Source organism: Nuphar pumila, chromosome 12, assembly GCF_984573655.1.
Source record: "Nuphar pumila chromosome 12, dmNupPumi1.hap1.1, whole genome shotgun sequence".
Classification (NCBI taxonomy): domain Eukaryota; kingdom Viridiplantae; phylum Streptophyta; class Magnoliopsida; order Nymphaeales; family Nymphaeaceae; genus Nuphar; species Nuphar pumila.
Genome location: NC_143260.1, coordinates 81,020,216 through 81,308,573, shown reverse-complemented (window position 1 = coordinate 81,308,573; position 288,358 = coordinate 81,020,216). Strand labels below are relative to the sequence as shown.

The 288,358-nt window shown below is 36.5% G+C and overlaps 4 protein-coding genes across 4 annotated transcripts in view; 3 read left to right on the top strand and 1 right to left on the bottom strand.

Annotated features, from left to right (window-relative positions):
* The first annotated feature begins 35,773 nt into the window (after positions 1-35,773).
* On the top strand, positions 35,774-36,430 carry LOC149821068 (uncharacterized). The gene is made up of 2 exons (XM_089981893.1): positions 35,774-36,109; positions 36,230-36,430. The coding sequence occupies exons 1-2, from the start codon at positions 35,774-35,776 to the stop codon at positions 36,428-36,430; spliced, it is 537 nt and encodes a 178-aa protein (XP_089838019.1).
* Positions 36,431-41,215: 4,785 nt separating this feature from the next.
* Positions 41,216-42,013, top strand: LOC149821067 (uncharacterized). The gene is made up of 3 exons (XM_089981892.1): positions 41,216-41,275; positions 41,363-41,416; positions 41,570-42,013. Exons 1-3 carry the CDS (start codon positions 41,216-41,218, stop codon positions 42,011-42,013), a joined length of 558 nt encoding a protein of 185 aa, XP_089838018.1.
* Positions 42,014-63,417: 21,404 nt separating this feature from the next.
* Positions 63,418-209,036, bottom strand: LOC149821066 (Rab3 GTPase-activating protein catalytic protein). The gene is made up of 22 exons (XM_089981693.1): positions 208,863-209,036; positions 206,540-206,583; positions 206,325-206,388; positions 182,333-182,447; positions 182,128-182,195; positions 180,841-180,938; positions 180,361-180,532; positions 136,788-137,013; positions 135,719-135,845; positions 133,952-134,067; positions 133,667-133,762; positions 116,497-116,625; positions 116,131-116,264; positions 97,871-97,960; positions 97,646-97,725; positions 81,312-81,447; positions 81,129-81,200; positions 66,919-66,964; positions 65,098-65,369; positions 64,157-64,334; positions 63,867-64,078; positions 63,418-63,782 (listed from the first exon to the last, which is right to left on the bottom strand). The coding sequence occupies exons 1-22, from the start codon at positions 208,914-208,916 to the stop codon at positions 63,486-63,488; spliced, it is 2,826 nt and encodes a 941-aa protein (XP_089837819.1). The 5' UTR covers positions 208,917-209,036; the 3' UTR covers positions 63,418-63,485.
* Positions 209,037-285,336: 76,300 nt separating this feature from the next.
* LOC149821065 (protein LIGHT-DEPENDENT SHORT HYPOCOTYLS 6-like) overlaps positions 285,337-288,358 on the top strand; it is an 8,098-nt gene continuing 5,076 nt past the window's right edge. The window contains exon 1 of the mRNA XM_089981891.1: positions 285,337-285,861. Within this exon, the coding sequence (XP_089838017.1) occupies positions 285,337-285,861 (525 nt within the window). The remainder of the gene's footprint in view (positions 285,862-288,358) is intronic.

The following is a 288,358-nucleotide window of genomic DNA, read 5'->3' as shown; positions in this document are numbered from 1 at the left end:
TGCTTAGCGTAGTTTAGTTGTACTTAGTTTTAATTCTAGTTTTTTATACTTGTTTATTGTTTTCTGTTTTTCTTTTCATTTACGTAGTTAGATCAGTAGATAGTAGGTTACGTGCACACATCTGGACTTAGTGCCAGTGTATGCAAGGGCACAGGAATTTGGGTGTCCTGCTCCAACCCTTCATCGAGGATCCAAAGAGAATAACCCGATTTGAAATGGGGGACCTAGAACCCGAAGCTCCGATGCACCCTCTCAGGGAGTACTTCCTACCTACGGAGTACACCCAGGCGTCATGCATTCGCAGACCAGATATTAGGGTGCCTCATTACGAGATTAAAGCCAATGTGATTCAGATGCTTCCATCTTTCTATGGCCTTAGTCACGAAGATCCCTACCGACACTTGGATGAGTTTCTCGAAATTTGTTCCATGGTGAAAATCTAGAATTTCGAGGACGACACTTTGAAATTAACCATTTTCCCATTTTCACTAAAGGATAAAACCAAGTATTGGCTAAAATCCTTCGATACAATAATAATAGGGTCATGGGATCAACTTCAGCAGGAGTTCCTGAAGAAGTACTTTTCCATCGGTCGGACGAACCAATTCAGGCGAGCCATCACTAGTTTCTCTGAAATGGATGGCGAGCAATTTCACGAAACGTGGGAAAGGATAAAAGAACTCCTTAGGAAATGTCCCCACCATCAGGTGCTCAGATGGAAGTTGGTGCAGAGTTTTTACGACGGACTGTCTGACCAGAATCGTCAGATGATCGATGTGTCATGTGGAGGGACTTTTATGTTGAAGAGCGAGGGCGAGGCTTGGCATCTATTCGATACTCTTGCCGAGAACTCTTTGCACCATGCCTCTACCTCTCGCTCTGAGAGAGCCACACCCAGCGGACCCAAGCGGGGTGGTGTTATAGAGATTGGTCAATCTACTGAGCTGCAAAGCAAAGTGGATATGATTTCTCAGAAGTTGGACCAACTTCTATCGAGCCCACTCCAACCCCATTCGATGTGCGTGTGCTGTGTGTCAGTCCGGAACACGTTGTCATTAAGTGCCCTGTGGTAGCTCAGTATCCTGAATTTGTGCAAGAGCAAGTTCAGGTTGCTCAGGGTTACGCCAGACCTCAGAACAACCCATATTCATCGACATATAATCCAGGGTGGCGTAACCATCCCAATTTCTCGTGAAAGACTCCCTAGACTTCCAACCAGTTTTCCCCCTCTCAGCCCGCTTGGCCGCCACCATTTACTCAGACACTTCAGAGGCTGAGCTTTCCTCAGATCACCCCTCCTTATTCTCCTCAGCCCTCACAAGAGCCTGCACAGCAGTCCTCTTTCGAGGAGAGACTTCTCTAGGCGTTCCAAGAGGTGAAAACCTCTAATCAGAATGCCTTTGAGAAGTGCATCCAGATCTTGACTTCTCATACTCAATCCATTGTGAAGTTAGAATCGCAGATAGGACAATTAGCATAAGCGATAAGTCAGAGACCTGAGGGCAGTTTGCCGAGTCAGGCCGTGATGAACCCAAAGGGCAAGGAACCAATGACAGGAGGCCTGCACATAACAGATTCACAACAACAGGATAAAGCTGTTATGGCCCTTAGGAGCGGACGTGAGCACCATATCGAGAATAGAGCGAGGATGAATGAACCAGAACTTATCATACCATCTTCTGCGGTTCAGTCCTCGCCCCCAGTCCAGAATCAGGATAGAGGTGTGATTTCTCACAAAGAGGAGGACACTCCGATGTATATCCCCAAGCCACCCTATCCCAAAGCTTTAGAATCCCTCATTGGCAGAGGAAAGCAAAGCACGAAGGTCTAAGACATGCTTGAGATCTTCAAACATGTACAGATCAACCTGCCTTTGCTAGATGCCATTCAGCAGGTACCGACTTATGCCAAATTCCTCAAAGAACTCTGTACCCAGAAGAGAAAATCTAGAGAAAGAGTTTCTACCAAGGTCCATCTGACTGAGCATGTGAGTTCAGTGCTTCAACACCAGACACAGTGCTTCAACACCAGACTCCACCAAAGCTCAAGGACCCTGAAGCCCCGATCATCTCATGCACCATAGGAAACATCCGGATAGAACACACCTTGCTCGACCTTGAAGCAAGTGTGAACATCTTGCCTGAATACTTCTATGATTCATTCGGTCTAGGAGAAATGAGAACAACCTTGATTATACTCCAGCTAGCAGATCGCTCTGTCAAGGTACCGAGAGGTATCTTGGAAGATGTGCTAATGAAAGTGGATGAGTTTTACTTTCTGATCGATTTCAGTATCCTTGACATGGAGGGAATTGATAGTCAGCACCAGACTCCGATCATTCTTGGCAAATGCCAATGCCTGCATCAACTGCAGAACCAGAGCCATGGACTTGTCGTTCGACAACCGAAAGGTCAGGCTGAACATCTTCAATGCCGTGATAGGTCCAGTGGGAGATACAGAGTGCTTCCAGGTTGATATAGCACATGATTTAGTTGAGGCACATCCGGAATTGTACATGACAGAGGAGTCCCTTGATATGTATTATGCAGTAGATGATAGTTGTAGATATGGTATAGATGTGTCGTTAGCGTCGTCAGGATCCCATCATTGGAGAAGGAGCACTGAACCTCTCCCACCACTTGCTGAGACCCCAGCCAATTCTTTGATAGAGTCTCCCCCACAACTTGAGTTGAAACCCTTACCGGATTCACTCAAGTATGCATACCTCAGAGTTGGTGAGACTCTGCATATGATCATCTCGTCACTGCTCACAGAAGAGCAGAAGCAGAGATTGATAGACATCTTGCGAGAGCACAAGACAACGATTGGTTGGGGGTCGCAGATTTGAAAGAGATTGATCCTTCATTCTGCGTGCATCAAATTCATTGTGATGAAGAATCCAAACCGGTGTGCAACATGCAGAGAAGATTAAACCCTAATATGAAGGAAGTGGTGAAAAATGAAGTGGTCAAGTGGTTGGATTCTGGGATCATATACCCCATTTCTGATAGTCAGTGAGTCAGTCTGATTCAGGTCGTGCCGAAGAAATCTGAACTCACTGTGGTGGAGAACGAAAAGGGGGGAGAGCATTCCGATGAAGACCACCACAGGGTGGCGAGTCTGTATTGATTATAGGAAGCTGAATGCTGCAACACGAAAGGATCACTTCCCGTTGCCATTCATTGATCATATTTTGGAAAGACTCGTCGGACAGAGCTACCACTGCTTCTTAGATGGATACTCTGGATATAATCAAGTAGTTGTCTATCCTGACGATCAGGAGAAAACCACATTTACTTGTCTGTATGGCACGTTTGTGTTTAGGTGTATGCCGTTTGGGCTCTACAATGCCCTGCTACTACAGGAGTTTGATCTCGAGATTTGAGATAAGAAAGGAAGTGAGAACGTAGTAGCATACCATCTCTCTAGACTAATTGTGGAGTCCACTCAGGACCAGAGGCCGATCAGTGATTCTTTCTACGATGAGCAGATTATGGCCGTCAAAATATTACAGTTACCTTGGTTCGCATATATTGTGAACTATCTGGTTTCGAGACAAATTCCTGTGCATTGTAATAAGAATGAGCAAGAGCGATTCTTATCACAGGTGAGGTAATACTATTAGAATGAACCAGAGTTGTTCAGATATTGCGCGGACCAGATCATTAGAAGGTGCATCCTGGAGGAGGAGTATAAGTCCATCCTTAGTTTTTGTCATTTGCTAGCCTGTGGAGGGCATTTTAGTAGTAGGAAGACAACTGCAAAGGTTTTGCAGTTTGGATTTTTTTGGCCAACACTCCACAGAGATGCGCATGAGTTCTGCAGGAAGTGCATTCGTTGTCAGTAGACCAGGAATATATCCAAGAGGGACATGATGCTCTTGCTCCCGATCTTAATTGTTGAGATTTTCAATGTTTGGGGCATAGATTTTACGGGCCCATTCCCGCCATCGTTCGACAATTTATATATCTTAGTGGCAGTTGATTATGCGTCCAAGTGGGTCGAGGTTGTGGCAACCAAGACCAACGATCACAGAGTTGTGCTTAAGTTCATTAAGCACAATATTTTCAGTCATTTTGGTGTGCCACGTGCGATGATAAGTGATGGTGGAAAGCATTTCAGGAATGTGCAGGTAGCTTCTCTTCTGAGAAAATATTATGTTAATCATCGGTTCACCACTCCTTATCATCTGCAGACCATTGGACAGGTCGAGGTTTCTAATAGGGAAATCAAGCAGATTTTAGAAAAGACAGTCCGCCCAGACCGAAAGGATTGGTCCCAGCGCTTAGATGATGCTCTTTGGGCATATAGAACTGCGTTTAAAACCCCCATTGGCATGTCCCCATATCGTCTTGTTTTCGAGAAAGTGTGCCACCTCCCTGTCGAGTTGGAACACAGGGCTTACTGAGCAATCAAGAAGTTTAATTTTGACATCACCCAGGCTGGAAAAGAGTGATCATTGCAACTCACTGAGCTAGAAGAGCTCGAGAATGATGCATACGAGAATGCCAAGTTATATAAAGCTCGCACTAAGGTCTTTCATGATAAGCACATTATCAGAAAAAGTGTTTGAGCCAGATTAGAAAGTTTGGTTGTTCAATTCGCGTCTGCATCTGTTCTCAGGTAAATTAAGGTCAAGATGGGATGTACCTTACATTGTGAGAGAAGTGTTTTCGCATGGGGCAGTGACACTATTTGACCCACGTACCAGAGGCACATTCAAGGTTAATGGGCAAAAACTGAAGCCCTATATTTCAGATACCTTACAAGTCGGTGAGAGAGAGGTCTGAGATCTCGCAAAGGAATAGGATCTGAGCGGAAGGATGTATCATATGTAGATAGTAGAATTAGGTTTTTCAGTTTTAGCAATTATTTTTGTTCAGTCATTTGATTTCATATGAGCTTACAATTGCTTTGATTCATGCAGGTTTATCTGACATTCAATGTGTGAGTATAGGTTACCAAAGTCAGGACATGGCCTTGAGAACAGACAATCAGCTTGATCAGCTGAAAACTAAGCCTCGACGTATGCTTAGTAGTGGAGCTTGATCCAGTCAAGAATCAGCTCACGAGGCCTCGCATATCAAGTTATATCTATCTATTCTCCTGTCTTGATTTCAAGTTCTTCTAGTGTGCTTGTACATTGTATTTTTATATCTCTGCATGCCACTAGAGACAGAGTCATTCAAGCATGGGGGGGTGGTTCAGTAGATGCACACTATTTTGTTCTATTTATTCTGTTTCAGTAGCTAAAAATCAGGCGATCCAGAATTTTTTTAGCATATATGAATGTTTTTGACATAATCTGACATGTTAGAACTTTTGAGAAGCCCCATTAGGAAATTTTTTTCTGAACAAAGCTAAAAAGAGTGAGTATTTATGTGAAGTTCAAGGAAAAGACCGTATTTGAATGTGAAAAGAAAATTTTGAATCACAAAGTATAAGTAAGCACAATTTGAAATAAACTACTAAGTAAATGAAAAATATAAGAAAAAGCTCGAGCTTAAAAGAAAAGAGCCTACGTTAGGTTGTTTGGATGATTTCACAATCCCGAGTAAGATGAGCTCAGATGCTAGTTAAAGCATTTGAATTCCACCCGAAAAGGAAAGTGAGAACTTCGTGCGCCTTAGAAGCTGAGATCAAACACAAGTTGAAGTGTCTGAACCTCATAATGAAGGGCTAAATGAAGAAAGTCACTTGTGTGCCTAGTTAATGCCCTCGACATACAAATAGTGGTATAAGAAGGCATTAACATTGCACATGGCACAAAAGCAGACTACACACAAGCTATCGAAAGAAAAGAAAAGAAAAGAAAAGAAAAGAAAAGAAAAGAAAATAAAATAAAATAAAATAATCTGAAAGATTGGAAAAATTAAAAATCCAATGGAAAAGAAAATGAGAGCTTAATAAAAAGAAAAATTCATTGCTTAGAAGTAGAGTGAAATACTATGCAGAAAAAGATACAAGTGATGAAAAATGAACAATAGCATGAAAATATACGATCTTCTGAGAAACAATCATAGATAAATGCAATTTTTAGAAGAGTGAAAGGAAATTTTTTATCGTGGAGGCATAAAATCTCTAATTATGTTTTGGGAAGTGAAAAATTACATAAAATGTCTGCTAAATTTGATTTTTGAGATTTATAAACACCCCAAATTTTCCTCATCCATTCTCAAATAACCCTCCTCGTGTAGTGCCAATCTTGTTAGATCAGTATAGGAGTCAAACCTCGAGTCAGTTTTAGAAAATCACCATTTTACCCGCTTTCATTAGGAAAATCATCATTTTACCCCTAAGTCATCCCGGACCCTAGTCAGTCAGAGTCAACAAAGCTCACTGGTCAGTTCAAAACATTTAGAATATCAGTCATTCCAAGCTCATCTAAGCTCACAGTGAGAAGACCATTTTCATTTCTGACAATTCCTGCCAAAATGGGATCATTTCTTGCTCAAATCCAAGCCAATTGTCTCCGAGTTAGTCATTCATAGTCAGTCATACTCCCCAAAGTCTAACTTGAGCTCACCAGGAGTTTGAGTGCTCCCGTTTCAGTTCAAAGCCATTTCTAAGTGTCCAGGAGCCCATTTTAGTCCATTTCAGCTCTTTCAGCTGAAACTGAGCTGAGTTCAGTCAGTTGAGCTAGTGTTTGAGCTTTGATTTTAGATCATATCAGTATTAGTAACCTTTGTTTTAGCTCAAACCCAGTTCAGGTTCGTAATTCACTTCACTCCCGTGACCATTCCGTGTCATTTCTCTAAAAATGACAGCTTTTCTTGAAAATTTAGTCGGAAAGGTCAGTTGAGTCAGTATCATTGTCAGCTCATTGGAGTTCTGAAACTCTAAAACCCAGCTCAATCTAGTTCATTTCAGTTCAATTTATCTCAAACCCTAATTTTCAGTGTCACTCTAGCGCGATAGAGCTCAAAAATCATTTCTTCAACTATTTTGCAAATTTTGTCAATTTCAACACTTTTTGAACTGGTAAAACTACCAATCGGGGTCTAACATTCAAAATTCTTCATTCAGGGTTAGCATTTCGCATGGCATTTCATATCATTCCTCATCATTTCATATCATTTCTCAGCATTTCATAACATTTCATCACATTTCATTTCGTTTTCAATGTCCAGAACTTCAGTTTTATAAATTTCAATCCAGATCAAGTTTTAAAAGCTTTCAGAAATTAATTTCAAACCCTGGGTTTCCAAAATTGACATTTTTACCCCCAAGAGTCTAAATTTGGAAATATTTTTTCAAAAAAAATAATCTGGATTTATTTCAAACTCAAATTTTCAAATTCTACATTGGATTTGCTTCGCAACGAGGTATTGAACTTCAAAATCCGAGCTTGTTTCAAAAACTGCCAAAAATAGCTCGTTTCGTCTGAAAATTAAATTTGGAAGTATTTTCTCGAGAAAAACAATATGGATTTATTTCAAAATTAAATTTTCAAATTATACATTGGATTTTTTTCGCAACGAGGTATTGAACTTCAAAATCCGAGCTCGTTTCAAAAACTGCAAAAAATAGCTCGTTTCGTTTGGAAATAAATTTGAAAGTATTTTCTTGAAAAAAACAATCTGGATTTCTTTCAAAATTAAATTTTCAAATTCTACATTGGATTTGTTTCGCAACGAGGTATTGAACTTCAAAATCCGAGCTCATTTTAAAAACTACCAAAAATAGCTTGTTTCGTCTGGAAACTTTCTGAAAAGACTATTTTACCCCTTTAATTGTCAAAATGAATTTCAAAAGTGAAATTTGGACCCGCTCTGAGATGGCTTATCCATTTGCATTTTCTTGTTTGAGTTTATAAGAAAAGATTTTTTTATCTTTTTTATTTTTTTTTTATTTTTTGTTGTTTGTTTTATTTTATTTTATTTATTATTTTATTCTTCCTAAGGTGGGACCCACAAGGGGGTCAACCACCCTAGCTTCTCTTCCAGCCCCCCTTTTCCTTCCTCTTTCCCTTTCCTTTCTTCCCCTTTCTTTCCTTCTTCTCTTCTTTCTTTCTTTCCTTCTTCTCTTCCTTCTTCCCTTCCTTCCTTCCTTCTTTTTCCCCAGCCTTCAATCCATTCATGTAAGTGTCTTTCTTTCATTAATTAACAAGAACTTAGGAAAGATTTTATTTTTCCCTAAGTTATCATTCAAGGGATACACGTTGGTTGCCTCTTATCATCTAACGCACCTCTCTCTCTCTTTAGCTCTCTCCTTCTCCCCCCTTGGCTGTTGCAGCCACAACAACCATCTTCTTCCCTGTTCCATCTTTAAGCTTCAGCCATTGCCATCGTTGCACAACAGCCATCTACCTCACGCTAGCCACACCAAAGTGCAACACTCTCAACGGTGGAAGCAGCCGGTCCAACCCAGCAGATCCACTTTGAAGCACCACAGCAACCAGCAACTACCTCCATCTCCTCCACACACAGCAGCTGCAGCCTCCAGCCATCCTCTGCACGTCAGTTTCAATGCCAGCAACACCAACTCCAATTGACTCCATCAACCATGGGTTCCAGCTCCTTCAGTCACTGTTGCAGCCTCTTTGAAGCACCATCTTAAGCACCCTTCAACATCCGACTACAACCCTCCATTGGTGCAGCATCCCTACCCAAGCCAAGGTAAGATCCCTCGTATCCAAATTCTTCATTATATGCTATATATCTGTTTTAGTTTTTTTTTTTAATATATGTATTTCATAGGTTTGCTATTGAAAGAGAAGAATCCGTCCAATCAATGGACCAGATCTTCCCTTCTCGTAGCCACAAAAATAAGAATGAATATGATTCATGCCCCCTGAGTTTTTCATGTTTTCTTCCAGGTTTAAATACATTTTATGTTCTGTATATTGCAGTTAATTTCATTTCTTTTATTCCTTGTTATTTAATTCAATTTATATTGGTAGTTTACCATGTTTTGTCTTACTCGTTTGGTTTAGTCGTCATTTCATGCAGAAATTATCTTTTACAAATTCTAAAAATTTTATTATAGTTATGTTATCTTGTCTGCGACATCATGCCAAAAACTTGAATCTATTCGGGTTTTGAAACCCTTCTAAACCGATCGAACTCTACATCGGGTTTTCTGTCTTTTTGAATTTCCAGCTTGCGCTTTAGCAGACAAGGACCTCCGGTACCACCCTCGTGGGAGATTCAGATTGTCCTCCAAAAATCATAGTAGATTTATGATTGAATATACTAATTATGTGGAAATTTTGAGGATTTTCCAATCAGTTTTGATCTCTGTCAAAAATCGGATTTCCTAGACCCTGGGAAAATCTCGATTTTCCTTTGTCAGGGTATAGATAGACCCTAATGCATCAAGTCTGTTCAATCCGTAGCCCGTCTGCAAAAAAATTCAACACAAAAATTGTTCCTAAAATGTTTTCTGTCATTTTCCAAAATTTGAGGATTTTGGAACTGTTTCAGTATTTTTCCCGAAAATGTTTTTTCTGTCTGACAGATTTCAATATCCCAAAATTTCAGAGATTCGGGTCTCTGATAATAGTGTGCCCTTTTCCAAACCGTAACCCGAATCCCAATGATATAAAAAAACAAAAATTTTCCCTGTTTGTCAGGGTCATTTTTCGACAATTTCAGCCTTTCCCCATCGGTTTACTATTTTCCCCACATTTTCTACCAAAACCTGTCTGTTTCCCCCAAATCCTAGAGTCGTCAGATTCTGATCCGACTTGCCAGAGTAGTACAACTCCGACCATAGGTCAAAACCAGAAAGTGTAAAAGGAAAAAATACTTGCCTTACTGTCCTCTGTCACCCCATAAAATGTGGGAAATTTTTATGGAATTTTGATATCCGAAATCTCGTCTAGAATCAACATTTTAGGCAAAAATCATAAAATTTAGGGTTTTTATTTGAATTTCTATATTTAAAAATACAAAAAATAGATTTTCCAGCTCCATTCTGTTTTTAGGGTTATTTTACGTGTCTATGCCAAATTTGGCTTAACTCCAAGTTCATTTGCTTCATATGTTAGTTTATCTTTAAATTCAGAAGAGAAAATCAGGCGAAAATCAGGTTAAATTTGATATTTTCGCCATTTTAAGGTTTTTATTATGTACATAAGCATGTAGAATCATATTAAGGTTAATTTCAATGTCATTTGCATTTCATATTTTCCAATTTTGCAAATTTTATTTCAGAAAACCCTGGTTTCAAGGCTATAGTCTTCTTATCAGGGGTATTTTGGTCATTTTGACCTCAATTTTGAAATTTCAATTTCTAATTTCATAATTTTTCATGCATATCATCATATTTCATCATATTGTATTTGATTTATTTCATTTGATTTTCAAAAATTCCAAAATTTCTTTCAAAAAACCCTGATTTCAAGGTCATGAGGGGTATTTTGGTCATTTTGACCCCAATTTCGAATTTTCAAGTTTATTTTTGAAATTTATTCATTATTTATCATGTTTATATCAAAGGGGGTATGAATTTGGGTTTATATCTGAATAATATCCGATAATTTCTAATATTTTTGGATAAATTCAGAAAAACCTATATTTTTGTGCTAACATTGTTTTCTAGTTTTGCAGGAATATTCAAGAAGAAGGCTTAGTTATTTTATTTCTTTATTCAATTCAATGTAAAAAGCAATGTAATATTTGGAATAAGAGTTACATTTCTGCTTAGAATAGGGTTGCATTGCATATAGTTTAATTTCTGCAAATTTCAATATGTAATATATAATTCATACACATTTATTTCAAATTCACTATGGTTTACACGAATGACACGTGCACAAGCTCTTATAGAGTTTATAAACTCGGTGGGATTCGTATTTATGGCCATAGTCAGAATACGAAGAAAACCAAGATTTATGATCTTCATATTAGCCACATTCAGCCTACACATTTAGGCTACTTCAAAATGCACTGCATTTCTCAAAGTTTCAAAAGGATTTTCCAATTCCTCAATGAAATTCTGTTTTTAAATTCATATTCATTCATTCATATCATTCAAATTTCATTATTTTCAAATTCATTTTCCAATTTCAATTTTAGAAAAATCAATTTTCTCAAGGATTTCCAAAGTCTTTCTCAGGATTTGATTTTCTCAAAATTATAAGTGTTCAAATGACATTTCAATGTATTTCCCAAGTTTAAATCAAGATTTTCCAATGTTTTTAACATTCTCAAATTTCAAAATCCCAAGTTTTCAGAAAATCAATTTTCTCAGATTTCCCATTTTCCTGAGAATCCAATTTCCTGAGAATCCATTTTCTATTTCAAAACTCATTTTTCAATGAATTTCCTGATTTTCTCAGAATTCTCAAATCTGTTTCCTCAGAAAAGCAATCTAAATCCCAAAATTGATTTTCCAAAGTTCAAGTTTTCCTGAGAAATCACTTTCCAATGCAAATTTCTGATTTCTAATGAAATTCAATGATTTTTCCAAGAATTCCAATTTCAAGCACTTTTCCAATCATTTTTCAAGCATATTTCAATTTTCCAAACCAAACATCATGTTTCTCAAACTTGCATTATTTTCAAAATTTCATAGCACAAGCCTAATTCTTTGTGCATTCTAGGAAAAATAGAGCATAATTTAGATATTAGAGTCGAGTTAAAGCACATAATTGATCCTTGGTTCAATTACCCCTGGTAAAAGTGCCAGGAACGGTTGAACCTCGTACCGACAGGCAGATCCCATTCCACGGAATTTTCTCACAAATTTTCAAAACGGAGGCGAGTAATTTTCAAAATCAATTTTCAAAACTTTGGTCGAGTTTGACTCGCAAAATTCGTTTCTCTCTCGCAAGAGAGGGAGGAAAAATTTTGCGATGATAACAGGTTTTGGCGACCGTGATGGGACCTGTCTTCGCCTGATCAATTATGTGTTTTAACTTAGCTCAATTATCAAAATTATGTTCTATGGAATGTCAGCTTTAATTCCTGATATCATGTGAACCTAGGAGCCTAGACTTGAACCCAGCTGACATGGATTGCATGTAGACTAGGCATGGTTTGGTAGGACCATATTAAGGAGAATTATTCATGCTCACTTAGACTTAGGTCTGAAATACAACACTCCTCAATCTAGGAATTGTATGAAAACAATGTTTGCTTCTTCAAAAAATTTCAAAATTCTATCTCTTTAGGACTTAAAGCCCTCTGTTGGTGTGAATGTGATCATGTTTTCAAAAATCACCCCACCTATGTCTACCCGGTCTTCACGTTGCTGGGCTCTCTTCCAGAACCATAGTTCGGGACAGAACCTCACAACTGGGCCACTTATTTGGGCTAACGCCCCCCTGCCACGTACCAAGGGCCATAGTCCAACGTATATCAGCAGGTGCTCAAGGATGTTGGGAAAACACAAGCCTAGAACCAGAGATGAATTTTTATGCCATGTACATCGAGCCTCGGCTCGAGTATATCGGCATATCATGATTGAACACAGTTAATCTGAGCCTAGAGTCAGGATTAGGGTCCTAAAGCTCTTTCAAAATCAATGCATTTAGAGTCAGCTTCTTAGGAATTGTTGTATGTGCATAATTGTTTGTGATTGAATGTATGATTTTTTCGTCTTATTTTCTCATATTTTTTCCAATTTTTCCAAAATATCAGACAATTTTTTAAAAATATCTCATTTTCTATCTTTTGTGAAATATCTCCTTTTTCTCAAAAACCCTGGACGATTTTTCCAAATTATCCATCTTTTCTTCAAAACTCCAGGTGATTTTTCATTCTTTCGTTCCTCTGGACTTCGAATTTCCAGCTTTTATTTTATCATGCCTGCAATTTTCAAAATTCTTGTATTTTTCCGATGTGTAATTCCAATCTTCCTATCTTTCAGTCCAATGACATCTAGTCAGCTTGACTCTATTTTTCCTGAGGGTCACATCTCCTACGAGGTGCGACAAAGTCTTCTCGAGCATCGAGCTCTCAACACCGAACCCTTCTTCCCCCGGTGGTACTACATTTGGTTTAAAAACTTCTCTTGTATGTTTCCGGACCACTTGAGCGATTGTGGGTTGGAACTGACATCTGCAGTGGAAAAGTTGACAGTGAACGACAAACTGATCCATGAAAATGCACTAGAATCGAGGCAACGAGCACTAGAAGGGGGGGGGTGAATAGTGCTTTTAAAAATTGTCTGCGGAATATTGAAGAATTTTGCAAATCGAAAAGCAAACACACAAAGAACACAAGATTTTATCCTGGTTCGGTCTATCCCGACCTACATCCAGTCCCCAAGCAAAACCCACTTGAGATTTCCACTATCAACCTTGTAAACTACAAGATTACACAGACCAAAACCGGTCCCACTTTCAGTAACAACCCTACTGAAAGCAAACAACTCCTTTAAACCAAGGAGTCCTTTTTACAAAAAAATAAGTAACAACTTACAATACAACCTATGAGCCTTTCTTTTGAATGCAAATGAGATGCAATTGGCTTTTGTGGTTGTTGAAATACTCTACTCATGAATTCACTATCTCTCAAAGTGATTTGAGTGAAAAACTGAAGTGAAAATATCAAGTGAGTAAGAAAACAAATACTTGAATGAATAGGAGTGAAAAGCAATAAGTAAATGATTCAAATCGATTGAATTCTTGTTCTTTTGAGTGTAAAATGCACTCATATTTATAGTTAAAGTTTTCCATACATTGAGAGTATGAAAGGGTGTCAAAACAGTCCATTTTGAACGATCAAAACGCTTGAAAAATGAAAAGACACGCCTTTTTGAAGTTTCAGGAAAATGACAAAATTAGTCGACTGAAACATCAGTTAGTCGACTAATAGTTAGTTATTAGTAGACTGACAATTATCGTCGGTCGACTGATCTGTTAATCGAGCCGTTTGAAAATCTGAACTTTTGAAACTTAGTCGACTAGAGAAAAATTAGTCGACTGATAATATCATCAGTAGACTAAAAAACTTTTCAGTCGACTGCTGCTAAAATCTTCTAAAAAACAAACATTCTGTTCGGTCGACTGATAAAAGCATTAGTCGACTGCTGCTAAATTTTCAGAAAACACATGTTCTGTTCAGTCGACTGATAAAACCATTAGTCGACTGCTGCTAATTTTCTAGAAAACAGACATTTTGTCCAGTCGACTGATAAAACCTTTGGTCGACTAATTTGACAAAAATGACTTTTTAGAAAATATGACGCGAAAGGATTAGTCGACTGGTAAGTCGATTGGTCGACTAATAAACATGAAAATTTAAGAAAAGAGTTTTTTAAAAAGATTTTCAAGAGGGTTTCTTTTAGAAAAGTTTTTCTAAAGACTTTTAAGGTGAAATGCAACCTAAATATGCACTCTAAGGCTCTTACAAGAATCTAAGACTTTTAATGAATTAAACATTTGCACACTAGTCTTCAAAGATTCTTCATCGAATTCTTCAATTTCTTCATAGCCTTAGCTGAAATGCAGTTGATTCCACTTGCTCATCATCAAAACCTTGTACTTGAAGTATCATGTATGGCTTCATTGTCGTAACAATCTCCCCCTTTTTGATGATGACAAACTTAATCAAAGATGAAACATTTAGATGCATAGATGGAGATTTTACTCCCCCTGTCAATATGCTGCAAAACAGTAAAAAGTTAGCACATTTAAAGCACATATATCACATATTGATTGGTTTGCATTTTCATTCATCATTACTTCATGCATTTTATCTTTTTCTCCATATGAGATTTTTCTCTTGCAAGTTCTTTTATCTTTTTCTCCCCCTTTGTCAGAATAAAAAAAAGTAAGGGCAGAAATAGCATATGCAAAATAGAGATATAAGTTTAAAATATTACAACTCATAAAGTATGAAAGTTTAGACAACAAAGATCAGAAAAGTGAGTTGAGCAAATCCTTGATTGAAGTAATCTCTTTCCAAATCGAAGAAAGTTGTTGAGTCACATCTTCACGAAAAGTGTGTTGATGCAGCTCCAAAGCTTCCAGTCTCTGCATAACTTCATCATTGTCTTGACTTATAAAAAATTTCTTTCTTTTTGCATGAGATGAAGGTGTTGCAGAAAGTGAAGGTTCAGAAATAGATGGTTCAGTTTGATCAACATTTAAAGGAGGCAGATATTTAATTTTCATTCTTTTAAAAATTGTTTGATCAAAGTACTCTTTTTGCTCAATATATTTTTCATTTGTTAAGGGAACTTTGAAATGTCTAAAAATACGAGTTAAAAGACAACCATAAGTAAGAAATGGTTTTTGTTTCCACAAATTTGTAAAATACACATTGGCCCAGTTGACAGAAATATTTCCAAATAAAACATAAAGAGTCGTAGAAAGATTTGTGGAATAATAATCAAAAGAACCAGTTTTAGGTAGAACATTGTGGGCAAGGATTCGTCCAGCAATGCGTGCATGAGTTTGAAGATTAGTATTTCTGAAAGGAGGGCAGTGAGGTGCACCTGGAAGAAGAATTTGTTCAAAATCTCTTTCATCATTTAATTCAATAGTGTTGAAAAGAGTGTCTGAAGGTGGAATTTCAAGAATTTCTCCAAGTAGTTTCGAATCAAACTCGATTTCAACATCACGAACAAGAGAGGACAAAATTCTAGTTTCATGATCCATTTGTAGATTTATGTAAAACAAGTGAATAAGAAAAGGATAGTGAAGAGTATCTGCACAAGCATAAAAAAGATGTGAAATTCCAGGAAATAATTCTCTTATGTTGTAACGAGAAAATAAGTGAAATGGAACATTTCGGCCTGGTAAAATAGGTAGTGCAAAAATTGATCCAAAAGTATCATACAAAAGAGGATTTCTGAGTAATCTGAGTGAAAAAACATGTCTTGAAGTAGGTGTAGGAGGAGGAGAACCTAAACCTTTTGCAGATGCAGACTTCGTACGAGGCATGATTAAAAAAAATTGATTCACCAAGAAAAATAGTTGCAGAGAATGATGTTGACTTCCAAATGGCATTCGGCAGGAGGAAGATGTTGTCCGGCGTTCAAAAACTAAGGAAGATACGGTGGCTGACGGCGAGTGTGAAAGCTGCCACAAGGGGATTCCGGCAATGGCGGAAAATACACTGTCACGGCAAGAGAGTTCCAGCGTGTTTTGAAGATGCGCCAGTTACTGCAAGAGGATTCCGGCGTTTCAAGATCACGGCCAGAAGATTCCGGCATCTCCCTGTCACGGCAAGAAAATCCCGACGAAGATGGGATCGAATGGCACTCCGAGGGTTTTTCGAAAGAGAGAGAGGCAAAAGAGAAAGAGGGTTTTCGTTTTAAGAAAAACGAAAAGATACGAAAATGAAGTGAAATGATGCCTATTTAAAAAAAAACGGGTAAAAAAAATCCAAGGGGTTATCGGGTCCCTTCATTTCATTTTTTTTTTTTAAAAAATTTAGTCGACTAAAACTTTATCGGTCGACTAAAAATTTTGTGACTCATTCTAAAAACATCAGTCGACTAGAAATATATCGGTCGACTAATAGGGTGCAATTCATTCTAAAATTCTAAAACATCAGTCGACTAGAATTTTATCGGTCGACTAATAAAGTGCGATTTTGAGATTTTGTTCAAAAAACAACATTTTTACAAATCTAAAAATGAGCAAATACCTAGTTCTCTCCTAATTCTCATAAAATCTTCATTCTTAAGAGGTTTAGTGAAGATATTGGCATGTTGTTCGTTAGTGGAAATAAAATTTAACGAAATATCTCCTTTTAACACATGATCTCTTAAAAAATGATGTCTAACTTTAATATGCTTAGTTCTTGAATGTTGAATAGGATTTTTCGAAAGATTTATAGCACTAGTATTATCACAACAAATAGTTGTTGTGGAGTAATTCAAACCAAAATCTTTTAAGGTATGTTTCATCCAAAGTACTTGTGAACATGCTAAACTAGCCGCTATATATTTAGCTTCAGTTGTTGAGAGTGATACTGAATTTTGCTTTTTACTAAACCAAGAGACTAAGGAATTTCCTAAGAAATGACAAGTTCCACTAGTACTCTTGCGATAGATTTACTTCCTGCAAAATCTACATCACTATATGAAACTAAATCAAAGGAAGATGATTTTGGGTAAAACAAACCAAAATTTGAAGTATCTTTCAAATAACGAAGAATTTGTTTTACGGCAGTTAAATGAGATTCCTTTGGATTAGCTTGAAATCTTGCACATATACACACACTAAACATAATATCAGGTCGACTAGCAGTTAAGTATAATAGAGATCCGATCATACCTCTGTAGAGCTTAGTATCTACACTTTTACCATTTTCATCTTTATCAACAGAAGTAGTTGTACTCATAGGATTCCTTCTTGATTTCGATGAGTCCATCCCAAATCTCTTGAGAAGTTCTTTTGTATACTTAGCCTGATTGATGAAGATTCCTTCTTCAGTTTGCTTTATTTGAAGTCCAAGGAAGTAGTTTAATTCGCCCATCAAGCTCATTTCAAACTCTTCCTGGATAGCTTTAGCAAATTCTTTACAAAGAGAATCATTAGTAGAACCAAATATTATGTCATCAACATAAATTTGCACAATAAGAATATCTGAATTAAGATTTTTAATAAATAAAGTGGAGTCTACCCGACCAATGGAAAAACCAGATTGTTCTAGAAAATTCTGTAGTCTTTCATACCACGCTCTTGGAGCTTGTTTGAGTCCATACAAAGCTCTTTTCAATTTGTAGACTTTTTCTGGATATTTCTCATTTTCAAAGCCTGGAGGTTGCTCTACATAAACTTCTTCATTGATGTGTCCATTTAAGAATGCACCCTTAACATCAATTTGATATAACTTGAAGTTCATGTAACTAGCAAAAGCAAGCATCATTCGAATTGACTCTAATCGAGCCACTGGTGCATAGGTTTCATCAAAATCTATGCCTTCTTCTTGATTATAGCCTTGTGCTACTAGCCTTGCTTTGTTACGAATGACTTCACCATTTTCGTCCAGCTTATTTCGGAAGACCCATCTTGTTCCAATTACTGGATGATCCTTTGGTCTATCAACTAGATCCCAAACATCATTCCTAGTAAATTGGTTAAGTTCTTCAAACATGGCCAAAAGCCAAAATTCATCATCACAAGCCTCATTGATATTCTTTGGTTCTAATTTAGATATGAAAGCAACATTTGCAATATATTTTTCTAATTGCCTTCTAGTTTGGACACCACTCTTTATTTCACCAATAACTTGTTCATGTGGATGATTAGGAACTACTTTCCAAACCAGTTGAAGAGGAATATTTTCTTGATAAGTACTCTCTATCAAGGGTTCTTCTTGAAGTATTACTTCTTCTCCTTCGCTTAGAGGTATAACCTGCTCACAATTCTCATCAAATGCAACATGTAAAGATTCTTCAATACAAGATGTTCTTTTATTGAAAATACGATAAGCTTTACTTCTAGACGAATATCCACGAAATATTGATTCATCTGATTTTGAATCAAACTTATCAAGATTATCTTTGGTATTTAACAATAAACATTTACTACCAAAAATTTTGAAATATGAGATCTTTGGTATACGATCATAATACAATTCAAAACATGTTTTATGTAAAATTGGTCGAATAAGAACACGGTTTAGAACATAACATGTTGTATTAATTGCTTCAGCCCAAAAGTATTTTGGTAAATTTTTATCTTTAAGCATGGTTCTAGCACATTCTTGCAAAGTTCTATTCTTTCTTTCAACAACTCCATTTTGTGGAGCCGCTCTAGGAAAAGCAAAGTTGTGAGATATACCATGTAAATCACAAAACTTTAGAAAAGATTCATTTTCAAATTCACCACCATGATCACTACGAATTTTAATAATAGATGTAGCTTTTTCATTTGTAATTCTTCTACAAAGTTAAGAAAAATCCGAAAAAGCATCATTTTTGCTTTTTAGAAAAATTACCCATGTAAACCGAGAATAATCATCTACTATAACAAAAGCATACTTGCTACCATTCAAACTTTGAATTCTAGATGGTCCAAATAGATCTAAATGTAAAAGTTCAAGAGGACGTTTTGTTGAAACTATATCGTTTGCTTTAAAAGAACTCTTGATTTGTTTACCCCTTTGGCAAGCATCACATAAGTGATCTTTCTTATATGGTATTCTAGGTAGGCCTCTTACAAGATCATTCTTGGATAACTTTGAAATAATTTTAAAGTTAACATGTCCAAGTCTCTTGTGCCATAACCATTGAATTTCATTTGAAACAATAAGACATTTTTCATTAAAAGTGGATAATTCATCTAGATATAGTTCATACACATTGTTCCTTCTTTTACCTTTAAAAATGATCTTTTTAGATTGAAAATCAGAAATTAAGTATAAATCATTTTCAAAAGAAACATGAAAACCTTTATCACATAATTGACTAATAGATATTAAATTATGCATTAAACCATCTACTAAAAGAACATTTTCTATCAAGGGAAATTTTGGATTACCAATATTACCAATACCTATTACTTTTCCCTTGTTATTGTCACCAAAGGTGACGGTTCCTCCATCCTTATTTTGGAGGGTGAAAAATAACTCTGGCCTTCCAGTCATATGTTTGGAACAGCCGCTGTCCAATATCTATTTGCTCCTTATATTGTGTACCTACAACAAAATTAGAAAACAAAGCATTTGACCCCTTTCTATTTTCGGGTCAATGAGAGTTAGTCTTAGGAACCCATATCCATTTGGATTTTGGTTTCCTTTGATAATAAATATTCTTTCTATAAAAGGATTTATCATGTCTAGAATAATCATGTCTGGAATAATAAGCATTATAGTTTTCATGATTAGATGCATTTCTATTAGAACTAGAAAGTTTAGTTCTATGAACAAATGGTTGAAAATAATGTCTTTGATTTTTCACAACATAGTTTGGTCTATTTTGAGTATCAAAGAAGCTATATCCCAATCCGGTTTTATTAACCGAGCATCTTTGAGAACCAAGAAGTTTTCTAGATTCTCTTGACCATTTGTGAATTTGGTCACTATGAAAAGAAGATCATTTGATTTTTCTTTAAGACTAGATATTTCATTTTATAAGAGATTGGTTCTTACTCCAATTTCTTTTATCTCAAATGCTTGACAAGAATTTTCCTTCTTGAGATCTTCTATCTCTTGAAGTAACACTTTATTTTGAGAGACAAGAGTTAAATTTTCAGTTTTTAACTCTTTATTTTTAGAACTTAGACTCTTAAATTTAGCATATAAATAATTGAATGCTTCAAATAATTCATCATAGTCAAATTGACTTACCGATTCTTCTTGTGATACGAAACACATGTTAACAACTTCTTCATTTGATTCTTCATCGGAAGAGGAGTCACTATCATCCCAACATGCTTGAAATGCCTTTTTCTTCTTGAATTGGTCTTTGGGCTTGATTTTGAGAAGAGGACAATCTTTCTTGATATGTCCTGCCTTTTTGCAGTTAAAGCACTTGATTTCAATGAGATTGGAAGAATCTGCTTTTTTTACCTTTCTTTGAAATCTTCCCTTTTTGATGAATCTTCTGAATTGCCTTGTGATGAGGGCAATATCTTTATCTTCATCTTCTTCTAAATTTACTGAGTCAGAAGAAGCCTTGAAAGCAAGAGATTTCTTCTTGGGCTCTTCTTCTTGTCTGTCTTGAAGTTGAACTTCATATGCCATAAGGTTACCAACTAAATATTCAAGAGTGAGAGTATTGAGATCATTTGCTTCTTCAATAACAGTGGTTTTTCTGTCCCATTCAGGAGTTAAACACCTTAGAATCTTTCTGACTAAATCCACTTGTGAATATTCTTTTTCAAGGGATTTCAAAGTGTTAGTTATATCGGTCATTCTAGTCACCATGTCCGATATAGATTCATTTTGCTTCATTTTGAACAATTCAAATTTATGAACTAAAGAAGCAATTTTAGATTCCTTTACCTTTGATGTACCTTCGTGAGTCATGAGAAGAGTATGCCAGATTTCATTTGCTGTAGAGCATTGGGAGATGAGATTGAACTCTACCTTGTCAACGCCACAATATAATGCATTCATTGCCTTGGCATTAAGTGAAGCAGTCTTCTTTTCTTCATCGGTCCATTGGCTGAAATCAGTTGATGGAGTTTGGTACTTTTCTGAAACAACTCTCCAAATATCTAGATCCATGGATTGCAAGAATATTGTCATTCTTACTTTTCAGTAACCATAGTTTGTTTCGTCGAAGAGAGGAGGACGAACAGAGGAGCTTCCTTCTTTGTGCTGAGATGTTGTAGTTGCCATGCTAGATGATGGTCAAATCAAAGTAATAGCAAACCTGTGATCTGATACCAAATGAAAGTGCACTAGGATCGAGGCAACGAGCACTAGAGGGGGGGTGAATAGTGCTTTTAAAAATTGTTTGCGGAATATTGAAGGATTTTGCAAATCGAAAAACAAACACACAAAGAACACAAGATTTTATCCTGGTTCGGTCTATCCCGACCTACATCCAATCCCCAAGCAAAACCCGCTTGAGATTTCCACTATCAACCTTATAAACTACAAGATCATACAGACCAAACCGGTCCCACTTTCAGTAACAACCCTACTGAAAGCAAACAACTCCTTTAAACCAAGGAGTCCTTTTTACAGAAAAATAAGTAACAACTTACAATACAACCTATGAGCCTTTCTTTTGAATGCAAATGAGTTGCAATTGGCTTTTAAGGTTGTTGAAATACTCTACTCACGAATTCACTATCTCTCAAAGTGATTTGAGTGAAAAACTGAAGTGAAAATATCAAGTGAGTGAGAAAACAAATACTTGAATAAATAGGAGTGAAAAGCAATAAGTAAATGATTCAAATCGATTGAATTCTTGTTCTTTTGAGTGTAAAATGCACTCATATTTATAGTTAAAGTTTTTCATACATTGAGAGTATGAAAGGGTGTCAAAACAGTCCATTTTGAACGATCAAAACGCTTGAAAAATGAAAAGACACGCCTTTTTGAAGTTTCAGGAAAACGACAAAATTAGTCGACTGAAACATCAGTTAGTCGACTAATAGTTAGTTATTAGTAGACTGACAATTATCGTCGGTCGACTGATCTGTTAATCGAGCCGTTTGAAAATCTGAACTTTTGAAACTTAGTCGACTAGAGAAAAATTAGTCGACTGATAATATCATCAGTAGACTAAAAAACTTTTCAGTCGACTGCTGCTAAAATCTTCTAAAAAACAAACATTCTGTTCGGTCGACTGATAAAAGCATTAGTCGACTGCTGCTAAATTTTCAGAAAACACATGTTTTGTTCAGTCGACTGATAAAACCATTAGTCGACTGCTGCTAATTTTCTAGAAAACAGACATTTTGTCCAGTCGACTGATAAAACCTTTGGTCGACTAATTTGACAAAAATGACTTTTTAGAAAATATGGCGCGAAAGGATTAGTCGACTGGTAAGTCGATTGGTCGACTAATAAACATGAAAATTTAAGAAAAGAGTTTTTTAAAAAGATTTTCAAGAGGGTTTCTTTTAGAAAAGTTTTTCTAAAGACTTTTAAGGTGAAATGCAACCTAAATATGCACTCTAAGGCTCTTACAAGAATCTAAGACTTTTAATGAATTTAACATTTGCACACTAGTCTTCAAAGATTCTTCATCGAATTCTTCAATTTCTTCATAGCCTTAGCTAAAATGCAGTTGATTCCACTTGCTCATCATCAAAACCTTGTACTTGAAGTATCATGTATGGCTTTATTGTCGTAACAATCCATGCATTGGCTGAGCGGTGGAATCCGCGCACTTGCACGTTTTGGTTCCTGTGGGGCGAGATGACACTACTGATGGATAAATTTTCAGAGATCATGGGACTACCTGAGCCAGCCGGTCAGCCTGGAGATCTATTAGAGCAATAATTTATAATCAATGTCAAGGGTCTGGACCCTAAAGATGTCGTGGCTCGCATGACAGGGCACAAGTCTTGGCCATTGATTGAAGAAAATGAGAATGAATACGTGAGTCTGATCGAGATCTACCGACAGTATGGAGAATTCGCAAAAGTTAGCTCGTTGTCCAGGATAGCTCGAGAGAGAATTCAACATGCGATGGTTCTGTGCACTGTGGGACTCACTTTCTTTCCAGATGGGCAGCATTATGTGAATGTCAGAATAGTACAACTTCTGAGAAGATGGGGAAGTCGACAGACTAGCCGTCTCTCGATAGCTATGGCCGCACTTGCTTTTCTATACAGAGGATTGATCCGCTTCACACTTGGAGAGTCCATCTTAGTCGAGGGATGTACCTATGCTCTTCAGTCTTGGTTCCTTCAGCATGTGCCGACCAGAGCTAGTTCGTTCAGATACAACGGCAAGGAACTTCTTCCAATTGCGCGGTACCGATTCATGATCGATTATCTGCAGGAAGAAGAAGTGGTGTGGGACTATTTTGATCGAGAATTATCACCTCCCAGATACACCTATGCATATGGAAAGAGATTCAAACTGCTTGGTCCTTTCTTCTGCGCCTACTATCATCCAGAACAGTGTGTTCGACAGTTTTCTCCGTGATAGAAGCACATAGAAATGCGGCTGCTATCAGGAGTCGTGCCAGAGTTTGACCTTACATCAACACAGTGGTCCGGAACATACCATTCTGCCAAATATGGCTGAGACTCTTTTGTTATTCTTCCACTTTTTCCGGGTCCTCGTGTCTCTGCTAGTTACAAAGAGTGGTGGCAAATTGTCTGTTCGCCCCCTCTTTCCCAAGTTTATTATTGATGCAATCATGTTTTTCCTTCAATAAATAAAAATCTTGCAAATTCTTCAATTCTTGGTTTGACGACCTTGCCTAGGTAACAAGGCATAATTTTCAGTTATTTTCTTTGCAAAAGAATGACAACGCAATTGTCGTAATCCCAAGCAATGACTCAATCCCTAGTAATGGGATATTCTTTCAATTGTCTACCGAAATCCTCAGCAAATATTTTCTTCCAATCAAAATCTCCTTCAAAAACCTAACCATCAATTTTGCTCTGCAGAGAGCATTTGTGACAATCAATGGTTCAGACAAGGTCAGGGAAGAAAATTGCACCAGTTGAAGATATCACATATTCAACAGATTCGGGCGAGGAAATGGATTCCCCGCACTCGGGTAAAAATCAAGGGCAGCAGGTTAAGGATGATATTGATCCTCAAATGTATGCCATGTTCAAGAAGATGATGACCAAGATGCTGGCAGAACAAGTTAAAGCCAGTACAGAGAAAACACAGGTGAGGCAAAAGGCAAAAGGTCGGGCAGTCAAGAAAGCCTTGAAAATATCCAAGAAGCCTGCCCAGAATGCTGATACAACTGATGAAGAGGGATCAACATAGGATTCAGATGAAGAGTTTGAGACCCATCAGGCATTCCACAAATTTACTCAGGGGTAGGGGTCAGCCCACAAATTCAAAGGGCAGTCTATCAATGACTCTGACCAGCCGCAGTTCAAAGATGTGGTCAAAATGCTTCGAGACCTGCAGGTCCGCGACAAGGGCAAGAAAGTCTTCACCAGCGAAGACTTCTACGATGATTTGGATGGGGACGACAATCTCGAGAATCTCCCCAGAAAATTTATCAAATTTAATGGTTCTGGCGACCCTAAGGCTCATCTTGCCATGTTCTTCGCTGAATGTTCCAAATTCAAGCAAGACAACTGGGCTCTTTTCCTTTGTTTCCCCCGCAGTCTGGAGGGAACAACAACAAAATGGTACTCAGAACATGTCAACCCTATTGAGCTGAAAGAATTTGACAAAGTGGTAAACATGTTCATTGAGAGATTTCTGTTTAATGTCGAGGCACTTCCCACCCTCAATCACCTATGTGGCCTCAAATAGAGAGAAAATGAAAAGGCCAGAAATTTCATTCACCGCTGGAGGTCAGCTTGTAATAAGATGAGGGACCCTATATCAGAGGGGCATGCTCTGTCCCTAATTCTGAGCAATTTCTCACAACCTCTGAGAGGCCTCATCTTTACTGCACCATCAAGAACGTTCATTGAGTTGACAGAGCAAGCCGAATGGCTCGAGTTGAGCATGAAAAATGGTTTTTACGAAGGCTTCACTTTCACCAAGAACAACGGCTAGAATGAGCAGAAAAAGAAGACTCACTTCACCAACTCTGTTAGAAATAATAATTGGAACCACCATAAGGGTCAGAACAAAGATTTCTGTTATGGGGCAAGAAGTTCCAACAAGAATGATCAGAAAGGCAAGTCAGTGCCTCAATACAATAAGCCACTTCAACTAGAGCAGGGACCAAAGCCCCGAGAAAAAGTGAAGCATGAAGGGTGGAGTTATGATAGGGAATTCACTCCACTAGACCAATCACTCGAGATTGTGCTCGAGTATATGTTGACCAAGGAGATGGTCAAACTGCCTAGGCTGGCCGATCCCCCTGTTCTCATGAAAAAATTCAAAGATCAATTTTGTAAATTTCACAGAACAGTGGGACATAATACTAAGAACTGCTTCGTTCTCAAGAATATCGTTCATGATCTCATTGACAAGAATCTTCTAGTAGAGGGTGCCGAGATGAAAATATGGATATTCTGAAGAAACCCTTTCCCCATCATTCTACAACAGTCATTTTTTAACAGCCTTTTCAGCCGTAGGAGCATATCAGGCCATGCTCGAAAAAGGATATGCAAGTCCAACATCAGGTTTTTGTACTGCAACAGGCTCAGTCCAAAGCTCAGAAAATGGATATCATTGCAGCTTTTGGTAAAATGAAAGTATCTGACAAACTCGCTGGGGTATCTCTGGAGGTGGCTAAAAGAATGCCATGGCTCCCCAAACAATTCATTAAGCCCGCCTCGGAGAAAAGTGAGACATCTGCACTAAAGTCGATAACTGCATTATCCAACGTCTTAATTTTGGATTTAGCTCAAGCTTTCACGAAACACCAACAGGTGTTGAATTATCTGTTGTGGAAGATCAAAGTGAAACCGAGCATAACTCTTGAAGACATGGCCCAGATAGTCAATCAGGCCATGACAAATGCTCCGATAACTTTCTCAGATGAAGATCTTCCCAAGCCTCATGTATTTCACAACAATGCTTTGTATGTTGTGATTCGAGCCCGAGGAATGATTGTTCCTCATGTGCTGATAGATGGAGGCAGCAACCTCAACATATGCCCGGAAATGACAGCCAAAGCTTTGGGCATTAAAGAAGAAGAATATATTCCGGACCCAATCACCATCTACGGGTTCGATAATCATGGCCAGACAGTGAAAGGAAAAATCTTCCTAGAAATTTTTATTGACTATTCAGTTCAATTTGTCCTCTTTCATGTGGTCAATGTGCCGCCAACGTATAATCTGTTGTTGGGACGACCATGGATTCATAACACGAACGCGGTGCCATCTACTCTGCATCAATGCATTAAGTGGTCGAAAGGTAGAATGATCACAACAGTCTTGGGCGAGGATCCGAAACAGAGGCTAGCACAACCCATGATTCCGAGGCCCACTTTTACTACTGATATCTCTAATATTAGGGCATTGATGAGGTCAGTTTTGAAGAAAATTCTGGAATACTCAGACAACTGAATAACCAGAGCATACAGTGGCCATGACTCGATGGAGAGGCCCTCAGTTTTTCAAGATTGGAGGACGAATTGACTATAGCACATTCAAAGATCATCCTCTGTTCTCTCAATTCATGAAGGCCAAAAAGGGGGTTGATCTATTGGTGAAGCATGGCTATCAGCCTTTTCAAGGCCTGGGCATAAATGGAGATGGTCGTCTTGAGCTAGTAATTCCTCAGCACTATCCTCAGAGGGTCGGATTGGGCTTCAATGACAGAAGATCTCAAAAGGGCACTATTTTTGTCAAAGGAATGCACTATGGGCATCTTCTTGTCTTTTCACTTCTATTCTTTTGTTTCCACCTTTGGGATGATATCCCGTTTCATTTCAATCATTGTCATAAATTCAATCTTTCAATAAAGTTACAAGTTTCCTTTGTCTATCTGGATGTCATTTGTCTCTTTACTTCTCATTATCAAATCTTTGCAAAATTGCCATTATTTTGCTTTTTTATTTTTCTAATTATTTTCTCAATAAAAGCAATTTGTTTTATGATGGGCGATTTCCTGGAATCAATTTATTCTCCAATTTTCAGAATGTCTTTCGATTCTATCAAGAAGCTTGTTCTTAATCCAAATGCCTTTTCAAAGCCAACAGTGATTCATTAGGTCAAAATAAGAGCAGAATGCAGTCAGACTACAAAGCAGTCAGAAGAACCCGCAGAATTTGATTCAGTTCTTCAAGAATTACCAGAATTTGCAGCAATTCAGAAACAAGATGAGCCATCATCCTTAGTTCAAGATCCGACTGAGGATATCAATATTGGATCAAAAGATGATCCCAAAATTCTTAAAATTGGTAGCAGTTTGAGCCCGAAAGAGAAAGAAAGGCTCATTAATTTTCTCAAAGAGCATGAAGAAGTGTTCGCGTGAACGTATGAAGACATGCCAGGTCTGGATACCAAATTAGTTGAGCATCGCCTCGTTCTGAAACCAGATGTCAAGCCAGTTAAGCAGAAGCTGAGAAAGATGGATCCCCGAGTGGAACAACAAGTTAAGGAAGGTCTAGAAGACCTACTCAGAGCAGGGTTCATTCGAACCATTGACTACCCAGATTGGCTAGCAAATATTGTCGTTGTTCCCAAGAAAAATGGCAAAGTTCAGATTTGCATCGACTTTAGAGATCTCAATAAAGTGACTCCTAAGGATGATTATCTGCTTCCTAATATTGATCTTTTGATCGATAGCACAACAGGTCATGTATGTTCTCTTTTATGGACGGATATTTCGGATATAATCAGATCAAGTTGGTCGCTCGTGATCAGTCCAAGACATCCTTCACTACTCATTGGGGCACTTTTTGTTATACAGTAATGCCATTTGAGCTTAAGAATGCTGAAGCCACTTATCATCGTGCTATGGCCGTCATTTTTTATGATCAGATGCACAAAATCATGGATGCATATGTCAATGATATTCTGGTAAAGTCCAAAGAAGAGGAAGATCACATCGAAGCTCTCAATCAAGTTTTCAAGCGACTCATTCATTACAAGCTAAGACTCAATGCACAAAAATGTGTTTTTTGAGTCGAATCAGGCAAGTTGTTGGGCTTTCTAGTCAGCAAAAAGGGGATAGAAGTGGATCCCGCTAAGGCCAACGCCATCATTGACATGTCGCCCCCGAATAATCTCAGAGAATTGCGTAGCCTTCAGGAACGCATGCAATCAATTCGGCGATTCATATCCAATTTGTCCATGAGATGTGAGCCTTTTAATCATCTGTTCAGAAAAGAAGTGAAGTTCGAATGGAGACCAAAGTGTCAGCGATCGTTCAAGCGTATCAAGAAATATTTGCTCAATCCTCCTGTGTTAAAGCCGTCAGAATTGGGAAAACCCCTACTGCTATACATTTCAGTTAATCAAGTTGCTTGCGGCGGATTCTTGGCGCAATACAAAGAGGGCAGTCTGATAGAACATGCCATCTACTATGTGAGCAAGACATTTATCGATCATAAGAAGAAATATTCTCAGATAGAGAAGACATGTCTAGCTCTGGTTTGGATGTGTCAGAAATTGAGACACTATCTACTGGCATCTAAAGTCAAGATCCTATCCAAATTAAATCCTCTCAAGTATATTTTAGAGCAACCATTTCTCAGCGGACGAATTGCCAAATGGCAAGTCCTATTGATGGAATACGATTTGGAATATGTCTCTCATCAATCTATCAAAGGCCAAACAATTGCAGATCAATTGGCAGATTTCCCTCTAGCAGAGGATGTTAAAGCCGAAGATGATTTCCCCGATGAGCGGATCTACAATGTTGAACAATCTCCAATTTGAAATTTATTCTTCGACGGTTCCAAGAATATGGCAGGCATAGGAATCAAGATTCTACTAATCACACCTGAGATGGAGATGATCCCCTTTTCTCTCAAACTGAATTTTCAGTGCACTCATAATATGGCTGAGTATGAAGCTTTGATACAAGGTCTGAAAAATCTACAGAACTTCAATGTCAAAAGTGTGCATGATTATGGTGACTCTTTGCTCGTTGTCAATCAAGTCTTAGCTGAATGGAAAGTGAAGGATCAAAAATTACTTCCTTATCAGAAGATTGTCTCAGCTCTTGCCAGCAATTTCGAAGAATTCCAACTTTTCCATATCAAGAGAGATTTCAATCAAGTTGCAGACAATTTAGCCAATCTGGGATCCATTATGTCTTTTAAGAGTGGAGAATCTTGTCGCTCTTTTGAAATCGGCAGACTTGATCAACCTGCCTTCATCCCAATAGAGCAGATAAATCAGGTTGAGCAAAAGAAAAAGCCTTGGTATCATGATATTAAAAATTTCATTGAAACTGACAAATTTCCTCCAGAGCTCTCAAAGAAAGAGCAACGAGCAATTCAGCGCATGTCTGCTCGATATTTTATACTTATCGACGTCTTTTATCGTCATGGATTCAGTTCTGAATATTCCAGATGTTTGGACGAAGAAGAAGCCAAAAAAGTTGTGCAAGAAGCACATGAAGGCATTTGTGGTGGTCATGTTGGCTACCAAACTCTTGTCAAACAAATCATCCGAGCAGGATATTACTGGAGAACTATGCAACAAGATTGCTATTGTTTTGTGAAAAAGTGCGTTCAATGTCAGATGCATGCACCTTCCATTCATGCACCGGCGACATACTTGCAATTTGTCGTCTCGCCATGGCCATTTTCTATGTGGGCTTTTGATGTTGTAGGCCCCATCACTCCTTCTGCTTTAAATGGCCACAAATATTTTCTTGCTGCAACAGAATATTTTACTAAATGGGTAGAAGCAATCACTCTACGCACAATAGAGGGTCGACATGTGGTCTTATTCATCCACAAGAACATCCTATGTTGTTTTGGCATTCCGCATGATATTGTGTCAGATAATGACAGTCATTTCAAGAATGAGAGGATGGGAACTTTCTGTTCGAAGTTCAAAATCCATCATCATTTCTTCGCTCCTTATTATCCTCAATGGAATGGTCAACCAGAGGCCACCAATAAGATTCTGATTCAAATCCTGGAGCGAACTTTGGAAATAGGCCGTGACTGGCATGAGAAGATTCATGATGCGTTGTGGGCGTACAGAACCACCATTCGAACTCCAACTAATGCTACTCCATTAGAACTTGTCTACGAAACTGAAGTAGTACTGCCTCTACATGTTCAGAAACCTGCTCTGAAATTTGCATTACTTCTAGAATTACCTCTTTATCAGTATCAACAACAGTGGTTAGTGCAGCTTGATTTGCTCGATGAAAGAAGACTCAGAGTAGTAGAGCACACTCAATCATATCGTCAGAGGATAGCAAGACAATATGCAAAATCTGTCATTGAACGAAAATTTCGAGTTAATGATCTAGTGCTCAGATCAACGGCTTATCTCAAGCACCGCCCGAGCGACAAATGGTCGCCAAATTGGGAAGGTCCCTATGTTGTCAAAGAGGCATTACCTCGTAATTCATATCGGCTCATCAACGCCGACGGAGTGGAATTACCAGATCCCATCAATGCTCGACATTTGAAAAGTTTTTATATTTAAATCATGTCTTATTCTTTGTAATTTCTCAAAAAAAAAATTCTTCAATAATGATCAAATTCTCTTTTCCCAGTTACATTGGGGCATTTTTAAAATTTTGTTTTTATCTATAAATACCCTGTATGCAGGTAGGATAAACAAATCTCTCATTTTGCACGCATGTGCACTCATTTATACCATTTTTATATTTGCATACATCTGCATTCATTTGTGTCAGTATTCGTTGGCATGCATTTGCACCAAATTCATTACCCATTCAGGATAAGGGATAATCCTGAGACCCCGACAATCATTCTCGTTACAATTTCCAAATACTTTAAGAGCCTAGGTCTCTTTCCGAATTTCAAAGATTCAATTTAAAAATAAAGTACATTTTCAAAACCCAATGCTCAAACTGGTACATTTCCAAAATCCAGTGCTCGAACTGATATATTTTCAAAATCCAAGGTCCATGTTGACATACTTTCAAAACCCGGTATTCATACTGGTATTCTTTCAAAATTGAGCACTCATGATTAGTGTCTCACTGGTTGGTCGTGTCAGTCAACCTCTTGGGTTCAGTCTTCGCACTGATCATTCATCAAAATTCAAAATTCCAATTTTCAAATTTCCAATTTTGACCTTCGGGTCAATCAATTCCAATTTCAACCTTCAGGTCAATCAATTTCTAAATTTCCAACTTTGACCTTTGGGTCAATCAATTCCAATTTCGACCTTCGGGTCAATCAATGGCCAATTTCCCATTTCTAAATTCCAAATTCCAATTTTCAATTTCCAAATTTCCAATTTCGACCTTCGGGTCAATCAATTTCCAAATATCAATTTTCAAATTCCAAATTTCCAATTTTGACCTTCGGATTAATCAATTTCCAAATTTTAATTTTGACATTTTGGTCACTGAATACCAATTTCAATCATTTCCTCTTGCGAGAGACCCTTTGTACAGGGAGAGTTCGAGGGAGCTCATTCTTTTCACATGCTATTCTTTGTTCACTTAGCCCCTTTTCAGGGAGAGTTTGAAGGGACTCGTGTCTTTGTGAACCGTTTGCAAAACAAAATTCCAATTTCATACAAGGAACCCTTAGTTCAGGGAGAGCTTCGACGGAAGTTCGCTTTCCTTGTGACCATAATTTCAAACTAGGTCATTTTATCATGAAGGACTCTCTTTTCGGGGAGAGTGTAATGGACTCGTTCCTTCATGACCAATTCACTGACCTCACCATTACCGGCCCCCTTTCCATAAGAGAAGCCTAATGTTAGGAAGTTTTGACGAAAGCTTAATTTCTCTTCGAAAGTTCATTTTGCAAAAACCTCCTCTTCAGGGAAGAGAGGATTAATTTCTATTTCCCATTTCTGAAACTTTTTCTTTGGGGAAAGGAAAAGAGAATTTTTGTCAGGGATGTGTTGCGTTGTGCTTCAAATGCTCGCTTTCACAAAGGATTTCAAGAAAATTTTGCCAATTTGTCATTAAATATTTGTTGATTTCAAAATCTTTATTGCACAAAATCTTTACCTCAGAATACCTTCAGTATTATTTCCAAAAGGACAAAGCTTTCACGAAGAAGGATTCAAAATTCAAGATCTTTCAATTGGCCAACCAAAAGGATGAAAAATAAATCCTTGATATGCCCAGCAAAGAAAATTCTATGTTGTTGTAAAGCCATAAGTGATCGGTATTGATCGCAGTCAATGACACATTTTTAAAGATCATTCTTGGAAAATAAAGCAGTCAAAATATCCTGGGTGATATAGAAAAATCCATTCAATCCCTATATCTCCTCAATCACCTAAGCTGCAATTAAATATCTACAAAAGGGATCTCTCAAATGTCGTCAAGATGAAGACGAATTATGCGAGTTAGACCTCCGGGGCCAAAGAAGATTTCGATCATCTCCAAGATGAAGGAGTTTGTGACGAATCCTTCCAGGGAAAGTTCAGAGCACTGTCAAGATAAAGGCAACTGCGATGAGCCTTCCGACAAACCCTAAAAGATATTTAATTTCTGCTATCATCAAGAGATTTTCAACCAAAGAGCCGATCACTGTCAATATAATCCCTGAGAGAAAAGAAGGATCAGAACATCTCTAAGATGAAGGAGTTTGTGACATACCCTTCCAAAAAAAAAGAGAGAGAGAAAAGTTAGGACATCTCCAAAATGAAGGATGATGTAATCCCCCAAAACCCAAGAGAGCTATAATTCTGCCAAAAAGAAAAAAAGAGTGCAGAAAGATCATCATGAGAAAAGAATCCCAGGATATCAGACTGCCAAATCTGTCAAGAATCCTCTTTAAAATTTGTGAAATTCTATTATCAATATTCTTTCACCAATTGCTTTCACAATATCAAGAATACTCTCTTTTTTGTTCATATCAGGGAAATTGATAGCTTCCTTGAAAAAAGTCAATTGCAAGCAATTTGAATTCGAATCTTGATTCTACGGAGTTGAGCTCAGTCGAAGGTAATACTTCAGGTAGAAAAGAGGGAATATTTTCACACCAATGTGCATCATTTTAAATTATTTTGAATCAAAAATAATTTTCAACATTTTGACAATATTTTCTGGTTATCCTGACGTAAAGCAAGAGATTGAAATTCATCTTTGGCGCATCCTGACATCAATTGTTATCCCTTTTAGGACTTAATAACAGGAGTTTTCAAGATTCCTTCCCTTCTTTGGTATAATCTGAGCGCCCGGGCTCTCAGATTCGCACACTTCCCTGTGTCCCCACTGTCCCACCATAGACAGTCTAATTTCGGCTTAAGGTTAAGCCACCAATCATTTTCTCGCAAAAGGTCACCAATTTCAAAAGTTATTTAGTCTCAGCAATAAGGCACCCAAAATCAAACCCCTTTTCAAGCTTTAGGGACCCCAATTTCATCCTTTTGCAAAACCTTTATCGGATTCATTGTACAGAAGTCCGAAGGTTCCATCATGAGTTCTTCTTTCGAGAATCTCATCATTTTCATTCACGGTCAGGTTAAGGGTTAAACCTGAGCCTCATTTTGATGAGGTATTTCATTTTTCGGTCAGGTTAAGGGTTAAACCTGAGCCTCATTCTGATGAGGTATTTCATTCTCGGTCAGGTTAAGGGTCAAACCTGAGCTTTGTTTCTACACGAGGTATTTTTTGTCCCATCCAGGTTAAGGGCAAAACCTGAATCTCACTTCTTTTGAAGTAAAATTTCTTCTTCATTCTTCATCTCATATCTACCATTTTCATCAGGGATTAATTTCTTCATACCCAGTCAGATCCTTCTAACTTGGGCATTTTTATAGCCGAAATTTGGTGTGTTTTTCTTTGTCACTAAGCTCGTCCTCAAGCCGGCTTAGTAGCAAAGAGGGGCATCTATAAACACCCCAAATTTTCTTCATCCATTCTAAAAAAACCCTCCTCGTGTAGCGCCAATCTTGTTAGATCAGTATAGGAGTCAAACCTCGAGTCAGTTTTAGAAAATCACCATTTTACCCACTTTCATTAGAAAAATTACCATTTTACCCCTAGGTCATCCCGGACCCTAGTCAATCGGAGTCAACAAAGCTCGTTGGTCAATTCAGAACATTTAGAATATCAGTCATTCCAAGCTCATCTGAGCTCACAGTGAGAAGACCATTTTCATTTCTGACAATTCCTACCAAAATAGGATCATTTCTTCAGAAATGAGCTCATTTCTTGCTCAAATCCAAGCCAATTGTCTCTAAGTCAGTCATTCATAGTCAGTCATACTCCTCAGAGTCTAACTTGAGCTCATCAGGAGTTTGAGTGCTCCTGTTTCAGTTCAAATCCATTTTCAAGTGTCCAGGAGCCCATTTTAGTCCATTTCAGATCTTTCAGCTGAAACTGAGCTGAGTTCAGTCAGTTGAGCTAGTGATTTGATGATCTTTTGGTTTTCGTACAAGATCTCATATATCATTTCTTTGGAACTGATTCAGTTCTTCAGTCATGGCTAGCATCCAGAACTCGTTAATGATGGCTTCATCAATCTTCTTTGATTCAAGTTGAGAAATGAATGCTATATTTGCAATACGTTCCAGTTGAGCTCTAGTTTGAACCCCCTTAGTCAGGTCTCCCAAAATCTGCTTTTGAGGATGATCTCTAATTTTAGCAAATGAGGTTGGATGAGTGATGGTATTCTTGCTATGCATTAGGACATGTATAATTTACTTCTTTCCTTAAATGATAAATGTTGTTGGATGAGTGATGGTTAAATTTTTAAATGCATATAGAATACCTTGCCTACTTAGATTGATATACCTACTGTCGATTAAGGTTTTTGTATACTTAATAGATGTGGTATGAATGTTTAAATCAGATTAGAAAATGGTCTCAATTACATTTCTCTGAAAAATTGCATAATACTGTACTTGTGTTCTTTATGCTCTCTTATTTTCATTCGAGGGATCTGTACGCAGAATTCTTCAGTTTTTTTACCCTCTTCTTTTTATGGTTTTTCACAAAAGCAAGAACTCAGTGAAGCGACTGGTGTCTGGGAAAGTCACGGGTGTCACGCACTTGCCGGATAGATCACAGATGGATATCATGGCTCTACTTTTGTTTCCTTTTTTGTTCATTTAATTGTTATTGCACTCTGAATAATTCATTTATGCAAGTGTCTCTAGACATATTTATCAATATTTCAATAAATAAATAATGGTTTATTTTGGTATGGATGATAAGTGTAAGCTCTATTGTGGTGTGTGGTTATCTAACTGTAAGTGGAACTGTAAAGGCCCTGGATCTCGGAGATTATTTCTGTAACTCGTTTAAAAACAAAAATCCGCATTTTCTAAGGGTATGAGCTGGGGTCGTTACTGGTTCGGTACCAGAGCCACCACAATATCTTACACTTTTTATCATCATTTTTGCAATAAGTTTTAATTTTGGTAAGTGAGCCCTGTCCTGAAGTGTCAGCAAGTCGTGCCTCGTACTCCAGAGCAGTCGTCTTCATTGGTAAGGTTATTCAAATACTTTAATTTAAGCATTAACATTTAGTATGGTTGATTTTATGTATGAGTGAATTTCATTATAGCATATACTAGTGATCGTTTGTGATCTTTAAAGATATTTATACGAGATCAACCCTAAGGGGGTCGGATCAGTAAGAGTCTAATTTATAGAAAAAATGTGTGTTGTAGATGTCGCATTATACCCGCAGAGGTGCTTCGTCCTCTACTGCTTCTCCCACGAATTGGCAGGAGCAGAGGGACTTCATGATAGAGGCTATTCATACCTTGACCGAAACTATGACGGCTCAGGCAACTCAAACTGTTTGGGCTCTGCAGGCTGCACAAGCCATTCAGGAGGCACAAGCTGCTCAGGTAGCACAGGTTGCTCAGGCAGTTGCGCGTGATGCTCCTGTCAACGTTGGTTCAAACACGGGAGGCGCTTCCTTTGAAAGGTTCTTGAAGTTGGATCCGCCAATTTTTTCAGGAAAGGCAGACCTAGAGGTTGCAGAGAGCTGGGTCAAGGAGATTGAGCGAGCGTTCAACGTCTTACCTGTCCCTAAGGACAAAAAGACACTGTTTGGCACATATCGTCCTAAGGGCGATGCCAAGAAGTGGTGGGACACCCTGCAAAGGGTGAAGTTCGCCGGTTGGGACGAGATTCCCTGGGAGACGTTTAGAGAGGAGTTTCTGGATGCTTACTTTCCCTCTTACACCGAGGAACAGATGCAACGAGAGTTCCTTGACTTGACTCAGGGAACCATGAGTCTGGTGGATTACACTACCCGGTTCCGGAATCTCGAGAGGTACTGTCCGAACCTCTTTAAGAATGAGAAGGCAAGGGCAGCAAAGTATGTGCATGGGTTGAAGGATGGGTTACAGACTCGCGTCCTGACAGGTCGGCCTCCTACTTTGGCCGATGCTATTGAGTCAGCCACTTTTCTAACCAAGGACTGAGAGAGGTCTAAAAATGTATCGCAAAAGGGAGGCATCAATGAAGGGGATGCTTCAGGCAAAAAGAAGAAGGACCCACCTACAGGCGAAAAGACTCAGGGTGGCAAGAAGCAGCAGACCCATGAGGGGCAACAATAAGGAAAGGCCCTGCCAACATGTCGCAAGTGCGGCAAGAACCATCTACTAGGTTTTTGTCTGTTGTTCAAGGGAATTTGCTATCAATGTCGGCAGCCAGGGCACATTGCTCCTTTCTATCCGAACAAGCCAGTAGCTCATGATGGACAACAACCACCGCAGCAGCAGCAACAGATACCTCAGCTGCAACAGGGTCAACGGAGGACTAACGGGAGGGTTTATGCCGTTACAACAACCACACAGGATGATCAGACTGATCTGGTCTAAGGTATCTTATTAGTTGTCAATCATTAGGCTCATGCGATATTTAATTTTGATACTACCCATACTTATTTAGTACATGCTAATTTTGACGATGAAATTCTGTTGAGGGGGTAAGGATGTAAAAACCCGTGATCTTTAGCTATTATTTATCAAATAAAATGTTTGGAAGTATGCAATTTAGGCCATAGATCCACATTTCGGATCTAGGACCCATAAAGTGGTCTTTATATCCACATTTATACTAAAACTAATAATAAAACTATAAATAAAAAATATTTAAAACAAATAAATACACACACACACACACACACACACATATATATATATATATATATATATATATATATATATATATATATATATAGATCCACAGTTGGATCCATTCGAATCCAACTTGTGGATCCATATAAAAGGGTAAAACGCGAATCCCACATGGGGTCGGTAACCAGGTCTCGGCTCCGGACCCGGGCCACGCCCTGTGTAATGAGCACATAATAGTAAAAAGGGCAACCCGATAAGGGTTGCCCGATAAATCTAAAGCAAAAGAAGAATAAAGGGGTTAGGGTTCTGAGAGAGAACCCTAACGAAATCGCATGGGGGAAAAAAAGGAGGAGGGCTTGAAGTGCATCCGTCGGCGGGAGGTTCGGCCCCGATTTTGTCAGACTATCCCCTTCAAAAAGTGGGGGGGGGGGGTCTCGAGTTCTCTCTCTCTCTCTCTCTCTCTCTCTCTCTCGTGCGCGCGACGTGAAGGGCACGCAGCCCCTTGTTCGACAACAGGATCACCGAAGGAGGTGATTTCAACCCTCATAGTGTGCAATCGGGGTCGGCGGGATCATCCTCACGCGGTTTCAGCAGTCATCTAACGCCGGACAGAGATACGGGTTTCCTCTTTTGAAAATAGATGAGAAATCGAACATCGGTTCGATTTTATGCTCTTGTTTAGATGGAATCCATGAAACACTGCTTCGACAGACTTCAAGATTTTGACTATATAGAGCTTATCGATATGATTTGATGTCTGAGTTTGGCATATCTGGTGTCGTTTTTGTCTAATAAGCATGCTGGTATAGTTTTCTTGGGGTCGTCATTAATTTTGGTGAAGTTTTATTAAGAATCGTGATAGGTGGTAAGGGGCGGTAACCTGATTCTGTGTGACGGCATAGAAAAAGTGTTATTATGCTCTTGTGGGTATGTGGAGTGTTGATTCGAGGCACTCGCTTAAACCTTTTCTGTTGATTGTTGGTATTGGCGGGGTGGGTTGGGTAGTATGCTAGGCCCAGCCGACTAGGTCGTCTAGGTTACATCTCTATAAAAGAAAAGGAGAAAAAAAGAATTCTCTGGTCGTCTGATGATACATTGGAAGATTTCTTGATTTGATATACATGTGCACACCGGATTATACTGTTATCTTAATTGATAGTTTTCTCTTAATTGATAGTTTTCTGCAGGTAGATTTTAGCTTGAACAGAACTTACAATCTCTATGTTCTTGATCATGTCCATATATATGAAACTTGATGGTAGTGCTTGGGATTGGTTTGTTTCCATACGGACTTATGAAGTTCATTATTTTTTTTAATTTATTCCTTCTTTCTTATTTCTCTTTTCCCTATTCGTGGTGAGGCAACTATCAATTACAGAATGTGTCACAACATACTCTCACATGCACAGAGACACATGGTTTATAAAGTTATTCAGTCATATTTTCCTAATACTACCATAGAAAGGTTGCCTTTAAACCCACAAACAAGGAGCATCATGGATATGATGGGTCTAACGGTCTGGTATACAAGAGTGGGTCTAAGAGCCTGGTATACCAAATTGCTTCTAAACAATATCCAGTCAAACTTACCTCAAACTGATTTAGTCCTAAATAAGTCGCCTACTCCCTAGCTGATTGGGGCAAAGAATGTCTTGACCTTTCAAAGGGCCCAACCTTAGTTGGAGAAACTGCTTCTAACCCAGTCTGTTGGCAAGGTTGAGAACAAAAAAGCCTCCAGACTCTGTTGCTGGCCATTACCAATACAAGGTTACATGCTGGAAACTGCATATGTGTGGGTTGTTTCGGTGCCAAACAGAAAATAAACTTTCTGTTATGAAACTATGGGGGTGTGTTGGTTGTACCGATGTTGTAACAGGCATAACAGCAGCCCGATGCGTGTTGGAACATGCACAATAGCATACCTATGTTCGTCATGGTCAATGTTGCTCATAATACGGTTCATTCCATGATAGGTTAATATATGTGCTCATAAGTTTTGCCCAATGATATGTATATGTGATTGACCTTGTTAAGCAATAGTTAATTGTCCTGGTTATGTAGTCATTAACGTGAGCATATGTTGTCATATAACTGTCAGGTTATTGATATTTGGCAATTTACGTAAGCATGCACACTTGATGAAAATGTTTAATTTATGTGCACATGCACACACTCAAAAGAGATATGCATGGGTGGATGCACGTATGTGATGGAGGTAACACACATAGTGAAGATGCATATGATTGAAAAATGACATGCTTTAGATTGGGTTTATTTTTGCATAAGTGCACATGAATTTGGCATTTTGGCCTGGTGTTATAAATAAAACACTACTTTTATTTTGTTATGTGATGCATCGATGGCCTAAATGGACCATCACCGACCTGTAGAGCCATGGGTTTGGTTTCTTTTCACTTATGTTTTTAACTGCATCACTTAAACCACATAAGTTGGTATGGCACACTACTACATTGTTCTAGTTGTTCTAACGGGCTAGAGTCCCGTAAGGGTCCCCGCAAGGGAGGATGCGAGTTTTCACTTTACTTTTGCATATGGTGTTGCAAACCAAAATAATTGACTTAAATAAAAATATAATGGATAAGAACAATGTAATATACGTTCTCGGATATCTCATCTGCAGTATGAGAATCTTAGAGATCCGGTCTTGGAGAGACTGTGAGGATACAAAAACTCCGTGTGATGTAATTTTGTCCCCTAAACCCGATATTGAGGTTCTTTCTTCTAGCCACGGTTTAAGGGAGAGACCACCACTTTACCCGGAAGTGGTGTGTTTTTACACAGTTGTTGTTTATGGTACCAAGGAAGTGGCACTTGTGGGCATGGGGTGTCCCTTGTGTCCCCGACATTAGATGTGGAGGTCTAATGTTTCGAAGGTGATTCGGTCAAGGGCTAAGTTGGAACCCAGTAATAAAATACAAATTGTGTGCTAAGATACCCTGTGAACCTAACTTAACCTCGGGGATTTTACCCGTTTGGTATATTCGCGGGCGATGAAAATTTAAAAGAGAAACTTAAAGTTGTGTGCATTTAATAGGGCATGCATATGGAAACATGAATTTAAATAGAAGACAATAAGGTATCCATACATTGCATATAAATCATGCATAATCTTGCTATGCATTAGGATATGTATTATTTACTTCTTTCCTTAAATGATAAATAATGTTGGATGAGTGATGGTTAAATTTTTAAATGCATGTAGAGTACCTTGCCTACTTAGATTGATATACCTACTGTCGATTAAGGTTCTTGTATACTTAATAGATGTTATATAAATGCTTAAATCAAATTAGGAAATGGTCTCAATTACATTCCTCTGAAAAATTGCATAAAATTGTACTTGTGTTCTTTATGCTCTCTTATTTTCATTCGAGGGATCTGTACGCAGAATTCTTCGGATTTCTAACCCTCTTCTTTTTATGGTTTTTCACAAGAGCTGAAACTCAGTGAAGCGACTGGTGTCTGGGAAAGTCACGGGTGTTACGCACTTGCTGGATAGATCACAGATGGATTTCATGGCTCTATATTTTTTTCATTTTTGGTTCATTTAATTGTTATTGCACTGTGAATACTTTATTTATGCAAGTGTCTCTAGACAAATTTATCAATATTTCAATAAATAAATAATGGTTTGTTTTGGTATGGATGATAAGTGTAAACTCTATTGTGGTGTGTGGTTATCCAACTGTAAGTGGAACTGTAAAGGCCCTGGATCTCTGAGAATATTTTCGTAACTCGTTTAAAAAAAACCGCATTTTTTAAGGGTATGAGCTGGGGTCGTTACAGGTTTGGTATCAGAGCCACCACAATATCTTACACTTTTTATCATCATTTTTGCAATAAGTTTTAATTTTGGTAAGTGAGTCTTGTCCTGAAGTATCAACAAGTCGTGTCTCATACTCCAGAGCGGTCGTCTTCACTGGTAAGGTTATTCAAATATTTTTATTTAAGCATTAACATTTAGTATGCTTGATTTTATGCATGAGTGAATTTCATTATAGCATATACTAGTGATCATTTGTGATCTTTAAAGATATGTGTACGGGATCAACCCTAAGGGGCTAGGATCAGTAAGAGTCTAATTTGTAGAAAGAATGTACATTGTAGATGTCGCATTATACCTGCAGAGGTGCTTCATCCTCTACTGCTGCTCCCGCGAATTGGCAGGTGCATAGGGACTTCATGATGGAGGCTATTCATACCTTGACCGAAACTATGATGGCTTAGGCAACTCAAACTGCTCGGGCTCTGCAGGTTGCACAAGCCATTCAGGAGGCACAGGATGCTCAGATAGCGCAGGTTGCTCAGGCAGCATAGGCAGCGCAGGCAACTGCGCGTGATCCTCCTGTCAACGTTGGTTCAAACACGGGCGATGTTTCCTTTGAAAGGTTCCTGAAGTTGGATCCGCCAACTTTTTCAGGAAAGGCAGACCCAGAGGCTGCAGAGAGCTGGGTCGAGGAGATTGAGCAGGCGTTCAACGTCTTACCTATACCTGAGGGTAGAAAGACACCGTTTGGCACGTACCGTCCTAAGGGTGATGCCAAGAAGTGGTGGGACATCCTGCAAAGGGTGAAGTTTGCCGATTGGGATGAGATTCCATGTGAGACGTTCAGAGAGGAGTTTCTGGATGCTTACTTTCCCTCTTATGCCGAGGAACAGATGCAACGAGAGTTCCTTGATTTGACTCAGAGAACCATGAGTCTGGTGGATTACACTACCCAGTTCCAGAATCTCGAGAGGTACTGTCCGAACCTCTTTAAGAATGAGAAGGCAAGGGCGGGGAAGTATGTGCACGGGTTGAAGGATGGGTTACGGACTCGCGTCCTGACAGGTCGGCCTCCTACTTTGGCTGATGCTATCGAGTCAACCACTTTTCTGACCAAGGACTGGGAACCCCATTCTTAAAGAGGATCCATATAAAAGGGTATAACGTGAACCCCACTTGGGGTCCGTTACCGGGTCTCGGGTCCGCACCTAGGCCACGCCCTATGTAACAAGCACATAAGAGTAAAAAGGGCAACCTGATAAGGGTTGCCCGATAAATCTGAAGCAAAAGAAGAATAAAGGGGTAAGGGTTCTGAGAGAGAACCCTAACAGAATCACATGGGGGAAAAAAAGGGAGGAGGGCTTGAAGCGCAGCCGTTGGCGAGATGTTTGGCCTCGATTTTGCCGGGCTATCCCCTTCAAAAAGGGGTCTCTCTCTCTCTCTCTCTCTCTCTCTCTCTCTCTCATGTGCGCGACGTGAAGGGCACACAACCCCTTGTTCGACGACTGGATCACCGAAGGCGGCGATATCAACCCTCATAGTGTGCAATCATGCAATCGGGGTCGGCGGGATCATCCTCATGCGGTTGCAGCAACCATCTAATGCCAGACAGAGGTACAAGTTTCCTCTTTTAAAAATAGATGAGAAATCGAACACTGGTTCGATTTTATGCTCTTGTTTAGATGGAATCCTTGAAACACTGCTTCGACAACCTAGAGGTCAGATTTGAAGATTTTGACTATATAGAGCTTATCGATATGTTTTGATGTCTGAGTTTTGCATATCTGGTGTCGTTTTTGTCTAAGAAGCATGCTGGTATAGTTTTCTTGGGGTCATCATTAATTTTGGTGAAGTTTTATAAAGAATCGTGATAGGTGGTAATGGGCGGTAACCTGATTCTTGTGGTCCTTGACTTCTTGTATCATGTTAAATTGGTTGTGAGTATTTGACTGTTGCATCTATGTGATGGCATAGCAAAACTGTTGTTATGCTCTTGTGGGTATATGGAGTGTTGATTTTAGGCACTCGCTTAAACCTTTTGTGTTGATTGCTGGTATTGACGGGGTGGGTTTGGTAGTATGCCAGGCCCAGCCGACTGGGTCGGCTGGGTTACATCTCTATAAAAGAAAAAGAGAAAAAAAGAATTCTCTGATCGTCTGATGATACATTGGAAGATTTCTTGATTTGATATACATGTGCACACTGGATTATATTGTTATCTTAATTGAGAGTTTTCTGCAGGTAGATTTTAGCTTGAACAGAACTTACAATCTCTATGTTCTTGATCATGTCCATATTTGTGAGACTTGATGGTAGTGTTTGGGATTGTTTTGTTTCCGTATGGACTTATGAAGTTCACTATTTTTTTTTTAATTTATTCCTTCTTTCTTATTTCTCTTTTCCCTATTCGTGGTGAGGCAACTATCAATTACAGAATGTGTCACAATATACTCTCACATGCACAGAGACACATGGTTTATAAAGTTATTCAGTCATATTTTCCTAATACTACCATAGAAAGGTTGCCTTTAAACCCACAAACAAGGAGCATCATGGATATGATGGGTCTAACGGTCTGGTATACCAGAGTGGGTCTAAGAGCCTGGTATACCAAATTGCTTCTAAACAATATCCAGTCATACTTACATGAAACTGATTTAGTCCTAAATAAGTCGCCTACTCCCTAGCTGACTGGGGCAAAGAATGTCTTGACCTTTCAAAGGGCCCAACCTTAGTTGGAGAAACTGCTTCTGACCCAGTCTGTTGGCTAGGTTGAGAACAAAAAAGCCTCCAGACTCTGTTGCTGGCCATTACCAATACAAAGTTACATGCTGGAAACTGCATATGTGTGGGTTGTTTCGGTGCCAAACAGAAAATAAACTTTCTGTTATGAAACTATGGGGGTGTGTTGGCTATACCGATGTTGTAACAGGCATAACAACAGCCTGATGCGTGTTGGAACATGCTCAATAGCATACCTATGTTCGTCATGGTCAATGTTGCTCATAATATGGTTCATTCCATGATAGGTTAATATATGTGCTCATAAGTTTTGCCCAATGATATGTATATGTGAATGACCTTGTTAAGCAGTATTTAATTGTCCTGGTTATGTAGTCATTAACGTGAGAATGTGTTGTCATATAACTGTCAGGTTATTGATATTTGAAAATTTACATAAGCATGTACACTTGATGAAAATGTTTAATTTATTTGCATATGCACACACTCAAAGGAGATATGCATGGGTGGATACACGTATGTGATGGAGGTAACACACATAGTGAGGATGCATATTATTGAAAAATGGCATGCTTATGATTAGGTTTATTTTTGCATAAGTGCACATGCATTTGGCATTTTGGCCTGGTGTTATAAATAAAACACTACTTTTGTTTTGTTATGTGATGCATCGATGGCCTAAATGGACCATCACCGGCCTAGAGAGCCATGGGTTTGGTTTCTTTTCACTTATGTTTTTTACTGCATCACTTAAACCACATTAGTTGGTATGGCACACTACTACACTGTTCTAGTTGTTCTAACGAGTTGTAGTCCCGTAAGTGAAATTCCACTAGAGGGGGGGTGAATAGTGAAATACGATACAGATCGATAAAATAAAATAATCAGGCAATAAGTCACAACACATAAAACACAGAATTTATACTGGTTCGGTCAAAACCCAGACCTACATCCAGTCCCCAAGCAAACCACTTGAGCTTTCCACTATAACATCCAAGTCACCGGATAAATAGTACAACACCCTCTTCCTCAGAGGTCTTCTTCTCTCAACAGAGAAGGGGCACACCCACTTCCACAGAGGTCTTCTTCTCTCAACAGAGAAGGACAACACCCTCTTTCACAGAGGTCTTCTTCTCTCAACAGAGAAGGGCAACACCCTCTTTCACAGAGGTCTACTTCTTTCAACAAAGAAGGATTACAGTGAATAACAGAGTTACAATACTTCCTATAGAACCTTCAGAATGATATGAATGCACGAATGAAGGATTCTCAGAATGTTCTGTTTGTCACTCAGAGGATACTCTTTGTCAAAGAGCTAGACTTGACTTTTTCTCTTTTCTTTCTTTTCTTTTTCTCTTTCTTTTTCAAGGCTCTCTTTTCAAATATTGAATAGGAATTTTTATCGTTGTAAGCTCACATGTCCATTCCATGTTGAATACTTTATTTGAGTGTGTTTATATAGCTTTTAAAAAGTAGTCGTTACTTTTTGAAATCGTAGCTTTTTGAGATGTGAAATGTTATGCCATTTCAAAAACATCTTTAGAGAAATTCGAGAAAGTCTTCTTTCCATAAAAGTAAAATGTAGGGTACACTAGTCGTTGTAATATTTTAGGTTATATATATTTTATGTAAAAAGTCTATTTCTTACAATAGTACATTGAATGTTGGATTGTAGGCTATTATGTAGTTTTGTCTTTATTCTAATTAATGATTTGAGGTACATAAGTACTTCTTTACTTTAAATGAGTGTAAGTACAATGAGTGCTTTGAGATATTTATTTGTACATAGTCATGTCAAGTGTTTTCTTTATGTTGTGTTTTTCAAAGTCTTCAGAGAGAATGAAGACTACAAGAAAGTCAACATTCTTGAGAAGGATATTTAACAAGGATTTCTTACAGGAGGTATTTAATGCTATACAAAGAGAATGATGACTTCAAGTAAGTCGACATTCTATGGGTTTGTAAAAAGGTAACTAGTCTTTTCAAAACCTTTATTATATTTATTTTCTTTGTGTAGCCGATTTTCATGTTTTGTCTTTTTCCTATATTTGAAATCATTTCTTTAAAGAAGGTAACTAGAGTCTTTTCAAAACATATTATATTTGTTTTTCTTTGTGTAGCCGATTTCATGTTTTTGTCTTTTTCCTATATTTGAAATCATTTCTTTAAAGAAGGTGACTAGAGTCTTTTCAAAACATATTATATTTGTTTTTCTTTGTGTAGCCGATTTCATGTTTTGTCTTTTTCCTACTTTTAAAAACATTACTTTTCAAGTTGTCTTGTATATGATATAAGGTACAATTATTACATTTTGAAATCATGTCAAAATACCTTTTTCATAAATGGTTGTAAGAAGGTACAATTATTAGTTTTCAAAAAGGAGCTTTTTGAAACTATCGTATACTTTTATGATATAGCTTTTATGAATGAGTATGTAATATGCAATATGCATGTTCCTGAAGGTTCTGTTACATATGACTCTAAAGAAGAAAAAAAATCTTCATCTTGAGGTAGCCGATCTTTTCAGTTGATCTTTAGGAATGCATGGCTCATCAAGCTTTTTCTTCAAGGAGTATGATTGCACCATAGTTGTACTTGAACAGGAAGTCTCCATCCTTTTTGGGTGAGATATCCTTGCATCAAATACTCGTTAGATTTATGGCAAAACATATCTAGTCATAATATAACATTTTTCAAGAGGACATATTATCATATCATATAAAATCAAATCTGACAGTGTATCATATTATGTGACATCAAAACAGAGTTTCTCAACAGTAAGGGTCTCCGCAAGGGAGCATGCAGGTTTTCACTTTACTTTTGCATATGGTGTTGCAAACCTAAATAATTGACTTAAATAAAAATATAATGGATAAGAACAGTGTAATATACGTTCTGAGATATCTCATATGGAGTATAGGAATCTTAAAGATCCGGTCTTGGGGAGACTGTGAGGATACAAAAACTCCATGAGCTGTAATTTTGCCCCGTGAACCCAATATTGAGGTTATTTCTCCTGGCCACGGTTTTAGGGAAAGTTTGTCACTTTACCCGGGAGTGGTGTGTTTTGACGCAGTCGTTAGATTTATGGCAAAACATATTCCGTCATAATATAACATTTTTCAAGAGGACATATTATCATATCATATAAAATCAAATCCGACAGTGTATCATATTATGTGACATCAAAACAGAGTTTCTCAACATTCTCCCCCTTTTTGATGATGACAAAATATGCTCCCCCTGTCAAAAAGACATTATGCATAGAAATAATAAAATATTGAAAAATATTTAAAGAGAGTATTTCTCCAATAATGGAGATAGGTTTTCTCCCCCTTTGTCATAGACAAAAAGGAAGGGATCAGAGTAAGAGAGTTATTACAGACCAATAATAAATATTACAGTAAAAAAAAATAAGTTTATTCCGAAGGTGGAGTAGGTTGATGTGTTCGGTTGACTTGATCCGGCTGGAGGGTCTGTAGAGTTTGCTGCAACGAGGCTTGACGGCAAAGAATACGATCCTGAGAACGCTGAACATCCATCAGTGCAGAGAAGTAATCAAAGTTGGATGTTGGATCTTCTTCATCAGAGCCGGGAAGATGCAGGGACCTGAGATTGAAGGAAGTAGCATTGAGGACCTGAGAGGGATGGAGGATAACTTCGTTTTGAAGGGGGTACTTTGAAGTATTTTAAAATGGGAGTTATGAAACACCCGAAAAGAAGAGGCTGGAATTTTTTATAACGAATAAAAAGGTTGAAAATAATGGAGGACCAATTTATCTGAGTAGAGGAAAAAATTGCGTAGAGAAGGAGAGAGATTTTTCTTGGTACTAATCCCTTGCGTGGAGGCTTGGGATAGATATTGTGGAGAAGAATCTGGGCAAGCAGTTGAGCATGAGGTTGGAGATTCCTCATGTGCCAGGGAAGTTGTAAGCAGTTGGTGCAGAGAAGAATTTTTCGAAGTACCGACCGTTCGAGTGGTACTATGTTGTTGAGGTCTGTGCCGGTGGAAGGAAGGTTTAGAATTCTACCTAGGTCGAAAGCATCGAAGAACATCAGGCGTCCGCGTACTTTGGTGGTGATGGTAGTTTGCTCATGATCAGAGGAAAAATTTGTGTAGAATAGTCGAACGAGTTCAGGATAGTAGGCAGCTTGGGATGAAGATCCTAGTAGGTGTTTGAGTTTGGGGAGAGATCTGTCTAGGTCAAATAACATGAAGTTTTCATAATGAACCAACTTTCCTTCATGAATTGGTCGAGAGCAAAGTAAGTTGTAGTCGTGAAAAAGATCTGGATACCTTAGATCGGCGGCAGTGATTACCTTGTTTGAGGAGGAAGCCATTGCAAAAGGGAGTTGAGAGAGAAGGAACGAGTTTGAAAGTATGTATGAAGATAGTGGGATACGAGTGGTATTGGTGAGGAATGAACCAATCGATTAAATAGAAGAGAGAAAATAATTGTGATAAGAATTGAATGACAATGGAAGTGAATGATTTTTGGATTGTAGTTTGAATAAGGAAATTCGTGAGTTGTAAGTTAAGGGGCTTGTGAATGACAAATCAAATCAATGGTGGAAGATAGTGTATTATATTGGTATGTATGTTAAGGACATAGTTTTGAACAAATATACTATGGGAGAGTTTATCGAGTAGTGAGAAGTGTCATGAATTTAGTATGGAGTGTCATATTGAAGAGAGTGAATGAGTCAAAAAAAATAAAAGACTTCGTGAAGATCATGTAAGAATAGAGTGAAGAAAATAATGGCCTAATAAAACAAACAACTTTTTCTACATGATATTACTTTATGTGGAAGCATTCCAAATTCGTGAAGAGTGATTTTGGAATAAGACAAACAAAGATAAGTGAGTGAGAGGCAATAATTTCTTATTTAAGAAGTGTATATTTTGATATACGTGAAAGGAAATAGGTCATAGGGTGATCATGTGATGTGTACTTTGAAAGATATGACATTTTTGAAAGAAAAGAATGACTTAAAAAATGTGTCATGATTAATGTGTTTTCACATTTGTAATTTTTATGTAAATATGATAAGGACACACTTTGACTTTGAATAGTGGTAAGAGAGATGATGAGACAAAAAGATATTTATGAGTGAAGAGTAATAATTGCTTATATAAGAAATATTTTTATGGATATGCGTGGAAGGAGTAAGAGTAGTCATAGAGAAAGGTGATACGGATATGTAGAGAAATGAGAGTGGTCATAAAGGACAACAATCACTTGATGTTAGATATGATATGTATGACATAAAGTGGAGAGACAAGAAATAAAGTTTTGCTTAAGGACAAGGTTTTAATGAATCTCGATTTGAGAGAGATATAAAATATATGAGAGAGTCATGGTCACGGATGAAAAGGAACTTCGTTTAATGTAGAGAGAGAGAGAGAGAGATAAAAAGGTGATACAAAACGTACTAATGAGTGGAGTACAAGTTTTTGAAAAGAGAATTTTACACTACTTTTTGTAAAAGATGTAAAGCATGAAGAGATGATATAAAAGATGATATAGTAAAAAATTTATGTGAGATATAATAGAGTGTACGTAATATATGATATATCAAATGATATAGTAAAAATTTACGTGAGAACATAACAACTAGATCTTTAGAAGAAGGTAAAAGAGCCAAAAAAATTAATCATTCGATTTTGACTAAAAATTTGAAAAGCAAGATTTCTCATAAACTAATATGTTATCATGTTGAAGGTGAATCAACTTATCGTAAGAGAAGTTTTCACAAAAGGACAAAAATAATAAAGGAGTTATGAGATGAGTGATGTGAACAATGTCATGATAGCTTTTAATATAATTAGTTCTTAGGGATATGAGTGAAAGGAGATAGGACAAGGAGTCATTATGGATGTGTACTTGAAAGATGACAAGTTGAAAGACATAAAGAATGTGTCTTATATGAGTTTAGAGTATACGTGAATATGGAAATCTAGTTTGACTAACAAAAATCGATAAGAAGAAAAAAACTTTTAAAATAAGATTTTAACAAAACTTATAAGAAGTATTATAATAAGTGTGATTAATTTATAAGTCACTTAGTTTGCATATTCCTAGTTCTCTTCTAATTCGTGTAAAGTCTTCATGTTTCAATGGTTTAGTGAATATGTTTGCTAACTGTTGATTAGTGGGTATGAATTCGAGTTTAATTATGTTGTTTAAGACTTGTTCTCTTAAGAAGTGGTGTCTTATTTGAATGTGCTTAGTTCGTGAGTGTAAAATAGGATTCTTAGATAAGTTTATAGCACTAGTATTATCACAGAAAATAGTTGTATTTTCAAAATTTAAACCAAAATCTTTTAAGGTTTGTTTCATCCAGATAACTTGTGTACAGGATAGGCTAGCAGCAATGTATTCGGCTTCAGTAGTTGATAAGGATACACAGTTTTGTTTCTTACTGAACCATGATACAAGTGAGTGCCCTAGCATATGACATGTTCCACTTGTGCTTTTTCTGTCAGATTTACTTCCAGCAAAGTCAGCATCGCTGTATGAGATTAAATCAAATATAGAGGATTTTGAATAGAATAATCCAAAATCAACTGTGTCTTTTAAATATCTCATTATTCTTTTTACAGCCTTAAGATGTGATTCTTTTGGATTTGACTGAAATCTAGCACACAAGCAAACACTGAACATAATATCTGGACGGCTAGCAGTTAAATAGAGAAGTGATCCTATCATACCTCGGTATACCTTTGTATCAACAAACTTACCATCTTCATCTTTGTCCAAAACAGTAGTAGTGCTCATAGGAGTAGATTTTGAAGCAGTTGAGTTCATGTTGAACCTCTTCAGAAGTTCACGAGCATACTTAGACTGATTGATGAAAACTCCATCCTTGGTTTGCTTAATATGCAGTCCAAGAAAGTATGTGAGTTCTCCCATCATACTTATTTCAAATTCTTTCTGCATGGACTTAGAAAATTCTTCACAAAGAGTGTTGTTAGTAGATCCAAAGATGATATCGTCTACATATATTTGAACAATTAGGGTATGATTATTCACTATTTTTACAAATAATGTAGAGTCTGCTTTGCCTACAGAAAAACCAGTTTTTAACAAAAAGGTTTTAAGTCTATCATACCAAGCACGAGGTGCTTGTTTTAATTCATATAAAGCACGTTTGAGTTTGAAAACATGATCCGGATATTGTTCATTTTCAAATCCTGGAGGTTGTTTTACATAAACTTCTTCATTTATAAAACCATTTAGAAAAGCACTTTTAACATCCATTTGATATAGTTTAAAATCCATATAGCTTGCATATGCTAAAAACATCCTAATAGATTCAAGTCTAGCAACAAGAGCAAAAGTTTCATCAAAATCAATACCTTCCTCCTGGTTGTATCCTTGAGCTACTAGTCTTGCCTTGTTTCTTATAACATTACCTGTTTCATCTAGCTTGTTTCTGAAGATCCATCTTGTCCCAATGATCTGATGATCCTTTGGTCTTGGTACAAGATCCCAAACTTCATTCCTTTGGAATTGATTCAGTTCTTCAGTCATGGCTAGCATCCAGAACTCATCAATGATGGCTTCATCAATCTTCTTTGGTTCAAGTTGAGAAATGAAAGTCATGTTTGCAATCCGTTCTAGTTGAGCTCTAGTTTGAACCCCCTTTGTCAGTTCTCTCAAAATCTGCTTTTGAGGATAATCTTTGATATCGACAAATGTTCTTTGATGATCATCTTCATTAGACTTAGCTGTGTTATCTAAAAATAAATCTGTACTTTCAACATCATCATCGTTAGTTTGCTTATGAACAGATTGATCAATAGATTCACAGAAACTAACATGCATAGATTCTTCAATAGACTTAGAACACTTATTGAAAACCCTGTATGCTTTACTATGACTTGAATATCCTAAAAATATGCCTTCAATAGATTTAGCATCAAATTTATCTAGGCTATCTTTTGTGTTTAGGATAAAGCATTTACAACCAAAGACTTTGAAATAGTCTATTCTTGGAGTTCTGTCATAGAATAGTTCATAGGGAGTTTTATTTAATAAGGGTCTAATGAGAACTCTATTTGTTATGTAGCATGCAGTATTAACAACTTCTGTCCAAAAAGATTTAGCAAGATTATTGTGTTGGAGCATAGTTCTAGCAAATTCCTGAAGGGTTCTATTCTTTCTTTCTACTACACCATTTTGAGGTGCAGCTCTAGGAAAGGCAAAGTTATGAGAAATACCATGCAAGTTACAAAAATTTTCAAAAAGTTTATTTTCAAATTCTCCTCCATGGTCACTACGGATTTTAACAATAGAACAAGATTTTTCATTTTGTAATTTTTTACATAAAATTTTAAATTGACAAAACGTATCACTTTTGTTTTTCAAAAATATTACCCAAGTAAATCTTGAGTAGTCATCTACAATGACAAAAACGTATTTATTGTGATTATGACTAGCTACTCTAGAAGGACCAAAAAGATCCAGGTGGAGAAGCTCTAAAGGTCTTTTGCTTGAAATGATATTTTTTTATTTGAAAGATGATTTTGACAGTTTTCCTAATTGACATGCATCACAAAAATAATCCTTTTTAAAAGATATTTTGGGTAACCCACGTACTAACTTATCTTTAGCTAATTTAGACATGTACTTAGAGTTGACATGACCCATTCTCATGTGCCATAAATGTTGTGAGTCATTATTAGCTATGAGGCAATGTTCTGTGATGTTTTCTAGGTATAGTTCATATATATTATTCTTTCTTATACCTTTTAAGATGATGTTTTTGTTTGTGTCTGTTATGAGGCATGTATCATGATTAAAGCTAACATTATAACCTGTGTCACACATTTGACTGATACTTAGGAGGTTATGTTTTAAGCCTTTAACAAGGAGAACGTCTTTGATAAGAGGTTTATCTATGTTACCAATATTACCAATACCAATTATCAAACTTTGTTGTTATCTCCAAAGGTGACGGTTCCTCCTTCTTTATGATGAAGAACAGCAAAAAGGTTTGGATGTCCTGTCATGTGCTTTGAACATCCACTATCTAGTATCCATCTGTTCTTCTTCTTTGGAGCCTGCAAAACATTAAGTAAATCCTTTTTTTGGTACCCAATCGGGTCCTTTTTTGTTAGACTTTGGAACCCATATCCATTTTAATTTGGGTTTGTCTACAACTTTTGAGGAGTTCAAAAAATTATAGTGCTCCTTTTTAGGTTCAGAAGAACCTTTCACAAAAGTGGTCTTTTGATTCATACAAGAAGGCTTGTTGAAATGAGAGTAGCCAATACCATTCTTGTAGAAGGAGACTTTCTGAGAGGATAAGAGTTTATCCAAGTTCTCTTTTCCTTTAGTAAACTTAAAAACCGTTTTCAAGAGGTTCTCAGTTTTACTTTTTAATTCTGAAATTTCTACTTGCAGATTTTTAGTTTTGGAGCTAGTAGAGGAGATTTCAGAAGTGAGCATAAAATTTTTCTTTTTCAACTCAGAGTTTTCACTGCTGAGTTTTTCATTTTTCTGGGAAAGCTCTAAATTTTCAGATTTTAAAGTTTTATTTTTGAAGCTTAATTTTCTAAATTCTTCAAATAGTTCTTGAAAAGCATCTAGAAGTTCTTCAAAGGAAAAATTAGAAATTTCACTTACAGAACTTTCGTTTGCCATGAAGCACATGTTTGCAGTTTCGACTTCATCATCACTTGACTCTTCACTGGTGGATGGTTCTGAGTCATCCCATTGAGCATGCAGAGCCTTTTCTTGAAGAACCTCTTCTTTGGTTCCTCGGTCTTGGACTTTCTTTTGAGAAGGGGACAGTCACGCCTCAAGTGACCTGGCTTATTACACTGATAGCACATGGAATCTTCCTTAGGATCTTTTCTTTCCTTGTGCTTGTTTGGAAGCCGGTTCCTTCTCATGAAGCGCTGGAATTTTCTGGTTAGTAGCGCAATTTCGGATTCTTTATCTGAGTCTTCATTCTCAGATAGAGCAGGAAAAGCTAGAGTTTTCTTTACCGGTTGTTCCTTTTCCCTTCTTTCTTTCATGTGGACTTCATAGGCCATAAGATTGCCTATTAAGTCGTCCAGAGTAAGCTTAGATAAATCTTGAGCTTCTTCAATAGCTGTAGTCTTTTTCTCCCAATCAGTTGTGAGAGATCTCAAGATTTTCTTCACCTTTTCTGTCTGGGAATATGTTACACTCAGAGATTTCAGATCGTTGGTGATGTTGGTGAATCTGGTAAACATCTCTGTGATGGGTTCATCTTTGTTCATTTTGAACAACTCATATTTTCTGACAAGATATGAGATTTTGGCTTCTTTCACTTTGTTGGTTCCTTCATGAATAATCTCTAAAGAATGCCAAATATCATATGCAGATTCACATATAGATATTCTATTGAATTCGTTCTGATCAATGCCACAATATAAGGCATTCATAGCCTTTGCATTTAGGTTTGCCATTTTCTTTTCTTCATCAGACCATAAGTTATAGTCTGCGGATGGAGATGTGTATGGATGCTCAACAGTTTTCCATATAGCAAAATCTATGGATTTGAGAAATATAGCCATTCTGCACTTCCAGTATCAATAGTTGGAGCCGTTGAAGAAAGGAGGACGAGATGCATGTTGACCTTCAATATCACAAGCATAAGAGGTAGATGTCATTTGTGCTGGAAGACTTGTTATGTCGAAACCAGCAAACCTGCTCTGATACCAAATGAAATTCCACTAGAGGGGGGGTGAATAGTGAAATACGATACACATCGATAAAATAAAATAATCAGGCAATAAGGCACAACACATAAAACACAGAATTTATACTGGTTCGGTCAAAACCCAGACCTACATTCAGTCCCCAAGCAAACCACTTGAGCTTTCCACTATAACATCTGAGTCACCGGATAAATAGTACAACACCCTCTTTCTCAGAGGTCTTCTTCTCTCAACAGAGAAGGGGCACACCCTCTTCCACAGAGGTCTTCTTCTCTCAACAGAGAATGACAACACCCTCTTTCACAGAGGTCTTCTTCTCTCAACAGAGAAGGGCAACACCCTCTTTCACAGAGGTCTACTTCTTTCAACAAAGAAGGATTACAGTGAATAACAGAGTTACAATACTTCCTATAGAACCTTCAGAATGATATGAATGCACGAATGAAGGATTCTCATAATGTTTTGTTTGTCACTCAGAGGATACTCTTTGTCAAAGAGCTAGACTTGACTTTTTCTCTTTTCTTTCTTTTCTTTTTCTCTTTCTTTTTCAAGGCTCTCTTTTCAAATATTGAATAGGAATTTTTTTCGTTGTAAGCTCACATGTCCATTCCATGTTGAATACTTTATTTGAGTGTGTTTATATAGCTTTTAAAAAATAGTTGTTACTTTTTGAAATTGTAGCTTTTTGAGATGTGAAATGTTATGTCATTTCAAAAACATCTTTAGAGAAATTCGAGAAAGTCTTCTTTCCATAAAAGTAAAATGTAGGGTACACTAGTCGTTGTAATATTTTAGGTTATATATATTTTATGTAAAAAGTCTATTTCTTACAATAGTACATTGAACGTTGGATTGTAGGCTATTATGTAGTTTTGTCTTTATTCTAATTAATGATTTGAGGTACATAAGTACTTATTTACTTTAAATGAGTGTAAGTACAATGAGTGCTTTGAGATATTTATTTGTACATAGTCATGTCAAGTGTTTTCTTTATGTTGTGTTTTTCAAAGTCTTCAGAGAGAATGAAGACTACAAGAAAGTCAACATTCTTGAGAAGGATATTTAACAAGGATTTCTTACAGGAGGTATTTAATGCTATACAAAGAGAATGATGACTTCAAGTAAGTCGACATTCTATGGGTTTGTAAAAAGGTAACTAGAGTCTTTTCAAAACCTTTATTATATTTGTTTTCTTTGTGTAGCCGATTTTCATGTTTTGTCTTTGTCCTATATTTGAAATCATTTCTTTAAAGAAGGTAACTAGAGTCTTTTCAAAACATATTATATTTGTTTTTCTTTGTGTAGCCGATTTCATGTTTTTGTCTTTTTCCTATATCATTTCTTTAAAGAAGGTGACTAGAGTCTTTTCAAAACATATTATATTTGTTTTTCTTTGTGTAGCCGATTTCATGTTTTGTCTTTTTCCTACTTTAAAAAACATTACTTTTCAAGTTGTCTTGTATATGATATAAGGTACAATTATTACATTTTGAAATCATGTCAAAATACCTTTTTCATAAATGGTTGTAAGAAGGTACAATTATTAGTTTTCAAAAAGGAGCTTTTTGAAACTATCGTATACTTTTATGATATAGCTTTTATGAATGAGTATGTAATATGCAATATGCATGTTCCTGAAGGTTCTGTTACATATGACTCTAAAGAAGAAGAAAAATCTTCATCTTGAGGTAGCCGATCTTTTCAGTTGATCTTTAGGAATGCATGGCTCATCAAGCTTTTTCTTCAAGAAGTATGATTGCACCATAGTTGTACTTGAACAGGAAGTCTCCATCCTTTTTGGGTGAGATATCCTTGCATCAAATACTCGTTAGATTTATGGCAAAACATATCTAGTCATAATATAACATTTTTCAAGAGGACATATTATCATATCATATAAAATCAAATCTGACAGTGTATCATATTATGTGACATCAAAACAGAGTTTCTCAACAGTAAGGGTCTCTGCAAGGGAGCATGCAGGTTTTCACTTTACTTTTGCATATGGTGTTGCAAACCTAAATAATTGACTTAAATAAAAATATAATGGATAAGAACAGTGTAATATACGTTCTGAGATATCTCATATGGAGTATAGGAATCTTAAAGATCTGGTCTTGGGGAGACTGTGAGGATACAAAAACTCCATGAGCTGTAATTTTGCCCCGTGAACCCAATATTGAGGTTCTTTCTCCTAGCCACGGTTTTAGGGAGAGTCTGTCACTTTACCCGGGAGTGGTGTGTTTTGACGCAGTTGTTATTTTTGGTACCAAGGAAGTGGCACTTGTGGGCGTGGGGTGTCCCTTGTGTTCCTGACATTACATGTTGAGGTCTAATGTTCCGAAGGTGATTCGGTTGAGGGCTAAGTTGAAACTCAGTAATAAAATACAAATTGTGTGCTAAGCTACCCTGGAAACCTAACTTAACCTCGGGGATTTTACCCATTTGGTGTATCCGTGGGCGATGAAAATTAAAAAGAGGAACTTAAAGTTGTTTTTGGAGAAATTAGCCCTAACCCACACACACCTCTATACGTCCAAACGATACGCATGTCCAAGTCGAGAGGTCCTTAACCAGGTCTCCAAAGAAAATATCCTTTGATCCGCTGACAATGTTTAAACCAGACAACGCTCCATGTCTGTGCCGCCACACACCATCACATCAATGACAATATTGTTGCCTATCGCATACTATGTTACCATCGCACATCACCAATTAAGCCAATGCATACCACATGTTTCTACACTCGATGTATTTTTCACTCAGTAGACCTCGGCACTACACATGTCTCATTCTGAAGGCTCAGTCTAGGACATTCTTCTCCACCCAAACCATTGTCGTCTTCAACAATATCGATGCAAGTAAGAACACGGTCTTTATTTATGTCAATTTTTCTTTGCATTTATCTTTGGTCTTCTTTTCTTCACCCTACTCAACTTGTTCTGATTTTTATCTGCTATCGCCACAACCATTAGAATGCCAAGTTTCATTCCTCAATGCACCTCAAATCACTTAGACAAGATCTTTCGCTCTATCAACATCGAGCACTCTTTGTTCGTGGAACCCCAATGCAATCCCATACACAAGTGGGTCATCCTAGCCTGCACAACAAACTTATTGTCTTCATATTCATGGCTGGGTCCAAACTAAACCCAAGCAATCAACATCTTAAAAATGATTCTGATCCATGGACAACCTCGTCAAAGGCCTTAGTTTGCTAGAATAGAATTTAAAAAATGGATCATGGATCCTAAGCACCCAGACTGATTTTGAGAAAAAAATATTATAGAATTGCCATTATGTGAGTCAAACCGTGTTGATGGCAACCAACATTATGGAGGCTGGATCAGGTGCAATCACATTGCACAAAATGATTGTCACATAGAGAATGGAGCTGGAACCGAATTGCATCCTAGGTGCCTTGGACATAAAGCTATCTGGACCTGATTGGTTCTCCCAAAACAAGGGCATAAATGACTAATTAATTTGCCTTTGTATAGGTCTATTAGCTTGTCTGGACCTGATTGGTTCTCCCAAAACAAGGGTAAACATATTTCAGTTTTCCTATATATATATATATATATATATATATATATATATATATATATATATATATATATATATATATATATATATATATATATATAAACTGCACACTTTTTCATCTTCATTCGTCACTGTAGATGAAAAATAACAACCAAAAACCAAGCTAAAATTGGAGCTTTTATCATTCAAAGAGGAGAAACTTTGTATTTGATTGACACGGCACGAAAACGAAACATAGATATAGGAAATGACAACCTTGCATGTTCCATCATGTGGAGCTGTCGCAGATGAGAGTGGTGAAGTAGAAAGGGCCGACCACGTACTTGACGGTATCCCTATAAACAGATGTAGGACTACTCAGTGGGGCACCTGACTTCCCACCACCAAAATTGGTTGGGACGTCGCAGATGGGGTCCGGTTATGACAGAATTCTCACGGAGCACTTCTTCACGTCCAACTTCTTCCCACCTTCGCCGATGTTGGGGCCGGCTATCGGGATCTCGAACTGCCCTCCTTCATCTGTCTCGTCGCTGTTGTAGTAAACCACTTTCTTTCTCTCGTCCATGCACGTTACACCCACCTTGACACCTTCAGCACAACAAAGAATAAGAAAAATATTGGTATCAGTGGTGTTTTAAATCATGAACATGCATATGTGTGGTGCATCATATCTTGATATCTTGAGAAGGGAAATGACAAAGTGACGCAGGAGAGAAGCAACACACAATTGATTAGTATTAGGATCTGCGTTCCTAGCTAGGTGCTTATCCAGGTAGGAAACCTAAGTCGTCTGGGATAGCAGACAATGAAATCAGAGCGCCGAATTATGAGATGATTTGCAGGTTTTAGTTAATTTTCTGTTATTTCCTACATTTTCTTTCAATTTTTAGTTTTTTGTAGAAATTATTAAATTCTCTTAGATAAATTTGTAGTTGGATAGTTTTTTTCTAGTAAATCCAATCTGGGATTTAAATCACAAATTCAGTTTTTCACATTGAAATCAAGTTTTGGTTCAGGGAAGCAAACCATTCAAAGAGAAGTACAGTTCAGGAGAGTATTTTCATCATGTACTCTTGTGGAAAAAAGAAATTTCATACTGGGAAAAGAAGGAACCAATCATGGTTGTGGAAAGAAAAGGAAAAAATCAGAGAAGGTTATTTTGCTTGTAAGTTGTGTCATTCATGAATATGTAGGGATACCTTTGAGGGGTCGGGAGCCTTTGACCCATTCGTTCCATCGTTTGGTGCAGTCTTGGCACACCACCTTCCCACCAACAATTACCGTCTGCTCGCGATCCACCTCTCCCACGGCTTCAACCTCACCAGTGCTCGCTGACAACAACAGCCCCAACACTAGCACTCCTGCAAGGCCACCCATCTCTCTCTCTACTGTTTCTTTGAAGATCAGTTGGAAGATGTACCTTAAATAGCAGATGATGATGATGATATCTGTAAAAGAGAAAGAAGATAAGCAGATAATGAGAAATGGGTGACTTTGACAATGGTAGTAGTTGCCTACCTGGCCAACACTATGGACGACGTGCACTCTCTCTCTCTCTCTCTCTCTCTCTCTCTCTCTCTCTCTCTCTCTCTCTCTATATATATATATATATATATATATATATATATATATATATATATATATATATATATATATATATATATATATATATATATATATATATATATATATATACATCTGTGGTTGGGGTTGAATAAAGGACCAACGAACTTCAGTCGTTGTAACCTACTAACTTATGGTTTAATGCTGACCACTAGGTGGGGATGTAAACAGTTCGGATCCGGGTCTGATGAGGCCAATGCCAGATCTGACTGATCAGATACTGGCTAGCTAAAGGGATTTGGATCTGGATTCAGATTAGCACGGACAAAAGCTCATGAAGAACTTAATTTTTTACATGTAATCAGATGTCAATCAAATTTGGATATCCACCGGATTTGGTGGCAAAAATGAAAATCATGTCCGCATCTGATTATAATTGGATATTGTTTTCGCTTGCCAAATCCACTAAATGGAGTTGCATTCGGTCAGATAGTGGATAAGGTCCGATCCATTGACATCCCTACTTAATGAGCACATAATCGTAGAAACCTACTGACAGAAAAATGAATGAAACAGGCCAGATTATTCTAGATCTGGATCCAAACTTTCTGTTGAAGATCCAAGTCTGAGTTTGAGTTTGAATCTGAATAAGCTCCAATGATGTACAATTCAATCCTGGCCCAAAATATGCATGGTAATACTAGATCCAGTAAAAATCAAACGGGAATCAAAGGTTTTACATTTAAAAACTGCATTCAGTTGAAACTCCAAACATAGATACCAAATCAGAAAATAATCTGAATATGTAAATTCAAATTTAATCTGAATGCACTTCCCAATCTTATTTTAAGAATCCGTATCCAGGATTAATGTGCCGGATTCAGATCCAGATCAGAGGTCTGACCAAATCCTTTCCATTTGCACCCCTTTAGCCTTTTATAATATGTGTACACGAAAATCTAACCCCCCTCGGTGCTCACCAGCCTCTATCATTTCTGTTTTCCCTATCTTCAGGGGAACCACTGAATTTGTTATACATGATTTTTATTAGAAATTTCATTTTTTTTATTTCGCTTCCATAAAGTTGTTATTAATTCACAAGTCACAGATATTTTTTTACTATGATTTTATTAGAGGTTCGATAATTTACATGAGAGTTGAAGGCATGTTTGTAGAAATTTTGTAACATATATATTACAAATTAAATACATTGGCAAAGGCAAATGACATGTATTTGACCTAGTTATTTATCGAATGCAAGTATATAAACAAAGTTGGGTTGGATCTTGTTTTGTATTTTCAAATTTGGCCGGGTTTGGTAAGGCGACCCAAATCCAAAAACGAATCCAGATTTATCATAGAGCGTCTTCACCAATAGGGCATTTTTTATGCAGCGTTGCTGCATGATGCAGCACCACTGCCGCCGCTGACAGCCACCCATCTCAACATTTCTTGAGATGGAGACCATGCTCATCTCGAGAAATGCCAAGATGGGTGGCTGTCAGCGGGGTTAGATCATGCAGCACCGCTGCATATAATGTGAACACCTTAACCAATCTTCTTTTCTATATTTACGAGGGGAAACCCTGGTTTAGGTGGTGGAGCCATGGGAGTCCATATATATAACCCACCCCAAGCAGTTAAAACCTGCCAGCCGCGCTTCTTGCCCACCAAGGAGCTTGCTTCTTAGGCTTTATGGCAAACGATGCATACCCCAGGCATCGAACTCTTGACATCCTTCAACTTGAACGCCTTAAGCCAACCTAACTAGTGAGGTATCTATTGATGAAATGATATAAGAACTTGTAAGAGTGATTTAAGAAATAAGGAAGCATTTATCTTCCAGATCTATGACGTTCAGCATGAGCACGTAGGAGTTGCACCTTCTTTTGCTAACAATAACATGAACATAAATAGGCTTGGCAGTGGACCGTGGTGGGGGCAGGGGACAGGTCTCCACCCCCGCCTCGTCTCAAAATCCTGCCCTCCATCCCCGCACGGCTTTTGATTTTAACCTCCATCCCCGCATCCATTTTCGTTTCATGTCATCCATCCCTGGTCCAAATGCGGCGAGGCGGGGTGGGGCCCCGTTTCTCCCCGATCCACTGACATGCCTAAAGAAGGAGAGAAAGGTTTACTAACAGGGATCAGGGATGGGGCAGGGCGGAGCAAGGCGGGGTGGGGGAAAGCGTAAGTCCATCCCCGCACGGGTTTTGATTTTAACCTCCATCCCTGCCTCCATCCTCGTTTCATGTCCTCCAACCCCGGTCCAAATGAGGCAAGGCAGGACGGGCCCCATTTCCCCCCAGTCCACTGCCATCCCTAAACATCAAGCACTAATGCAAAGCATTGACGTTACAGACAACTTTGCTCGAACACTTTCCACACCAAGTGCAACCATCCTCTTCCTAAAGTTGTTGACCTCATACCAACGGGGGCTCCACTTGTCTGGTAGGAGCAGTTAGTGCACGCCACCTTGTGTTGGGACATTGCAAGTTCAAAACCCAATGATATGGTCGACTAATAAGTGGTGGGGCTCTGCTTAAACCCAGCTTGCCTCTCAAAAAAAAAAGGGTTGTTAACCTCATTACAGGGACGCAAACTCGGATCCAGAGCAGTTAAATACGTGAAGAGTCAGATCTGGATCCGATTCATCCAAAAATTACAAAACCTCTATCCCAATTTACTTGTTCTCATCCCTACCTCATTATTCCAAATGTTTCCAAGTTGAATCCTTCGTTCATGAACCAAGAATACATTGATTGCTCATGCTACTTTGTCCAAGTTAAACGATCTATCCCTCCCAATATCAAAACACAGGCTAGTCTACGAGTGGAGGTTTCATGTTTTCTTAGGGGATCCCCTACTAGGGATGCACATGAGCTCGAGCCGAGCTTAAACAACCTTTGCTTGGGATAGGCTTGAGTTGAGCTCGGGCTGAAGACCTTTAAATAAAAAAAAGTTTTAAAACTTTTTGAATTTTTGTGTAAAATGCTTCTTTGTAAGGGATGAAAACAGGACTTGAACTTATGCAACTTCCAAAGCTGATCAATGACTTACGCATTGAGGTAAGACCTCTCTTTATAACAATATTTTGAACAAAATAAATACATATATAAAATCTATTTTTTTTATATGACTACAAGCTTATACGAGCTGGACTGTGTTCAAGCTCGGCTTGTTTACATGTACCGAGCCTGAACCCTTGTTCAAGCTCAACTCATTTATTTTTTCAAAATTGTTCGATCCGAACTTAAACAGGTCAAGCCCAAGCTAGCTTGGCTCATTTTGCATTCCTATCCCCAACAACACATAAATGGACAATGGGTGTGGCATGGATTTGGCACAAATAGATGCAAAACTCAACCAAGCATGCTAATTACTCATAGGTCTGGTAAACAAACCAAGCAACCCATGGCTCGGGTTGTTTTGACTACAGCTCACATGATGTTAAGGATTGGTGAGATGAGCCATGAGCAGCTTCTTAAGCATAAACGAGTCAAGCATTAACAGAGGATATTCAGTTTGGCACAGCTCGTATGAGCTCCTATAAATTAGTAACATATATGATTTTAAGTGTAAAATATATCATAAATCCAACATAGTACGGTTAGGGCACATGGATTACTTTTTAAATCCCATTGTTCTCACATGTAAACTTTTTTTGCACGAGCCTGAGCTAGCTCCCCATACGAGCCTAGCATGAACAGCCTGCATTTTGGCTCGTTTACCAGCCGTAATTACCGACACCTCTCAACTATCTGGGATGCCAAGGCAAGGCTTGCAAAACATAGAGGGGCATTTCCTCCAATTCAAATAATTAGCCACACGAATAGGTCAGATCCAGGATGGGGGTTTTGCAACTTTGGCTTGTTACAGATCTGATTCCGATCCGAATCACCATGTATTTAGCTGTTCGATACACATAATGATATTACAATAATGGTATCCAGGAAAGAACGTCACGCAAACAAGAAAGCAAACAAAGACGAGATGTTATTGGACTGATGATACATTTAACGACAGGTAAACTCACAAAGGAAAATTATTTCATCTGAAATAAATCAATCACAAGAGGTGACAGATAACGCCACTTGAAGATCATTAGATGTTCCACAAACATACATACGGTGTGTTTCTATATCTGTTTGAGAGTCACTAGGAAGAGTTGTTTCATAATGATTACCGATCATGCTTTCATGGACTGAAAAGATGATCTCCCTGGCAAGCGGCTCATGCCCATTTAACAGGTTACCCATACTTAAAACCTTCCTCCAAGATTGGTTGGCAGTTGGTGGTTTGAACAAGTCAGCCACTGTGTCCCTCTCATGCATCCTTACCGGTTTTTTAACATGGAACTCCTACAACATAGGGGATAAATCGAATGAGGCCATGAGATAAAAGAAATGGGATTTTGAAGGATTAAGGGCGGATGTCTAGTGTACCTCATCATTGCTTACGTCAGCTGAACTGGTTCCCATTCGACGGGCGCAAAATTTGTGGTAGTCATCAAAGATTCCTTCACAAAGACGATGAGCACGAAGCAACTTACGATGGATGGAAGCTGCAAAAATAAGAAGCTGCTCTACCTGATAGAATACATGACAAAGGCGCAGCAGGTCATTGACGAGGTCCTCTTTGTCATCTTCGTGAAATGCTGCACAAAGTACAACCATATAGATATAAGAAGGAATATAAACAAGCCACATTCTTTATGATCCCTAACAAGTGATACCTTTCAGTGACTTAAATGTGGAGGCTATTGTACGATAAAGCTGTTCGATTCTTATTTTCATCTGTTTCATGTCACCAAAGGAGGTTTGGTTAAGAGTGTCAGCAGAAGCCCTGAAAGCAGCACACACCATTTGCTCTAGCAGTTGATGAGGTCTCAGCGTTTCAAGGTAGTGAAGAACCTGCAACAGCAAGAAACTGTCAATAGTGACGGGAAAGGCATGCAAGCAAAACAAAAAACCGCAACATATTACAATATACCTAGCAAATCAGTCCAAGTACAATGCCTCTCAAAGATGAACCAAACAACAGATTTATGGCTAAAAAGTCTTGGCATGCAATGGATATGAATGCACCAAAATTTCCCAATAACTATAAGCAGTTTGACCACAGAATAAATGCAGGAGAAAGAACCCTGCACATTAAAACAAAAAGCAACAAGAACCTTTACTGTCTAGTGGTGATTGGGAAGGGATCTGTTGTTTGTGACCTCTATTAAAAATGAGAATCCGTAAATCTCTTCTAGACAAGAGTAACTGTGGACTCTCCATTTTCTCTCTCATTGTTGGATATTAAACATAACTGTCTTTTTATTTCATGAACAAAGCATTCCTAGGGTTTAATTTAGAGGTGGGAAAAGAAAAGAATTTTGGAGGAAGTTTACATACTATATCAAACATAAATTAGTTTTTGGAATTCTTTGTTATAAACCAATAATCAATGAGCAGACGAGGATCTAAAATTTGGTTGTACACGCGATTGGATTTTGGCTATCTGCAAGCACATCCGAAATACATGTGTGACTATCAAGAAGACAAAAGTGAGAAACAACTAATAAACACATTAATTTATAATGTCGATGACTATAAAACAATCAAAGTTGTGAATGTTGGATAAAATTGAAGGAAAATCCAAATACAATCTGGCATTTGCTTAACTTTGCACCTTTTCTCCCTCTCGATTTGGATCTAGAATTGGTTTCTGTTCTGAGGCAGCCAAAGCAGGGACTTCATTCCAAATTTGGCGCCATGAATTTCCATATTCAGACATCCGTTTTGAGAGTCTACCCTTGGGAGGCCATTCAGGCTTTGGATTTTCATCAAGATTTTCAGAACCAACATCATCCTTGACTTCACTTTCCCAATCACCTGGTGAATGCCATCTAATGAAATCCTCAAAAACTGCTTCTGGATTTGCTGCTTTAAACGCAGACATATCTATTAAATACCAAATACAGATATGAGTCAGTAATGTAATTAAATGAAGTTTTTCAATGGTGTCAAAGAAGGAAGAAAATATAGCAATTTCACTAAAATCTGGTTCAAAATAAAAATAATAGAAGTATGGTAATAAGGCAGAATAATCTTTCAGAGAGCCAGAATGATGCAATAAGAGATGAAAAATTGAACGTTACAGGGGGAAATGAAAAACATCAAGAATGAGCTAGTGACAGAAGATATAAATCTCTGCACAGAACACTCGTCCAGCACAAGTCTATAGTTTTTCAGAATCTATAAAACCTTTACTTTTTCCATTAAGAAGTGAAGAGAATTACATTCAAGCCCAACATAGGCACCTTGCATGAAAGTCTATAAGCTTTCAAATAAAGCAGCACTTGATAAATCGTGGTAATTCGAGTAGGGATCATACATCTTATGGCCAATTCTAGATTGCCCACTGATTGTTCATCCTGCATATGTCAACTCATAGGAAAGGTAAAACAAATAACCTATGCTATAAAGCAGAATATACATAGACTGTAGCAAGGACACAGGCATGGGCTTCGACCATGTCAAGTTGGCAACAACTAAGTTGAGACCTTCACAATGGAAGCACAATAAAATTTATGTCAGATGTTACAAACTCCTGATGATTGTAGTTCATTGACTGCTATCAATTATTTGTGAAGAATCCATTCCTCTATAGAAATCTCTACGAAGACTTTTACATGTTAACAGTAGTGATTTATATTGAAAGGGAGAAAGACAGGATGGCCTAGGAGTAACATTTTTCTGAGGAACTCTGTACTGTAACCACGGCCATGGTTTGGTCACTACTACCAATGTCAAGTAGGCCAAATCCAAGAACAGGAGATTCCTCTCTGGTGAAGATGAACAATGTTTCAGCAAGAACAAGTTTCAAAGTAGAATATTGGACAATGACAAATAGTGTTTGTAAATGCCATTGGATGGTCTTTTCTTTCCGACTTGGGAATAAAAATTCGAGTTGCTCATGAGATTGTATAAACACAATGGAGACTGTTTGGTTCACAAGCATGTTATTTGCAAGACCAGTAAAGGACATTTCTGCAAAGATGACAATTGAGTAAGGCTACCTGGTTATTCACCATGCAGGGGATGTTTGATACCATGATTTCAGTATAAGCAGCAGCTTTGCCTCTTGCACAAGCCCTTAAATTTTCAATTATTTATTTCATTTTGTGGCGACAGTTGATGAAATAAATCAAGCCATGTTCTCTTTTTCTCTTCCCTTTATTTCAAGCTCTATATATAGTACACAAACTTTTAATACATGGACTCTGTAGTCGTTTTCTCTGTACAGTAAACAGAGTATATACATGCATGTACACACACACATATACTCGTGTGTATATCTATATTCAAGTGGCAAAAGTTTAAAAACACATGAATGATGCATATAAAAGGCAGTAGAAAATAAGATCTACTGTACTACTTATTTGGATGATGCACTTTAGAAGTTAATAGCAAATAAAAAAACAACGAAAGAGTAAACAGAAGAGTTTACCAGATGACAGTGTATCCCTCTCCAATTGGGCTGAAAAGCTTTTCAACTGCATTGCACAAGGTAGATACAGTTATAAAATTCTACTCCAACATTTGAACAGAGAAATAATTATCTATGGAGCATACAGCAAAATACAGTAGCTACTATCATGAACTAACAAAGCTTAATGAGAATTCCTACTAAAATCTGAGGAGGTCAGAGCAAGCCCAAAATGAGGCCCGTGAACTAGTGACAATTTTGACACTTTCAGGAAACAAATATTCAGTAGCTTGTGGAACATAAGCAAGTTTGGGAAAAACAGAGTAGAAAGATGTTCCTGTGTGGTAGGGAAATTTCACTAATTCTCATCCACAACCCTTTTTGTAAATGAGCAGGAAGATGAACAGGAAGTTCCCATACACGTGACACACTAACTTTTGCCTCCTTTTTTGGTCCTCTACTCTTTTATGAGACTTATCACCCACTTTTTCTTTGTACAAGGTGATAACTGTTAGAAAATCACATATATATATACTCTTCGTAATACAAGAGTATGTATATATATAAATATATGTATATAAATACATATTTAAAGTATATATGCATATGACATACTTTTTGTAAAAGTGTATTTTCATCTTTTCATTTTTTTGTCTTTTTTTTGTATTTTGGTCAATAGTTTGGCTTTTTCTTTTTGTATTTTGGTCAATAGTCAAAGGTTGACTAATTGACCAGCTGTTGGGCTATTCCCAACGGCTCTAATTAGAGCCGTTTGGCTATTCCTCATCCCTTGTATTCTATAAATAAGGAGTTGTTGCTCCCTTTGAATATTATCTCAGTAGTGAGGTTTCTCCCTCAATAATATTCAGCATTCTTGTGCCTTAGTGCACTTTTTGATATTTGTACCTTAGAGCACTTGGAGTTGCTTTTGGCATTTGATGAGTGAATGTTCTTGTCAAGTTATTTTGTCAACTTGATTATTTGTGAGGATTTTCACATGGTATCAGAGCTTGGTTTATAATCACTCTTGAAGGTTGCCGCATAAAGTGTGCATTGGTGGGCTGCCTCGTGAAACATGTTAGCAATACTTCCTTGGTTGTGATTCTCTTCTTCTCCTTATTCATCATGGGCGAATTCTTCCCGCACAACACAAGCAAGTCCAACTTTATTCTGCCATTTAAGCTTGATGGAAGCAATTACATCATTTGGGTGAGACATTTGAAGATATTCATAAAAGGTCAAGGTTTGTGGGGATACGTGAGAGGTACTATTCTTGAACCCACTCATAAAATTACAATATGTGAAAATGGTGTTGAGACAAGTCTAGAAGAAAAGGACAAAGCAATGAAAGAATACTACAAAAAATTAGATGAATGGGACATAAAAAATGCCAAGATTCTTTCATGAATGCTAAGTGGAGTTGAGACAAAAATTGCCTCAAATCTTTTGTGATACAAAAAGGCAAATGAAGCATTGAAATATCTTAGAGGTATGTTTACCAAAAAAGATATAGGTATTATCTCCAAGAAAAGGCTAGAAATATTAAACAAGGAGATAAGAATGTAAGAAATTATTTTATGGAATTATCATCCATTTGGACTCAACTTGCTCAATTTGAACCCAAATGGGAAGGTAAGTTTATTGAAATGTGAAGAGTTCAAGTTGAAGAAAATAGACTCTTTGTTTTTCTTTATGACCCGAGTTTGAACAAACTAGGGCTTCCTTGCTAGCATCCTCATCGCCTTCTCCTATTCATGAGATTCTCACTAAACTTAGTGGAGAAGAGACTCGACTAAACATGATTAAGAATGATAGTGTGCTTGCTACTTCTAGCGATGGTCAAGAAGAGGATTGCGCACTTGCCGCCTCCAAACTGAGACATTATATTAAGCCATACAGACCTCCTCATTTTAATAAGAATAGAGGAGAATAAAAAAATATTTTTCATACCTGTTATGAGCCTAGCCATATTAGGCCTTAATGTCCTAAATTCAAAAAAGACTATAGATCTCAAGAAAAAACGTGTTGTTGCGGCTTCGTCGAAACAAGACGAGGATACTCTGAATCTCAAATATCTTACCAAGTCATTATCTCAATTGACGGAGGCATTGCAACCATTACTTAAATGATCTACCTCAAGAGCGGCCATTACATCGTCTTCTACTCCTGGTATGTGTTCTTGGCTTCTTGATTCAGGAGCTTCATTTCATATGACCCCACACAAGTCTATTTTATCCGAATGTCAATCTAATTCAAATGCATCCTTTGTTTCCACTGCCAATAGTACTTCCTTGGAAATAGAGGGTGTTGAAATTTTTAAAAATGATTTGTCAAAACACAAGTTTTATATTTCAAAAGTAAGACTTATACCAAAACTTCACCTAAATTTACTTTCTGTCTCTCAAATCTCGGATCATGGATGTGATATCATATTCTCATCAAATAAATGTTGGGTGTAGGATCGCTAGTTCGGAAAATTGATTGGGGAAGGTTCTAGGCAAGGAGATCTTTATTATATGAATTTTCTTTGTATTTCAAAGGAATCATTTTGTAATATTGCACAAACAAAAGATATAAAAATTTGACATCATAGACTTGGGAATCTAAATATAAGGAAATTAAATTTCACACCCATTACTAAGGATCTTTGCAAAGATAATTTTGAATGTAAAGAATGTTTACTTGGAAAAATGACATCCTTGCCTCATGGACAAAGAACTTCTTACTCTTCATTGCCTTTTGAATTGGTTCATTCGAATGTGTGGGGTTCAGCTCCGATAGTTTCTAAAGGAGGATTCTCCTACTATGTTGTATTTGTATATGATTTCACTAGATATTGTTGAATTTATTTCTTTAAGTTTAAGTCTAATGCAAATTGTATTTGCAACCTTCAAAACTTTTCATAACATGATTAAAAATCAATTTGAAAGTAAAATCAAAATCCTCAGAACTGACTCTGGGGGAGAATATTTGTCAAATGAGTTTAAACAATTTTTAGAAAATGAAAGAATTTTGCATCAAAGATCGTGTCCTAGAACTCCATAACAAAATGAGATTTCAGAGAGAAAACATAGACATATTATGAAAACTACAAGGACACTACTTATTGCTAAAAATATTCTTAAAAATTTTTGGGCTGAAGTTGCTTTAACCTCAGTATATCTTATAAATAAGATGGCTTCAAAAACTATGTCCAATGAAATTCCTTTTGAAAAACTATTCAAATACCAACCTGATTATCAAAGACAGAGAATCTTTGGCTGCAAATGATAAAGGAGACAAATTATCTTCCAAGGCCATCCCTTGTGTGTTCATTGGTTATTCTGAAACACAAAAAGGGTTTAAATGTTATGACATCAGAAATGATAAACTCCTTGTTTCAAGGAATGTTAACTTTGTTGAAAGTAAAAATGGATTTGAAGGAAATATGTCTCTAGACATAAATTCTGACTATTCTTTCTTATTTAGACTATTGTCTAATGATGAAAATACTTATGTAGAACCCTCTATTGAAAATAGAATAGTTAAACCAATAGTATACACTAAAAGAAATAGAAATATATTCGGTGAAAGTATAAATCAAGGTAACCATGAAGCATTAGAAATTCCCTCTAAACAAATCACTATTCATAGATTTGAACGAACCTCAAGAATTCCAAATAGATTTGTGTCTTATGACTCATTTTCTGCTAAACATAGAGTATCTTTTATAGCTATTCATTCATATTTTGAACCCTCATGTTACAATGAAGCAAAAAATTTACCTGAATGGGTAAAAACTATGCATATAGAACTAGACGCTCTTGAAGGAGCTAACACTTGGAAAATTCTAAATTTACCTATCGGAAAGAAAACCATAGGTTGTAGATGAGTTTTTAAAGTCAAGACAAAAAGTGATGGATCCTTGAAAAGACATAAAGCCAGGTTAGTTGCCAAAGGTTATTCTCAAGAATATGGATTAGATTACGAAGAAACTTTTGCTTTTGTTGCCAGGATGACTATTGTTCGAATTCTTATGGTCATTGCAGCTATTAAAAATTGGAATATATTTCAAATGGATGTTAAAATGCATTTTTAAATGAGAATCTCAATGAAGAAGTATACATGGATGTTCCACCTAGATTGATAGTCCTTTCAAAAAAAGTACTTAAATTAAGGCATTGTATGGTCTCAAACAAGGCCCTAAAGCTTGGTTTGACACTTTCAACAATGTTATTACAAGATATGGCTTTAAACCATGCTATACTGACACAACTTTATTTATCAAGAATTTGTCTGCAGGTATTATAATTTTACTTCTATATGTTGATTACATGTAGTGACAAAGGGACCAAGAAAGTAAAACAGTTTTTAAAAAATTCTTTTGAGATGACTGATCTTGGGTTCCTAACATACTTTCTTGGTATTGAGGTAACATATTCTAGCAGAGGGTATATATTGTCACAAACAAAATTTGCTTTAGATATCATTAACAGGTCAGGATTATCAGATGACAAAGTCGTTGACAATGCAGAGATTGTCGGAATAAAGATGTGAGCTGATGATAGAGTTCCTTTGGACAATCCAACTCTCCTCGGACAGTTCGTGGGATCTTTCATGTATTTAAGTATTATAAGACCAAACATAACTCATGTTGTATATATAGTCAGTCAATTTCAAGATGCTCCAGCATCAGCTCATATGAATGCAGTCATGAGAATTATCAAATACATCAGAGGCACAATAAATAAGAGAGTTTTTATATCATCTTCCTCCTCATTAAGATCTTATTGCATACTTCGATGCTGATTGGGAGGGGATCCAAATAATAGACGCTCAACAACTAGCTTTTGCGTGTTTCTAGGTGAATCCTTGATTTCATGGAAGTGTAAGAAACAACAAAAGATGTCATTATCGTCTACAAAAGTTGAATATAGAGCAATGGTGACTATTACCATGGAAATTGTGTGGCTCAAACAAGTAAAATTAAGATATGGGAATTCAACTTTAGAATCCTACAAGACTGTGTTGTGACAACAAGAGCTTTATATACATTGCTCAAAATCATACGTTTCATGAAAGAACTAAGCATATAGAGATGGATTTCTACTTCGTTCGTAAAGAATACTTAAAGAAGACTATTGATCTTCCCTATGTGACATCAAAATATCAACTTGATGATTTCTTCACCAAGACATTGTGCTCACCAAGATTCAACTTTTTACTTGACAAACTTTAATTGATTAGACTATAAGTTTGAGGGAGACTGTTAGAAAATCACATATATATGTAAATACTTGAATGTATATATATATATATATATAGTTATATATACTCATCGTAATACAAGAGTATGTATATATATAACTATATGTATATAAATATATATTTAAATTATATACACATATGACATACTTTTTGTAAAAGTGTATTTTTATCTTTTCATTTTTTTGTCTTTTTCTTTTTGTATTTTGGTAAATAGTTTATCTTTTTCTTTTTGTATTTTGGTCAATAATCAAAGGTTGACTAATTGACCAGCTGTTGGGCTATTCCTCGTCCCTTGTATTCTATAAATAAGGAGTTGTTGCTCCCTTTGAATATTATCTTAGTAGTGAGGTTTCTCCCTGAATAATATTCAGCATTCTTGTGCCTTAGTGCACTTTTTGATATTTGTGCCTTAGAGCACTTTGAGTTGCTTTTGCCTTAGTGCACTTTTTGATATTTGTGCCTCAAAGCACTTTGAGATGCTTTTGCCTTAGTGCATTTGATGAGTGAATGTTCTTGTCAAGTTATTTTGTAAACTTGATTATTTGTGAGGATTTTCACAATAACAACATTCTTACAATCAACTACCCAATAATTATGTGGGCGACGGACAGGTTAATGCTCTTATATAGAGATAGATATAGAGAAAAACATTGTTACTATGATCAAATATATATGAGTTCTGATTAGGCAGGATTTTGAGATGATAGGAGAATCTTGGTCTCTTGGCAAAGCAACAAGTAGAATGTATTAGAAGAATTAGAAGAATTGGAAAGGTTGCGCTTGATATCAATATCAAAATATTCGCAAAGGAAAGTTCAACTCTTTAATGTAAAAACAAGACAAGAAGATCAACTTTGGGATATCGTCATTATTGTGCCTTTGTGGAAGAAATCCTAGCTCTTGGCAAAGCAACAAGAGAATCTATCAGAAGAATTGAAGGTTGTGCTTGATGTCAATATCAATATAATACAAGTCAAATTAAAGCTTAGCTCTATTGTGAAATCAAGGTAACTATCCACAATACTTCAATATTTTCATATTCTATAAGAAAACAAAGAATGTAAACATTGATCACTGTTCCGTGTATGAGAAAGTTGAAGAGGAAGTGTTCAAAGCTAATTTACAAAAAGTCAAAGTTAGCCAGTGACTTCAACAAGGCACTTGGAAGAGTAGACACAAGGACCTTTTTGGCAATGTTGTGGACGGTTAATACATTTACCCAACCTGAGGGAGAAATTTTTTGGATGCAATCTTTGACCAAGTCTCAACTTGCCACTATTCCTAACTAATTTCATACAGAGTAGGAAGCATCATAAGATTTATGATAGGGTAAGGCTGACTTTTCATATAGTGGCATAAATTGGTAATGAGATAGTGAGGCTCTCAACATTATAACTCTTGTCCAGACGACAATACCTCTTTCTTCTCCTCTCTTGATATTTTTCATCTTCCTTTACTTCTCTTTCTTTGTTTGCTTCTATTTTCCTCAAAGGACGTGAGAAAGGGCATAAGCACCAAAAGAAACAGAAACAATCTAAGGCACAAATCCTAATGCTAATGCTAAGATGAAATTCAAAGGCAGCATGTAGCAAATGAGAGAAGGAAAATATAGCACTAGTGTGTAGGCAAACAACATATTGAAACCAAAACTGCAGTTGATTCTTTGAAAACAATTCATTAGAAAATGTACAACTCAATTTAAGATGATATGGAAGCAGGTAGCTTCAATATCATCTTAAATTGAGCTGTGCATTTTGTAAGGAAATGAGAGCCTCCAACAAAGTCCACCAAATCACCAAAGTGAACACACAAAAAGAGCCACAACAAGATCCACCAAATCACCAAAGTGAACACACAAAGAGCCACAAATAGGCTCACTCACAAAACCCACAAATAGGGCACACAAAATAGGCTCACAAATTATAAAAATAATATTTTATTAATGTCAAACCCATGCAAAAAGCATTGAGGTGTGAGAGGTGTTTCACCCCTATTTATACACATCATTAGAGCTTTCATAGAGACGTTGAGGCTAAATAGAACCCTTGGACCTACTCCAATGTCTCTTTTGACTAGTCAACCTTGTGTTGACTAGTTCAGATCAAACTAAAAAAGAAGAAAAAGTTAACCTAGTTACAAGCTATGTCACATGGGTGTGGGTACGGGTGCAGAGCAATTTCAAAAAATTTGGACACAGGGACACGGCTATATATATATATATATATATATATATAATATTGTAAATTTTAAAACAAAAATAAAAAAGTAATTCTATTGAAGTAACAACGTGCAGGAGAGGACGAAGAGGGGAGGGGGAAGAGACGTAGAGGGGAGGGATCGGCCCCTCCCCTGCATACCGGGGGGGGGGGGGTCGGCCCCTCCCCTATGGAAACAAGGCAGCAGGGAGGGGCTCGGCCCCTCCTCTGCGCAAATAGGGAGAAGAAGAAGACAACGAGAGGGAGAGAGAGATATTACCTGAGAGGTGGCCGAAAAAAGGGGTGTCGCCAGCGTTGAGAGATGGCGCACAGGGGGTGTTGGCGTCGACTGCCGAAATACGACGAGCGGGAGTGAGAAAGGAGCGTCGGAGGATGCCGACGCCGGGTGGCCAGGAAACGAGAGAGAAAAGGGAGGGTTGAGGGGCGGTGACAGAGGGTCGCCGGTGGCCTGTCGAAGCTCGGATGGGAGAGGACCCTAACCCTCGAATTCTTTAAAAAGAATTCGGGGGGGGGGGGGGTATTCCCCTCTAATGAAGAGGGGCGGAAGCACCAATAGAGCAAGAACACTCTTTAAGAGTGACCACAAGAATCAAGAACACAAACACTAAAAGTGTATACACAAAACTCACAAAAGTAGAAAATGACTTAAAGTCATAAGTTGAATATTATTGAAGAAAGAAAGAGGAGGGTGAAAACCCAATACATTTACAAGTGAGAGCCTCCTCTATTTATAGAAGAGGAGAGCTAAAGGGGGACCATAAAGGGGGCTCCCTTCTAGTCGTTGGGAGCCCCAACGGTCATAAATATAATCGTTGGGGCCCCAACGACTAGATAGTTGGGGCCCCTTATGGTCCTTCAAAAGTAAAACTAAAAAATAAAAAAGGAAAAAGAAAAAGGGGAAAAAGAAAGAAAAAAGGAAAAAGTACATTGGGGATTTACCAAAACACCCCTATCGGGTTTTTGGTTGTACAGAAAAAGAAATATATTATGTATATATACATATATACATATATATACTTATATATATATACGTATGTATATATATATAAGTATATGTATATATATATATATATATTTATATATACATAATTTAACATCCCCTCCCCCTGCGTAGCCTCTTAAGGGTTGAGCCCGGACCCCGATACTGTCTTGGATCCAGGTCGGGTCGGTTCCGGACCCGACCCGAGTCCAAATTATTTTTCAAAAATGGACAAAAATAGACTTAGTCAAAGTTGACCGAGTCCAAAATGTGGACAGACTCGGCCCCAGTGTGTTGACCGAGTCTGACACTTAGTTGACCGTGGCTGCCCCATGTCCGAAGCCGCACCCTTGTCGGGGCATGTCGACGCGAGTGCGTCGACCTTTTAGCCGAGTCCGTGTGACTTAGGTTACAAGAGACTAACTTAGTTATAATATATATAATGGAACACTCTCCCTCAAACTTATGGTTGGATAACCAAAAGTTTGCCTAAGAGAAAGTGAAATCTAGGAGCAGCGAGAGGTTTTGTAAAGAAATCTGTCAATTGGTATTCTAAGGTAATATAGAAAGAGGATTGATAATACTACTCTCGTACATAGTGACAATCCATCTCAATATGTTTGGTATGCTCGTGAAAGGTCTGCTGGTTAACAATGTAAATAAAACTTTTGTTCTCATAACTCATTTGTGATGCTCCTTTGATTTTAACTCCCATATCAACCAACAATCTTCTGAGTCAAATCACCTTCATAGTGGTTGTATCAATAACTCGATATTTTGCTTCAGTCGAAAAGAAATAAACATTTTGTTGCTATGAGATCAACGATTTACCTAAAAAAACACAAAAACCAGTGGTTGAGTGTCAGTTATGGATCACCTCTCCAGTCAACATCAATATAAGCAATTAAATCTAAGGATGAAGGAGATAAGAAAAGTCTTTGATAAATAAAAGTCTTAATATATCTAATGATACGCAAAACTGCTTGCATATGAACAGAAGTGAGTACGTTGAAACTGGCTGACTGTGTGAACTAGCACTATATCAGGTCTTGTAATTAAAAGATAAGAAAGTGTCCTGATAAGCTGTCTGTACGGTATTGAATTTTCAAGTGGTTCTCCATCATCAATTTTCGTCTTAGTATTGACAATCTCGGGAGTGTCAACCTTCTTATCATCTGAGATTCCAGACCTGGCCATAATATCTAGAGAAAATTTAGATTGAGTCAATAGATAACCTCTAGAAGAATAAGCTACTTCAATTTCAAAAAAATATTTTAAAAAACCCAAATCAGTCATTTCAAAATGCTTCTTGAGAAGTTTCTTAATGTGTTCAACTCCTTGTTTGTCTCCTCTGATAATGATCATATCATCCACATAGAAGAGAAGAATAATAATACCTGCATTAGAAATCTTAACAATCAATGTTGTGTCAGTAAAACAAGATTGGAATCCAATATCAATAATAACTTGACTAAAGTTGTCATAGACCATAAAGGGCTTTATCCAGACGAAGAGTTTTTCCTCTAGAAATAGTTATACCAGATGGTGCTTCCATATAAACTTATTCAACCAAATTCTCATTAAGAAATGCATTTTTAACATCCATCTAATATATGGGTCATCTTCTCACAAAGGCTAGGGCTAATAAGAGATTCTAATTGTGGTCATTTTAGCAACTGAGGCAAAAGTTTTTTCATAATCTATGCCATATTTTTTAAAATATCTCTTGACAACTAATCTGACTTTGTATCTTTTAAGAGTTTCATCACTTTTGGTTTTTACCTTATACACCAATCTACAACCTGTAGAATTTTTTTCTTAGCAGAATGTCTTGAATGGTCCAAGTATTTGCTCTTTTTAAAGCGTCTAGCTCTACCCTCATGGTTTCTATCCATTCAAAGTGTTCTTTTGCTTGAGCATAGGTCGAAAGTTCTATATAGGAATGTATTAATACAATATATGTTTGGTACTTAGGTGAAAACAAGTTATAAGAAACAAATTTGTTAGAGGGTTCTGAGACTCTAGATGACCGGTTTATATTTCCATCTGGTTTTTACTATCAGCATATCTTTCAAGTGCACATGGACATTTCAAATCACTATGCCTAGAATATTATATACAATTTTGATCCTTACAGGATTGCTCTTCTCTAATCTCATTATCACAAGATTGTTCTTCACTCACGATATCATTTCTAAGCTCATGATCTTCATCAAGATCAACATCAAAATCGTCATATTTTGGAATTAAATCCAACAAAAAAGAATACTCAGTTATTCCCTTAGATTTTGCAATTTCAAAAATCTTTTTTTTCTAAGAAAGACACCAAGGTTGTTCGTATCGTACGATACGTGTCGTAACTATGAAGGAAAATTATACGATATGCACTAGTATTGCGATACGAGTGGGTATCGTACATGTAACATATGTATTGTACCATACAGGGTGTATCGTACGATGCAATCTCAGTGCACTTAAAAAGGGTAGAAAAGTAATTTTTTCATTCTTGGGTTTTAAAGTCCTCCTGAGAGTCAACTCCCTCATTTGTGTAGAGGCTATTAGAGAGGTATCCACACACCCTAAGACTCGTGAGAGCGATTTGAGGGCCAATCCGTGAGTAAGGGAAAGGGATTTTGCGATTTCATCAAGTAAGAGTGCAATTCCACCATTTTTTCACTCACGGAAGTTGGTTAAGGTAAAAAAACCCTTATTCTTTCCTTTTTATTGATCTTTTTTGGAGGAAGATGACATCAAATGATTCGACATGGCAATGAGGCACTCGAATAATGAGTAAAAACCAGTTGATATCGAGTGCAACTATTGTCATATTGTTATTTCGAGTGGTATCTCTCGGTTGAAGCATCATTTAGCTGAGATACATCTCAATGTTGCGGCCTATACGTCAATGAAATTGTCGAATGTCTTGAAATGACAATGCCAACAATTATTTACTGGTTTAAGAGAAAAAAGACAAGAAAAAGAGACGAGTGAGGAAAAACTGGGGTATGCAGAGCCCTGGGAGGATGAAGATGAACTATCTACTTTTAATCCTAGAACCCCTAGCATAGCATCAAAAGTATGAAGTTCTACAGTGAAGGGGGAAGGTGTGGTTGGTGCTAGTAGTAGTGTCGCGAGCACAAAAACAAGAAAAAGAGGAGCAGGAGGGAGTTCTTTGAGAGGAAGTAGAGCTAAAGGCTCTATTAGGAGTTTTTTTCTTCCAAGGACTGCCCTTGGGGCGCAACCCGACATTCGTACTGCTATGACTCCTAAACATTTAGTTGAGCATGCGAATGTCGTAGTTAGGAGATGGTTCTATGATGCTTGCATTCCTTTTAATATAAGAAATTTCTTTCAGGCCATGACAAATGTCATAACCAGTATCGGGCCTGAATACAAGATGCCTTCGTATCATGCTTTGAGAGGAAAAGTTTTAGATAGTAATGTGAAAAAAGTGAAGGCATATTGTGATAAAATGAGGCAGTCATGGAAAGAAATTAGGTATAGCATCATGGCAGATGGGTGGACATACAAAAAGTCAAAGACCTTGATAAATTTTCTTGTCTATTGCCCCATCTGATACGCCCAAGACAACAGATGCATTGCTTAAAGTTTTGATCAAGTTGTGCAAGAGGTTGAACCTCAAAATATTGTGCAATTTATATTGATAATGCAGCAAATTATAGGGCAACAGGTAAATAATTGGGAGAAAATTTTGGGTCATTCTTTTAGACCCTGTGTTCTGCTCATTGCATAGACCTCATGCTTGAGGACATCAACAGCATGGATAAGGTACAACAGATAGTTGAATGCTGACAAGAAATTACTAAATTTATTTACAATCATGCATAGGTTTTGAGCCTAATGAGAAAGTACATTGGTGGTGCTGAGTTGATTCGTAGAGAAGTTATTAAATTTGCTATAAATTTTTTTACCATGTGAAAGAATAGAGCCGCACTAAAAAAATGTTTTCATCAGATGAGTGGAATGCATATCCCCATGCATAAAAAAAAGAAATTATAGATATTGTATTCAAAAATGAATTTTGGGATTCATGCGTGAAGTTATTGAGAATAACTATACCTTTGGTGAAGGTACTTCAATTAGTTAACAGTGAAGCAGTTATGGGTTATCCCTATGAGGCAATGGATAAGGCAAAAGAGGCCATTAGAGATAATTTGAATGAGTATAAAAAGTTTTAAATACCTATATGGGACATCATTGATCATAGGTGGACTGGAAAACTTTTTCAACCTATTCATGCTGCAGCATATTATTTAAATCATGTATTTAGATACTCCCTACGTTTAAAATGGACAGGGAAGTCAACAAGGGACTTTTGGATTGCATCGAAACATTAAACCCTGATTATAGCATTCAAGATCAAATTCATAAGAAAATAAAAACTTATGATAATGCATTGTATGATATGGGAAGACATGCAACAGCGCAATATTGTGCCATGATGCGTCCAGGTAATTTATTTTGTCTATTTCAATTTTAATTTCATATTGTTATTTAGCTATGTCACATGGGTGCGAGGGTGCGGCACTTTCATATATATATATATATATATATATATATATATATATATATATATATATATATATATATATATATATATATATATATATATAGAGAGAGAGAGAGAGAGAGAGAGAGATATAGATGTATATATATATAAAGTCCAAAAGTTGGACATAAATGACCCTGGGTGCGTTGACTGCACCCAGGGTCAGGTTGACCACATCGGGTGCGGGTGCAGCACCTAGTTGAAGAGTCCCTGTGACATAGTTATTTAGTTATGATGTTTTATATGATTGTATATCAATTATTCTTTTTGACTAGTCCACGTAAAGTTGGTTTAGATTTGACTAGTCATTGGTGCTAGTCCAACGGCTACCAATATAACCGTTGAACTAGCTCCAACGTCTATTTTGGACTCCCTTCTGTGTATATAAAAGGGGGGTGAACCCCTTCATTCTATGTATGCTTCTTGCATATCAGTGTTATTAATAAAATATTGTTTTTTACATTTGTGAGCCTTCTTTTGTGTGTGCCCATTGTGGGTTTTGTGAGTGTGCCCTTAGTGGCCACTTTTGTACTTGTCCATTTTGATTCTTGGTGAACTTTTGTGTTCGTGATTGAAGGCCTTGATTCATTACACTGCTCATGAGAAAATTTTAGAACATAGATCCAGATGCAAATGAAAAAAGAACATGATTCATCAGATTTTATTGAAGACAAAAGAGACATCAAGAAGAATCTTAGTCTGGCATCTGATAAAGATGATAAAGAACGCCTAGTAAAACCAGATTTTCTGGACATTAAAAAACACATTATCATGCACTAGTTCAACATGAAAATGAATGCAGGAGGCCCAAATGCCCCTAGACAAAAACTGTATGCAAAGACACACTGAAAAGAAAAGGTAGAAATGACAAAAGTATCACTCATTACAACAAAACCAAATGATTGGCAACAATTAAAGTGCAGATCTTTGCATAAAAATATCAAGTAACACAATGTTCATCAAGAACTAATACAAAATGACACAACATACAGCAAATATAATGAGATACATAACTCAATGTATCAAGCTTTGCCTAATACCATAAAAGGCCAATAATAAAATATACAAACGAAAAACATCTTCCACCATCTTTCTATAAAATGTAATGGAAGCAATTAGAGCACTGATGCTTCAGCAGATAAAGTCCTCTTAAACAAAAGACAAAAATATGTAGTCCTGGATAAAATGCTTTTTCTGTTATGGAATAAGAAGAGCTTACAGATGATGTACTAAATGCTTCAATTGCTTGTAGCCTTTCTTCATGCATATCTTCAGTCATGATAGGTGGGTCCTATTTCATAAGCACATAACTCAATATTCCCAGAACTTAAACACTTTGGTTAAAGAGCAATGGGCTGCAAACTGAGATAAAGTAACAAAGTCAAAAAGCTATCATGGATACCTGTGTAATAGGAGCATGCACCATCTGGTATGACTTCAAAAGCGTCATATTCTTTATGATGCCAGCTGATCCTCTCCTTGATGGACATATTGGATGATGTTTTCCATCACCTCCATCATTTGACTCAATTGGTTGCCTGGTTCAAGTAACAGTACAATCTAAATAGCATCCTACTTTGTAGAATATAGGCACTGAATACAATTCTGCAACAAAAGCATAGGTGCTTCAACATCGAATATGAATAATGGCATCCCTAATCCTATGCATAACATTATGCAGATAAATGAAAAGTCCACTTTTATTCCTTAGTGATATGGAGCATATCATTTTGAACAATGTAACATGATCAGAGAAAAGAAACTGGCAAATACAATGCAAAGATTGGCAAGCAACAAATCTACCTGTGAGGAAAGACATTGTTGATACTTTTTTCAAGTGGTGAATTGGGATAGACACACCTATTTCTAGTACTCAGAAGATCAGCATGAATGAATAAGAAGAGAGAACATACCAGAATAGAAGAAGATGAAAAAGACCCAAATGTGAGTCCTAGGAGCAGCTCCTTGGTACTTATACTAAAGATTGTTTAGGACCTATTTTTAATTAGGCCCCTTTTACAATATTTTACAGTTATTCCGCCTAAAAGGGGTGTGACCTTTGGAGTATATTTTACAAAATGGAGACTCATAAGTGGCGTTCTCAATTGACCATATCTTGCAAATATAGCACTCCTTATTAGCCACCCTCAAGCTGTGCATGTTACCTGATCAAGGATGATCTGCTCTTAAAGAACCAAAATTGTGCCTCTGTGAGTCCTTGGTAAACATATCTGCAGTTTGATTCTCAGTACTAACGAATCTAGCCTCAACCACTTAATCTTCTATTTTTCCCTTATGAAATGTTGGTCGATCCATATGTGCTTGATCTTCCCATGAAGAATTGGGTTTAGAGCTATTTTGGTTGCACTTTTATCATCACAATATACAACCGACCTCCTAGTGTTTTGGTTTAGTGAATTAAGTGGGTGGAAATCCACATGATCTCAATAGTGAGTGATGCCATGGTTTGAAATTCTCCATGTCATATGGATGCATTAATTTTACTTCTGCACATGTGCTGAATAGATTCAGTTCAGGTACGAGCTTGGATATGGATTTGGAAAAGGTTGGATATGGTCAAATCATATCAGACATTATACGATTTGACTGTATCCTACCCATTTTTGTCTCAACTGAAAGGAGATAAGTGGCCAAGCTTCTCATTGTTAAAAAAAAAATTATATATATATATATATATATAATGAATATATATAATTTTGTTGTATGATTTCTTCATACAAAACTTGTTCTTTTATGGGAATTATGCACTCATCGTTGTGGAATTTTTAAAATTATCAAAAATATTTATGTTATTGTGTGTTCTCTTGTTGGCCCTTTTAGTGGCCCTTGTGGTTGTGATATTTCTTAGACTCATGGCTCCTTAATGAATGCTATCTTACATGTTTTTACATCATGTTATCTCACATAAGTTTTAAGTATTATGCTTTTTTCATACTTGGTATTAGTAAAAATTGTGTTTTTTAGAACCTTCCCTATGTTTGCCCTTTATGGGTTTTTGAAAGTGTACCCTTCGTGGTTCACTTTTGTCCTTGTCCATTTTGTATCTATTGATAGACATTCTTATTAAAGACTCTCATTGGTGGGCATTTTATCTTTTTCATATGATTGCATTTGTTGCATGCTTTTACTAAACTTATTTGAGGATTTCACTTGACTTGAAATTTTTGTCCAATAGGTTCTTGTTCTTGGAATGTGTCTTTCAAGAATTTTTTATTTGCCTCTTTATATGACTTTGTTAATTCATCACTTTTCTTTTGATACATCCATTATTAATTGTTTGGCCTTATCGAGGTGAGTTGTATGCACTTCTGTGTTGTAGAACCAGAGTTAGTTATTGAGGTGAGTTATGTGTGCACCTATGTTTTCTTGTTAGCATAGATTGCTAATATTTTTTGCTCTGATTGACAGTTGATTGATCTCTGGTTCTATGAGTGTATTGTATCACTCAATTATTTTATTTTTTTTTTGCACTTTAGTGTTGTGGAACTGAGTTAGTTGTTGAGGTGAGTTATATATGCACCTCTGTTTTTTTGTCAGTAGAGATTGTCAATATTTTTTGCTTTGGTTGATAGTTGATTGACCTCTGGTTTTATAATTGTGTTGTATCACTTAATTGTCTTTGTGCACCTCGATGTTGTGGAACCGGCGTTAGTTGTTGAGGTGAGTTATGTGTGCACCTCTATCTTCTTGTCAGTATAGATTGAAAAGTTTATGGATGTTGTATTGGCACTTGTCTTGCCTCTGACTGGCAGTTAATTGACCTCTGGTTCTATGAGCGAGTTATATTACTTCATTTTTTGGTCCTTGTAGATTAAATCTCATATTATTACAAAATGTATTGCTTTGATTCGAATATTTTTTTCAAATCTTCTTGCTTATTGACATCAATTTGTCTTCGTTACAATATATTTGCCCATCTTGCTTTCTCCACTCTTCCCTCTTACTTGAGTAATTTTTTTCGGATAAGAGTTTTTTGTTTATCAGTTTTACAACCATGGTTGTGGTGAGTTATGTGCACCCACTGTAATTAATGTTATTGAAAGGAAACAAGATCATCCGAAGATGTTCACCAAGAACAACAATGTGGACACTCAAAAGAGTTTCAACAAAGCACCAAGAGAACACACAAGCTACAAGAGGGGCTCACACACAAACACACACTAAAGGGGAAAACAAAAGAGAAAAAATAATATTTTATTGATCAATGCTCATGCAAAAAGCATGCATATTATGGGGGGTTTCCCCCCTATTTATACACAATGGAGCTAAAAAAGGAAGTCATTGAGGGTCCCGTTGGACTCCCAACGACTCTATGGGTTGACTAGTCAACCTTTGTTGACTAGTCTCATCCCAACAAAAAAACAAAAAAGAAACCTAACTAGACTAACCTAGTTATTATCCTAGTTATATACAAATATAGATTCTCTACTAGATCTTCTACGAGGAATTTCTTCGATAGGCTCAATATATTGAGAAAAATTTTCTAAGGCACTCATAGGATTATTTTGCTCATGTCGGGCATAAACTTGAATATTTTTAGGAGATCTATTAATGATGTCATCACTACTCTGTGGTGTCTCAATATTAGGGTATTCATGGTTGATATCATATAAAATTTTATGATGATTCCAAGAGTCATTGTTAGTATGTATATCTTCCATTGGAGAGAGATCATACAAAAACATATAGTCTATTTTCTCTATTTCATCATGCTCTTCAAAACCATTTTCATCCCCTAAGAATGGTGCAGCTTTGGAAACATAGAGTTTATTATTTTTGAAATCAAATCATCTATATCATTTTTTATTTTCACCATATCCAATGAAGACACATTCAATTGCTTTTGGTGATAACTTATCTTTTTTGTGTAAAAGCACAAAACATTTATAACCAAAAATTCATAAACGATTAAAATCGAGTGCATTTTGAGAAGCTTTTCATAAGAGGAAACATTTTTTAAAGTAGATAATGGCATTCTATTTATCAAATAAGTGAAAATTAAAACGGCTTCGGCCCAAAAACTTTTGAGAATATCTTTTGAAATAAGTAGAGTTCTAGTGGTTTCTATTATATGCCTATGTTTTTTTCAGCTAGTCCATTTTGTTGAAGTGTCTTAGGGCAAGATTTTTGGTGACAAATCCCATTTTGTTTTAGATAGTTTCGAAAATCATTGGATAGATATTTTTCACCCGAATCCGATCTAAGAATAGATATATGGGTTTGAAATTGATTTTTAACTTTGATGTGAAACTCTTTAAAGAAGGGGAAAACTTTCGATTTAAAATTAAGAAAGTATACCCACACATATCTAGTAAAGTCATCAATAAAAGTCACATAATACGAGTAACCACCTTTAGATATAACCGGATAAGGACCCCATATATCCAAGTGCACCAATTCAAAAGGTCTTGTTAAAACAAAAGTTCTCTTTGGAAATGAGATAGATTTCATTTTTCTAAAAATACAATCTTTGCAAGTCATATCTTTTTCATTACAAAAATTTTCTCAAAAAGGAAAAAGACATATTTTATAATAGCTTTGATGTCCAAGTCTTTTTTGCCAAGTTTCAATACCCTTATCTTGAACGTAGGTACAAAATGATTTTAAAGGAAAAGACAATGAGTTCATAAAATAAAGATCTCCCTTCCTATGGCCTTGCCCAATCCGCTTCCTGAATCGGAGATCCTACGCAAAGCAAACCTTAGATGAAAAAGATATTTCATATCCATGGTCGGCAATTTGAGAAACCGAAAAAATAAATAAATTTAGTTTGGGAACAACTATAACTTTTGGGACAAAAAAAGTTTGAAAATCTTTAGAATTTAATGTTTCTATACTCTTAATTTTCAAAATGGTTCCATCGACCGTAGAAACACTAGACAAGTTTGAGTTGGTGCATATATTGGATAAGGCATTCTCATGAGGAGTCATATGGAAAGATACTCTAGAATCTAGAATCCAAGAATACATACCAGGTGAAGATGAAGAGGCGATGGCGACACCCGATGTAGGAGAAGTTGCTTTAAGAATTTGTTGAAGTGCCATGGATATTTGGCCAAGTATGTCATTAAGATCTGCTCCACTTTTGTCGTCTTCTTCCTTCTTGGGAGTAGATTTTTCAACGGTCGCAACCTTATATTTAAAGGTTTCATTCAACTTAGGACAAGTGGATTTAATGTAACCCGGCTCATTACAATGATGACAAATAATCAATTTTCTTCCACCACTACAGTTATTATTATTACTATAGTTATTTTGCCTCTCAAAGTGTGGAGACTTATAGGTCTTAACATGGTTACCGGGTTTAGATACCGCCAACACTTCATCACAACTTTTCCTCATACCAAGACGAGTTTCTTCTTGAACAATTTCGGCAATAGCATCTTCAAGAGGAAGAGGAGTAGATCTATGTAGGAGAGAAGATCTAACTTGTTTAAATTCAGAACAAAGCCCATACAAGAATTAAAAAAATCTCTCTTGTTCCATTTGTTTTTGCCTAAGTTCCACATCTTTAATAGCAACCCACTTAGGCTTCAAAAGTGTTAGTTCATCCCATTCGGGATTCAGCACTATAAAAGTCCTGGATACTCATTTTCCCTTGCTTTGTGGTTCTAACTTTTTCTTGCAAAAAATATGCTTTTGCAAGATCCTTTTGGGTATACATACCCTTCATGAAAAACCAAGCTTCATTGGCTTTTCAAATTTTAGCAATACTTGCACATACCTTAAGCTCGACATTGTTCATGAACCATACCTTAAGAATTTTCGCATGGTTGCTCTCCTAATTTTCCACTTGCTTATGATGATCCTCAATGGCTTTGGCACGAGCATCTTCTTCTAAGGCCTTCTCTTGACCCCCTTTTAGTTTTGTGAGCTTGAGTTGAGGTTCGGAGATAGTTCCCATGAGTTTGAAGGAAAGGTCAAATTTGGTCTTCATTGCGTGAGCAAGGAAGGAAGAGGAAGAGAATGAAAAAAAGAGAGAAGAGCACGAACCCTTAGGAGACTTCGTCACGAACACGATCACTTGATGGCAACCTTCCACAAGTCAAAGAGCACTTATGGCTCTGATACCATGTAATGAAATATGCGGAAGCAAGAAAAACACTAGCCACTAAGGGCTTACAAGATTATAATCACACAAGTCCACCATGGGACAATACAAAAGCCAGTAAGGCAATTATGAAAACACAAAAGTAAAAAATGTCAGCCTTTATTGATTAAATTCTTAACACAAGCATTAAAAAAAACAAGAGGGGTTTACCCCTACTTATACACACAACCCCATTCAAAGGAGAGGCCATTGGGAGCTACAAAAAGCATTTGGGAGCTCCCAACAGTCAGAAATCTGATCGTTGGGCAGCCTGCCAACAGCTCTTTGGCTAATGACCAAAGAGCCCTTGGTCATTTGGTCAAGGACAAAAAAAATAAAATAAAAAAATAAAAAGGGCCAAACGCCATCCCTAGTGGATATTTTATTACAAAGGAAAATGACCAAAATACTCCTGACTCAAAAAGTAAATTACAGACGCATTATAGTATATATAATATATATACACTATTTTAAGAGATGTCCCATCAGCAGTAAAAACAGTTGACCTAATTGAGTTACAATATTTGGATAAAATATCACCATTTGGTGTCATATGGAAATAGGCACCAGAATTAAGAAGCCAAAGAGACTTATCAAGGTCAAAGATGCCAACTGAAGAAACTATGGCTCTAGTAGATAGCGCTCCTTTGAGTAAAGGTTAAAGGGCTTCTACAAGTTGACTTAAGGACATGCTCCCGATGTTTGATTCTTATGAAGCTTTGGACTCACTTGTCACTTGTGTAAATAAGGCTACTTTCTTCTTATAGGGTCTTTTTAATTTAGGACAATATGTCTTGACATGTCCCAGTTTACGACAATAGTAACAAATAATTTTCTTCTTCTCAAACTCATTGCCTTGTCTTCCATAGTGCTCGTTGTTTGGTCTTCCATAATGCAATGGTTTGTAAGCATGAATATAGTTTCCTAGCCTAAACACGGCTAGGACGTCATCATCTTTAGATGTCTTCTTTTTTAATCTATTTTCCTCCATACTTAGTTCTTCAATAGTATCTTTAATAGAGGGGATTTTCCCTTTACGAAAAAGAGCTAATTTAGTAAACTCAAACTCTGGCCTTAAACCATTGATGAATTTATAGAAATGCTCTGCATCCATTTGTCTTTGGTAGATTTCTATATCTTCGAGACAATGCCATTGTGGCTCAAGAAGAGCCAACTCATTCCAAAGATCGAACAACTCGCTAAAGTATTCTTTAATATTTTTTTCTCTTTAAGTCATAGTGCGTATTTTATTTTGCAAATTACAAACATGAGCAATATCTTTAATAGAGTACATTTTCTTAAGATAGTCTCATGCTTTATTTGCATGTTCAAATTTAGCAAGACTCGAGCACTTCTTGATATCAACAATACTAATGAGCCAAGACATAATCTTGGCATGCCCCATTCTCCACTCTTTTTATTTTTTCTCATAAGAGGTCATAGCCTTGGTCTTTTCGGCCTCCGTAAGACGTACTTTCTTTTTTTGTTTCTATCTTAGTAAGAATTAATTTGGGTTCCAAATCTGACCCATCCACTCATCCCCACAACCCTTTTCTACATATGAAGTGCTTCATGATAGAAGCCCATGTTACAAAGTTTGTCATTGAGCTTGATGGGTTTTAGGGTGATATTATCATTGTCATCCATGTTTACAAAGGCTACGAAAGAGAATAGAAGATAGAAAGGGAGAAGAAAGAAAGAGGAGATGAGAAAGAATTACGAGCACTCCACCACAAAGAGAGCACCTCCAATGAAAAGCACGAACACAAGAGCACTTCACCACCAAGAGAGCACCTTCAATGAAAAGCACGAGCACACGAGCACACGAGCACTCTACCACCAAGAGGGCACAACAATCCCACAAACACTTAAGTGAACTTTGCAAAAGAGACTTTATCTCTTCAAAATCTTGAGTGGCACACTTCTCAATGCACCAAAAAATCAGCTTGATCTTCAAGCTCTGATACCATGAAAGGAAACAAGATCCTCTGAAGATGTTCACCAAGAACAACAATATGGACACTCAAACGAGTTCCACCAAAGCACCAAGAGAACACACACACAAACCACAAGATGGGCTCACACACAAACACCCACTAAAAAGGCAAACAAAAGAGATAAAAAATAATATTTTATTGATCAATGCTCATGAAAGAAGCATACATATTGTGGAACTTTTTCTCCCTATTTATACACAAAATTGGAGCTCAAAAAGGGAGAGTCGTTGGGGGTCCAACGACTCTAAATAGAGCAATTGGACTCCCAACGACTCTATGGGTTGAATAGTCAACCTTTGTTGACTAGTCTCATCCCAACTAAAAAACAAAAAAGAAACCTAACTAAACTAACCTAGTTACCATCCTAGTTATATACAAATATATATATATATAACGACCCCAACTCATACCCGTGAAAAAGGTAACAATTTTTTTTTCAAGTGGAGAACATTCCCAGAAACCTGGGGCATTTACAGTTACAACACATCAATAACCACAAGGGATCTTATACCCATCCTTCAAACCAAACCAAACTTTATTTAATTAAAGTATATATAGTCTGAGACATAAGCAAATAAATGTACATAAAACAAAAAGAAGAGTCACGTTGTCCCAAGAAAAGTCTGCCAAGAAGTCGCATAACCCTTGTAGCTTCTTGCAAAGTCAGTCACCTCACTGGATATCTGAGGCTGTGAAAAACACAAAAGTAGGGTTGTCAGAAATCCAAAGAATTTTGTGTATGAATCCCTCTAATAAAACAAATAAGCATAAGGAATACATATAGGATTCATACAATATTTTAGAGGGGATGCAATTATGACAAATTCATAATTCAAGTAATCATTTAAGCAATAGGAAACAAGTGCTAAACAAGAGGGAATAATTATTATTAATAGAAAACATCAATTATGCATTAAAGACCTATTATCATGCAATAGAGAGCACACATCATGCAATCACCCATATATCACAAGGAAACAAGTAAATATGCATGATCTAATGCATAACAGGAAAATGCATGATGTCAGTGCACATGTATAAATAAATTATTATATTTATCATGTTCTCTTATTATAAGCATGTCCCTATTAGGATACACATCATTTAAGTTCTTCTTTTTAATTATCGTTGCCCGCGGATACACTAAACGGGTAATAATTTCAGAGGTCAAGTAGGGTTTCCAGTGTAATTTAGCACACAAGTTGTATTTTATTACTAGGTTTCAAACTTAGCCCTCCACTGAATCAACCTTCGGAACATTAGACTTTCACATCTAATGTCGGGACACCAGGGACCTCCACATCCACAAGTGTCACTTTCTTGGTATACCAAAATAACAGTTGTGTCTACACACCACCTAGGTAAAGTAGCGGATTCTCCTTAAAACCGTGGTCAGAAGAAAGAACATCAATATCGGATTCAGGAATAACAACCATACACACGGAGTTTTTGTATCCTCACCGTTTCCCAAAACCGCAACTCTAAGAGTCTCATTCTAACAACGGGATAACTCAGAACGTATATTACATTGTTCTCTTTTTTTATCTTATTATTAATATGCATTCATTAATTTGCAATTCAGCATGCAAAATTAGTAATACAAGTTCGCATATCCAAATACGGACTCATCACGGGATCACAACCCGTAGAAAAACATAGAACAATGCAATATAGTGAAACAATATCAATGTAACTTTTGTGATGTATTAAAACAAGTAAAGAAGAAGCAATCCAAGCTCAAAACTTATACAACTCACAATGATCTATTATGTGATCATTGATGCATCATATGCAAAAATCATAACATACCATATATGCAATGGTGTCAACTTAACAATGTGCATGAAACAATAATATTCATATGCATGTGCATGAGTTCACACATTCATCTTGAGTATATGCTTCCATTCAATACACATATTCATGTCACATGCATTCTTTCATTTATGAATCATTCTCATTAAACATGTGAGTATGCATGCAATTTTGATCATGCAAAAGCATCTCAATTTTATGTATTAACATACACAGGTAAACATCCTTACAACAATATCTCGAACATGTGTGACATAACCAGCTTATTTTCATGAGCACGAATCTGGAAATATTTACGCCAAACTGCATATGCTCTTTCCTTTAGATAAACCCCTTTTTTTTTAATCAGCACCCAGCCAACCCGGTCGACTAGGGCTCAGATCAAGCCCAGCCGACCCAGTCGGCTGGGCCTGGCTGTGACTACACAGGCCCAGCCAGGCCTGTGGCCACCCTGCCAGGGCCTAGCAGCTAGCCCAACAACTAAACTAAAAGATGGTGCTTCTGATTCTATACAGAAAAAAAGATACTAGCATTCTATTAGACTGTTAAACTTCCATACATCAAGCCAGTAGAGTTTGACACCTCTCCTTTACCATTCAAAGTTCAAATACGCAGTGCAAGTACCTATACACATACACACAAAAGTTCATGTATCTAGGTTATTATGCCTTGGTGCCCTGTCTCCAGTGGAGAACAGGCACTTGAATTGATGTCTTTTTATTTTCCAATAGTAGATGCCTTCAATTATAAGGGCATTCAGTATGCCTGAAATTTATCAACATCAGGTTGTGCTCTCCAAGTTAGGGATTGTAAACATAGCCTCCGCTGGGCTCCTGTGGCTTGACAGGCCTGTCAACGCACTGCCAAGTCTGGCCAGACCCGGTCAGCCGAGCCGAGCTCGACTGGTCTGGCCGACCAGACTAGTATAAAAAAAAAGGTCATATATATATATATATATATATATATATATATATATATATATATATATATATATATATATTGATGTGTCCTACACGCGTATGCAGGTAAGATCTCTAAAGCAAGCGAATATATACAGATTTCTAATCACACATGCATGCCTGTACAGATTTTTATGTAACATATACTTTCATATGCATGTTTACATTCGAATAGACATGGTATGCAACCATATAAAATTTCAAAATCAAGTATGCTTACATGAATAAACTTGTATTCAGACATGCACCTATTCTTATCATGCTTGCACTGATTTTTATGGAGACATGCATACATATTAAGTATTCTTCACATGCCTACGTGCATTCCAACAACATATACATTGGGCAAAACGTGGGAGACAAATCTACTATGAAGCACACCCATGAAACGCCATATTCATCATGAAATAAAATTCTGTTTTGGCATTGAAACAAGCATGTACAAAAATTTATTATTGACAATATGTATAAAATAAAAAAGACATCCATAAAAAAGGATCCATAAATCCCCATCCATGTATTTTAGAGTAAACATCTAGATTTACTCCTTTTTTCATGAATTCCCACCAAAATATTGCATAGAAATCCAATCTATATTCAATTTCTCACTTGAATCAAGTGAGAAAACCCGTATCTTGATCGTAGATCGAAAAAGAATAAGAAAATAATGGATTTGATGGTGAAAACGTTGGATGGCTGGAGATCAAGTGATCTCCCTCTTCTTATTCCTCTTTTTTCCTCTCCTCTTTCTTTTTCCCTTTATCTTTTTCTTTCCTTTTTTTTTTGAGGTTTAAATAGACAAAGAAGAGGGTGACGCCCCCACCTTCTCCAGCCCTTTCTAGATGGGCTGGAGATGGAGAGTTTCCTCAATTTGAGACTCTCACTCTCTAGTTTCCAAAAATTTCAAAACTCTCTTATTTTGACTTTTTCAAAGTGTTCAATTTTTAAAAGTCTTTTCTCAAACCTTCTTAAGTCTTCTTAGGCATGTATAGGGACTCTATTTAGAAGTCCTAAACAACCATAAAAATAAAATTTGAAATTAATTAATTAATTATTAAATATTAAATAATACATAAAAATCCAGAAGCTTCCAAAAGTTGCCATATTAACTTAAGAGGCTTCTTAACACTAATTAACTTCAATTTAAAGGTACAAAATAAATCTAAAGTTGAAAAATGGTTGGGCATTGATTTGAATCTGGATCGAAGATCCAAATCCATTTTCAAAAATCCAAATGGGTTTTAGGCTGGACCAAATCCAGATTAGTATGGGTCTTGGATAGAGCCCAGATCCATATTAATTTGGATCAAATCCATCAGATCCAGTCCTGTAATGTCACGTATTTTCACACTTAGTTAAATTTGAGATTTTCGAAAATTTGGCTAAGTTTGGGACAAAAATCATTTGAACCGCTATTTTAGATTGATGTTTTTGAGTCTGGGTTTGACCAATGTCTCATCAACTAGGTCTAAATGAGCTGATCGAAACGTGAGAAAAAGTTTATTCTCGACCTTTAAATTCGAGCAAAATTTGGGTTATTTTCGGGTAAAGCTCGGAATTCGATTTGGATGCGTCTCAAAATGACGAGTGCAACAATATGTTACTTTTCCGAAATCGAGTTCCGGTTGGCCTAAAAATCGCGTTTTTCTAAAAAAGAAACAGTTTGTCGGTTTGGATCCAAATTTGGATCGGACTGGATCCAATGGTTTTAATCCGAATTAATATGGATTTGGATCTTATCCAAGACCCATATTAATTTGAATTTGATCCAGATCATAATCAGATTTCGTTTTGGATATGGGTTTGGATTTTGGATTCGGATCCAAATTCAAATCCATGTCCAATGAAAATCTAACTTTAAATTCAGTTTAAAGCTTTAAGTTGGAGTTATTTTGGTTAAGAAGCCTCCTAAATTAATTTGGTTATTTTTGGAAGCTTTTAGATAATTATTAATTAATTAATATTTAATTAATATTTAATTAATTAATTAATTTGTATTAATTCTGAAATTTGTATTTTAGGGTTTAGAAGGACTTCTTAATAGAGTCCTTACTCATGCCTAAAAAAAAGCTTGAGAGGTTTTAAGAAGGGACTTTAAAGAAATTTAGAAACTTTGAAAAAGTTAAAAAAAAATAGAGTTTTGGAAATTCTTGGAAAGGAAGGTGAGAGAGAGTCCTCTTATGAGGAAACTCTCCCTCTCCAGCCCATCTAAAGAGGGCTGGAAAGGGGAGGGGGGGCTCACCCTCCCTCTTGTCTATATAAAGTCAAAAAAAAAAGAAGGAAAGAGAAAGAGAAAAGAAGAAAGAAAGAAAAAAAGAGAGGAAGGAGAAAAGATAGAAAGAGAAGAGTTGCCCCAGCCCTCCACCCATGTTTTTCAACTTTCACTCCTATTTTTCTTCACTTTTTTATTCAAGGTATGGGTTTTCTCTCTTGAATCAAGTGAGAAATTTATATAGATTGGATTTTCATGCAATAATTTGATGAAAATTCATGAAAAAAGTGTTTATATCTATGTTTTTGCAAAAACACATGGAGGATGATGCATGGATCTTCCTCCATGGTTGTAATCTTGATATTTTCATTCTTTCATGCAATAAAAATTCTGTATTTGCTAAAACAGAATTTTTATTGGTAGTAGAGTTGTGTATTTAGAGGTTTCTTTTAGTGGATATCGATTTCCACGGATATACTTGTGATCCTTTCGATCGTTCCTCACATAAAAATTTTGGTACATGTTTTTCTTTGTTGAAACAGATTTTTATCATAATCCAAAGAGCATGTGTAGTGCTTGTTTATGTTAGATTAATATCTATATAGAATCGTTAAAGGCATGCAAGTTGTTTCTGATTTTCAACATGTATTTCTCTTAAATAGTTGCATGATCATGGTATGAATCCGCATGTGTATCTTATACAGTGAATGCTTAGGATTATTACTCTTGATCATGTGCATGTATAACTATATAGGAATGCATATGAAATATGTATGTTGCTAAATGCTTAGATTAAAATCTGTCCAAGTCTGTTGTGACCCCCCTGCATGGTTTATCCTTCTAACCGTAATGTTCATTTAGGTGAAACCAAAGTGTACATGAGTTTGGGCTCGAGTTTGAGCATAGGCTCATTAAGGGATCGATGGCTTGTTATTTTTTTCATCGTTGTATGTGCTTGATCTGAGTTGTTAAGTTTTCTTTGGGGCCATATGGTCTGGCCAGACCTGCCCCTATGTAACCGGGTCTTGTCAGGCCTGGGTTTCAAGGCCTGACTGGCAGGCTCGGTGGTGCAACAAAAAAAAAGGTTTTAAAAAGAAATGTTGTTTTGAAAAAACTGAGCTTTATGTTGGCTGGCCTTGGCAGCCTATGGCAAACATTTTACAAAAGGGTTTTTTTTCTAGGCATATTCGTTGACATTTTAAAACAGAATTTTATTCTAATGTTTTTCTTATTGTTTATACGAGAATAGCATGTATTCTTGAATGCTTCATGTCAATTTATTCTTTAAAGACTCATAGCAAACTTTGGATGCCCAGAATCTGTATATGCATGCCTGTAACTGAGTGTTCATGTGTGTATATATGATCATGACATCTGAACCCGGGTGCGGGGGGTGCGTCAGAGGCAAAAATGTAAAATATATATATATAAGGGGGGGTCCGGGGGTTATTCTATTGCATCCAATTTTGAAAAAAAAAAGCAGTTTGCAATTGGGCCAGCTGAGTGTGGTTCATTCAACTCATGCTTGTCATGAGCTCAATCTTGATCGGATTGCTGGAGTTATAAGCCGAGTTTGAACACCCCAAGCTGGGTTGTTTATGAACACTGGTTGCTGATAATAGTGACGTTATGTGGGCTATCAGCTTGGGTCCTTTGCACAATAAATGGTGGTGATTAGGGCTGTTAAGGGGAGTAATATGCAAGCGGGATTTGGGTCATGATTTTTGTCATGTACCTGACCCGATCCAAGTATAAAATGCATTATTTATAATAAAAAATCTGAAATTATGCAGGTCTGAATCTGGAATTCCACTTTTGTAACCCGATAAAACCCGAACATGAACTCGAGCCTGTGATTTGTTATTTGGGGGGGGTCAGATATACCCTAATGGGTCGTGTACTAGACCCGTTGACAGCCCTAGATGAAGAGAACGAAAGGGTGATGATCTCATAACACCGATTTGGCAAATCAACGATCTACTCAATCGTAGTTAAATGCAAATAATTAAAGTTTAAGCTGCTTTTGTAAATGTTAGATAAGTTTTGGGTTTATTGAATTTACTTTAGAAAAAACCCGATAAATTTACTGAAAAAAAAAATAAAACTGGAATAAATAAAGAACGAAATATCCGCTCCCGTCTTCCCGCAATTTTCTCTCTCTCTCTCTCTCTCTCTCTCTCTCTCTCTCTCTCTCTCTCTCTCTCTCTCTCTCTCTCTCTCTCTCTCTCTCTCTCTCTCTCTCTCTCTCTCTCTCATTGATGCATCCCCAAACCCTAAGATTTCCGATCGCGGAGAGCCCCATTCCGGTCGACAATCATCTCCGCTTCTACCCATCTTCCCGATTTCGCGTTTTTCCCGGTTTTTTCAGGACCGATTTCGCGAAATCCCCCGGTTTCCCATGCATCAAGCATGGGCTTCCCGCGATCAGGAACTGCGAAGATCTCGGCTCCGCCACCCCGAAGAGGATCGACTCCGACCGCCAGCAATCGACGGGAGTTCGCGAAGCCAGCGACATCGAGGCGAAGAACGTCGACATCGCGATGCTCGGGAACCTCTGCGTCGACATCGTCCTCGGTGTGCCCAGCTTGCCACCCGCTTCCGCCAAGAATGGACCAAAATGACCTTGGGTGCGGTCAATGCACCCAGGGTCGGGTTGACCGCACCCGGTGCCGCACCCGAACCCGCATCGAGTCGCGTCGACGCGGGTGCGGCACCCTGCTAGCCAAATCCCTGTGACATAGTTTATATACTAAAATCAATGCAAACAGGGGGGGGGGGGGGGGGAAACAGTAGTTTTCACATAATTCAAGCCTGTTGCTGCTAAAAGGCACCATCTAGTATTTGGAGACGAGTATGAAAGTGTGATGCTGAGTGTTGGCTACTTGGTCTCAATAAGTTAGATAAGAGCAAGCATTCCAGGAAGGTGTTTTTCAAGCATATGATGGAAATCAATGCTTATGTGTTTGCTTATGAAACTATGGATTAATGCAAACCTTATTATCCAAACAAAGAATAGGGTGAAAAATATAGGACTAAAATAAATAAGCAACTGACTAAGCTGCATGATCTTGAACTTGCACCAGGTAATCCATCTCAATAGTGGATCTGGATCCATGTTTTTTTTCTTCTTTTCCTTGTAATTCAAAGAGAGCAAGGAGCCTTGACAAAAATGAGACCCAGTAGTTGAGCTCCTATCGTCACAGAAGTTTGCATCAGAATATGCAACGAGTTCTAATTGCAAATATTGCAGGGACCAAATGAACTTGTAAACGAAACTCCTTAAAACATTGGAATGATTACTTCAGGCTGTCTGTCTGTAAAGCCTAAAAAGGTCCCAATTATTGAACATATGATCTAAGGAACAATATAAAACATAAGCTAAGCTAAAAGAAATGAGCTTCACTATTTCTGACATAAAAAAGACACATCACTGGGAAACAGGTCAGAATGACTCCCAAAGTAATGGTAGACATGGTCAGGCAGATGAAGGTTAAAAGCTATGATGACATATGAGCCTGAAGTTATTTAGAAGAAATAAAAGCTATAAACTTGACCTGCCTATCCACGAGAACAATGGAATATATGAAAATTACGAAAGTTTACAACAAAAAATTTGTGAAGAATAGAGAAGAGAACTCTCACCTTTTTAGATCATCTCTGAGATTATCATCAGTTGCTTCTCCGTTTGGCATTTCTGAGATACCTTCTTCAGCTTCAATGGCCTACATTTCAAGGCAATAACATAATTTTGGATATATGTGAGAACGTTGACACTACTACAATAACAAAAAATAAGCACTAGCGATTAACAAAAAGAGAAAGCCTCAAGCACTCAAATTAAAGATCAAGAAAAGTGAAAGTCAATACCACCCCATCAACTTGATCATATTTGTCACTTTCAACAGAACCAGAAGCCCTTTCATGTGTCAAATGCTTCTTTTCAATGCATAATGCCAGCTGAATGAAAATCACGAAGAATAAGATAAAATGATTCAATAAATACCATTTCAGGTTAAAAGATCAATACAGTAACAAATAGTTAAATGACTATTCCATTTAAGAAAGAGGGAAAGCAATGAGTAATACAGATAAACTAAAATGAAGATAATGGATGAATATTATAGAAGCTTTAGTAATAAAAGTCTGCCCAGTGAAGGTCTACCTGATATTCTTAAAACTGTGTTCCAAGAACATAAAGTTTATGCAACAACAATTAGGATCACTAGAATACATGGTAGATGATACTCAAGTCTGTTTTAAGCACTGGATTTTCATATGGAAACCTCAATAGATTCAGGCTTAATGTATAGGGATGTGCTGCGACCGTTTTTAGCAAATGTAAATTTAATTACTGTTCCCTGAGGAAATATCATGATCATGTGGTCAATATATGCTGAGAAATATATCATTATTGGGAGAGAGTTGTTCAAAAAACATAGATGAATATGTTGGAGGGTATTATTTGTACTTGCTAGCTCCCTTTTGGGTTATAACATTGTCCATACAGTTGGTCCATTGGACACAAAGATTCCCAAGATGAGAGGCGGTGCCTAATCACTTTCGTTAAAAGAATGTGCCATAATATGGGCTGATTACAAACAAGCAATACAATTGGAATGAAGTACAACATACCAATCATATGGATGACAATGTAGATTCAAATTAACAAAACTACAAGGAGGCCAAAAAAAGTAAAAAATAAATATAATTTCATAAATGCCCTTGACATCAATATATGTATGGATCTTCACGTCAACACTCTCCCACAAGTTGCCGCGGTAATCAAACATGCACAACTTGTTCTTCAATAAATCATGTCTTGCATTGGATAGACCCTTTGTAAATATGTCAGTTATTTGCAAGTAGAAAGGAGATTTTGGGGCTGCAGCTTGTCATCATCCAAGAGGAATGAGTTATTTTGGTAGCAAGCTAATAACTGACTTTGAGATGATTAGCTTCACAAGTCGGACTAAAAAGTAATATATGATAACAGTATATTCTATATCATAGTCACCTATATCATTCAAGGTAGTTTCTCTGTGAGGGTTTTTCTCAAAGAGATTTTCAAAAACTTGTTTTTCTCAGGAAAATCTCAGAAGTTTAAAAAAAATCAAATAAAATATAAAAAATTAAGTAATAATGCAAAATAATAGGAATTCTTTTTATTCCCTCTTCTTATTCTTCCTTCTTTCTCTTCTTTTCTTTTTCTTTTTCTTCTCTTTCTTTCTTCCTTCCTTTCATTTGTTCCTTACCTCCTCTTCTTCCTCTTTTTCTCTTCTTTTCCTCTCTTCACCTCTTTCTTCCTTCATTTCCTTCTCTAGCTCCTCTTCTTTCCTCTTTCTTTTCCCATTCCTTCCTTCTTTCCTTCTCCTCTTCCTTCCTTCCTTTTCCTCTTCTTTCCTTCTCCTCCTCTTGCTTCCTTCCTTCCCTCCCCTCTTCCTTCCTTCTTTCCTTCTCCTCTTCTTTCCTATTTGAAAAAAAAAAAACTCCGGGTCTCATAAAATCTCATTAATCTATCATTTTGATATGCTTTTTTAACCAAATCAAATAAAAAATGGAAGGTTAGGTTGTTTTGGGTGAAAGATTTTGATATTTTCGATTTGTTATTAGATTTTTAATCAAAAGGTTAAATTGTAATACCTGCAAATTTTCCATAATTATTTAATAATTAAAGATGAATTTTATGTCTCGAATTTGGGTTGAATTTTCATTTGAATTTGAATTTTATTTTGGGATTTAATTGAATTTGGATGTGAATTGAATGTGAATTTGAGATTTAATTAAATTTGGATTTGAATTTAATTTGAATTTGGATTGGATCTCAATTTGAATTTGGATTGGAATTGAGTTTGAATTAATTTGGTAAGATTAGAACCATAGGGTGAGACACTCCCTATGTGGGGCCCTCCTAGCTATCTAGAAGTCCTACTTAGGCCTAAAGTCAAACTAGCCATTAGTTTTCTATTTTCATTAAGAATCCTAGTTAGCTAATGTGACATAGTTTTCCTAGTTTATATGAGAATATTAATTAGCCCACGACTACATGAAATATAAGGTAAGTTGAATAAAGGAAAGCTAAGAAGGAGTTTTCATATGCGATTAAGAAACTCATGTAGAGGCTTATAAAGAGGGGAGTTTCCTCACTCATCCCACACACACCCCTAGTATGCTCATATTGTTGAGATCCCTATTCCCTATCTATCTTTCTCCCTATTCTTCCTTCTTCCTTCTTCCTTCCACATGCCCCGCTCATGGGGAAGAGGAAGCCGATGTAGGTGGTGCATACGTTGGAGAATTTGGTGGTTGATCTGATATAGGTGAGTACTCTAATTGTAATATGTTATATGTTGAGTTTCAACTTCAGTTCCAAATCTGAGTTTGGACTTAGATCGGATGTTTTTTCGGATTTGCAGTTTTCATTTGGTCATGAGTAGTTTTCGGGAGTCGTTTCAGACGTACGAAACCGTAAAATGCGGAATTTTGCAAAAAAGGTATGGGAAATCTATACAAATAGGTTCAAATCTAGGATTGATTCATGTGAATCCAGATCTTGATTCAAGTATATGGTTTAGATCCATGGATTGAGTCTTTGAGTGAGTTTTGCATCGGTTTCTATGAAACTACCAAACTCCAAATCTTGTATTTTTTTTTTGTGTTTAGCATGCTGAAAATGTTTATGCCTTGATTTAATATGGTTTTGATGGATTAGAAAATTCGTTTGGAGGTTTTCATAAACCCAGAATCTTTTTTGGAAATCAATTTTGGAAAAAATATATTATATTAAGTGAAAACATTGGATCTTGTGTTTGATTCATGATACATATGATATCTCTATGTTTTCAGCATGTTTAGTTGTGCAAATGCATGAATATGATGTGTGATTGATGAATAAAAATTGTTGAATGTATGTTATTGGTGTTTTTAATGAAAAACATAAAGTTCTTGATGTGTTTTCTTGAAAACTACATGTTCGATATTTTTATTTCGACCAACCTTAAAGAAAAATTTGGTTCTCTAAAACGGTGAACCCATAAATCCTGAAAATTTAAAGGGATGTTCCAGACATATGTAAGCAAACCCCAAAAAGAATTTGGGATCAAATGAATTCTTGGTTGGGAGATACGACATTTGCAAGTCTACACAGAATTTTTGTCCGAATATAAAATTTTTGTAGGTTGCATATTTTTGTAAAAATCATAGCTCCCAATATATTTTGGATTTATAACTGATATTTTTATATGAGTTAGTTTGTATATTGAAGAACATGAAATAAAAAACTTGTAGTTTGATTCTTTATGGTTTGAAAATTCAAAATCATGCAATATCATTCCAGAACTTGTAATTTCAGAAAAGCAGACTTCAAAGAACAAAAATAACTTGTATTGTTTGAATTTTAATTCTCTGTAGAAAACGAGTTTTAACTCAGGGTTGCTTTGAGCTTGTGTCAGACATACTAAGCTAACCTCAATAAAAATATCAGAATTTATTTTATTTTGTATAATGCACGACTGTTGTTTCATTAGAACAACTGAACTGAACAGGATTGTTCTGTGAACAGAAAACAAGTTGCACTTGCGAAATTTTTATTCTCTGGTCCGGAATGAGTTTGGGTCTAGTTTTTTTTTCTATAAACAGCTAACATGTATGCGAATCTACAATAAAATTCTTAAAGCTAAAAACATTTTATATTAGTTATGACAATTTCTATTGACTGAGAAAATTATGTCCATACAATCTCGAATTGGGAACTTGAGATTGCATGAATGTCATGGTTCCGAAAGTGAATCAGATGGACATAGCTTGGTTCCAGAGTTGAACCAGATGAACACATCTGCCCAGTACTAGACAACAGTGTGATGCCATTTAGGTTATTGTCGACTGCTTTACGAAATCAATGCATTTCTTGCCAATTAGGGTGAACCAGACGTTGGAAAGACTTGCAGACTTGTATATGGACGAAATTGTCAGATTGCATGGTATTTTATTGTCTATCATTTCTGATAGAAATCGACGGTTTACTTCAAAGTTTTGGGGGGCAGCTACAAAATGCTTTAGAAATAAAAATCAAGTTCAGTACAACATTTCACCCTTAAACTGATGGATAGCCGAAAAGGACAATTCAAACATTTGAAGATATGTTGTGTGCATGTGCTCTGGATTGGGCAGGTGACTAGAGTAAACATCTAAACCTAGTGAAATTCATGTATAATAGTTACAATATAAGCATTAGTATGGCACCATACTATTACATTGTATCTCTTAATATATATATATATATATTTCTTTAATTGTAAGCCCTTAGGGGCATTTTTGTCATTTTCCATTTTTGCGCATATTCATAATTATCAATATGATTAATTTTTCTTTTCTTTTCTTTTTTTTTCTTTTCTTTTCTTTTATTTTCTTTTCTTTTCTTTTTTTCTTTTGGTTGACTTTAGTCAACCTTGGAATGGGGTCCAACATCTAGTCGTTGGACCCCTCCAACAGTTAGAATTCTAACTGTTGGAGGGGCTCCAACGACTAGTGGAGCCCCTTCCAAGGTCTCCTAGTAGCTTATAAAAAGGGGTCTTGCCCCATTGTAAATTGCTAAGGGTTTTTACCCTCTCCCTTAATGAAGATTCATTCTTTTATCCCTTTTGGCTTCACCCCTTTATGGGTTTATGAGTTTGCACTTTATGTGTATTTGGTTACCCCTTAGTAGGTTTGTGTATTCGCACTTTATGTGCGTGTTTATCAGTTCTTTTTTTAACCTATTGCATTCAAGGTGATTTTCTAACATGGTATCAAAGCGAGACGATGATCAAGTTGTTATTTGGTGCATCGGGAAGCGTGTCACTCAAAAAAAAAGGTTAAGTATTTATTGTCTCTTCTCTTTCTTTAATTTATTCGGTATGTATTCTTTTTCTTGAAGTATCATACATTATGAAGCTACTTTCTTGATCATTTATATGCATGTGTTTTTCTTTATCATTATGCCTTTTAAATCAAAAAGTATTTTTGCACATCTAGTGCTGATGTTATTCATTAAGATGTTGATCTTTTCGCTCTTGCACATTAAGTGCTTGTGTTATTTGGGTCTTCATTGAACCCTTACTTTTCGCATACCACATTTCAAATCTTTTCGGTAAATTTGTTTTTCTAGATAGATGATAACTCAAAATCTTGTTTTAATGGGTCGTTAATAATGTTTAGCTTTCAAGCATAATTTGATATTAATCTCACTTGAACTTGTTGTTAAAGAAGACGTGGTTGGACACACAAGTTTGGACACTTGTGTGTGTAACTTTAAGAGCTTTTGTGATTATATTGTTGATAACAAGTTTTGCATACGACTTAAGATTGATGAATATATAACCTTTTTCTTGAATAATTGATGATCGTTGGTGCTTTGAATTTATATACCTAACTTTGTTTGTAAGTATACCTTTCATATGAATAGTATGTCTTTGAAAGGAAGTTATGAATAAATTTTTTGTATGATATACGTAGTATAAAATTATTACTCTTCTATACTCTCTTCATAATTATTGTTTTGTGGCTTCTTATAATATCGCGTGTTTTTCGGAAAAAATCTTGACATATATCATCTATGAAATTTTTATTAAGATATAATTTCTTTAACAAGGATCACTTAATGCATCATCTCATATGAGCAATATTTATTTGAAAAAGTTTTTTTTATTATTTTGAATTAAGAGTAGTTTCTATTAAAAAGCATAGTCTTGTATTGTTGTCATATGAAATATGATTATCTTTTTGCATCTTGACATTTTTAAAGAATCACCAATTTGATTGTCTTCAAGTGTGTCCCATTATAAAATTTATGTTTCCTTTCAATGGTTGTTGCACAATTGTTGAATTATGAGTTAGTTCTAACTTCTTAAGTCATATAATGAGGTTTACTATGCATTAAGAAACTTATAAGTTTGCCTCAGTGCAATTTTATGTCGTACGGTTACAACAAGTCTATAAACTTATTAATCCTTTTAGTGTGGGTTTTGTCCCACTTGTATGAAATATATTCTTCACTTTTCATTTGGAATCTCTCTTGAGTATTTTGTGTGTGAATCCTAGTGGTTCTTAAGTGTTTGCTTTGTGTATGAACCTTTATGGTTCTTGAGAGAGCTTGTTCGTGAAGAAGTATTTGAAGTTTGTTTGAGGATTCCTTTTTAAGTGTGGGTTTTTCTCACTTAAATGAGATATTTTCTTTTCTTTTCTTTTTAAGTGTTTTGGTTTTTGTGTGTGAATTGAATGAACCTTTACGTTCATTAAGAAAGATTTTTTTGTGATCCTTTAAAAAAAAAAGTTCTTATGAGTGTATGCTCTTTGTGAGTTTTTCATCGTTATTGTAAGGAGATTGGTTGTGAGCATCATTTAAAATTTCAATTGTGGACCTCACTTCCTTTCATGGTTTTTCATGAGCCTTTCAAACTTCACCTTTATTAAGAGTGGCTATATTGGTCTAAATCTATTATTTGCTCGTTCAAGGTTGTTGTCATTCGACATCTTAAGTTGCATAAAATTGCATCTATTATCATTTGGTATGCATATAATTGCATTGTTAAAAATGATTCTTGGATTATCCCAAAATGGTTCTTTCACATGGCATTGCGTATTTGAAAGAATATTTTTTTAAGAGTATTCTTTGCCCTTTATGGCACTTATATTGTCCATCACAGGTTGTTATTTGATCCTTTTTTTGCCGTATTATTGTTATATCAGAGATGTTTGTTGAGTTGAGTTATGGGCACCTCGGTTTAGGTCAGTTTTGGTTGTCAAATGTGGTTTGACTCAAACTGATTGTTTTATGTTCTCTGATTATGAGTGTGTGGTATCACGCAGTTTCTCTTTGGCTATTGATTTTACTATGGATGCTCTTTATTATGAGTACCTGTGATGGATACATATTGTTTTTTGAAACCATAGTGTTTCAAAATATGTTTAAAATTGTCAATTTTATTTGCATTAGTGTTTGTCATTACAAGTCTTCTTACCTCAATTGACTTTCTCCTTTTATGCCTCCTATCTAAGTGTCACCTTATGTAGACAAGAAATGTTTAGTCACACCTTCGTGTGTGTTTTAGCCCATATTTGGCTTTGTACTCTTGTTTTAGTCGTTGAACATACTTGATTTTGAGTGTCATTATAAGTAGACAAGAGATGTTTGTTCACACTTTTGTGTGTGACTTTTAGCCCATGGTTGGTTGTTGTACTCTTGCTCTAGTCGCTGATACACTCACTTTAAGTATCACTATATGTAGACAAGAGGTATTTATATACACCTTCGTGCATGTCTTTGGCCCTTTAGTGACATTATATTTATGTTCTTGTTCTAGTTGCTTATACACTTGATTTGTTGGTTTTGGAGATCTGATGAGGTGATTGCTTGTAATGGATGAACTATTATTGAGATTTGCAAAATTCCATATTTATGAGAATGTGCATTTTTGGTTTTCATTTGCATATGAGATTTTCTAACTCATGTTTATGTTTTATAGCACAATTTGTATGTGCATGGGTTCTTGTGTATCTAAGGATATATCTTTGTCCCATAAGTGGACTTGCATGTGTTTTTACACTTTGTTCTGGTGTAAGGTTCATACATTTTCTTTTATCATTTAAGCATTTCCTTTGTAAAATCTCCTTCAAGAGAATTGCTCTATTCAATAACACTTGTTTTTCTTTGCCTCTTGTAAGCTCAAGTAATATACTTGATTGAAATGTGATTGATGCATGTCCATTAATGACTTATTTTAGTTACATGATATCATATGCATATGCCCATAATGGCTTTTGAAGCCCTCACTTAAAGATTCACATATTTTTTATTGCCTCTTTCAAGGCTTTTTGTATTGTTCCTTAGTGGACTATTTTGTTATTCCCCATTGTGGGTTCTTGCTTATCCACTATTAGACCATGTAAATGCATTAAGCATAATGGCTACTATTCTTAGACATTAAAATTTTCTCACTTTTGCTTATTTTCAAGTATATGTTCTTAAAAGTTGATCTGTATGAGACTTCTTTAAACACTAAATTATTGTATGATTCAATCTTGCATTCCATATTTTTTAAGCTTATGTGCATCATTACTTTGCTTTTGCACATTAAATCATATGTTTATGAGTTGAAAAATCTTACAAAGCAAATATATTTTCGTGTATACTTTGAGCTTCCTGTTTTGTTTTTCAGGTTCTTCAAGATCAGATGAAAGAATAATCCTAATATATTATAAAGGCTGTCCAAAAAAATGCTTAAGGGAGCTCACTATCAAGATCAATTGGAGGAAGACATTTGCAAATTTCAATGACATCTTTACTGAAGACTCTTGAAGACTTCAGATTCTTCTTTTTGTATTCTTCAAACTTTTTGTTCCCCCACACAAAGTTTGAGGGGGGGTGTTAAATTGTATCTCTTAATATATATATATATATATATATATATATATATATATATATATATATATATATATATATATAAAGAGAGATACATATATATATATATATATATATATATATGTAATGTGTATATGTATATGTATCTACTTACATATATATAAATATATATTTCTTTAATTGTAAGCCCTAAGGGGCATTTTGGTTATTTCCCATTTTTGCGCATATTCATAATTATGAATATGACTAATTTTTTTTCTTTTCTTTTCTTTTCTTTTCTTTCTTTTCTTTTCTTTTCTTTTCTTTTCTTTTCTTCTTTTATTTTTCTTTTGGTTGACTTTAGTCAACCTTAGAATGGGGTCCAACATCTAGTCGTTGGACCCCTCCAATGGTTAGAATTCTAACCGTTGGAGGGGCTCCAACGACTAGTGGAGCCCCTTTCAAGGTCTCCTAGTGGCATATAAAAAGGGTTCCTGCCCCATTGTAAATTGCTAAGGGTTTTTACCCTCTCCCTTAATGAAGATTCATTCTTTTTAGCCCTTTTGGCTTCACCCTTTTGTGGGTTTATGAGTTTGCACTTTATGTGCATTTGGTTACCTCTTAGTGGGTTTGTGTATTCGCACTTTATGTGTGTGTTTATCGGTTCTTTTTTTAACCTATTTCATTCAAGGTCATTTTTTAACACATACGAGGCACTGTACCTGTAAATCCCCAATTTGTTGAAGTGATGTTGGTGATAGAACTGTGGAATCACCAATTGTACTTCAACACTACACTGATCAGGTACAATTGATCCGCAAGAGGCATTTGATAGCTTAGAGTCGTCAGAAAAGTTATGTCGATCAGAGACAGCGAGAACTTGCATTTGATGTAGGAGATCATGTATTTGTCAAGGTTTCACTGACGAAGAGTGTATTACATTTTGGCAAAAAGTGCAAACTTAGCCCAAGATATGTAGGTCCTTTTGAAATCCTCGAGAAGATCAGTGGAGCAACATATAGGGTGGCACTTCCTCCTCAGTATTCGAGGGTCCATAATGTGTTTCATGTTTCTATGCCAAGGAAGTATGTGTCTGACCCAACACATGTGATTGAATATGAGGATCTGGAGATACAGAAAGATCTTACGGTCAAGAAGTGACTAGTAGAGATTTTTTACTGACGAGAACAAGTATTGCGAAAGAAGACGATTCTCATGGTAAAAGTGTGATGACAACACCACGGAATCGAGGCATGTACATGGGAGCCAAAGGCAGAGATGAAAGCAAAATACTCAGAGTTTTTTTATATGTAATCGTAACCAAATTTTGCAGACGAAATTTCTTTAAGGGAGGAAGGATGTAATATCGATGAATTTTTTATAATTATTTAATAATTAAAAATGAATTTTATGTCTCAAATTTGGGTTGAATTTTCATTTGAATTTCATTTTGAAAATTAATTGAATTTGGATTTGAATTGAATGTGAATGTGAATGTGAATGTGAATTTGAATTTGAGATTTAATTCAATTTGGATTTGAATTTAATTTGAATTTAATTTGGAATTTGAATTTGAAATGGATCTCAACTTGAGTTTGAATTAATTTGGTAAGATTGGAACCATAGGGTGGGATGCCCCCTATATGGGCCCCTCGTAATTATTTAGAAGTCCAACTTAGGCCTAAAGTCAAACTAGCCATTAGTTTCCCATTTTCATTAAGAATCCTAGTTAGCTAATGTGACATAGTTTTCCTATTTCATATGGGAATATTAATTAGCCTAGGACTACATGAAATATAAGGTAAGTTGAAATTAGGAAAGCTAAGGAGTTTTCGTATGTGATTAGGAAACTCGCTTAGAGGCTTATAAAGAGGGGAGTTTCCTCCTTCATCGCACACGGCACTCTAGTGTGCTCATATTGTTGAGATCCCTATTCCCTATCTATCTATCTCCCTATTCTTCCTTCTCCCTTCCACATGCCCCTCTCATTGGGAAGAGGAAGCCGGTGTAGGTGGTGCATATGTTGGAGAATTCGGTGGTTGATCTGATATAGGTGAGTACCCTAATTGTAATATGTTATATTTTGAGTTTCAACCTCAGTTCCATATCGGAGTTTAGACTTAGATAAGATGTCTTTTCGAATTTGTAGTTTTCGTTTAGTCGTGAGTAGTTTTTGGGAGTCGTTTCAAACGTACGAAACCGTAAAACGAGGGATTTTGCGAAAAAAGTATGAAAAATCTATACAAATGGGTTCAGATCTATGATTGATTCATGTGAATCCAGATCTTGATTCAAGTACATGGTTTAGAACCATGGATTAAGGATTGAATCTTTGAGTGGGTTTTGCATCGATTTCTATGAAACTACGCAAAACGACACCGTGAAAGTATGTGGTTTGAATTAACCTAACTTTGAATCTTGTATTCTTTTGTGTGTTTAGCATGGTGGAAATATTTATGTCATGTCGATATGTGTCAACACTTGGACACACCATTTTACCCTTTGTACATACAAGTTTGTATTCAAATTATAATTTATAATTATATTTTCAGTTTATAATATATATTTTAGATATAGCATTTATATTTAGATAATATTCAGTTTATTTTGAATTTATTTTGTATTTATGTGACATTAATATATATATAGTTGTGTCATACCCACATTTTTTAGAATTGTCGTGTCGTACCTCTATACCCGTACCTGCACCTACACCCGTACCCAGGTGGCAGCTTAGAAATAATGTGAATATTTTTATTGATAAAAATATTAATGGAAGTCATGCTCAGGATCTTGGACACTTCTCCATTCTTTTTCATGAGATGAATCGTGACTTCATGCACAAGATTTAAAGAAAGAAATTGCAGAGGCTTTAAAGAAAATGAAATCAAGAAGGGCAGTTGGCCCAGATGGTATACCTAGCGAGGCTTGGAAATGCTTGAGTGCGAAAGGTTTAGAATGCTTGACAAATCTTTTTAACAAAATTTAGCGGACAAATAAGATGCCTAATGAGTGGAGGAAGAGTACTTTGGTACCTCTATATAAGAATAAAGGTGATATACAAGATTGCATAAACTATCGTGGTATAAAACTCATGAATCATACTATGAAACTTTGGGAGAAGGTGATTGAGTATAGGTTGAGGAAGGTTGTCATGATATCGGAGAATCAATTTAGTTTTATGCCTGGAAGATCAACTATGGAAGCTATACATCTTCTTAGACAACTTATTGAGAGATATAGAGAGAGAAACAAAGATTTGCATATGGTTTTTATTGATTTGGAGAAGGCATACGATAGAGTACCTAGGAACGTTCTCTGGTGGACAATGATGAAGAAAGGTGTTTATCTTAAGTACATTAGTATAATTAAAGATATGTATGAAGGAGTAGTAACCAATGTCCGCACTTGTGGAGGGGTGACAACCAATTTTCCTATAACGGTTGGGTTACATCAAGGATCTGCTTTAAGCCCTCTCCTATTTGCTATAGTGATGGATGAGCTTACGAGATCAATTCAAGAAAATGTGTTGTGGTGTATGTTGTTTGTTGATGATATTGTTTTGATTGATGAGTCTAGAGCTGGGGTAAATGCTAAGTTAGAATTACGGAGACAGACATTGGAAGCGAGAGGTTTTAAGTTGAGTAAGAGTAAGACAGAATATATGGAATGTCGGTTTGGTAAGCAACGAAGTAGTGATGGGAGTGTAGTGAAGCTTGGTGAGCAAGAAATATTGATGGAAGACTGTTTCAAATATTTGGGATTTATCATTCAAAAGTATGGAGAAATTGATGGAGATGTAAATCATAGGATAAAGGTTGGGTGGATGAAATGGAAAAGTACAACTGGAGTGTTGTGCGATCGTAGAATGCCATTGCGGTTGAAGGGAAAGTTTTATAGGATGACAATTAGGCCCGCTTTACTATATGGTACAGAATGTTGGGCTGCCAAGAGACATCATATTCAAAAAATGAGTGTAGCTGAGATGCGTATGCTTAGATGGATGTGTGGAAATACAATAAAAGATAAGATTCGAAACGAGAAGATACGTAAGAAGGTAGACGTTGCATCCATTGAAAATAAGATGAGAGAGAATTGTTTACGGTGGTTTGGAAATATTCGGCGAAGGCCTAATGATGCTCCAGTTAGAATGATGGAGAAATGGGAAAATATATTAGTTAAAAGAGGTTGGGGTAGGCCTAAGAAGACTTGGATGGAGATGATAGGAAAGGATATGAATGCTTTGAACCTCACCGAGGACATGGCATTGGATAGAAATGATTGGAGGAGAAGGATTCCAATGGAAGACCCAGAATGATTTTCTTTTTTGGTTCATATCGCCGACCCCAATTGTTTTGGGATGAAGGCGTAGTTGTTGTTGTTCTGGTTCTTGGATATGTATTGTTTGTTGAGCCTAGACAAATACATTATAATAATGCATTTGCATTTGGATTTCATTTGTTTTAGTGAAATTACTAATTTATTTCATTTTTTACTCGAATTCCAAGCCACTTCATGATTGTGCGTGTGTGCATGCAAAAATACACAATTGTGTTACATTTTACATGATGCTCTAAGTATGAAGTTACGAACTAAAAGTCTAAATCATATCAAAGGTGTGTAGTTAACTAATGAATAATGATCAACAAATACGTACTTAATACTCCTTCGCTTCCGATACACAGAAGAAGGCCAACTAAACATTTAGTGATAAGGGAAGGCTACATTGTAAGCGGTTCATAAGATACCTAAGATCGGTCAAGTTTGAAACTTAGAGACTTGCAACCAAGGGTATCTATTACAGGTATGAGCACGACACAAGCATTGGGGCTTGGTGGAAGTACCCATGTTACATAGAACAAAGCATAACACATTCATAAGCAAGTTTCACTCAGAGTCTCTTGCGAATATGCTTGAGGAAACACTTCCTACCTTTTCTAGTGTTGTTCTGCACCGTACTTGCTTTCCCACCCATTCATGACTCCCATTTTCATCTGTAAAGCTTGCAATTTGCTTTCCCACACACCTCTAAAACAATTTCTGAACACTTCTCGAAACTACTCCCCCTTAAAGCAAACCTAGAAGGTAACGGTTGAGGCTTGTATGAAATAGAGATGAGATTTCTGCAAATGAACCTTTTAGAGAAATTAGTGTTCCTGATCCCTTCAAATGCTTACAATTGTAGGACAAAGGAATGCATTGGTTGAATTTGTTAAAATATGTATGTACACCTTGTATATATATTATATGTCATTACTCTCGCACTTTCTTCCTTCTCATTTGTGTATATATAGGGTATCTTCCTCTCATTGTTAAGCATGCTTTTTGCACACTTGGTGAATTAATAAAGTATTATTTTTTATATTGTGAACCTTCTTTGGTGTGTGCCCTTAGTGGCCTTTGTGAGTGTGCCCATCGTGGCTCATTATGCTTGTTCATTTTGGCTTCTTTGATGGACATTTGTTCTTGTTTGAAGGTTTAGCTTTCTTTACATAGTATTAGAGCCATAATGCTCTTGATCTTTGAAGTTGGCAACCTCATTGTTCGTGTGCTCGTGGTGCGGTGTAGTGAAAGCTCTCTCTCTCTCTCTCTCTCTCTCTCTCTCTCTCTCTCTCCTTTGTAATCATGGTGAATAAAGACAGTGTCACCATTGGTCCCATCAAACTAAATGACATTAACTATGTAATGTGGTCTTCAATCATGAAGCACCATATTTGGAGCAAGGGCTTGTGGAAATTAGTGAATGGATTTGATCTGGAACCTAAACTGCTCACTAAAGTAAAGAACGGAAAGAATGTTGCACTTTAAGATTATGAGAGGACCAAAGTCATAACCAATTATGAGTAAAAATGGAAAGTGGAAAATGGGACACGTGAAAATAATGTATTGGCTTATCAATAGCGCAGACATTAAGAAATGCCCTAGCCTAACGAAGTTTGTGCATGCCAATGATGTATGGGAGTACCTCAAAATTATGTATTCTCTTAAAGATATTGCACGTATGCAATCTACAAGATAAGATTAGAACTATGACTCGAGGAGATATGACCATTAGAGAATACTATAATGCTCTATCTGAACTTTGGGAAGAATTGGTTCTTGAACCAAAGTAGCATTGCCCTTTGGACATTGAGTTCCGACAAAAATAAATAGATGTGGAGCATTTCTAACAATTCATAAATGGGTTGTGACCCGAGTTTGAAGCCACCAAGTCAGCTCTTCTCTATAGAGAAAATATTTTCTCTATCATTGATAGAGTTGAAAAGCTAAGTATGGAGAAAAATAAGTTGAAGAGATACTCTCAAGAATGATGATGAATCCTTCTTGGCTGTATCTAGGCTGAAAATTGATACTCGCATATACAAGTCACTTGTTAATAATGCTACGAACGGGGACACATCAAACTCTTAAGTTAAGAAAAAATAACAAAAAAGGTGACTTTGGTTGGTCCACCTCAAGAGACGGAGGACATGAGCAACCCTCAAGAGATATCTGTTGGAAGCATGTTATTATCTTAATTGGTGGAGGTGCTTCACCCTCTTCTTAGAAGATCATCTTCCTCAATCGAAGCCATGATCTTATCTTACTTTGATCTCGACAAGTCTTCCTTGGCTTCTTGATTCTGGTGCATCATTTCATATGACTTCCAACCTTGATATTTTATTTGAATGTTGTATTATTCAAGCATGTTTAACACCTTCATTGTCGATAGCACGTCTCTTGAAATCAAAGGAATATGAAATTTTGAAAGAAATCTTCAAAACTTCAAAAAAATTTGAATTTCAAAAATTAGATATATTCCTAAACTGAATTTAAATCTTTTGTCGGTTTCTCAAATATTGGACCATGGATGTAATGTCTCCTTATCAAATGGTTGTGGGTGCAGGATCGCAAAACAGGAAAGTTGATTGAGCAAGGCCATAGAGAAGGAGGACTCTACTACACAGACTTTTTGGAAATACCTAAGAATACATTTTGTTGTAATGTTCAAAAATTAGATTTGGTTTTGTGGCATAAAAGATTAGGGAATCCAAAATTCCATATTTTCCTAATTTGAAAAAAAATTGTAACATTGGCAATTTTACTTGTAATGATTGTATTTTTGGTAAAATACAAAAATATCATTATATGAGAGGACTTTTGTTTCTACTAGACCACTTCAGTTAGTCCATTCGAATGTTTGGGGTTTAGCACTGATCATACCAAAAGGTGGATATGTGTATTATGTCATATTTGTGGATGGTTTTTCTAGATATACTGGGATTTACTTAAACATAAGTTCAATGTATTTGCATTTCCAAATTTTTTGTAACTTGGTCAAAAATAGGTTTAAAATGACATTTCTATCTTTCACATTGATTCAAAGGGAGAGTTTTTGTCAAAAGAATTTAAAGATTATCTTAATTTGCATGGCATTACACATCAAATATCTTGCTCACACACAGCACAACAAAATGATTTGGCAAAAAGAAAACATAAACATATTGTGGAAACCACGAAAACTTTATTTATTGCAAGTCATGTACCTAAAGTTTTTTAGGTCGAAGTTGCTTTAACCCTTGTGTATCTTACAGAATGCCATCTTCATCACTACAAAATAAATCTCCTCTTGAAAAACTTTTAAAACTTACTCCTGATTATTTCATATTAAGAGTCTTTGAATGCAAGTGTTTTGTCTTAACCAATAAAAATGATAAATGTTTTTCCTCGAGCTATTCCTTGTGCCTTTTTTGGATATGCAAATAACCAAAAAGGTTATAGGTGTTTTCATTCTAAAAATGAAAATTTGTATGTTTCAAGAAATGCGTCGTTTTTGGAAAATGAAAATTTCTTTTGATTGTGAAAAATCTAAATAACTGAGTATTTTTTTCTATTTGATTTTATTTCAAATCATGATATTGATGATTGTGACTGTGAGTTTGGTCTTGATAATGACAATGAATTAAGAGATAAAATGATTAATGAAGAGAAAACTCATGGTAATAAAACCTATTTGCTTTAAAAACCTCCATGTGCACTCGAGAAATATTCAAACACTGAAAATGAACATGAGGTGCAATCTAAGAGATCATCGAGAGTATCAAAGCCCCCAGAAAAGTTTGTATCTTATGAGTATTTTTCATCCAAATACAAGGCATGTATTGTGTTAATTTATTCTTATGTAGAGACCTCGCCCAATGCCTAAGCTTAAAACATTCTGAGTGGGTACAAGCCATGAAAGTCGAATTAGAAGTCTTAGAGAAAGCCAAAACTTGGACACTTCAAGATCTTTCACATGGAAAGAAACCTATAGGATGTAGGTGGGTATATAAAGTAAAAACCAAGAGTGATGGGACCCTTAAGAGGTATAAAGTTATATTAGTAGCTAAAGAATATTCCCAAGAATATGGGATAGATTATGAAGAAACTTTTTCCCTTGTCTGAATGACCACTCTTAAGACCCTTTTATTAGTTTCTTCCATTATGAACTAGCTCATATACCAAATGGATGTTAAGAACGTCTTTCTTAATGGAGAAACTAGTTGAACAAGTGTACATGGAGGCACTACCGGGTATGAGCATTCCAGAAGAGAAGGCTCTTCGCTTGAGTAAGGCTCTTTATAGCTTGAAGCAAGCACTGAAAGCATGGTATGACAGATTTAGTAAGGTTATGCATGATATTGGTTTTAGATATTACTTGACTGACACAACTTTGTTTATTAAGGAATACAAATACGGGTATTGTCATTCTACTCATATATATGGGCAATATGATCATCACTGAGGGAGACAAACAGAGTTCAAAACTATGTCACATAGGTGCGGGTGTGGGTGCGGGTGCAGATGCGGCACTTTAAAAAAAACCTTCATCAATGTGGTTTTTTATACTTGCATATTTACCAAAATTCCGAGTCGTTGATTTTCAAGCCTTAAAAGATCGGATGATCCAAGAGTTTATTTCTATAAAACCATGCATCTAGATCGCATCCGTATGGTGAAATTTTAGAAAAAAAAAAACCTATAAAAATCTCAGAACTGGTTTACATATTTTACTTACCCTATATATATATATATATATATATATATATATATATATATATATCTGTGTGTGTATACATATATACATGTATATAAATTTTATTGTAAATAATATTTTTTATTTTTTTATTTTTATTTTTGGTCAACTCTTGTTGACTTGACTAGCCGTTAGAATTGGTCTAACGGCTAGCTCTTTTCTCTCTCTCTCTCTCTCTCTCTCTCTCTCTCTCTCTCTCTCTCTCTCTCTCTCTCTCTCTCTCTCTCATTTGTGTATATATAGCGGATCTCCCCCTCATTGTTAAGTATGCCTACTGCATACTTTGTGAATTAATAAAATATTTTTTTATATTGTGAGCCTTCTTTGGTGTGTGCCCTCAGTGGCCTTTGTGAGTGTGCCCATAGTGGCTCTTTGTACTTATTCATTTTGGATTCTTTGGTGGACATTTGAAGGCTCCTCTTTCTTTACAAAACTTAGGTACAGCTAACTATTTCGGAAACCCAAGGACTAGATCGGAATTTAAAAGAAAAGAAATTATTCAAATAAATAATCTACACCTAGCAATGCACCATCAATGAAAAACTCAGCCTGTATGGCAAAAAACTATTGCAGCCCAAATTCAAAAACGAATTCCACACTATAAACTGCAACTGACAAGTCACTGGGATGGTGTGCAGTAGCCAACAACAATGTAAAGATAGGAAACCATGAGAACCAAAGACACAAGGCAGCAAATACCATCTGCAACTTTTGATGTATAAGGCATGAAGACAGATCAATGACCCCACTATTTAACATTCTTGGTAATGGTTGTGATTCTTCCCAGCACCAACGAACTTCACGCACAAATTCTATCCAGAGAACAGAAATTGCTAGCAAAAATAAGAGGAAAAGAAAAAGCAGATTAGCATAAAACATGAGATAGGCACATCCAACAGCATGAGATTTTCACCCATATGTAAACTAAGTGGATAGCACAAAATTCTTTAACAGGACATATGAATGTTTCCTCAAAAAGAATATATATGCTTTTTTAAAACAAAGAAGGAAAAAATCACATAAAATATGCCTGCATGAAAATGAACTAGTGTTCCTGACACATACCACGAATATTGCACATCCCAAACCAGAGGGAGTGCAAGCAAAATTGGGCAAACAATGACTCAAGTGGAGCACCTTTTATAGCTTTAGACAGCTTGTGTTCAATATTTTGAATAGAAGGCACTGACAACCCTGGCACAGAAATCAAACAAAAAGGAAAATAACACTTTAAATTCATCGAATGAGATTTCCGTTTCTTTGGTTTCCACAAAAGAAGACTGCAAGAAACTTCCACCAGGATCTTCATATGATGAAACAGAAGTACAACCCATTGACACAGTTTTAAGCATGTCATAACAGAACAAACTCATAGTGTTGAGTGGAATCGTGAAGAAGATAGAAATTTCACACTGTGACCATCAACAGAAATTAAAACAAAGATATATAAGCCAAAATCGAGTGCCATCTTGTATGGAATAAAAAGATGTAATGCATGAATACACACCATAAATTTCACGAGACAGAATATGAGCAATATTAGCAGGATTTCAACATGGCAAATGTAAAGCTGAAAAGGAAAGAAAAATAAGTGAAGCTGAGGAAAGCTCTGGCTTGCAAGCAGACATTATGGTGCAAAAGACTCAATTGAATCGATTCACATCAATTTCAACTGGCTCATGTCAAAGCAGGTATGATCTAAAATGAACAGATGTCCCATCTGGTTCATGTTCTGCTCTTCTTTCTTAATTTCTTTTTCTTTATTTTTATATAAAAATGACAAGAAACAGAAGTAAAAAAGAACACAATATAATTATCTGAAGCAAGACAACAAAGAAACCGGAAGAAAAAAGGAAAAGGAACCATATTGTAAAGCAAAGTTCCATTGGAAAAACATGAAAGGAATTTAGAAGTTCAGGAGATAGAGAGGAAAGAGGCCAACAAAGAGATCAAACCCCCTGGATCATCATTCCAGAAAGGCAACATCATGCCTCTAATACAAGCTTGGAATTTCTGTGAGCATTTATCTCTGGCTGGAGTTGGGAAGCCAAACCTTCATCAATGATGAGTTGTTCTCTGATGCAAGCTTGAGTGATGATTTTGGGCATGGTGCTAAAGTTCGTGATATTGCCTTGCTGGAATCCCTTTCTAAGGGTGGATATCTACTCAAAGAAGAACTTTGAGGCAATAGGGACCTTCCATTCGGCCCTACATGGAGTCGGTCTAGTCTCTTTCTCGATCAAATAACTTCAGTTCTCAAATCAGGTTAGATCCAAGTCAACCTATGTCATATAGGTACAGGTACAACTATGGAGGGTACAACACTACAATTTCAAAAAAAGTGGGCATGAGGGTATGACTATATATGTACGCGTGTGTGTGTGTGTGTGGATCTAGATCCAATTAGGATCCATAATGAGAAGTCGGATGGGAAGGGTGTTTACAACCTCTCTCTCTCTCTCTCTCTCTCTCTCTCTCTCTCTCTCTCTCTCTCTCTCTCTCTCTCTCTCTCTCTCTTATTAAAGCGAAGGAAGGAAAGAAGAAAGGAAGAGGGGTTATGAAACCTCCTTTTCCTCCTTTTTCTTAGAAAAAAAGGGGGGTGGTCATACCAAAGTTACCGGAAACGCCCCTACAGTAGGGGAAGCGCGAAACATCGCGCTTCCGAAATGTGTGGGGAAGCATCCCCTTTTTTTGGGAAGCGAGTTTCCCTTTTATGGGAAATGTGCTTCCCATTTATGGGAAGCGCGCTTCCCCCGCGCTTCCCACTTTTTCCATTTTAGTTTTTATTTTCTTCTTTTTCGCTTCCCCCTCGCTTCCTAGGTCGCTTCCAGTTCGCTTCCTAGGTCGCTTCCGAGACGGTTCGTGATTCGCTTCTAAGTAGTCTCACGCTTCCTGCTTCCTAGATTTTTGAAAGTGCCTCGCTTCCCACTCCCGCTTCCTCGACTGGCAACCATGGGTCATACCCACTTTCCCTTTTTCTTCCTTAAAAGAAAAGGGGTGTCTCTCTCTCTCTCTCTCTCTCTCTCTCTCTCTCTCTCTCTCTCTCTCTCTCTCTCTCTCTCTCTCTCTCACACACACACACACATTAAAAAATGACAGTTTTTCGGTTAGGTCTGTGTCAGATTCGACCCAACCCAACCCGTAACCAACCATGTTGACACGGTATGGCAGGTCCCCAAACATGTCCTTGTTACATAGGGTCAACCAATCTTGCCCCTTAAACCAAAGTCTTTTATAGTTTTATTTTCCTTTTGTTCCCTCTTGGACAATGCTTTGTCTCTTACCTAGAATATTTTTTGTTCCTTGCTTTTCAACTTGGGTGTTAGGGCATCATGTCATCCCTCCACTGTTGATGCCAATGACAATTATTGTGATAGGCGTGACATTAGCAAGGGCCCAAAAGCTTAATGGATGAGGGCACAAGGAGTTTGACTTGACAATACCTTCATTTGTATGCTTGTGTCCGGTTGGAAGCTTGACAAGTGAGGGAAAAGATGGTGATGGTGTTGAATGTCTTGAAGATACCTACATTTGTGCACTTGCAACTAGTAGGGTGTTATCTTACATTAATAAATGAACCAGTGTCTTTAGCATGGCTGCTCGAGAGTTCAACTTTGGTTCCTTATCATGAGAAGGGATGGAGCACCAATCTTGGAGTCAGATCGAAGGGGATGGCAGGTGCCTTGGCCACATGCTTCAAGGTATTTCTGTTGTTGCTAGGCTAAGGTTTATTAGAATGTGGAATATGAAGAAACCAAATGTATTAGTGTGTGAGCTCAAGGAGGCTTTCCAGATTCTAGGTACTTGTTTGGAAGCCCATTTTATAAAAGAGATTTCTCTGAGATGGAAAGAAAAGAACTCGTCGCTACATCCCTTTAGGAGCTAAATATTCTAGGTTATTTGTTAGCTCTCTTTATTAAGTGTCGTAAAATAGGTTGGACCCGTTTGGGTTTGATCCAGACCCGAACTGGGTTTTGCGTGTTTGACGTCCTTGCAGTGTCATTCTTGTAATATTGTGTTTACTACCAAATTGTTTTGTAACATGTGTTGTGTATAAATATCAACTATTAGGTCACGTATGATTATGAAAAATATGTGAACCTATTGCAGTTCATAACACCCTATCGTCTTCCTCTTCTTCCACCTTATTTCTTCTTTTTGCTCCTATTGCAGATCGGCTCTGGTGGAGACTCAAGATCTAACATGGTATCAAAGCAAGGTTGGATCTAGGGCTTGGTATTGTTTTCAAAAGGTACAAACATAGAGATTAATGTCTGCTTTTAATCAGAAAATACCCCTCCTTCATCGTTTGTTGGTTTTTCTTCTTTGGTGAAATCTGTGTTATCATATTATTTACTTAAATACGAACTCTTCTTCTCATCCTCATCTCTCTTTGAAAGTGTTGTCGTGTTCTCATTTGAAACACGCCCCCTTTATTAAAAATCTATTGGTCGTGTTCCCATCTAAAACACGCCCCCTTTTTTATTAAAAATCTATTCTTCCTTCAAATCGGCTGCAACAGGCAGCATTCTTTCTTCCCATCTTCACCCAAATCGTGACCTCTTCTCTTTTGGAATTTGTTCACGTGTCTCTAAGACGATCCATCGTATACAGATTTTGAAACTCGTGTTTTCTTGAATCGTCAGTGTGAAAACCATTTGTTGTGATCCTTTGTCTTAGAATCATGATTTCTTTGATTATGTTTTCTTATTCTCTCATCTGAAAATTGATTCTTGATAAGTCTGAAAAATTGATTCTATCGTGATCCTCTTATAACGATCTTTTCTTAAAGGTCTATTAATGCTAATCGAACACAGCGTGTTCAAATGATCCAGTTCATGAACATTGAAGTTCATCGCAATATTCACGTGATTTGATCCCTGTTACAAAAAAAGGGCAAATTTGAATTCGGTTGTAACAGGTTCACTTGCTTCTTTCTTTGAGTATTTTCTCTTCATATTTACGTATCCCATAATCATGGATTCTTCTTCAACTCAGTCTGGTCTGTCCTCAAACTTCCTTAGCCAGCTTGTCTCTAAGAAATTAAACAATTCAAATTTCCTGACTTGGAAGAGACAAATAGTTCCTTTTATCAGGAGCCAAAATCTCTTTGGTCATCTAGATGGATCAATTCCATTCATACCAGAGTTCATTGCAAAAGAAGAAACAGACGCACAAGGAGATGCATCTACTAAACTTGTTCGAAACTTGGATTATGTCACTTGGATGAAGAAAGATCAGGCATTAATCGCATACATCACATCTACCTTGTCTCAAGAAGTGCTAGTTGTTATTCCCGATGACTGCACTGCGATGGAATTGTGGAACAGGTTGACACAGACATATTCTCAGATATCTGAAGCCAGAGTTCTGTTTCTCAAGCATGAATTCCAACTTCTCAAAAAGGGCAGCCTATCCATCATGGAATATTTGAACAAGATAAAGACCATTACAGATCAACTTGCCATCATTGGATGTGAAGTGCCGGACAAGGATAAAGTACAACAGACGTTGAATGGTTTGGGCCCAGATTATCACGTCTTGGTGACATCATTGTTGTGCTTGTCCATTCTTCCCACATTTGAGGACCTCCAGGCAAAACTTTTACAGTATGAAATGTCGTTGAAAGGTATTGCTGAAGATTCTGGCGCTCAATCTGATTCCCAAGATGTTTTAGCTACTGTGTTCTCTTTTGGTCGTGGTCGTGGAGGAAATAGCTTCAGAGGAGGAAGAGGTCATGGCAGATTTGTCGGTCCAGGTTTGCTTCTCACACCCAATATGTCGTTCAATTCCAATACGAGGAACCAAAATCAAAGAGTTGTTCTAACATGTTACCTGTGTAATAAAAAGGGACATATTAAAGCAAATTGTTGGTTTAATCCTCAAAATAAAGGAAAGTTGCAAAATATTGAGAGTAAGAAGGAAGATAATGCCACCAAAACCAAACGGGAGGTAAAACAACTTTTGTTGGCAGCATTGTCTGGGTTGCACTTGAAGCAGAATGATCAAGGATTGTGGTATGTTGATTCAGGAGCAGCGACCCATGTTACGGGGGATGTTGGTAAGCTCTCAAGCTCGATTTCTTACTTTGGTAAAAATAGTATTGTCACTGAAGATGGATCTCACCATCATATTTCTCACATTGAAGATGCAATCATTCCCTTGCCAAAATCATCTCTCAATTTGTCAAATGTTGTTCATGCTCCTAACATCAAAAATAATATTATTTGTGTCTAAACTTGTTGATGATACGCATGCTTATGTTGAATTTACTCCCTCTTTTGTGTGTGTCAAGGATCTTCGAACGAGAGAGACATTCGCAGAAGGAGAGCGACAAGGAAATATGTACATCTTCAAGGAAGATCCATTTGCGCATACCAGTTCTGTCTTGAAGCCACCATTGAAGTCTAAGTCTTTTCAGTCTAAGTTATCTGTGTCAGGTCCTAAGTCTGTTTTTAGTCTTTCCAAATGTCATAAGCCAAGTCTTTGGCATGACCGTCTTGGTCACTGCAGTCATTCCTTTCTTGAGAAACTTGTTTCAAGAAAATTAATTCCTAAATCAAGTTTAACTCTTGATGAAAATAATAAAAAGTGTTTCAGTTGTCAAATATGTAAGAGTCATGTACTTCCTTTTGATTCTATAAATAAAAGAGCTTCAAGACCTTTTGAAATTGTTTATTCTGATGTTTGGGGTCTTGCACCCTTTTGTTCCCCTTTTGGTAGTAGATTGTAATGAAAAGAGGCGGAAGCACCAATAGAGCAACTGTCACTCTTTAAGAGTGACCACTAGAGCCAAGAACACAAACACCGAATGTGCACACACAAAAACTCTCAAATATGGAAATGACTTAAAGTCATAAGTTGGATATTATTGAAGAAAGGAAGAGAGGGGTATAAAACCCATACATAAGAAGGAGAACAACTCCTCTATTTATAGAGGAGGGAGGCACTAAAGAAGAGACTACAAGGGGGCTCCCTTGTAGTCGTTGGGAGCTCCAACGGTCAGAAATCTGACCGTTGGGGCCCCAACGACTACAAGAGTGGAGCCCCATGTGGTCATCCTAAAGAAAGAAAATAAAAAAACAAAAAAGGAAAAAGTAAAAAAGGAAAAAAGAAAAGATAAAAAAGAAAAATAAAAAAGTACATTGACTGAATTACAAGAATACCCCTATCGGGTATTTCAATAGAATAGAATATGTATATATATATACATATATGTATATATATACTTATATATATACGGATGTATATATATAAGTATATGTATATATATATATATATATATATTTTAACACGCCCCCTCAAACTTTACGGGGAGAAGACCGAAAGTTTGCTAAGGAGAAACATGAATCATGGAGTTGGGAGCGCCTTGGTGAAGAAGTCAGCTAGTTGATGCTCTGAAGTAACATATGGTAATGAGATAGTCCCTCTGAGGTATTTGTCTCGAACATAATGGCAGTTCATTTCAATATGCTTGGTCCGCTCATGAAAGGTGTGATTACAAGCAATGTAAATCGCACTTTTGTTGTCACAGTAGAGCTTGGTGGGAGTGGAAATGGGGACGCCCATGTCAGCAAGGAGACTTCTGAGCCATACGATTTCCATAGTTGTCATTGCCATGGCCCGATATTCAGCTTCAGTGGATGACAGTGAAACCTTTTGTTGCTTCTTGCATCTCCACGAAATGAGGGATTCACCTAAAAAAATACAAAGACCCGTTATTGAGATACGATCATTGGGATTTCCTCCCCAGTCAGCATCAGTAAAAGCAGTTAAGTCAAGAGAGGAGGAAGAGGATAAGAAGAGTCCCTTTGATATAGTATTTTTGATATATCTGACAATTCTCAATACGGCTGCCATATGAACCGAAGTAGGTGCATGCTGAAACTGGCTTACTGCATGAACCGCATGAGCTATGTCTGGACGTGTGATGGATAAATAGGTGAGAGATCCGATTAATTGACGGTAGGGGGTTGGATCCTCAAGAAGAACACCATCTTCAAGTCTCAGTTTTGCATTAATGACTTCGGGAGTCTCAACTTTCTTTTCATCAGATATTCCTGATTTGGCACAAATTTCTGCAGCTAGTTTCATCTGAGATAAGATGTATCCTCGCGGGGAATAAGCCACTTCAATCCCTAAAAAATATCTCAAATAACCAAGGTCAGACATATCAAAAGTTTCTTTTAACATAGACTTTACATCATTTACTCCCTTTTTATCATTCCCAGTAATGATCATATTATCAACATACAGCAGAAGCATAATAATGGAGTCACCTGTCCTTTTTAAAAAAAAGAGCAGTGTCAGTATAACAAGAAGAAAATCCTAAATTTATCAATACGTTACTAAACCTATCATACCAAGCTTTAAGTGCTTGCTTAAGACCATATAAAGCCTTTTTTAATTTTAAAATTTTTCCATTTAAATCCATACCTGGAGGCGGCTCCATATACACTTCTTCATTTAAATTACCATTCAAAATGGCATTTTTGACATCAAGTTAAAAGATTGGCCATTTTTTAACTGCGGCTATAGCAACAAGGGCTCGAACACTAGTCATTCGAGCAACGGGGGCAAAGGTTTCATCATAATCTACCCCATACTCTTGGGCATATCCCTTGGCTACCAACCTAGCCTTATATCTTTCCAATGAACCATCACTCTTAGTTTTTACTTTAAAAACCCATCTACATCCAATGGGTTTCTTGCCATTGGGAGGATCAATGATTTCCCAAGTTTGTGCCTTTTTAAGAGCATTAAGTTCAAGTTGCATAGCTTCATTCCAATGAGCATATTGCTTAGCATCATTGTAATGAGATGGTTCATGCAAAGAGTGAAGAGCAAGTAGGCATGCTCGAAAGTTAGGCGAAAAAGAATCATAAGAAACAAATCTATTTGGTATTTTGGAAATCCGATTTGATCTTCTTTGAGAAGTCTCTTCGATGGACTAATTTTGGGAAAAAATTTCAAGGGCACAAGGAGGATTCCTTTCATTCCTTCTAGAGTAGACTTGAATTTGTCTTGAAACATTTTCTTCTAAGTTTTGATCATTGCTTGGATGTTCAACAAGATCTTCACTAAGGGATTCATTAGGATCAATATGATCATCTATGAAGTTTTCTTTAGGCAATAAGTCAAATAAGAATGAATAATCAATATTTTCATTCGGTTGGTGCGAAAAACCACTTTCCTCTTCAAGGAATGTGACATCTTTAGAGATATAAAGCTTGTTTTTAAGTATGTCAAAACATCGATACCCTTTTTGTTTTTCGCCATATCCTAAAAAAATACATTCAATAGCCCTAGGGGAAAGTTTATCATTCTTGTGAGTTAAAACAAAACATTTACATCCAAAAATTCTTAGTCTTTTATAATCGGGAGACATATTGTAAAGTTTTTCAAATGGAGAAAGATTTTTCAAAGAGGACGAAGGAGTTCTATTGATAAGATATGTAGAGGTTAGAACCGCTTCGGCCCAAAAGGATTTTGGAATGTTTCTTGAGATTAATAACGTTCTTGTAGTCTCTATTATGTGCCTATGTTTTCTTTCCGCAAGTCCGTTTTGTTGCGGAGTGTTGGGGCAAGAACGTTGGTGGAAAATTCCATTTTCTTTCAAATAGTTTTGAAAATCATTGGACATATATTCGCCTCCCGAATCGGATCTAAGAATAGATAGATTTCCCAAAAATTGGTTTTTGACCATTGCATGAAATTCTTTAAAGAAAGAGAAAACTTCGGATTTGCGACTTAGGAAGTAAATCCACGTGAATCGAGTAAAATCATCAATAAATACTACATAATATGAAAAACCTCCTTTAGACAAAATAGGGGAAGGTCCCCATACATCGGAATGAATAAGTTCAAATGGCCGAGTGGTAAAGTAACTTCTTTGTGGAAATGGAATAGCTTTAGATTTCCCAAAAATGCAATCTTTACAAGTCATGTGATTGTCTTTACAAGTATTGTTCAAAAACGGAAAAAGAGACATTTTTACAAAATTTGGATGGCCAAGTCTCTCATGCCATATTCCAATACTTTTGTCTTTTACAAGATTGCACGATGGCTTAGATGGAAGAGTCAAAAAATCCATAAAGTAGAGGTCACCCCTTTTATGGCCTTGCCCAATCAGCTTCCCTGACTGGAGATCCTGCACGGTGCAATCCTTAGGTGAGAAAGAGACTTGGCATCCATGATCGGTGATTTGAGATACGGAAAAAAGATTTAAATTTATTTTAGGAACGATTCTTACTTTGGGAACAAAAAAGTTTTTAAAATCAAGTGATCCAATACTTTCAATTTTTAGTGATGTACCATCGGCCGTTGACACACAAGAAGATATAGGTTCGGAAAAAATATTTGAAAGAGAATTTTTATGAGATGTCATATGAAAAGAAGCACCGGAGTCTAGTATCCACATACCTGGAGGAGATGAAGAGTAGGCAATGGCGGCCCCGGATGTTGAAGGAGAAGTCTTGAGAAGATGTTGGAGAACTTCGGAGATGTGATTTAGAGTTTCTTTGATATCTCCTTCTTTGGTACTTTCTTCCTTCTTCGGAGAAGTTTCCCCAACCGCGGCAACCTTTCCTTTGAGTTTTTGACAAGCCGGTCTAATGTGACCGGGTTCATTACAATAATGGCATATTATTCCCCTTCTAGGCCCATTATTATTTTCGTTAAAATGGGGAGGTCTATACGCTTTAACATTTGATCCGAGCCTAGTAACGGCCAAAACTTCATCACTCTTGATGCTTAAGCCAAGTCGAGTTTCTTCTTGACATATCTCGGCGAGGGCATCTTCAGTAGGTAAGGCTTTGCTTCTATGAAGAAGAGATGCCCTTACTTGTTCAAACTCCGGGCGAAGACCATGAAGAAATTGAAAGAAATGTTCTTTTTCAATTTGTTCCCTCCTTAATTCAATATCTTCCGGAGCCACCCACTTAGTGTCAAGAAGAGCAAGTTCATCCCAAAGGGAAGTTAAAGAGCTAAAATAGTCCCGGACACTCATGTCCATTTGTTTGGTGGAATGGATTTTTCTTGACAAAAAAATTGTCGAGCAAGATCCTTTTGGGTATACATACCCTTAAAGAAAAACCAAGCCTCATTGGCCCTTCTAAATTTGGCTATATTAGCACAATTTTTAAGGTCAACATTGTTCATAAACCATGCCAAGATTTTGGCATGGTTACTTTCCCAATCCTCAATTTTGGATTGATGATCATTAATAGCTTTGATGCGCTCATCGCCATCTAAAGCCTTTTCAACTTCATTTTCGATCTTGGTGAGAACAAGAGAGGGTTCGGGAGTAGTTCCCATAACAAAACCACAAAGTTTCTTACCTCTAAGATGATTTTCCATAGCGGAGGCCCACATGAGATAGTTGGACCCATTTAGCTTAAAAGAAAGCTCCACTTTAGAGTCACGTTCCATCGGCACCAACAAGTCCTTCCTTTCTTCAAAAAAGAATGAGTCACACGTTGCAAAGAAAAGGCCAATCACCAACCGAGCTCTGATACCATGTAATGAAAAGAGGCGGAAGCACCAATAGAGCAAGTGTCACTCTTTAAGAGTGACCACTAGAGCCAAGAACACAAACACCGAATGTGCACACACAAAAACTCTCAAATATGGAAATGACTTAAAGTCATAAGTTGGATATTATTGAAGAAAGGAAGAGAGGGGTATAAAACCCATACATAAGAAGGAGAACAACTCCTCTATTTATAGAGGAGGGAGGCACTAAAGAAGAGACTACAAGGGGGCTCCCTTGTAGTCGTTGGGAGCTCCAACGGTCAGAAATCTGACCGTTGGGGCCCCAACGACTACAAGAGTGGGGCCCCTTGTGGTCATCCTAAAGAAAGAAAATAAAAAAACAAAAAAGGAAAAAGTAAAAAAGGAAAAAAGAAAAGATAAAAAAGAAAAATAAAAAAGTACATTGACTGAATTACAAGAATACCCCTATCGGGTATTTCAATAGAATAGAATATGTATATATATACATATATGTATATATATACTTATATATATACGGATGTATATATATATATAAGTATATGTATATATATATATATATATATATATATATATATTTTAACATAGATATCATCTCATCTTTATTGACAATTACTCTCGCTATACTTGGATATTCTTTATGAAGCATAAGTCTGAAACTTTTCACATATTTCGCAACTTTTATGCCTTTGTTCAAAACCACTTCTCTACCAATATTTTGCATCTTCATTGTGATGGAGGTGGTGAGTATACATTGAAGGATTTTATTTATTTTCTCCAAAGTAATGGAATAAAGCGTAGAGTGTCTTGCCCACATACACCACAATAGAATGGGATTGCTGAGAGAAAGCATAAGCATATTATTGAAACAGCCATGAGCATGATGCATGACAGTAATCTCTCCATTAGTCTGTGGACAGAAGCATTCCATTCAGCAATCTATATTATAAATTGTTTGCCCATGACAGTTTTACAGAATAGTTCATATATCTTTCTCTTTTCGGCATTCAGCCTGATTATAATGCTCTGCATGTTTTTGGATGTACTTGCTATGTTCATATTGATGATCCTCTCAGAAATAAATTTCAACCAAAGGCTTTCAAGTGTAGATTCGTGGGATACGCAGATGATTACAAAGGGTATCGGTGCTATGACCCTACGACTAGGCGTATCAAAATTTCCAAGAATGTTGTGTTCGATGAGAATGATTTTGGAGATATATTGTTTAATACCTGCCAAATAATTCTCAGAGAAGAAGTTTATCATCCATGGCTGAATGCATAATTATTTGCAAGTGTTTATGGTGACTGCTCACCTCAGTGTACTCAAGAGATACAGTCGGCCGACCAGGATGACATCGACTCAGACCAAGCGTGCTTACCTCAATTAGGTGATTAGGCAGATGAGGCTTCATATGCTGAAGAATGTGTAGACTCACAATCTCACCCTATTGATAAATTTAAAGGTAATGTCTACATGCAAAGAGAAAAAGGTAATCCTCATGTTCCTCACATAGAACCAAATACCTATGTGCATGTTGAAAACGTGAGGAGTTCAAATAGAATTAGACATCCTATTGACAGGTGGGTCAGCTACAATAATTTTTCTATGGATCTTCAACTCTTTTTATCTCATATTGATAAGCATGATGAACCCGTGGGATTTCATCACGCCGTGAAATCAAACAAATGGATTGAGGCCATGAATGAAGAAGTGGAAACGCTTCATGAATGTCAGACATGGAAAATCGTTCCCAGACCTCCTAACAAAAATATTGTTGATTCCAAGTGGGTTTACAAAATTAAGTACAAACCCGATGGCACCATAGAACGATATAAATCCAGGCTTGTTGCGAAGGGGTTTACACAAGAATAAGGCCAAGATTATGATGAAACTTTTAGTCCCGTAGTCAAAATGGGAACAATAAGAATTATAGTCTTTAGCGGTCCAGCATAAATGGACATTGAGTCAGCTGGATGTCAAAAACGCATTTCTTCATGGAGACTTGAAGGAAGAAGTTTACATGGAGCAGCCTCCTGGATATGCTGAGGGAGACCCAAGCACATATGTATGCAGGTTAAACAGAGCCATTTATGGCTTGAAGCAAGCCTCACGCTCGTGGTTTGAAAGTTTCTCCCTGAAAATACAGAAACATGGGTTCTCTCGATCCTTCTTGGACCACTCATTATTCATTGTCAAGGACAAAGGTATCACCGCCCTGTTGTCGATATATGTTGATGATATCATTGTTACAGGGAACTCAATGAGCCACATTGAGGAAATAAAAGGACTCTTAAGTCAAAGATTTAAGATGAAAGACTTAGGAGATTTGCGATATTTCCTTGGAGTTGAGGTAGACAGGAAGCATGATTGTTTAACATTGACACAACATAAATACACATTGGATTTGTTGAAGAAATTTGGCATGCAAGATTTTAAGCCTTTGCCTACACCAAGTGTCTTGCATCAAAAGCTCAGCTCCCAGGATGGAGATTTGTACCCAGATCCTACAAGATATCGAAGTGTAGTCGATATACTCCAATATCTTACTTTTATTCGCCCTGATATTGTTTACTCAGTCAATCAAGTGTCGTAGTTTATGCATGAGCCGCAAACGGGACATATGGATGCAGTCAAGAGAGTGTTGAGGTATTTAAAAGGTACGGTTGGAGATGGGCTGGTATATAAGAAAAGTTGGAAAAGAGAAGACATGCATGATGTCATGGTCTACAGTGATGCCGACTGGAGAGGAGATCCTAATGAAAGGAGGTCAGTTTCTAGGTATTGTATCTTTCTTGGGGAAAACGTAGTATCCTGAAGCAGTCGAAAACAAAAAGCAATAGCTAGATCAAGTACTGAAGCTGAAATACCGATCAATGGCTGTTGCAAGTGCTGAAGCTACTTGAACAAGGCATTTGTTGAATGAATTAGAAGAACGGATCTCAAAATTTATCCTATTGTGTGATAACCAAAGTGCCATCAAAATATAATTTAATCCTACTTATCACAGTAAGACAAAACATATTGAGATAGATCAGCACTTCATTCGACAAAAGGTTGAAGACAAAGGGATTGAGCCTCACTTCATCTCTACGGAAGACCAGGTGGCAACTTTATTTACAAAGGGATTAACAAAAAATAGATTCTGGTTCTTGAAGAACAAGTTGTCCATGGTACAATACCACACACAACTTGAGGGAGGCTATTAAGTGTCGTAAAATAGGTTGGACCTGTTTGGGTCTGATCCAGACCCGAACTGGGTTTTGTGTGTTTGACGTGCTTGCAGTGTCATTTTTGTAATATTGTGTTTACTACCAAAATTGTTTTGTAACTTGTGTTGTCTATAAATATCAACTATTAGGTCACGTATACAACAACAACAACAACGCCTTCATCCCAAACAATTGGGGTCGGCGATATGAACCAAAAAGAAAATCATTTTGGGTCTTCCACATGAATCCTTCTCCTCCACTCATTTCTATCCAATGTCATGTCCTCGGTGAGGTTCAAAGCATTTATATCCTTTCTTATCATCTCCATCCAAGTCTTCTTAGGCATACCCCGACCTCTTTTAGCTAATATATTTTCTCATTTCTCCATCCTTCTAACTGAAGCATCATTAGGCCTTCGCTGAATATGCCCAAACCATCGTAAATGATTCTCACTCATCTTATTTTCAATGGACGCAACGCCTACCTTCTTACGTATTTCCTCGTTCTGAATCTTATCTTTTAGTGTCTTTCCACACATCCATTGAAGCATACGCATCTCAGTTACACTTATTTTTTGAAAATGATGTCTCTGGGCAGCCCAACATTTCGTACCATATAGTAAAGTGGGTCTATTAGGTCACATATGATTATGAAAAATACGTGAACCTATTGCTGCTCATAACACCCTATTGTCTTCCTCTTCTTCCACCTTCTTTTCTTCTTTTTGCTCCTATTGCAGATCGGCTCTGGTGGAGACTCAAGATCTAACACTCTTTTCCTCTTCCACTACAAGATTTGAGTTAAATATCGATTCTGACTACGAAGAGCACATCAGAGATTATTCTTCTAACCAGTGTCATAAGTATTGCAACATATGCTACGATACAGTATATATCCTAACTTTGGGAGAAATCAACATGATATACACCCATATTTCAATACAAGTTTGCATTATACCTGTATCAGATGCATCGTACGATACATTCATGTATCATACAACACACTCTTATATAGGGCGTATCTTACGATTATATAATTAATGCAATTTAAGTTGCACTAATTTCATTTTTTTTATCTTTTGAAAACGTATAAGGCCACTTAGCAGTTCATGCTCATTCCAAAAGAGCTTGAGAGCTATGTCACGGGGACTCTTTAACTAGGTGTTGCACCCACGTCACACCCGCACCCGATGCGGTCAACCTGACCCTGGGTGCACTCAACACACCCAAGGTCATTTATGTCCAATTTTTGGACTTTATATATATATATATATATATATATATATATATATATATATATATATATATATATTACTTTTGCCGCATCCCCGCACCCAAGTTTTTTGAAAGTGCCGCACCCCCGCACCCGCACCCATGTGACACAGCTTGAGAGTGATCTGGGGTTGGTTTGTTGCAAGAAGAAGATAATGATGATAATCATGATTGACATTATCTAGTTTGTTTTTATTTGAATTTTGAAAATACTTGATCATGTAAAAATTTTAAGTAATAAAAAAACACTGTCACTTTGTTTTTTGTTTATGTAAACATGCACTATTATGAATCTTGTGACTTGTTAGCTTAGTTTTGTTGTTTAATTAATATGCATATTATTTCATACTTTGCATTTTCTTTGTGAGATATGCAGGACATTCGCAGCATATTATGTTGATTATTGAATGTTCAATGTTTTATGCAGCTCATAATTGTTTGATATGTGATATGATGGTTTTATTTATCATTATTTCTTGGGTTATGATTCTTTTACAATTCGAATTTTTTTGGTTTTTCACTTTTGGGTTGTTTTTACTAAAAGTATGTCTTTTACAATATGATCCAATATGATACATATCTTATTTTGGGCCTAGCCTATACACATTACAATCTATGTCACATGGGTGCGGGTGCGACACGGGTTCGGCGCAATTTTAAAAATTTTGGACACGGGGACTCAGCTATATATATATATATATATATATATTATTTATTTTAAAAACAAGTGCATGACTGTGCACAGCACAACTGTGACTGTGCACAGTCACTGTGCATTGTGCACAGCAGTCTCTTTATATATATATATATAAGCATTTCTTTTAGTTTTTCACCCTAAAATAGACTAATATAGACTCGGTCAACATTGACCGAGTCCAAAACGAGGACGGACTCGACCTCGATTCGTTGACCGAGTCTGACTCGTCGTTGACCGAGTCCGGGCCGTGTCCTACGCCGCACCCGTGTCGGGGCGTGTCGACTCGGGTGCGGCGCCTCCCTAGCCGAGTCCGTGTGACTTAGGTTACAATACATGTTTTACAACCTTGGTTCTACTATCAACTTTTCTGTTATGGCACTTCACTGATGAGAACTTGCCAAGGCATAGTAAGAAACAACAAAAAATAGCTCATTCTATTGAAGTGGAATATCATGAGATTGATCAAATAACTGCTAAAACAATTTGGCTTCACTAGTTACTTGAAGCCATGGGGAAGGTGGTATCTCGACCAACTCTTTTATGTCGTGATGATCAAAATGCCATTCATATTGCTAACAATTTTGGATTTTAATGAGCAAACCAAGCATGTTTAGATTAATTACCACTACTGCATATAGGAATAGCTTGCCAGAGGCATTTATTTACCCACCGGCACAAAATCTACACTTCATTGCTAAAGCTTACTCATCTTCCCGTTTTCAAGCTCTTTCCAAACTCTTGATGGTCAAGCTTGTCCCCAATCTAGTGTTATACTTGTACTACATATATGTACAATATAGGGACACCCTCTATTTTTGTGTACAGTATAACAATATAGTATTTATAGTCCAGCAACATATATGACATGCAACACATGCTTTTGCCCTTCTTTTTTTCTAGGGCTCTTATAAAAGCTTACTAGTCGTTTATCCACTACTTCAGGTCCTGTTTCATTTATTGTTAATTAATTATTCATGTATGATTGACTATCACAGTAATAGAGAAGAATCTTCCTTCCAAACACCTTGCCCTCTTGAACTCAACTTAACAAGAGCAGACGCTATCACCAGCACAAACATAGCACACTAAAAGACCGATCATGATTGAAAGTTGAAACTATCTAGACTGGCTTGCCATTTCTTGCATGACTAAATATTCTCATTCATTAATATCATGCTTCATAATCTGTTAAAGCCTGTCCTGCTGAGTGCTGACAACTTGTAACCATCTAAATATTTCTAAGAATTTTTTTTGGAAACATTGAAAGAACAAATAAACATTTAAAATAACATCGAAAAGAAATATTTTTGCAGCACTATAAAACAATTTCCAAGTTTCTTACATGAGAACGATTGGAATAGCACAAGACATGATTATATCAAAATCATGAATGGACCCAAAGAAAATGCAGTAAAATAAAAAAAACACCAATGAAACATAACAGCTTTTATATAAAAGAAAATGTGTTTCACAGAGCTGTAACTGTACCAAACAGAACATGACTTATATAAAAGGAAGTGTGTTTCACAGAGCTGTAACTGTACCTGCATGAAAAAGATCTTTAAGGACTCTGTCAAGAACTGTTGGCGGAGGTACCATGGATGAAGAAGGCTTTATATTATCAGAATTTTGGTTGTCAACTGAGCACATCAAACAGTATATACAATAAAATCAAAAGAGTAATTATTAGAACAGACTTGGTCTGATGGAGCAATGGTAAATGTTGAGGGTCAGATAGAATTCCCATCAAGTTGAACAAAACATTCATGGAAACAAGTTGGATTCTGCCACTGATACCAGATGTCTGTCAAGTATAAAGAGATCCAAACCTGAGATGAAATCTTCAATGAATTTCGCTTTGAAGGATGTGTTCCATGCATTGACTAATAGATGCAACTGAGATGCAAAGCCAACCATATCAATCTTTGGATTTGGACCATTATTCCTGGCAGAAATCTATAATTAACTATTAGAATCAACAAAACTTGGTCAACATCATTACTTATCACGAGCATTAACCAATTGGAAACTATCACAGGCAATGTTATAAGTATTGTAGGATATGGTACGATATGTATTGTTAATATGGGGTGTTCCGATATGATACAAATCCATATCTTATGATACGCCCTTGTATCTTATGATACACTACGATATGGGGTGTATCTTAAGATACGCTTTAAATGCACTTATTTCAAAAAAAAATTTGAAAACATATAAGGCTCCTTGGGGCTAGTTCATATTCATCCCTAAAGAGCTTAAGATTGATTTAGAGAGATTTTTTCCAAAAAAAAAAAAGATGATGTTGATGATACTCAATGATTGACGTTATCTAATTAACTTTTGTTTGAAATTTAAAAAAAAAATAGTAATGTAAATTTTTTAAGCATTAAAAAAACACTTTTTTTTATTTATGTGAACACATTATTATGAATCTTGTGACTTATTAGCTTAGATTTGTTATTTAATATGCATATTATTTCATAGTTTGCATTTTTCTTGTGAGATTGCCATTTATAGCATATTATCTTGATTATTTAAGGTTCAATGTCTTATGCATGCCATTCATAGCACATAATTGTTTTGATATGTAATATTATAGTTTTATTTTATGCAACTCATCATTGTTTGATGATGTCTTATGCAGCTCATAGAGACATAAATGATTCAAATGTGATTATATGGTTGTATTTTGTGAAATTAATCATTGTTTTATGTGTTATGATTTTTTAGAATTTTTTCAAGTTTTTTCTGATTTTTCTTGATTTTTTTGAAATTTTTGAATTTTTTTTATTAAATCTTTATGATTTTTTATGATACCTATCTAACTTTGGGCCCAACCGATACGGGTTACGATACGATACTTACAACATTGGTCACAGGAGATATATTAAATAATTAACAGGAAATTATCAAAGAATCTGTTAGACACCAATGAAATATAACTGCTCTCGGTTGACTGAGTCTATGCTCAACTGAACCCAAAAAGAAGATAATTTGACAAACTCTAAGGATCATCAGTAAAACTAAAATAGGATGTCCCATAGAGGTTACTCCAAATAGGATGTCCCATAAAGGTTACTCCAACCTCCATCATTGCACCTCTGAGTCGCCATTTCCTCTCTCTTTCGCTGGCAGACTATTCTCTATATCATGAACTATGCTAAGGATCCTCATTTGAAGAACTAAAAAAATGGCATATTTGTTCACGTTTACCAATTTAACAGTTGACAAAAAACATGCATGTTTTCATGTACCTCTGTGTGCACATATTGGTCACAAATATCCCCAGTACTTTTAAATGTCCACATCAATACATTGAGACACTAACAAAATTGTCAATTTCTTTCTTAATTCCTTTTTTTTATCAATTTTCATGTTTTCTGTTGTATCCTTTTCCTTTCATTTCACCTATTGTATTTCCTTTTCTAAAATTTGCTCAAATTTGATTAGTTTTGAACTCATAAGAAATCTGCATTGCATATACTAATGGTATCAGCAGATTGAAGTTACATGTGCCATTCTAGCGAAACAGCAAGAGAAAGATGGATAACAACATCAAGAAAGGAAAACATAGGAACATGGTAAAATCTTACAGGTGTGTTGGCACTATAGGCATGAGAGACCAATGGTCAGCTTCATTTGTTGAAGTGTTCTCAAATTCAGCCATTTCTGAAGAACTCTCAATGACCTTTTTTGACCATGTAGTGATCAACTCAAAACCTATACAAGTACAAAGAGAAGTTATGTATACAAATGATTAGAAGAATAAACACAAAGGGAATCAGATCAAAAAGAGCAGGTCCATTAATTGATGAAGACAATCTTCATCATGGACAAATCAAGAAGCAAATATCCAATATGATACAAAATTTAAAATTGCAAACACCTCTAGGACATCAAAGCATGATGAAAAAAATACTCTTTCCTTTAGTATTTTCCATTTCTTTGGACTGTAAGTACAAAAACCTGAATTTCCAGATAATGATATTTTTGTCTTAAGTTTTCAAATGTGAGCTGAAACAAAAAGGTAGCATATAATCACATGAAATTGTTCTTTGTTTCTTGCTATTGCACATGTCATAACTGTTCATGCCATGTTCTGAATAAACTATAGGACTATGACAATGGAACCATTAGGATGCACAAAATACACAGCATTTGGACAGTTAGGATAAAACAAGGTTCACTAACAAATAGCTACTAAGGCCCTGTTTGGAAACTAGTAGCTGGGATGGGAAGTGACATTTCAGGAAGTGGCAGCTGCAAAATCTTGGATTTGGCAGCTACCACCTCCTAGAGGTGGTAGCTGTCAATTCAATGCTTTAGTGTAAATACAATGCCACTTCCCATCCCAAATGCATTAACTCCCATCCCAGCTACCAGTTTCCAAACAGCCACCAGGTGGTAGTTTGACCAACTTTTTGCCAAATGCATTAACTCATATTCCAGTTCCAAGATTCCAAACAGGCCCTAAAAGAACCTTAGATGAAAAACAACAATCTGGCAAACTCTTCTAATAAGCAGAACATAATTAGTGACATTTTTTACCATGAAATATTGCACAATGCATGATCTGAAAAAGGATCCTTTAGCCAAAGAGCCAACAGTTAGCAATTTCCAGTGTATTTAGGAAAAAAATGGATACATAAATATTCCACACACCTTTTACTGGATCTTCAGCAGAGTACCATTCAGCCCACGGACAGTCATCATCCCACAGTGTCTTGACACAGACAATGTTGTCAGAATTTCCATTAGATTCAGAAGCTTCACCTTCAACCGCATGTACATCTTCATTATCATCGTCATATGGGGGTGTTCTATAGGTCAGCCTCATTGTAAAATGAACTCCAATTTGATGCATTGCATAGTCTGTTCTGGCAAAGGCCTTCCACATCATAGATTTTAGTTATTATGTTGATCACTCAAGAATTTAGCACAGGACATTATGGAGATCACTAAAAAGCTACAAGAACATAGAGATTTATTTAGTTTCCATATACCAATTAATGGATAAAGTGCAACTACCATAATAATTTGGAGGACAGAATTATGCAATAAATAAAACCAGTACAAGCAACTGATTTGTCGCCAACAAGAAACATGACTACTTATCTTCAAAGGAATTGGAATTTTTTCACAGAAATCTGAGGTAAAATTTAAGAAGATTCAAAGAGGTCCTTCGAAAGAAACCGATCCTCATGTAATGCCTTCAAATAGAACCATGACAGGAGAAGAATTTGACAAACCAATTCAACTAAAATTTTAGAGCATCTCTATAGCCAAGAAGAGAATGTGTTTACACATTACCAAATGTTTAACTAATAAGCGAAGAAAATGGCAAATGCTGCACTTTGCATTAGCAATTTCCAGAGCTTTTGCTATGGTCTCAAGAAACTTTCAAACATCAGAGCAAAGGATGGCTGCAATAGGGTCAATGTGGACTCGGCTCAGACCAATTCCACAAGCACACGTTGGGCTGAGGGATACCAAGGGTGGAGGATACTAGTCGATCGAGGATGCATGTGCCCAAGCCAGGGTTTTCTAATCAGTCAAGAGTTTATAATTGAGGGACATGGATGGGAACTTTGAAGGTGTGTTTGAATCCCTCGAATCCCAGACCCAAGGGATCTAGACTAGAGGTCCTCGGGTATTTGATCAGAGGATCTCTAGTCTGACATCTTTATTAAGAGATGACACCAGATGTATCTGGATATTGGATCCAGATCCAATATTCAGATCAAGCATACAGAGAACCTGACGTGCTGTGTAGTTTCCTATTTGTGTATGGTTTCTTATTTGGGTATGCCTCTTTGTGTGGTTTCCTATTTGGGTATAGTTTCCTATTTGTGTGTGCCTGTATGAAGAGGCTTGCTGTATTTGGGAAGGACTGTATAACACGTTCTATAAATAAAGATCCACAGCACACGATATCCCCATTGGGAATTGTAGGAACTGAAGGAATACAGCCACAGCAATATTGTCTCTCCTCCTCCGTAACAACTTTGGGTATCACATAGGTACCTGTTCTAACATGGTATCAGAGCAGGAGTGTGTCTGATCGCATCTATCGAGGTAAGTTCTAAGAGATCTTGGTTTTCTGTCTCCCTATTTGCCTCCTTTCAGGAATCTTTAACATCTGCCCATTGATTCTCCTCATCTTCTTCTTCCTCTTTTCTTCTTTGAAAAATCTGTTCCTAACATCTTTCCCAAGCTTGGCTGCTGTGGTTTGATTCAGCTAAAGAAAAATCCCAGCATATTGCTGGTACCAGATCTTTTTTCAAAGAAATATCACAGTACACCGTGTTGCTTTTTTTCTCCCTCTTTTCACACTTGATGTCAATCCCAAAACCTTCTTTTTCTTCTTTCTTTCTTTCTTTCTTTCTTTCTTGATCTTAACATCAAATATCCATTTGCTTTTATCCTGTTGAAATCTGAAATCTGAAAATCTATATTAAGACTTCTTTATCTGCACACTCAACTTTGCGGAAATTTTCTTTGTTATTTCTCTACATCACGCCATCTATTTTGATAGCATATCAAAATATTGTTTTAGGTCAGAAACTTCAGATTTCTGATCAGTTCTATTTTCGTGCTTAATTGCTGTGGTATATCGACCAAAAAAAATGCTTGTGTTCTTGATATTGAAGTGATAGGCTGAATATTCCAGTCTCCACCATTATTTCTGTTATTCTTTGTTAATATATTGTACCTGTTAAGATAAATGTTCTTAAAATGTATATACACATAATATGTATATGTACAATATATATATATGTATCTATATGTATACATGCTTAAGTATGCATACATATTTGTATGTGTATACATATGTGTACATATATGTATACATATATATTATATATGTAAATATTGTAACTATTATTTTTCTTTTTTCTTTTTTCTTTTTTCTTTCTTCTTTTTCTTTTTAGTTAGGTTTTTTTTGGACTAATGAACATAGAGCTGACTAGTCAAATATAGCTGTTAGAGCAATCCAACAGCTCTATTTATAGTTGTTGGACTGTTCCATCAGCTCTATTTGGGACTACCTCTTATGTATATATATGGGGTGTGTGTCATTAAATGAGGTTGAGAGAGTGATAGGTAGTTCTAGGTGTTTTGAGTGTACTTTGTAGTGAGGTTTCCATGTATTTATTTGTTATTTTTATGTATTTTATTGTTCATTATGAATGAAATCGTTTATTTACAAAACTTATATTAGTTTGTATCTTGTTAGTATTCAAATGCATTTCGATTTGGAATGTCTTGGGTTTTGCGCCACTTCGTGACAATACCTAATATATATATATATATATATATATATATATATATATATATATATATATATATATATATATATATATATATATATATATATATATTGAAATACCCATCAGGGGTATTTCAGTTATTTCCTTTTGTAGTAGGGATCAGCCCACTAGGAGCTGATTTGTAATACCTTTATTTTTATTTGTTACTTTCATTATTTTTTGTATCATGCAACTGATTGGGACAGCCCAATTAGTCGTTAGGCTAGACCCAACGGTCATATTTATGACCGTTGGGGGCTATCCCAACTACTAGTTAGGTTGCCCACTTTGCCCTTTGTTGTGCTTATAAATAGAGATCTTCCCTGTTGTATTTCTAAATGCTTTTTTAAGCAATTATCAATGAAAGATCCCTTATATTTTTACTTGTGACTCTTTGTGAGTTGGTGTGTATCTCCATTGTGAGAGTTCTTTTGGTCCAAAAGGGCTTGTTTGATGGTGTGTCCCACACGTCGCGCGGGATGAAAAAGTCAATCGGCACATGTTTTGTAACAAACATTGGATGTGGCAAACGCACGGAATACCGTCCGCCGCATCCATAATACAACCTTTACACCGTTCTACCCCCCCCCCCCCCTCCCTTGTTACGAAAAGAACAGGGACAGGAGGGAACAAAAAAGAAAAACAAAATTTGTTGGGTTGTTTACCCCCACTCTCTCACCCCCGACCCCGGAGCTTGTCGGTGCCTCCGACGAACATCTCTCTCCGGGGAGCCGAATCCTATGTTCCTCTTGTTTCTTCGACAAGCCCATGCCCAAAGCTGACGTTTCAAAGAGAGAGAGAGAGCCTCCTCATTTTCTTCCTCTCTCATTCTCTCTGCTGCCTCCTCTCCATCATCACTGAATTCTGATCCTATCAATGTGTTGCTTATGTCTGATTCGGAGTAAGGATCTTCTCTTCTCTTCTCTCTCTATTCTCTTTTACAATTTTTTGTTTCGTTTGTTGGGATATGTAACTGGGAATCTTCAATCAACTTGATTTTTTTCCTTTTGTAGATTTTTGGGTTTCTTGGTGTCAAGCAACGAAGTTTTTTGAGCTCAGAAATGGAGAAATGAAATGATTTTTTAGGGCTTTGTCATGCGATTTTTTAGGTTTATTCACTTTTTAGCTCGTTTTGATGAGATGTAAAACAAGAGGGGAACTCAACGTGCATGGTTTAATTCCTAGGGTTTTTTGTTGATTCTTTTGAACTCTTTGTGGAGGTTGGTAACTTTCTGTGCATCTTCGAGTTGAGTGATGCTTTCTTTATGGGAAATTTTTTTTTAGCATTTTTATTTTAATTGTCTTTTTTGCAATTTTTTAACATTTGTATATCAAAAATATGGTTTGCGTATTTATTTTACATAAGTTTTTTTTCGTATTTGGATCCAATTCGAAATTCATATCCAAGGTTAAAATCCATAATAAACTTGTTAAAACATGGAGAATGGTAGGCAGATTGGTTAGTACGATCCAAAACAAAGTAATCTGACGCTTTATGCATGTAGTCCAAGCTGCCCGCATATCGTAATCAAACAACGGACATTTAGAACATAGCTTTCGTGTACGATCAAAACAAACATTGGACTTGGTACAATGTTACAAAACAGACAGAACTTGTGTTCTATTTGTTTTGTTCTTTTGTTTCGTCCAATCTTGGACAAACCATCAAACTGTTAAAATATATATTTGTATATATATAATCCATTTTTGTGCTAGTTTGCCCGATAGGGGTATTTTCATCTTTTCACATGTACTCATAGTTGTTTTCTAGAAACAACTATTTTTTCTAATTTAGTTTTTATATTTCTTTTAAATGTACTTTTTCCTTTTTTTTCTTTTTTTTCTTTTTTTTCTTTTTTTTCTTTTTTTTAAATACCATTTGGGGCTCCACTCATGGAGTCGTTGGGAGCTCCCCAACAACTCTATGAGTGGGGCCCCCAATGGCCTCACCTCAACTCATTATTTGTGTATAAATAGGAGATGTTCCCCTTTGTTCTTCTTATGTATTCTAAGCCTCCTTTAATAAGATTTTTATTCTTTACTTGTTGGCATTGCCTTTTGTATTGTCCCATCGTGGACTTCTTGCTAGTGTGCTCATTGTGTTTTTGTAATTGTCCACTATTGGACTTGGTTGATGCTTTTGCATCTTTGGCTTGTAATTCTGCCTACTTCATTATATGGTATCAAAGCAAGGTTGTGCTATTTGTCTTTTGAAAGGTGATCATTGAAAGATCGTGATTCAGGAATCAAAGCACTTGCCGCAATTTAAGTGGAGGATTTCTTTCATACTCTTTGTCCTTATTCTCTCTAAGTCACAATGGAGAATGAGCAAAAGATTGATCTCTCCTTCAAGTTGAATGATACCAACTACATGATGTGGGCATCCGATATGGAAAATAATCTCAAAGGCAAGAAGCTTTGAGGATACATTATGACCTCTATTTCGGAACCTCAACTCAAACTCACCAAGATGGAAGGAGGACAAGAAAAGGCTCTAGAAGGAAATGATCTCATAAAAACTATTGAGGATCACCAATCCAAAAGAGAAAATTGGGAAAGTAAACACGTCAAAATCCTCACATAGTTTATGAACAATGTTGAGCTCAAGATATGTGCCAACATAACTAAATTTCACAAGGCGAACGAGGCATGGTTTTTCATGAAAGGTATGTGTACACAAAAAGATCTTACAAGACAATTCTTTCTCTAAAAAAAATATGTACCATTAAACAAGGGGACATGTGTGTCTGTGATTACTTTAGCACTCTTAATCCCTTATAGGATGAACTATCTCTTCTTGAACCCAAGTGGGTCGCTAGTGATGATGTTGAACTAAGAAGAGAGCAAATGAAAAAAGAACATTTTTTCCAATTTTTACATGGGCTTAGGCCTAAATATGAATAAGTTAGATCTTTCATCCTTTATAGATATAAGCATCTTCCTTTGGAGGATGTCGTTGCCGAAATATGCCAAGAGGAGACTCACCTTGATATGATAAAAGGAGGAGATGAAGTGTTAGCCTTGTCCAAACCTGGCAATCATGTAAAAACTTATAAGTCTCCAAACTTTGGGAGGCAAAATAGCTATAATAGAGACTAAAAGAAGGTTATTTGTCACCATTGCCATGAACCAGGTCATATACGGCCTAATTGTCCCAAGCTATATGAAAACCCAAAGAACAAAGTTGCTTCCGTTAAAGAAACCACATCAAGGAAGAAATAACCAATTAAAGGAAAATATTCTTTTTCTCTTGCTCAATTATCGGAGGCACTTCAAATGCTACTCAAATCTCCATCCACATCGGGTGCCGCAATAGTCTCATCTTCTCCTCCAGATATGTCTTCTTGGATCCTTGATTCGGGAGCCTCCTTTCATATGACACCTCTTGAGAATGGTTTATCCGACTTATGCACTAATTCAAAAACCTTATATGTTTCAATTGCCTATGAAACATCTTTTCAAATTAAAAGTGTTGGAACTTTAAATTCCTCTAAAAATGTTATTGTGCCAAAAGTAAGGGTTGTTCCACAATTAAGTTTAAATATTTTTTCCGTCTCACAAATTTTCGATCATGAATGTAGAATCTCCTTCTCAACTAAGGGTTGCTTCGTGCAGGATCTCCAGTTCGGAAAGCAGATTGAGTGATGTCATAGGAAGGGAGATCTCTACTACATGCATTATTTAAACCTTCCTCTAAACTCTTTTTGTAATTATGTCGAAGATAAAGATATTGCAACTTGACATAAAAGACTTGGGCATCCAAGCTTCTCAAGGATGTATCTGCTTTCCTTTGGAAAAAAATTTGCAATGAAAAAAATTTAGTTTGCAAAGATTGTATCTTTGAAAAGATAAAATTCACACCCTTTCTGAATAGAACATTTATCTCTAAGAGACCTTTTGAATTAGTGCATTCAGATGTTTGGGGACCTTCTCCCGTCATATCAAAAGGAGGATATTCATATTATGTTACATTTATTGATGACTTGACTAGATATGTATGGATATACTTTCTTAATTTCAAATCTGATGTTTTATCCTTTTTTAAAAATATTTCATATGATTGTCAAAAATCAATTTAAAAGCAACATCTCTATTCTTATATTCGATTCGGGTGGTAAATACTTATCAAATGAATTTCAAAATTATTTAGAACTAAACAGAATTTGTCACCAAAAATCATGTCCTAGAACTCCCAACAAAATGGATTAACCAAAAGAAAACATAGACACATTTTAGAAACCACTAGGACACTACTTATTTCTAAAGACATTCCAAAAAGTTTTGGGGCCGAGACCGCTCTAACATCAACTTATTTGATAAATAAAATGGTTGCATCATCCTTGCAAAACATATCTCCTTATAAAAAATTATTTGAAAGAACACCATGTAACAACCTCAACTCATACCCTTTGAAAAATGCAGAATTTTTTTTAAAATCTTTGCGGAAACATTCCCAGAGACCTGGGGCCTTTACAGTTTCACTCACCATTGGATAACTCAACCAACCACAAGGGATCTTACATTTATCATCCATACCAAACCAAAACCAAACTTTTATTGAATAATTAATGATAGTGTCGAGACAATTGCATAAGGAATTTCAGAGTGCATAAACAATTGAATGTAAAGGAAAAGTAAAGAAAAGCAAAACCACGTTGTCCATCTGTGAAGCGGTCTAGCAAATGTGCATCACTCATAGCTCTCCCAGAAGCGAGTCATTTCACTAATCATCTGCGGCTGCGAAAAATCACAAAAATAGGGTGTCAGAAATTCGAGGAATTCTGCGTACGAATCCTTCTAATGAATTAAATGAGCATAAAGAACACAGATAAGAATTCATGCAACAGTTTTAGAGATGCGTAATTATGACAAATTCGCAATTCGATTAAGCATTCATGCATTAGAGATAATTATTGAGCATGAGAAAACATTTAATAAATAACAAGGATCACAATTTAAGCAATACAATTATTTAAATGCATTAGGGCACAACATTAAGCATTCACCACCATTTAATAGTTAAGGGAACAGGTAAACATGCATGATCTAATGCATAGCAGGAATATGCATGGCTTCAATACAAAGTATGAGTAAATTATTACCTTTTATTAGGATTTTCTTTTCATATGCATGTCTTTATTAAATGCATACAATTTAAGTTCCGTTTTTTAATTGTCGTTGCTCGTAGATACAATAAACGGGTAAAAACCACGAGGTCAAGTTAGGTTCTCAGGGTAGCTTAGCATACAATTTGTATTTTATTACTGGGTTCCAAACTTAGCCCTCAACCGAAACAGCCTTCAGAACATTAGACCACACATCTAATGCTAGGGACACCAGGAACCACCCATCTAGAAGTGTCACTTTTCTTGATATACCAAAACATCAGCCGTGTCTACACACCACCCCCAGGCAAAGTGGCGGATTCTCCCTAAAACCGTGACCAAGAAAAAGAACCTCAATATCGGGTTCAGGAGCATAAACAACGTACATAGAGTTTTAGTATCCTCATGGTTTCTCCAAAACCACAATGTTCAAGATTCTCATACTGTAAAAGGGACATCAAGGAGACATAGATTACACTATTCTTTAATTTCTTTTATTTTGATATTAATTTGTTTTTTTTAACTTGTCACCCACTCATGCAAAATTAATAACATAAGCTCGCAATTCAACATGTGAAGCTCTTCACGGGACTCCAGCTCGTGGTAACATAGAACAGTGCAATAGAACAAAAATATCATGTTTGATTCTTGCAATGCATAGAACCACTAAAAAAAAAGCATCACATGCTCGAGGCTCACATCGCCCCGGATGATCCATCTGACTATCGATGCATTCATATCCGAGAATCACAGATATCATGCCACTATGCATCCCTTTTTAGATGTCTCTCACTACGTGTTTATTTATAACAATAAAAAGATGTGCAAGTAACAATAATATTCATAAGCATGTGTATGAGTTCACACATCTATGTTAAGTGCATGCTTTCATTCAATACATGTATTTATATCAAATGCAAGCTTTCATTCCTAAGTCATTTGAGTCAACCATGTGAACACTCATGCGATCATTTACCTCTAAAACACATATCAATTCCACGTATGCTCATACATAGAAAAACAACCTTAGATTAATACTTTGACTCAACATAAAATCTCCAGTTTAAGCATGGAACAACTTATACGATAGCAAACAGAACGAATACATGTTTAGCTAAGACATGCAGCACTCATGAACTTTTCTATCATGTTAATTTCATAGATATGCTCAACAACTTACATGAAATATGCATTTGGGTCACATTGTGATCAAACATGACAGACACATAAGCGTGGATCATTTATGCAACTAAAGAGAAATCAACATATGCGAACTATTTGAACATTTAAACATGAGTGTATATATATAAGAATATATATATATATATGTATCATAGCTAATTTTGGGAAAATGGATGACTTTAACATAAGCCTCAATTTGTACCCTTAAGATACACAAATCTAGATATTTCCAACTGTCACAATTAAACAACTAAGAGATACCTGAATAAATGTGTGAAAGGAATCAGCATAATTTGTGCAAACCTGAGCTAGTGTAATGTCTTCACATATATATATATATATATATTCGAGATGAAGAGCCTGAAATGAAATGGGGATCTTCGAAACACGAGCTTAGATTAACAAGAGCAAGTGTCAAGAATGACACTAAAGCATAACCCTTAAAAAGGGTATAACTGGAAACAAAATAAAAATAAAAATGTATTCTTTATTGATATGAAAAACCAATTGCTTAAGAAGCATTGGAGTAAAATACAAGAGGGGCTGCACCCCTTTATATACACAGCTGAAAGAGGACTCAATAGAGTTGTTGGGCACAGTCCAACAACTCTATTTAGAACTGTTGGAATGTGTCAGTCCAACAGCTCTATTAAGAGTTGTTGGACTGTGTCAGTCCAACAGCTCTATTAAGAGTTGTTGGACTGTGTCAGTCCAACAGCTCTATTGCTAGTCAAGTCTGGACAGGACTTGACTAGCAACAGTCATTCTAGTTCAAACTGAACTAGATGACATAAAGACAAAAAATAAAAATAAAGGAAAAAAATTACAGAAAAAAAATAAATGAAAAATGTATTTATATATATATATATATATAATAATATAATATTATTATATATACATATATGTACAGTTTTACATTTTAACAGAGCCTGCCCAGCCGAGCCCACTCGGATAGCTTCAAAAAAGCCTGGCTAATCGGGCCAACGGATCTGATGTCAGCTGGGCTGGCTACCCTGACAGGGCATGGCCAGGTCTGGTCAGCCCTGGCCAGTCGAGCTATTGTTGGATATTAAATTGATAAATCCAATTTTTACATAGATTTGGTCACAAATTTAGAGTTTCTTTGTAAACTTTTTTTTTGGTAGAGACCGATAAGCACACCTCTCATTTGCTTTGAGGAATGGACCTTCTATGCATGTTGTTTCAGAATGTTTGGCTCAAAATATTAACATAAGCATCTAATATATTGAGCAAAACTCCCTGTACTTATTGATGCCCTGTACCTTATTGTCATGACTATGCCACATATGCTTGTGTGAATTTAAGATATATGATATTTTATTTATCACTAGTATCTTCAATTGGAAAAAGAAAAATTGGATGATGTAACTGCCTTTGGTCACAGATGTTGACAATGCCAAATGTTGTGTAGTTTCTAGAATTTGTACTTGCCTACTGTGATCTCAGTGTTGCACTAAAGTTATAGATTTCAGGGATGTCTTTTGTTTGTGTTACTATGATTCAACACTTATGGGATGTTAAGGCTGGTAGAACTTGAAAATGATGCAAAATCATATATGTACTGTCTACACATGGCTGCCCTATGGTTAAGTGCATATTAAATGTGTATTATATATAAAAAAAAACTAGAAGGGAATTGCAACACATGATATACACTTTCACAATGTTAGAACTTACAAATATGTTGTGTGACATGTACAAAAGAAATAAGTTTATATTTCTTTTCATGGCTGGCCGAGTTCTACTAGTGATATCCCATGGTATATATCTGGATGGTTATGCCTACTAGGCAGCATACTATTTTTGAGGTAAAGTCATATGTATGGGTAGCCTATACATGTACAGATTTCTGGTTCTACCGAATATACCTGCATATGCACAGCCACATTTATGGGCAGTCTGTACATGTGCAGATTTCCGGTTTCACGTAGGCATTTATATGCATGCATTACAAACAGTTATGCATGCATAGAGTAACTTTAAAAAATTTAAATATATACTGCACCTACGAAATTACACTCAAAGGAAAAACATGTACAGATTTAACTAGATTCAAGAAAACCACAAAGATGCTTATGCAAGATTTCACTTAGACATACATGTACCAAACCTGGTCCAGATTTGCACATGTTATAACATAGCAAACCTGTCCCGACATGGAGATCTACCAGTACAAGTACGCAAATATAGATTGGTCCCTTAAATAAACTCGAAAAGGAGATGGAAATCCAATGCTTATTGGAGTAAATACCTACATTTACTCCCTCCACAGGTATTCTACCAAAAACGTTGCATGGAATACAAATACATGCCTTTGATCTTATTCAAAGCAAGAAAGGGACCCGTACCTTTGCAATGATCGAGAAAAGAAGCAAGGTAAACGGTGGAATCGACGAACGGTTGAAGAAGAAGACTCTCTTCTTCTTCCTCTTCATCTTCCTCTTCCTCTCTTTTCCTCTCCTTTTTCCCTCTTCCTCTCTTTCTTCGTCTCTTTCTCTCTCTCTTTTCTCTTTCCCTTTTTTTTGTTTATGTATAGAGTGAGAGGGAGAGGGGGTGCAGCCTTTTCTAAAAAAAACTGGAGAGTCTCCCATATGGGAAACTCTCCCTAGTTTCCAAAGTTTTTAAAACTTCCATGTTGACTTTTTTTTTTCTAAAACTTTCCAAGTCTTTTAGAACTCTTTCTAAAGCTTTTTTTAGCCTTCTAAGGCATGTATATGGACTCTTTTAAGAAGTCCTAAACAGCCCTAAAATAAAATTTGTAATTAATATAATTTAATTAATTAATTAAATATTAAATATTAATTAATTAAAATTATCTAAAAACTTCTAAAAATAGTCAAATTAACCAAGAAGGCTTCTTAACCTTAATAAACCCCAAATTAAAGCTTTATATTGAATTTAAAGCTGAAAAAACGTGGGGCTTGGATTTGGATTTGGATTTGGATCCGGATCCAAAAATCTAAATACATACCCAAAACGAAAATGAATCAAGATTTGGTTTAAATCCATATTTAAGTAGGTCTTAAATAAGATCCAAATCCATAATAATTTGGATCATATGCATTGGATCCAACCCGATCCAACTCCGGATTTGTTTTGACAAACTGCTAAAATTTTAGAAAAACGCAATTTTCGGGCCAACAGAAGCTCGAATGCAGAAAAGTAAAATGTCGGTGCGCTTAGAATTTCAAGACGCATCCAACAACATATTACACGAATATCAAATTCTGAATTTTGCCTGAAAATAACTCGAATTTCACTCGAATTTTGCTTGAATTTAAAAGTCGAATTTAAAACTCTTTCTTACCCTTCGATTGGCTCGCCTCGACCTTGTAAATGAGACTTGAGCCAAGCTCAGACTCAAAAACATCGGTCTAAATAGCGGGGTTCAACCGATTTTTCTCTCAGACTTAGCCAAATTTCGAAAAATCATAATTTGGCTAAGTGTAAAAAAAGCACGATATTACACACCTGACTTCAATCAGTTGCGGATCTTTGGTTGTAAGTGTTTTGTGTTTTTCCATAAAAGAGATAAATTGTCTCCAAAAGCCATTGAATGTTGTATTCATAGGTTATGGAGAAAAATAAAAAGGATATAGATGTTTTGATCCTAAGAATAACAAACTATATGTTTCTAAAGATGTAACTTTTTTGGAAAATGAAAATGGTTTTGAGAAGACCAAAGATAACAATGAAGTTGATTATACTTTTTTGTTTGATCTCTTGCCACAAGAAGAGTTAAATTCTTGTGATGATTCTTTGGATGACAGGGGATAATCTCATAAATATCAACGAAAATGGTGATGATATTGTGGAAGAAAAATCACATATAAATAATGATATTATTGATAAACCTATGCAAACTTATACTCGGCGTGAACAAAGGAATCCTCTAAATGCTTTAGAAAAATATTCTCAAAATTTATCGTTAGAGGAAACCTCCCTTAGGAGATCCAATCGTATCTCCAACCCACCAAATATGTTTGTATCTTATGACACAATAACACCAAAATATAGGTCATGTCTAATTGCATTACATTCCTATCATAAACCATCACATTATAATGAAGTAAAAAATCTTCCTCAATGGGTTGAAGCTATGAATATAGAACTCAGTGCTCTTGAAAAAACTAAAACTTGAGAAATAACTTCATTGCCCATAAGTAAGAAATCTATAAGATGTAGATATGTTTTTAAGGTTAAAACCAAGAGTGATGGGTCTCTAGAACAATACAAAGTTAGGCTAGTAGTCAAAGGGTACTCTCAAGAATATGATATTGACTATAAAGAAACATTTGCCCTGGTAGCTCGAATGACTAGTATTAGGACCCTTATAGCCATTGCATCTATTAAAAAATAACCCATCTACCAACAAGATGTGAAAAATGCTTTTCTAAATGGTGAATTAAATGAAGAGGTTTACATGGACCCTCCGCCGGGGTTTTGTATTGAAAAGAGTAAAATCCTTACAACAACAACTACGCCTTCATCCCAAAACAATTGGGGTCGGCGATATGAACCAACAAAGAAAATCATTATGGGTCTTCCACATGAATCCTAATCCTCCATTCATTTCTATCCAATGCCATGTCCTCGGTGAGGTTCAAAGCATTCATATCCTTTCTTATCACCTCCATCCATGTCTTCCTAGGCCTACCCCGACCTCTTTTAACTAATATATTTTCCCATTTCTCCATCCTTCTAACTGGAGCATCATTAGGCCTTCGTCGAATATGTCCAAACCACCGTAAACGATTCTCTCTCATCTTATTTTCAATGGGAGCAACGCCTACCTTCTTACGTATCTCCTTGTTCTGAATCTTATCTTTTATTGTATTTTCACACATCCATCTCAGCTACACTCATTTTTTGAATATGATGTCTTTTGGCAGCCCAACATTCAGTACTATATAGTAAAGCGGGCCTAATAGTCATCCTATAAAACTTTTCCTTCAACCGCAATGGCATTCTACGATCGCACAACACTCCAGTTGCACTCTTCCATTTCATCCACCCAACCTTTATCCTATGATTTACATCTCCATCAATTTCTCCATACTTTTGAATGATAAATCCCAAATATTTGAAAGAATCATCCACCGGTATTTCGTGCTCACCAAGCTTCACTACACTCCCATCACTACTTCGTTGCTTACTAAATCGATATTCCATGTATTCTGTCTTACTCTTACTCAACTTAAAACCTCTTGCTTCCAATGTATGTCTCCATAATTCTAACTTAGCATTAACCCTAGCTCTAGACTCATCAATCAAAACAATATCATCAGGAAACAACATACACCACGGCACATTTTCTTGAATTGATCTCGTAAGCTCATCCATCACTATAGCAAATAGGAAAGGGCTTAAAGCAGATCCTTGATGTAACCCAACCGTTATAGGAAAATTGGTTGTCACCCCTCCACAAGTGCGGACATTGGTTACTACTCCTTTGCACATATCTTTAATTATACTAATGTACTTGAGAGAAACATCTTTCTTCATCATTGTCCACCAGCGAACATCCCTAGGTACTCTATCATATGCCTTCTCCAAATCAATAAAAAACCATATGCAAATCTTTGTTCCTCTCTCTATATCTCTCAATAAGTTGTCTAAGAAGATGTATAGCTTTCATAGTTGATCTTCCAGGCATAAAACCAAATTGATTCTCCGATATCATGACAACCTTCCTCAACCTATACTCAATCACCCTCTCCCAAAGTTTCATAGTATGACTCATGAGTTTTATACCATGATAGCTTGTGCAATCTTGTATATCACCCTTATTCTTATATATACGCACCAAAGTACTCTTCCTCCACTAATTAGGCATCTTATTTATCTGCCAAATCTTGTTAAAAAGATTTGTCAACCATTCTAAACCTTTCTCACCCAAGCATTTTCAAGCCTTGATAGGTATACCATCTGGGCCAACTGCCCTTCTTGATTTCATTTTCTTCAAAGCCTATGCAATTTCTTTCTTTTGAATCTTGCGCATGAAGTCACGATTCATTTCATGAAAAGGAATGGAGAAGTCTCCAAGATCCTGAGCATGACTTCCATTAAAAAACTTATCAAAATAATATTTTCATCTCTTCTTAATCTCCTCATCTTTGACTAAAACCCTTTGCGTTTCATCTTTGATATATCTAACCATACCCAGATCCCTCAATTTCCTATCTTTCATCTTTGCAAGCCTATAAATATCCTTCTCACCATCTTTGGTATCCAACTTGTCATAAACCTCCTTATATACTTTATCCCTCGCGTTTCAAACTACTTTTTTAGCTTCCTTCTTTGCTATCATATACTTCTTCAAATTCTCATTATCACGACTCTTAGATTTCTATAACACTCTCTTTTAACCTTAATAGCTAATTTGACATCCTCGTTCCACCATGATGTATCCTTACCTAGCGGTGCACCGCCTTTAGACTCACCCAATACCTCCTTAGCCACCTTTCTCATGCCACCCACTATCTTATTCCACATTGATTCTGAATCCTCCTCGTGACACCAATCAGCTTCCTTAACTACCTGCTCTACAAAAATTCCTTGTTTAGCTCCTTTCAGTGCCCACCACTTAATTCTAGGATCTATCCTATGTTTATCCCTTTTGCGGTATTTTTTAATTCTAAGATCTAAAATTAAGACTCTTTTAACCCCTAATTGACAAATAAATTGTCTTGACAAGTGATGTAAGTGTTAGTTTTGCATATTTTTTTTTATTACGTTTGCACGTGTATTTTGTTTGTTCTTTTGTTACCACACTGGATTTATTATGTAACATCTACCAAGATTCGTAGAAAGACTTCAAGTGACTCACAACGAGGACAAGAAAAGTGACAACTTGCCGAAGACCCTTTACCTTACTCTGTATTTCTTTGTGAGTCCGAAAAGCAATATTTATATTATTTTACTATCGATTAATAAAAGCTAACTAGTAAACCTTGTTTGTTCACAGTAAATGGTCGCAACTAAAGGGCAGCGAAGTGGGGAAACTGACTACTTGGAGAGCAATGACTTGTCATATCATTTTTTAATTCTGACAAGATATGTTTTTACTCAACTTTGCAAACTTAAAAATAAATTTCTACATGCACAACAATGTTAAACTAGATTTATGTTGCAACTCTTAATTCCTTTCAACTAGGGCAACAAGCACTGGGTTCTTTAAGAAATAGATATAAAGGAAAAAGAATTTAGACTATACAATTTCATGTCGAATACATATTTAGTAGATAAAAACCTCAAACAAATAGTATGATAACATAACTTAATAATATACTTGCTTTGTTGTGTATGTTTGTTATCTTCTTTTCATGCATGTGATGTGGCTGCATTTTTTTAGCGCAATTTGCATTTGGCTGTTACATATATTGGATGACTCAAACCATGGAGGGTATTCCTCAATAAGATAACGAGTAATTACTTTGTTGTGTATATTTGTTAACTTATTTCATACATGTACGTGTTTTTTTCACTTTGTATTTTCTCATTTTACAGGTATGATTATGCTATATTTGTCATACAATATATACAATACTTGAAAAGAAACCGGAGATTGAACTTTATATAAGTATGTGTTTAAATATCAATTATTCACTTCTTTAAGGTGTTCATTGTAATTAGTTGTTTACTAATAAAAGGGTTATTTTCAACAAGATGTCATATATATAAAGAATTGTATGATCAAGTTCTAAAACTACATGAAGGAGGACAAGACTTTCAAGGGTACAAATTACAATAAAAGGCGGATACATCAGTTAGAGAGGTGCCAAAAGAGTTTGTCCCACTAGCTGAGTTGTGCATAATTATACACCAATTATAACTTTGTAATTGTAAACTTCAAACATTAAGGATGTTTACACATTGATATGAGTTATGGACAATGTTGCTGTAAATTAAAGATGTTTTTTATGGTTTGGATATTTACATACACGCATGTATGAATGATATGGGCAATGTTGTAAAATTAAGGATATTTTTTTGTTTTGACAATGTCTCTATTGTGTTTATATTCACAAAAATAAATATATTTGCAATGTTGCGATGTGGAGGTTCGCAAATATGTTTATGCAATTTTGAAACGTATATATAAAACAGTCAGATTTTTGCGAATCAGTAGGATTTTCGCAAATATGTTTATGTGAATTTGTGAATTATATACGAAAAAAGTATGATATATGTGATTTTAGTGGTTTCGGCAGTTATGCAAAACAATAAGATTTTGCTAAATAGCTGGATTTTTGCGAATTAGTAGGATTTTCACAAATATGTTTATGTAAATTTGTGAATTATATGCGAAAAATATGATATATGCGATTTTAGTGGTTTCAATTTTTTTAACTGAAGTTTCACATATAACAACCCAAATAACAGTGAATGTAAGCAAATAGTGCAATCTACTGTTGAAATAAACATATAAACATTTCAATGACATAATATACAAATTAATGACATTCAAATGACATTATATAAAAATTTATTCATAGAAACATATCCAAATATATACTTCATTCTAATAACATTATATACAAATCAATGAGTTAAAATATTGATCTTCGAATACATACAAAAAAAAACAAAAAATAATCAAATGCATTTCTAAAGTTGATTATGTTGTCATTGGTGTGATCGTAGCTCCTCAATGACCTTATTTGCGTTCAAATCCACTTACAATGTTTTTGTGCTCCTTTCCAACTTTCTTCCTCCTGAAAGACCCTCTTTGCAATGGAAGAATATGTAGTCTGTTAGGTGGCTACAAAATTGTCATTGGTAGCACGTGCCATGGGCGACAAGTCGATGTCTTTGTTGCCCTTGTGCTAGTCTTGAAGTTCAAAGAAGAATATCATGGGGTAATCCTTTGTCTGATCCCTCGTAGAATGCAACAGAAATTTACTAATTGCGTAAGAGAGGGAGAGAGAGAGAGAGAGAGACTCAACTAAGTGGTTACTGAACAAACCCAAACTACCGAATGACACGACTGACTATTTGGTGCTTAAGTCCATTCATGTTGTGCAACCAAATGTCCATCGCGATATCCTTCACCGCCATAATCACATTGGCATTATCCTCCTTCTCTAGCTTGTATTTATACGGGCACGAGTTTTACTTATATTTTCTTTATGGTTTAGGCCTATATATATATATATATATATATATATATATATATATATATATATATATATATATATATATATCAAAAACTATACTTATGTTTTTCCTAGTTAGCCTATGAAGCGATATAACACATTTGGTGCATGACATGTAAGAACCCACCAATCTTCAATCACGATCCTCTTCGCTACATGATCAATTGTTACTACTCCATCATACATATCTTTAATTATACGAATGTACTTGAGAGAAACACCTTTCTTCATCATTGTCCACCAGAGAACGTCCCTAGGTACTCTATCGTAAGCCTTCTTCAAATCAATAAAAACCATATGCAAATCTTTGTTCCTCTCTCTATTTCTCTCAATAAGTTGTCTAAGAAGATGTATAGCTTCCATAGTTGATCTTTCAGGCATAAAACTAAATTGATTCTTCGATATCATGACAATCTTCCTCAACCTAGACTCAATCACCCTCTCCCACAGTTTCATAGTATGACTCATGAGTTTTATACCACGATAGTTTGTGCAATCTTGTATATCACCTTTATTCTTATATAGAGGCACCAAAGTACTCTTCCTCCACTCATTAGGCATCTTATTTGTCCGCCAAATCTTGTTAAAAAGATTTGTCAACCATTCTAAACCTTTCTCTCCCAAGCATTTCCAAGCCTCGATAGGTATACCATCTGGGCCAACTGCCCTTCTTGATTTCATTTTCTTCAAAGCCTCTGCAATTTCTTTCTTTTGAATCTTGCGCATGAAGTCACAATTCATCTCATGAAAAGGAATTGAAAAGTCTCCAAGATCCTGAGCATGACTTTCATTAAATAGCTTATCAAAATAATCTTTCCATCTCTCCTTAATCTCCTTATCATTGACTAAAACCCTTTGCGTTTCATCTTTGATACATCTAACCATACCCAGATCCCTCGATTTCCTATCTCTCATCTTTGCAAGCCTATAAATATCCTTCTCACCCTCTTTGGTATCCAACTTGTCATAAACCTCCTTATATACCTTATTCATCGCGTTCCGACCTACTTTTTTAGCGTCCTTCTTAGCTATCATATACTTCTCCAAATTCTCATTATCACGATTTTTACTTAGATTTCTATAACACTCTCTTTTAACCTTAATAGCTAATTTGACATCCTTGTTCCACCACGATGTATCCTTACCTAGCGGTGCACCACCTTTAGACTCACCCAATACCTCCTTAGCCACCTTTCTCATGCCACCCGCTATCTTATTCCACATAGATTCTGAATCCTCCTCGAGACACCAATCAACTTCCTTAACTACCCGCTCTACAAACATTTCTTGTTTAGCTTCTTTCAGTGCCCACCACTTAATTCTAGGATCTATCATATGTCTATCCCTTTTGCGGTATTGTCTAATTCTAAGATCTAAAATTAAGACTCTATGTTGTGTAGCTACACTTTCTCCCGGTATAACCTTACAATCGATGCAACAACCCCTATCTCTCTTTCTAAGTAGGAAAAAATCTATCTGACTCGTATTAACCCCACTTTTAAATGTTACTAGGTGAGACTCCCTCTTCCTAAACCAAGTGTTTGCTAAGATCATATCATAGGACAAACCAAAATCTAAAATCCTTTCTCCACTTTCGTTTCTTTCTCCTATACCATAGCCTCCATGGATACTCTCAAATCCATCCCTACTAATGTCTACATGCCCATTAAGGTCACCGCCGATGAAAAGCCTTTCTCCATAAGATATCCCTTGTACTACTTCATCTAAATCTTCCCAAAATTGACGCTTAATGGAATCATCTAAACCTACTTGAGGTGCATAAACACTAATAATATTAATAATATTCGTACCTAATACTAATTTAATAAGTAAAATCCTATCACCCTTCCTACGGACCTCAACTACATTATCTATAAACTCACGACTCATAACAATCCCTACTCCATTCCTATTCAAATTTATTCCTGTATATCAAATCTTATATCCCCAAGGTTCTATCACTTTTGCTTTCTCACCTACCCATTTGGTCTCTTGTAGACATAAAATATCAATCTTTCTCCTACACATAACATCTACTAACTCTACCAACTTACCAGTTAAAGATCCTATGTTCCAAGTGGCTAACCTAATTTTATGGTCTTGGACTAACTTCTTTACCCCCACCCGTCCAACAAAGTGAGGGAACCCTTGCCTATTTGACACCACACTCGGGCGCCGGTGTGACGCGTCGCTTCCGGGCGACGACCTAGCAACCTTTGCCCATTTATCACTGCCTCCGGGCCTATAGAGTACAGTGTGTCGCTCAGTAGGGAACGCCCCAACGAAATTCTCATATTGGTTCATATTCATAGGGTATGACTAAGTTTTTATGCTGGTTGTCACAGGCCTACCGCAACCCTCCTCCTTTATCCGGGCTTGGGACCGACAGTGTATAACTAAACAGTTATACACAGGCGGACCGGCACGCCTGTGAAAAGAGTAAAATCCTTAAACTTAAAAAAGCTTTATATGGTCTAAAACAAGCTCCAAAAGCTTAGCATGATAAATTTAGTAATGTAATAACTCATCTGAGTTTTCATTCATGTTATACTATATCACTGCACTTTTTGTTAAAAGTACAGGTTATATGGTTGTTATTCTTCTACTTTATGTAGATGATATGATTATTACTGGAAGTGATAAACAAGGAATCACTGATATTAAAAACATTTTAAAAGAAAACTTTGAAATGTCTTATTTAGGTTTCTTAAGATACTTCTTAGGTATTGCAGTTGCATACTCTCCCAGATGATACATCCTTTATCAAATGAAACTTGTTGTTGATATTTCTACTAAGTTTGTCTGGTATTTCAGATGATAAGAAGATAGAAACCCCATAAGTAATTAATGTTAAATTGAGGCTGGAAGATGGGACTCTACTCGAAGATCTTACTCCTTACCGCCAACTTGTTGGGTCACTCACATACTTATTCATCACTCGTCCAGACATAGCTCATGCAGTAGTTCACTGTGTCAGTTAGTTTCAGCATGCTCCTACCACTATGCACATGAGTGTTGTCTTGAGAATTGTTAGATATATCAAGAATACTACAATCAATGGGGGATTTTCGATCCTCATCTTCTTCATTTGATTTACATGCCTATATCGATGCTGATTGGGGTGAAAATCCCAATAGAGTCTCACCTACCAGTTTTTGTGTGTTTTTTAGGTGACTATGATTTCATGGAGATGCAAAAAGCAGCATAAAGTATTCATATCCTCAATTGAAGTCGAATATTGTGCAATGGCTAGTACAACCATAGAGTTTGTGTGGCTTCGAAGTCTTCTCAGTGATATGGGAATAATAATTTTCACTCCTTCGAAGATGTGTTGCGACAATAAGAGTGCAATTTGCATCGCAAGCAACTACACCTTCCATGAGCGTACTAAACATATCGAGATGGATTGTCATTATGTACGTGATGAATATCTGAAATGAACAATTACAGTGTCGTATGTCACATCAGAGTACTAGTTGGCGGATTTCTTTATAAAAGCTCTTTCTACTCCTCGCTTTATTTTTCTCCTTAGCGAACTTTTATTTATTTTTCCGTAAGTTTGAAGGAGAGTGTTAATATATATATAATCCATTTTTTTCTAGTTTGCCTAATAGGGGCATTTTTGTCTTTTCATATGTACTCATAGTTGTTTTCTAGAAACAACTATTTTTTTCTAGTTTAGTTTTTATATTTCTTTTAAATATACTTCTTTCCTTTTTTATTTCCTTTTTTATTTCCTTTTTTAAATACCATCTGAGGCCCTAATGGAGTCGTTGGGGCCCCAATCGTCATAAATATGACTATTGAGAGCCTCCCAACGACTCCATGAGGGAGTACCCAATGGCCTCCCCTCTCCTCGTTATTTGTGTATAAATAGGGGATGTTCCCCTTTCTTCTCCTTATGTATTCTAAGCCTCCTTTAATAAGATTTTTATTCTTTACTTGTTGGCATTACCTTTTAATGCTTTTTGTATTGTCCCATAATGGACTTCTTGCTTGTATGCTCACTGTGCTTTTATAATTGTCCACTATTGGACTTGGTTGATGCTGTTGCATCTTTGGCTTGTAATTCCACCTACTTCATTACACAAACAAGCCCTAAATGACTACTATTGTATTGGTATCTCATTGTAGCCTTGTGGCACTCTTTTGAGATTTTGTTATTCTCATTACATGGTATTAGAGTCATCGGTTAAGGAACTTGTTTGTGTAGATATGAGAGTGCGGATCATGTAATCGTGGGCTGGTGGTGTTCAAAGAGTACTTTGCTTCCATTCTATCTTCTTTCTTTCTTTTTCTTTTTCTTTTTCTTTTTCTTTTTCTTTTTCTTTTTCTTTTTCTTTTTCTTTCTATATCTTCTTTGTAAAAATGGAGAATGATCAAGAAGTTGTCATCTTCATTCCCGTGAAACTCAATGATACAAACTATGTGATGTGGTCATCCATAGTAAAACACAAAATATGGGGAAAAGGTATATGGGGTATGGTTGATGGCACCAAAAGAGAACCTAAACTTAGGCTTACCAAGATCAAAAATGGCAAAGAAATATTGTTTCAAGGATAAGAAATATCGAAAGTTGTTGAATATGAAAGAAGATGGAAAGAATAGAGGATGGCCAGTTGAAATACTTCTTAGGAGTTGAGGTTTATAAAAGGAAAGATAATTCGATTTTGACTCAACATAAATACATTATATATCGTTACCCATATCGGTCGGGTCCAAAATAAGATACGTATAGTATAGTAAAAAATCATAAATTTTTAATAAAAATTCAAAAAAATAGCAAAAATTATAAAAAAAATCATAACACATGAAACAATAATGAATTGCACAAAATACAAACCATAAAATCATATATGAAGCATTTATGTATCTATGAGATAACCAAGTTTTTTAAAAACAACACATGAAACAATAACCAAGTTTTTTAAAAATAACACATGAAACAATAACCAAAGTTTTTTAAAAATATACCATCAATCATCATCATTTTCTTCTTCTCCTCCTTTAACATTCACATCATGTCCAATGTACATGGGCTCTTCATCATCTACTGTTAAAATACATGTATGTACATATATATACAATATACCAAATAGGGGTATTCTAGTCTTTTTACATAGTTGTTTCTAGAAACAACTATTTTAATTAGGTAGATTCTTTTTTATATTTTTTACTTTTTATTTCTTGTTATTTTCTCTTTTTTTAAATAGCATTGGGGTCCCAACATAAAGTCGTTGGGGACTCCCAACGACTCCATGTGGGAGCCCCCAATGGTGTCTCATTCTTCTTCTTTTGTGTATAAATAAGGGTCTTCACCCCTTGTATTGTATGGCATTCCAAGGTTCTCTCTAATAAAGATTTTATTTTTTTCATGCTTGTGTAGCCTCTTTATGCTTTTGTATTGTCTCTTGTGGACTTCTTACTTATATTTCTCTTGTACCTTAGTGTTTGTCTATTATTGGACTTTGTGAATGCTTGTGCATTCTTGGGTTATATTTCCGCATACTTCATTACATCTACGTACTAAGCTCATTCCATGTTTATCCACTGAATGTCTTCTTCATTCAAAATGTCTTCTTCTTAAAACCATGCATGTAATACATCAAAAAATTTTAAACTAATGAGATCAAATTGCTCTTTGTTTCTCCTTGATGATAATTTTTCTATTTGCCTAAAAAGATTATATAAAAAAATTAAAATTAGTTGGATTTTATATGATATAAAAAACTTTAAATAAACACATAAAAATGACATAAACTTTATAAATTTATATACCTTTGCCTCTGTTGTAAGTTGTAGCAAATGTAGACGAGGTCATTGAGCTTTTTGTGCTCCAATCTATTTGTTTATTTTGTATGTATTTGCTCAAAGACACTCCCATTTATCTTGCATCCACTTACACTATATGTTTGGCTAAGAACGTTAATGGCAAAAGCTCTCAAGTTTGGAACATCACTTCCAAACCTGCTCTACCACATGTCTAAAAAAAATAAGAAAATGAAAAAACAAAAGGACAATAACAGATATAAATTATAATCATATAAAATATCATAACTAAATAACAATATAAATTAAAATTAAAATAGACAAAATAAATTACTTAGACGGATCGTGGCATGATTTCGCATAGCTACATGTCTCCTCATATCGTATAATGCATTATCATAAATTTCAATTTCCTTATAAATTTGATCTTGAACGCTATAATCAGGGTTCAACTTTTCAATGCAATCTCAGTGTCCCATGTTGACTTCCCTATCCATTTTAAATTTAGAGAAGTATTTAAATGCAAGATTTAAATAATATGCTGCAGTGTCAAGAGGTTGATGAAGTTGTCAGTCCACCTATGATCAATCATGTTCCATATAAGGGTGTACAATTTTTTTCTTCTCATTAAAATTATTTCTAATGGCATCTTTTTGCCTTATTCATGGCCTCATAGAGATGGTTTGTCTTCATTGTTAACCAATCGAAGCACCTTGACCAATGTAATGAAATGGTGATCTTATACAAATGCACGAAGAACTCACAAAAAGGTGTCTATTGGAGACACTACAAGCATGACACTTAAAAGGGTATAAATGGAAGAATACTCAAAAAATAAATAATATTTTATTCATACACAAAATGCTTAAGAAGCATAGTTACATAAGAGAGGGGAATCACCCCTATTTATAACATATGAGAAGAGGAGGAGGAGGAGACTCCACAGAGTCGTTGGACTTCTATGTAGTCAAGTATTACTAGTTTATTCAAACTAGTTCTATTTGAACTAGATAATAAAATAGAAAAATAAAGAAAAAAATACAAAAAATATATATAATAATAATAGAATATTATATATATTACATTTTTATATTTTAACAACCAACGGTATAGTTATTCTCAACAACTTGACGCATGAATCCCAGAATTCACTTCTGAATACAATATCTACAATTTCTCTAGGCTTTCTTTTTTTGTAGATAGGGATATGCATTTCACTCTTTTGATGAATACATTTTTTTAGTGCAATTATATTGTTTACTAAACTTTGCACTGTCAAAAATTTTGTAACAAATCCAATAACTGCACTATGAATCAACTCAGCACCATTAGTATACTTTTTCATCAAGGTCAAAATCCATGCATGATTGTAAATAAATTTAGTAAGTTCTTTACAACATTCAACTGTGTGCTTTATCTTATACATGTTGATGTCCTCAAGTATCAAGTCTATGCAATGAACAGCAAACGGTGTCCAAAAGAATTACCTATAATTTTCTGTCATTTTTTTACCTGTTGCTCTATAATTTATTGTATTATCAGTAATGAATTGAACAACATGGGTGCGGGTGCTGCGCAATTTCAAAAATTTTCGACACGGGGACTCGGCTATATATATATATATATATATATATATATATATATATATATATATATATATATATATATATATATATATATATATATATATATATATATATATATATATATATATATATATATATATATATATATAACAATAATTCTAGTAAACAATTAAAATTAAGGTAAACACATCTATGGGCCATGGTTAAAGGAAAAAAAACTTTAAACTATGACATTGTGAAATGGTCCATAATCTGTACTAGTCCAATTTTTGAAATGACCCCTTTACTATAGCATTCACATCTTTGTGATCTGTTCAGTTTTGACATTCAAATGTTTAAATTTTATACGTTAACAGTTGCACAGACTGTGCAATGTAGTCTGTGACTGTACAGACTGTGCAGACTCTGCACAGTCACAGAGACTGTGTGCAATGACTGTGCAGTTGCAGTTGCACAGTGACTGTGCAACTGCATTGCACAGTCTGGTTATATATTTAAAAAAAAAGATATATAAAAATTGATTTTTTTTGTCCTAAAAATAGACATTTTTGGACTCGGTCAAAGTTGACCGAGTCCAAAATGTGGACGGACTCGGCCTCGACTCGTTGACCGAGTCCGACTCGGCATTGACCGAGTCTGGGACGAGTCCGAAGCCGCACCCATGTCGGGGTGTGTCGACTCGGGTGCGGCACCTCCCTAGCCGAGTCCGTGTGACAGTCTCTACCATACCTTTAAGACCAGCTCCATCTAGTTTCGGATGGCAAATTGCACCCCATTTCGCTGTGTAGTTTTTTTCAGTAACTTCCTCACCACCATTCCACAAGAAATTGCTAATACAAACAATGGTAGCCAACACTACATGGATCCGGATCCAGACCCAAAAAGCCCCCCATGGGGGAGGGGGCGCTCCCCTTTTACGCTCAGGAGGCCCTCTCTCTCAACTCGCCGGAGCAGCCACCGTCGCCATTGATCTCTCGTCGGCCCCTCTCCTTCTTGCTCCCCAGCGCCACCACCGACCCACCTTCTGCCTGAATCATTCGGCTTCACCCCAACCCGATCCACTCCCCTCTATCGACTCGCCGGAGCCCATCCTCGTACGAGCTACCCCACCGCTGGCAACCTTCTCCCTCGGGTAACCTCCCGGTCCCCCGTTCTTCTCTTCTCCTCTGAATCGCAGGAGAGGGGCTCCGCCCCGTCCCTGCCCTCTGTCACTTCGGTTCGCAGGAAGGGGCGACGTCCCCTCCCTGTTCCCTCTCTCTGCCTTCTCTCCTCCCCGATCCCACCCCATCTCTCTCTCTCTCTGTACCACCGAGGTGGTATCTCATGTGGTAAGTAGGGGCGTGTGTCAAGCTGGAGGACCAGGATCGAACACCTCTGCCACATGGGGGTGATTGTTGTTCTAGTAGGGGTCAGCCTAACCTTAGCTCCTGGTTGAACCCCTTCCACAACTTGATCAAATACCCTAAGCAATACATATATTTTCTTGAGCGTACCAGATAGATCAATTGACTTTAAAAACATAATTTCTTTAGGGCAATAGACAAGAAAATTTATCAAGGTCCTTGACTTTCTGTCTGTTCGCCCATCTGCCATGATACTACACTCAGTTTCTCTTCATGACTGCCTTATCTCATCACAATATACCTTAACTTCATTCACATTAGTATCTAAAAAAAATTCTCTCAAAGCATAATATAAAGGCATTTTATATCTAGGTCTGATACTAGTTATGTCATTTGCCATGGCTTGAAAATGAAAAGACTTTGTTGCATTTTAAGGAATGCAAGCATTATAGAACCATCTTCCAACTGCGACATTCGCCTGCTCGACTAAATGTTGAGGAGTCATAGTAGTATGAATGTCGAGTTATGCCCCAGAGACAGTCCTAGGAGGGAAAAAGCTTTTAATAGATTCTCTAGCTCTACCACCTCTAGAAGAACTCCATCCTACTCATCTTTTTCCTCCTCTTTTTTTTGTACCCACGACACTACTACTATCACCAGCCACACATTTCTCCTTCGCTGTAGAACTTCCTACTTCTAATGTTATGCTAGAAGTTGTATGAGCAGAAGTAAGGAGCTCATATTCATCTTCCCAGGGTTATGCATACCCCATTTCTGCCTCACTCATCTCTTTTTCTTGCCTTTTTTTTCTCAAACCACTAATTAATTGTTGGCATAGCCATTTCATGGCATCCGACAAATTCCTTGATGTGTAAGCCGCAACATTTAAATGTGTCATGGCTAAATGATGGTTCAACTGAGAGATACCACCCGAAATAACAGTATGGCAATAGTTGCACTCGGTTTTCACTACTTACTCTAGTGCCCTATTGTCATGCCGGATCATTTGATGTCATCTTCTCCCAAAAAAACAAAATAAGAAGCAAAGAATAGGGCTTTTTTACCTTAACCCAATTTCTTTAGTGGAAAAATGGTGGAAATGTACTCTTACTTGAATAAACTGCAAAAGCCCTCTCCCTTACACACAGATCGGCCCTCAAATCGCTCTTAAGAATCCTAAAGTGTGTGGATACCTCTCAAATGGCTTCTACACAAATGAGGGAGTCGACCCTCATGAGGTCTTTAAAACCCAAAATTGAAAGATTATGATTCAGCCCTTTTTTAAGTGTGTCGACCCTATATCATACGATACAACCGTATTGTACTATATGGGCCTATATCACTTGTATCGCGATATGAGTGCATATCATGTCGATTTTCTTCAGAGTAACAATATGTATTGTACTGTACGATACAGACAACCTTGGTATAGTGATCCTACTTAAACAGGAGTATTGTTGGAATGTTGAAATATCTTACCTTAACAAGACCAAATGTCCTACATGCACTAAACAAGTTTCTCAATTCATGCACCAACTAAGAACTACTTATATGGAAGCAATCAAGCGGATTCTAAGGTAATTAAAGGGCACCCTGGGTGATGGATTGTTTTATAAGGGAAGAGATCAGGGGGAAAATCTACTCATAGTCGTGGCCTAATAAGGTGTTGAGTAGGCAGGAGACCCAGATGAAAAGAGATCACTTTCAGGTTATTGTATATTCGTTGGGGGGTAATTTAGTTTTTTGGTCAAGCCGTAAACAAAAAGCCATAGCTCAGTCAAGTACTAAAGTTGAATATCGAGCTATGGCAGCAACTGCCTCAGAGTTGACGTAGATAAGGAGTTTACTAAATGAGCTAGGTGAAACAGTCCCTAGGTCAGTTTTATTTTGTGACAATCAGAATGTCATCAAGATCTCCTTGAATCATGTTCATCACATAAAGACCAAGCACATAGAGATTGATCAACACTTCATCAAAAGCAAAACCGAAGATGGGAAACTTGAGTCAAGATTCATTGACTCAGAAAACCAAATAGCAGATCTCTCACAAAAGGCTTGACAAAGCAAAGGTTTTGGTACTTGAAGTCTAAGTTGTCCATGGTGATTATGTAATGAAAAGAGGCGGAAGCACCAATAGAGCAAAAGCACTTTTGAAGAGTGACCACAAGAGCCAAGAACAAACACTAAAGGTGTACACACAAAATTCACAAGAGTAGAAAATGACTTAAAGTCATAAGTTGAATATTATTGAAGAAAGAAAGAGAAGGGTGAAAACCCCATTCCATTACAAGTGAGAGCCTCCTCTATTTATAGAGGAGGAGGGCTAAAAAGGAGACCATAAAGGGGGGCTCCCTTCTAGTCGTTGGGAGCACCAACGGTCATAAATATGATCGTTGGGGCCCCAACGACTAGATGGGTGGGGCCCCCTATGGTCCTACAAAAAGAAGAAAAAGAAATAAAAAAAAGGAAAAGAAAAAAAGGAAAAAGAAAGAAAAAGGAAAAAATACAAAAAAGAAAAAGTACATGGTAAATTACCAAAACACCCCTATCGGATTTTTGGTTATACAAAAAAAGAAAAATAAATTATGTATATATACATATATGTATATATATACGAATGTATATATATATAAGTATATGTATATATATATAAGTATATGTATATATATATATATATTAATATATACATAATTTAACACGCCCCCTCAAACTTTACGGGGAGAAGACCGAAAGTTTGCTAAGAAGAAACATAAATCGTGGAGTTGGGAGCGCCTTGGTGAAGAAGTCAGCCAGTTGATATTCTGAAGTAACATATAGTAATGTGATAGTTCCTCTGAGATATTCGTCTCAAACATAATGGCAATCTATTTCAATATGCTTGGTCTGCTCATGAAAAGTATGATTGCTTGCAATGTATATCGCACTTTTGTTATCACATAAGAGCTTGGTGGGAGTGGAAATGAAGACGCCCATGTCACCAAGGAGACTTCTGAGCCATACGATTTCCATAGTTGTCATTGTCATGGCCCGATATTCAGCTTCAGTGGATGATAGTGATACCTTCTGTTGTTTCTTGCATCTCCACCAAACGAGAGATTCACCTAAAAAAATGCAAAAACCCGTAATTGAGATACGATCATTGGGATTTCCCCCCCCCAGTCAGCATCAGTAAAAGCAGTTAATTCAAGAGATGAGGAAGAGGATAAGAAGAGTCCCTTGGAGATGGTATTTTTGATGTATCGCACAATTCTCATTACGGCTGTCATATGAACCAAAGTAGGTGCATATTGAAACTGGCTTGCTGCATGAACCGCATGAGCTATATCTGGACGTGTGATGGATAGATAGGTGAGGGATCCAATTAATTGACGGAAGGGGGTTGGATCCTCAAGAAGAACACCATCTTCAAGTCTCAGTTTTGCATTGATAACTTCGAGAGTCTCAACTTTCTTTTCATCAGATATTCCTGATTTGGTACAAATTTCTGGAGCTAATTTCATCTGAGATAAAATGTATCCACGTTCGGAATAAGCCACTTCAATTCCTAAAAAATATCTCAAGTATCCAAGATTAGACATATCAAAAGTTTCTTTTAACATAGACTTTACATCATTTACCCCCTTTTTTGTCATTCCCAGTGATGATCATATCATCAACATATAGCAGAAGCATAACAATGGAGTCACATGTCTTCTTAACAAAAAGAGCAGTGTCAGTATAGCAAGAAGAAAATCCTAAATTGATTAATACATTACTAAATTTATCATACCAAGCTTTAGGAGCTTGCTTAAGTCCATATAAGGCCTTTTTTAATTTCAAAATTTTTCCATTTAAATTCATACCTGGAGGAGGTTCCATATAAACTTCTTCATTTAAATTTCCATTCAAAAAAGCATTTTTGACATCAAGTTGAAAAATTGGCCATTTTTTAACAGAGGCTATAGCAATAAGAACTCGAACACTAGTCATTCGAGCAACTGGGGCAAAAGTTTCATCATAATCTACCACATACTCTTGGGCATATCCTTTGGCTACTAACCTAGCCTTATATCTTTCTAATGAACCATCACTCTTAGTTTTTACTTTAAAATCCCATCTACATCCAATGGGTTTCTTGCCATTGGGAGGATCAATGATTTCCCAAGTTTGTGCTGTTTTAAGAGCATTAAGTTCTAGTTCCATAGCTTCATTCCAATGAGCATCATTGTAATGAGATGGTTCATGAAAGGAGTGAAGAGCAAGTAGACATGCTCGAAAGTTTGGAGAAAAGGAATCATAAGAAACAAATCTGTTTGGTACTTTGGAAATACGATTTGATCTTCTTTGAGAGGTTTCTTCGATCGACTCACTTTGAGAGAATTTTTCAAGGGCACAAGGAGGATTTCTTTCATTCCTTCTAGAGTAGACTTGTATTTGTCTTGAAACATTTTCTTCTAAATTTTGATCATCATTTGGATGTTCAAAATGATCTTCAATAAGAGGTTCACTAGGATCAATATGATCATCTATGATGTTTTCTTGAGACAACAAGTCAAATAAAAAGGAATAATCAATATTTTCATTTGGTTGGTGCGAAAAACCATTTTCTTCTTCTAGGAATGTGACATCTTTTGAGATATAAAGTTTGTTTTTTAGTATGTCAAAACATCGATAACCTTTTTGTTTTTCGCCATATTCTAAGAAAATACATTCAATAGCCCTAGGAGAAAATTTATCATTTTTGTGAGTTAGAACAAAGCATTTACATCCAAAAATTCTTAGTCTTTTATAATCGGGAGACATATTGTAAAGTTTTTCAAAAGGAGAAAGATTTTTCAAAGAAGATGAAGGGGTTCTATTGATAAGGTATGTTGAGGTTAGAACCGCTTCGGCCCAAAAGGATTTTGGAATATTTTTTGAAATTAATAACGTTCTTGTAGTTTCTATTATGTGTCTATGTTTTCTTTCCGCAAGACCATTTTGTTGCGGAGTGTTGGGACAAGAACGTTGATGACAAATTCCATTTTCTTTTAAATAGTTTTGAAAATCATTGGACATATATTCGCCTCCCGAATCGAACCTAAGAATAGATAGGTTTCCCAAAAATTAATTTTTAACCATCGCATGGAATTCTTTAAAGAAGGAGAAAACTTCGGATTTGCAACTTAGGAAGTAAATCCATGTAAATCGAGTGAAGTCATCAATAAAGACCACATAGTACGAAAATCCTCCTTTAGACAAAATAGGAAAAGGTCCCCATACATCGGAATGAACAAGTTCAAAAGGCCGAGTGGTGAAGTAACTTCTTTGAGGAAATGGAGTAGCTTTAGATTTCCCAAAAATGCAATCTTTACAAGTCATGTGATTGTCTTTACAAGTATTGTTCAAAAAAGGAAAAAGAGACATTTTTACAAAATTTGGATGACCAAGTCTCTTCATGCCAAATTCCAATACTTTTGTCTTTTACAAGATTGCAAGATGACTTAGATGGAAGAGGCAAAAAATCCATAAAATAGAGATCACCCCTTCTATGGCCTTGCCCAATCAGCTTCCCTGACTGGAGATCCTGCACGGTGCAATCTTTAGGTGAGAAAGAGATTTCGCATCCATGATCGGTGATTTGGGAAACGGAAAAAAGATTTAGATTAATTTTTGGAACAATTCTTACTTAAGGAACGAAAAAGTTTTGAGAATTTTTAAAATCAAGTGTTCCAATGCTTTCAATTTTCAAAGATGTTCCATCGGCCGTTGAAACATAAGAGGATATGGGTTCGGAAAAAACATTTGAAAGAGAGTTTTTATGGGATGTCATATAAAAAGAAGCACCGGAGTCTAGTATCCACATACTTGGAGGTGATGAAGAATAGGCGATGGCGGCTCCGGATGTTGAAGAAGAAGTCTTGAGAAGATGTTGGAGAACTTCGGAGATATGATTAAGAGTTTCTTTGAGATCTCCCTCTTTGGCACTTTATTCTTCCTTCTTTGGAGAATTTTCTCCAACCACGGCTACTTTTCCCTTAAGTTTGGGACAAACCGGTCTAATGTGTCCCGGTTCATTACAATAATAACATATCACTCCCTTTCTAGGCCCATTATTTTTGTTAAAGTGAGGAGGTCTATATGCTTTTACATTTGATCCGGGCCTAGTAACGGCCAAAACTTCATCACTCTTAACGCTTAGGCCAAGTCGCGTTTCCTCTTGGCATATTTCGGCAAGGGCGTCTTCAATGGGTAAGGCTTTGCTTCTATGGAGAAGGGATGCCCTAACTTGTTCAAATTCCGGTCGAAGACCATGAAGAAATTGAAAAAAGTGCTTCTTTTCAATTTGTTTTCTTCTTAACTCAATGTCTTCTGGATCCACCCATTTAAGCTCAAGAAGAGCAAGTTCATCCCAAAGAGGGGTTAGAGAGCTAAAGTAGTCCCGGACACTCATATCCATTTGTTTGGTAGAACGGATTTTTTCTTGACAAAAAAATTGTCGAGCAAGATCCTTTTGGGTATACATACCCTTAAGGAAAAATCATGCCTCATTGGCCCTTCTAAATTTGGCAATATTAGCACAATTTTTAAGGTCAACATTGTTCATAAACCATGCCAAAATTTTGGCATAGTTACTCTCCCAATCCTCAACTTTGAATTGATGGTCATTGATAGCTTTGATGCGTTCATCGCCATCTAAAGCTTTTTCAACCACATTTTCGATTTTAGTGAGAACAAGAGAGGGTTCGGGAGTAGTTCCCATAACAAAACCCCAAAGTTTCTTACCTCTTAGATGATTTTCCATAGCGGAGGCCCACATAAGATAGTTGGACCCATTGAGCTTAAAAGAAAGCTCAACTTTAGAATTACGTTCCATCGGCACCAAATATTCTTCCTTTCTTCAAAAGCTTGAGAGGCACATGTTCCAAGATAACAAAGAGAAGCCCAATCACCAACCGAGCTCTGATACCATGTAATGAAAACAGGCGGAAGCACCAATAGAGCAAAAGCACTCTTTAAGAGTGACCACAAGAGCCAAGAACAAAAACACTAAAGGTGTACACACAAAACTCACAAGAGTAGAAAATGACTTAAAGTCATAAGTTGAATATTATTGAAGAAAGAAAGAGAAGGGTGAAAATCCCATTCCATTACAAGTGAGAGCCTCCTCTATTTATAGAGGAGGAGGGCTAAAAAGGAGACCATAAAGGGGGGCTCCCTTCTAGTCGTTGGAAGCCCCAATGGTCATAAATATGATCGTTGGGGCCCCAACGACTAGATGGGTGGGGCCCCCTATGGTCCTACAAAAAGAAGAAAAGAAAAAAAAAGGAAAAGAAAAAAAGGAAAAAGAAAGAAAAAGGAAAAAGTACATGGTAAATTACCAAAACACCCCTATCGGGTTTTTGGTTATACAGAAAAAGAAAAACAAATTATGTATATATACATATATGTATATATATATACCTATATATATACGAATGTATATATATATATAAGTATATGTATATATATATATTAATATATACATAATTTAACAGATTACCATATACAACTAGAGGGAGGCTATTAAGAGATGTCTTCAGTTGAATTTGGATATTGGATCTAGGTCCAGATCCAGCATACAGAGAACCCGACGTGCTATGTAGTTTCCTATTTGAATATGGTTTCTTATTTGTGTATGCCTCTTTGTGTGTGCCTCTTTATCAAGAGGCTTGTTGTATTTGGGAAGGACTGTATAACACGTTCTATAAATAAAGATCCACAGCACAAGATATCACCAGTTGGAATTGTAGGAACTGAAGGAATACGGCCACATCAATATTGTCTCTCATACTTCTTCGTAACGACTTTGGGTATCACATAGGTACTTGTTCTAACAATCAAAGAAAGGACATTCCAGTTCAGGTTATTGTATATTCGCTGGGGGGTAATTTAGTTTTTTGGTCAAGCCGTAAACAAAAAGCCACAGCCCAGTCAAGTACTAAAGTTGAATACCGAGCTATAGCAGCAACTGTCTCAGAGTTGACGTGGATAAGGAGTTTACTATATGAGCTAGGTGTAACAGTCCCTAGGTCAGTTTTATTTTGTGACAAAAAGACCAAGCACATAGAGATTGATCAACACTTCATCAGAAGCAAAACCGAAGATGGGAAACTTGAGTCAAGATTCATTGACTCAGAAAACCAAATAGCAGATCTCTTCACAAAAGGCTTGACAAAGCAAAGGTTTTGGTACTTGAAGTCTAAGCTGTCCATGGTGATTACCATGTACAACTAGAGGGAGGCTATTAAGAGATGTCTTCAGTTGAATTTGGATATTGGATCTAGGTCCAGATCCAGCATACAGAGAACCCGACGTGCTATGTAGTTTCCTATTTGTATACGGTTTCTTATTTGTGTATGCCTCTTTGTGTGGTTTCCTATTTGGGTATAGTTTACTAATTGTGTGTACCACTTTATCAAGGGGCTTGTTGTATTGGGGAAGGACCGTATAACATGTTCTATAAATAAAGATCCACAGCACAGGATATCCCCATTTGGAATTGTAAGAACTGAAGGAATACAGCCACATCAATATTGTCTCTCATACTTCTTCGTAACGACTTTGGGTATCACATAGGTACTTGTTCTAACAATCTAAGAAAGGACATTCCAGTTCAGGTTATTGTATATTCGCTGGGGGGTAATTTAGTTTTTTGGTCAAGCCGTAAACAAAAAGCCATAACTCAGTCAAGTACTAAAGTTGAATACCGAGCTATGGCAGCAACTGCCTCAGAGTTGATGTGCATAAGGAGTTTACTATATGAGCTAGGTGAAACAGTCCCTAGGTCAGTTTTATTTTGTGACAATCAGAGTTTTATTTTGTGACAATCAGAGTGTCGTCCAGATCTCCTTGAATCATGTTCATCACATAAGACCAAGCACATAGAGATTGATCAACACTTCATGGGAAGCAAAACCGAAGATGGGAAACTTGAGTCATGGGGAACTTGAGTCAAGATTCATTGACTCAGAAAACCAAATAGCAGATCTCTTCACAAAAGGCTTGACAAAGCAAAGGTTTTGGTACTTGAAGTCTAAGCTGTCCATGGTGATTACCATGAACAACTAGAGGGAGGCTATTAAGAGATGTCTTCAGTTGAATTTGGATATTGGATCTAGGTCCAGATCCAGCATACAGAGAACCCGAAGTGCTATGTAGTTTCCTATTTGTATATGGTTTCTTATTTGTGTATGCCTCTTTGTGTGGTTTCCTATTTGGGTATGGTTTACTAATTGTGTGTGCCTCTTTATCAAGAGGCTTGTTGTATTTGGGAAGGACTGTATAACACGTTCTATAAATAAAGATCCACAGCACAAAATATCACCATTTGGAATTGTAGGAACTGAAGGAATACAGCCACATCAATATTGTCTCTCATACTTCTTCGTAACGACTTTGGGTATCACATAGGTACTTGTTCTAACAATCTAAGAAAGGACATTCCAGTTCAGGTTATTGTATATTCGATATTCGCAGGGGGGTAATTTAGTTTTTTGGTCAAGCCGTAAACAAAAAGCCATAGCCCAGTCAAGTACTAAAGTTGAATACCGAGCTATGGCAGCAACTGCCTCAGAGTTGACGTGGATAAGGAGTTTACTATATGAGCTATGTGAAACAGTCCCTAGGTTAGTTTTATTTTGTGACAATCAGAATGTCATCAAGATCTCCTTGAATCATGTTCATCACAGAAAGACCAAGCACATAGAGATTGATCAACACTTCATCAGAAGCAAAACCGAAGATGGGAAACTTGAGTCAAGATTCATTGACTCAGAAAACCAAATAGGAGATCTCCTCACAAAAGGCTTGACAAAGCAAAGGTTTTGGTACTTGAAGTCTAAGCTGTCCATGGTGATTACCGTGTACAACTAGAGGGAGGCTATTAAGAGATGTCTTCAGTTGAATTTGGATATTGGATCTAGGTCCAGATCCAGCATACAGAGAACCCGACGTGCTATGTAGTTTCTTATTTGTATATGGTTTCTTATTTGTGTATGCCTCTTGTAATCAAATGGTGGTCTTCCATGAACGCCCTTGGAATGATCGAACGAAGTGTCTAAAAGACACTTTAAGCAAAGCCCTTAAAAAGGGTAAAATAGGAACAACACACACATAAATAAATAATTTTATTTATGTAAAAAGGATGCTTAAAAGCATTGCAAGAAGTTAAGTTTACAAGGGGGCTGCACCCCTATTTATACAAGAGCTAATGGGAGAGCTCATCCTTCTAGCTGTTGGACTAGTCCAACGGCTAGAAATGTAGTTGTTGGACTAGTTCCAACAGCTAGTATTTGGTTAAGTTCCAAGTGGAACTTAACCAAACTAGATATTATCTAGTTCAATACAAACTAGATAATATTTATTGTACAATAAATTAAAAGAAAATAAAAAATAAAAATAATAAATATATGTAATAATATATTATTATTATTATATATATCTATATTACATTTTAACACTCTCCCTCAAACTTACGGTACAATGAGCGAAAGTTTGTCTGAGAAGAAGTGAAATCTGGGAGCCGCAAGAGGTTTGGTAAAGAAATCTGCTAGTTGGTACTCAGATGTAACATATGGCAGATCAATGGTGTCGTGTAGGCACTCCTCTCGAACATAGTGACAATCCATCTCTATGTGTTTGGTGCGTTCATGAAAAGTCTGGTTGCTTGCGATGTAGATTGCACTCTTATTGTCACATCACATGTGCGAGGCCTGTGTTGCTTCAGCTCCCATGTCAGCTAACAGTCTTCGAAGCCAAACAACTTCCATTGTGGTAGTTGTCACGGCTCTATATTCGGCTTCAGTGGAGAAAAGAGAGACCTTCTGTTGCTTCTTGCACCTCCACGATACGAGAGATTCACCTAAGAACACACAAAAACCAGTGGTTGAGTGCCTATCATTAGGATCACCTCCTCAGTCAGCATTAGTATACGCAATTAAATCTAAAGAACATGATGCATACAAGAATTGTCCTCGTGAAAGAGAACTCTTTAAATATATAATAATGCGTAAGACTGCTCTCATGTGAACAAGGGTAGGAGCATGTTGAAATTGACTAGCTGTGTGGACAGCATGTGCAATGTCTGGCCGAGTGATAGAAAGGTTGGAAAGAGCTCCAACAAGTTGTCTAAATGGAGTAGGATCTTCAAGTCATTCTCCATTAACTACTTCTAGAGTATCTACTTTCTTTTCATCTGAGATGTCAGACCTGCAAACAATGTCAAAAGCAAATTTAGTTTGAGAAATCAAATACCCTCTAGGGGAATAAGCAACTTATATGCCGAGGAAATATCATAATAGTCCTAGGTCAAACATCTCAAAATGAGTTTTAAAAAGAGTTTTGATATTAGCAACTCCCTGGTTGTCACATCCAGTGATGATCATATCATCCACATAAAAAAGGATAATGATACATGCATCAGATTGCTTAATAAACAAGGCAGTGTCAGTCAAACAAGAACGAAAACCAATATTAGTTAAAACATGACTAAACATGTCATACCAGGCTTTTAGTGCCTGTTTAAGACCATAAAACGCTTTCTCAAGACGAAGAATTTTATCCTTAAGAAGACTAATACCAGGAGGAGCTTCCATGTATACTTATTCAACAAGGCTCTCATTTAAGAATGCATTTTTAACGTCCATTTGAAATATAGGCTATTTGTTAATAGAGGATAAGGCAATTAAAATTCGAACTGTGGTCATTTGAGCCACATGAGCAAAGGTTTCCTCGTAATCAATGCCATACTCTTGAGCGTAGCCTTTGGCTACAAGACGTGCCTTGTATCTTTCTAAGGTCCCATCACTTTTGGTTTTGACTTTATAGACCCATCGACAACCTATAGGTTTCTTTCCAAGAGGTAGATCTTATATGGACCAAGTATTGGCTTTTTCTAAAGCATCTAGCTCTAATTTTGTAGCTTCAATCCATTCTACATGATTTTTTACTTCAAAATATGAGGAAGGTTCAACACAGGATTGAATTAAAGCAAGAGTTGCCCTATATGAGGGTGAAAAAGATTCATAGGACACAAACTTCCCGGGGGGTCTAAAGATTCTAGAAGTCCTACAAGGAGGAACTTCAGAAAATCTTTCTAACGTGCATGGACAGCGTTGCTCTCCAATTCTTCGTCTTGAATACTAAAGACTAACATCCCTACTAGTTTGATCTTCAGTATCAAGATCAAAGCTAGTAGGGCTTTGGTCATTGTCAAAACTACATTCAAAATCCTCTTCATCGGATTTGGAAGTTAAGTCAATTAAAAAGGAATATTCAGTAATATCCTTGTGTTTTTTACTTCCAAAAAAATTCTCCTTTTCAAGAAAGGTCACATTCCTTGACACATAATTTATTATTTTGAACATCGTAACATCTGTACCCTTTTTGGTTTTCGGCATATCCTAAAAAGGCACATGGGGTTGCACGAGGGAAGAATTTATCGTTTTTGTTTGTAAATACAAAACATTTGCAACCAAATACTCTTAGTCTACAGTAGTCTGGAGCTAAGGTATAAATTTTTTCAATCGGATATATGTTTTCTAAAGAAGAAGATGGCATTCGGTTTATGAGATAAGTAGCAGTTAAAGTTGCTTCTGCCCAAAACCCTTTTGGCACTTGGCTTGCTATTAGCAAAGTCCGAGTGGTCTCTATAATGTGACGATGTTTGCGTTCTGCAAGACCATTCTGTTGCGGGGTGTTTGGGCAAGATCGTTGATGAATAATGCCATATGAAATAAGATAGTTTTTAAACTCTCTAGACATAAATTCTCTCCCTGAATCAGTGCGAAAAATGGAGACATTGCTTTGAAATTTGTTTGTGACCATTTTATGAAATATTTGAAAGTGAGTAAAAACTTCGGATTTATGTTTAAGAAAATAAATCCAAGTATGTCTAGTAAAATCATTTATAAAGATGACATAATATGCAAAATCACCTTTAGAAATTACTGGTGCGGGTCCCCAAACATCCGAATGTATTAACTCAAGTGGTTTTGAAGAGACAAAAGTTTTACTAGAGAAAGGTAATCTTTTCATTTTTCCAAGAATGCAGTTTTTACAAGCAAAATTTTCAGATTTACAAAACTTTCCCAAATTTGGAAAATATTGGATTTTAGACATATGAGGATGGCCAAGTCTTTTGTGCCATAAGTCTATTTCCAATTTTTGAACATTTAAGCAAAAAACATTCTTGGGTAGCTCCAAATAATCCATGTAATATAGTCTTCCTTCTCTATGGCCTTCCCAAATCAGCTTTCCTGACTGCGATCTTGTATCCAGCAACCATCAGAAGAGAAGGATATATTACATCCATAATCAGAAATTTGAGAAACAGTTAAGAAATTCAAATTAAGTTTTGGGATATATCTAACTTCTGGAACACAAAGTTTTGTGTTTTTCAAAACACCTAATTCCCTTTATTGCAAGAGATGTTTCATCTGTTGTAAAGACTTTTGAAATACTTGAGTTATTTTTAAGACATTCGGATAGCATTTATAATGTGGTCACCTTGAGTCATTATTCGAACATTTTCTTGGAGGTTGCATACATGTGCAATATATTTAAGGGAATACATATTTTTAAGGTATTCCCATGCCTTATCGACATGATCAAATTTGGCAAGGCTTGAACATTTTTTATTGCAAGAGATGTTTCATCTGCTGTAAAGACTTTTGAAATACTTGAGTTATTTTTAAGACATTCGGATAGCATTTATAATGTGGGTCATATGAAATGAGGCACCAGAATCTAAAAGCCAAGGAAAGTTACCTGGACCGGAAACAGATGCATCTACCGTTCCAGTTGAGGCTTCAGCGAAAGAAGAGACTCCTTGAAGAAGAGGCTGAAGGATCTCCATAAGTTGAGCCATAGAAACAGGTGCATCTTGATCTTTTGATTCTTCAACTGATGCAACCTTCTTTTCATCTCTTTTCTTTAATTTTGGACATTGAGGCCTATAATGCCCCAGTTCATGACAGTGATGACAAACCACCTTTCTTTTATCAAACTCACCATTTTGCCTCCCAAAATGAGGTGGCCTGTCAGTGCGAGTGTGATTCCCAGGCCTAGATACAGCTAGGACGGAATCATCATCAGTTTTAGAGGAACATTTTCGGAGACGATTTTCCTCCATTGTTAGTTGTTCAATAGTTTCAACAATGGAGGGTATCTTTCCCCGGTAAAGGTGCGCCAATTTGGTGGTTTCAAATTCTGGCCTTAACCCAGTTATAAATTGGTAAAAGTGTTCAGCATCAAGTTGCTTTTGGCGAAGCTCAATGTCTTCGGCACAATGCCACTTTGGTTCTAAGAGAGAAAGTTTCTCCCAAAGTTCTGACAACCCATTGTAATATTCAAGAATCGTTTTATCACCTTGAGTCATTATTCGAACATTTTCTTGGAGGTTGCATACATGTGCAATATATTTAAGGGAATACATATTTTTAAGGTATTCCCATGCCTTATCGACATGATCAAATTTGGCAAGGCTTGAACATTTTTTAATGTCAATGTTATTGATAAACCATAACATTATTTTTGCATGAGTCATTCTCCACTCTTTCCATTTTTTTTCATAAGAAGCTAGAGTTTTAATTTTCTCTTCTTCCGATAGAGGAACCTCTTTATCTCTCTCTTTTTTGGTAAGAGATAGTTTAGGTTCCGAATCGGAACCATCCACAATCCCCCATAAACCTTTTCCCCATATATGGTGCTTCATGATAGAAGTCCATGTTACATAATTAGTATCACTTAACTTCATGGAAATGATGGTGACTTTATCATTGTCATCCATCGATTACAAGGAGAGAGAAAGAATAGGGATAGAAGAGAACAATAAAAGAATAAAAAAGGAAAGGGATACAAGATGTGGGAGCTCTTCACATGAAGTGATAAAACACTTCCCTTCAAGCGGCGAAACACTTTTGCAAAGGGCACGAAAACCGAGGCAACTTTTCTCCAAGATCTAATATTCCCATAGCTTTGATAGCATGTAATGAAATGGTGGTCTTCCACGAATGCCCTTGGAATGATCGAACGAAGTGTCTAAAAGACACTTTAAGCAAAGCCCTTAAAAAGGGTAAAATAGGAACAACACACAAATAAATAATTTTATTTATGTAAAAAGGATGCTTGAAAAGCATTACAAGAAGTTAAGTTTACAAGGGGGCTGCACCCCTATTTATACAAGAGCTAATGGCTCCCTTCTAGCTGTTGGACTAGTTCCAACGGCTAGTATTTGGTTAAGTTCCAAGTGGAACTTAACCAAACTAGATATTATCTAGTTCGATACCTATGTCACACGGACTCGGCTCCAAGGTCGCCGCACCCGCGTCGACACGCACCGACACGGGTGCGGACACGGGTGTGGCTCGGACTCAGTCAACCCGACCCTGGGTGTGGTCAACGCACCCAGGGTCATTTTGGTCCATTTTTTGGAAATTTTTTTTTGTAAAATTTTCTGGGCTATAGCTGTAAGGAAAAAAAACCATCACAACTAAAAAACATGTACACTTTCAAGTTTTAAGTACAGAATGGGCACAACTCAAGTTTTTGTGGTTTTTTCCTGTACGAAGAAAGTGAATTATTACAGTGTATGAAGAAAGTGCCCAAAAGTGAATTATTCCTGTATGAAGAAAGTGTACAGAATGCCTTCACAACTCATCACCTGTCCCCTAATGGGCACAACTTTGACCGAGTCTTATTTATATATATATATATAGCCGAGTCCCCGTGTCCAAAATTTTTGAAATTGCGCCGCACCCGTGTCGCACCCGCACCCATGTGACATAGTTCGATACGAACTAGATAATATTTATTGTACAGTAAATTAAAAGAAAATAAAAAATAAAAAAAATAAATATATATAATAATAATATATTATTATTATATATATCTATATTACATTTTAACACCTCTTTGTGTGGTTTCCTATTTGGGTATAGTTTACTAATTGTGTGTGCCTCTTTATCAAGAGGCTTGTTGTATTTGGGAAGGACTGTATAACACGTTCTATAAATAAAGATCCACAGCACAAGATATCCCCATTTGGAATTGTAGGAACTGAAGGAATACAGCCACATCAATATTGTCTCTCATACTTCTTCATAACGACTTTGGGTATCACATAGGTACCTGTTCTAACAATCTTGGCCTGTGGTGAGGATTTCAGACCCGAGGACCTGAAATCCTTCATTGAGTGAGGGTCAGATCAACACATGGGGTCTGCACCTTGATATGTGTGTTTGTAGATATCTGAGGAGATCCACAGCATTCAAATTCACCTTGAAGGACTAAGGAATGTAGATGAGAGTTATCAGTCTCAAGCCTAGGCCTGGCTCTTAATTGGCCTAGGGCCAATAGTGGCCCAATTGCATTTGTGATAAAGTTGAGCAGCATATAGTTCTTTTTAAAACTATAGGGAAAAAATCCCTAGGCCAAGTATGATCAATTTGTGAGGCTTGGCCTTGCCCTGATGTCAATTGGTTCATTGCCAAGGCCATTCCTACTGGACAAGATACCTGAAGACCATGAAGTGACTGGGCAAACCACTGCAAAGACATACAACAAGGTTATTTTCTTTACATTAGTAGCCAAAGTTGGATAACTGGTGCAATCAGAAGGAAAGCTCCAACAGAGACAACACTGGAACCAGAAGGAAAAGTCCAATATGAAACAACATTCTGCATGAACGAATTTATGATTTCTTAAAGTTGGACATTTTAGAGGGTCAAATAAATAGATCCAACAACAATTTTAGAGACGTACAAATTTTGATAGGAATAATTCATGAAGCCCCTCCAAATGCATAAACTTGATTGGGACTTGACTTCCAATACGATCTGCTTCAAATCTCCTTGTAAAGATCATTCCCATATTTTGAATGCCAATATGTGCTTTTCTCGAAGGGTCATGAACTGGAACAAATGCTGACCAGTTGCTGAAAGGTGGCAAGCAAAAGAGTCATCACAATTTTATAAAATTCCATGATATGCAAGAAGATTACAAAAAAAGCAAAAAGAATAGGGCTGAATGTCTAGGGTATATATACATATTTTAGAATGCCTAAACCGCCCCTGTTCGTACATACAATAGACTCTCTTTTAACTTGAAAGACAACTATATCCCTGATAAAGCTACTATTTCTAGAATGCTAAACTACATAAAGAATCACAAAAATTACACATTTACAAAATCCAAAAGGAATCATTTCTCGACAGTACAACATGCATATCTTGAAATACCCACCAGCCACAGTTTGACAAAGCAATTGCAACAGAACTGAGAAGTTTTGTAGCTTCTGGTGCATCTAGAACAACACCACTTGCACTGACTGGAGAGATAATCTGGTAAAGTGCATGCAGGGGTAACAGAAAGGTTATCAGAACTATACTTAAGTTTATTAAAAAATGCATTAACAGTATTGGAAACTGCTATTTAATTTACTCTTCTAAATCATGAAGAAACCAAGCTGTAGCACAATCCACAAGCAACAAGAATACTGAAATATATCAAAGGAGAATTATACACAAAAACTCCTACTGAAGGGCAGGACTCTTTGGATGTCTACACCTCTAAAAGGCATAGCAGAAATATCTCAATAGGATTGATGAACATAATGTATATTTTGATCTAGCATTTGTGGTACAATTTAGAAGTTGATGTCATAAGCATGCTTGCAATTTTTCAAGCATAAGTTATATTTGTCGGTAACTTCTAATACCAGTAGACCTTCAGGCACGGAAAACAATTCTAAGTCTGGTGCAAACTAAGGAAAGGCAACCGCTATTGTCTAAAAGATCATTAGAGCAACAAAATTTGACGAACCTGTTAAGTTCTGGCAAGACTGCAAACGATGCCAACAACATATGCAAATAAATAATGAAAAAAAATTATTGCATATACAACGTCTAGTTCTGTTTTTCAAGACTAAATCTATGAAAAGATTAACGTTCCTTTAGACAGAACCTGTGGATCTTTCTTTTTTATCTCTTTGTATTAATATGGCCAAACACAGTGGAGAAAAAGAGATGCATTACTACTATTAGTTGGTTTCAAATGAAAAAGCAGTCCATACAACCCTTCTTTTAAGAAAATTGGTTACGATGATTTTCAGTGAAATCATCTTCCTGTATGAAAGTTGAAAATTAAAGAACAAGAGCCTCACTTTTGAAAAGCATTAACTTTTTTTATCATATAACTTTAACAGTATATTCACATCATCCTTAAGTACTCCGATGCAGTAGAGAATGATCTTTCAAATGATTTTATCATGCAAATATCATTCAAAATACTTCTTCTGTATCTGCTCCAGCATAAACAGTGAAAGTAGTGACCATTAACTTTTTCTTTCAAAAATTTTCCAGACAATTATTTATTCCAGTACAACTGTCAGATAACTAAGATGAATGTTACAAAAACGTGTCAACAAACTATAATAAAACAAGATGGATAAACAATTGAATATGATTCAAGTAAAGCACAGGAATCAAATAACTGGTTTTTAAAACAAACCCAAAAAACATAAACATTTACCAAAAATTCTTTTACTCCGAACTGTAATTGTAGACTGTGCAACTCATCCTTCCACTCACTAGTGCTAGCTGCACATAGCAAAATCATCAGTTGGGAATGATATGCTTAACATACTATCACAAAAATGGAATGATAAAAAATTTCTTGATGTAGGCACAAAAGGAGCTGGTAAGTTTCATTGTCATTGCATATATCTAACTAATACCAGTGGCATGCAGCTCAAAATAATACTCCAAGCGGTAGGACTTCATGCCATACTTGGAATCAGACTTCACCTTGTACAGGTTGTTTAAAGAACCAACATGATCAGCATTCTTACTCTGCAATCAAAGAACGACGGTAAATATCCTACTCTGAAATACTAAAGAACATTATGTCCACAAGTAAAGAAAAGACATAATTAACAAGGGAAAAAATCTGATATCCATGTTTTTTTACCGGGTCAAGTCAATAAAGCTTCTAATTAGGACATAACAGTAAACACTATAGTGCTTTACGAGTGGCATGTCTTTCATATGATTAACTACCTTTGTTTTACAACCTTAACCATGAATTGAAGTTTTCTTCACATCAATGTCCAAAACAAGTGAACTTAACACTGAAAATACAATGTTATATATAAGTAAATAGACAAGTTAGAGACACAATGCAGAAAGTCCAACAAATATCACTTTAATTTAACATCTTCTAACATCCTTGAATCAAAGCATGGGGAAGATCATTATGTAGAGTAGTCAAGCACAATGCCTATTTCCTCAAACCAGAAACAGCACAAGAAAATCAAACAAATGAAACAGATAAACACTTGATAAAGGAAAACATTGAAGACCAAGAGGTCTACCAATGATTTATTTGCATAAAATATCAAGTTGCTGTCAGAACGCCTCCCTTATGCAAATCTTCTCTTATCAAAGACAATCTCTCCATAGCCAATAAAGACACTTAATCTTTGAGATATGACTCATTTTAGATAGTTAATAATGCTTCCATGGTTGTTTTGTAAAAAATGCACTATATGAAAAGGGTAACTAAACTGATCCTAATGATCCTTATTATAGTGGATTAGGATGGTCCCATTCATATAATGTTGGGGCAGATTTATTTGGTGCTTTGGGTGGCTACTCTTTCCTTCTTTGTCTCTTTCATCCCTCTAGGTTTCCTCTCGCATTAAGAAGCCAAAAAGTCACAATTCTAAAACATCTAGTGAGAATATTGATATTAGTTTCAGCATGCGCCTCCACACACACATTATATATATATATATATATAATGGGTTAATATTGGTTACTAATGAAGGTACCAAACTAATGAGCTAGAAATCATATGTGCAAGTTGTATTGACTCAATCTAATCACATAAATGTGTTCAGCATGGTTTTTTTGCTAAGGATCAAGCCTTGGATCGTGCTTTTCTGATGTAAAAATATGATCTTTTGAGTTATGAAATTTTGGTACATTGTGGGCCATTGATTTTTAGACCCCTTTAAAAACCTAATTACTTGTCATAATCACATGATTCAAAACAAGTTTCTTACTAAACAAACCATGTAGATCACATCGGTAACATTTGATCTATTAAAAATTGAGATTTTTTGAAGAAAAAAGTGATTTCTACTCATTAGTTTTGTACCTTCATTAGTAGCCAATATTTACCCTATATATATATATATATAGAGAGAGAGAGAGGATAAACATTTCCTACAGTCGTTTATACATACAATCTAGTAGAGAACATCATTTTTCCAATTTTTTTCCAATTCTTTTTTGTGGATCTAACCTTCCAGATGTGATCTACAATTTTTGTTTACTAAGAAAGTAGGTTTTGGATCATGTATTTGCAACATGTAAGCAGGTTTTTCAAGGGCTTCAAAAATCAATGGCCCACAATATGCCAAAATTTGATAAAACAAAAAAACATACTTTTATGTCAAGAAAATATAATCCAAGGTGAGTTTCCTAGCAAACAAAATGTGTTGAACCCCATCTATGAGGTCAGATTGAGTGGGTAGAACGTGCATCTATGATTTTCCAACTAGACTTAAATACTATAGACAGTAGTAAATATTTCTCCATTATATAAATGGATTTATATTTGCTATTAATGAAGGTATGGAACTAATGAGCCAGATTCATGTTGTATCGACTCAATCAGATCATATAGATGTGTTCAGCAAGGTTCGCTTCCTAAGGATCAAACCTTGCATTGTGTTTTTTCGATTTAAAAAAATATATATTTTTGAGTTGCGAAACTTTTGTACATTGTGGGCTGTAAATTTTTAAAGCCCTTAAAAAATCTGCTTACATTACATATCACAATCACATGATCCAAAAACTCATCTTCTACTAAACAAACCTTGTCGATCACATCCATACGGTTGAATTTACAAAAAGGTCAAAAAATGTGAAAAAAAAGGTAAGTTCTACTCAATAGTTATTAGCACCAAATATTAACCCATATATATACCACTTTTCTCGCATGCTGCCAGCCTACCTGGCTTTTGAAGGGTTTTGCATGTTTTTCATAAATCTGACCGTACAGATGTGTTCTACATGCTTGATTGTATAGGAATCAACTCTTGGATAGTCTGATTCCAACACAGGTAGGTTTTTATAAGGTTTGAAAATTGACGGTCCAAGATTTTCATAAATATTCAAGGCTTAAAAATCAGGTTTTTTATCAGAAAAACATGATCCAAGTGTCGTGTCCTAGCAAATAAACCATGCCAAACACATCTATGGGCTTAGATATGTGAAAACAACTTGCAAAAACCCTTTCACTAGCAGTAGTCTAGAGAAGTGGTAGGCAACTACCACTTTTCCATACATTATATACTATGTCACATGGGTGCGGGGATGTGGCACTTCCAAAAAACCCGGGTGCGGGGTTGCGGCAAATATATATGTATATATATATAAAGTCCAAAAGTTGGACATAAATGACCCTGGGTGAGTTGACTGCACCCAGGGTCAGGTTGACCGCATCGGGTGCGGGTGTGGCACCTAGTTGGAGAATCCCTGTGACATATATTAAAAAAAAAATCTTGGCAAAAAAAAAATTTAAGTTCAAAAAATTGGACCAAAACCGCAACCGCGTCGCGTCGATGCGGGTGCGGCACCCTGCTAGCCGAATCCCTGTGACATAGATTATATATATAACCGCATAAATGAGCTAAAAATCATAGATGTGAGTCTTGTCGACCCAGTCGGGCCTCATAGATGGATTCAGCATGGTCCAAATGCTAGAAACCAACCTTTTTAATGGAAAAAGGTGATTTTATGCGTAGAGAAAATATCGCACATTGTAGGTCATTGATTTGTCAAGGCTGATAAAATTGTGTTAAATTCACACTAAAACCATGTAGATCACATCTGTAAGGTTAGTTTCATGAGAAATAACCCCAAAAATAAAACAAATTAAAAAACAAAAAACTCATTGGTATGTAATAGCAACCTCACCAAATGTTATATATGTATATAAACCATATATATATATATAAGGCAGAGAGAGAAACGGGTAGGTGTGGTACGTATACTTCTCATCTATTGTCTCCCTTCTTCTCCCTTCTTGGTGGCATTATGGAAGCAAAAATCGACCTATCCTTCAAACTCAATGGAAAGAACTACATGATGTAGGCATCGGCAATGGAGAACAACCTCAAAGGCAAGAAACTTTGGGGGTATGTTATGGGTTCCATTCCGGAACCTAGATTGGAGCTCACAAAGATCGAAGGTGGACAAGAAAAGGCTCTTGAGGGAGATATTCGCCTCAAAGTCATTGAAAATCATGAAAAGGAAGTTGCAGGTCGGGAAAGCAATCACGCAAAAATCTTTGCTTGGTTAATGAACAACGTCGAACTCAAGGTATGTGCTAATATAGCTAAATTTTGTCGGGCCAATGAGGCTTGGTTTTTTATGAAGGGTATGTATACCCAAAAGAATTTTGCAAGAGCATATTTTTTGCAAGAAAAAATTAGAACCACCAAACAAGGTGATTCAAGTATTCAAGACTACTATAGTACTTTAAACCCACTATGGGATGAGTTGGCTCTTTTAGAGCCAAAATGGGTTGCTATGGAAGATATCAAATTAAGACAAAAGCAAATGGAATAAGATCGATTGTTCCAATTCTTATTTGGGCTATGTCCCGAATTTGAGCAAGTGAGGTTATCACTTCTCCGTAGCTCCATCTTTCCTCTAATAGAGGATGTTATTGCCGAAATCACTCAAGAAAAAACAAAGATTGGCATGAGTAAGAATGTTAATGAATTGCTTGTCGTTTCCAAACCCGACAATAATATAAAAACTTATAAACCCCCCTACTTTGGTAAACAAAGAAACTACAATGGAGGAAGAAAAATGATTGTTTGTCATCATTGCTATGAGTCAGGTCACATTAAACCCGCTTGCCCAAAGCTCAACGAAACTTTCAAGCCTAAGGTGGCCGCTCTTGAATAATCTACCACCAAAGAAGATGAAGGCAAGAATGTTGACCTCAAAGAGACCCTTGGTCAAATATCCATGGCTCTTCAACAAATCCTTAAAGCTACTTCATCCACATCGAGTGCGGCCATTGCGTCTATATCATCATCCGGTACCTACTCTTGGATCTTAGACTCCGGAGCTGTAATGAAAAGAGGCGGAAGCACCAATAGAGCAAAAGTCACTCTTTAAGAGTGACTACAAGAGCCAAGAACACAAACACCAAATGTGCACACACAAAACCTCACAAATATAGGAAATGACTTAAAGTCATAAGTTGGATTTATTGAAGAAAGAGAGAGAGGGGTGTAAAAACCCATACATTTAAGAGGGGAAGACCTCCTCTATTTATAGAGGAGGGAAGCACTAAAAGGAACCACAAGGGGGGCTCCCTTGTAGTCGTTGGGAGCCCCAACGGTCAGAAATCTGACCGTTGGAGCCCCGACTACAAGTGTGGGGCCCCCTTGTGGTCATTACAAAGAGGAAAAGAAATAAAGAAAAAAGAAAAAGGAAAAAGGGAAAAAGGAAAAAAGAAAAAAGAAAAAGGTACATATGTGGTTTTACAAGAATACCCCTATCGGGTATTTATCTAAATGAGAAATAGTATATATATATACATATATGTATATATATATAGTTATATATATACGAATGTATATATATATAAGTATATATATATATATTTTAACACGCCCCCTCAAACTTTACGGGGAGAAGACCGAAAGTTTGCTAAGGAGGAACATAAATCGTGGAGTTGGAAGCGCTTTGGTGAAGAAGTCAGCCAGCTGATATTCTGAAGTAACATATGGTAATGAGATAGTCCCTCTGAGATATTCGTCTCGAACATAATGGCAATCCATCTCGATATGCTTTGTCCGTTCATGAAAGGTGTGATTGCTGGCAATGTATATCGCACTTTTGTTATCACAGCAGAGCTTGGTAGGAGTGGAAATGAGGACGCCCATGTCAGCGAGAAGACTTCTGAGCCATACGATTTCCATAGTTGTCATTGTTAAATTATGTAATCAAACTTGTAATTTCGTATATATATTTTATATATATAAGGTAATACATATACATATATATAATATATGTATATGTATTTACCAATTATATATATAAAATATATATAGTCATAGTAAGGGTAGTTTAGGAATTTTACACATATTCTTTTTCAAGAATATGTTTTTTGTATTTTCTTTTTTTCTTTTTTCTTTATTTATTTTTGCTTTTTCATTTAATGCATTGTACATGCATTGGAAGGGGCCCAACCCACTAGTCGTTGGACCCCTCCAACGGTCACATTTGTGACCATTGGAGGGGCTCCAACGACTATGTGGAGCCCCTCCCAAGGCCTCCTCCAAAGCCCTATATATATGGGCAGCTCCTCTTGTATTTCTTCAAGGGATTTGGGATTATAGCCCAACCTCTTTAGTGTTTATGAAACTTATGGGTGCAAGTGCACATTTGTGATTCGGTGTGTTGTGTTTGTTGTGCACAAGTGTTCTTGGGTGTGTATGTTCACACATTTATTCTTAAGGTTGTTGTGTTATCGACTAAAGTATCTTGTTGAAGATACTTTCACATGGTATCAGAGCCTTGTTGAAGAAGAAGAATTGCGACTCGCCTTCTTTTGCATTCCTCGGGAAGCGTGCCTTCAAGTTTTTTGAAATCAAAGAGGATCATCTTCTTCGAGCAATATTTTAGGAGCCCCTTTTGTCAAGAAAGACGCAAAAAGTAATTAAGGTACATACTATCTCTTGCATTCTTTCCTCTCTAATGGGCGAAAAAGACTCCCATTTCTCTCTTGGGTTTAAGCTTAATGGCTCAAACTATCATGTTTGGGCCGGTAATATGGAAGCCCATATTAAAGGAAAGGGGCTTTGGGGTTACGTTTATGGATCCATACCGGAACCGGAACCCAAAATTACCATTGTTGAAGGAGGTGATATTAAGATTCTTGAAGGGAATGAAAGACAAAAGGCCCTTGAAGAGTATTCTAAGAAACATGATGATTGGGAAATGAAGAACTTCAAGATATTATCTTGGATTTTCTCATCCGTTGAGACCAAGATAAATGCCAACATCATCAAAATTAAAAGGGCTTCCGAAGCTTGGGTATATCTTGAGAAAATATACACCTCAAGAGATCTATCCCACAAGTACTTTCTTCAAAAGAGGGCTTTGACTCTCCAACAAAATGACATGACCATTCGGGAGTACTTTGCCGAATTATTCTCTATTTGGGACGAGCTCGCAATTCTTGAACCTAAATGGAGTGGTGAGGCTATCGAATTAAGGCACAAACAACTTGAAGAAGACCGGTTCTTCAATTTTTTAAATGGCCTTAGACCCGAATTTGAACAAGTTCGGTCCTCTCTTCTCTCCGCCTTCACATCCCCCTCACTCGAAGATGTTATCACCAAGCTAAGTGGTGAAGAAACCCGTATGGGGATTGGCAAAAATAACCCTAGCATTCTTGTTACTTCTTCTACTCAAGAAGATGGTGAAATGGCTAATGCCGTGTCAAGACCGGGAAATAACATGAGGACCTATAGACCTCCTCATTTCAAGAATCAAGGTCAAGGAGGAAATGATCGGTATGGCAAAAGAGACTATAGCAAAGTAACTTGTTATCATTGTAAAGAACCCGGACATATCAAACCCTTGTGTCCTAAATGGAAGAAATTGATTGCAACGGCTATGGCATCTTAAGTTGAAGAACGACCCCCTTTATCAAGTGAGTCTCTTTCTCTTCAACAAATCGTGGAAGCCCTACAACCTCTTCTCAAGGGAGGTACTTCCGGAGCCGCTATGTCATCCTCTTCCCCCGGTAAGACATCTTGGCTTTTAGATTCCGGGGCATCCTTTCACATGACCCCTAGTTATTGCACTCTTTCAAATTTTTCTAAAAGTGTTTTTCCATCCTTTGTATCCACCGCGGACGGTACATCTCTTGAGATTAAAGGAATAGGTAATTTTGAAAAACAAGACTTCTTTGTTCCAAAAATTCGTTTTATCCCAAACCTTAACCTAAATCTTTTTTCCGTTTCCCAACTCTCGGACCATGGTTGCGATATAAAATTTTCTTCTAATAAATGTTGGATACAGGATCGCCAGTCCGGGAGATTGATTGGGGAAGGCTCTAGAAGAGGAGACCTCTACTACGTAGATTTTCTTCAAGTTCCCAAGAGTCAATTTTGCAACGTCGTCCAAAACAAAGACATTCATGTATGGCATAAGAGATTGGGTCATCCCAATATTGTTAAAATCTCGTATTTGCCTTTTGTTAAACATCTTTGTAAAAGTGACTTTTTGTTTAATGAATGCATTCTTGGGAAAATGAAATGTTTGCCTTTTCCTCAAAGATCCATGTTTACGACAAAACCATTTGAAATTGTCCATTCCGATGTATGGGGACCGGCTCCGGTAATGTCAAAAGGAGGTTTTTCATATTATGTGATCTTTATGGATGACTATACTAGGTTTTGTTGGATCTATTTCCTTAAACATAAACATGAAGTTTTTTCAACCTTTAAAAGTTTTCACATGATGATTTCAAATCAATTCAATGGATGTTTAAAAATCTTTAGGTCTGACTCTGGAGGAGAATACCTCTCAAATGAATTTAAGAGTTATCTTGAAAATTTTGGAATTCTTCACCAAAAATCATGTCCGAAAACCCCTCAACAAAATGGATTAGCCGAACGAAAACACCGGCACATTATTGAAACAACTAGGACTTTGCTCATTTCTCAAAACATTCCAAAAAATCTTTGGGCTGAGGCAGCCCTTACCTCTGTCTATCTCATAAACCGACTTCCATCGAAAAATTTAAACAAAATTTCTCCCTTTGAAAAACTGTATGATAAGGAACCTGATTATAGCAGGTTAAGGGTCTTTGGGTGTAAGTGTTTTGTTCTTACTGATAAGAATGACAAACTTTCTCCAAAAGCCATTCCTTGTGCCTTTCTTGGCTATTCTGAAACCCAAAAGGGGTTTCGTTGTTATGATATCAAAAGTGATAAATTGTATGTTTCCAGGAACGTGAGTTTTTTGGAAAATGTTGGTGGATTTGAACGTTGTGACCCCCATAATGAAAATATGGATTATTCTTTTTTATTTGATTTATTGAATAAGGATGATGATACTAGTGATAATAAGTCAGATCAAAGTAACCCAAATGAACTTGAAACAGAGGAAAACATCTCCTTGTCTCCTTCGTCACATCAACCTATTGAATTACCTAGAGACCCTATCACCTACTCTCATAGAGATCAAAACAACTTTATGAGTGCTCTTGACAGATATAATGATGCCAGTCCCAGTGCCTCTCAGAATGAAGTGATCCCTCGTAGAACTGAGAGAAGTAGAAGGCCTCCTTCTAGGTTCATTTCCTATGACTCTTTCTCCCCAAGATATAGAGCCGGCCTTAGTGCCATCCACTCTTATATAGAACCTAGAAATTTTGAAGAAGCACGTAAATGCCCTGAATGGATTAATGCCATGAACAATGAACTTGAGGCTCTGAGAAGAGCCAAAACCTGGAAATTCCAAAATCTTCCTAAAGGCAAGAAAACAATAGGGTGCAGATGGGTTTTCAAAGTAAAAACTAAAAGTGATGGATCCCTTGAAAGGTATAAAGCTCGCTTGGTTGCAAAAGGATATAGTCAAGAATATGGTATTGACTATGAAGAAACTTTTGCTCCTGTAGCTCGTATGGTCACTGTTCGATGTCTTATAACTGTTGCCTCTATCAACAAATGGAACATCTATCAAATGGATGTGAAAAATGCCTTTTTAAATGGCGATTTAAGCGAAGAAGTCTATATGGATGCTCCTCCTGGAATGGAGACTCCTAAGGGAAAGGTGCTTCGTCTTCAGAAAGCACTCTATGGCCTAAAACAAGCTCCCAAGGCTTGGTATGATAGATTTAACTCTGTTATGATTGAGAATGGTTTTTGCTCTTGTTTTACTGACACTGCTCTATTTGTTAGAAAATCCAATGCAGGGATTGTAATTTTACTTTTGTATGTTGATGACATGCTCATCACTGGGAGTGATTCTAACGGGGTTAAAAGTATAAAATCTATCTTAAAAGATAAATTTGAAATGTCTGACTTGGGTTTTTTAACTTATTTTTTGGGAATTGAAGTGGCATACTCTCTTAAAGGATATTTCTTATCTCAAACTAAGCTTGCTTCTGAGATCATTGACAGGTCAGGTATTACAGATGAGAAGCTGTGTGAAACTCCTGCGGTTGTAGGAGCAAAGATGAAAATTGATGATGGAGTTCCCCTGTTGGATCCTACACCCTACAGACAGCTTGTAGGATCTCTGATGTATCTGAGTATTACCAGACCAGATATATCTCATACAGTCCATACTGCAAGTCAGTTTCAGCATGCGCCTACATCCGTTCACATGAGTGCCATCTTACGGGTCGTAAGATACATAAAGGGTACTCTAAATAAGGGAGTTTTTCTGTCATCTTCTTCTAACTTAAAATTGATTGCTTATACTGACTCTGATTGGGGAGGTGATCCAAATAACCGTCACTCCACCACTGGTTTTTGTGTGTTCTTAGGAGACTCACTAATTTCGTGGAGATGCAAGAAGCAACAAAAGGTATCGCTCTCCTCAACTGAAGCTGAATATCGTGCCATGGCCACTACTACTATGGAGATTGTTTGGATTCACCAACTGCTAGAAGACATGGGGATCAAAATTGAAGGACCCACCAAGCTATGTTGCGACAACAAAAGTGCAATCAACATTGCAAAGAACCACACCTTTCATGAACGGACAAAACACATCGAAATGGACTGTCACTATGTTCGTGAAGCATATCTCCGAGGAGTTATCGATCTTCCTTATGTCACGTCCGAATATCAGTTGGCAGATTTCTTTACTAAAGCCTTGTGCGCTCTGCGGTTCAACTTCCTTCTTGGCAAACTATCGGTCATCTTGCCCTAAGTTTGAGGGGGGGTGTTAAATTATGTAATCAAACTTGTAATTTCGTATATATATTTTATATATATAAGGTAATACATATACATATATATAATATATGTATATGTATTTACCAATTATATATATAAAATATATATAGTCATAGTAAGGGTAGTTTAGGAATTTTACACATATTCTTTTTCAAGAATATGTTTTTTGTATTTTCTTTTTTTCTTTATTTATTTTTGCTTTTTCATTTAATGCATTGTACATGCATTGGGAGGGGCCCAACCCACTAGTCGTTGGACCCCTCCAACGTTCACATTTGTGACCGTTGGAGGGGCTCCAACGACTATGTGGAGCCCCTCCCAAGGCCTCCTCCAAAGCCCTATATATATGGGCAGCTCCTCTTGTATTTCTTCAAGGGATTTGGGATTATAGCCCAACCTCTTTAGTGTTTATGAAACTTATGGGTGCAAGTGCACATTTGTGATTCGGTGTGTTGTGTTTGTTGTGCACAAGTGTTCTTGGGTGTGTATGTTCACACATTTATTCTTAAGGTTGTTGTGTTATCGACTAAAGTATCTTGTTGAAGATACTTTCACAGTCATCGCCATAGCCCGATACTCAGCTTCAGTAGATGATAAGGAGACTTTCTGCTGCTTCTTGCATCTCCACGAGATGAGAGATTCACCTAAAAAGATACAAAGACCCGTAATTGAGATACGATCATTGGGATTGCCTCCCCAGTCAGCATCAGTAAAAGCAGTCAATTCAAGAGATGAGGAAGAGGATAAGAAGAGTCCCTTTGAGATGGTGTTTTTGATATATCGCACAATTCTCATTACGGCCGCCATATGAACCGTGGTAGGTGCGTGCTGGAACTGGCTTGCTGCATGAACCGCATGAGCTATGTCAGGACGGGTGATGGATAGATAAGTGAGGGATCCAATTAATTGACGGTAGGGAGTTGGATCTTCAAGAAGAACACCATCTTCAAGTCTAAGTTTTGCATTGATAACTTCGGGAGTCTCAACTTTCTTTTCATCAGATATTCCTGATTTGGTACAAATTTCAGCAGCTAATTTCATCTGAGATAAAATGTATCCACGTTCGGAATAAGTCACTTCAATACCTAAAAAATATCGCAAATAACCAAGGTCAGACATATCAAAAGTATCTTTTAGCATAGACTTAACATCATTTACTCCCTTTTTGTCATTCCCAGTGATGATCATATCATCAACATACAGCAGAAGCATAATAATGGAGTCACCTGTTCTTTTCACAAAAAGAGCAGTGTCAGTATAACAAGAAGAAAATCCTAAATTTATTAATACGTTACTAAACCTATCATACCAAGCTTTAGGTGTTTGCTTAAGTCCATATAAAGCCTTCTTTAATTTCAAAATTTTTCCATTTAAATCCATACCTGGAGGTGGTTCCATATACACTTCTTCATTTAAATTACCATTCAAAAAGGCATTTTTAACATCAAGTTGAAAAATTGGCCATTTTTTAACTGCGGCTATAGCAATAAGAGCTCGAACACTAGTCATTCGAGCAACGGGGGCAAAGGTTTCATCATAATCTACCCCATACTCTTGGGCATATCCTTTGGCTACCAACCTAGCCTTATACCTTTCCAATGAACCATCACTCTTAGTTTTTACTTTAAAAACCCATCTACATCCGATGGGTTTCTTGCCATTGGGAGGATCAATGATTTCCCAAGTTTGTGTTTTTTTAAGAGCATTAAGTTCAAGTTGCATAGCTTCATTCCAATGAGCATATTGTTTAGCATCATTGTAATGAGATGGTTCATGAAAAGAGTGAAGAGCAAGAAGACATGCTCGAAAATTAGGTGAAAAAGAATCATAAGAAACAAATCTATTTGGTATTTTGGAAATCCGATTTGATCTTCTTTGAGAAGTCTCTTCGGTGAACTCATTTTGGGAAAAAATTTCAAGGGCACAAGGAGGATTCCTTTCATTCCTTCTAGAGTAGACTTGAATTTGTCTTGAAACATTTTCTTCAAGGTTTTGATCATCGTTTGGATGTTCAACAAGATCTTCACTAAGAGATTCATTAGAATCAATATGATCATCTATGATGTTTTCGTTAGGCAATAAGTCAAATAAGAATGAATAATCAATATTTTCATTCGGTTGGTGCGAAAAACCACTTTCCTCTTCAAGGAATGTGACATCTTTAGAGATATAAAGCTTATTTTAAAGTATGTCAAAACATCTATACCCTTTTTGTTTTTCGCCATATCCCAAAAAAATGCATTCAATAGCCCTAGGGGAAAGTTTATCATTCTTGTGAGTTAAAACAAAGCATTTACATCCAAAAATTCTTAGTCTTTTGTAATCGGGAGACATATTGTAAAGTTTTTCAAATGGAGAAAGATTTTTTAAAGAGGACGAAGGGGTCCTATTGATAAGATATGTAGAGGTTAGAACCGCTTCGGCCCAAAAGGATTTTGGAATGTTTCTTGAGATTAATAACGTTCTTGTAGTCTCTATTATGTGCCTATGTTTTCTTTCCGCAAGTCCGTTTTGTTGCGGAGTGTTGGGGCAAGAACGTTGGTGGAAAATTCCATTTTCTTTCAAATAGTTTTGAAAATCATTGGACATATATTCGCCTCCCGAATCGGATCTAAGAATAGATAAATTTCCCAAAAATTGGTTTTTGACCATTGCATGAAATTCTTTGAAGAAGGAGAAAACTTCGGATTTGCGACTTAGGAAGTAAATCCACGTGAATCGAGTAAAATCATCAATAAATACCACATAATACGAAAAACCTCTTTTAGATAAAATAGGGGAAGGTCCCCACACATCGGAATGAATAAGTTCAAATGGCCGAGTGGTAAAGTAACTTCTTTGTGGAAATGGAATAGCTTTAGATTTCCCAAAAATGCAATCTTTACAAGTCATGTGATTGTCTTTACAAGTATTGTTCAAAAACGGAAAAAGAGACATTTTTACAAAATTTGGATGGCCAAGTCTCTCATGCCATATTCCAATACTTTTGTCTTTTACAAGATTGCATGATGCCTTAGATGGGAGAGTCAAAAAATCTATAAAGTAGAGGTCACCCCTTCTATGGCCTTGCCCAATCAGCTTCCCTGACTGGAGATCCTGCACGGTGCAATCCTTAGGTGAGAAAGAGACTTGACATCCATGATCGGTGATTTGAGATACGGAGAAAAGATTTAAATTTATTTTAGGAACGATTCTTACTTTAGGAACAAAGAAGTTTTTGAAATCAAGAGATCCAATACTTTCAATTTTTAGTGATGTACCATCGGCCGTTGAAACACAAGAAGATATAGGTTCGGAAAAAATATTTGAAAGAGAATTTTAATGAGATGTCATATGAAAAGAAGCACCGGAGTCTAATATCCACATACCTGGAGGAGATGAAGAGTAGGCAATGGCGGCCCCGGATGTTGAAGGAGAAGTCTTGAGAAGATGTTGAAGAACTTCGGAGATGTGATTTAGAGTTTCTTTGATATCTCCTTCTTTGGTACTTTCTTCCTTCTTTGGAGAAGTTTCCCCAACCACGGCAACTTTACCTTTGAGTTTTGGACAAGCCGGTCTAATGTGACCCGGTTCATTACAATAATGGCATATTATTCCCCTTCTAGGCCCATTGATATTTTTGTTAAAGTGGGGAGGTCTATATGCTTTAACATTTGATCCGGGCCTATTAACGGCCAAAACTTCATCATTCCTAATGCTCAAGCCAAGTCGAGTTTCTTCTTGACATACCTCGGCAAGAGCGTCTTCAATAGGTAGGGCTTTGCTTCTATGGAGAAGAGATGCCCTCACTTGTTTAAATTCCGGGCGAAGTCCATGAAGGAATTGAAAAAAGTGCTCATTTTCAATTTGTTCCCTTCTTAGTTCAATGTCTTGTGGAGCAACCCATTTGGGTTCAAGAAGGGCAAGCTCATCCCAAAGAGGAGTTAGAGAGCTAAAGTAGTCCCGGACATTCATATCCATTTGTTTGGTGGAACGAATTTTTTCTTGGCAAAAGAATTGCCGAGCAAGATCCTTTTGGGTATACATACCCTTAAGAAAAAACCAAGCCTCATTGGCTCTTCTAAACTTGGCAATATTGGCACAATTTTTAAGATCTACGTTGTTCATAAACCATGCCAAGATTTTGGCGTGGTTGATTTCCCAATCCTCGATTTTGGATTGATGTTCATTAATGGCTTTGATGCGCTCATCGCCATCTAAAGCCTTTTCCACTTCATTTTCAATTTTGGTAAGAACAAGAGAAGGTTCGAGAGTAGTCCCCATAACAAAACCCCAAAGTTTCTTACCTCTTAGATGATTTTCCATAGCGGAGGCCCACATGAGATAGTTGGACCCATTTAGCTTGAAAGAGAGCTCTACTTTAGAGTCACGTTCCATCGGCACCAACTATACTTCCTTTCTTCAAAACTTTGAGAGGCACGCTTTCCAAGATGTCAAAAGAGAAGCCCAATCACCAACCGAGCTCTGATACCATGTAATGAAAAGAGGCGGAAGCACCAATAGAGCAAAAGTCACTCTTTAAGTGTGACTACAAGAGCCAAGAACACAAACACCAAATGTGCACACACAAAACCTCACAAATATAGGAAATGACTTAAAGTCATAAGTTGGATTTATTGAAGAAAGAGAGAGAGGGGTGTAAAAACCCATACATTTAAGAGGGGAAGACCTCCTCTATTTATAGAGGAGGGAAGCACTAAAATGAACCACAAGGGGGGCTCCCTTGTAGTCGTTGGGAGCCCCAACGGTCAGAAATCTGACCGTTGGAGCCCCAACGACTACAAGTGTGGGGCCCCCTTGTGGTCATTACAAAGAGGAAAAGAAATAAAGAAAAAAGAAAAAGGAAAAAGGGAAAAAGGAAAAAATAAAAAAGAAAAAGGTACATATGTGGTTTTACAAGAATACCCTTATCGGGTATTTATCTAAATGAGAAATAGTATATATATATACATATATGTATATATATATATATACTTATATATATACGAATGTATATATATATATAAGTATATATATATATATATATTTTAACAGGAGCATCTTTTTATATGACCCCTTATGAAAATGCTTTAGTCGATGTTTGCACCAATTCAAAAGGCTCTTGTGTTTCTATGGCCGATGGAACTTTTTTGAAAATTTTTAGTATTGGAACCAGTGTTGTGAAAAGCGTTGAGGCGTAGCGAGGCGCTCCACCAAAAACTGAGGCGAGGCATAAGCCTCGAGGCGTAAAGCGTAAGCCTCAAATATTTTTTTTGAAAACTTCAAAAAAAAAATCTAAAAATAAAAATAAATAAAGAAATGCTTTATTGATGAAATAACAACCAATAAGAAATAGAAAATCTCAAATAAGTACTAAAAAATGTGAGATTAACATATAAAAGTAACTAAAAACTGATTACATAACTGAAAAATATATGAGATTTATCTTTTGTAACCAATATGGCTTAAACACACATTCCTCGATATTGCCCCTCAAACTTCTGATGTTCATATAATGAGGAATTGCAAGGCAGAAAGAAATGATGTAATGTGAGGCTTTTTAAAAGTGTCAAAGAACCTTAGGGATGTCATGAAAGGCATGGTGATGTATTCACAATTTATTGTCTATTGAAGCATGCATTATGTATTATTTTTCAGTTGTTTATTAAGACAAAACTAGTTGTTGTTTAAGTAGCATCTCATTGCCACACTTCATCAAGTTAGGATCAAAGATTGAACACCGATATCAGAAGACAACCAAATGAACTCCTACTAACTGGCAAGTAGTTCTATAGAGCTTTTTGATTGGAATATAGTTTTCTTTTTACTTCACCAGGACATGAAAAAACTATCTCACAGAAAGGCACTAACTTGTGGTGGAAAAGTACCCACTCTTCTCCTTTTCATGCTGTCAGTATCAGAAATGCTCATGGAGCTCAAAGTGGGATTTAATGGAAGAAATAAGTTGTGTGCATCCTTTTGTATGATGGGTGGTACACATACTGCAAAAATATGTAACATCCTGAAATTGGATAGAGCTACGAACTGCGTTAAGAACAATTATCCACTCCACTCTTCTCAGTAAACTTGCCAGACTTATTGAACTCGTTGCACAGTGCTGAAAGTTCTGAAAAAATGCCTAACTGGACCACATGCCACAGGATGCACCATTGCCCAAAAGTAATATTTTCTGGTCTTCTCTATCCACAAGTTTCACAAGTCTCATTTTCTTAAATGAAACCTCACTCAAAACTCGTAAACAATTTGATCCCTCCCCCAAAAGAAAATGAGAAAAAGCAGTAGACTGCGTGTGAGAGAGGTAAGAGTACCTGTGTGAGAAAAATATGAGAGAGAGGGAGAGTATGTGTGTGAGAGAGAGACTGCGCATGAGAGACGAGAGAGAGACTGCACATGAGAGAAAGAGAGTCTGCGTGAAAACATAAAATATTAGGGTTTGTTTAAACTTTAAACCCTATTTTTGGTCAAATGAGGGCTTTGACCCTCATTTGACCAAAAGCCCCAGGCATACACGCCTCAGTTTGAGGCGCGCCTCGCCTCGAGGCATGCGCCTCAAGGCGTATGAGGCGCACGCCTCGAAGGTTTTGCGCTTTATATATGCGCCTCAAGGCATAAAGCCCCTCGCCTTGAGGCGAGGCGCGCTTTTTGCGCCTTGAGGCGCGTTTTTAATAACACTGATTGGAACTCTAAACTCCAAAAATTCTCAAAATCTTTTTGTTCCAAAAGTTAGAATTGCTCCAAAATTAAATTTAAACCTTTTATCGGTCTCCCAAATTGCAACCATAGATGTGAAATATCTTTCTCATCTAATGGTTGCTTTGTGCAGGATCTCCGGTACGGAAATCGGATTGGGCAAGGCCATAGGAAGGGGGACCTCTACTATATGGATCATCTAAACCTTCCTACAAACTATTTTTGTTCTTATGTCCAAGAGAAAAGTATTGAAACTTGACATAAAAGGCTTGGTCATCCAAGCTATTCAAAAATATATCTTTTTCCGTTTGGAAACAAATTTTGTAAGGAAAAAGACATTAATTGCAAAGATTGTATTTTTGGAAAAATGAAGTCTATTTCTTTTCCAACTAGAACATTTCTTTCTTCAAGACCCTTTGAATTGGTGCACTCAGATGTTTGGGGTCCATCTCCGGTCATGTCTAAAGGGGGTTACTCTTACTATGTCACTTTCATCGATGACTTTACTCGATATGTTTGGATCTATTTCTTTAGTCATAAATCGGAAGTGTTTTCCTTCTTCAAAGAATTTCATATAAAAATTCAAAACCAATTTCAAAGTAATATATCTACTTTGAGAACCGATTCCAATGGTAAATACTTGTCTAATGAATTCCAAAATTATTTAACACAAAATAGAATTTGTCACCAAAAATTATGCCCTACAACTCCACAACAAAACGGACTAGCGGAAAGAAATCATAGGCATATTATAGAAACTGCTAAAACATTGCTTGTCTCTAGAAATATTCCAAAAAAAAATTGGACCGAAGTCGTCCCAACCTCAACTTGCCTAATCAATAGAATGCCTTTCTTAAAATTAAAGATTGTCTCTCCTTATGAAAAACTTTTTAAATTCTCACCCGATTTTAATCGCCTTGGAATCTTTGGTTGTAAATGCTTTGGACTCTTACATAAAAGAGATAAGTTGTCTCCAAAGGCAATTGAATGTGTTTTTCTAGGTTATGGGGAAAATCAAAAAGGCTATAGGTGTTTTGATTTAAAAAATGACAAGTTTTATGTTTCAAAATATGTAACTTTCTTAGATGATGAGAATGGTTTTGAAAAAATGAAAAAATCACATGAAATTGATTATATACAACAACAACAACAACTACGCCTTCATCCCAAAACAATTGGGGTCAACGATATGAACCAAAAAAGAAATTCATTTTGGGTCTTCCACAAGAATCCTTTTCCTCCAATCATTTCTATCCAATGTCATGTCCTCGGTGAGGTTCAAAGCATTCATATCCTTTCCTATCATCTCCATCCAAGTCTTCCTAGGCCTACCCCGACCTCTTTTAACTAATATATTTTCCCATTTCTCCAACCTTCTAACTGGAGCATCATTAGGCCTTCGCCGAATATGTCCAAACCACCGTAAACGATTCTCTCGCATCTTATTTTCAATGGGTGCAACACCTACCTTCTTACGTATCTCCTCGTTCCGAATCTTATCTTTTATTGTATTTCCACACATCCATTTAAGCATCCGCATCTCAGCTGCACTCATTTTTTGAATATGATGTCTCTTGGCAGCCCAACATTCCGTACCATATAGTAAAGCGGGTCTAATAGTCGTCCTATAAAACTTTCCCTTCAACCGCAATGGCATTCTACGATCGCACAACACTCCAGTTGCACTTTTCCATTTCATCCACCCAACCTTTATCCTATGATTTACATCTCCATCAATTTCTCTATACTTTTGAATGATGGATCCCAAATATTAGAAATAATCATTCACCGGTATTTCTTGCTCACCAAGCTTCACTACACTCCCATCACTACTTCGTTGCTTACTAAACCGACATTCCATATATTCAGTCTTACTCTTACTCAACTTAAAACCTCTAGCTTCCAATGTCTGTCTATATAATTCTAACTTAGCATTAACCCCAGCTCTAGACTCATCAATTAAAACAATATCATCAGCAAACAACATACACCACGGTACATTTTCCTGAATTGATCTCGTAAGCTCATCCATTACTATCGCAAATAGGAAAGGGTTTAAAGCAGATCCTTGATGTAACCCAACCGTTATCGGAAAATTGGTTGTCACCCCTCCACAAGTGTGGACATTGGTTACTACTCCTTCATACATATCTTTAATTATACTAATGTACTTTAGGGAAACACCTTTCTTCATCATTGTCCACCAGAGAACGTCCCTAGGTACTCTATCGTATGCCTTCTCTAAATCAATAAAAACCATATGCAAATCTTTGTTCCTCTCTCTATATCTTTCAATAAGTTGTCTAAGAAGATGTATAGCTTCCATAGTTGATCTTCCAGGCATAAAACCAAAATGATTCTCTGATATCATGACAACCTTCCTCAACCTAGACTCAATCACCCTCTCCCAAAGTTTCATAGTATGACTCATGAGTTTTATACCACGATAGTTTGTGCAATCTTGTATATCACCCTTATTCTTATATAAAGGCACCAAAGTGCTCGTCCTCCACTCATTAGGCATCTTATTTGTTCGCCAAATCAAGTTAAAAAGATTTGTCAACCATTCTAAACCTTTCTCTCCCAAGCATTTCCAAGCCTCGATAGGTATACCATCTGGGCCAACTGCCCTTCTTGATTTCATTTTCTTCAAAGCCTCTGCAATTTCTTTCTTTTGAATCTTGCGCATGAAGTCACGATTAATCTCATGAAAAGGAATGGAGAAGTCTCCAAGATCTTGAGCATGACTATCATTAAATAGCTTATCAAAATAATCTTTCCATCTCTCCTTAATCTCCTCATCGTTGACTAAAACCTTTTGTGTTTCATCTTTGATACATCTAACCATTCCCAAATCCCTCGATTTCCTATCTCTCATCTTTGCAAGCCTATAAATATCCTTCTCGCCTTCTTTGGTATCCAACTTGTCATAAACCTCCTTATATACCTTAGCTCTCGCGTTTCGAACTATTTTTTTAGCTTCCTTCTTTGCTATCATATACTTCTCCAAATTCTCATTATCACGACTGTTACTTAGATTTCTATAACACTCTCTTTTAACCTTAATAGCTAATTTGACATCCTCGTTCCACCATGATGTATCCTTACCTAGTGGTGCACCGCCTTTAGACTCACCCAATACCTCCTTAGCCACTTTTTTCATGCCACCCGCTATCTTATTCCACATTGATTCTGAATCCTCCTCGAGACACCAATCAACTTCCTTAACTACCTGCTCTACAAACATTCCTTGTTTAGCTCCTTTCAGTGCCCACCACTTAATTCTAGGATCTATCCTATGTTTATCCCTTTTGCGGCATTGTCTAATTCTAAGATCTAAAATTAAGACTCTATGTTGTGTAGCTACACTTTCTCCCGGTATAACCTTACAATCGATGCAACAACCCCTATCTCTCTTTCTAAGTAGGAAAAAATCTATCTGACTCGTATTAACCCCACTTTTAAATGTTACTAAGTGAGACTCCCTCTTCCTAAACCAAGTGTTTGCTAAGATCATATCATAGGACAAACAAAAATCTAAAATCCTTTCTCCACTTTCATTTCTTTATCCTATACCATAGCCTCCATAGATACTCTCAAATCCATCTCTACTAATGCCTACATGTCCATTAAGGTCACCGCCGATGAACAACTTTTCTCCATAAGATATCCCTTGTACTACTCCATCTAAATCTTCCCAAAATTGATGCTTAATGGAATCATCTAAACCTACTTGAGGTGCATAAACACTAATAATATTAATAATATCCGTACCTAATACTAATTTAATAAGTAAAATTCTATCACTCTTCCTACGGACCTCAACTACATGATCTATAAACTGACAACTCATAACAATCCCTACTCCATTCCTATTCCTATTTATTCCTGTATACCAAATCTTATATCCCCAAGGTTCTATCACTTTTGCTTTCTCACCTACCCATTTGGTCTCTTGTAGACATAAAACATCAATCTTTCTCCTACACATAACATCTACTAACTCTACCAACTTACCAGTTAAAGACCCTATGTTCCAAGTGGCTAACCTAATTTTATGGTCTTGGACTAACTTCTTTACCCCCACCCGTCCAACAAAGTGAGGGAACCCTTGCCTATTTGACACCACACCCGGGCGCCGGTGTGACGCGTCGCTTCTGGGCGACGACCTAGCAACCCTTGCCCATTTATCACTGCCTCCGGGCCTAGAGAGTACAGCGCGTCGCTCAGTAGGGAACGCCCCAACGAAATACTCATATTGGTTCATTTTCATAGGGTATGACTAAGTTTTTATGTTGGCTGTCACAGGCCTACCGCAACCCTCCTCATTTATCCGGGCTTGGGACCGGCAGTGTATAACTAAACAGTTATACACAGGCGAAATTGATTATATGTTTTTACATGACATAAATGATGATTCTATGGATCATCTTGAAAATATAGAGGACACTTGTGAAGTGTCCAATTTTGATGTGTCACCACCAAGTTATGGTACTAGTAATGAAAATATTAATGTTTACACCCAAAAAGACCAAGAAAGGCCTATTAGTGCCTTAGAGAAATTCTCTCAAATTTTTTAATCTTCAGAAGAGCCCCCATTAGGCGCTCTTCTAGAGAATCAATACCACCCAATAGGTTTGTATCCTATGAATCTTTAGCACCCAATTATCGGGCATGTTTAATAAATTTACATTCATATTATGAACCAGCTCATTATAATCAAGCTAAGACTCTACCGCATTGGGTTTAAGCAATGAAAATAGAATTAGATGCGCTAAAAAAGGCTAATACTTGGAAAATAGTCAAACTCCCTCCATATAAAAAAACCTATTGGATGTTGCTAGGTCTTTAAAGTTAAAACTAAAAGCGATGGATCCCTAGAAAGATATAAAGTCAGATTAGTAGCGAAGGGATATTCGCAAGAATATGGAATTCATTATGAGGAAACATTCGCTCCTGTAACCCGAATCACTAGTGTGAGAACTCTAATAGTTGTCGCATCAACCAAAAAATGGCCTATATATCAGCTCGATGTGAAAAATGCATTTTTAAATGAAAATTTAAATGAAGAAGTATATATGGATTCACCACCCATAATTAATATTGGACAAGTTCAAACCCTTAAACTTTTAAAAGCCTTATATGGTCTTAAACAAGCCCCCAAGGTTTGGTATGATCGTTTTAGTGACATCATGGTTAAATTAGGATTTCATTTTTGTTATACTGACACTGCTCTCTTTGTTAAAAGTGCAGGTACTAGTATTGTTATCTTATTACTTTATGTTGATGACATTATCATTGGGAATGATCAAAATAGTATTGTTAATGTTAAAAATCTGTTAAAAAATAATTTTGACATGTCTGATTTAGGCTTCCTTAGATATTTTCTTGGCATTGAAGTCGCATATTCTCCTCGAAGATATATTTTGTCACAGATGAAGCTTGCTGCAGATATATGTACTAAGTCTGGCATTTCAGATGATAAAAAGGTAGAGACTCCAGAAGTCATTAATGCCAAATTAAGGTTGGAGGACGGGGTTCTTCTGGAAGATCCCACACCCTACAGACAATTCATTCGATCTCTCACTTACCTGACCATCACCAGACCAGACATCGCTCATGCAGTTCACTCTGCAAGTCAATTTCAGTATGCTCCTACAATTGTGCATATGAGCGTCGTGCTCCGGATCATCCGATACATCAAAAACACCATAAATAAAGGGTTATGTCTATCCTCATCTTCTTCCTTAAATCTTCTTGCTTATATTGATGCAGATTGGAGAGGTAACCCTAATGATAGAATCTCAACTACTGGTTTTTGTGTCTTTTTAGAAGATTCCTTAATTGCCTGGAGATGCAAAAAGCAATAGAAAGTCTCGCAATCTTCTACTGAAGCTGAATACCGGGCTATGGCAACCACAACAATGAAACTAGTTTGGCTTCGCAGTCTTCTCAAAGACATGGAGGTTGATATTGTTGGAGCTTCAAAGTTAAGTTGTGACAACAAGAGTGCCATCTATATTGCAAGCAATCGCACCTTCCATGAGCGCACCAAACATATTGAGATGGATTGTCATTGTGTTCGGGATGAATATTTACAAGGAACAATTACTCTTTCATATGTCACTTCAGAATATCGGTTGCCGGACTTCTTCACTAAAGCCCTTCCTGCTCCTCGCTTCATGTTTCTTCTTAGCAAACTTTTCATCTCCCCGTAAAGTTTTAAGGGGGGTGTTAAAATATGTATTATATATATAATACCCGATAGGGTATTTATGACTTTTCACATAGTTATTTTATAAAAACAACTATATTTCTTTTAAATTAGGTTTTTTTAATTCTTTTTATTTTTTATTTTTATTTTTATTTTTCTTATTTTTGTAAAAGCCAAAAAGAGCCCAACGACTCCATGGGAGCCCCCTTTTGAGCCCTTCTTTTGAGGCTCTTGGCCCTCCTTTTTACCTTGATTCTTTGTATAAATAGGGGTGGCCCCCTTTGTATATTTTCATGCTTGAGAGCTCTCTCTCTTTCAATAAAGAGGCTTTTATATTTTTGCCTATCTCAAGGCTTGTGTATGTATTGTCCCTTAGTGGACTTGGCTATTGTCTCTTTTGTTTGTCCATTGTAGAACATTGCAAGTGCTTATAGCACTCTTTACATTTCCGCATATCTCATTACAAACTTAAGCTACTTCAAAGAAAAAAAGTACAAACCAAGGAAATTAAGCACCAAGAAATATAAATGGGAAAGTGAGAGAGCCCACAAATATTTTTCATCAAATGAACTTCAAAATCTTGTTGTGTTCACAATATATGCAAGCTAATTTAGATTGGTTTATTATTGTTTTTCTTTTTAAGAAGCTATGCATTCCCTAAGTACCACAAATGTAACATTGGTAAATGCTCTAATGACTCATTGTAACTGCATGAGCATAACAGATGTCACACAAATAGAAGTAGAGCAAATTGGAATATTACTGCCCTTCAAAAACATCGTCTTAATGACAGTTTAAGAAAAAACAAATTACCACCAAGTTCTTTGGACCATCAGCTAGCCATAACCGACAGGTAGCCTCTATTTCGGATATGAATCTGAAGATAAAGAAGCAGTATAGTTATCCTTCCCATAAGCCTTATAGATGAGAGTGTCATTTTTATTTAAACTGGATAATTTGGTGGGGGCAGTGTAGAGACAAAAATGCATGTAAAATCAATTAAACATCAGATAAACAATGTGCAGTACCTCTCCCAGGAAGATGCAAGAGTAAAATCATCAAATCCTTCAGGCTGCAAGCAAGAAAGAACATTTAGCATCATCAACTCATCAATCATAAAGCAAAAAAGATTAGATAGACAGAACTGACCATAGTTAAGAAGATTGATGGCATTAAAATAAGACCACACAAGAATATTGGAACAGTATACGTGACACTAAAGTGACACTGCACTGATTACATGAGCCCCATCCTATTATGGGAATAACCAAGTGTCTCGTCAAATTGTTTGGTTGTTTTGAAGATCTCAAAGTAAGAACATGACATTATCAAAAAGTCTGTCGTCCATCTACCAAGCCCAATAGTCCATTTCCCATATGTGGTGCTTCATGGTTGAAGACCACATTACATAGTTTGTCATTAAGCTTGATGGGTACAATAGTGACGGTCTCTTTGTCATCCACAATAGAGAGAGAGAGAGAGAAGGAATGTAGAGAGGAGGAAACAAGAGTGCTTGAGTCACAAGCACTAGGAGCACACAAACCACGACCTCTCCACTAGAGCTACTAGAGATCTCCAACTTCAAGAATCAAGAGACAATGGCTTTGATACCATGTAATGAAGTGAACAACCACAAGAAAGATCCGAGAGAACCAACACCACGAATCCAATGAGCACAATAGTCCACCAAATCGCCCACTATGGGCACAAACACCAGATCTACTAAGGGCACACTCACAAGGGCCACCAAAGGCACACACCAAGAGAGCACTCACAAGATAAAAAATAATATTTTTTATTGATGGCTGAAATGCACAAAGAATACCTTAATTACAAGGGGAAGAAATCCCCAATATATACACACAAGAGAGCCCCAACTAGCCGTTAGACTAGTCTAACAGCTAGAAATCTAGTCATTAGACTAGTCCTAACAGCAAGTAATCTAGCTAAAAATAATACAAAAGAAAAATAAAAAAATTCCAAGGAAATAAAAATATGTACAAAAAAGGATATACATATACATATACACACATATATATACCAATATGTATACATACATGCATGTACACATAAATATATATATATATATATATATATATATGTATATATAAAAAAGTATGTATATATATATATATACAATTTTACAGAGGCGTCATCTTAATCCATGGAAGATGATACTTAGGGGTGCAATGGGTTAGGCAAGACCCTGTCCCAACTCATACTGGATCTAGTAGGGTAAAGGTTTGGTAAGAAAGGAAAGGGTCTAATTAAATATTCAGATCGAATCCGTGAGGTCCAATTAACATATGGACCCATGTATGATTTATGAAATTTAGTACTAAACTTGGGTCCACACCACAGTTCTGATTAAGATCCACAACGTTTCAATTAAAAAAATAATAATAATATTTAACCGGGCATGGACCAAGTCTGGTTTACATAATCGTTTTTACTCGAGTACGGCTTTTCCTATGTAAGATTTGGTCAGACCCGAATCTAAATCTGGTACCAGCACCTCCTAGTCAGACCCGGGTTTGGACCCACACATTTTTTGCTGTGGTCCAACTTATTGACACCTCTAGTGATGATAAAGCAGCCCCAACCCTAAACCCTAAACCCTAAACCCGAAACCCTAAACCAATTACCAAATGTTTTTTCCCTCATAAACACAAGTGCACCCCTATTAATTCTTGTTGATTATACTATAAATTACTGGCTGCAACACTTGCTTGATCATCACCATTAGTCTTTCTTTGATGATTCATGCATTTGGGATTCCGGATGTTCCTAAGACATGCATTCTGGAAAAGGTTTATTTGACTCCTATACTACGGGCAATGGTTCGAGTTATACATATCGAGTCCGTCTTGCCTACAACCAACGATGAGGGTGTACCGATATACTCTCTTTTGTATTTAATCGACTCTCTTATACTTGAACATCATTTGAGCTATTAATAAAGCTTCAAAAGTCTCCCCAAAAGTGAAGATTGTGTGTATGGTTTGCTTTATTTTTCATTGGGTGGTCTCTAATTACGCTGTGATTAGATCCAAACCCAGTGAGATCTTGTGCAAGGAACCCAATTCCATATAACAAAGAAATTTTTTTCTAACAATCTCCCAGTGACGGACAGTTCTAAGAAACCTACAAACTCCACCCCATAACCCAAACACAAGAATCAGGGAAAATCAAAACGGAAAGATCTTCACATTGAGTCGAAAAAAGATCAATTTGCATTAGAAAAATCACCCGCAACCAAGCTCGATTAGGAAAGAAACTCATTCTGACATTTATTCAGAGGGAATAACATGAGAAACGGAATCACGAGAGGATTAGAGGGTTGGAGCGTACCTCGTACAAGGAAGAGGGATCTCTATCTTCCTCGGCGCTGCTGGTGGACGCCATCTACGGAAGAAGATGAGACGCTATCGACGCATTCCCTGCGGATCGGAACGGAAAATCTGATGTAATTCTGAGAGATCGATGAAGGAAAACTCTCTCTCTCTCTCTCTCTCTCTCTCTCTCTCAGATCGAACAGACGGTATGGTTACTGCCTTTATTCAGTTGACCATCCGCCCCTTTGTATTTCCTGGCCTATGTCACAAAGACACGTAGATACGAGAACGGGTTTACGCAAATTCAAGTTGGAAATTTTTTGAAAAACAGGACAATTTTTTTTTAGTTTTTTAATCAATCGAAAACTTTTCTTAATATTTTAATGTTAAAAAACCATTTAAAAAAGATTATTTAATGTTAAAACTGTATTTTTTTATTGAAAATCAACTTTAAATAATGAAAAATTATTAAAATATTATTTATGCTTGTTAGTGTCCGTGCGAAACAGGTTATATCTTCCCCCGTGCGTGTTTTGGGGTCCGAATGAGCGCCACGTATGTAAGCACGTGAAGCTCATTTTCCCGTGTGTGCCGACATCACTTAGCATCAGAGTTTGGTTTGTTTGCAAAGACTTAAGTACCCTTTCCTCCCATTAGCGCAATGAAACGACGTTTCGAGTAAAGGACAAAAATATCCTCCCGCTAGAAAAGGTTAATCTCATCATTGTTTTCGCCTTAAGGAGTAAACTCCTTTGCTTTAACAGGAGGTCCTCGCAATATGTCACCCTAAACATTCTGGCTCACCCTTTGACGATGCACCATCTGCTATAACAGGCGCTCCCTTTGACGATGCAGCCTTTGACACCGTCTGCTGCTGCGGGATCACCCTTTGCCATCGTCTGCTGCCGTCGATGCATCCCTTTTCATCATCTACTGTCGCCGGAGTACCTCTTTTTGTCATCTACTACCGTCGGAGCGTAGTCAGAGCATCGTTGCCACCATCGGCTACATTTACCTTCTAGGTGCTTCTCCTCCACTATCAAATTAGCAAAACTTGTGTCCTTTCGATGAGTTTTGTGTAAGGTTTCGTTATATAAACAAATCAGTTTTCGTTATGTAAATCTGAATGTTAAATCTTATAACTGGTTATACTATTCATGCTAAATAACACCTATTTTCATACTGAAATAAATCGATTTGTACCTATCCACCTTCTGGGTGTCGAAAATAGTTAGCACGATTTGTTCTTATGAATGTCAAACATTACAACGATATGTACTTATGAGGGCTAAATTTCTACAACGATTTGTAAGTTTGAATTTAAAAATGATTTATACATTTAATGCAATAACGATTTGTTCGATGCAGCAACAATTTATATGTTTCAAGCAGTAGCGATTTAGCCGATTTATGATTCATGATTTATACATTTAAAGCAACCACGATTTATACATTTAATGCAGTAGTGATTTATGATTTACAACGTTATGTACTTATGAAGGATTCGATTTCTTAAATGATTTGCGGTTAAATTTATGTGTTGTGCAAGTTAGCAATGACTACAATTCGTAAGACAAGAAAGCCTTTGTCGTTGGAGGGGATGACTCTTGGAGAAATCATCCACCAGTCCGATATATATGAGGATTATGTAAAATACCAAAATATAATGAACATTGAGAATGAAAAAAGATAGAAACAAATTGTTGGATATTTATTATGCGGAGCCTGATCCATCAGATATTGAAGATGAAAAGCAAACAAAGAAAGATGAGGAAGAACTAAGGATGAAGAAGAAGAAGAAGAAGGATGACGAAGCGAAGGAAAAGCAAAGGAACAATGAGGAGGAGAATGAAAACTACGCGCACTTATGAGGCAAAAGGATTTCTTCCTGCTAACCATGCAAAATTAAATCTACATGAACATCATTCTTCATGTTATCTGTCATGATCATCAGTTGCATCGCACTATACTATGCATCAAATTGTTATTTACCGTGTCAATTAAAGAAACAACTTATCATATATGTGTGTTGACGATAGCGATTTACGTGACAGCGATTTAATCAAAGCTACGATGTTGTGAAGCGATTTCAATTTTAATCGCTAAATGAACAACGATTTGAATACGCAAATTGCCACCACAATCGCACAACAATGTATTGTCGCACAAACACGTTTCAATATCATAATACAAATATCTTACAAATCGACACTAGCAAACACATAATATGTTACAAATCGATATACATGTCGCATAATATATTACAAATTGATTCGAAAATTCAGCATAATATCTTATAAATCGTGATTTGTGTTATACTATTCCAATATTTTCTATACAAAGGCAAATTGTTGTGGCCAACATATATGTCATTGTGTAAATCTCATAAATCGTTAACCGAAATTCAGGTCTCACAAGGCATATCGATTTTTGACAGTGAGCGGGATGTGGAACGACGTTTACTGTTGAATCTCAAACCTTACAAGGATATGTACTTATGAAGGGTGTGATTTCTACAACGATTTGTATGTTTGAAGCAACAATTTGTACGTTTAAAGTAGGAACAATTTATACGTTTGTTAAAATAGCGATGTATACTTGTTGACGATAGCGATTCACGTGACAGCTATTTAATAAAGGTATGAAGCTTTGAAGCGATTTTTATAGAAATCGCTAAATGAGCAACGATTTGAACACGCAAGTGACCACCTCATGTCGCTACAATGTAAATTCCTCACGCACAGTTTTCAATTGCATACTACAATATCTAACAAATCAATACTAGAAAGCACTTAATATTTTACAAATTGGTACATATATTACATAATATATTACTATACCTAAATCTATACTCTAAACCCTAAACCCTTAATATCTTAATAAACCCTAACCCTAAACCCATAATATATTACTAAACCCTAAACCATTTAATCGTAAACCCTTTAACCCTAAACTCTAAACCTTAAACCTTAAACCCTAAACCCGAAAACCCTAAACCCTAAAACCTAAAAACCCTAAACGTAAACCTAAATCCTAAACCATAACCCTAAACCCTAAACCCTTAAGATATTGTTTTGAGTATTAATATCGATTTAAGATATTATTTTGATTCTAAATATCAATTTTTAAGATATCAATATGAATTTCTAAATCAATTTAAGATATTGTTCTGAATCTTAATATCGATTTCTATGGTGATTCTTAATATGGATTTAAGATATTGTTTTGATTCTTAATATCAATTTAAGATATTGTTTAGATTCTAAATATTGATTGTTAAGATATCAATATGAATTTTCATATCGATTTAAGATATTGTTTTGATTCTTAATACTGATTTAAGATATTGTTATGATTCTAAATATCGATTTTAAAGATATCAATACGAATTTCCAAATCAATTTAAGATATTGTTTTAAATCTTAATATCAATTTATATGTTGATTCTTAATATCGATTTAAGATATTTTTTTTATTCTTAATATCGATTTAACACATTGTTTTTATTCTAAATATCGATTTTTAAGACATGAACAAGAATTTCCATATCGATTTAAGATGTTGTTTTGATTTTTAATATCGATTTAAGATATTTACTTGATTCTAAATATTGATTTTTAAGATATCAATATGAATTTACAAAATGATTTAAGATATTGTTCTAAATCTTAATATCGATTTTTATGTTGATTCTTAATATCGATTTAAGATATTATTTTGATTTTTAATATCAATTTAAGACATTGTTTTGATTCTAAATATCGATTTTTAAGATATTAATAGGAATTTTCATATCGATTTAAGATGTTGTTTTGATTCTTAATATCGATTTAAGATATTTACTTGATTCTAAATATCAATTTCGATCCTGATTCTGTATATCAATTTATAAGCTATCAACAGTAATTTCTATATCAATTTGTATGATATTTGATCATCGAATTACGTTATACTATGATAATATTTTTGTAACAAAGGTAAATCTTTGTGGCCGACAAAGACGTCATTATAAAATCTTTTATTATAAAACGTTAACTGACAAAAAAACTTTGGCGGGTCCCATAAGCATTAAACTCCTTGGCTATAAAAGGAGTTCTTCGCAATATTTTCCCCTAAACGTTCCACAAAAAATCTAACACTTCATCTTCTTTTGTCGGAGCACGCTTTGCCTTCTCGGTGAGTTTTTATGTTGTGCAAGTTACCAATGGCTTATATTTCTAAGAGAAGAAACACTTTGTCATCAGCGAAGTAATCTCTTGATGAAATCATCCAACAATATGCTTTTTATGAGCAATTAGAAGCGTACTACAGAATAATGAAGATTGAGAATGATAAAGAAAGTGAGCAATTGCTGGTAAATTATAGAGTGGAGCCTAATCTGTCAGATATTGAAGATGATAATCCAACGAAGAATGATGAGGAAGAAGTACAAATGAAAAAGAAAAAGAAGGATGACGAAGAGAAGCAAAATGAAAGAAAGGAGGAGGATAATGAAAAAAAGCAAAGAAAATCAAGGCAAAGGAAGGAGGAGGTGGAGGATAGGGGAAAGCAAAGGAATAATAAGGAGAAGGAGGAAGAGAAGCGAAGGCAAAAGGAGGAGAGGGAAAAGCAAATAAAGAATAAGGAGAAGGAGGAGAAGCGAAGGCAAAAGAAGAAGGGGGAGGAGGAGAGGGAAAAGCAAATGAAGGAGAAAGAGGATAAGGAAGAGAAGGAAAGACAAAGGAAGAAGCGGGAAGAGGAGGAGAGGGAAAGGCAATTGAAGAAGAAGAAGGAGGAAGAAGATAATGAAAGGCAAATGATGAAGCAAAAATATTTTGAAAAGCAAAGAAAGATAAGGCAAATGAAGAAGGAGGTGGAAAAGAGGGAAAGGCAAAAAAAGAATAAGGAGGAGAGAGAAAGACAATTGAAGAAGAAGAAAGAAAGCCAAATGATGAAGATGGAAGAGGAAAGGCAAAGGAAGAAGCATCAGGATGAGGAAGAGAAGGAAAGACAAAGGAAAGAGAAGGTGGGCGATGAAGATAAGAAAAGCCAAAGGAAGGAGAAGGAGGACGAGAAAGAGAAGGAAAGACAAAGGAAGGAGAAGGCGGACGAGGAAGAGAAAGAAAGGCAAACGAAGGAGAAAGAGGACGAAGAAGAGAAGAAAAGACAAATGAATGAGAAGAAGGACGAGAAAGAGAACGAAAGAGAAAGGAAGAAGCAGGACGAGGAAGAGAAGAAAAAATAAATGAAGAAGTAGGAGGAAGAGAAGGAAATGGAAAGGAAAAAGTAGAGGAAGGGATGAGATGAAGAGGAGAAAAGTGTGACCAACGTTAATCGCTATTGTATGTCATGATGTACTATTGTAGGCATTATTATGTATAGCGATTACTATGAATAGTGATTACTATGAATAGTGATTACTCCATATAGCGATTACTATGCATAGCAATTATTATGTATAACGATTACTCTGTATAGCGATTACTACGATAGCGATTAATGTGATAGTGATTAATGTGATAGCAATTACTCTGTATAGTGATTACTGCGATAGCGATTACTATGTATAGCAATTAACTGTGATTTGATATTTTGTGTTACAGGCAAGTTAGAAGAGAAGCAGAGCAACATATGAAAAGCTGAAAGGGCCGTGTCAGTGGCCTGTAGTTCTGTCGTAGTTCAGAAAGCTGAGTGAATATCAGAAGGACCGATTACAAAAGATACACTTTGGCGGCCTTCTGGACCAACATTATTTTGAAATTTGCTGGAACACCATAACCCACCTGGTCAATAAGTAGAATCATAAGACAAACATATTCCAGTTTGGGGGGTTTGATATCACCATGACCTTAGAAGATGTGGCACGGATTACGAATCTTAAGTACCATGGAAGTGATATTCTAACATGGGATTCAAACTATAACCCACAGGACAATTGCACGACCCTTCTTGGAATGTCGATGGAGGAATGGCATGAGTGTATTTCTGGTGGAGGCAATTCCTCAATGATGAAAGTTCATTTTTTTCGTAATAAATGAGAATGTCGGTCTGTTGCATGTGCATCTGAAGCAGTTGACCAAGAGTTGTACGACTTCCTTCTTTATTTTTTTGGACTTACTTTATTTTCCGATTCTTCTGATTTGAGAATAAGTAATTGTGGCTGCAGTTCCTGAAAGACTTAGATAAAGTTGACAACTAGGCATGGAGTGCTACTATGCTCACCCACTTGTACAGTCAACTTTACCGTGCGAGTTGGGGTACAAAAATCATCAGAGGGTTTTGGCCATTTGTTAAAGTATTTGTTTATTACATTTTTAGTGCTTGTGAACTAAGCTCGTTGAAGGTTGTAGTCATACTAATATATTATTTTTGTATGCCTGGGCATGAGAGCATATTGTCGCCTTGCGTCCCCAATATGGCCTTGCGGTTTGTGGTTTTTCCAAGATCAGCTAGTGGGCTTCAATAAATGTCAAGAAGGAAAATGCTCAGTTCATTTTAGATGGGCTGCAATTAAATGTGGTAAATGTTTTAAAATCGTTGTAATATTTAACATTATTAAGTAATCATTGCTTTAGGATTTTGTCTTCCTTAGTACAAATCGTTATCTCCTTTGCATTTAACTTTCATTAGCGTAAATCGTTATAATGTTTAGCATTCTTAAGTAATCACCGCTTTAGGATTTTGTCTTCTTTATTACAAATCGTTATCGCATTTGCATCTAACTTTTATTAGCGTAAATCTTTGTAATGTTTAACATTCTTAAGTAATCATTGCTTTAGGATTTTGTCTTCTTTAGTACAAATCATTATCGCATTTGCATCTAACTTTCATTAGCGTAAATCATTGTAATGTTTAGCATTCTTAAGTAATCATCGCTTTAAGATTTTATCTTCCTTAGTACAAATCGTTATCACATTTGCATCTAACTTTCATTACCGTAAATTGTTGTAATGTTTAGCATTCTCGAGTAATTATTGCATTCAACATTTTGTCTTCCTTAGTACAAATCGTTATCGCATTTGCATCTAACTTTCATTAGCATAAATTATTATAATGTTTACTTAAGTAATCATCGCTTTAGAATTTTGTATTTCTTAGTACAAATTGTTATCGCATTTACATCTAACTTTCATTAGCATAAATCGTTATAATGTTTAGCATTCTTAACTAATAATCGCATTCAGCATTTTGTCTTCCTTAGTACAAATCGTTATCGCATTCAACATTTTATATAAATAATTATGTCTATATCTAAATTACATTCTCGATTATACAGGTTGTGTGAAGACCTTATGGGGATGGGGAGAACGAGGATGTCGAGGTTGTTGCTGAGGCTGCGAGACTATCTATCTGCGATATTTGGCTCTTTAGCAAATGTGAAGCCGAGTTGCAGTATGGTAGTCGAGTACTCCTACAAGCTGGCTTGGGACAGTCAATACCAAAATTGCATGTGGCATTGAAAAGGAAGATGAATAGTGGTGGAGCCAGAAACGTGAATTAGCACAAACTCTCCAGGAAACAATTGGATAGCTGAAACAAAGGAGATGTTCGTGCCATACCATATGATTATAAAGAATGACAATATGACCCCAACTATTTCAAACAATATTGACAACCTATGCATGAAAATCGACAGATTGAGGAGAAGCAACCTGAAATTGAGTTCACTCTTGTCACCGAGCATGTTGTCCTCTGGTATAGACATAACGTCCATCATGTCATTTTAGTAGATACTATGATTCTCTTTGTTGCAGTACACGATAAGGAGCAAACACCGCTTGAGAAGGTATCGTCCGACCAAAGGTTAGCGATGTTGGAAAGTGAGAATAAGGAGTTACGGAAGAGCGTGCAGAATTTGAGTAAACAAATTGGGTCACTGGTTGAGATGATTACCAGTGGGTTTAATAAGATCAAGGGAACGAAGAGGCCACCTCATAAAAAGACCACCAAGTCCAAGAAAGAGATGATTTCTAGGTCCATCTGAGTCGTCAAGTGTGAGTGAATAAACATATTATGTGATTTGTATATCCCGATAATTCTATATTGTAATTCTGTCATTCTTTGTTGTAATTATATAATTCTTTCTTTAATAAGTGTAACACAGAAGTGCCACTGAAAAATCGACAAGACTACATAAACTTAGGTTTATAATTATATAATTCTTCCATGATTTATACTTATGTATAACGCTTATTGGCTTAGGGTTTATTATATATCGCGATTCCTGTGATAGCAATTACTCTGCATAGCGCTTACTATGTATAGTGATTATGAAGTTACCATGATTTGTACTTATATTTGCTAAATCGTATAGCAATTACTAGCTTAGGGTTTATTATTTATAGTGTTTCCTATGACAACGATTACTTAATATGTCAATTACTCAGTATCGCGATTATGAAGATACCATTATTTGTACTGACGTTTGCTAAATCCTATAGCGATTACTGGTTTAAGGTTTATTATTTATAGTATTTCCTGTGACAACGATTAATATATATAACGATTATAAAGTTACCATGATTTGTACTTACGTTTGCTAAATCGTATAGCGATTACTAGTTTTGAGTTTATTATGTATAGTGATTTCTGTAATAGCGAATACTCAGTATAGCAACTATGAAGTTACCATGATTTGTACTTACTTTTGCTAGATCGTATAGCAATTACCAGTTCAGGGTTTATTACTTATAGCATTTCCTGTGATAACAATTACTTAGTATAACGATTAATAGGTATAACGATTATGAAGTTACCACGATTTGTACTTACGTTTGCTAAATCCTATAGCGATTACTAGTTTTGAGTTTATATTGTATAGCGATTTCGATAAGAGCGATTACTAGATATAGCGATTATGAAGTTACCACGATTTGTACTTAGGTTTGTTCAATTGTTAAGCGATTACTGGTTTATGTTTTATTATTTATAGCGTTTCCTTTAGTTGCAAGGAACGTTGCATTACATTAGTTTAGGGTTTAGGGTCTAGAGTTTAGGAAAACATCATCTGACACGCTACTAATGTTAGGCAATGTGTCATTCATCTACACGTACTAACATCGTTTCGATGATACTAGCAAATGAAACATCTTTTAATTAATGCGTAATGTAATTTATTTATTTGTTAATATTCTTTTTGTGTGATTTTTGAAAACTGGCAGGACATGAAACGACGTGAAGAATAAATGAATGAAGTGTCACATAACTTCAGTAGTGTGTTCCGCAAGGAACACAGAACGCTTCCTTTAAGAACATGGAACAGGCGACATTTCATTTAAAGAAGAAAAAGAGTGTTTCCTATAACCTGCTTCGTGAGCAATGAACAGAAAAATTGACGTTTCCTCTAACCTCTTTCATCGCAAAAGTTTTATCGATGTCGAAGAAGGACGCTGCAATTCAGTCGAACATCCACAAAAAGAGTACCTTTGATTCCTATAACCTGCGTCATCTTTTGTAAGTCATTTACAGTTTGTTTACTGAATATAATGCTACAGTTTGTTTACTGAATATTCAGCTAATTTTAATGTCAAAAAACTCAGCAAAGTGCTCGAAGAGAACATCGACCGGATGCGAGATGAATTTGCAGAGCACACTATCAATAATTTTGTAAGTATGAAACCACTATCAATTATACATTTATGTATGCCATGGGTATGTATATTAACAAGTGCATATTTGTTATAAACATACTATACACGATTTCGTCATGTATATTCAAAGCAAGGAAACAACTATGTCGGTCTGCATCATCACCCCTTATTTTATGGTATATCGGTTATCTTATACATTTATTTTTTTTTTTGATTTACTAATGTACCTTTATGTTTTAAACTTACTATTACAGAGTATTGTTCGTCGAATGTCATACGCAGCTGGATTTCTAGACGGACTACAATACTGGGGTAACGATGACCAAATGGCAGACTTTTGTTCAAGTAAAAAGGTTTGTGATCATATCGATTTATAAGATGTTAAATCTATTTAAGATCTTGTTTTGATTCTTAATATCGATTTTTAAGCTATCAATAGGAATTTGTATATCAATTTAAGATATTGTTTTGATTCTTAATGTCGATTTCTATGTTGATTCTAAATATCGATTTTTAAGATATTGTTTAGATTGTTAATATCAATTTAAGATATTATTTTAATCCTTAATATCGATTTCTATGCTGATTCTTAATACCTATTCTTAAGCTATCAACATATCGATTTAAGATATTGTTCTGATTCTTAATATCGATTTCTATATTGATTCTTAATATCGATTTAGGATATTGTTTTGATTCTTAATATCGATTTTTAAGATATCAATGCGAATTTCTAAATCAATTTAAGATATTGCTCTGAATCTTAATATTGATTTCTATGCTGATTCTTAATATCAATTTAAGATATTGTTTTGATTCTTAATATCGATTTCTATCTGATTCTTAATATCTATTTTTAAGCTATCAATAAGAATTTCCATATCAATTTAAGATGTTGTTCTGATTCTTAATATCGATTTCTATGCTAATTCCTAATATTTGATTCTTAATATCGATTTATATGCTGGTTCTTAACATCGATTTTTATGATATTAGTACGCATTTCTATATCTATTTTTTAAGATATTTTATAATTGATTTGCAGATATTGATTCTTACATTGTGGCAATAAAAAAAGTATTGTATCTTATACGTGTTGGATGTACGAGAATAAAAAATATGGTTATACAATTCCTTGGACTATAACATTGGTGTAGACCGTGACATTGTGCATTTGGTAAGTTTCTATCTTTAAGATTACCGTATCTTGTACTGTGGCCTAGAATTTACTTGCTTTTGCATAAACCACTGGTTGGATTTTTCAAAGATATGTTGGGTGTCGACATTGGCCCGTGGAGGCTTCACGTCGCAGATGATGCTCTTTTACAAAATAATGGCATCGATTATGGCGTCTTTGTAATGAAGTATATTGAAGCAATATACTATGGACGAGCACTAGAATTCTTCGTTGTATGTCATACACTTAAACATGTTTTATTATCTTATATTATTGATGATTACATTTTTATATTGGTTTGACTTTCAGGTTTTTTTTAGGATGATATACCTAGATTTCGCACAAAACTAGAGATAGCAATTTTTGGTTCAACTTTCAATTTCCATTTTTTTTGTGTACAGACATTTGTAACTGATTTTATAGACTATGTATACAAAATTTATAAGACTGTGTATAAAATTTATATTGATCCATAAACCAAAATTGTGAACCTGGCACACGTGTGTTGAATATGCAAATCACCACCTCAAGCTCCCAAATCGCAACAATGTAAATTCTATAGACACATTTCAAAATCATAATACAAATATCTTACAAATCGACATATCTTATAATTTATAGGATATTATATCGATTTTTGTGAGATATTGTTTTGTTTGTTAATATCGATTTGTAATATATTATGCTGAATTACCATATATCAATTTGTAAGATATTATGTGTTTTCTAGTATTGATTTGTGAGATACGTAAAAGCGACACTAGAAAGCACTTAATATTTTATAAATCGACACTAGAAAGCACTTAATATTTTACAATTTGGTACATATATCCCATAATATATTACTATACCTAACCCTATCTCTAAACCTAAACCCTTAATATCTTACTAAACCCATATTTAAGATATTGTTTTGATTCTAAATATCGATTTTTAAGATATCAATAGGAATTTCCATATCGATTTAAGATGTTTTGATTCTTAGTATCAATTTAAGATATTGTTTTGATTCTAAATATCGATTTTTAAGATATCAATATGAATTTTCAAATCGATCTAAGATATTGTTTTGAATCTTAATATCGATTTCTATGTTGATTCGTAATATCGATTTAAGATATTGTTCTAATTCTAAATATTGATTTTAAAGATACCAATACGAATTTCCAAATCCATTTAAGATATTGTTTTGAATCTTAATATTGATTTCTATGTTGATTTTTAATATCGATTTAAGATATTGTTCTGATTCTAAATATCAATTTTAAAGATATCAATACAAATTTCCAAATCCATTTAAGATATTATTCTGAATCTTAATATCTATTTCTATGTTGATTCTTAATATCGATTTAAGATATTATTTTGATTCTTAATATCATTTTAAGATATTGTTTTGATTCTAAATATCGATTTTTATTATATCAATAGGAATTCACATTGATCCATAAACCAAAATTACGAACCTGACACACGTATATCAATTTTGTAATATATTATGCTGAATTGTCGTATATCAATTTGTAAGATATTATGTGTTTTCTAGTGTCGATTTGTGAGATATTGTTTTGTTTGTTAATATCGATTTATAATGTATTATGTTGAATTGTCGTATATCGATTTATAAGATATTATGCTGAATTGACATATATCGATTTATAATATATTATGCTGCATCATCGTATATCGATTTGTAAGATAATATATATTTTCTAGTATCAATTTGTGATATATTGTTTTGATTGTTAATATCGATTTGTAATATATTATGCTGAATTGTCGTATATTGATTTGTAAGATATTATGTGTTTTCTAGAGTTGATTTGTAAGATATTATTTTGGTTGTTAATATCGATTTGTAATATATTATGTTGAATTTTTGTATATCGATTTGTAAGATGTTATGCTGAATTGCGTATTCCGATTTGTAAGATATTATGCTGAATTATCGTATATCGATTTATAAGATTATATGTGTTTTCTAGTGTCGATTTGTGCGATTGGGGTTTAGGGTTTAGGTTTAAGGATTTTGGGTTTTATTGTGTTAACTTCTTATTGTAAGATTATATGTGTTAACTTCTTAAATACAAATCGATTTTGTTCATAAAAATATATCGTTCTTGCCGTAACTTCGTAACTACAAATTGACATGATTTACAACCACATTCATATACAAAAAATATTAGTATTTAGTTATAATACATCACGACCAATGGTTTGGCTTAGATACAATACATGACCATCATAAAGAAAGAAAACATATATTATCACCAGTATGAAACCCATGTCCAAAATAGTGATATATGCTTCTAATACAATTTAGGTGCGGGAATGTGGAAAGCTATTTATGGGAGGACATTTTCATCAAATGCATATCTATCTTTTAAAGACTCCCGTTTTTATAGAAGAGATCATCAAAACATCCATATCGTTCATTGTCGAGTTTATTTTCTACTGCAAAGCGATTCTATGTGCAACTGTGGATACATTCTCTACAAGAAAATGAGATCATTAGTAATGAAAGCCCACTGCACCATTTTCCTCAGACTGAGACTGATAGAGACTCTAGCAATGGTGCACCTTGAGAATATGCTTCACAAACTTCAGCTTAGGCGCTATCCCCTTGAAGAGCCAATGGGCTACATCATAAATCGCCTTTACGTATTTATAATGAAGTATATCGAAGACAAATACGTAAAAGCGATTTATGATGTAGCTCATCGGCTCCTTCAAGGGGACAATGCCTGAGCTGAAGTTTGTGAAGCATATTGTCAAGAGTGCACCAATACTAGAGTCTCTAAGAATCAACCTCAGTTTGAGAAAAATGGTACAGTGGGCTGCCATTACTAATGAGTTCATTTTCTTAGAGAGGATGTATCTGCAACTATACATAGAATCACTTTTCATTAGGAAATGAACACGATGATGAACGATATGGATGTTTTGGTGATCTTTTTTGTAAAAATGGGAGTCTCTAAAAGATAGATATGTGTTTGATGAAAATATTGAAGAAGAAGAAGAAGGTGGAGGAGCAAAAGGAAGAAGAAGAAGTTGCGCTGCCGTAGAAAAGCGGAAGAGATGTTAAATAGACTAGGGTTTTACACCTGCACAACAGGTCAGGTTGGGTTTTATATATATCTATATTAGGGTTTTATATTTTGCAGGGTTTTACGCATGTGTACTCAAATCGACACGATGTTTAGACTTAGTAAAGTACAAATCGATTTGACTTTCAAGTTTTTTTGTTACTACATTTCTATATTGGTCTGACTTTTGGTTTTTTTTTTCAGGATGATATATTTGGATTCTGCACAGAACTATGCAAAAAAATTGATGGATTTTCTAGTTGAGGAAGATACAAAAACCTAGGCTGCAAGATTACCTAGTAAGAGGAAGTCTTTTTAAATGTCTACCTGTTCTCAAGGATAACGTGAAGAGGGTTATGTTCTACTGTTGAGAGAGAGAGAGCAATTTTTTGTTCAAATTTCAATTTCTAAATTTTTTGTGTATAAATATTTGTAACCGATTTTGTAGACTGTGTATACAAATTTTGATGAAATAGGGAAAGGTTCATCAGCGGGTTCAATCTTTGGCTTCTTAATGTTAGTCTAATTACTATTTTTGTCTGCACACCCTCTCTTTTCTCGAGCAAATAAATGAGGCGAAACCGCCTCCACAACCTGCCTTTTTTAGAATGAAGCTTTCTGATATAGTGCCAATTTGGTGATATTGTTTTGTTTGTTAATATTGATTTGTAATATATTATGTTGAATTGCCGTATATCGATTTATAAGATATTATGTGTTTTCTAGTATCGATTTGTGAGATATTGTTTTGTTTGTTAATATTGTTTTGTAATATATTATGTTGAATTGCCATATATCTATTTGTAAGATATTATATGTTTTCTAGTGTCGATTTGTGAGATATCATTTTGGTTGTTAGTATCAATTTATAATATATTATGTTGAATTATCGTATATTGATTTGTAGGATATTATGCTGAATTGATGTATACCAATTTGTAATATATTATGCTGAATTGTCGTATATCGATTTGAAAGATAATATGTGTTTTCTAGTATCGATTTTTATGATATTTATAGTATGATTTCTCTTGTACAATTACAACAAAGAATTATAACATTACAACAAAGAATTATCGATTTACAATAAAGAATTATAGAATTACAACAAAGAATTATCGATTTACAACAAAGAATTATAGAATGGTAAACATTACAACGATTTACACTAATGAAAGTTAAATGCTACAACTATTTTGTAGCTGAAGAATCAATGTGTGATTTCTGTGTTGCGTTGCACACTTTTGAATTGAACTGAGCCTATCATGAAACAGAAGAATATCAGACACTACATTAAGTTAAACAAGAGATGCAAACAACCTCCCAAAATTGTTACATACTAAAAGACTTGTCAAACTCTTGCCATCGTTCTCTACTGAACAAGTCGGAGGGATTGCATGTTCCAATGTTGTAATGCATGTCTATAGGGTATTGCTGCATGTTGGAAATTACACAAATTAGATATTGATAAGTTGCACGTAATACAATTTACATGGGAAGGAATATGCTGTATTACATACCTGTTCATGTGAAGGGCTTGGTTGCTTAAGGGTTGGTTGTTTCTTACATATTTTCTTGCAAACCAATTTCAGTGAACCCTTTGTCCTCCAACGTCTGCAATCAGAGGCAAGTTTCCTTTTAATACCCTTCGCTATGTAAATATTTTCATCATAATCTATAAGATTTACTCCTGACTTGTCGAAGATGATGTTGACGCTTTGGCGCAACTTGTCATAAGAGTCAGGAGAAAGGTGAATTTTACCTACACTGTTCGATCCCGTTTTCTTAGATTGGTCTTCATGAGCTGCAACAAACTTATGGTGAATTAACTGCACTTTTTCAAGTAATTCTCTTGACACTTTTCTCATATATACATAGGTTTCTTGCTTTTCGATGCCAAATTTGCGACCTACATAGTTGTTGGTAATGGGAGGCTATGTGACACTTCTCATCAACACCAGATAGACTGACATTATTTGTATCCAACAGTTCAATCATTGCTTGTCTCGTCCATCTTCGCATTATATATGACTCAGGTATTTCTTATATCTTCTCTTAATTAAGTGCCTTTAATGCATGATTGTGATCATTGCAAAATTTTTTCTCTTTTCGATTTTCTTCCTTTTCCTCTTTTTGAGAGGAAAAAGAAAGAAGAGCGAACAGGGTCTCACTTGACCTTTTTGAAAGAAAGATAGATTTTGAAATTTACTTGCCTCCGTTTTGAAATTTTGCGGGAAAATGGAGAGACGAGATTCACTCATCGGTACGAGGTTCAACCATTCCTGGTGCCTTTACCAGGGGTAATTCAACCAAGAATTCAATTTCAATGCCTTTTGCTTTGCCTAGATTTGTCGAAGTGATTATTCTGAAATCCTAAATGCACAAAGAGTCATGCTTGTGCTGTGATGTATGCTTTTTGAAGATATTTCAAAATTTTGGATTTTTCAAGTGATTTTGAAATAGGTTTGAAAAATATCCTTTGGAAAATGGTTTAGAAATTAAATTTGTTTTGAAAAAGATTAAAATTTTGAATCCAAAGCTTGGATTTGAAATGAACTTTGAGATTAGAAGTTTAAAATTTTGAAAGTTGAAACTGAAATCAACTCTACTTTGAAAGTTTACAATCGAGGATTTAAAAATTGGATTCTAAATTTTGAGAACTTTGAAATCAGAATTGAAACTTGAACTTGAATTCAGAATTGAAATTTTGAAATTCTGAAAGATTGAATTCGTGTTATAGAAATCTAAGTAAGAGTCGTGATACTGAGAATTTAGAGAAGTATATGATAGCAAAGAAGGAAGCTAAAAAAGTAGTCGAAACACGAGGGATAAGGTATATAAGGAGGTTTTTTACAAGTTGGATACCAAAGAGGGTGACAAGGATATTTATAGGCATGCAAAGATGAGAGATAGGAAATCAAGGGATCTGGGTATGGTTAGATGTATCAAAGATGAAATACAAAGGGTTTTAGTCAAAGATGAGGAGATTAAGAAGAGATGAGAAGATTATTTTGATAAGCTTTTTAATGGAAATCATGCTTAGGATCTTGGAGACTTCTCCATTCCTTTTCATGAGATGAATCGTGACTTCATGCGCAAGATTCAAAAGAAAGAAATTGCAGAGGCTTTGAAGAAAATGAAACCAAGAAGGGCAGTTGGCCCAGATGGTATACCTATCGAGGCTTGAAAATGCTTGGGAGAGAAAGGTTTAGAATGATTGACAAATCTTTTTAACAAGATTTGGCGGACAAATAAGATACCTAATGAGTGGAGGAAGAGTACTTTGATGCCTCTATATACGAATAAGGGTGATATACAAGTTTGCACAAACTATTATGGTATAAAACTCATGAGTCATACTATGAAACTTTGGGAGAGGGTGATTGAGTTTAGGTTGAGAAAGGTTGTCATGATATCGGAGAATCATTTTGGTTTTATGCCTGGAAGATCAACTATGGAAGCTATACATCTTCTTAGACAACTTATTGAAAGATATAGAGAGAGGAACAAAGATTTGCATATGGTTTTTATTGATTTAGAGAAGGCATACGATAGAGTACCTAGGGACGTTCTCTGGTGGACAATGATGAAGAAAGGTGTTTCCCTAAAGTACATTAGTATAATTAAAGATATGTATGAAGGAGTAGTAACCAATGTCCACACTTGTGGAGGGGTGACAACCAATTTTCCGATAACGGTTGGGTTACATCAAGGATCTGCTTTAAGCCCTTTCCTATTTGCGATAGTGATGGATGAGCTTACGAGATCAATTCAGGAAAATGTACCGTGGTGTATGTTGTTTGCTGATGATATTGTTTTAATTGATGAGTCTAGAGCTGGGGTTAATGCTAAGTTAGAATTATATAGACAGACATTGGAAGCTAGAGGTTTTAAGTTGAGTAAGAGTAAGACTGAATATATGGAATGTCGGTTTAGTAAGCAACGAAGTAGTGATGGGAGTGTAGTGAAGCTTGGTGAGCAAGAAATACCGGTGAATGATTATTTCTAATATTTGGGATCCATCATTCAAAAGTATAGAGAAATTGATGGAGATGTAAATCATAGGATAAAGGTTGGGTGGATGAAATGGAAAAGTGCAACTGGAGTGTTGTGCGATCGTAGAATGCCATTGCGGTTGAAGGGAAAGTTCTATAGGATGACTATTAGGCCCACTTTACTATATGGTACAGAATGTTGGGCTGCCAAGAGACATCATATTCAAAAGATGAGTGTAGATGAGATGCATATGCTTAGATGGATGTGTGGAAATACAATAAAAGATAAGATTCAGAACGAGGAGATACGTAAGAAGGTAGGCGTTGCACCCATTGAAAATAAGATGAGAGAGAATCGTTTACGGTGGTTTGGACATATTCGACGAAGGCCTAATGATGCTTCAGTTAGAATGATGGAGAAATGGGAAAATATATTAGTTAAAAGAGGTCGGGATAGGCCTAGAAAGACTTGAATGGAGATGATAGAAAAGGATATGAATGCTTTGAACCTCACCGAGGACATAGCATTGGATAGAAATGATTGGAGGAGAAGGATTCATGTGGAAGACCCATAATGATTTTCTTTTTTGGTTTATATCGCCGACCTCAATTGTTTTAGGATGAAGGCGTAGTTGTTGTTGAAAGATTGAATTCGAAGAAAAGGAATTTGTAAATTGAAGCTGAATTGGAATCTAAAAGTTTGAAATGAGGATTCAGTTGAGATTTGAATCTGAACTTCCGAACTTTGAAAATGAATTTTGAAATCATGGTAAAGCATTTAGGATGGGACTTCTAATTGATTTTGGATTTGAAATTGAGATTTTAAAGTAATTCTAAAATTTGATTTGATGTTTGAAATCAGAATTGAATTTGGAAATTGAATTAGATTTCGAAATTGAGACTTTGAATTGGTTTTGAAATTCGATTTAATATTTGAAATCCGAATTGAACTTGGAAATTGAATTGGAATTTCAAAGTGAATTTCAAATTTTGATTAAGAATTAAATTAGATATTGAAATAAAAATTCATAATTGAATTTGCGATGAAAGATAGAATTTAAAAATTTGGCTTTTTTGAAAAAGAAGTAAAGAATTGAATATTTGAAATTGAAACAAAATTGAAAGTCAAAATATGGAATTCAGGAATGTGAAGTTCAGAAATAAGGATTGAAAATTGGAATTTGAAATAAGATCTAAAGCTGAGTGAAATTTTGGAATAGAAAGACAATTTTGCATTTGTGAATGAAATTTGAAAATAATTTTTGAATTTTAGAAATGGAAACTGTGTTTTTGAAAATTTATCTCGAAATCACTTGGAATTTTGAGAATGACTTAAAATAATTTAAAAAAGATGGTAAATAATGATGCAAAATGATGAATGCATTGAAAGAATTTGCTTAAATTGGGAATTGTAAAAGCAAATTTCATTCTTTAATAGAATTGAAATGAGATTAAATTTTAATATATTCATGACTATGGTCACAAATATATTTTAATTTAATCTTCAATTAAATTCTTAGAAAGAATAAAATTAATTTTTGTGCTTTTATAGAATCTAAGTTAAGAATAAATTTCATTATATCTATAACTATGGCCATAAATATATCTTGATTTAATCTTTATTTTAAACTTTGATAAAAGAAGAAAAGATATTTTTGAAAAATATGATGATTTTCAGAAAGGACCTAAAGTATAGGTCAATTTTTATTTCATAAAAGATAAAAATCGTAAGTATTGTTCATATTTTGACTATGGCCATAAATGTGAATCATTTACTTAGGATTAATTACCTTTTATTATAATGATGCTCATGCCATTTGTGTTATCCACAATGCCTTTTTAAAAAAAAAAATAAAGGAAAATAAAATGCTACATGCAATTAGGAGAATTTAAAATACAACTATATGCTCATATATTCTATTCTAAACAAAAAGGTAGAAATTCTTATTAATATCAAATTATTACAACCAAAATTAAACATTAAAATATTAAAACTTCCTATTCTAGGAAAGAAAATCATGATCTTCCAAGCTCCCCTTGTAAATATAAGATAAGGCAAGAGAAATGCAAAATATAGAAAAGAAATTGAAAATATCATGTTAAAGCTAATATGATATGGTTATACCTAAGCTATGATGAAAATGCACATATTAATGAAGATGCAATGCCTAATGCATGAATGAAATGCATATGCATTTGCCTAAGTGCAATGCTTATGCTAATGAAGAAATACATGTGAAATTGCCTAAGTGTAATGCATATGCTAATGGAAAAATGTATATGCAATGCCTAAGTGCAATGCATATGCTAATGAAAAAATGCATATGCTAATGAAAAAATGCATATGCAATGCCTAAGTGCAATGCATATGTTCATGAAGAAATGCATATGCAATGCCCAAGTGCATTGTATTTGCTAATAAAAAAAAATGCATATGCAATGCCCAAGTGCATTGTATTTGCTAATAAAAAAAATGCATATGCAATGCCTAAGTGCAATGCATATGCTAATGGAAAAATGCATATACAATGCCTAAGTGCAATGCATATGCTAATGAAAAAATGCATATGCAATGCCTAAGTGCAAAGCATATGTTCATGAAGAAATGCATATGCCATGCCTAAGTGCATTGCGTTTGCTAATGAAAAAAAATGCCATGAGATGAAGCTTACAACAGTTCATAGAACTATTGTGAAAAGCATGAAGCCACAACAGTTTGTGAAACTGCTATGAATGCATAGAAGCCACTACAGTTTGCAAAACTGCTGTCAATGCCCAAAAGCCACAACAGTTTGCAAAACTGCTATGAATGCGCAGAAGCCACAACAGTTTGCGAAATTGTTGTAAATGCGCAGAAGCTACAACATATTCAGAGGATGTAGTGGAAATACAGTGATAATATATAGTGAATGCTATAAAAGAATGATATGCATCAAATTTTGGTAGTGCAGGGAACAAAGTGAGTACACAGCGAATCAAAAGAAAGAAAGAAAAGAAACCTGATCAACCAAATATGCATTTCTTAACAACTCCAAACCATAGCTCCCTAGACTTCCATGCTCTTCCTGTGGCAGATTCTTAGAACAACATCCCAAGTATGCGGGAGATGATCTCGTGCAAGCTTATAGATCAAGTGGCAATAAGAGTTTTTTTTTTCTTTTTTCGAAAATTAAATGCTTATGGTATATCTAGACGTGCAACAGATTTTGCTTCAGCAGTGAACCATCAGTCCAAAATAACATAGCCAATAAGCATTTCCATGTTTTTTTTTTGAATTTTATACAGGGAATAAGAATTTCCACATAACTCTACTTTATATCAACTTTTATAATTGCAGAAACCCTCTATGATTCCAAACCATCCCCTTTCAGGTTGTTCACTCTTTGACCATACAACTATCACAGTAAATCCAGACATGAATGCGAAGAATTCCAGTTTCTACAGTAAAGTCTTCATTCACCACCTTAAGTAGTGGAGACTGCAACGATGGTGAAATGTCATTCAAGCATACTGGGAAAGTAGCAAGGTCTTTTTATGAACCAAAACAAAAATTGCAGCACCAACAACAACTTATTTTATAGTGGTTGTTCAGCTTGAAGCACCAACAACAAAAGAGTTAGTCTTGGACTATCACATTAAGCCAAGGCGCAGGGTGGGAGGTATATCCAGGAGACAAAGCTTGCTAACAATTAGACTAGTGGGAACATGATTCACCAACCTCTAATGACAAGGAAAGAGGGTAATCTGAACCAATAAGAATGCTCTCATCAACTATAAATTGCAGTTATCATCCATATATATATATATATATATATATATATATATATATATATATATATATATATATATATATATATATAGCAATAGGTAGCTCATGAGAGTTCCTGGCAAAGCATTCTCTAAGAGCAGATACCTTCTCATTCCTCAATTCAGTCCATTGGTATAAGACAAAATGAATTTGTCTCAACTTTAGAAGAGTAAAGCAAAGGAATGAAAATCCCATGATAATATATATGCTTGCATCTTCAGGTACTGGACATGACCTCCTATAATATTCTCTTAAGCATATAAAGCAACTGCATCTTTACTAATCTAGAAATACCAAGATACAAGAATGCTAGAAATCACTTTGAGAGGATATTGAATATATGTATGGTTAAAGACAAGAAGTGTTCCCTGATTAAAGCATATGATAACGACTCCAGGTTTTGGTACATCAAATACAGAAAGCAAGATAAACTTGCTTATGCTGGATAGAGTGGTAAGTGGGACATGACAGAAATTTGCTCTTCACTGTGTAACCCACAGAGTTTGGATCAGTGGTTTTAAGATCCTAACCTCCAGGAGATTCAGGCTAACGAGCTGGCTATACTATTGTGGTGACGGGAAGGGAAGGCCTTATCGATCATGCTGCTGAGCTGATTATGATATGAATCAGATCATTTTTAGGTTCTGAAGGCGATTCAAACCAAACGGAAAAATCCTGAGCATACTCATTATCTGAGAGATTCAGAGAGACCAACTGAATTAGCTCGGTGAGACCCGATCAACTCCTCATTCCACGAGTTAGAGATGGAAGTAGATGGGTCGCTCTTTACTTCTCTCTTGCACTGGAGGAGTCGAGGGGATGTGGAGATGAAATGAGAGATATAGAGAACATGATTAAAAGAGGGATTAATGAATCAAATAATGGTGGAAGTGATGATTTGAGAGAAACCCAAAAAATGTAAGCCATGATCAGAGTATACTGATCTGATGACACGATGCAGATGACTTGCAGGCATCGATCAAGGCTTCTTCCAGAACAACTCGATCTGATTGCCAGAATGAGACCAGATATTGGGTTTTTGCAATGATTTTATTGCATGATTTCGCAGCAAGTCAGGTCTGATGCTCCCGCTTTTGACCTTAGGCATGAGCAGAGCAGATCAATGATGTTGAACAACCGATTTAGATGGATATGGATGATGAAGTGCAGGTGAACCATAATGCTGTGAAGATGGTGTAAAGGTGATGACAATAAACCATAAACAAATTAAACAGGAGGCATGGTGAATATAAGTATTCACCCAATGTAACAGAAATTAAACAGATATATAGAAGGAAATGAAAGCTGAATTAAAAACAGAGAGTAAACAAATTACAACATATTGCCAAGATGCAGAAAAAGCAATGGAGAGCATCGAGTGTAATACATATTGAAATAGAGACAATGAGGTTGTTGCAATATGTAGCATCGATACTATTATAGGCAGATCGATGCTACAGGCATGCTTTTATGAACATTGAAAAATAAAAAAGGAAAACAAGATCATAAAAGAAAATCAGAGAGAATGAGGTAAGGAGAAAGAAAAGAAATAGAGAAAAAGGGGAAGGGATAAACTACTTACCGTGGATTGGCAAAAGGTTGAGGGAGGGGGGATTTTCCTCCATATGCTACTGTGGGATTAAGATCCTTCACCAACAAGAGAAAACAGAGAGAAAAAGGGAAGAGAAGAAGAGAGGAAGAGGGAAAGGGGAAAAAGGAATAGGGAAAAGAGGGGAAGGCTTAGTGAGAGATGCGAGAGATGGGAGCTCAGGAGATGGTCGATGGATGGATCCTTGGGGGTTGGGGGATGCGAGAGATGGTCTCCAGCCTTCCCCCGATGGTTGTTTATATAAGATAAGACCGTTACAAAATTTTCAAAATGGGTCCCTCATAGTTTTAATTTTTTTTTAAAAAGGGGGTCTTGATTATAAGGTTTTTCAAAAGAAGGGATGAAGCTACTTCCTGAAATTTATTCTTTTTATATTTTTGAAATAAAAACCTAAAAAAATATGAGAGAAATACGAGGATTTTAAAAGATGGGATCTAGACGAGTTTTTTTGAAAATTTTTATAAAATATTTGCTTTTAAAATTTAAGGATTTTACAAAAGAGAGTTTTTGAAAAAGAATTAGTTTTAAATTTGGATTTTAAAAGCGGATCTGGATCTAAGCTTTTGAATAAAAATTCAAGTTTGGATTTCAAATTGAGGAAAAGAGAAGAGTGGATCCAAATGGATATTGGATCCGAATGGAATGTCTGAGCCATTCAGAAGATTGATTTTGGATTTTGAGATTTAGATTGAAAATAGAAGAATCAGGCTTAGAATTGGATTTGGATATTTGATCTAGATCCGAGGTTGGATCAAGCACAAAAAATGAAATTGGATTTCGGATCTTCAACAAAGAAGTGGATCTGGGAAATGATTAGAAATTGACCCAATTGCTCAGAAGGTGGGGGTCAGGGGTAAGAAGGAAATTTTTGAATTTTTGAAAAATTTAGGGTGTTCACAATGACGGCATAAAATACCTTTGAATTCAAACATTTTGTACGTACATTCAACTGTTCCATTGTCAACATTGTACGTAACATGTGCTTCTTTCATTTTCGGATGCTTTTCGCCCTCCCATACAACATGGTATTTGTGCATATTCCCATATTGCATACGTCCTTCTATGTTGTAATTCATGACCTGTATAATCTCCTTCTTAGTCCATTCAAATACAGTTAGTGTATACAAATCTGCAGGTCACGTCAATTTTTTTATGCCCAAAGTTATAGGGCGCGTGTTGAAGCATTGCACATCTTGTTCAAGCTCATTTTGTCTAAGATTGTCTACAAATAATTCATACTGTTCTATGAAGCGAAACATTATTAAACATGAATACACGGTTTTTTTCAGTGTGGCATGCATAGATTCATCTCTTTGTGTGCTTATCATACCTGCACAAAAGTATTGTCTTCCATATGCCAATGCCCACTTCTCTTTATCTGCATATAAATTTTGTAACCACACACAATCTTCAAGGCCATACATCTGAGTCATTTTCTTTCAATCAGATAGAAAAATGACCTCGTCCATGCTCTCAAGTACACACTTTCTAAACAATTTATCAAATCCTGTCTTCTGATTAAAAATGTGTCCTATGTTCTTTGCTGCATTTTGAAAGATATGCCACAAACATAGGTGATGATGTGCATATGGCTATACATGAGACACTGCAACCATAATTGCATGATCACCATTTGTAAGTACAGCTCCAGGGTGCTTCCCATTCATTGCTCGTGTAAATACTCTGAACAACCACACAAAGATTTCCTTGGTCTGGTCGTATAAAAAAGCCCTGCCTAATATGCAACTCCGTGAGTGATGGTTCACTCCGACAAACTGTGCAAATGACCATTGTTCTGTATTAATCTTTATTGTTGTATAAAAAACAAGCACATCATTGAAGCATTCATAATCTACTCTTGACTTTGAATCTTCCCAAAATATATTCACAACATACCCATCTTCATCCAGTTGCATTGCACTAAAAAAACTATGGTCATTGCTTGAATTCTTCTGTAGGTAATCAACCAAAGAACATATTCCTCAATTCTTCATGTTGTCTGACCTCTTCCTTCTCAAACAGTTTCTTAGATCCATAGGTGTGAATGGTACATTCTCGCGACCACCATCTATGCACACACATAAATTGTATGTCTTTTTTGGTGCAATATCGACACTATCAGCTATTTCAGCATGCACTTCGGTTACTTTACGATGTGACTTTAACATAGGAGTCATAAAAGAAGGGGCTAATTTATGGTTACGATAATTGATTAAAGTATGAACTACATATTTCTCATTCGGAAGTCTTCTTAACACCATTCTCACTGGACAACCACATATTGAATCTGGCTTGCTCCTTGTTGGATTTCTACTTGACTTCTTCCAACCTTAGAACAAATCTCCAGTGAGACCTTCGCGAAAGAGTTCCTCTCTCTCTTCTTTCTTTTCTCTTCTCTCTTCTTTTCTGTCTTTTATTTTCTCCTTCAAAAAGGGAAAATAGAGGCTAGAAAGGAAAAAAGAAGGAAGAGAAGAAAACACAAGAGGAAATTTTTTGCGATGATCACAGTTTTGGCGACCGTGATGGGACCCGTCTTCGTTCGGTTGGATCTATGCCTTTTGCCTTGCTTTGATATTTTATAAGTCTTTATTCTACAAATGTCAGTTTCATTTTCATGCAAACCTTAGGAGCCTAGACTCTGTCCTAGCTGACATAATGCATATAGGATCTAAGCATTGTTTGGTAGGACCATGTTGAGGAGATTATTCCATGTTCACATTAGACTTAGGTTTGAAATACAACTCTCCTCAATTCTAGGGATTGAATGGAAACAATGTGTGCAAGTGTATGCTTCTTATGATTTCAAAATCTATCTCTTTTAGGACTTGCATTAGAGCCATCTGATTTCTTGCATATTGAGCATGTTTTTGAAAAACATCCCTACCTATATTGTCCCGGTTTTCACGTTGCTGGGCTGTCTCACTGAACCATAGTTCGGGAGAGAGCCTCACAACTGGACCACTTATTTGGGTTAGCGCCCCCCTACCACGTACCTAAGGGCCATAGTCCGAGGTATATCGGTAGGCGCTCAAGGATGTTGGGAAGCTATTACCTTAGAACCAGAGAAATATTTCTATGCCACGTACTTTGAGCTTCGGCTTGAGTATATCGGCGTACCTTGATCGGAATAAGATGATCTGAACCCTAGAGTTAGGATTAAGGTCCTACAAGCCATTTTAAATCTTGCATTTAGAGTTACCCTTTAGGGAGTGTTGTTTGTGCATCCTAGTTTGTGCAGCCATGATTATGCGATGTTTTTTTATATTTCTCTTATGTATATCAAACTTTTTCCAAACCCTGGATATATTATTCAAAATTTCCTCTTATTTTCAGAAATTCAGGTATATATTTTTCCTCTATCTACACTCTTTTTCTCTTTTGTATCAAATTTTCTTTAAAAACCCTAGAAATCCCTTTTCTAAATTCCCTTGATCTTTCAAAATTTTCCAATTTTTTATCTATTCTTCAAAAGTCTATCCATAAGTCCTGCATTCTATCTGACTCTCTTCATTCTTCTTTGCCCCAGTATTATTCTAAATGGCGTCCAATTCCCACGATGCTGTCTTTTCCAGAGATCATGTCTTCTATCAGATACAGGATGGATCTCCGGATCATTTATCCAGTCTCATCCCTTCTTCCCTCGGTGGTATTATTCTTGGTTCGCCACCTTCTCGCGTATGTTTCCAGACCACTTGGATGATTGCGGTTTGGAAATGGCATCAACAGTGGGCAAGCGAACTATCAACGAAGGTCTGATTCAGGCTATGGCAGAATGATAGAATCCACACACCTGCACATTTTGGTTTCCATGGGGAGAGATGACTCTACTGATGAACGAATTCAATGACATTATGGGATTGCCCGAACCAACTGATCAACCAGATGATCCTGTGGAGCAATAGTTCCTGATCAACATCGAAGGGGTAGATGTTCGAGAAGCTCTGGCCAGAGTGACCGGGAGCAGATCTCGGTCTCTCACTGAGATCAACGGAAGTCAGTTTATTGACTTGTTTGGACTCTATCGCAAATACGGAGCTTACGAAGAGGTTGACACCTTGTCTCGAGCAGCGAAGGATAGAATTCAGCATGCCATGGTCCTATGCACAATAGGATTAACATTCTTCCAGGACAGTCAGAATTTCATCAATGTTAGAGTCACCCAACTCTTTCAAAGATGGGGAAGCAAGCAGACCCGTCAACTTTCAGTTTCTATGGCCGCTTTAGCCTTTCTCTACCAAGGCTTAGCTCGCTTCGCTCTTAGAGAGACCATTCTGGTGGAAAGATGCACCTATGCTCTGCAGTCGTGGTTCTTGCGACATGTACCATCAAAGGCCAGTTCCTTCAGATTTAACAGTAAGAAGCCGAAGTCTGCCATTCAGTATCGAGCCTTGATCGAGAAACTGCATCAGGAAGAGATCATTTGGGATTACTTCGACAGGCGAGAATCAATTTCTCGCTACACTTATGCTTGCAGCAAGCACTACAGATTGCTAGACCCCTTCTTCTGTGTCGATTATCAGCCAGAAAGGTGTCTCAGACAGTTTTCGCAGCGGCAGGTTCGTGCCAACATTCACTTCCTGGTCGGTAACATGCCAGAATTCAATCTCCAGTCAGATCAGTGGTCTGGGGCATACCATGTAACCAAATATACTTGAGATTCCTTCATTTCTCTATCTGTATTTTCTGGATCAAATATATCTTCTGAATATCAAGAGTGGTGGCAAACTGTATGCCCGCCCTCTCTTTGTCTTTGAATTTATCATCAATAAAGTTTACTTTTTTTCTAATGAAAAGCTTTTTTGGGCCAAATTTTATTCTTTTATTTTTATTTTATAACATAAATGGTCACGATTCTGGTGACGACTTCATCCCTGGTAAAAGGGATATTCCTCCTATTTCTCTTCAATATCTTTTATCATGGTTGACGACCTTGTCTAGGTAACAAGGCATATTTTTTTTCATCATCGTGAAAATGGTGACACAATTATCACAAGTCTTGTGATGACTCGATCCCGGGTAATGGGATAACCTCTTAAAAATTGTCTACCAAAAACTTTCATTTTTGCTTTTCTCAAAAATGTTGGTTTTCAAAAAAGTTTCTTCCACACTCTAACCACTCCCTTATTCTGCAGGAGAACTTTGGCATCTCAAAATGGTTCAGACTAGAACTGGCAAGCAAACCGTGCAGCAGCACAGCGACAACGAAAAAGAGGAAATGAACTCTCCCAGATTGTTCAGACATAGCTCAGAAGGGGAAGATGATGTTGATTCTGCCATGTACAAAGTGTTTCAGAAGATGATGTCAAAAATGATGTCTGAGCAGGCTGGTGTTGGTCCGAAGAAAACATCATCTAAAAGCAAAATCAAGAGAAAACCCATAAAAAAGCATGTCAAGATCAATAAACAGAAAGTCCAACATGACAACACCTCTGAGGAAATAGAATCAACAGAAGAGGAATCTGAAGAAGAAATGCAGTAAATGTATAGCATCTGCGACAGTCTAAGAGGGCAGTTGAAGAGCATGTATCAGTGAACAAACCCAAGTACGGGTCCCCCACAGAAGACTCAATCCAAGCATTAACCAAGATAGTCAAAGATCTGTAAATTCGAGATAAAGAAAAGAAAGTGTATACCTGGCAGGATTTCTATCTTGGATTGGATGGAGATAGCAACTTGGAGAACCTCCCCAGGAAGTTTATTAAGTTTGATGGATCCGGTGATCCCAAGGCTCATCTGGCAATGTTTTTCGCAGAATGCACCAGGTTCAGCGAAGATAACCGTGCTCTCTTCCTATGCTTCCCCCGCAGTTTGGAAGGCATAGATGCCAAATGGTATGCAGAGCATGTCAACCCCATTGAATTGAGAGATTTCGACAAGGTTGTTAACATGTTTATTGAGCGATTTCTGTTCAATACAGAAGCTCTGCCGACGCTCAATCATTTATACAACCTCAAACAAGAAAGCAATGAGAAGGCTAGAGATTTCATCCGTAAATGGAGAAGTATTTGCAACAAAATGAGGAATCCCATCTCTGAGGAACATGCCCTCCAAATTATCCTCAACAACTTCTCGCAGCCTTTGAGGAGCCTCATTTCCACATATCCCTCCAAATCATTCATTGAGCTAACAGAACGAGCATAATGGCTCGAAATGGGAATGGGAATGGAAAATGGAGTGTATGAGGGCATTACTCTGGTCAAGAATGCCCAGGATCAAAAGAAAAAGGCACATTTTACTTACTCGGCCAATGCCCCAGGCGACAATCATGGCAATAGCAGCAAGAACAGTAACAACAGTGGCACGAAGCCTGATCAGAACAGAGGACGAAAAAGGAAAATTCTTCAAGAACAGTGACAAGCCTCTCTCAAGCGGTCCCCAACAAAAAGATGATCTTCAGGAAAAACCCAAACACATCAATTGGAGTAGGGATCACAAATTTACTCCTTTAGATCAACCTCTGTAAAAAGTCTTGGAATACTTATTGTCCCATGTAATGGTTAAACTTCCAAAAATTGCAGATCCACCAGTGATCATGGGAAGATTCAAAGAGCAGTTCTGCAAGTTCCACAGGGCAATGGGGCATGATACAGAGTATTGCTTCATCTTGAAGCACTTGATCCAAGATTGTATTGACAAAAACATCCTCATAGAAGATGAAGAGGAAGGTAAAATGAAAATCCTGTCAGCTCCATTCCCAAACCATTCCACAACAACCATCTCAGAATGCTCATTTCTTCCACAAAACCATATATGTCCATGCTCCAATGAGGACATAAGTCTCTAGCATCAGGTCATGGTTCTGCATCGGGACCAGCCTATACCCAAGAAAATAAACATTATCTCAATCCTAAGTCAGATGAACTCGTCAGTTGAGAACAAAAGGGTCCCAGGTTTCTCGAAAAAGTTCATTAAAAAGTAAGTCTTTGCAGAGAAAGCATAAACCTCTAAGGTAGCTGAAGAGTGACCAAATCTGCTCTAGAAGCCAATCACAACGCTCTCCAATGTTTCAATCCTGGAATTGACTCATGATTCCCCTGTGATCATCGCAAAATTTTTCCTCTCTTGTGGCTCTCTCTCTCTTCCTTCTCTTTTTCCTTTCTGACCTCTATTTCTCCTTTTTGAGAAGAGAAATGAAAAGACAGAAAAGAAGAGAGAAGAGAGAGGAACTCTTTTGCGGGGTCTCACTTGACCTTAATTTTAAAAATATTAAAAATAACTCGCCTTCGTTTTGAAATATTTGCGGGAAAACTGGGAGACGGGATTTGCTCGTCGGTACGAGGTTCGACCGTTCCTGGCGTCTTTACCAAAGGTAATCGAACCAAGGGTCGAATTTATGCCTTTTGCTTTGCTGAAATATCACCTAAGAATTTATCCTAAGTCTAAATGCACAAAGAATCATGCTTGTGCAATGCTAGGATGTATGCTCCTTTTGAAAAGTGATTTTGGAAATCCCCAAGTGTTTCTGAGAATAGAGTGAAGAAATGGTTTACATAGAACTTAAGATTTAAAGTTCTAAGTTTTTTGGAATGATCAGAGCTTTAGGAAAATGACTCTGGATTTTGAGAAGGAATGTTTGAGATAAAAAGAGAAGAAAGGAAATTTCAAAATCATAAATGGATTTTGAATTTTAGAATTTTGAATCAGGATAGAGATGAAATGTGATTTGAATTTCAGTTTTAAAGTTTGAAATCAGAGTAAGATTTTAGAAATCCAAATAGAATTGATAGATGGAATTGGTTTTTTTAGGAATTTTGGGAATCAAAACTTGGACTTTGAAATCTGGGATGAAATGAAATTGGATTTAAGAATTGGAATTGAGAATAGAAGTTGATTTGAAATATGGAATTCAAGATGAAATTTGAATCCAAAGTCTAGACCCCAAATAGAATTAACATCCAAGATGAAACTGAATTCTGGATTTGGAATCCTAAAGGAGAATTGGATCTGAAATCTGAGATCCAGGATGGAATTGGATCCAAAGTTTCGAATGGAGTTCAGATCTGAAGTATTAGATCCAATATGGAAGTGAATTCTGGATCCTAAATGGAATTTGGATCTGAAGTCTGAGATCCAAAGCGGAATTGGATTCTAGATCCTAGAATGGAGATTTGATTTGAAGTCTGAGATCCAAAAGTGGAGATTATACTTGGAAATCTGGATCCAAGCTGAGATTAGGATCTAACTTTGGATTTTGGATTCTGAAAGTCCAAATAGGACTTTTAAAGGTGGATCTGGGTTTTGAAAACCCAGCTTGAATTTAAAGTTTTAAGAAGAGTCAAGTTTTGAGATTCAAAATCAATCTCAAACTTTGATTTTGAATTTGAAGATGAGAAAACTTGATTTTGAAACAGAAGATGACTTCAAAGTTGAACTTTGAAGTTTGGATGTTGATTTGGAAATTGAAAAACGATTTTGAAATTTCAAAGTCAAATTGGTCTTTGAAATTGAAATTTTGAATCTTGAAATGAGATAGAATTGAATTTGAATCTATAAATGAGATTTGATCTGAGAAATGAAGAAAAATAATCACTTGGAATTTTGAAAAGGAAATTTTGAAAATATGATGCAATTCTACCCTAAATGATGAATGAATTTAAATAATTTTGAAATTGGATTTGAAAATCATGTTTCATTCTTAAAATAAATATAAATATGATTAATGATATAATACACTCCTGACTATGGTCATTGAATGTATTATATAATAATCATATCTAAATTCAAATGAAGAATCAAACATATTTTGGTGCTTTTATAGAGTTTAGAAAGAAATTAACTCTTAGTATACCCTAACTATGGCCATTGGTATACGTATTGAATCAATTTTAAACTAAACTCTGATAAAAGAGAAAAATATTTAAAGAAAACATGATGAATTTTGAAACGGATCTAGTGTTATTTTATAAAAGATAAAAATACTAAGTTTTGTTTACATCCTGACCATGGCCATTGATGTAAATCATCAACTTAGGATTAATTACCTCTTACGAAATGGTGCATGTGCCATTCGTGTTTCACCATTGTGAAATTTTGAAAAATAAAGGCAAAAAGCATGAAAATAAGCAATTTATGATATTTAACAATGCTCATTCATTCTATCTAAAACAGGAAATGTAAATTCTCATTAATATCTAACTATTACAATACATGAAATTGAATTTACAACTCCAAATAATGACCTTTTCCATATATTCCCCTGCAAAATACTTGGTCAGTATGAGAAATGGAAGAGAATTGCACATATCACATGGATTTCAAAAGATGCCAATGGTAAGAGAAAAATGCTCATATGTCAAGACATTTATGATGGAAAGATAGGAAATGATATATATACCTATATACATACTTATATATATAGGCATATATGTATATATATATGTATATATATAGGTATGTATATATATGTATATATATACATATATGACACATATAATATCTTGTGAAATAAGAAAGATGAAAATTGGGTTGGAAATGAGTGCATGTGCTGATGGTAAAGGGGAATGTGGTTGTATTGTCAAAAAGGTATAGATGGAGATGAAATTGATCTCCAATTAAACTGCGAACCTGAAGTCTGCCTCCTTGGAAGAGATAGCTGTGATGAAATTGCAGCTGTCATATTGGATATCATCTGAGAGTTCTGTGATGTCTGTATAACATTGAACAAGGCTTTATTTACACTTTCAGAGGACTGACCCATATGACTCCTTAACTAGCTTCCTTGAGTAATTTGCCCCTATATGATATTTTACTGAATATGTCCAGGCTGCAATGGCCTGTTCTGAAATCAAGAATGTGCTAGAGACTGAGAAAACTTGTGATTGACGATGGCCAGGTACCAGTTGAAACTTATGTGGAATCTACCCATGAAGGTCATGTAGCTGAGCCTATTGTATGCTATACTAGTCCTCGTAGGGACGTTTGAGTGATATGTCCTAAGAGCTCAAGTGATGAGGTGTGACTGTCAATGCAAATGTACATATGATAGGAAGCAACAATGTATAACAGAGTGACATGTTGGGTAGTGACAACAATGACTTGGAGGTGTAGTGGTAGCAGGAAGCTACTGTATAGGCATGAAGATGGAAGTAGGGATGATGCTAGTCTTGGAAGGTAGGTAGACTCAAATGATGGAATACTCATGGCACCAAACACTGAACTGGTTGTTACGCTAGATGCAGGATTACCTGTTGTATCCATTATAGCACCCAACGAGGGTCTTATGATACCATCCACAGTATCCAAGAGTTGTATTGGATCATGTAAAATGAAACATAGCTGCTAACCTGCAAATACATAATGCACAGGTGCTGCGGGTGACTACTATGTGTGTAATGTGCAGTATGGGAATTTGAGGCATTGGATAGCAGGTGGATGTATTGTAACCATGCAGTGAATTGGAGATGGAAAACTGTGTACTGGAATGAGACAATGTTGTGCACAATGAAGGTGAGGGGCTGGTGCACGTGGATGCTGTATAACGGATGTGAAGCGAGGTACAACAAATAGAGAAGCAATGCACCAGATAGATTTTATTTACCATCTACAATATCTAAGAGTTCTTGCTTACTTATTTTAAGTTGGAGCCCAGAAATGATGATGTATTAGCATTCACCAGGGGCACTTCAGATATAATCCCTGTGATTCATACACAGACTTAGTTTATCAGCAGAAAATAATGCGATTTCACAAAATCTATATCAATTACAATTTGCTGTGCTACTATACTCTGGGTCACCCAAACCGAGAGCTCTTCTCTCAATGGATGGGACTTGAAACAGCAGGGTCATCCAATCAACAATTTTTTTTTTAAATGTTGTTCTACATCCTGACTGTCTTATTGTCACTAACATAGATTATAGTAATCTTTCATTCCTGAAGCATGTAACAAAATTTTTTTTTGAGCTGCAATATGGTTTTACACCATCCTCCTAATAACCCTTTCTTCCATTACTCTAGAAGAATCTGATGGATAGCTGATTAGCCATACCTTATTTGTAAATCAGTGTACCAATCGGATTTGATACTATACCCACATGATGCTTGCTGAAACAAAGGAAACAAGGTCTTTGGGTTCAAGTATAGATGAACCTGTCTTCAAGATAGCTATCTTGGCTGAGATGAATTCACAAAGAACAGCCCCCAGAACATATGGATGTTCACTTCAAGATAACCACGCTCAAGGGATGCAGTTGGCGCAAACATCATGCTATTAAAATGTTGAACATGCGACACAATGAAATGATATCACACAAACGCAATGTACAAATACACTCACCTTGCAGGAATAACACGAAGCCTAGATCCAAGGTTTGCAATATAGAACAATGCAAAGAGAGAGACTAAATGAATGATATGCGCCAATCTGAAGTTAGAATAGCAAAGAATACAAGTGGGAAGAAGCAACATTAAAGAAAATATACATACGAGTGCAGTAAACGAGAACATAATGTTATCCATTGGTATGTTAATGCATAGCAACTGGAGATCGCAACAAGGTGAACCGTTGCATCACCGCTCACCAGTTATGAATCAGAACAAAGCCATAAAATAAATAAATCAATTTGCAATGAGGCTATAAGGCGATGCAAATCCAATAATACAGATGTTGACGAACCCTCGAATTGAAAATTCACAAGTTAAGCGACTCAGGTACGAAGACACAGACTCATCCGACTCCATTACATAGTACATAGGTGAGACCAATCTAGAAAATAAGTCAGGTGAGCATAGAAAATGAATCACAAATTATTTAAAACGTAAAAGAAAATATCAAGAGAGAGAAGAAAAAAAAATATACCAGAGTTATGAAGAAGAGAAGGTCTGTAGGAATGTGGTCATTCCGTTATTGTGGCAATCAGTGGATCGACACTGCTATATGCAGGTCGATCCTTCCGATCATGCCTTAAAAAAAACGAAGAAAAATGCAACCAAAGCCAAGAGGTAGTAAAATAAAGAAACTCTTTACAGTAAAAGGGAAAAGGAAGGAAGGGGGTCGCTTACCGTTACTCTGCTGGAGTTCTGGAGGAGGGAATCAATCTGATTCCTTCAATTGATCAGAATAGACAATGTGGCTCGCTCGACTCTGCTACAAGATTCTCTTTAGTCGATTGAAGATGAGAAGAGAGGGAGGAGGAGATTTTCCCAGTGTAACTCAGAGAAAAGAGGGGTGACAGATGTTGCTCAGAAACAATCCTCCAGAAGAAAAACTCGATGGAGAGAAACTTGATGCTCGATGTGGAAAATGGATGTCTCCGAAGGGAAATCAACCTTCCTGAAACCAGGTCGATGGGTGTTAGCAAGAAAAATGGATGATCGAAGGAAGAAAAAGGGGTGCCTCCAGGGTTGCTGCGTGAAGGTGGATGATGTCAATCATGGATGATTCAGAACGGATGGGGGGTCTCCTCTTAAAAGGGAAAATGGATGGTTCGAGAGGGGAGTTTGTTAAGGATTGAAGGCTGAGGGAAGAAGAGGCTGTTGAAGATCGACGATGGTGAATCGAGAGAAGGGATGCGCGGGAGTAAGCCGTTTGCATTTTTCTTCTTTTCCAAAAAGAGGGTTCCTTTTAAGATCTTTTTTGTAAAATGGTTTAAAAATGAGTTTTTTAGCAAAAATCTTTTAAAAAGCTTTAAAACCATTTGTTTTTCTCATAGTTTTTTCGATTTTTTTGGTTTTTGTTTTGTTTTTCCATTTATTTGTATTTTTGGAATAAAATCTAAGATTTTATGAGAAAACAAAGATCAAACACTAATTTTTTATATTTTTGCAAAAATATTTACAAAAGAGAGTTTTTCTGAGAATTCGAGGCTATTTTGGGGAAATTTATTCAAAAAATGGGTTTATATTTGGATTTTGAGGAAATATTCAAGGTTTAAAGCCTCGAATCGAGAAATACAGAGTTGTGGATCCAACAGAGCGCCGAATGAACTGCCCGAGCCATTCAGAAATCGAACAACGAGGCTCAGATTTGGACTTCAAACACTGGATTCAGATCCAGAATTGAATTTGAATATATCAATATGGAATTCAATCCAGAAAATCTGAAGAATGACTGAAATTTAGCTTTGGTTTTCTTAGAAGATAGAGCTAGGGGCAAAAAAGTCATTTTATAAACCTTTGAAAAATTTGAGGTGTTCACAGATGCCCCTCTTTGCTACTAAGCTGGTTGACAGCCGAGCTTAGTGGCAAAGATAACACTCCAAATTTTGAAAATGCCCCAGTTAGCAGATCTGAACTGGGTGTGGAAGAATTACTTTGAAAATATGACTTTTCAGGCTTAAAAACCTTATCCTGAATGGTTTTGGGGAGATGAAATCCTCAAAAATGATATGATTGAGTAGAAGATGAGAAAATCATGATGGGACTTTCGGTGAAAATCCTGAAATGATGAAAGATAAATTTTTTGATCAAGTCTCATGGGTGAGACAAGATCAACTTTTTGGAATGATTCAGGTTTAACCCTTAACCTGGATGGGACGAAGATATATCAAAATGAATGGAATGAGGAAAGGAATACATGAGGACCTTAATGGGACATTTTTTTGGAAAATGCCTCGTGAGACGCAGCTCAAGTAAAATCCTATCTTGGATGGATGTATGAAGCATGGATTTCTTGATGGAAAAAACCATGATGGGACTGAAAAAAAAAACACCTTGCCACAACAAGGAATCTCGTTAGAACGAGACTCAGGTTTAACCTAAACCTGAAAAAGGAAAATACCTCGTGGCACGAGGTTCAGGCTTAACCCTTGACCTGAAGGGGACGACGAAGATGGAATCCTCAAATGGAGAAACCACGATGGGACCTTCGGAGCTTGGACGGAAAAATCCGAAAGGGGTTTTGTGAAAGGAGGAAAATAAGGTTCCCTAAAGCTTTGAAAAGGAGACGAAATGGGGCGTCTTATTGCTGAGACTGAAATAGCTTTTGAAATCAATGACCTCTTGCAAAAAAATTAGGTTTGATCCTTAACCTGAGTAGGAACAGCCATATGGATTTCTCAAATGGAGAAACCATGATGGGATAGGAAGAGATACTTCAACTAAATGAGGCAACTTTTCCTGGAAGATATAAACAACGCTAGGTTATATCAAAATGAATATTGAATTTTCATTTCATTCTTGGAATAGCTGGAAAATTTTGACAATTATAGTTGACTCAAATGCTTGAAAAAATATGCACGTATGTGCAAAAATATTCTCTCTTTTACCTAGAGTATTTCCTCCATTGAGGTTAACTCCTTGGTTTTAAGAGTCAAATTCAAAATTTTAGCGCTGATGATTTTCTTTAAGGAAGTTATCCATTTCCTTGATATGAGAAGAGAAGAAATATTCTTAATTTCATAAAAGCAAGTAGTGAAGAGATATTGATAAAAGAATTTTGCGTGAGAAAAGATGACTTCTGGCAATTTTGGCAGTTTGATATCTGAGAGTTTTTCTCGTGATGATCCTTTTGCACTCTTTTTTGAGTCGCTGCACTTTTCTCGAGTTTTTAACATCATCCTTCATTCGGATGTGTCCTGACTTTTCTCTCTTTTCAGGGAAGGGTACGCCACAAACTCCTTCATCTTGAAGATGTTTCGATCTTTCTTTTATCTCAGAGATTCTATTGATGATATTGGCATAAAAGGTCTTTAGATGATAGCAGAAATCAAATATCCTTTAGGGTTTGTCAGTAGGTTCATCACACTCGCCTTCATCTTGATGGTGATCTGAACTTTCCTTAGAAAAATCCTTCACAAACTCTTTCATCTCGTAGATGATCCAAATCTTCTTTGGCCCCGAGGGTCTAACTCGTCTATTCGTCTTCATCTTGATGACAGTTGAGAGATCCCTTTTGCAGACATTTGATTGCAACCTAAATGGTTGAGAGGACATGGATTGAGTGGATTCTTTTTATAGCTCAAGATATTTCCACTGCCTGATTGCCAGATAGCCGTCCTTAAACATGCGCCATAGCTATGATCAATATCAATTCGCTTCTGGCTTTTCAACATCATTGAAGATTTCTTTCATTGATCATATCGATGACATTTCTTACATCCTTTTGGTTGATCAACATGAAAAGATTTGAATTTTACCTCTTTTTGCAAAAAGTTTCACCTTTTTGGAAAAAATACTAGAGGTAATCTGAGGAAATTTCTTTGTGTAGTCAGATTATTGGAATCAACAACTATTTTTAGCAAATTGGCGCAATGCTCCAGAATCCTTTTGTGAAATAATCACTCAATATGAATTTTGATGAGACCTTTAGCTGTATTTTAAAGGAATGTTATAGAAATCAGACCATGAAAAACTTTGATTGATGAGAGATATTTAGATTTTGGAAATCCCGACCAGTTATAAGAAACTGGATTTGAAAATCCCGACCAGTGAAAACACTGGATTTTAAATCCCGACTAGTTATAAGAAACTGGATTTGAAAATCCCGACCAGTGAAAACACTGGATTTTAAATCCCGACCAATTATGAGAAACTGGATTTGAAAATCCTGAGCAATTATGAGAAACTGAATTTTAAATTCCGACCAGTGAAAACACTGGATTTGAAAATCCCGACCAGTTATGAAAAACTGGATTTGAAAATCCCGACCAGTTATAAAAAACTGGATTTGAAAATCCCGACTTGTGAAAACACTGGATTTTAAATCCCGACCAGCTATGAGAAACTAGATTTGAAAATCCTGACCAGTTATGAGAAACTGGATTTTAAATCTCGACCAGTGAAAACACTGGATTTGAAAATCCTGACCAGTTATGAAAAACTGAATTTGAAAATCCCGACCAGTTATAAAAAACTGGATTTAAAAATCCCGACCAGTTATAAGAAACTGGATTTGAAAATCCTGACCAGTTATAGGAAACTGGATTTGAAAATCCCGACCAGTTATAAGAAACTGGATTTGAAAATCCCGACCAGTGAAAACACTGGATTTGAAAATCCCGACCAGTTATGAGAAACTGGATTTGAAAATCCCGACCAGTTATGAAAAACTGGATTTGAAAATCCTGACCAGTTATAAGAAACTGGATTTGAAAATACCGACCAGTGAAAACACTGGATTTGAAAATCCCGACTAGTTATGAAAAACTGGATTTGAAAATCCCGACCAGTTATGAAAAACTGGATTTTGAAAATCCCGACCAATTATGAAAAATTGGATTTTTGAAATCTCGACCAGTTATGAAAAACTGGATTTTTGATTGAAAAGGTTTTATCTGAAGATTTTTGAAAATGATTAAATTTTGAGAGATTATAACCTGTGGGTTGAGAAAATGATGAAATATTGCAACCCAGAGGTTGGGAATTGATAGAATTGAGAGATTAAAGATATGAAGGTTTTGAAAATGATAGAATTGAGAAATTGAAAACCCGAAGGTTTGGAAAGGATAGATTTGGGAAAATTGAAATCCGAAGGTTTGGAAATGATAGAATTGAGAAATCTCACCCTGAAGGTTTGATTTGTGGAACAGACTGATTTGGGAGCTCGACCATCATGAGCTAGAACCTTTGAAACACATGACTAGCGAGAGCTGGGTCTTTTTGGAAATCATGACCAGCGAGAGATGGATCTTTTGGGATGCATGACCAGTGGGAGCTGGATCTTTTCAGAATATATGACCAACAAAAGCTAGATCTTTTTGGAATACATGACCAACAAGTGTTGGATCTTTTGAAGTAAGTCAATTTTTGAAAGTTCAAGTTAGAGCTTGATTTGTAGAAGGAAAACTTTGATCAGAAGACTGAATTTAGAAAGTTACCGGTGCGAGAACTGGAATTTTCAAATGAGCTCAATATATGATTGAAAAGTTTTGAGAAATAACCAGTGCGAGGATCAGGTTTTAAAGATGAGCTCAATTTTCAAGAAGAATTTAGAAAGCAAAGATTCTTGGTGAAAATTCTGAATTCATTGGACCATCATAGTTTAACTGTATGTGGTCCGCTTTTAGGATTTATCCCCTTATCCTAAACGGGAAGAATAATAAAAAGAATACCTCATTGAAAGGAGGCATCAGGTTTATCCCTTATCTTGAAAGGGTAAATTTAAAGATAAAGGTAGATAGAAAGTAAGATTGATGGAAAATTGTTAACACTTTGACAAATATTGACAATATTTTGATAAAAACTTGATTTAAGCGAGAAAATAAACCATATGAATGGAATTTATTAAAGATTACAAGATCATTTGAAAATTAGTAGAATTTGTGGAAAGAATTTTGTCTAATCCTGCCTGTATATGATGAAGGAAGATGATCATAGATCAAAAATAAAATGCCCCAGTATCATGGAGAAGAATGCGAGAACTGATAGAAGATCATTATTTCATTGAATTGGCTCTTTGAATAGTAAAAAAAGACTGGAATGAACATTTCAGATATAAAACTTCTTCAAATGCAGAGCATTGACATGATCTGACATTTCCACCCCATCCGCGTTGATTAGACGATACGAATTGCGAGGCAATGCTTCCTTAACCACATAAGGGCCTTTTCAATTGGGTGACCACTTGCCCCGTGGTTGATGCTTGAGATGAGTGGTTGATCTGACTACCAAATCGTTAACTCGAAATCTTCTCTCAATGACGGACTTGGCATAGTGTCGAGCTATCCTTTGTCGATAAGCTTGAGCATGCTCTGCTTCCTTGAGTCTCTTTTCATCCAGTAAATCCAGTTGCACCAATCTCTGCTGCTGATACTGATCAAGTGGCAATTCTATAACTGAGGCGAATTTGAGAGCGGGCTTATGGATATGGAGAGGCAACACTACTTCAGTTCCGTAAACAAGTTCTGAAGGAGTGGCGTTAGTTGGAGTCCGAATAGTGGTTCGGTAAGCCCAAAGTGCATCATGAGTTTTCTCATGTCAATCTCGACCTGTTCTCACAGTCTTTTCCAAAATACAGATCAGAATCTTATTGGTGGCCTCCGCTTGACCATTACCTTGAGGATAATAGGGAGCTGAGAAATGATGGCAAAATTTGAATTTAGAACAGAAGGTTTTCATCTTCTCATTTTTGAAATGACTCCCATTGTCTGAAACGATATCATGTGGTATGCCAAAGCGGCAAAGAATATTTTTGTGAATGAAAGAGACCACATGGCGGCCTTCTACTGTGCGCAGAGTAATGACTTCAACCCATTTTGTGAAATACTTTGTCGCAGCTAGGAAGTATTTGTGGTCGTTGGAAGCAGAAGGGGTAATCAGGCCGACGACGTCGAAAGCCCACATAGAAAATGGCCAAGGAGAAACAACTGATTGCAGATATGTGGCCGGCGCATGGATGAAAGGTGCATGCATTTGGCACTTGACGCATTTCTTCACAAATTGATGGCAGTCCTGCTGCATGGTATTCCAGTAGTACCCTGCTCGGACGATCTGCTTGACGAGAGTTTGATAGCCAACATGGCCACCACAAATCGCTTCATGTGCCTCTTGGATAATTTCCATAGCTTCTTCTTTGTCTAAGCATCTTGCATACTCAGAACTGAACCCACGACGGTAGTGGACATTGGCCAGAATGAAATAACGAGTAGATATACGCTGAATTGCATGCTGCTCCCTTTTAGGCATTTCTGATGGAAATTCACCAGTCTTAATGAAATTTTTGATACTTTGATACCAAGGCTTTTCCTTCTGATCGACCTGGTTTACTTGCATAGTCGAAGCGAAAGCAGGTTGCTCAAGTCTGCCAACTTCAAAAGAACGACATGATTCACTGCCTTTGAAGGATAAAATAGAGCCCAAGCTGGCTAAGCCATCGGCTATCTGATTGTGCTCTCTTCTTATGTGATTGAGCTGAAATTCTTTGAAGTTGTCCGCAAGGGTTAGGATGATCTTCTGATACAGAATCAATTTTGAATCTTTTACCTGCCATTCAGTGTTAACTTGACTGACAACAAGTAGTGAATCGCTAAAGGCACGCACTCTCTTGACATTGAAACCTTGCGAAATTTTGAGGCCTTGTATCAGAGCTTCATACTCGGCCATATTATGAGTGCATTGGAAACCAAGCTTGAGAGAATAAGAGATCATTTCTTTTTCTGGAGTGATTAGCAAGACTCCAATCCCTATGCCAGACATATTTTTAGAGCCATCAAAGAACAAGTTCCAAACTGGGGGTTGTTGGACATTGCAGATGTGCTTATCCGGAAAATCATCTTCTGCCTTAATTTCTTCTGTCAGGGGGAAATCTGTCAACTGATCTGCGATTGCTTGGCCTTTAATCGACTTTTGAGAAACATACTCTAAGTCATATTGCATTAAGGTTGTCAAAAAAATTTTATAGTGCTAAAATCATGCTTATATGGGTTCTAAGGTTGTCAAAAAACTTTCATAGTGATTCAATCATGCATATATGTGTTATAAGGCAGTCAAAAAGATTTTATAGTGATTCAATCATGCATATGTGTTCTAAGGTTGTCAAATTTTTTTTATAGTGATTCAATCATGTATATATGTGTTCTAAGGTTGTCAATTTTTTTTATACTGATTCAATCATTTATATATTTGTTCTAAGGCTGGCAAAATAAATTCATAGTGATTCAATCTTGCAAATATGTGTTCTAAGGTTATCAAAAAAATGTCATAGTGATTCAAGCATGCATATATGTTTTTTAAGGCTGCCAAATAAATTTCATAGTGATTCAATCATGCATATATGTGTTCTAAGGCTGTTAATAAAAGTTCATAGTGATTCGATCATGCATATATGTGTTCTAAGGTTGTCAAAACAATTACATAGTGATTCAATCATGCATATGTGTTCTAAGATTGTCAAAAAAAATTCATAGTGATTGAATCATGCATATATGTGTTCTAAGGGTGTCATAAATTTTTTATAGTGATACAATCATGCATATATGTGTTCTAAAGGTGTCAAAAAAATTTATAGTGATTCAATCATGCATATATGTGTTCTAAGGTTGTCAATTTTTTTTATAGTGATTCAATTATTCATATATGTGTTCTAAGGTTGTCAAAAAAATTCATAGTGATTTAATCATGCATATATGTGTTCTAAGGTTGTCATAAAAATTGTATAGAGATTTAATCATGCACATATGTGTTCTAAAGGTGTAAAAAAAATTTATAGTGATTCAATCATGCATATATGTATTCTAAGGCTCTCAAAAAAATTTATAGTGATTCAATCATGCATATATGTGTTCTACGGATATCAATTTTTTTATAGTGATTTAATCATGCATACATGTGTTCTAATGCTATCAATAAAATTTCATAGTGATTCAATCATGCACATATGTATTCCAACATTGACAAATTTTTTTTATAGTGATTTAATCATGCATACATGTGTTCTAATGCTATTAATAAAATTTCATAGTGATTCAATCATGCATATATGTATTCCAACATTATAAAAAAAAAATTATAGTGATTCAATCACGCATAGATGTGTTCTAAGGCTGACAAATAAATTTAATAGTGATTCAATAATGCATATATGTGTTGAGGTTCTGAGTTGATAGACATATACGTATTGAAATTTAACGACATGAAACTAATGACATGAAACTTTAGATATGTATTAAAATAATTGTTATATGTACCTAATGGGCACCAGAGCTCATGTTGAAGGCAGACGAAGTTCCCCTATCTCGAAAAAAGTTGCACAACTCATTATGGACAAGGTTGAGAATGACTTCATGTAAAAGTCATGCATTGTGTCCTGAAGAAGCTGGTAGACACCATCCCAAGAAATAGCAGGGTCAATCGGATGCTGAGAGTTGATGCTGGTGGAAGAACTTTGAGAGCCCTGACTGAAGGAGGCAATGACTATTGTGGTGTTCATATTACTCCCAAACCAAAACACACAACCTTTTTTGGGTTCACCGATTTTAGTCACCCATGCTGCAGGATCAAAAGGCGGATGCTGGGTAGAGTCATCACCATATCGCTCTACCATCTGCTGCTCGTATGACTCCTATAAAATAATGATTATAAAATGAATTAATAATTTAAAATTACAATATTTATGATAATGTAATTCATGGTAACTTGTATATTATAATATTTATTAATCCAATAAATATAACCATTGTCGCTCTCGCCTTCTCTGATACGAACTCTCCCATGCTCTTACGTTTATGTGTTTCAACAAACACATCCTTGTAAGGCACAGAGCCTCCTTTTTCGGCTTATTGTAAGGTTAAATGATAAAAAAATCAATTAGAAAGTATGCATAAATACTTATAAATTTGACAATATATATATATATATATTGATGAGTTACCATTTTCTTCTGGTGGCTCCCAAAGTCTTAGAACCATCTGTGTGTAGATGGGCATTGAGCATCTTCACTCGGTTTTGTGCATCCTTTGCTGAGCAGTTTTGAAATTCATGGATCGCCCACTTGTCGCACATTGCATCCCAATAATTTATCCTGATAGTAGAAGGGCCATGGCCCTTCCACTGTAGTGGATCATTTATCCCACCAACTGCTTTTATTGCTACAGTCTTCATATTGTGAAGTATGTTGGCAAATTTACTGACAGTCACCTTTTGCCGCATTAGCCTCGCATCCTGCTCCTCCTTCACAGTCGTGAAATGATTCGAAGCCTATAAATAATTTTAGAAAGTTAGTACAAATGACTATAAAAAAAAATTAAATATGAAACACATTAGCTATGATAAACGATTATATACCATGAATGATGACCATAATTTGTCCAACACCTCATTCAGGTACTCTTTTCATTGAGTGACCGATCGTGAAATATGTTGAACGAGTGACTTTTTAATTTCTCGAATCACTTCTTGTGGCTCAAACCTCGTGCTGCATATGAATTGATATACATTAACAACCGACTATCGATATACACTATTTCAATGAGTCGTTGTGTGTCAGACTGAGAAGACCCAGCATCCGTACGACTCTCTTGAACTGTTATACAAAAATAAGAAAATCCATGTACACATTCTATCTACATGCTGAGTAAATAACTTTAACCATTATGAAACTATACATACCAACCGACGTTGACTCGTGATGTGTATGTGTAGCTGGTATAGGTGGGTCATGTGCAGGCGAAACATCATCTATAGAACAATGAGTTAGAAATTCACATAATATATATTTAAACTAATCAAATATATAATTATTTAAATGATATATCTATCAAAGCATTACGTGAAAATGAAGACTGAGACTGGATATCATTGAGCTGGGATCCTATGAAGACGATTAACAAGTAACGATTTTCATATCAACATATAAGCAAAAATATAATGAATGACTATATTTAAATATAACACAAAGACATCTACCTAATGCTATCCCACAGCCTCCACATGGTCCTTGACCACTTGGACCTCCACGAACCATATTCTAACAAATAAAAATGTTATTTGGATCCGTTACATAACTCTTGATCTTAGCATGGACCTGACATATGCATAAAATGTAAAGATTTAAAGGTCATACATGAATTAGTTTTATAACTATGCATAAATTGTGCATGTACATGCTAAGTATGCATAGAATGTAACATGATATGCAAGATATAATGTTAAAATAGATTATGTATATGAGAAAGTGATGTGGTATGTATTACAAGATGTATTTCACTAGCTCGAGTATGCTTCCTCATCACTTGTTTGACTTTTATATTCTTCTTCTTTCTCCTCCTCCTCTTCTTCTTCTTCTTCTTCATTGAGCAGCCATCCACTTGGTATATCATTTGGATCACATTCTTCCATACGTGTGCCATCGAACAATGGAGATGTGATATGCAAACCATGTGTGACATTGTGACCATAAGAGAAGTCATACATATCATCTGATTGATAGTGATAAGAGAAGTAATACATATCATCTGATTGATAGTAATCACCCTCTTCAACAATCTCGTCTTCCTGTAACCGATCATACTCGAGGTATAGTTTAGACTTCACCTTGTAAACCGCCCACCATTTATTTCTATCTGACTTCCTTGTATTCAGATATGAAATATAGTAAACTTGTTGAGCTTGCGATGCTAATATGAATGGTTTATATGTTCCAAACCTTGATTTATGATTCACCTCCACAATGCCTGAGACTTTGTTAACTCTTGTTGTTGTGGGATCAAACCAATGACACTTGAATAAAGTTACCATATTATTTATGCCTAAGTAAGTCCACCCCATTATTTCTTTAATACCACCACAGTAGTCAAGTTGATTTTCATCATAACTGCCACCCTTGACACACACGCCACTATTCATTATTGACTTGTTTACACCTTACTCTTTTGTATGAAATCGCTAACCATTTACGATGTACCTGTTGTAATGTTCCACAACTTTGGTCGGACCATTTTGTAAATCATATATTCTTTGATCATTAACATCACTATGGTGGACCTACAAGCATAAACAATGACTGTAATTACAACCATTTAAGTAGCATATTATTGTTTACATGAAAAGAATGCATGTCATCGTCCTTATCAACTCTTTCAACCATGCCTCAAACTTATTTTCACCTTCTTTCTATACTTCTGAATTAGTGAGATGTGAAAGTTCTCTTCGCAACTCCAGATCAAATCATCTGCACTTAACAAATATTTATATTATTGAATCATGTACCCATGTATAGAACTTAGTGTTATATATTAAGTATACTTACTCAATGTAGGGGTCAATCGCTGAGCAATTAAAAAAGATATAAATTTGGGTTGCGTCTTACTCTCGATCTTCCAAGAGTTTTGACCGACAACTGCCAAAGGCATGCCCAAGTGGTTGAAATATCGATAGTTTTTCAACCACAGTAAATTGTTCTCTATCATCATTACGAGGTGGGCAAGTGTAACATGTTGGAATGTGAGGTTCAAAGTACATAGATGAAAATTTTAAAATCTATTCTAAAGTGTACGCCTCACAAATTGAACCCTCCACTCTTGCTTTATTCTGAACCTTTTTTGAGGTCAAACATGCATCTGTCAACAATATATATCTTGTAATATAATAAATTCTCAATAACATTAGAGAGAAAAGTATAAATAAAAATATACATTTCAAATAGGTACATCCACTGATATTGCACATGACCACCAACCCTAAGTTCATATGGCAAATGTATGATCACATGTTTCATAACATCAAAAAATGTTGGCAGAAATATCTTCTTTAGCTGACAAATATTAGTGACGACAAAATTCTCGAGATTCTTTACCTCAGTTACTATAACTTTTGATGCATATAATGTTTTAAAAAACTAACTCAACTCGGATAATACCCCCCATATAGGTTTGTCTAACATATCATGGAATGCTAGAGAAATCAACCATTGTATGATGACATGACAATCATGGCTCTTCAACTCATATAATTGTCCCTCGTCTATCTTCACAGCCTGAGCAATGTTAGAGACATATCCACCTGAAAATCTCAACTGTCTCAACCACTGACATACCTACTTTACTTGATCTGGTCCAAGCACGTACCTTGCCTTTGGTTTCAGTAATTTGCCATTGTACTCTTTGAGTTCTAATTCTGGTCTTTTATATATTACTTTTAAATTCATACAGGCCTTCAGATTATCCTTCATTTTTCCTTTGACATTTATTACCGTATTGAACACATTATCAAACATATTTTTCTCCATATGCATCACATCCAAATTATGTCGTATCAATAAGGTCGACCAATATGATAATTCCAAAAATATAGATTTCTTTGTCCAATTGTGATCCTTCTCAAATCCAAGGAAGGGCGTCGGACTACGGGTATCTGTCAGTCTATATGAAAAGTATCTCAATCCTCTTAAAATCTCTATGCCAGACAACCGTGTAGGTGGACCTTCTATTTCAGTTGTGCATGCTCGGAACAAATGATCGCTGGGTAGAAATCGACAGTGATAATCAAACTAGTATGACTTCCTTTCATGCGGTAATCTAAAATATTTTGTATCCTCGATGCAATACAGACATGCCAATCTCCCATGTGTGCTCTAACTAGATAACATACCATATGCAGAAAAATCACTAATTGTTCATAGAATAACAACTTTCATATTGAAGTTTTGTTTTTTGTGGGCATCGTACGTGAGAACACTATCATCCCACAGTATTTTCAGTTCATCAATCAATGGCCTCAAATATACATCAAGATTTTGGCCCAGAGACATCAAACCAGAGATCAATAGAGACAATAAAAGATTTGATGCTTCATACACAAGCTTGGAGGAAGGTTGTATGGGGTGACAAATACCGGCCAACACGAGTATGGAGTTGATCTACCCCCAAATGGATTAAATCCATTTGTACATAAACTGAGTCTAACATTTCTCACTTCTATTGCGAAGGTCTGATAAGTACGATCAAAGCGCTTCCAAGCTTCCTGTAAACACCCCAAATTTTTACTTTCATTCACAAACACCTGCCTTCTGCCACTCGGGCCCACTCTCTGAAGTCTTCAGAGGACTAGTTGGTTGTCATCTGAACCAAAGCTATTTGGAGCCCCAATTTTGCACCAAATTTCAATATTTTATCTTGCAATCAAAATTCAATCTCCATTTTGGATTAATTTCAATTATCAATTCTCATCCTCGAACTGAAATGTTCAATTCTTTGTCTTTGCCAAGGGTCCGAGAATTCAAATCAATCATCTAGGGTTTGCCTTTTGCATCTCATTTTGTATTATTCCATATCATTTCGCATCATTTCACACCATTTTATGTCATTTCATTACATTTCATGTCATTGCATCGCATTGCATGCCATTTTTGAGATCCAGTACTCTTTTTTTTCAAAATATTCAATCCAGATTCGAGTTTTAAAACTTTTCTTTTGAAATCAATTTCAAAAACCAGGGTTTTTAGATCAATATTTGCCTTTTGTCAAACCCTAGGATCTTATATTTCTTTATTTCAAGATATTTCTTTAGAAAATGATCTGAATTCATTTTAAACTTAATTTTAATTGATCTTAATTATCGGATGAGACCCATCTGGGTGGTGTTGATTTCAGATCACTTCTTTCATCTGGATTGCTTAAAATTTCATAGTCCTAGTTAAATCAGTACTCTATCTTTTTACTTTTTAAATTCTTTTCAAAATTTCATTTTTGTTTTAAGCTAGAAGTAGTCCTACCTCTTGTCCATTCCTTTCATTTTGGCCAAAATCTCAGAGTCGTAGTTGGATTAGGACTCGTTTTCAGAATTTCAGTCGGATCAGGACTCTACATTTCACTTCTATTTTTATCTCTTTTCGAGAAAACATTTCATTTTGGCCAAAATTTTAGAGTTTTAGTTAGACTATGACTCTAATCGAGTTTTAGTCGGACTAGGACTCTACCACGATTTCATCTTCTATCCCTGTTTTTTACTTGTTTTCAAAAACCTTCTCATCTGACTTTCAAAAAGACAAAAATCTTAGAGTTTCAGTCGAACTGGGACTCTGTCTCAGAGTTTCAGTCAGATCAGGACTTTATATTTTACCTCTATTTTTACCTGTTTTTAAGAAAATCTTCCAAAATCTTTCAAAAAAAGTGAAAATTTTAGAGTTTTAGTGAAATCGGGACTTTGTCTCAGAGTCCCAGTTGGATTAGAACTCTAACCCTAAACTTCAATTTTGAGAGAATATTTCAAATACTTCTTCATTTATCTTCAAAAAATCAAATTTCCAAATTTCAGGACTTTATTGTAGAGTTTCAAAATTTTAGGACTCTACTCCAGAGTCTCAATCGGCCTAGAACTCTACTCTGATTTCCTTCTTTTACTTTTATGTCACTTATTTTTTGAAAACAAATCCAAATTTAAGAGTTTCAAAATTTCAGGACTTTGTCCTAGAGTTCTAATCGGGTTAGGACTCTATTCTGAATCTTATTTTCACTTTCAATTCTACTTGTTTTGAAAACCTTTTCATTCGTTCTTCAAAAATTAGTCTATTTACAGAGTCCCAATTGATTCAGAACTTTATTTCAGAGTTTTGATTAATTTGAGACTCTAACCTTGACTACATTTTTTGACTTATTTTTATTAGTTTTGAGAAAATCCTTCAAAAACTTCTTCGTTTGGCTTTTAAAAACCTAAATGTCAGAGTTTTAGTTGGTTTAGGACTCTAGTTTAGAATTTCAGTTTGTTTAAGACTCTATTTTTAAAACCTCTGATTATCATCTGATGATTTCAACTCTGTTTCAAAACCCTTTTTAGTCTTTATTTCAATTTTTAAAACTCTGATGTGGGACCCACATAGTTGGTGCCACATCTGGAAGAGTTTCAATCCATTTAGGATTCTGGTTGATTTAGAACCTCTATTTTATTTTCAAACTTTCTTTCAAAAAATTTCCTTCTTAAGATCCTTTATTTCAAAAACTTGATTTTTAAATCAGTTTTCAACTTTCTTCAAGCAGAGCCCACTCTGCAGGGGTGCAAAACCCTAATCTTCAATTTCATCTCATTTTATATCTTTCATATTTCAAAAATACAAAAATATATTAGTTAGTTTAGGTGTCCTTTTAAAGTTTTTGAGAAAAATCATTTTAACCCCTTTGTTTTTAAAGTTTTAAAATCATTTTCTGAAAAACCAAGTGGGGCCCACTCTGAGTGGTGCCACATTTGAGAGTGTTTGGGTTAGTTAGTGTCCTAATTAGGTTAGAAGTTTGAAAAAGTCCAAATTGATTTTAAAACTTTATTTTACTTTAGTATTTTCAAACCACATTTTCAACTTTTAAATTTAAGCTTTTAAAAACAAAATATTGGCCCAGAGGGGTTGGTGCCACATTTGGATTGGTTTTTGGGTTTAATTAGGACTAAATTAACTAATTAGTGTTGGAATAGGTTAGGATTCTTCAAAAAAGTCTTCCACCTTAATTAGATTAGTTAGGAAGAGTTTTAAAAAAAATCAAATGCTTCTAATTAACCCTAATTAAGCAACTTTGAAAAAACTATAAATAGGGACTCTATAGGGGGTCAACCAATGCTTTTCCTCTCTTCTCTCTCTCTCCCAAATTCGTGGCTCTCTCTCCCCCAAGCTCCAGTTTCCTCCATTGAAGCTCCAAGGTAAGGTCTTCTCCCCTTTTCTTAATTTTTGTTTATTTTTCATTAAAATCACCATTGTCGCCTCTTTTAGCATGCTTTTCTCTTGTTTTTATTTCAAAATAAATCATGTGAAGGCCTCAAGATGATGATTAGTTGATGTTTGATGGTCCCTTACATGTTTTTGATTCACTAATAAATTTTGTTTTTGTTTATTATGTTAAACGTTCGAAAAAAATTGAGATTCAATCGTTCTGGTTGAATCTCTCTTTTAGAGGCTAAATCAAATTTCAACCATGTTTTCCCTGATTTTTTATTTATTTATTTTATCATGATAATGTTTATTTCATGTGTTCAAGCATCAAAACATGATTTGTTGCATTATTTATATTTTTTTAAGGTTTTTACATGCTTAAATTTTGTCTATTCATGTGCTTTATTGATAATATGTGTTCTTGATTCTGAGCATGTAGGAACAATGTTATTTCATATTTGTTTTTCTATAATTAAATTTTAATTTTTTTATGGTTGAATCATGCATGTGTCAGTAACTTTTCATAAAAAAAATTAAGTTATTTTGAGTTTTGTAACCTTGCTAAAAAAAAACAAAAACCGAACTTTGGTTCTGGTACCATGAAAATGTTATACAGAAATCAGATATAGTTTGTCAAAGCAATATCTCCCTTATCGAAGATTCGATTGACGATCCGTAAGTTGCAGCGTATTCGTTATCATGTATAGTATTTTCTGTAAAATTTTTAGATTTTTTTATGATTGATTTCTATTTTTACTCTATCAGAAAACAAAATCTATTTTATAGAGCTCGTTATGCCTTGTTCTGTGTGTTCGCTATCATCTTAGAAAATTTTATAATTTTTGAACATTGTTTGCTATATTTTCCTATACTCGAAACCAGATCTGTTTATTTCAACTAGTTATGTATTTGCCAGAATCAAGTGTATATTGCTGGAACGATATCTCCCTAACCGGAGATGCTTTTTCCGATATGTAATTTTTTTTATCTATGTAGTATCTATCTGTAAAATTTTATGAATTTATCTGGTATTTTGACACCCAATTCGGGTCTGACACTGTGATAGATACGTTCTTGCGGTCAAAATTGCGTATTTTAGAGTTTTATTTAATTTTTATATCAAAAGAATGTCAAATTTTTTATTTTTTAATTCTATTTTAATTTTAGGGTTATTAAAAGTGTCCATATCAATTTTTGAATTTATTTGGTGGGTTATTTAGTTAAATCACAAAAATAAAATGCCTACACAGTCTCGATTCAACTGAAATATGGGCAAAAATTGCTATTTTCATGATATTTCAATTTTTTATAAAAATTTTCATATTTTTAGGGTTTGATCATGTTTATAATCATGCTAGGGTGCTTCTTACCTGATTTGGTGTTGATTTGAATCTGTTTGATCCTTAAATTAAAAGTTTTACAAAAAACTTTTCTGAAAACCCTGATTTCATGGCCATAGTCTTGTTTTTAGGGGCATTTTGGTTAATTTTTCCAAAAATCCAAAATTCAAAGTTGTTTATCTTTATTATTTATTCAATTTTATATCATTTTTTTTATGTTTATCTCAGGGAAACATGGAAAAAGGCTTATATTCAGATAAATCCAATAATTTCCAGATATTGTTGGATAAATCTAGAAAAGTTGGCATATCTCCACTAACAAGTTTGCTAGTTTTGCAGAGACACTCAAGGTTGTATTTTATTTATTTTCCTTTTCTTTATTTCAATTTATTATTGATATAAATTTTAAACTTTAGAATAAGAATTTATTTTTCTGCTTAGAATAGGGCTGCATTGCATATAGTTTATTTTTCAATAATGTTAATGTGTGATTGATGATGATTTGTGCATATTCAAATTCATCATGGTCTACACGAACGGCATGTGCACTAGCTTCTAAGGAGTTGATAAACTCGGTGTTTCATATTTGTGGCCATAGTCAGGATGCGAACAAAACCCAGATTTAGCATCTTTTTCTAAGCCACAAATGGCCTACACTCTTAGGCATTTTTAGAAATCATTGCATATTTTAAAAATTTTCCAAATATTTTTTTGTTTTAAAATTAAATGAGATGTATTCAATACATATTTGTGGTCATAGTCAAGGATATGTAAAGAATGTATTTCATCTAAATTCTATAAGGCACAAAAAATCATTTTATCAATGGTTTTCTCAAAATTCTTTAGAAAATATTTTCTCAAATTGCATTCATTCATTCATTTAGGTTTAGACTGCATCATGAAAGGATTTCACAAGGCCACACACCCATCTCTTTTGACCTATTTCATCAATTCAATTCAGAAGAATCGATTTTATCAGTCATTCCACTTTTTCCTCAAAATCGATTTTCTCAAAATTTACTCAGGCTTCCTTCAAAAGTTGATTTCCCTTTTCTTCAGAAATGTTTTCCCAATGCAATTCACGATTTTCAAGGTTTTCGCTTTCCCAAGTATTTCAAGTATTCCAAGCAAACATCATGTTTTCAATATGCATTTTCCAAAGTTCATAGCACATGCCTTATTCTTTGTGCATTTAGAAATAGAACATTGGTTTAGACAAGTTGAGCAAAACAAAACACTAGATTGATTCTTGGTTCAATTACCCCTGATTATGGTGCCAGAAACAGTTGAACCTCGTACTGACAGGCGAGTCCCATTCTTCAGAATTATCCTGCATTTTAAAACGGAGGCAAGTTATTTTTAAAATCTTTTTCAAAGGTCAGTTTGACTTGCAAAAGTAAAATTTTGCAATGATAACACTTCCGCATCAACAGGATGCATGATCTTGTCTTCATCATGTTGAACTTTATTTGCATGTCATCTCATGTGTTTAGTTGTCCTCGAAGACATATACAGTCGTTGCAATTTAAGGGTGAGAGGGAAGTAACAGAGTGACTTCTATGACACTTATTTTGGCCTCGTGCTAGCATTGTTCCTTGTCTTTGGCTTGAACCGATAATGCCCACATGACGGATATGATCTGCTATTTTCTTGATTTTTAAAATACAATATGCAGTGATTTGGACAAACATCTATCTTTTGATACCTCATACCTAGAGCGTTGACCATAAACTTTGCACGGTAGAAATTTTATGACAATTTCGCATCTTTGGACAACACACTATTCATAATAGAGCACAGACGATCAAAACATGATTGACTCAAATTATATTATGACTTCAAATTCAGTAGTTGAAGAACTGCAAACAAGATAGTGTGACTCTCACAACCATTCCACAGTGGCTCGTCAGCATCTCTAAGCAAGTCATAAAATCTACTAGTTGTATCGTTTATTGCTTCTTCCTTTACCCCAGTTGGTACATCACTAGGACCCATAGCAGAACCCAGTTTTGGTCCTGTGACATCAAATATCAAATCCACATATGGATTATCGTACACCACATCTACCCGTGCGTCAAAATTATTCCAAAATTCTTCACCATGAAGCATCTAATTCTAATAACCACTGACAAAACCCTTTTTGTATAAGTGATGTTTAATGTCATGAGGTTTTACAAATCGATTGTTCTTACACATCATGCAGATGTACCTGATCCGACCGGTGAGATCCATTGTACTGACACTTGCCATTGCAAATTCAATAAAGCTGTCAACACCATCCATATATTCAAGTGACACCTCATTATCAACTATTCTACGATACATTCATTCACGGTTTGCAGTCACTTTATCCTATGATGTTTCAGTTAATGCATAAATTTTCTTTTCCTTTATACCACAAACATGCTTAACATAAAATGCAATTCCATGAGCTATTATGCATGCATTGATAATTCAATATTTTCGTGTGTAACACCATCACATCATATTTATATATATCACAAGGATATTTAGAAAGATGAAATCATATTTATAAACATGATACATTTATTTTAAGCATGTTTTCATGATACAATTTCACATGGAATGCATAATAAAATCGAAAATAACTTCATGCAAGCATGGATAGTCATGTCAAACATTGCAATACATTCAACCATTCATATCATAACAATGTGAAACATGTACATGCAGCAAACACACTCCAATATTCTGCTAACTACAACCATGACTAGCATGGAATCCGAACTACAAAAATTAGAGCACTTCTATTCCCATACATTCAAATCATGCTCAGTATTATCTCCAAACTCCAAAAAAACAGTCCTAGATATACACAACTAAGTGAGTATGTGAGCAGGAAGGTGTTGTATCCAATAAAGTAAATAACATGTGATGCGCTTGCATCACTTAATCACCATGAGTATTTACCTGATTTGCATGATTTTGCATTTACATTTGCATTTTTCCTGTTTATTTTCGCATGACATTTTAAGCCGCATGCGATGCTTAGCATTAAGCATTGCACATTTTGCTCTGCTACGCACATGCAATGCATATTTATATAGGTAATACAATGTAATTTCTAACATTTAGATTCCTATCATACAACATATATAATATTCTAAAACATGTACCTAAATCCAAGGGCTGGGGTGGATTCAACAACTAGGCTGAGCTTGATCTGAGCCTGACCCTGCCAAACGGGGGGGAGGGAGAAAAGGAAGGTCGGAGGGCCAATGCTCTCCGATCGATGCCAAAAGAGAGAGAAAATAGGGAGGAGGCCGAGCCCCTCCCTTGTCAAACAAGAAGAGGGAGAAAGCGAGGGGGGTGGGCTTGCCTGAGCCCGACCTAGAGCAAGCGAGGGGCCCCAGAGATAGGGTGGGCTCGACAACCTGGCCGAGCCCAACTCGAGCCTGACCCTGCCAAACGGGGGGGGGGGGGGGAGGAGAAAAGGGAGGCCAGAGGGCCAATGCCCTCCGGTCGGTGCCAAAAGAGAGGGAAAACAAGGAGGGGGGCGAGCCCCTCCTCTGTCAAACGAGAAGAAGGAAAAAGCGAGGGGGTGGGCTTGCTTGAGCCCGACCTAGAGCAAGAGAAGGGACCCGAAGCTGGGGTGGGCTCGACTACCTGGCTGAGCCCAACCCGAGCCTAACCCTGTCAAACGGGGGGTGGAGAAGAAAAGGGAGGCCAAAGGGCCAATGCCCTCCGGTCAGTGCCAAAGGAGAGGGAAAACAGGGAGGGGCTGAGTTCCTCTCCTATCAAACGAGAAAAGGGAGAAAGCGAGGGGGGTGGGCTTGCCTAAGCCCAACCCAAAGCAAGCAAGGGGCCCCACAGTGGTGCCCTCCTCTCTACCGCAAACGATCGAAGAAGGAGAAGAGAGACAAGAAGAAAGAAGATGAAGAAGAAGACAACAGAGAGGAGGGAAGAGATCACCTGAGAGGGTCAGACACAGAGTGGGGGTTGTCAGCATTGGGTGGCTGGAATACGGTGAGCGGGAGAGAGGGCTCACCCGAGGGAAAGGGGCGACAGAGAGGGAACAAGTGAGGGAGGAGAACGAGAGGTGGCCAGCGAAGTCTCTGGAGGGAGCTGTCGAATGGTGGGTCATCGAAGAGCGGGGGCGGAGAAGGCGAGCAACGCGGGGGCGATCAGCGAAAGACAGGAGAGAGAGAGAGAGCAGGGGGATGAGAGAATTGTGTGCCCTAGTGGGCTATTTTATATAAAAAATTAACAATGAATTAGCGACATAAATATTTTATCTCAAACACTGACGCAAATTAGCGACGAAAAAATTATGTCGCTCATCCATCGCGAAGTTGTGATGGAGTTTGAGATAGAATGTTTTCGGCGCAAATTAGTGACGGATGTTGAAACAAAATTTTTTCATTGCTAATTCCACAACTAATTCCAATTTTAGGGACAACTAGTTTTCTCTAGCTAATCCATCACAAATTTGCGATAGATTATTTCTATCACAATTTTCGTCACTAATTAACAATTTTCTTATAGTGATATCTTTGAAAGGTTTGCATGTGCCAACATGGACCTTGTCATATTCATGAGGGTTCAATTATGTCTTTCAGCTAGGCCATTATGCTAAGGGGCATCAGACACTGTAGTATTATAAGTAATATGGTTGTCATAGCAAAAGGCTTTAAACTCATCAGAATTGTACCCACATCCTCGATCAGATTTAATAAACTTGATCTTCTTGCCTAACAACCCTTATACTTAGTATCTATATGCCTTAAACCTTTTTAAAGCCTTTGATTTCTTAAAAATCAGATAAACATACCTATATCTTGAATAATTATCTATAAAGGTGATAAAGTATGACTTCTTTTCATGGGTATCAACAGACAGAGGGTTACAAATATCTGAGTGGACTATAGTCAACAATTCACTAGCCCTACTCCCCTTTGAAAAAGGTTTTCTAGTCAGCTTTATAGTTATACAAGGTTCACATTTGTCAAAATTCATGTTTTTGAGAGTAGTTAACATGCCTTGACTTATTATCCTTTTCATTTTATTAATATTTATATGACCTAATCTTAAATAGCACATATATGCATCAACATTAAAGTCACAATCTTAACCATAAGAATTCATTTTATTCATAACAGAATCAATTACATCAAGGCGAAATAGGCCATGCTGAGGGTCAAAGTGTTCAATAAGTTTCACTTGTCCATGTTTTCCAAAAGTAAACTTATCTAGTTGGAAATGAACTTCGAAATCCTTCTTCACAAAATCAGCAACAAATACCAAATTCCTTCTCATGAAAGTTACATACAAAATATTAGTCAATAAAAGACTATTGCTTTCAACTGACAACCTATACGACCCAATACCCATGACATCGTAATAGGTGTTATTTCTCATACAGACACTTTGGTCTCTTGCCTTCAACTCTTTTATCTCTTCAAAGTTCTCCTTGGTTTTGGCAACATGCTGAGTCGAACCTGAGTTGATCCACCATCCAGGCAGGTCTTCATCACTCACCAACGACTCAAAAATTATTCAAATAATCTCATGACTACCTTCTGGCTTAGCCATTGTTCCCTTCTTTTGTAGATTTGGGCAAATTTCCTTGAAATGCTCAGGGTTCTCACAATGAAAATAGTCTTCTTTTGGTGGTCATGATTTTTTCTTCTACACAAATCATCCTTTAATGTTATTAATTTTAAATTTATTGGTTTTCTTAAAGCCAAGGGCCTTGGGTTGGGTTCTTCAGGATGTTAATGGTTTGGAGCTTGTATGCTAAATTGTCACCGCCTTGCTCTTCTTACTTTTGTTCATATGCTCCTGCTGCAAGGCAAAATACTGAGGAAGTTTGGCCAGAGTCAATTTTTTCTGATTAAGCCTCATAGCAATTGCTACCATTCCCCATGATGTATGGAGGCTGAACAGAATGGTGGACATTTGCATACGGCCAAGAATGAGATTTCCTGCCATAATCAGATCTTTGGCCATAACAAGCATGCAATTAATATGCTCCCCAATACAAGATTTTTTTTTATATATGGCCTAAAATTTTGATTCAGAATTTGTATGCAAGATAAAGGTGAATCTAATAAATCAAAGGGTGTGACTAACCATTTATGTGAGTCATCCCTAATTTCAAATGCAATTTTCCACTCATTGCATGGCCTAATCCTAATTTGATGATACCTAGAAAAATCAGGGATGAACACTTTTGAGTTATCCTCACTCCATATATTTGACTCACACTCAGATTAGAAGGGAGTTGCATTGTGCATGAGATGATTGGCATCATTGAGAGTGATGTATGAGCCTTTCATTTCATTCTCACCATCTTCGAACTCATCTAAAATCGGATCACCATGGATCTCGCGAAGGGTTTCCTTGTGAGGCTCTTTTGCAAAAATCATAGAGGTATGAACAACCTCTTCTTCCTCGGCATCTTCATCAAAGACAGGTTCGTCCCCAATTCACACAGGGGTTCTTCTTTCTCAAGGACAACATCTTGTCATCTGATATGGGACAACATCCTTCTAGCACAATAATACGTTGTGATAGATTTTCAATTTTCCTACTTAACATATGAGACTCTAAGGCATCCATCCTTCACGTCATGTCCTTGATTTGATGTTGAAGATCATGATGTTGTTGACAAAGTTTCTGAACAGTCTCATAAAACTCTGGTTTCATACCTAGGCCACTCCCTCTCCGAGGCATTATCACCAACTATTGGACTGTACCAAATTAGGAAACTTGGTAACCCTATGCTTTGATACCAAACTGACATGGAGAAATGAAGTTGACCGGGATCCAGATCCGATGGCTTAATCAAAAACAAAATTTTTTAAATCAAACTAAAAAATCAGAAATAATTCCTAAATCCTCAAAAATATTTTTCTGGATAATGTCCAATGTATTCAAAATAAAATCTGACAACTTGAAAATATACCAAAATTTAAATGTTTTGCCATCTTAGATTTATGATGGATCGGATCAATGCATTCGGGTTCAATGATACATCTTTTCCAAATGTGTCTTTCAGGTGCGCTGCATCAAAATCTTATTGCTTAGAGCATTAGACCAATGCATTTATTTTGTCATTTCAATTTTAGAGGCCAAAATTTTATCATTTCAATTTTACACAATGTTTTTTTTGTTAACAAGCTAGTTCAAGCTTGGCATGTTTAATTCGGGCTTGCAAAGAACTTGAGCTCAGCTCATCCTGCCACAAAAATACTTGAGATTGAACACCCTCTATTCAGTATATTCCGTTCGTTAACAAACTTACATCTTTTTTTGGTTGGACATACACGATATTTAGGGTTTTTCCCATGTTGAATGTGTTCAGAGTAATTTAATTTTCAAGTCATTTTTGTATGGTGTCAATCTCTCTCAACCCCACCACCTAAACTGGGGTTTCTACTTGATAAATATTAAAAAAGGTCAGTTTAGTGACGGTGCTTAGTTGGTAAGTCAGAACCATTGTAGAAGTGAATATATATATATATATATATATATATATATATATATATATATATATATATATATATATATATATATGTGTGTGTGTGTGTGTGTGTGTGTGTGTGTGTGTGTGCCCAAAAACATGGTTTTTACTATTATATTTGATTAGTAATAAAAGGAGATCCCCTGGAGAGGGTGGTGTATGTTCTCCCCCGATGATTCACTGAATCCCATGTCTGTGTTCGGGGGTCTAAATGAGCACCACATATACAAGCTCATGAGGCTCGTATTCCTGTGTATGTTGACATCACATAGCATTGGAGTCTGGTGTGGTTGCAAAGAATTAAGTACCCTTTCTTGCTATTCTTCTCATAAAGCGACGGTTTGAGAAAATGATAAAAATGCCCTTCATTCAAAAAAGAAAAAACAAATAGTTCAAAAAAAGGGTAAACATGTCCTCCATCCATAAAGTCAAGGATGATGTTGACTCTTTAAAGTCTACACAACGAAACAAACCTTAATCGTTTCGCCGATGGTGATCCGGCGAAACGATGGTGAGCCGACGATCCGATGGTGAGTCAGCAATCCGATGGTCATCCGACGAAACAAACCTGAGCCATCAAAAATGTTTGTTTGAACTTTTCATCGTCTTCTTCTTCTTCTTCCTTCTCCGTAAAACACTGTAAAACCCTCTCTCTCTCTAGAGAAGAAAGGAAGTCCGGGGGCTCCCCCCGGGTGCGAATCCCACTGCGCGGTCAACGGGCGGGGGTCCAGGGGGGGACGCCCCTGGCGGGGCTCGGGGGGCAGCGCCCTCCGGAGCAAAATTTTTTGGGGCCTTCCAACAGCGATTTGTAGTATTATCGGGTTTTCTTACAGCGATTTGTAGTATTTTCGGGTCTTCAACGAGCCCCACAACGATTTATAGTGTTATCTGGCTTTTCAACAGCGATTTGTAGTGTCTTCCGCAAATCACTATAGCGATTTATAGTATTTTTGGGTCTCCAACGAGCCCCACAGCGATTTATAGTGTTGTTGGATCTTACTATAGCGATTTGTAGTGTCTTCCGCAAATCACTATAGCGATTTGTAGTGTTATTCAGTAAACAAATCGTTGTAAATCGCTAACCGAATTAGGACCAACTTGTCAGGGTCATATCTCCCTAACCGGAGATCATATTCCAAATCCGTAAAAAGTGGTGTCTTCGTTATTGAGTCTAGTTTATTCTTGTAAATTTTCAGCGATTTCTATTGTTATTAGTTTCCCCATTTTAACTAAAAACCAGACCCCTATTATTCTATGTTATTTGAGTTGCACAACACCATTCTCGCTTGACATCCACGTCTTGATTCTGGCATGATCCTTGTTGGATTTTCCATTGATTTCTTCCAACCTTCCTTGGAACAAACATATGTCTTTCTCACCATGACACCTTGTGCATTTTTTGACCATGACACCCGGGACCCGTGCCTGGGGGGAGCCCCCGAACCCCCCTCCTGTAAGGGCAAAAACTCTAAATCAGGCTCCACAATGAATCAAGTTGAATGATGCTACTCACGCTGGGAGGAGCCCCCAAACCCCCTTCTGTAAGAGTAAAAACTATGAATCAGGCTCCACAACTCATCAAGTTGACCGATGCTACCCACGCTGGGAGGAGCCCCCAAACCCCCTTTCTGTAAGGGCAAAAACTTTGAATCAGGCTCCACAACTCATCAAGTTGAATGATGCTATCCACGTTGGGAGAAGCCCTCAGACCCCTCTTCTGTAAGGGTAAAACCTCTGAATCAGGCTCCACAACTCTCCAAGTTGAATGATGCTACCCACGCTGGGAGGAGCCCCCAGAACCCTCTCCTGTAAGGGTAAAAACTCTGAATCAGGATCCACAACTCATTTAGTTGAATGATGCTACCCACGCTGGGAGGAGCCCCCAAACCCTCCTCCTGTAAGGGTAAAAACTTTGAATCAGGCTCCACAACAATCAATGTGCAGGTCAGTCGGTGCTTGATGGAGCAATGTAAGATCTTCTGCTGGATGTGCACAGAAGCAGAAAGAGAAGGGAGAGAGTGAGTGAGAGGGTTGATGTTAATGGCTTCCTACATGGAAGATTTTTTTCTCGGATAATCCTACAGTGCAGAGACTGGGTCTTAAATAATCATCTTCGGGGCACTTAAGTCTTTACAACCACTCCTTTTCTAGAATCATCATTTTTTTTGGCACCAATGGAGGAGAGGGTACTTAAGTCTTTGCAAACTCCAATGCTAATTAATGCTGACAAACATGAGGATACGAGACACACATGCTTAAATACATGGTGCTTTTTGGGACCCCCCAAACACAAGCTAACTGGCCTGTTCGGGGGGAGGGGGGACATATAACCTGCTTCGCCCTAACACCAACCATTAGCAAATATATCACTGATTTACATGGAGACCAAATCAGCCATGGCATTTCCATTTTCAAACATCATGGCCTACCTACAATGATTCTTTTTTTTTTCATAATCTATATTTCAAAATGAAGGGTCAATTCCTCAAAGTTGCACACTTTTCTTTTTTGCTAGGTCAAGAGGAAAACCCTCTATCACTGACCCCCACATTGGCAGGGCTGCAGTTGGTAAAACTTTTGAGGTCCCTCCTGCCCATTGGGGCTACACAGCTTTTGATCTTGCAGAGACGCTCCTGTGAGTTTCGAACCATGGTCATTCCATGTCAGGTGACAATGCACGGTTGCCCCTAAGCAAGAAGGCGGAATCCTTGAAGGTGCTAGAAAAACACTTATACTTTAAAAATTGAGATTAATGTCTTAACATAAAGGCTAACAACATGAAATATGAAAATTAGTTTAATCATATGATATGCCAATCTTTTTTATTACCATAAATGCAATTGATCATTCCAATGTTGCCAGTCTCAGTATCGGGCTTGAATCGTTCGGATACCCATTCAGCAGTATCTGCCGATACCGATACTCAACTGAATCATTCTGTATCGGCCCAAAAATAATAAAAAAATATTATGTGTCAATCATAATGTGACATGTTAAAACCATTAAAATAATTTTAAAATAGTATTTTTATATTTATTAAAAAATAGCTGATTCAGGCCTGCAGTCGTATCGAATTTCTGCCGAAATGATGAGTATATATCGGCCGATACACACCGATACTGATAACGTTGGATAATTATATATGTGAAAATGTAAATCAAGCCCATAGGATGCAATTATCATGCACCGGATTGTAATAATATGCTTCAAACTCAATGATTTTTTTTATCCCTAACAAAGAACATAGTCATGAATCCTACGCCAAAAAACCAAGTAACATATGTTTTTGCAGAAAATTAGCTAGACTCCAAAACGAAGATAATAAATAAAAGGTCTACCCGATCCTGCAGAACTAGGTATACCATTAATAATGTTCATACTAATTATAAGAGTAATAATGATGAGCCATGAACCAATACCTTGAAGAAATCGGTGAACAATTCCACATGTGCACATGGCATGGTCATACACTAAAACTGAATCAAACTGAATATATATATATATATATTATGTACGAAAAACGGAATATTAAAGGTACATGAAAGTGAAGCGGAATGATTATCATCTCCCATAAGCTGTCAACCTTCTCTTGGTCGTCTTATTTGCCAATGACATGTTTGAGAAGGCTTTTGTTTCACCCATTTTCCTGTGAAAATCGAGATGAGCCGTTTTCTCACGAGCTTAAAAGGTAAGGGCAAAGTGGGCCTCGTGTTTTTCATATGAAAATCAGGTTTATGTATTAACAAGGGTTTACACATACATGCGCCCAACCTCTCTCTCTCTCTCTCTCTCTCTCTGGATAGCAATTTCCCACTGTGAGCCAAGTTTCGCACGAAAAGCCTTTCTCATGACGTAACGAAGAACGAAGACTCTGATGTTCTCTGACACGGGGCAAGTAACTCCTTGAAATTGATGTCAATAGCCGATTCCTATTTTATCGTTTTGACCTTCCTCTACCAGATTTCAATTCTTAGGTCACTGTCAGGTGCAAGAAACCCCTGAAGGAGAATTAGAAGGGAGAAAAAAAAAGGAAATTATAAAATGACAATTTTCGGTGGGTGATAACATTGACTGTGAAATCCTTTTTCTGGATCCATTCAACATCAATACCTATAAATTAAAGGGTAATTTACACATAGGTGCTTAATGTATCGTGAATTCATGTTTAGCTGTTTTAGTTTTCAGATATTTAAGATAAAAACTAATCTTTAAAGAAATTGCTAACATAACTCTGCGGTCTGTTCTTTTACCCTCGAGAGGGTGGTGTATGTCCCCCCCCGATGATTCACTGAATCCCACGTCTGTGTTCGGGGCTTTGAATGAGCACCACGTATACAAGCACATGGGGCTCGTATTCCCGTGTATGTTGACATAACTTTGCATCGGACTCTGGTGTTGTTGCAAAGACTTAAGTACCCTTTCTTGCTATTCTTCTCATAAAGTGATGGTTTGAGAAAATGACAAAAATGCCTTTCATTAAAAAAAGAAAAAACAAACAGTTCAAAAAAAGGACAAACATGTCCTCCATCCAAAAAGTCGAGGATGATGTTGACTCTTCAAAGTCTTCTTCTTCTTTCTTCGTTCAAAAAAAGGACAAACATGTCCTCCATCCAGAAAGTTGAGGATGATGTTGACTCTTCAAAGTCTTCTTCTTCTTTCTCCGTAAAACACTGTAAAATCCTCTCTCTCTCTCTCTAGAGAAGAAATCAAGGGAGGCAAAGAGTTCTCCCTGGAGAAGGCAATGAACATCAACCCTCTCACTCTCTCTCCATTCTCTCTCTACTTCTGTGCACATCCAACAGACGATCCTATATTGCTCCATCAAACACCGACTGACCTGCACACTGACTGTAGCATCATTCAACTTGATTCGTTGTGGAGTCTGATTCAGAGTTTTTGCCCTTACAGGAGAAGGGTTTGGGGGCTCCTCCCAGTGTGGGTAGCATCGTTCAACTTGATTCGTTGTGGAGCCTGATTTAGAGTTTTTGCCCTTACAGAAGGGGGGTCTGGGGGCTCCCCCACGGCACGGATCCCGCTGCGCGGTCAACGGGCGGGGGTCAGGGGGGGCCGCCCCTGGCGGGCGGCTCGGAGGGTAGCGCCCTCCGGACCAAAATTTTTTGGGGCCTTCCAACAACGATTTGTAGTGTTATCGGGCTTTCCTACAGTGATTTATAGTATTTTTGGGTCTCCAACGAGCCCAACAACAATTTATAGTGTTATTCGGCTTTTCAACAACAATTTGTAGTATCTTCCGCAAATCGCTATAGCGATTTATAGTGTTTTTGGATCTCACTATAGCGATTTATAGTATCTTCCGCAAATCGCTATAGCGATTTATAGTGTTTTTGGATCTCACTATAGCGATTTATAGTGTTTTTGGATCTCACTATAGCGATTTGTAGTGTCTTCTGCAAATCGCTATAGCGATTTATAATGTTTTTAAATCTCACTATAGCGATTTGTAGTGTCTTCCGCAAATCGCTATAGCGATTTATAGTATTTTCGAATCTCACTATAGCGATTTGTAGTGTCTTCCACAAATCGCTATAGCGATTTATAATGTTATTTAGTAAACAAATCGCTACCCGAATTAGGACCAACTTGTCAGGGCCATATCTCCCTAACCGGAGGTCATATTCCAAATTTATAAAAAATGGTGTCTTCGTTATTGAGTCTAGTTTATTCCTGTAAATTTTAAGCAATTTCTGCTGTCATTTTATTCCTCATTTTAACTAAAAACCAGACCCTTATTATTTTATGTTATTTGAGTTGCACAACACCATTCTCGCTTGACATCCACATCTTGATTCTGATATGCTCCCTGTTGGATTTTTCATTGATTTCTTCCAACCTTGCTTGGAACAAACATATGTCTTTCTCACCATAACACCCTGTGCATTTTTTGACCACGACACCCGGGACCCGTGCCGAGGGGGAGCCCCCGGACCCCCCTCCTGTAAGGGCAAAAACTCTGAATCAGGCTCCAGAACGAATCAAGTTGAACGATGCTACCCACGCTGGGAGGAGCCCCCAAACCCTTCTCATGTAAAAGCAAAAACTCTGAATCAGACTCCACAACGAATCAAGTTGAACGATGCTATCCACGTTGGGAGGAGCCCCCAAACCCTCCTGCTATAAGGGTAAAAACTCTGAATCAGACTCCACAACTCATCAAGTTGAATGATGCTACCCACACTGGGAGGAGCCCTCAGACCCCTTCTGTAAGGGTAAAAACTCTGAATCAGACTCCACAACTCTTCAAGTTGAATGATGCTACCCACGCTGAGAGGAGCCCTCAGACCCCCCTTTTTTGTAAGGGTAAAAGCTTTGAATCAGACTCCACAACTCTTCAAGTTGAATGATGCTACCCACGTTGGGAGGAGCCCCCAGACCCCTCTCCTGTAAGGGTAAAACTCTGAATCAGGATCTACAACTCATTTAGTTGAATGATGCTACCCACACTGGGATGAGCCCCCAAACCCTTCTCCTGTAAGGGTAAAAACTCTGAATCAGGTTCCACAACAGTCAATGTGCAGGTCAGTCGGTGCTTGATGGAGCAATGTAAGATCTTCTGTTGGATGTGCATAGAAGCAGAAATAGAAGGGAGAGAGAGAGTGAGAGGGTTGATGTTCATGGCTTCCTCTAGGGGGGATTTCTTTCTCAGATAATCCTGCAGTGTAGAGACTGGGTCTTAAATAATCATCTTCGGGGCACTTAAGTCTTTACATCCACTCTTTTTCAAGAATCGTCATTTTTTTTGGCACCAATGGAGAAGAGGGTACTTAAGTCTTTGCAATCGCATCAAACTCCAACGCTAATTAATGCTGACAAACATGGGGATACGAGACACACATGCTTACATACGTGGTGCTCTTTGGGACCCCCGAACATGAGATGTAGCTAACTGCCCTGTTGGGGGGGGGGGGGAACATATAACCTACTTCGCTCTAAAAGTTATATGTATGATGAGTTTATGTTTAGTCACCCTAGTATTCAAATATTTAAAACAAATGTGTACCTTTTCAAAATGCTTACTTGGATGACCACTTAAGTTTACTTTTGTTAACTCTAAAATGATACATTTAATTGTTTCCTTTATTTAAATATTAACTGACATTTTTCATCTTGTCATGCATGAAGAGTCTACCTTCAACTGTGTATGAATGAAAATAAAACACACCAACATCTATTATTTACATGTTAGGTAAGTAAGCTCGTGTGGAAAAGAGTAACATGTTTACATGGCTGATGGTGTTTTTCCGTCTCTTGATGTGGAAGTGGAATTGATTCGACGGGGAAAGGAAGGATTCAAAAACAAAATTCTTCACAAATTTTGACTTGTGGCTTTTCAGGGGTTGGGCATAGTGGGGAAGTGACCTAGGCCGTCAGGCTAGGTTCAAATCCCATGGGTGTCACTCCTTGTGCAAGTCTAAGCGTGGCGACTCCTTGAGGGCAATTGAGATAAACCGAAAGATAGCAACCGTAAGTATGACAGGTAGAGCCAGCGTAGTTAAGTCTCTGATCCTGGGAGCGGTTTCTTCGTGTAAATATATAAAAAAATAGTGATATAGAATTTAAAGAATAAAATTTAAAAAAAATAGTGATATAAAATTGTGGTTAAATGCTTAAATGCAGCGAGGGGGTTCATCCTTGTTGGTAAGTTGTGTTCTCATCCGATTATAATTCGTTGGAGGAATGGTGATAGATGGAGGCCACGTGACATCCAATAGACCAAAATCAATATATTTAGCATTTTCGATAGGCATTGGTCACTTACATGCCAAAGGAAAGAAATGGATTTTCTTGTGGTGTGTATGGGTTTGATGACATGGAAGTTGGTATGGCAGGAGCGCAACAATCGAATCTTCCGGGATAAGTGCGCGGGACCGGATCATCTGCTTCATCTATTGCATTGGGAGCTCACTTACAGAGCTCGCAGAAAATGGCCGGATGGTTCTATTTCTTGGTTGGCCGCAGTCGGATTTTCTATTAAGTATTTTTGGTTGTAGGAGAAATCTTGTATAATTCTATTTTTTTTTCAGGTTAATGCCCAACTAGGCAGTTGGTGGCCGTCCTGGTTTAGTGGATAGAGTTTTATTGAGCATCCTCGATAAATTTGATCAGTGAAGGTGATAAGAGTTCCCAAGTCTTCTAACTTGAGTGCTAGAATTTTAGCTTCTTTAGCAATTGTAGATTAGTGTATCATATGAAAAAATAAGCCACCAGACTGATAATTCCCTACGGGTCTGAGCATGAAAACTGTAATTTCTCTTGAATTAATGAACATGTAGTGGCCTGCCTAACCTCAGCTTCATTATAAAAAAAAAAGAAGTCGCCTTTATAGATATAATTAAGGACCTATGTTACCTGGGTACAGGTGCGGGTATGAGTACGGAAGATACGACACGGTAATTTTAAAAAATGTGGGTACGAGGATACGATTATATATATATATATTAAATATCATATAAATAAAAAATAAACTGAATATAATCTAAATATATATGTTATATCTAAAATACACATCGTATATTGAAAATATAAAATTATAAAATAAAAATATAATTATAAATTGAATACAAACTTGTATCACTACAAAAAAATTGTTAATTAGCGACGAAAATTTGCGACGGATTTTTTCTGTCGCTAATTAGCAACAGATTAGCTAGAGAAACAATTTGTTGCTAATTCGCGACAGATTAGCGAGAAAACAACTTTTATCGCTAATCCGTCGCTACTTAGCGACGGATTAGCGACTGCAATTTTTGTCGCTAATTCTTATTACAAGAACACCATTTTAGCGATGGATTTAGAGAGGGAACTCTGTCGTCGCTAATCCGTCGCTAATTAGCGACGACTTAGCGACAGAATATATTCCGTCGCTTTTTTGGTATTTTGATTTACGACGGCTTAGCGACGGAATTATTCCGTCGCTAAGCCGTCGCTAAATGTCGCGTAAATCCCTAATCCCATCCCTCTTTCTCTTTTTCCTGTTTCGCTGTCTTGCGCCAGCCCGCCACCCTCTCCCTCCTGCCGCCGCTCGCCGTCCACCGCTCGCCAGTCGTCCACCACTCGCCAGCCGTCCACCGCTCGCCAGCCGCCGCTCCCCGTCAGCCTCCCGCCACCGCCCGACGACGCGCAGGTAATCATTTCCGGTACGGTAAGTCATCTTCATTCTTCTTCTTATTCTTCTCCCGCCCCTTTTAGTTTTTCCGGAAGGGGGTCGGCCCCCCTGCCTCGTTAGTTCCACAGAGCCTGGTGCCAACATTCCCTTTTGTTTCCACAATTAGGAATTTGAATTTTCAGATGAGCCCGTTCCTACTGGATGGTGTTGAATCGAAAAACATGATCATTGTACTGGCATTTACCTTTTACGCCGGTGACTTTGATCCTTTGTTGATTTTTTAGAGTGATTAAGGTGTGCTAAAATTATCTTGAATTCCTACTTTGCCAAACATCATTAAGAACGATTGGATTTCATGTCGAATAGATATTCTCTGAAAGCAGAACAACCCATCCATGGTGGTCAGATGCCATTCATTCAGAACTAATCCATGGTTGTTGTTTTTTTCCATATTTTACACGAGAAAACTGCAGTCTTGGGTCTAGAGATGGTCGCTTTCTCAGGGCCATAAAACGCCATGGCTAGTACCCTTGACCCCATGGCCTATGCTGGGTTCGGCTTATGCAAAGGAGATAATGGCCACAGGAACACATATGAACATGCTATAATCACATATTCAATTTTTTGACTGCCTTAGCACACATATGAGCATGGTAGAATCACATATATATATATATATATATATATATAACTTTTTGTCTGCCTTAGAGCACATATGAGCATGATAGAATCACATATAGAGTTTTTTTATTGCCTTAGATCACACATGAGCACATGATAAAATCACATATAGTGTGTAATTTATTTCATTATATTTTGTTTATCAATACTGACTGTTCTTTTCTTGTGTAGGCTGCTAGCGATAATCAGCGTAGTGGAGCTGAAGGGACAGATAAAGACAATGAACAAGAAGACGCACAAAATCTTAGCGATGATTAGAGAACTGTGTTGAAGAAGTTCTATTTTTTTATGTTTTCTAATTGTAATTGTTGAATTGTAAATAATTAAACTTGTTAATTTTAAGGTGGAATGATTAATTGTTGTAGATTCTTGTTATATGAATTTTTTTGTGTGGTTTGTTTTTTATTTACAGGAAATATAAATTGTACAGGAAATATAAATTGTACAGTTCTCGGTATTTAATTTTTAAATAATTTTTTTTTAATTTTTTTTCGTGTTTGCGACGAAACCATCCGTCGCTATTCATATTAATCTAGCGAAGGCATAGCGACGGAAGTAAATCCGTCGCCAAGCCGTGGTCGCCGTTTAGTACCGGCGGATTGGCGACGGAATATAGCGCTCGTTAGTCCATCGCAATTAGCGACGGACCTGGCGACGAAATAATTTCGTCGCCAGTTAGCGTCGAAATATTTGCGACGTAAGCATACCGTCGCCTCGTTGTCGCTAATCCGTCGCTAACATGTGTAGCGACGGAATGTGGTCGTCGCTAATCTACTGCTTTGTTGTAGTGTATGTACATAAAGTAAAATGGCGTGTTCAGGTATCGACGTGTGTCAACATGAGGACACGTGTATCGACACCCGTGCGGGTCCAAATAGAGTGTCTGTGTGACATAGTTAAGGACAAATAAGTAATTACATGTAGTTATTTGGATAGTTTCTTAGAATTAGAACGACGGTATATGAGTTATTTTATTTTATTTTTTTTAAGTCAAGCTGGGGTTAGGCAGACTCCTGCCAGTTATACAACTAATACCATTGGGTTTTGAACCTGCAAAGTCCTAGGTGATGTGATCCTAGCAGACACGCGAAGCCCCAGTTGGTCGGTCTGAGTTACTTTTATATTATTACCTAACTCTAGTTAACTCTTTAAACAGACGCATTTAACCTTTCCCTTTCTTTAAATTAATAAATGTCACTTTTTTGGGTTTTCATTTTTTTTAAGGAAAAAGCTAATAATTAAATAAGTAATTAATTACTTAGGTTTTCATTTTTGTTGGTACAGTTCAAGGATAAATAAGTAGTTAATTTAGTGAGTAAAAATAACACAAACAGCTACCTGAGTAATTTCCTAAAAAGATATCATTATCTTGAATATTTAAAAAACAAGGCTGCTAAACCTAAATTTGCTATACATTAGCCAATTATATGTAAATTATTCTTTTAAAAAATGCTGTGGACCCAAGTGTTAGGCACAAACAAAATGCAGAGAAGCTGAATAGTTCAAGCGTCACTTCACCTCTCTCCAATTATAAAGCATGTATTTTTACATACCTGGAAAGCAAGTGGAGAAACTTGTACGGCCCAATTAGTTTTTTTTTTTTATATGTGTGAACATTTTACATTAAGAAAATATTAAAAAGAAAACTACTGTTGCATAGTGGTTTTCAAAATGATTGCTGTTGATACCTAGCCTGAACTAAACAGTAAAAAAGACAAGCTACCCTAATATTATTTAATAACAAGGTTCATTGATCATGCTCTTGATTGTGGCATCCAAAGAAGACATCTTAATCATGAATATTGTAGCCCAATTAAAATAAGAAAAAAATGGTTGTATGAGGCAATTTTTTTTTTATTTGTTGGAAGATTTTATTTATTTGGAATTTGATTTCTTACTTAATGCAATGAATGATTGAGGGAATCGTTGTGGTAGGGACACTATGCCCAACATGCTTAATTAAAAACTAGAAAGAGCCAAGATTGCACGAGGCCAGGCACCATTCTTTTGGCACATGATGTGATATGTACCGTTGGATTTCAAAAGCATAACCCTAAATAGCATCAATATGTACTCTGTGGCTCATTCAGGCTTCCATAGTTTTGTTGGCAGGTCCCATGGATCATGTGGGTTATTGGCCTCACATCAGGTTAAAAACCTGCAAGCTTCTAGATTCTGAAGAACCAGTTTAAATGGGTTGGATATAAGTGGATACAGACTAATCGGGTTCTGAGATGGAGAAAGCCCTTATATATAGAGCTGGGTCCGGTTACACTTGTATGTAATCAAAGTCCAATCTAGTTGGCTCCAGTGTTGGTTTCTGAATTCACATGTAAAATCACAAAACTGATTATGACCTGATTAACTAATTGGACCTAGCTAGACATGGTTCTTTTGACCAAATCCAACTAAATGAATTCTAGTTCCATTGGATATCTAACCCAACCCATACCATTAACATTCCTGCGGGCATATATAGTGACAAATATCATAATTTCAAAGAAAAAAAAGAACACGAATGAAATTGCCTAGCTGATAAAAATGTAAATATCGTTAAAATAACACCAGAAAATAGTTTTTAAATAAATTTAAAACGTTTTCCTTTGTAAAAATTAGTTTTCCTATTTTTTTAAATTAATTCTTTTGCTATTATCTTCGAGTTCTCACAAGAAATGACATTTTTTTTACCCCGTTTTAAATCTTTTCCACTAAGCCTATACCGGCTACAATCAAGTGGGGTACCACACCCATGAAGCTGTGGGCCATGTGACCCTGGGCCCACCAATCATGAGGATGGCCCCCCTAGACCTCAACCTCATATAATATGAATGAGGCAGCAGCCGTGGCACCAAAGCTCAAGCAATTATAAAGGAAGAAAATATAAAACAAATAAAAGAAAAATCACTATTCCTTGACCGTTGCAATGGTCATGTGATGTGACCCTCTCTTTTTTTTTTTCTAATATAATGGATGCACCGTACGATCGAACCGACTCCCTTCTCTCCACACAAACCCCTTAGTGGGCGATCATTTTGACCCACAAAATTAAATTAATTTAAAAAAGGAGGGTCCATGCCACTAAAAGATGCCATTCTACTACTATTATCATTATTGATATTATTAATGCTGCTAGTATCACTCTTTTGTGGTTGTTGTTGTTGGTGGTTGTGATAATGGTGGTGTTATTACTGCTGCTATTGCTTTCTCAGTGCTAATATGTTGCTGTTTAAGTTAGTTAATTTAACAAAAAAAAAAAAAGGGTTTAAAAAGCATATTTTAAAATTTGAAAAATGTTATATTTGTGTTTCCAATATTGGAAGAGAGAGCTTGGAAGGATTCGGTGAAGGGAATTAAACAGTGGAAGGTAGGTAGGGCGCTCAACCTTGGGAGTTTTGCAACGTCTATATGACTATTTGTTGCGTTTTAATTCACACAGGATTTCACGTGCTCCATGGATGCTATTCAGGTCAGAGCTTAAGCCAGTGACTGGACTCTAGCCATCCACAGCATCATCGCTTAGCAGCACGATGCTTGTATTACTCTCCCATAACCTTAAAACTGTTTAGGCTGCTCCTCATTTTTGCTTGGCATCAGGGCCACAAAAGGAGAAAGATAGTCTATGGACTTATTTGAACCCAGATTGGGTTCTCCTTTTGTAAGTTTAATTATTATTATCATGTTCTTTATTCAATGAATCAGGTAGCTAGGGATCTGCCTAACCCCAGCTTTCCTGGTCGAAAAAAAAAAAATTGGAAGAGAGAAGGGTTGATGCCGGAAAAGTTTTATTTTATGGATGGCCGGAACTGGTTTGGACGTGAAAAGGCTTGCATTATTTTATGGATGGCCGGAGCGGGTGGTAAGCAGCAGATAAAGCAAGTGGAGGGTCGCTATCCCACACACCGCATGAAGAGAAAAGGCTTGGGACCCAATCAATAATGGCCTTTGGTGGGTCGCCATCCAATAAGCACCCCTTGACATACGTTTCTCTTTTTTGCTGGGATATACGGATGTGAACGGATTGGATTTGGTTCGGATATAGCCCTTACTTTTACTCTGATCTATTTGGATATTGGCCATTGGGATTCATAGTCACATTCATATCCGGATGAAATGGATTTGGTTTGGATGTAGCCCTTTAAGCTGACTATTTTTATTTTTTTATGACGAATTAGGAACCCTCACGGGTCACTTCATGGGCCCGCCTCCCTGTGAGAAAAAAATTCTCTGGGTTGAGGACAAGACCACCCAGCCTTACGTCTCTCAACCGTGATAAAGCAACAGCAGCCCTATGCACCAATCCCGGGCATTTAGCTTGATGCAGGACTCTGCTGATCGAGCCAGGATCAGGTGCCATGCCATGGCACTTTGAAGTGCGCCGCTGCTCCTAATGCTCTTCATCTTTGGCTGACATTCTGTCGGTTGTGGGGCCCAAAAAACAGAATGAGGGCAGCTGCAGAGGCACACTCAAAGTGTGCCATGTGATGGCACCTGATCCTGGATCGATCCTGCTGTCCACATGAGCATCCCACACGGTGGCAACCTATTCTGATATTGGCAAATGAGGCTTCGTAGTCAGATTCAGATTCGGATGAAAAAGGGTAGAACTGAATGTGGATGTCGATCGGTCAGATTCAGATGTAAAATCCCAAACCAAGTTTGAATCTGACTAATCTTAGTCTGATTTGATCAGATGTAGGATTAGAATGCAAAACTGAATCATTAATTGGAATGCCAATGGTTCGGGCTCGGGTTCGGGTCAGATATCGGAAGTCCTGAACAATCCAAATTTGTTTGGATGGATTCAGTAGAACAAACACTACCAGCATAATATATAATGGGTTTCAGTTCATTATGGAGTATTACTTCTGGATCTAAATCTAAATACATGTAAAAAGCAATATCTGATTAGATATTCAAGTTATTCGCAATTGGTATTAGCCTTTTCGGAATGAATCTGACTAAGCAATATCTGACTAGCTGGTTTGGATTCAATAATATATCTACATGTGAATCAAATCTGACCCGTTGATCACAGCCAGATGTGGGGCTTGAAAAGATCATTGCCGGCCTATCTGCATCACATACATTCTCTCTCTCTCACACACATTTTGTATGTGTGAACATGGCAGATGGGGGTGCAAACAGGTCAGATTCGAGCCAGATCTTGCTAGATCTGAATCCAAGTTAGAACCAATAAGATAAAGTTGAATCTGAACCAGAAATACATGGTAATAAAGGACCCAGAAAAAATAGAACAAGAACAAGCTGTTTACGTGTAAAAAATGCAATCAGGTCTGATTTTGATTCAGATCAATTCTAGGTCTGACTTAAAATACAGATCCAAATCCAAAAGTAATCCGATTGGACAGATCCAAAATCCAACCCAAACACACATTCGAATTTTACTTGAGGATCCAAGTCCAAAAATAACATGTTGGAATCAAATCTGACCCTATAGGGTTTGGTCAGGGTAAACCAGACCTGTTGCCCATTGGGATTGGTTCTTGAGACCTAATATAGAAAATGAAAGTGAATAAAACGTCCCATCATTCACTTACTGAAACAGTGCCTAGATTTCTTTATTTTATATTTATTATTTAAAAAATAAAAAGAAGATCATATTATTTTATACATATAAAATATATAGGTGCTAAACTCTAAAATGTACAAGGATGAAATAGCATTAAGACAACTGGGCTTTGTGCCAGTGAAAGGATGGATCAGTTTTTCACCGATCCTTAAAGAACGAGTTTTCTAGGTCTAGAGGCTCGGACCCACTTGACGTACGGTGCAATGCCAGGCAAGCTGTGAAGGTGACCAATTTTGCTTTACCATTATCAGCCATAATTTGAAGAATAATGTCAAGATTCTATCAACAATAAAATTTGATAATTTCAAATTATTATTTACTTTGAAATTATCGCATTTTATCATGATATTAAAACACTTTTTTTTTTATGCATCATAGAGATTTTCCCTAGAACAGGACGTGACGTAGTGTTCTTAAAGCATCAAGTGCATTCGAATCGTGCTCCGAATGCACGTGGTGTTTTAAAAGAGACTGAAACTGCTTTCCCATGGTGGTGACACGATACGAGTATAAACGCAGCTCAAGCAATGTGAACCAAGTAAAAACTCGGTGAAAGAGCAACGTAAACTGATGAGACTCGATGATGACTCAGTTCAGACTCCTATGAGTCAATCACTACACACTGGGTCTAACCAAGAGAGAGAGAGAGAGAGAGAGAGAGAGAGAGAGAGAGAGAGAGTTGCGAGGACACGCCTTGAGGGGCCACCACGTGAGGACCAGTATTGAATCTACTCATTTTTTCACTCCACACTCAAAAATTTTCACCCTTCTCTTCAATCACCTCCCTTTTTTCTTTATTTTTACGTCCCATCTGTCCCTACTTTTCTCTCTCTCTCTCTCTCTCTCTCTCTCTCTCTCTCTCTCTCTCTCTTACTACAGCAAAAGCCTGGAACCCTTCACCTCAACCCCTATCGAAGGAGGCTCCCAATCGGCAAGACACGAGGCGATTGACCTTGCTCGCAGCACCACCTGAGCCCCACTACTCACCACACGAACCCCGCCGGGATCCGGCGTACCACCCCATGGATTCCGGCGCCAGAGCACCGGAAGGAGGCGAGGGAGAATCGTCGGGCCCGGCGGCGCCGCCGAGCAGGTACGAGTCGCAGAAGCGGCGGGACTGGAACACGTTCCTGCAGTACCTCAAGAACCACAAGCCCCCGCTCTCGCTCGCCCGGTGCAGCGGCGCCCACGTCATCGAGTTCCTCAAGTACCTCGACCAGTTCGGCAAGACGAAGGTGCACCTCCCCGGATGCGCATTCTTTGGCCACCCCAATCCTCCCGCGCCCTGCGCCTGCCCGCTTCGCCAGGCCTGGGGCAGCCTCGACGCCCTCATCGGCCGCCTCCGCGCTGCCTACGAAGAGAACGGTGGCCGGCCGGAGTCCAACCCGTTCGGCGCCCGCGCCGTCCGCATCTACCTCCGCGAGGTCCGCGAGGCCCAGGCCAAGGCCCGCGGTATCCCCTACGAAAAGAAGAAGCGGAAGCGGCCGCCATCCACCACCACCACCAACTCGGCCTCGGCTTCCACCTCCACGCAGCCAGGCGATGCCGTAGAAAGAGGAGGTCACGCTGGGCCTTCTTCCAACTCTTGAATTGGTGTTCCCTCTTCTTCCATTATCCCACCTCCATATACTCGTAACAATAGACTGATAATATTAGTGTTTTCTTTACTCCATTGCTTTCTTTCTCGATAAACAATAATATGCGAAAGCATTTTTCGTATGAATCTTTTTTTTTTCTTTGTTTCATTTTTTATTATATAATCATTATCGCAACTCATAACAACCATGTGGTTGTGTCATGAAACACCATTTGATAGATAAGAAACCCGATTGATCATGTGGTTATGAGGACTAAAAGACTGCACTCTACAACCAATGTTTATGGGATCAATGGATGAACCGGTGAGAGGAAGTACCGAAGTAGTAAATATGGACACAACGGCAGAAGGCTAACGTCTCTCTCCCGTTCTCGATCGATGGGATTGTGAACACCTCCCCAAAATAGGAAAGAAATCGTATCTGCAGAGCAGAAATCCTCAAAGAGTCTCTCATCATTTGCCCTCCTCGCAGTCGCACGTGGGCTCAGACGCCTACCGACTCTCAGACACGTGGGTTGTCACATGAAATTACAGTCAGGTGACTGGAGAGAGAGAGAGAGACCTTTGGCCTGGTCTTCGTTCAAACATCGGTTTTGGCTTCCACAACCAAGCTAGTACGACGGTAAGAGGGAGAACAGAAGGTTTACTGTAGGGTACTAGCCCACCACCACCACTGCCTCTTCCTTTTTCCCCCACACTTTTTGCTGTATCAGTGAGCACCCTCCTCGTCTTTTCTCTCTGAACTTTTATGCTTTTGGGGTCGACAAAAGAGTACTGGTAGTACGCCCACGAAGAATAGGAAAATGGAGAAATGCACAGAGAGACAGATAGATTTGCGAGCGGGAGTTTGTGGGGTGAGCTCATTTTGAAATGAGTACTACTCCTGCTGCTACCTGCCTGCTCGTGTGATCTACAGTGATAGGATTGATGTACAGTTGTAGGACTGTGAGAGGGAGATTGTTCAAAGATTTTAAATGGTAATTTAAAATGAGACTGCACCGCCTAGTCTTGTCCACGCACCCCGGCCACTTCTGATGGCCCGTATTATTGAAGTGAGGATTGATGGAAATATACAGATAAAATAATGAGGGCATTGTCCAACAGTGGACACCCAAATTTATTCTTTCTTCCTACATGCATTTAATCTGCCCCCATGTAATCTAATGTTTTTGCAGGATTACCTCTTCAGAACACCCAAAATCCATCATTGTGCTTCTCTCTACAACAAAGGGTTACAGATTATAACAATCAAGACAAGAGAAGGAAAGGGTTGGTAACAATAAGTGGTGATTGGTCATCACATTAGTTGAAACGCATGCATTGAGTTTCTTGTTGCAAGTAATAAAATATGAATGCTGAAGAGTTCTTTATGGATTCGGAACAAAACTGTCACTTGGAGGAACCTTTTATTACATTATACTTACTATCTTTACTTTATTCTTTTTTATTTATTTTTGGCCTGGTCGTGGTAGGTTTTCAGTACAGTATTTAATGATAATTTGTCATATATGGATCCCACCGAGGACCTCCATGGTGACATTTGTTAAATGATCGTTACATGGTCATGACCAACCTGGTTGGCATGGATGACAAGTAAGGTACCTACATTGTTACATGAAGTTGGTCTTTAAGAGGGTGTTCCCATTAAGTGAATTGCTGAGCTTTTAATGTCATTAAGAGAACCTCTCCATGGGGGTATTTGTATCAATTGCACTATTTGAATTCTGGAACGATGATTAATACATTAACCATTCAATTTGGGATTAGATTGATGCAGTTTGAAATGGACCAAAAAGAAATCTCAAAGATGATTGATGCCTGATGCATGAGTTGATTTGACTTTTTTCTTCTTCTTTTCCTTCTCCTTCAGATGCTGCCTTTGATTGATTGACTGGAATGTATTTTCTGTGTCAGTGATGCTTGACCAAGCCAAGAAAAAGGAAACGTGCGATCTACCAACACGGTCTGCAGCTTCGGAAAAATTTCGGCACTATATATTTCAGTAGATTTATGCGCGCAGGTGCTCTCTCTCTCTCTCTCTCACTCTCTCTCTCTCTCTCTGTGTGTGTGTGTGTGTGGTAAGAGGGGTAGATCCAGTTCGAGAGTTTACATCTTGTAGTTTTCAAACAGATGATATTTTAGCAATGCACGTACTTTTTAAAATTTGTATCTCCATTATTAGATAATAGAATTCGATCTGTTTCATTTTCTAGCTAAACAAAGATGCCAAATGCATGTCTTATATCAACAATCATGGGGCTTACAAGCAGAATATTTTGATTTGAAATCGTCGGCCCTTGTTGTCCATACCTCCTTGTGATCTATCAAACACAAAATGGTATGTCTTGGAATCATGAAGCTTACTGTCGGTGACACATATTTGTGTCATATTGTTTGTTTACTGAAAACAATTCATGAAGCTTATGACTGAGAAGGGCAAGATATAC

What these genes read in the sequence shown, in the direction of transcription:
- LOC149821066 (XM_089981693.1), bottom strand. Translation starts at nt 208,916, where the DNA reads ATGGCGTCCACCAGCAGCGCCGAGGAAGATAGAGATCCCTCTTCCTTG. An exon ending in TTTTGAGCTGCATGCCACTG is followed by an intron (nt 182,196 to 182,332) that starts GTATTAGTTAGA and finishes TGCTATGTGCAG; the next exon opens with CTAGCACTAGTGAGTGGAAG. An exon ending in ATGATCAAGTTGATGGGGTG is followed by an intron (nt 97,726 to 97,870) that starts GTATTGACTTTC and finishes CTTGAAATGTAG; the next exon opens with GCCATTGAAGCTGAAGAAGG.
- LOC149821068 (XM_089981893.1), top strand. Translation starts at nt 35,774, where the DNA reads ATGACGGCTCAGGCAACTCAAACTGTTTGGGCTCTGCAGGCTGCACAA. An exon ending in GGTGGGACACCCTGCAAAGG is followed by an intron (nt 36,110 to 36,229) that starts GTGAAGTTCGCC and finishes GACTTGACTCAG; the next exon opens with GGAACCATGAGTCTGGTGGA.
- LOC149821067 (XM_089981892.1), top strand. Translation starts at nt 41,216, where the DNA reads ATGTCGCATTATACCTGCAGAGGTGCTTCATCCTCTACTGCTGCTCCC. An exon ending in CTGCTCCCGCGAATTGGCAG is followed by an intron (nt 41,276 to 41,362) that starts GTGCATAGGGAC and finishes CGGGCTCTGCAG; the next exon opens with GTTGCACAAGCCATTCAGGA. An exon ending in AGATAGCGCAGGTTGCTCAG is followed by an intron (nt 41,417 to 41,569) that starts GCAGCATAGGCA and finishes TGGGTCGAGGAG; the next exon opens with ATTGAGCAGGCGTTCAACGT.